The sequence below is a fragment of the Haemaphysalis longicornis genome, unplaced genomic scaffold (assembly GCF_048455015.1).
Source record: "Haemaphysalis longicornis isolate Haplotype H1 unplaced genomic scaffold, Haemaphysalis longicornis Haplotype H1 scaffold_12, whole genome shotgun sequence".
NCBI classification, from domain to species: domain Eukaryota; kingdom Metazoa; phylum Arthropoda; class Arachnida; order Ixodida; family Ixodidae; genus Haemaphysalis; species Haemaphysalis longicornis.
Window position 1 is genome coordinate 113139342 of NW_027526225.1, and position 244997 is coordinate 113384338.

At 46.9% G+C, this 244997-nt stretch overlaps 8 protein-coding genes across 21 annotated transcripts; 3 read left to right on the forward strand and 5 right to left on the reverse strand.

Moving 5' to 3' along the window:
• Positions 1-2262: 2262 nt before the first annotated feature.
• Positions 2263-16484, reverse strand: LOC144163294 (PMS1 protein homolog 1-like). The gene is made up of 13 exons (XM_077694202.1): positions 16015-16484; positions 14774-15062; positions 14086-14220; positions 12360-12508; positions 10501-10626; positions 9984-10133; positions 8871-9356; positions 8001-8190; positions 6608-6731; positions 6264-6407; positions 4761-4961; positions 4138-4268; positions 2263-2651 (listed from the first exon to the last, which is right to left on the reverse strand). The coding sequence occupies exons 1-13, from the start codon at positions 16153-16155 to the stop codon at positions 2329-2331; spliced, it is 2589 nt and encodes an 862-aa protein (XP_077550328.1). The 5' UTR covers positions 16156-16484; the 3' UTR covers positions 2263-2328.
• Positions 16485-16887: 403 nt separating this feature from the next.
• Positions 16888-27484, reverse strand: LOC144163296 (uncharacterized protein KIAA2013 homolog). 5 transcript variants are annotated; one of them, XM_077694203.1, is made up of 17 exons: positions 27283-27484; positions 26775-26846; positions 26623-26658; positions 25980-26083; positions 25700-25822; positions 25480-25608; positions 25335-25393; positions 24663-24755; positions 24487-24557; positions 24255-24389; positions 24058-24160; positions 23344-23412; positions 22958-23157; positions 20738-20850; positions 19704-19968; positions 18765-18889; positions 16888-18049 (listed from the first exon to the last, which is right to left on the reverse strand). In XM_077694203.1, exons 2-17 carry the CDS (start codon positions 26828-26830, stop codon positions 17862-17864), a joined length of 1869 nt encoding a protein of 622 aa, XP_077550329.1. In that variant the 5' UTR covers positions 26831-26846; positions 27283-27484; the 3' UTR covers positions 16888-17861. The 5 variants fall into 5 exon arrangements, with proteins under 5 accessions (XP_077550329.1, XP_077550330.1, XP_077550331.1 ...); XM_077694204.1 differs by lacking the exon at positions 27283-27484 and adding an exon at positions 26934-27207; XM_077694205.1 differs by lacking the exon at positions 26623-26658.
• A 196-nt stretch (positions 27485-27680) lies between these two features.
• On the forward strand, positions 27681-98217 carry Zir (dedicator of cytokinesis). The gene is given in 42 exon segments (XM_077694210.1): positions 27681-27803; positions 28013-28100; positions 29133-29311; positions 29453-29681; positions 30416-30649; positions 33840-33925; positions 35029-35095; positions 35278-35427; positions 36019-36081; positions 36461-36632; positions 39681-39808; positions 40621-40714; positions 41775-41981; positions 41984-42048; positions 44340-44410; positions 48611-48755; positions 50169-50357; positions 50850-51125; positions 52414-52602; positions 59426-59815; positions 60283-60432; positions 72109-72434; positions 73822-74015; positions 74094-74221; positions 75018-75197; positions 76600-76753; positions 76840-76939; positions 77105-77201; positions 81784-81918; positions 82146-82298; positions 82953-83111; positions 83176-83352; positions 85176-85292; positions 86250-86393; positions 86722-86853; positions 87987-88121; positions 90993-91082; positions 92633-92723; positions 92819-92964; positions 93055-93311; positions 93944-94084; positions 95033-98217. Coding segments are annotated over 42 exon segments (6318 nt in total). The 5' UTR covers positions 27681-27762; the 3' UTR covers positions 95082-98217.
• A 9861-nt stretch (positions 98218-108078) lies between these two features.
• Positions 108079-127170, reverse strand: LOC144163305 (uncharacterized). Its single transcript, XM_077694224.1, has 7 exons — positions 127048-127170; positions 120897-121032; positions 119326-119435; positions 117770-117990; positions 114323-117631; positions 112867-112982; positions 108079-108393 (listed from the first exon to the last, which is right to left on the reverse strand). The coding sequence occupies exons 2-5, from the start codon at positions 121012-121014 to the stop codon at positions 117502-117504; spliced, it is 579 nt and encodes a 192-aa protein (XP_077550350.1). The 5' UTR covers positions 121015-121032; positions 127048-127170; the 3' UTR covers positions 108079-108393; positions 112867-112982; positions 114323-117501.
• On the reverse strand, positions 124165-161328 carry LOC144163301 (protein zwilch homolog). Of its 5 annotated transcripts, none has more exons than XM_077694212.1 (16): positions 161098-161328; positions 160982-161027; positions 156798-156890; positions 156385-156605; positions 154186-154349; positions 152235-152320; positions 150813-150965; positions 149220-149291; positions 148266-148359; positions 148031-148186; positions 145009-145088; positions 143352-143517; positions 137103-137271; positions 135849-135947; positions 134561-134688; positions 124165-127202 (listed from the first exon to the last, which is right to left on the reverse strand). In XM_077694212.1, exons 1-16 carry the CDS (start codon positions 161139-161141, stop codon positions 127126-127128), a joined length of 1848 nt encoding a protein of 615 aa, XP_077550338.1. In that variant the 5' UTR covers positions 161142-161328; the 3' UTR covers positions 124165-127125. The 5 variants fall into 5 exon arrangements, with proteins under 5 accessions (XP_077550338.1, XP_077550337.1, XP_077550339.1 ...); XM_077694211.1 differs by having other exon boundaries at positions 156385-156608; positions 161098-161326; XM_077694213.1 differs by having other exon boundaries at positions 134567-134688; positions 156385-156608; positions 161098-161324.
• Positions 161329-162894: 1566 nt separating this feature from the next.
• LOC144163297 (DNA helicase MCM8-like) lies at positions 162895-178556 on the forward strand. Its single transcript, XM_077694208.1, has 8 exons — positions 162895-163565; positions 164595-164974; positions 166435-166776; positions 169342-169621; positions 172945-173204; positions 173670-173899; positions 175785-175983; positions 177425-178556. Exons 1-8 carry the CDS (start codon positions 163118-163120, stop codon positions 177728-177730), a joined length of 2445 nt encoding a protein of 814 aa, XP_077550334.1. The 5' UTR covers positions 162895-163117; the 3' UTR covers positions 177731-178556.
• A 342-nt stretch (positions 178557-178898) lies between these two features.
• On the reverse strand, positions 178899-184839 carry LOC144163298 (hydroxysteroid dehydrogenase-like protein 2). The gene is made up of 3 exons (XM_077694209.1): positions 184636-184839; positions 182990-183124; positions 178899-179558 (listed from the first exon to the last, which is right to left on the reverse strand). Exons 1-3 carry the CDS (start codon positions 184649-184651, stop codon positions 179317-179319), a joined length of 393 nt encoding a protein of 130 aa, XP_077550335.1. The 5' UTR covers positions 184652-184839; the 3' UTR covers positions 178899-179316.
• A 29610-nt stretch (positions 184840-214449) lies between these two features.
• Positions 214450-238097, forward strand: LOC144163303 (uncharacterized). 6 transcript variants are annotated; one of them, XM_077694221.1, is made up of 6 exons: positions 214450-214572; positions 217525-217627; positions 218517-218635; positions 223938-224149; positions 226361-226526; positions 233507-238097. In XM_077694221.1, the coding sequence occupies exons 5-6, from the start codon at positions 226390-226392 to the stop codon at positions 234297-234299; spliced, it is 930 nt and encodes a 309-aa protein (XP_077550347.1). In that variant the 5' UTR covers positions 214450-214572; positions 217525-217627; positions 218517-218635; positions 223938-224149; positions 226361-226389; the 3' UTR covers positions 234300-238097. The 6 variants fall into 6 exon arrangements, with proteins under 6 accessions (XP_077550347.1, XP_077550348.1, XP_077550345.1 ...); XM_077694222.1 differs by having other exon boundaries at positions 218542-218635; XM_077694219.1 differs by having other exon boundaries at positions 217525-218635.
• The last annotated feature ends 6900 nt before the right edge of the window (positions 238098-244997 follow it).

Consider the following 244997-nt stretch of genomic DNA (forward strand, 5'->3'; position numbering starts at 1 on the left):
TGCACATTTATGCCCTTCCCATGTAAGGTGCACTCAATTATATTTGTAGATTGCTATAAGGAACTGTATTAACTCGTCACCTAATCCCTGGAGTTTCAGCATTCTCTACAGCAGTTCTCTGTTTATGTTGTCATATGCCCCCTTTAATGTCCAAGGAATGTGGACTTGATGGAAACCATCAAACATCACCATAGTGGATTATGGAAGTGGCATTTATGATGGCAAGACGGCGGATGACTGCATGCTGGCACGATGGCAACACGATGGATGTCAGCATGCTGGTAAACGTCGACATGTCGGCATAAGGAACCGTATCAACTCGTCATCTAATCCCTGCAGTTTCAGCATTTGCCACTCAGCATTCTCAGCATTCTGGAGTTTCACTTTCAGCATTCTGTAGCTAAGGCTACAGAGCCGAACTACGCCGTTTCGCTGCGCACGTGGAAGTAGTACGACAAATAAAATTGGCTGGCTGTAACCAAAGCAATTCATAAATATATAGTTCTTATATTTTAGCCTCGAGTTCATAATGCCATTAAATTACTAGCCAGAATATATGAAATAGAGAGCATTATTTTTAGATCTTCGGATTTTTTTGGTTGCGACTGTCGCCACTGGTGTCGCAGTGGTTCTCTTCTAACAAAAGACGTTCTTGTCGACGGCCTTCGGCACCTCGCAGCAGCTCGCCACTTCATTCTCCGCATAGGATTTTGAGAAGCCTGAGAAGCAAAAGCTGTGAAAACATGAAGCAAGTGGTTTGCAAAGTGTATGCCCAAGTGAAACTGATGCAACCCGAAACTCTCCGTCGTTTCCGCAATCTGTTTGGTTAGCTCCCCCTTCCCCATAGCTTTCTCTCCATTGCCACAGAAAGTTCATCGCCTGCAGAGCATCTAGGCACTAACCCTCACAATCGTTTTGGCAGCATAGTGGAAGGGGCCATGCAGTCGAAAGATTGGTGTTTTATAGTGCCCCCAGCTCATCCGGCAGCAAATGATGCCGTATTCACTGAGAAATTAACCAATTCAGGTTAAAACGTTTATTCCCCTGCCAAATACTGTGCTTTTGTGATGTCTGCCATGAAGTCACGAGGGTGGGTATTGAAACGAACTTCCAGTGCGTCACTAGGCTCTGCAACCTTGCTTACTATCACTCATCCCACATCGCGCTGCCATACTGAGCCACGGACCGTTGTCCACCGTTGATTTGTTTTTGACCGTATTTGCACTTATATGCATTACATTTAAGCGCAAATAGCTTGTTGGGAAAGCTTGTAAGCCCTGCCTAATTTGCGTTTGCTTTTGCCAGCCTCAGCCAATCGCACAGCTGGGCATACGACATCATAGGTTCTGTTGTGGGAAATGAGCTAGTGGGTCGCATGGCCGTTCCATTTTTTCCTAATTATATAGCTTATTTGAGCTGAGTTTACGTTAAAAGTGGTGTCAGTATGATTCGAACGAGGCAATTTTTCGAAAACCAAACTCGTGTTTTGTCTGCATGGCCTTTTTAAAGCTGGTAAATTTCAACATCCCGCTTTCAAACGTTCTTAAGGCCCTATTGGGAAAAACGTTTCTTTCAAGGTATTTTAGTGATGCCCTTTATTTTGGTATAGAGAGCATATACTCCACAAAAATCTGTTGGATGTCCCTTTAAAACGTGTCAGTAGGAATAATTCGAAAGCACCCCTCCAGGTCTGACTGGCTTGCACGTCCTATATGCCCATTTCCCTCCATAGAATTTAAATGAAAGTAAATGATACTACAGTTAGAGCTTTTTGCTGCTGTTTTGACACAGAAGTACGAGAATTAAGGTTTTCGAAATTGTGCTAAAATTAGTGATGCGGCTAGTATTTCCTCCCTGTAGATTGCAGTACCCTCCAATTCATCAGTTAAAGGTAACTAAGTTTGTTGCTGTGTTTCTTAATGCCATCAACACTGTTTAGAATGCTCTAAAACATGCATTTCTTTTTGTGCCGTTGACTGGTGCGTGCGTACCTAGAAATTGTAAATTTCAATTTTCTTATCAGTTATTGCAAAATATTCGCGTCAGTTCAAACAAAACCTTTGTTTAGTTTGCAAGCCAAAAATGGTGTTTGCACAGCCCGAGTGCTAATGCAAAATAGTGCACTGGTGCTGATGCAGCCTGCTTATGCAGGACTAGAATGTCTTGGTAAAGGCCAGTCTAACAAGGTAGTCTTCACCCGAATACTATTTTTTTTTCCCTAACCGTCAAAGAGTGTCTGTTTTTACAATCAAGAACACACAATTCACGCCGGCTGCTTTATTTGAAGCACCCTTGAAACAATCGTTCTCAACAATGAAATCAACACTGTCACCCAATCATGCTCTCTTGCTGTGTGAGCTCGGCACTTGAGCCAATGGCAAAAAACTGTGTGCATATGGGCCTGTTGTGGACGCACAGCTCTTCAAGCAGGTCCCCTTGTTCGGTCAGCAGCTCGCGGACTTCTCCAAGCGTCATTTTTGGTGCCATGTTGCGAACCATTCGTGCGGCTTCCTCCCTGAAGAAAGCCAAGGTCCGCGGGAGCCGGCATTCGGCTACTGTTGCGGGATGCTGCGTTGCGATCGTCTTCAAAATTTGCACCAGTTCCGACAGAGCCTGGTCTCTGGGCACTTCCACAATTTCTGCCTTGGAACCTGTAACGGGATGTTGAATGCCCAGGTTAGTGGTTTGCTGACAAGGCATCCTAATAAGCTGATGGCAAAACTTTAAGCAGCAGCACAGTTGGGGGTGTACAGTGTCTACATAAAGACGTACTAATTTGTGTCATTTTGGCATGACGATGGAAGTTGTAAATGCATGTAATCATCATTTGGAGGAGATGGCATGGAGATTTCAAACTGGCACTATCAGCTTGCAGTGGGGCCAAAAATATATGCCTCGAGGGTTCTGCTGAAAAATCAAACTTAGGAGCAATAACGTGCACCTCTTGACAGGCATGTACAAAAACAAGGGCATCATAACAGCCTTTGTTAAAGTTTCTGTACACTTTGACACAATATCAAAGTGTACAGCACTTTGGCCGACAAAAGGGACAGTCTGTATAGAAGAAGAGGGTCAGTACCTCAGTGCTGTACACGCTTGTAGCAGGAGTGATTTTAAACCACTTGGCCACTATTAACCGATCCGAGTGAGAGAACGCCCGCCGATAGCCCAGAAAAAAAACCGTCTGTATACACGTGTAGGCCGGGGGGATCCTGTCCATGGATCTCGCCTGCTCTTTAAGTAGGCTGGTTGGTGCATGTTTAAAAATGTAAGAAACAGCACAAAGGACAGGACGTAGAGTAGAAGACAAGCTCTCGAATCGGCACTGCACTTTATCCGCAGGATGTATTAACCACAGGTCGTAGCGGCTCTGTACTTCTAGGCTGTCGTACGTAATATCACACCAAAGTTCACACAACAGAAACCGAAATTGAAGTGCATCGAGCCGTTCACAAATGGGAAGTGTTCCGGTCAGTACATCTAGGACTTTTGTCCTCGCAGTACGAGTAGCACCGGTCATGGCCAACAATGGCACGTGCTGAACAGATTTAAATTTAGCCTTTCGGTAGGGTGAAGGCAAATTTGGCCACCATGCCGGTGAGGCGTATGTAACAATCGAAAGAACCAAATCGTACACAGCTATTCGAACTTTGAATTTAGGATCTGACAATGCATATAAAGGAACTGTAGGAGTTTTTGAGTCGTAATTTCAACCTTTGTTTTGAGGTAATTCGCGTGTGGCATCCAGGTGATCCATGGATATATTATCACTCCACTCTGGCCAAACTGGCTTAAGACTGCAGCATTGTTTGCAAAGATGTAAAGCATTACACGAGACATGCCAGTTCCATAAATTTTCAGCGTGTGGATGACCAGGGAGAAGCACTTGTCAAAGACAAACATTACATGATGAGTGTTGCGAGATGCCACGATGGACGTACTGCCTTGTGCTTTCAAGTGAAATTCACACATTCGTTTTAGTCTGAGCCAAGCTCCGATTGAGATAACCAGGTGAGGGCCAAATAGAGCCCTGGTGAAATGTTCTGTTCTCTATATTGGGATCTCCCGAGGCAAGACTAGGGCACGCAGAATCAACGAACTACCTGCAACATTGAGGCTACAGGCTTTGCAACTAACCTGGCAAGATCTTGACTTGGAAGCCATTGCGTGTGAGAAGTGGATCCGTCACGTACGAAGTGCCAGACATGTCCCGGGACTCTTTGTTCATGCCCAGCAGTGTGTTCCACAGATGGTCTCCACCAAGCATTCTGAGATAGGGAAACGAACAATCGAATACGGCCACACACTTGCTAAAGTTGCAGAACGTAAAAATTAGGCCTGAAAAAGTCCTGCTGCAATGCAGGTGTGTGCATATTTTTGCAATGTGCTCGACAGCTACGTAGCTCCCTAATTTTGTCTACAGAACACCATGCACTTAAGTCATCCAAACTCTACCTGGCCACTTAAATTAGTGTTCTCAAAGGCTGATTAAGGCTATTAGCTGCAGCAGCCAATAATCCTTAATCTTTGGCACCCAGAGTAAGAACCAGTCTGTATTGCTTAATTAAATCAATATATACATTTGTCGTGCATCATTGCACAGCAAACTAAAATTTAAAAGCAAGCAGCAGATTTTCTTACCAACCTGACTTGGAGTGGTGGCGGTTTCACCAGTACGTCAAACGAATAGCCATAGAGTACCTTTACATGCACATCATGCGTACAACGTCAAGTAGCAAAGGTCGACGAAGCCTGCTCACGTGGATGTGACACTTATCGGGGGGTCGGCTGCCTCCGACGGAAGCGAGTACGTGGCCACCAGCCTCCTGAAGGTGACTGCCTCCCGGAGCCGCCCAGTGTTCAGGGTGCAGAGACCCGCCTTGTGCCACACCACCCACGCGTCGTTAGGACACCCATGCAGTGGGCCCACCAGAGAGGTCTCCAGGCCGGGCGGTGCCTGACTGCATGCACGGGACCAGATTCGTCAAGCAAAATCCAAGGTTTCCGCTTGGATGAACACCCTCTTTAAAGGGACCCTGCAACCCTTTTCTCAACTTTTTTCTAAATCTTAAATGCTTTCAGAACGTAGTCAACCAACACATTCGGTATTGGGTCACAAAGTACCTCAGCCAAAAATTACTGTTCTATGCCCATCAGACAACTTGAAAACCTGCTCAAAAAATTTTTCTCGCCTTCTCGAGTCTTGGCATTCTTCGAGTGCTCAAATTACGTCATTACGGCAGCGTAGTGGCTATTGGCCAGCGTTCCTTCAGTTGCAGCAATGAACGCATTCGATAGCCACTTTGAAATGAAAAGCACAAAAGCCAAGCAGAAGTGGAAGGTGGATAGTTCTGCCGTGACGAGTAAATCTCGCAGTGCCACTCCTTGCTGTTAATAACTATATCTTTTGACAATGCTTCCAGACAAGAAGGAAAGAGTTTACCAGATGTGTTGCAGAGTCCCTGTAAAATAGGCCCCAGTGAAAAACTTGAGTTGATAAGTTTGCATTAGTAGGATTATTTCTAGTGCAACAAACAGTTCATTGAGATAAACTTCGAGAGATGTCACAGTTTGCTGAAGTGGCAACTTGAAGCAACGACTTGCAAAAAATTAAGTGCAAAGCCATAAAGGTAAATTGTGAAGCTTGGGTGTTTATACAGAGCATGCTAGTTATTGCATTTAAAGTGTTGCAAGTGTTTAACTAATTACCAGCCAAAATAAAAATATCTATTTGGACTCGTTAATTCTCCGGGGCTTCTTAGTAGTTTCTTTTTATACTGCAACTTAAGTTGTATACGTAGTGCAATTTCGTTTTGTGTTAGAAGTGGAAATCCTTCTAGCTTTGCAAAGACTGTATGGATGGTTCTTTGAGGGGGGCAAAAAACTTTTTTCTCCATACCACCCACTTTTATGCTCAATAAATGTTTTCCAATCTAATCCATACTGCTTTAGCATACGTTGAGGAAAAAAAAGTGCTAAAGAAACTCAACGAGTGGCGACAACACTGCAAGAACTCAGCTTCATTTCGCACCTGCTAGCCAAAAAGGCTTCTTCCAACCGAAAAATTACATTGCATAGCTGCCCTGAATACAGTGCGCAACATTATGTTCTTTGCTGCAATGTATGCCTGCTCGATTTTCAACAGTGCTCAATATAGTGCAGGAACCACTGTGCTCAGTTGCTATTTTGCTGTTCCTAAATTTGCTAAGTAAGTTTAGCTCAAGTAAGTTGGAGTCAAGTATGCACAGGTAAGTTGAAGAAACCTGAGATGGCAGTAGTCTTCAAATCGCTCTTTCAGAGCTTTCATGGAGAACTGCAGTTCTGCTCTCTTCCACGTTGATGTAGGGGGCCTTGGTGAAGTGACTTCTTTTGGCTGAGGCTGGTGAGAGCTGGGTGCCGGCTTGCTCCTACAACAATGAGGAAGAACAGTAGCTGAGACCTTTATTTTGTTCGGTTTCAAAGTTATTGGGCAGCTTAGCTGCCAGCAACAACAAATGGTGAAGTGTCATGTTGAGCTAATTATGCACTAACAAGCTATCTTTAGCCTGAATGCACTTGCAGCGTGCAGTGATGAAATACTTTTCTGTGCATGCCAACTGCATCTCACCGCACTATTGCACCTTCAGCCTGTTTCTGATATTCTTGTCTTTTGTCAGGTGTTAGGGATGCCCAGCCTTCTTCGAGGAGTTCACTGAGCTCTTCTAAAGGCATTTCTGGGACCTGCGATAAGACTGGAAATAAAAGAAAAAAGACCCTGAGAGTCACAATGTTTGTTACATATGCCTCGGTGCCAAGCATGCCAATAAGCATAGAATCAATCTAGTGTTTGATGTACCAACACCACAACTGAACTACAAAGGGCACCGATATGGAGGCACACTTGAGATTAATTTAGACCGACCGGAGTTTCCCTCTCTATGCATGGATAAATTAAGTTAAGGAAAACCTGTCAAAAAGAGTGGACTTGAAAGTTGCGTGCCAGCAATAAAGCTTGACTTTGGGCTAGTTGGGTATGCATGACACCTTATCCCATACGTCCACGCCGTGTCACACTCCCTGAAGAAGATAGGAGACAATGCAGGAGTGCGGACAGTTTTTTCAGCGCCCAACAAACTAGCCACATTGTGTGCCATGGTGAATGACAAAAAGGTTCCCAGGGCTGCTTGTGGGAAGAAACATGAAAAACAGTATGTAAAATGCGTGGAATGCATAGTATACGAGATCCCACTTAAGTGCGGGCGAGTATACGTGGGCCAGAGTGGCAGGTGCGTCAACGACCGTCTTCGTGAGCATGCAAATAACATGCGCACAGGAACTGGTAGCAATCTGGCCTTACACTGCAAGAATTGCAAAGATTGCTACCCCAAGCTCAACGAAACCCGCATTTTAAAACGGTATCGCGATGCCCGATCCCGCGAAATCTTTGAGGCTTCAGTCAAGCCACTAAGGGGGAGGATTGCTTGAGTTCGCCATCCGTGGCGCTCTTTGAGCGCGAGATTGCTTATCTGGCCGGATAAAAAGAAAATTGGTGTGTGTTTTATCAACTTTTACTCCCGACGCCGCTTTTAAGCTGTTTATTTATCTCGTTTGTACTGCCGTATGTTTGCTTTCTTTTCTTCTATTTATTGCCAACTTTAATAAAATTTCACCAGTTGTTCGTCAGCGCTCGTGTCTGTGTAACCTCTCTACATCCGTGTTTTTGCGCTGTTTTTCAAGGTGTCTTGCATGCCAGCACTGGCCTGAATAGAAGCCTGAAACATTGACATTTTATGCACACAGTGATGCGTTTGTCACACACAACCAAAATGATTACAGCATTGCCGATAAACTTGTAATTCTTGTAGTTACTGCTTGTTTGACTTATGCACCTGTTAGGACTATTGACTCTCTTTTAACTCCCTTCAAAGTAAAAACTGCACCACTGACTTGTGACTCCCTTATGACTCCACTCAGCCCAAAAGTTGTTGCAACATTATGCGAAGGAAGCATGTATGACTCACTCTCTTCCTTTCTGCGAGCACAGTAGACTTCCTTGGCAGACTGTTTTTGGGAGCCCAGCATGTCTTTTATCCACCTCTGGACTCCTGATGGCTTTGACGGCGTCCGCATTTTCTTGCTGGGTGTTCTGTCCTTCATGGGGCTAAACATCGGCCGTTTCCTCGGCAGGCCACCCCCTATAGCCGTAGGCTCCTGAAATATATTTTCCCCCTCAACTTTTCCGTAGAACAGGCAAGAAGGTTAGAGCAACTATACGACTCTGATATCAGTTTTACAGTCACCCTTACAAGTAATGCCTTGCACGCTGGGCAAAGGGCACAAAAAAATCAATGGTTGAAATGCGATTTCATCGTTTGAAAAAGCCTTGATTAAACAAAATTTGCGACTTACGAGCCAAGTTAAAATTGCTGCTTACTTCATTACATTGAGGTTTAAACAATGCCAGTAGCGGAAACTTTTCTTGGCAAATCTTCCTTGCCCCATAATCAAATCAGCCTTTATGAGGTCAGCAAATACAGCTACTTCAAAGTCACTGCTTTATTATCTCTTCCTTGTTAGTCTAAACACAATTCCAGCCTCCTCGACATATGTGGCATTTTTTGTTTTAGTAGGTAGGTTCCCTCACACACTGGGCGTTGTTCGGAATTCGTGCCAGTGAAAAAACTGGGTCTCGATTTTGTCCCGAATAAAAGATCATAGCTCTATCCCTCACACCAAAACAAAATGTCACTGCTTCCCGAACAAAATCGTTTGATGCCGAAAATTGCGCAGAAGATTGCAGGGACCTGCCTTAATTTTTTATACTTGTGAGCTCAGTATAACGACAAGGAGGTCATGCTATGCGAGCGTGCGAAAGCAGAATGTCCGCTCACCGTTACTGTCCGTCCTTGCGAATTCTGAATAGCGCCGAGGGACCACATCGATGCCTGCCGCTGAGGCGCAGCCAGTGGTGCAGGCAGTTTTTTCGGAGTGGCAAAGGTTTTCTCGGCCTGCACGTCCGTGGCACTTTCCGGTGGAGCAGTCAAGTCGGCGGATTTAGGCGGAACAGGCTCCGTCATCTCGGCAACGGAGGCCACGTTCTCCTTGTTTCCGTCGGGAGTGGGTGGGAGGTCTTTGCCCACCGAACGCGCTACGTCTTCAAATGCTTTGTCTGATTCCACAAAGTCTTCCAACAACCAGTCCAAGCTGTCTGACGGTTCTTCGTTGCCCTGACACTGATTCTGAGCGGCTGCTGCGTTCTCTGAAGTGACCATCCTTGTCGTGACTGGTATGTCAATAACATCGGCAGTGTTCTCCTTTGCTGATGTAGTGTTGAATGCTTTCTTGACTAGATCTTCAAATATCTGGAGCACTGCATCCTGTGTGGCATTAAAAAGGGAGAAACAACCAAAATCAGTGGCCGAAATGTACAGAAAGACTGACAAAAAGCTTGGCATCACCAAATACTGAGGTAAGTAGGAGCACAGCTTGGCCTCCGTGTAGATCTGTACAAAAGTTAGCACCATGAAACAGCTTTGCATGCCACACAGCTGTTGCTGCATGCTTGGTAGCAATAATAAAAAATGTCAGTTCCACTATCATGTCTGCAGTGATAACATTATTAGCTAAATACTTAAATAATCATGCAAAATACAAGGAGTTACAACTGGTGTGCCAAATGCTACTTTAAACCAGATTTTTTGTTTAACAAATACGAAAGTCAGAACTACGAAAAAAAATTATGCCCTCTGGGTTCTAAATGGTATTAAACAGGTGTCACTAACACCCTAGAAATGCTGTGAAGAAAAATTTTGCTGCTTTCCTTTAAATAATAATAAAAAAAACAACGCAAAAGTATGACTAAGAACTGTGCACAACTGTCTATCAAGAATTCTTATATCTGGTGCATTGACAGTACAATCTGATTTAGTTTAGTCCATGCTAGTTAACATACATGTGTCTATTTCTTGGTTTAATGACACTCATCACTAGTTGTAGTGGGGCACCTTTTTTGCGAATGTGACTGCGGTCTTGTCTGGCTCCAGATTGACGTCAAGGTCACTTGGCGGTACATCGATTGAGGTCACAGAGATTGGGTGCTTGGCAGTGCTGCCATCTTGAATACCCAGGGCCACGGAGAACTCCTTCTGAAGGCACTGCACACAATTGAATCTGCTGTCAGCGCAACAGCCTTGACCTTTCAAAAGTAGCAGGCACTGAAGATTCAGTAGCCATCAACCTCAACAATGAATTTAACAAGGTTTTTCCTGTTTGCGTAGCAATTCAGAAAGTATTTGCTCAAGTGAGAACGAACGCCTAATTTTTCCATGCACAACAGAGCTAAAAAACATCAAAAATACCCAAGAACTAAGAACCCAAGGAATGCAATAGAACTTAACAAAGTTCTTAAGGTTATATCAGTTTGTAGCTGTGTGACATGTCGGCTGAGCCGTTGCACCCTCTTTCTCCTGCTTTTAATATTTCTGCAAAAGTTTCGGAGCAGAGTAGATGCATCAAACTTACCCGTGTCATCTCCTTCACGTAGACGGGCCTTCTGTTCACCAAGATGATGCTCTTATCATGTTCGGAACTGCTTGGCACTTTGTCCTTTTCATCCACGTTCACATTAGGCACAAAGAGCCTTACAGTCTTCAAAAAAAAGAAATGTGCCCATATAGAGATATTAGATACTTTGATGAATGGGTGGGGCAAAGGTCACTGCAAAAAGGTCACTGCCCACCAGAAAGGAAAAAAGGACCTGAAATCACTGGCACCTGGGCTTTTGTCAGAAAGGAGATAAGAAACCACTGTTAGGCTGACTTTCAATTTAGTTGCAGTGCATGAAATGTTAGGCCGACTTTTAAGTTAGTTGCAGTGCATAACAAAGTGCACTTGTGTCATTTCACCGACAGTTAAAGTTTCCCCCAATCACTGGAACGACTTCAGGCGAACAGTGGCCAAACATTTCAAGTCTCTGGGAAATCCCTATCACCAGCCTTGCGCCACAAAGGGGCTTACATGATCGGAGGCAACATCGCTGAACGGGCTCAGCAAAGACCACAGCATGGCTATTCAAGGTGGGCCTCGCGCGATCGCCTCTGTGTTCGTCATGTGCAGTGATAGGGGATGTACACCACTACGTAATGTGTTGCCCAGAGCATGACGTCGAGCGGACTGCAATGCTCTCAGCGATTCGAAAGCTGGCAGCCCCACACAGCACTCTGGACCACATCGTCTTTCCAAGGGGACATTGGATGCTGCGAAGAGACGTGTCACGCCTTCTCCTAAGCTTCCTTGAGGAGACGGAGCTGGCAAACTCGTGGTAAAAGGACACTACCTTTGGCTAATTAGGAGGAGTTTGGGTGGAGCAACTGCCGGCATATCCAGCCAGGCTAACGCTGCCTGATCCCACAACAACCACCACCACCACCTTATCCTCATAAAATCTATTCAGTTGTGTCACAGTAACATTTTAGATACAGATACTGTATTGTCAGGCAGATATCATTTGTCTTCCAATTTCTTAGGTGCTACCAAGTTTGGAAAAATAATGCAAAAAGTTGTTACGTGTGCACTATCGTGCACAAGTAACACTGTTTGCCAGCCTAGTTAGTTGGTGGTACATTTTTTGATGTTTGAAGGATTGTGTTTGAGGTGAACACCGAGAGGGACTTGAAAGAAGAAAACAGACATTTATCGCAGTCTCTACGACAAAAGTATATTTTCTTTCGAGTCCATCTCAGTGCGAATGCCAAGCGCAATCCTTCAGTCAATCTTTTGTGCACAGAGCTATTATTCTATCAGCGAAGGAATGTTATTTTATGCGCGATAGCACAACAAACACAGAGTACAGAAATCTGGTCCCATTGGCCTTTGCATGGATGACGCCATCGAAAAGGATACTGAAGCAGCCTACTAGGAACAAGACCATTCTGAACAATGTGTAGCACTACCAGCCACAGCCTGCTGCTTGTAAACAGCGACAAGCCGATCGATAAGCTTATGACAAGGTGTTTGACGAAAATGGTAACGACAGATAAGAGTTAGACAAGGAGTTCAACAATGGACACCATGGGAGAGTTCTACTACACAAGCAATGAAAAAACGGTAACTGCGACACACTTCTCAAGGCACAGAGACTTTATTGCCTTTGCCCAATGTATAACTGCCGAATGCATCGTATTTCTACTTGTGTAGTCACAGGCTTGAAACTGGACACCAGACAATTTTTTTGCAGTCGTACAGCGACGCAGTTCTGTGCGCACGCTAGCCATCGATTCGGGAACTCTTCGGCACACCATTTTAGTGCAGAAGGTGCCAAATAATAACCGCTGTTGGCTCACAACCGCAAATAATTTAGTTCACCTGTGTCTCTCACTTACAGTCCCAGTGCTGTCATCGTGCGTTTCGCTATACTGCATCATCTGCAACGTGCCGATGCCGTACACCTGGCCGATGGCTTCTCGCATGGTCTTCACAGGCACCTTTGTCCAGACAACACTCTTGTTGTGATGAAGGCTGAGGCCAACACCTGTTGAAAAGGAGGCACACTACTGAGATGGCACGAGCTAAGCTGCACTCAAACCTAGTTATAACGAAACTGAAGGGGAGCCGTAATTATTTCATTAAATTCATTATTTCCTTTCAAACCTCGTTACAAGAGACACTCAAGGGACCCAGAAAACGTGTCTCTTGTAACCAAGGTGTCTTGTATGCAATGTTGCTAACACGGTGAACATAGGAAAACCAACCAAACCGCCTTCATTCAAATGTCTCTTATAACTAAGTGTCTCTTGTAACAGTGTCGCTTGTAACGAGGTTTATATCAATTATAACAGTTTACGGCAATGTATGCTAAGTTGGGTCCGGATTCGGCCCACTCTCCCGCTACGCGACCACGCATGCAACGGAAATTGAATAGAAGACAAATATTTTGCTCGTCCAATACGCACACTGCCTATTTTATTGTCTGCTAGACATAGCTGGAAAAAAGTCCGTGATGCTCCTTGGTTTCAGACATCGTGAGCCAAACACTTCCTTTTCAGCGGTGGCCACCGCGCTGATGCCGTTTTAGCCGTCGCCACGTGTGCTGAAGGAACGACTTAGAAGGTCAACCGCATCGAGCGCCTGTGACGGCGTTTGCACGTCGAACGTATGTGCTGTGTGCATGAGAGACCATGGTGTCTTCGTCGTCGCTTGCGTCGGTATGTCCGGTGACATCTGCAACATTGTCGTTTGGCTCCTCCGTAGTGACCGCGTTAGCATCGGCGTTGAGGGAAACCACCTTGCGCCACTTCTCACTGCCTCCGAGTGACCCACCCACTTCACTCCGCTGGCAGTTCACCGCGCGTGGCGTGGCTGCACATGGTCGTGAGATCAACGCGGGAGTTTTAAAACAGTTGTGCCGAACGAGTGTCGAACTCAGTGGAATACTTAAGCACCATAATCGGAATTTTTTTGGGGTGGGGGCAGAAGGGTGGGGGGGTGGAGACTAATGTAGTTCGTTATTTCGTTGTACCTATGGACAAGTTAATTTTACTTCGTTACAATGAGGTTTCAAATGCATGGTTCTCTACGGAGATTTCGAGGGGAATTTCGTTTACTTCGTTGTGTCCAGTTACGTTATAACGAGGTTTGAGTGTATTTCACTATGCATACAACACGTGAAGCCTTGTGAAATCCTTGGCCTCGCGTTACTTAAATGCAGTCAACGTGTACTTTCAGATACCCAGACAAAGTTTAGTTTACCATAACACCACCGGGCAAGCTAAAGCAGCTAATTATAAAAGAAAGTTTAGTGCTGAGTTCTTATACCAAATATGCAAGCTATTGTTACCTCCTAGGACATTGTCCTGGTCCTTGCTATTTTCAATTTTCCTGGTGAATCTAATGCTTAAATAAACTACTGTGACAACAAATGAAGAACCACAATGCGAGTTGGTGGAACCAGTGTACTCCTATGCATATGAGGGATTTTTGTTTTCTACGGCCTGGAAATTTTTGCCACCATTTTAAAAATACAGGAAGTGCACCAGTGGTGAGCCGCTACACTAGCTCCATCGAAAATGACTAACTTGTGAACGAACGAAAGGTCCGACATTCACTCACCAGGACAGGCAATGGCCATGGTATTAAGAAAGTGTTGAATCTTCTTCAGCTGCGCAGACTTGGCTTTGACTACATCCAAGTACTTCCTCCTCACAGGAATATTCTTGAACACCTCTTCGACGGTCACTCGCGTTCCTGGGACAGTCGACGTGTGCAAGTGCGAAGCATGGAGTCATTAAAGAGGAAACGCAAACAAGAGAGTTCACGGCCTTCCAAGCTTGCTGTGCAGAATAGAAGGGGCAAATCAGGCCACTCTAGCTCTCTGGTTCACAGTAGCAATGCATGCAGAAATGGACTAGATGGAACGGCAAAATAACCACTTATCTACAAATTGGTATTTCTTGAACTATGTTCTCCTGCCTTTCTCTTCCCTCAAAGGTTGTCAGCTTAAGCTTCAAAAGGTTGCAAGAAAGACCACGTGTGGATATTGTCTCTTCATCTGTCATCAGAATCACTCCCAGTGAAGAGAGGATTCCCATCCGTTAAGAAGGAGACATTTGTCCGTTCAATTGTTAGTTCACTCTGCAACCTATAAGGTGGCAACAACAAAATGCAAGATGTGTATGGTGTACAGGAAGACAGATGGCCGTACTTATGTCCGTATGTATAAGTGCCACTACATTCGTATAAAATATAAAATAACGAAGAGCAGCAGTTACGACCTCCCAGCTACAGTAACCCATGTTACCTCCGTTCCAAGGCAGCACCTTCTTCGAGGTGACGTTGCCTTGCGAGTCGAAGCACAAGGCCAGTCCCTGGTCGTGGTTCTTCAAGCCACTGGCAATGGTGAGGCGGGAAGAGATGGCAGCTATGGCCGACAGCCCATGGCCACGAAACCCGTACGTGCTAAGGGAGAGGAGGTCCTCGGAACTCTTTATCTTAGACGTGTATCCGGGCAGCACCATGAAGGGCAGGTCTTCCTCTGTGACACCATTGCCATTGTCGACTACCTCGATCCGATCGAGCCCGTAGTCAAACTGAAAGCACAGAATGGAAAATTGGCCGAATCGGTACACTTCAAAGAGAATAAACACTGCAAAAATGATGAAACGCAAGAAAGGGAGTACAAATAACAGACACAGCATGTCTGTTTTCTTTTGTTGTTTTTGCGCTACCTGTTATTTAAGGAGAGAGTCGTACGCAGCACAGTGGTGAGGAAAATGGAACGTCATTCTCAAACTAGTAGAACAGGTTTGGACTTTTTAATGCCAGACAGCTAATGAAAAAACTTTGATGTCTGTGTGCACCTGGGCATCTCCATTCAGTGTAAGAACCGGACCAGGATGCCGAAGTTCAACCTTCAACAAGTTGACGTTCGATGGTTTACATGCACCTGTTTACTTGGCTACTTTTCAAGTGTTCTGTTCGTTAAATACACATTTTAGGAAGGATTACGCCAGCATTAAATACCCCAAATTTGTGCCAAAATATACAGTAGCCGAGCGATTTTTCGGAACTGGAGGGGGAGGAAAAATAGTCCGAGTAAAAAAGAAGTCTGAAAAATCTGCAAGTCGTTACTTTTATGGGACAACTCTTGGTTCCTCAGGAAAGTCCGGAATATCCAGCAAGTCCGAATTTTTAGAGTCCGGAAAAACAGCCGGGTACTGTACGTGCTTTCTGCGCGTTTTGGTAGTCTAATGAGCGAAGGTTATAAACGAGGACTGCGCAGGTTTCGGAAAGGCGTGGAAGTGGATCGGACAGAACAAATAATGGGCCAATATATTCACTTGCCCGTTTCGTTAGTTAGTATGTAAGACGTAGGTATAAAAATTTTAATTCAGCGAAGAGTCGAAGCGGTATAGTGCCATGGACGGACTAGAAAATAGTTCGAGGATTCGGTCTACAGATGCCGCGCATTTAGTGCGGCGCCGGGTCCAACGCATTCGCTTAACAGGTAATTATATTTTTGAATTGTAAAGCACTGCTCACCAGTTTAACGACGATGTTTGTAGCGCCGGCGTCGAGGGAGTTTTCTACAACTTCCTTCACTATGTTGCTCAACGAAGCTATTGTTTGGCTGCTGTGAAGCAGCCTTGAGGTGCGAGCGTCCAGCTTCTGGAGAGTCTTCATTGCCCAGTTTCCGAAAGGCTGCTGTGAAAAACCAACCTACAGTACAGTGATTTGTCTTCCGTCTTGTGTTAGCGCTAGGCACAAAATGACGTTTGCAATCGTCTGCTACGAGCCCACCGCCATACACACATTCGTCGGCCTTCCGAGCCAGCAGAAAGGCTGTAATATGCTCGTAATATAAAATAAATGTCAGCATCGACAGTTGTTGACGTTTCTGGACTTAAAATTATCGGAAATTTGATCAAGTAGCAATTTTGTACGGCTAGAGTGAACAAGCGCGGCCATCAGTTTTGGCGCTTTTTCCCGACTTTTGGCTTGGTTTGTCTAGCGTTGGATCGGCTAATGATTAAATAAAATAATTCAGCGGTACTTTGTGATTTCACGGTCTTTTGAAAATTGTACAGTGGTGTACGGGCTCAAGGTATTTGCAAAGTTATGACTGTGAGTTTATTAACGTAGCGAAAAACTGCGGAGTCTGACAGTTCGCAACGAGCCTCTCTGAAAGAAGGCTGACACGAATCTTCCGTTTGTTTGTGACCGCCTTTCCAACACGCTTGACTAAACTACTGTAACTAAACCGATACCCCCAGTACTGAGATGTACCGGAGGAGAAACATCCCACTAAAGTTCGCCCTTTAAACTGTCTAAACCGTACTGCCTTTCATGATTGCATGCAGGAATGCCCTCAAGTAGAGCATACTCTCTGGTTTCGATGCCAGTCGGAAAAAAACACACGTGTGATGTCAATTTATTGAGTCCTTTACAGACCTATGCCAGGCGTATTTACATACAGTTGATACCACATTTGCTTTTATTACATCATGATTCTAAACCTACTTGTAGCAGTGTCAAAAAACAAGTGAATGGACAGACATCCTCCCACATTTGTACATTGCAGTTGCTGTACACATCCGGCACGGTGTGACTGCAGAAATGCAGAAATAAACGTATCTTTAAATATATAATGCACAGCTTCATTGCATGCTCGCCATTACCCCATCTATTATAAATTATCGAGATTATTATAGACTGCACTTGACAGGCAGCTTCAGACTTGAATAACTAATCAGTTCATTAAAGAGAAAAGAAGAAGGTTAAATATTACATTGTTTTACAGGCACATCGATGGCAATCTTCCAAGAAACCTCCACAAATTCGCTCAGTCCACATATGTGGGCTTTTGGGCCTTACATACACCGATTTGAAAACAAAAGCGTTAGTAATTTCAATAAAAGTATTCAAGTTCACCGCACATCTGAAAAGAAAAAAACATTTCGAGACACAAAATCTAAGCAATTATCACAAGCAACGGCAAGGGTCGACAGCCTATTCCCAAGCTTTCGAGGCGACGAAACAATATCGTTGAGGTGCACTTAACAGGGAATGAAAAGAGAAGGGTACAAGAAAAAGGACCCTGCTGCATCAGCGCGCAACACTAAACAAAACAACAATGTATGTACACGATCTGCTCTAGTAGAAACGGACAACCCACATTGGCTTGTGCAAAACTGCGGCAGTGTCCGTAATCGTAAGCACCGCCCCGCCGGGACACAGTGGACAGAGTTCGCGGCACCACCACACCCGACACTGGTGTATGAGTTCGAGTTCCGCATTGCAGTTTTCTGCCACGAAGACATTGAGCCGGTCTCGAGGCATTAGGGCTAAGAAGCTGTGGTGCACTTGGGGCGCCGTGAGCGCTTCCGACATCACACTACATAGCGTCCGCGCGTCTTTTCTTGTGAGGAGCCGCAGTACTCGTTATAGATGAGCTTGGCCAGGAACAAGTGAAAGACGACAATGAGGAACGTGATGGACACCCAGAAGAGCGCCGGCAGACCACCAAGCTGATGACCGTGCCGATGCAACGCGATGACATGGTGTTCATGCGCTGGAGCTGAAAAAATAAAAAAAAAAAAATGGAAAGAAAAAACTTCAGTTTTGAAGGAATCAACAAGCAGAGTTAGGAATCTACTCCCCGTCTTTCTCATTACACTGATCAGAAAAGCAAGTCATGGTGATGGTAAAGGAGCCCAGCACACATCATTGTCTACGACTGAAGAAAAGAGGTGCTTTATAAATTTTGTGGAACATATTGATACTTTTTAGCTGGCCTGTTTTTTAAATGCAAGACTCATTCCTAGGCACCCCCCCCCTCCACAAAAAAAAAAAAAAGGCTTGACATCAGTATCTTGTTAAAGCCTTTTTATTCCTGGTCATAAATTCTGTTAATACCCTATTTGTATGGTAATAGAACTATCCACGCACAAGCAATATTGCTTGCATAATGTTAATAAGGTACTGGCTATGTCCAATAGCATAGTGTGCAAGGCCTACAATGCTGAGTGCTATAGCTGGCTGTTCTGCACAGCCCTGTAAATAGATAATTTATGTTTAGAATTGACAATAGGGTCCTGATCCTTGATAGAGTGCCTACACTGATAACATTATGTGGAATACATACGTGGGGTTTGTACGCTAACGTGGGTGAGTAAAACAAAGAATTCTTCGAAATTCCACGCGATATTAAAACTGGTGAGTGACTGCTGAATGCCGTGACCATTTAGAAACCAGCAGCTGCAATCACACTACTGACACACGAGGGACCATACCTTCAACCACTTCCTTGACATGTATGGTCTGGCTGAGCTCTTTCATGTGCTCCAGATCCGAGGTAATGTACAGCACGGCAGTGATTGGATCAGTCACTTTCACTGGGAACTGCTTTGCCTTGAAGCTGAAAAAGGAAAAAAAAAAGCAAGCACTGTTAAAGAAAGGATTCCAAAGTAGTTCTGTTTGTGTCAGAAATCGTCTCTTTGCTTCTAGCAAAGGCGAATCCAGACAAAGTGAACATGCCACTCATGTAGATCAATTGTTCATAGTTTGCACTAAAATTTGCACAACTGTTATAGAGGTAAAGCAGTCTTTTGAACTAAACTTGTATTTTGTCTCCTTAACCCCTTCAAGATCTACACCGCCGTGATCATTGGCCAGTTCGCATCCCGTGACATTTGTTTACACTGCGACGGTCCATGGGCACCGCCATTTTGTTGTTTATGCGTTTTCTGTCAGTCAACTGCGGTAGTCTCAGCTTGTCCTCCTCGATCTGCGGCTGCGCGCGACTGGCGTCGTTCCGAAGGCGAATCAAAGATAACGCGATTTGCAGCATTTCAGCGGCAGAAGTGTGTCGGAAAATGCCGTGTTGCTGCGTCTTCGGCGGTGCTGTTTACAAATGACCTCATCACAGTTAGTGGAGGCCGCAGGAACGGCAATCTAGCAACAGTGATAAACACCAAAACGGCCGCCGTTGCTCACTTGCGTGCCTCAGTGACGGTACTCTGCATCTTATTTAGTGACACTAGGCTATACTATTGCAAAAATGTGGTAATCGTACAACTGTTCTTGCATCTGTGTTTTCAAAGCTACAGCACCCACTTGCCCGCTAGGCTGTCTTAGCCTGCAACGGAAGCTGCTATGCTGTTGCCAACTCTCTCTCCCCCCGAACTGGCCACCCTCCGCGAATGGGAAGGCACTCGCAACAGCATGCCTACTCGAGCTTGACGGGGGGGTCGAGGCATCCGCCGTCGCAGGCGTAATAGTCGCGGTCGCTGCGGTCGAGCCAGACGCGCAGCAGGGCCTTGTTGTCGTCGCCCAGCACCACGCTGACGTTGAGGTGCGTGGCGTTGCCATAGCTGATGCGCCGGAAGAACAGCTCCCGGTGCAGGTCCTTGGGCTGCGTGTTCAGCTCCAGGTGGCTGTCCTTGAACAGGAACGCCCCCAGGCTCAGCACCACCGCCTGCAGCACCCCCTCCGCACCTGCGTCGCACCACGGGCGCAGCGGTGTCACACTGGGTCTACACTGTGTTCACGTTTTATCCTGAGGAACGTTAAAAGTGCAAGTTGTTTGGCCTATTTGTTACACCGGGACACCGGTGCTAAGTTGCAACTCATTTCATTAGCAAGCCTACTACCCTAGTCCACTACCCGTAACTTTTGCTGTATCGTGCAGAAGTCCAGACAAAAATGGGTGAAATGCCCAACTCGAAGAAAAGCACATTTTTTGTCTTGTAACAGGCGAATACAGTACGTTCCCACTGAAGTGAACAACACCTTTTCTTTTTTTGAAACATGCACAATGTCGAAAACGGCCTGATAAAGACCAGTGCGTGGTAAGACCAAAACATATTCCCAGTCCATTTGAGTTGGTCAACCTTACATACATTTATGCCTGTACCCTCAACCATCACCTACTGTGAAATTTTTGTACTTGCCTTCCCCTTATGCAATGATGAATGATGATAATGATGAGATGACCACAGTGTTGTTTCTGTATCTAAAGAAGTTATTCCAGCCTCAACCTATGATTGGCACAGTGAGAAAACATTCCCCCCCCCCCCCCCCCCCCCCCCCCCCCCAGTAATCTTTATAGGGAACCATCCCACACTTGCACAACTGCCTGCAACAAACAACAATGACGGTTCACTGTGGCTGAAAATGTTATCCCAACATCCCTTCTGGGAACACTGAAACTGAGAATGGAAAGCGTTCACTGTGCAACTTAGACACGCTGGCCAGCAGAACCCACCGATTTTGATGAGCTTTGAACAGCCTTGGTTCTCCAATGTTAGCATCCACAGGTTCACAGCATTCGTGACCGATGACAGGCTGCTCAGGTCTGCCCACAACGTCGAGGCTTGCCTGCGAGGTGACAAACCGGGAGATTTGAAAATATTATGAACAGACAAACATAAAATCTCATGGACTGTAATTTTACAAACTAAAATGCTGAAAGCATTCATCTCTGAAATGTTCCTTTTACTTTGCGCCGTGCTTCTATTAAACCTCCATGCAGGAGCTGGTAATTTATAGAGACCAAAGCAAAGCCAGGGGATGAGCCATGAAGCAGCAATTAACATCTTGGTGCAAAACGATGGCAGCTAATGTACAGCACAGGCTCATACCCCAGCCACACGGCAAATTTACTGTCATTCCCGTCGAATGTCATTCGTTCGCATTAATGCCATTTTCTTGACGCGCTGCTACACGGCTAAAATTAATGTCATTTGCAAATGATGGCAGTTGCGGTGGGTATTTTAGTTTAGTGGGTATATTTTTTAGAAAATATTTTAGCAAGCACTTCAATATTAGCGAAAACTGAGCGAAAAGAGCTTGAACACCTGTACTGCTTTTTTTTAATGCACTCTAAGCACAATTGCAGCCACTTATTGAACATGATTAAACACTGCCCTCACCCCAACATGGAGCATATAAACAAACATGGCTGCTGGCACCCACCACACCGGCCTGAGGTTGGCCTGGTAGCAAGCAAGACTAGCAGTTTTATTTTTTACAACTCTGTTTGGCTTCTTTCATATAAAAAATAAATGACTCAAAAATTTTACACATGTAAATGTATTACAATGCTACCGACGCTTTAGTAATCTTTTTTTGGGGGGGTGGGCATTGCCACTGAGTCTCTGGTGGCAATGCCCACCAGAGCAATACATTTGCTGCCGTCGAATTGGTTCTGCAAACTCATTAGATCCCTAATGTCATTTTGGTCGAACGTAATTACATTTTCTCGTGAGGCAGCGAACAAATGCCATTTTGAACGAATTACATTTGATGGAAATGACATTAAACTTGCCGTGTGGCAGGGGTTTTAGATGCTCTTTTCTCCTCCTTCGCTGGCAGGGGAGACACATTGTTAGCATAACTTCTCCAGCACTCGGCCAGTGCAAAGATTGAATGGTACCAGGAGAGGCAAAGCATTGTGCGAACTTTTGCCCTTCCAGATCAGCGCACATTCACGCTGTTGAAGGGTTACTTTGTAGGAAGAGGAAGGATAGCAGCTCAATGCTTTGCACAAGCTGCTGCTTCTTTGAGCACGGACAACCGTGGGCTATGTGTTAGTTCCTTGGTCATTCCTTGGCTTCAAGTATGCATGTGTGGGCAGTCTTGGAATGGTGGTAGCACACAAACGCAGGGCACAAAGAGCCACAAACATGCCAAGGGTCACATACAGCTGCAATATAACGGGCAGAAAATTGCTTCTATCCGCAGTCATATAAACTTCAAGTCTGACCCACTGAAATGAAAAAAGAAAAAAAAGAAAGCAATAGTATACCTAGGGTTTTAAGGCAATGCAATGGCATTTCCACTCTCTCACTGCATAGCTAGTGTGTGAACTATAGAGACGAAGTTGTTCAGGCAAGGAGCTAATAAAACGCACAGAAAGTTCAACATAGCTACAGTGTACTAGAAAAGAGAGGTGTGTCTTTCAGGGTCGACTAGGGGGGTCCCTATTGCGATGAAAATTTCTGCTGAAGGACTCCTGTTGTAAGCAGCGCCTCTGGCGGCCGCTGCTGACCAGTTAGCTTCAGAAGTTTTGTTTGTTCATTAAATTAACCCTAAATTATTGCCCTAAATAATCTTATTTCTTTGTTTCATGATATCAAGTTTTATAAGACCCATCAAATAACTGCTTAGTTTTATTTAAAATCTTGTAGGTGGCGCTGGCTACAACAGTTCTCAGGGGGGAATGCCCGCACTCCATACAACCTTTTCATCGCAAAAGGGACCCGCGCTCTCCATTGGTCCTCCCTCCACGCGACACACCTCACCTTCCAGTACACTGTAGCGCTGTTTTCGTTTTGGCACACTGAGTGTTGACCCAGTCACCGTCTTTTTTTGACACCGCCTCAGTGCAGCACTGTTGCAAAATGAGTGCGAAAAGCAGCCTGCACCCTAGCAGCAGAACAGTGCCAGAGAGCTACACTGGGGCTGCGTTCTCGCTCGTACGCACAGGGTGTGGTGTCCCCCGTAGCAGTGCTCCGGGTACGCCAGCAGTGCCTGCAGCTCGCGGTGCTCTGCGGGGCCCGTGTTCCACTCCGTGGCGGGCGCCCGCTGGTGGGACAGGATGTAGTAGATGGTGCCGTTGATGACGTCCCCGTTCAGGGCCCCGTACGCCTTCGACTGGCTGATGGCGAAGCCAGTGCTCCACAGCTGGGAACAACCAAAGGAGAGGGGGCCCCACACTTAACTGCAAAAAGCTGCAAAGACTAGTATGCGCTTAGTCAGTACGCACTTGTGCAAGGTTAACAACAGCGTAAAATGTCACCATTACAGCGCACACTCCCGGTGTAGTTAAACTAGGTTTCCCCGTTCAGTCATGCCCAAACCAAATCTCACCTGGCTCCACGCATCGACGTGCATGTTGCGCAGAATGTGGCTCTCAATGCTCACCACCCTCTGCATCTCCTGCAATGAATGACCAACGACACAATGTGAGCACAGCGCAGAAACTTATCCCACTTGATTGAAACAATGCAGCACCACGACAGATGCACTACACGCTTAATTGGGAGCCAAAATAACTGAAGAAAGAGCAGCCCTCACTCTTCGCTCTCCGCATAGCCAACGTGTGCACTTGACCATGATGAAGCTGTGGTGGAAAACATTCCTTATGCTCGAAACCAGACGTGCAACTTGCAACTTTAACGAGCCTGAAATCAGCAGTTGCAAGCAATGCTGCGACACGGTTGTTTTACTTTGGTCACCCTTGTTCTCGTGCCGCCGTTTGCCCTCACCATCAGTATCAACATCTTTGTTTTATTTGCTACCACATGCTGGTCCGCAGACAAGGTCTGCAATCCCCACCTGGCTTCAGTCTCTGCTGTTGCGTGACGGTAAGTCCCATCACTCCGCACACTTTTCTGACTGACTCACTTAGACTTTAGCTACCTGTTTTAAGTATCAACACTGTTATTCGTGCCCTCCATATGCTGCCTTTCAAGTGCACAAACCCAGAATTTCAAGGTTCTCTTAAAAACAAGATCACAAGCTTTTCGAGCTATGCAGTTTGCAGACGCAAGAAGTAAAATAAACAGCGAAAGAGAAACTGACTTCTTTAAGGAAGGACTGGAGCTGTGTGACTGTGGACGGGAACTGCTCCATTTTCACAGGTCCCGAGTACTCCACCAAGGTCTGTATCCTCAGGATTGTGGAACTGGAAAATGAGATTGACACACGAAAACAGTTCCAAGTTTGGTTAGAGGTTCTGCAATCTCCCCGAACTGCGCAGACAAGAACAGGAGTGTCACCTCTTTGGCTCAACTGTGACTGAACTTGGCAGTTTTGGTGTAACAAGTGCAAAGGCAATGACTGTGTCCTTGGTGCCACCCGGTGACACTTTCCCATGCCAGATGATGTTGTCCTGGCCGTAGCGATCCTTAATCCTGCAGTTGGTGCAACGGACTCGTTTAGAATTTATGCAGGTACACCATGCCAAAAATTCAGGGGAAAAAAAAAGAAAAGAAAACTAAGTGCACTTACCCAAATGGCTTTGCCTGCAAATTCACAGTTGTGGAACCCTTCTGCTCGATGCCAACTGTGAGTGGATCTGACTGCAAAATAAATAATTCATATAACGCAAACTCCTCCAACTGGCAAACTGCACTGATTAAGTTCACCGCAAATCACTTCGCGCGGAAGCGGATTTCGCCACTCACCAGAGGGTTGACGATCTTGATATTTTGCACCAGCAAGGACGGTATCGTTCGGTGGGCGAAGTACGTGTGGCTGACTGTTATGGTTTTTCTCCTCTGTAATGCAACACACAGTATGTTCAGCAATAAACACCGTCAGAAGAAAAAAAACCACACAGTCTTTATCAAAGCATTCCTTACAGCAGTTCATTGAACACTATGTCGTCAGGCCACACTGCTACCCTCGAGAGTCAGTTGTACCGCCAACGTAATGGGAAAAATCACGTTTCCCCTTAATCACACTTGGCAGTAATAAAATCACAGTAGTTAAATTACTTTCTGCTGTAATTAGTAATGTAATGAATTACTATTACTTTTGAAGTGATGTAATGTCATTACTTTCGGCGACCTGTATCTTCTAATGTAATTTAATTACATTTTAGAAAATTCCAGGAAAGTAATGAGTAACGTAATATAATTACTTTTTAGAAGTAATTTTGCCATCTCTGCTCTTAATATAAGTAGCCGTTTAGAGATTACGTTGGCAGAAATTTGAGTCTACACAAGCTGTAGAGATAGCAACTGGTTTTCACCATCAGCTAGGAGTTTTAGCGAGGACAGCTTCCAGTAATGGCATGGTGACAGCACCGTCGCTATTTAATAGGATCAAATACTGCGGAGCTAGGCCGTACTCACCTTGTTGAAACACTGGTATCTAAACACGGTCCCCTTCACAAAATGCACCACTATGCCTTCTGAAAATTACAACACAGAAACGGGTCACCCCACGGTGAACGCTACAAAAGAGAAACCAATTTGATCGATGCCGAGTGCTCCAAACCTTGCTGAGATGCCTGCGGGTACGTAATCTCGACCCCAGGGTGAAAGGGCAGGGCGAGAGACAGAGTTCGGTTGTTGAAGATGAACAGGGTGTTGTCATCGTCAACAGAAAACCCAACCTTGCCGTTACCTGGAAGTGGAGAGAGATCATCGTCACACGGTGATTTTCCCCACGGCCGAAATTCAAACGCAAGTGGCCACCACTTTGCTGCACAACTCACCTACAAATGAGAGAAGCCGCTTGTCGGTGGAGCTCTCGTAGCTACGGTACAAGCTGGCATCGAATTCTCCGACATCTCGCAAGAACGGGTCAATGTTCAGCGCGACGCAGCCAATGCTTGGATCTGGAAGTGTTGATGAAATCAGCATGTGACGGGTTTGGAGGCATTACAGCAACGCAGAAGTACAAGTGCAAAATAACACGGAAGAGGTTTGGTCATTTCTATGTTACATTATTTTTGCACTATATTTTCAAGATGAGTAACAGGCTCGGCTGCTTACCAATCATTATTGGGGTCTTGTGTCGCACCCATCGGAACAGGGATGGTCCAATGTACATGACCAATGCCAGGACCATCATAACGAGTAACAACATCTTTCTCGATCTGTGTAACGTGAATACACAAAAGTCACACGAGCAACAGCAAATATTGCGGTTCACGTGGAAGTCGCTCAAGACACGACAATGCATGCAGACAATTTGCAATGACTGCTAAGCTCTCGTAACTAAATCGCTTTTTTCGAAATATTTTTTAACTCAGTCTCATAGGCACCCCTGCAGGGCACAAAGAGCACATCAAACTCGTTTTTAACAAAATATCGCTTATAGCGAAGCAAGCTTGCTGTCCCCAGGTCTTTGTTATAACAAAGGTATAGTTTAGTTTCTTTTCTAGTTGCTAAATTATGGTGTACAAAGTTCTGTAACGGGGTATACATAGTACGGATACATTTCTGGCAGCATAAACTGCACAAGCACAAGGATAATTCAGATTAACGTAAACGCATAGGGGCAATTTAGATTGCCTGATCATGCAGATTAGCAACTCAACTGGAATATAGCACATCACTCAGCAAAGTAATAGAAAAAGGGAAGGTAAAATGCAGCATGCAGTGAAACGCATAGAACACGGCAAGCATATTGTACCTCTTAAGCGTGAGTTTCGGGTGGTAATGAGCATGCCTAAAAGAAATCAGCATGAACTTATTAGGAGGGAGGAAACCATTGGGTGCAACGAAGGAACGTGCAGCAAGCTTTCCACTGGTTCAACATGGATCCCTTTCTTTTTTTCTACTCACGACAAGTAGCCATCGCAGAGTCGTTTGACTCTCCGGAATTTCTCCCCAAGGTCCATGGCTGTGGTGCTTTATCTGCGAAACATAGGCGGCCGCGTTTGATGAGGCACGTCACCCACCAACGCAATTAGCATGAGCACAGTGTGCGGCTACGTCGCTCACATTTCAGACGTTGCTTTGCCTCATCAACGTGTTAGTTTGTTCACACAGCCACAATTTGCGTACTTTTGTACAACCTAAACGCCGGGAAGCAACACGCATAAAACATCGGCGACGTATGCTACGTGAATAGGGCAGGAACATCCTGATTGGATGCGAAAGACGCGCGGAGCGTTAGTTTTCGTGTCACGGACGGTTTGTGAGCCGACAGACTGCGAAGTGCAAAACAGGTGCCGGCGCATTACTACCGCTGGGCGTTCCCGAAATTGCAACGTGAACCCGTGATCTCTCATCGTACACACACACGCACGCCAACTTGTTAGCAAGTTTGAGGAGATCGTGGCAGCCGTACCCAAGTTTGTAATCATGTGGCACTGCGTGGTCGTTGATCGCGGGGTTTGGCGCAGTTGGCTAGCGCTTCATGAATGGTTGTTCTTCCACGCACATTACGCGGTATTCATGCGTAAACTTTAGCCAGTTTACCATGATCGCAGAACACCTGATTGCCTAGCCATAAGTAGTTGTTGACGTCGCGCAACACTGGATTGTGGTCTCGCAGCTAATGCTCACGTGGTAACAAAAACAATAAATTGTGTAAACTTTCACTTATAAGTAGCGCAAAATTTTAAGTTATATTATTTGCTTTTATTTTGTTAAATTTGTGTTACTACATTGCCTTTAATTGGTTATGTTTTTCGCTGGTTCGTTTGACACGTTTGGGTTGCACCGGTAGTACCACTGGTGTGGGATGGTGCACGATAGCCGGTCGTGGGATGTTGTGCCCTTGTTTTTTGTTGCCTTTTTGTAATAATTGAACACACCGTCAACTGTGATGGCGTCTGTCCAGCGCGCGTTTGTTCAGAAGTTGAACAAGTAAGGCGTGCCCGTTAGCTTCGTCTGCTCATTTTCATTTTTTTGTTCCTTCGCACGAACAATTTTATGTTCAGTTAAAAATTTGCATGAATTGTTCCGCGCTGTCGGCAAGCAACAGTCGACAGCGCGTTTGGGAACGGTGTACCGTTTCCTTTGCCGTCTGGCACTGCCGGTTCCCTGTCACGAAACATTTCGTATTTTCTTTTCAGACAAGCAAACGCGGACGTCAGGCGGCAAATCGCTAGTAGTGCAACAGACAGGGATTTCCCTCACGGACTTGGCGGAGCCCAAGGATGTGTCTGTATACGAATCTTATCAAATTCACTGCGCGTTGCGAAACAAAATAGTTGGTGTCATCCGATGTTTTGCGGTGCTTAGCGTCTCCAGCAAATAGAATTTTAAATGATAAGGTAAAAAAAAAAAAATCAACCGAAACGTGCCTTGTTGCTGGCTTTCAGAGTGCCTCAACAGGTGAAGGAAATAGTAGTACGAAAAGACCTGCAAAGTGGTCCTGCCAAGTGGCTTGCAAATATGTCGTGCATCCTCAACATTCTTACTTGTTTGGCAATATAGTTTCACACTGGGGAAAAAACGAAACGTTGGTAAATTCTAATGGAGGGATGTTAAACTTTGCTGTCTTGGTTGCATCAAAATGTATAGCAACTTGTAGCAACAATTTCTCTAAAGTAAAGGCAAGTGTAGCTACTCACAAAAAGCTGCTGAAAGTGATTAGTAGCACTGACACCGTACAAGGTGAACTGAAGCGTGCCTTTGTTGCCCGTTTTGCATTGCTGACCAAACAATGCGGTTTAGGAAACCAAAGAGAAAATGGTAGCTGGTCCCAGCTGGGAATTTAAACAAACCAGCTGGGGCCAGCTACCATTTTCTCATGGGAAGCCTTGAATGGCAACCTTATTTAATCATCTGATGCACACGAGGGTGAAAACAGAATCGCTAGGTTTGCTGGTCGAGCCGTAACAACTTTTTGGAATAGCCTATTAACTCTTACAACTTCAACCGTCACATTAGTGTGTGAAGTTCCTGATCATTGAAAAAAAAAAAAAGCAATTTTTAGGATGTTAATGCAAGGTTAATGCTGCATATTGCGCTGGCTCTCTGGTATAGCTATCTTTTGAGGTTAATTTATCTTTTTTTATTTTATTAATTGTTTTGTCTTATTTTTGTGGCATATTTATTTATTTGTGTCCTGCAAATGTGACTGCTGTGCTCTTCCTTTATGCTGTTCACCTTGGTCAGGATGCCCGGAAATGTTTTCTGGGAAGAATACAATGCAGGGGCTATATGAGTGACGTCAACACCACCTTGCAGGTCCCTCTCAGTGATGTTGTCGAACCACTCGACTTCGAGGAGTTCCTTCAGCAGCATCAGGACTTGGCCGACCGCAATGCCATCAGTGAGCTGCTCGACTTTCCCCCCGACGACGTGGAAGTTGGTATCCTGCCGAGGAAATGTCGAACCATCGAGCCCGTCGTACCAGAGGAAAATCCGTAAGATGGTCATCTAACGCTGCCCAGTTCTAATTTGGTGATCCGACAGCATATTCGTGTAGTTCTCTTCATTTCGTTTGCAAGCGTGAAGTAGTTGTACATGCTTTCTCGTGGAACATACTGCCCTTTGTCGCTGTGCAGGGAAGAGCTGGACTTCCACATGCGCCAGTGCCTGCACACCTACACGTCGGACTGGGTGGTGGTGAGCCGGTGCTACCAGGGGCACAGTTCGAGCGTCATCGTGCGGGACGCGGCACTTGAGCGCGCTGCCGTGGTGCGCACCACCCAGAAGCAGGAGTTTGAGGTGGACGTCGGGGACGAGGCGTCGCGCCACTCGCAGCCACCACTGGCACAGGGAGAAGATGTGCCTGTAAGTAGGCCGTCTCTCGCCTTCAATAAACCGCCAACTTTTTAAACGGTAAATGCGCTATTATGTGGTGGCTTCACCTTGAATGAGGGGAGGAGTAGTGTTCGTTGTTCCATTCCTTTAGCGACTCATTGAAGGGGTGGAAGCACTTACCATTTTGTGATGAGCAGGGTCTGGACACCCAATACTCAAGTGAACGGAGACGACTAGTTGGTGGGGGATGCTACTTGCAGAAAACAGTGCTAGAAAGAACGAGACAAACGGGAAAAAAGGCGCACATTGCACTGTCTGCCAACTGATTTTTATTTTGAAAAAAGCAGCGAATATGTGCTAGTCTTGGGAAAAAAGAGAGAAAGAAAAAGTTGTGACAATGAAAGTAGCCCACGTGTAAAGAATGGATCATGATTGTAGGTAATTCATCTCTCCCTTGGAATGAATCCCAATCCTGTCACAACTTTATTTTTCTCAGATATTTAAAAATAAGTTGGTAGGCAGCGTAGTGTACTTTTTCCAATCGTTTTTAAGTGCTATCTTTTTTTTTTTTTTTGCAAGTACCTAATCCCCATTATGCTTTGTGTGTGCTTTGACATGAGGAACTTACATATTCCCGCTCCTCACTGAAAGTCTTGATGAAAGCTGCGTTTTAAGTGGAACTCCGCATTTTTGCACAGCTTGGTATCAAACAATGGCTGTTCAAGCATTGTTATTATCTCTGCTGCCCCTTGTCCCTTCCTCAGCCGTCACCAGCGGACAGTGTGTCTTCGGTGGAGTTCCGGTGCGCGAGTGCGGCCGAGACTCCGCGTGGGAGTTGGGCAAGCAGCGTGTTCGACTTGCGCAACTCGGCGGCCGACCCCCTCGTGCCTTCCCTCCTTGAGCGCACCCCTCCCGACGAACTGGATCGTCGAAATGCTGCCCAGCGCCTTGAGAGGCGTCACGATGCCCTCTTCGACCTCTACCCGCACCAGGATGAGGTCAGTGTTGGCCAGTGTTCCGACCCCAGCTTGTTCTCTTTTGTTTCATCTCATTGAGAGAAATAATTCTATAATGTTGAGATTTGATGTATTTTTCATTTTATGCATGCTAGAGAACGATTCTGGGTGAAATTATGGGGCTAGGTTCAAAGCTGAAGAAAGAAGCATAACCTTTTGTCAAACAAAACTCTGCATGCACATTACCAGTGTTTGTAAACGCATTCAGAAGAAATTTTTTGAGCATATCTGGTTGTTCAAACTTTGAATGTTAAATACTTTAAATGACAATGCCCCTGCCCCTCAGTTAAACTTCTTGAACAATGTGACCCAATAGGGGGATCGATCGATGATTGATAATAGCAGATTCTTGGCTGACGACACGTAGCAGACGACGATGTACTCGAAGAAAACAGGATGTACAGTATGTACACTTTGTTTACACTAAGTATTTACAAAACTCATGGTTCATGATCAGAAAAAAGAGGTTGGGCAGAGGCACGCATTCAGCGGAAATCCCCTCTCTGCCCCCGAAAAGTTCGACCTCTGGAAGGGGCATCACGATTGGAGCATGAAGAGGGCCTATTAATTACACCCACTTGGCCACTGATTGGCCACACTAACAAACAATGGTAGGTGTGTGCTCAAATAATCACGCAGCCCAACTTTCACTCGGAAACTCAAAGGTGCTCAGCGAGACACAACCCGGTTATATCGAGCTCGCAAAAAACACCTATCAGTTCGATATGGGAGATAATTCGATGTAAGCAAGTTAATGAAGGAATTAAACCTTATAAAAGCACATACCATATTTTAGAACACTTTATTGATGAAACTGCCTTACTTTTGCACGAAATAGTCCTGTATCTTCTGCTTGAACCACCTCGCTGGCCGAGACAGTAGGCACTTCTCCACATTGTTTAAAGAGTTGGGCAGCTGGGGGTGCAACCTTTCACATTCACGAAGAAGCGCCGGACTAGTGCGAGCACACCAATCACCTCAGAGGTTGTGGCAAAAGGATCGTAGTTGCTTTCCTCGTCGCACCCGCTTTCACTTGCGCTTGGTACGATGTTGGCAGTGTAGTCTCACAAACTCTTCCCTTGGTCGCGACACCATCATCCACAAACTCGCCAACTGATCTGGCAACGGCGTATGGAATTTCCGACAGCTCGCTCCACACACCGGCTGCGCCGGCGATGGCTTCGTATGCTCAGGATTTTCGAAGTCATCACTGGCACGCACAAGCAGCAGATTTGAAGCAATTTCAGGCGATTTCTTCAGTGACATCTGCCCAGAACTTACTTTGAGAAGGCTAACTTAAGCTCCCTGCCGACCGTGCTGAGGGTGCTCTTGGGAATCTTGTGTGCCGCAGGGACGTCCAACTTCTCACCATGGTCGACTCTATTTATAATTGCCAGCTTCACGGCAAAATGCAAATTCGGCCACTTCGCACTAGCTAGAGCCATCAGATAGGCATTTCTAGAGCTAGCCACTGCAGCTACACTTTGGAAGGAAAACCCACAAAGCGCAAACGACACAAACACAATGAACAACAACAACAAAAAAAAACATGGCGGACGTGCCAGGATCATTTTTCGCATGGGGGTGTGACAGCTCACCTTAGACGGTGCGGGTAGAGCCACTAAATAAGCTAGTGGCTTTAGGCGTGGTGGCGTCACGATAGGGAGAGTGAGTGGAAGGAGGAGAAAGGGCAGCTCGCTGCCCATGAGCGGCTGGGCTAATCCACTTTAACTTTTCCTCAGGCCATGAGGGAAACCCAACTTGAGGGGGCACTCCTGCAGCATTTGCCGTTTGATATATTGGGTGTCGCTGGTACTTTTGTTTGATATAGGCATAATTGTTGCTATTTATTCTCACTTCAAATAAACTGCAACCCGAAATATATCGATATACCGGATAATTTGATGTAAACGGGTTCGATATAATCGGGTCTAACTGCACCAACGAAAGCAAACCAAAGTAACAGCAGACTCTAAGTGCTGATTATCTACCTTTTGGGTGGCTCCTCTTAAAGAACGAAAATTCCTTTCTTTGGTCAACACATCGCGTGCCCTCCCTAGTTCCTGGAGCCAGACCGCCAGACTGAGGAGCAACAATGCAACAGTCCCCCGCTCTCAGACATGTTCCAGCCAGCGTGTTGCCAACGAATTGGAACTTGCTGTGTAACTTTAAGCAGTACAAGTATTGGAGACAGACCATTGCTTGTCCCCATGACCCCTTGACTACGTGCGTATCTCCGCCCATCGCGGGCCCTCTCAATGGTGGTAGTCATCATCGTCAGTGAACAAAGACATACTCTTTCAGCTACTTAAAAAGGATCCAGAGAAAAGATGCGCCTCTATTGTGGTGACTGTCTGGAAAAGACAAGGGCGAGGAGAGTAGCCTTCCACGGAATTTCCTCAGGCCTCTCGTGCCTGAGTTGGCCAGGCCGGCACGGAGATAAACACAGTGAAGCTAAGCACGCTGAACAGAATGATATAGAGCTGCTGGGGGATTTTCATCTGTAAAGTGTTGTGCCCAAGCTGTACACCCTCCCTCATCACTCTAGGGCTGAAGATGTGTGAGTTTAAACTATTTCAAAGGGCAAACTTGCCAAACCGCCGTCTTTGAGCATAATTTTTGTAGCATCTGAAATGATGGGGTGAGATACTTAAAAAAAAGGCTGAGGTACTGTGAGCGAGCTACCTAAAATTGCTGTCAGAAAAGGTTAAGTTGATGATTGATTATGAGCTTTAAAGTGCCAACGCTGCACAGGCAATGAGGCGCACCGTAGTGGTGGCCTCCGGATTAATTGTGGCCACTTGGGGACCTTTAATGTGCGCCAAAATCTCGTACACATGGGCGTTTTTGCTTTTGCCTCCATCAGAAAAGCGGCCGTCGCGGCCGGGAATCGAACCCGCATCCTTGGGACCAGCTGCGCAACGCCTTAGCCACTGAGCCACCGTGGCAGGTAGAAAAGGTCAAGTTTTAATGTCAGAAAAGTGTCAGAGGTTGAATGGTTATTCAGAAGTTCACTAACTTTTCTAACTGTTTGCACGGAACACTTCTGGGTACTCTCAGGTTATTGCATCCTAAGACTTGTTATTTTTTCTTATTTTTTTTTTCCCTGTCATTTATAAGAACAGGGCATCAATCATTCATCATCAGTGTTTTTTTTTTTTACTCTTTGCAGGAAGAAATCATTGAGAGGCGAATGCCAGCCGAGCCCCCACGCGAACACCTGGCCCACCGAATCCTTGTCCGATGCTTGGCACTCAAGTATGCTCTCAAACTTCTTTCACCAGTGCTTTGTGTGCACTTCTGTTTTACAGGACCTAGTATTTTTAACCCCCGCTGTTTGGAACTGCTTGAACTCTTGTGGTGCCTTGGTTTAAAAAAAGGGGAAATATTCATGTCGACTCTCAAAGAGGGTGGAAAGCCTATGCAGTATGTGCTGGGCAGTTGCAATAGCTCACTGTGCGATCACTCAGTGGCATCCCTAGTTTTATTTGGCTCAAGTTTTCTTTTTATGTGGGCAGTAGTTTGAGATGCATTTAAACGTCATTTCGATCGAGTAAAAGATGCAACAAACATATTGAGTGCTTTTTGAAAATTTCTGCTGAAGTCTGTGTTTGTGCATGATCTTGCCCAGTTGAATCTGTACATGATGAAACCAGTTTTAATTTCAAAATGAAAGCTAGAAGGCATTTTGCACTGGCAGTGGGGCTCTTCGATTTACAGTCTCAGACTCACCGCAGATATGAGTCCACAGGTAGTCTGAGGATTCCCCTAAGCCATTGGGATACATGGGAAAATAGAACACTGGACTGCTCCTTGGGGAGTCCGCGATGAGTCTGAGACTGTAAATCGAAGAGCCCTGGTGCTTTGAAATAGTGCAATTTGTGACATCACACAACTTGACATGCCTGGTGTAACAACACTGCCTAACTATTTTGTACCAGTACATTACAAATGTAAAATAAAATAGTTTTTTATTCTACCACTCAGCAATCATAAACTCTGTTGTTATCACAAACATAAAGGTGATGTAAGTTGCTAGAATAATAGTATAACAATCAAGATTATGGAAATCTCAAGCCAAGCAACAAGTTGCTGGATGTACTGATGCAGTGGACTGGAATAAAATTTTGCTCTGTCACACAATCATTTTGGTTTTTGCAAGTCATGGCTCTGACCTGTAATTAAGCCAGCTTCGTATTATAAAAGTGATGGTCTGTTCGGGAGCCGTCAGCAACATTGAGATCTCGCCTAATTGTCTATGAAATTTGCAATCTCACCAAGGTGTGACATATTTTCTACAATTTCGTTGCTTTGCCAATCCCCCCACCTTTTCTTTTTCCGTTTTCCTTTTCACCCTGAAGGCTTGAACTGGAAGTTGAGCCAATCTTTGGAAGCATGGCTATATACGATGCCAAAGAGAAGAAAAAGGTGAGCAGCTGACCTTCATTGTTACTGATCACTATTCGTATTTTCTCTTGACATTTTTTTTTTTCAACGGATCTGGCTGTGTCGATTCCCCAGAGGAGCATAAATCGGCTATTGCAATGAGCAGATGCTCTTTTGAGCGACTTTACTGCGTCTTTCTCACTCAGTATCATCTCCGTGTGCAGGTTTCGGAGAACTTTTACTTCGACATGAACTCGGAGCCCTTGAAAAGGATGCTCTCAGACCACATCCCTTACCACGACATCTCGACGCTGTGTCGATCGTGCATCTTCAACATCACCTACCCATCAACTGACCTCTTTCTAGTCATCAAGGTGTGGTCCTTTTGGTGACAACCTGATACGGCCGGGTATTGGTGTGACTGTCAAGATAGCTAACACGGCCTAATCTGTTTTGGCTACCCACATTGCTTACATTTTAGCAGTTTTGCATGTAAGCTCTACTTCTCTTTTTTGGTGTCACACTAAAGTGCACTGCTGGAAAGCCAACTTTACACAGTGGGTTTCGCAAGGTGGTGGTGGTGATAAGCGAAAGCACACCAAGCACCTCTAAAAAAAAAGTGCTTTCCATGGTCAGAATTGAACATCGGTCCCTGGTATTATAAAGCTGATGTCTATCTGACTGCACCATTCCGACGCGGTTGAAGCAGTTTTGATTTTTGTACTTCAACTCAGGTTGCATGGCAGAAGGCTTCAAATTTTAGCCATCTTTTTCTTAAAAAGGGGGCTTTAGACAAATATGAAAGCAACCTTTAGCTTCCCCATTGTTAAGGTCTTTCAGACCATCGGTTAGGTTGCTTTTGAGTAATGCTCCCAATCAGAAAATCACCAAGATTCTGGCTACAGTCAGAACAGTATGTCACTTCTCTCTCTCTTATTATTATTTCTTTTTCTTTCCCATCTCAGCTGGAGAAAGTTCTTCAAGGGGACATCAGTGAGTGTGCAGAGCCCTACATGAAGGACGAAAAGGTAAGGCATTACTTTTCGTTTCAAGCATAAATCCAGATTGAGAGGGAAAAAAAAAAAACATTGTGTTGTTTACGTTAAAAGGGCATCAGGCTTTAGCTGAAAGCAGTGCTATCAGGAAGATCATGTAGAGAGCTGTACTGCTTGGAAGAACAGCGGAAACAGTGCAATGAATGTGACCTCAGAGGAGTTGGTAGCTGGAATTTCTATCTGTGCTTCTTAGCTTAAGATTAGCATGTTTCAGTGGTTCCTCCTGATAAGATAAGCCTGACAGTGTACGTGGCTCAAGCGCTACTCACTTGACCACGCCTCCAATCCTTGGTGGTGTTACTGGCGGCCACATGGGTGTGTGTGGTGGCGGTGTTTGTGCGTGCACGTGCAGAACCGTGAGAAGGTGCGTGCCAATGCCTTGGCCACGTGTCGGCGACTGGGCAAGTACCGCATGCCGTTTGCCTGGACGGCTGTCTACCTGCTCAATGTGCTCACGGGCGTCAGCAGCCTCGACAAGGACAGCGGGAGTGACCGCGACAGTATCGGCTCCAACAGCACCCTGGGTGAGAAGGGGGGAGGAGGGTGTTTTACGGGGACGTTTGTAAGATAACCACTTTGGCACTTTAGGGGCTCGCCTTGTCGTCGTAGCTCACTCGCTGGACCCAAGTAGAGCCACACGGGGTTCCGTCGTCGCGAAGTAACCCAGGGGCTTTGAAAGCCAAGCGGTTTATATAGTAATAAGTGTTCGAAACTCGTGAACCGCTGGCGCTTGTCATGCATCTCCCAGTTGTTTAGCGCAAAGAAAACTGTAGGCACATTTAAGGCAAAATATATACGTAATTAACCGGCAGCGCCCGTGTTCATGTCGTTAGGAACGCTTGTTGGGTTCGTTTTTACGATAGTAAGCGAAAAAAATTGGGAGTGCTACGCCGGCACATGCGGGAGGAAAAGTGAGCACAAAAAGAACAGAGCTCCCTCTGGCACAGTTTCAGGCAGGGGCTGCATGAGCACTGCGAAGCGGGAAATTTAAATTGCATTGGGTGGTAGTAGTGAGCGGATACCGGCGCTACAGCCCATTATGGCGAATCACTGCTCTGCACTTACGACAGCTTTCCCATTCAGTGGAATGGCTTCAATTTTTTTTTTTAATTGCATGCATTTTAACGCATCGAAGCTACACCGGGGTTATGAGGTGTGCCATAGGGGAGGGCTCCGGATTAATTATGACAACCTGGGGATCTTTAATGTTTGCCGAAATCTCGACACAGATTATCTCCTTTTGCCTGTGCTCTTGTTTGTTCTGTTCCAAGCACGTACTTGGCTGTTGTAGTAGGGCAACGTTTTTAAAGGCACTTGTTTTATTTCCCTCTCCCAGATTGTTTGATACGCTGGCAACGGAGTTGTTCATGTAGTAGATTTACTTATAACACCTTTCAGGGCTACTAAGGGTTTCATAAAAAGCTCAATAGCGACCTGGTATGTAGTGTCCCAAAGTGGAGTTATAAAGTTAGCGTCGGCCACCTTTTTTTATAGTCAGCTCTTTATGTATGCACTGGCTGTGCAAGTGGGATTTGACCGGTTTATGAGGTTGTTTTTTTTAAATAGGTATAATTTTCGGTCTCTATTTTTGGTTGGTGTGTGTGCCTGTGTGTTTCTATCATGTGTCTGAAAAGGCCAGCTACGAAGAGCTTCAATTTTAAAGCTTCTCAGATCAAGCCTTTACACAAAACAGGTTGAACATTTTTCGTCTGTGTGTTTTGCCAGCATGCCTAAGTGGGCAAGTGTTCCAAGACAGGGCAATTTAATTTTCTTTTTTAAAGCAGGTTGCATTTTTGTCGGAATTGGCTGCTAAAATTATGAACAAAAGTAGACTGGAAAAAGAAAAGTGCTTTTCTCTTTCTCTCTAATACCCCTGTCACACGGGCACTTTCAATCGTGATTGAAGTGAATCTCGCGATTGAGTTTTCGAGCGCGCTTGATGCACTGCCGCTGCGACACGGCACGTTTCAATCGCGATTGAGAAGTTGCACCGGTTGCACTTGTGTACGCCACATGGTTCTAACAGTGCACTTGCGGCCGGCATCTGGTAACTTCACACGGTCGTAGGTATACGTACTAACTATGTAAATGTTACCGAACGCTTATTTCGGTCAAGTTATTTGACACAATTTGCGGCGTTAGTTGAAGTTGTAACCTTGTATGCCATTACTGAGCGGGGACGAGAGTATCGCCACTTTCGTTCATTCGCGCTTGGAAGCCTCGATCATGCTTGAGAAACCAGGATTGAGTTCGAGCGGGATCGAGCTCGATCGCGATTGAAACTGCCGTGTAGCAAAGCCCGATCCGGATTGAGCTCGATCCGGATCGACTCAATTGTGATTGAAAGTGCCCGTGTGACAGAGGCATAACAGAGGATAATTAGCTGAAAGTCAGTTTTCTAACATGTGTTCTGTAGTGTCTTTCGTGCTGTTGGTGTCTTCTGAGGAAATTCTTTTCCTTTACGATCGAAGGGTGAAAAAGCTGGCATCATCAGTGTTTATGGGCAGTCAGGGCCCTTGTCACATTTTCGACATCATTTATGGAGATTACGTCACAGCATTGACGAAAGTAGCAGCTAGTTAAGCACGCAGCCCTCTGCTGGTTTTTACTGTTCTGTTACTTGTGAACTTCTGGGGCAAAAGTATTTTCTGAACAAGTGTGGCAGTCATATTTTTGTGCCGTGACCGAATGACCTGTTCGGTGCAGTAGTACTGCTACGTGCTTCAAGGCCTTGCATTCTTTTTCCTTTTTGTGCTGCTCTTCTATTTGTCAAGCAAACCTTGGGATTGTTGTCGGTGAGTTCAGCCACTTGCAGTCCAGTAAGCAGTGTGGTGATGTGTCTTGTCTGTTAACATTCTGTTCTGTTTTTGTCTCACATGTTTGATTTCCTGCATGGTTGGTGCAAACCAGTGAATGTCCGATGCCGTAATGCTGACCATGCCCTGAGCTGTAGTTAGTGGGTGTTACTGCGCATTGCATGGGATAGAAATTTTTTTTGTGTGTTTGCCGCATCATTTTTGTGCACAAAGTCTGATTTCGATGGGAGCACATCACAATTTGGTAGGAAAAGAATAAAAAAATAATGAGCAGTGCTTCTCTGTTGGAATTGAACAGCTTTAGAAAGAAAGTATACGTCCAGTTAAAAATGTCAGAGTTGGAGAAAAAAATTTTGTGGTGCGCTGTTTGAATTTAGTACAACGGTCAAGTAAAGACCGACTGCTCTGTGTAACGAAGGTGCTAGGCATAAGCAGCTTGAGTTGGATCAAAGAGGGGGAAAGGATTAAATCTAGTTAAACTGCAGAGATTGTAGGAACAAACCTGTACTTGAGTACGTCTTAATTTGTAAGTTTTCATTCTAATGGCTCCCTAAAAGTCAGTTTTCTTGTTTTGTGTGGTTGGGTAGTTGCCGTATGCTTGTCTGCTGTAGGTGTGTGGCTCCTGCACTGTGTTTCATGCCTGCTGTGTATGTAGCTGTGTGATATGCCTCTCCTGTTACATTTGCATACAGGCATGCAATGGGGTTCATTTGTTTGTTCGCTCAATCGCCACTCGGCACTTCGAAACACTCCCAGGGAGGCGTGGCTCACTCGAACGACGGGCCGGTTCCGAGAAACGGCGCAGCTGGTCTCCGGACGACTTCGCCAACAGCCTGGACACGTTCCGTCCCGTCACCCTGACCGTGTCGAGCTTCTTCAAGCAGGTAACCTCGCCCGTGGCCTTCTCAGGCCTCCTTTTGCACATTCACATGAAACAGCTGGGGTTTAGGCACGACGCGGGAACATCGAGCAAGTGGGGCAGTTTGTCTAGGCGTACTAAATGAGGATTTGGCGTATTACTGTCGTGGAGCAAGATGATGCAAGTTTGGATATTAGTATCTTTGACACTCTTCTCTTGCTCATCCCCTTGTTTTGCTCTTGTGGTGGAGTTAACAAAGATGGTATGTGGCGCAATCTTAATGTCCAGTGTTGCTTGCTGGCAAGTGCTATTCATCAGGACCTGTTTATTGGTTCCTCCATGTCGTACTATCCTGCCACAAGGTCTATGTTATTGCGCGTACTATACACCACTCCACTGCTTGTCTAAGAATTCTTTCCTTAAGCACGAGGTCGTGGGTTCGATTCCCGGCCGCGGCGGCCGCTTTTCTGATGGAGGCGAAAAGCAAAAACGCCCGTGTGTACGAGATTTCGGCGCACGATAAAGATCCCCAGGTGGTCAAAATTAATCCGGAGCCCTCCACTACGGCGCGCCTCATCGCCTGCGTTGCGTCGGCGCGTTAAACCCTACAAATCAATTATTTCCTTAACATCACCGCAGAGGTCAATTTGAGCATATTGATTATTGGCCTCGCTGTTAGCTCGCACTTTTTCCTCTCCTCTTTTGCATTGTAGAATCTCACTCCCTCTTCTAGGTCGTACTCTTGATATGTGGCACTTTCGGGTGGATGTACAGTATCGGATAGGTGCAGAGCCTGCACTTTCTGGCCACATGTCAAACAGCTGACATTCTCTGCAGGAAGGTGACAGGCTGAGGGATGAAGACCTCTACAAGTTCCTCGTAGACCTCAAGCGCTCTGGCTCCATGCTGAAGCGGCTGAAAGGCATCCCAGGTACAATGCCATCCTGACCTGAGTACCCGATTCTTGCGAAGCTGGTTTCGACACCCTTGGTGGCACTCCATATTAGAAAAACTTTGTCTCTATTCCAACTTCTCCGATGTCTTGAGTGTTGTGGGGTGAAGAAGATGCGAGAAATAAGTAAGAACATATATGCATGGTACACTTATTCACTACCACCCGACTTTTATTGCAAGCACCATGTCCCCTATGTACCTAAACCTACCATAATCACGCGCACGGAAAAAAGTATATATATAGAAAATAATAAAACAGATATGCACCTTTGGTAAATTTTAAGTGTACCCATTAGAACAAAAAAAGGTACTGTTCTTGTTCTTTTGAGGCTGGTACAGGAAAACCTCGATGTAATGGGCTTCGATATTGTCGCGAACCGTGTTTTGGGTTTGTTTAGGTTTTGTTTTTGCCGACCGGCTGCACTAGTCTGTGTTATTTGTGTTATCCGTGGGCCAAGTGAAGTGCATGTTCCGTTCTTTATGCCGCCCGTGTTGTCTCCTTTGCTAGTTCGAGTGTTTCGAACTAACGCCACCAGCCTAGAATAATCTGCTTTGATATACAGTGCTCTAGATGCAATTCGACTGTTCGAGAAACCCTCGCATCGAGAGATAAATGCTTGCAGAACAGACGCCGCGGCATTCGATTCACCGACGCTCGCCTACGCACATCACTTTGTTGACTGCTTCTCCGGCGCCTGTGTATTCTTTGAGTTGTTAGGGGAGCGCAAGTTCGCTCCAATAAACTTGTTGTTCCTTCAAGACAGCTGCGTTGTCTTTGGCTACGTCACAATATAAGGAAATCCTCAATACAACGAAACTGAAAGGCATAAGTAACCTAACGCGTGCTGGAAACCGTGCGTCTTCAATATCGTTATAATGGAGCAAGTGGTGGCGCAATTTTATCACAGCACAGTCTCAGAGCTTCGAGAACATTGACCCAGAAAAACGGTTTTGCCGTTTGGTTTGCGCACTTGCCCCAAGCTCGGCCGTCGGGGACAGCGTGAGTGCGAGGCCTCATGTCATGTCCCCTGGTGCAGGCTCCCTGCGGCTGGACATCTCGCCGTGCCCCGAGGAGGTGCGCTACTGCCTGAGCCCCGAGCTGGCGCGGCTGCAGCCGTACCCGGACGACAGGGGCCGCCCGACCAAGGAGATGCTCGAGTTTCCCCCGCGGGACGTGCTGCGGCCCGAGTACGCCTACCGCAACCTGCTCTTCCTCTACCCCCGGTCGCTCAACTTCGCCGGCCGGCCGGGAACATCGCCTGCCGCGTGCAGCTGCTCTGCGGCGAGGATGAGCTCACCTGCGCCCTCCCGGTGAGGAGCGTTGGCCTCGGAAGGGGGCGCCTGTGTTCACTATTAGAGCGAAGCTCGCTACGTCTCACCGGTGGCATATGACGCGCCGAAAACGCACTGCAGGAAAGCCAACTTTCTGTGACGATGCGGATGATTGCGGGTGGCGTGAAAGTAAAAAAACTGTTCCATGTGGTCGGAATCAAACCCGGATTTTCCGCATTATGAAGCCAACGTCTATCAGATTGCACCATTGCGATGCGGTCGAAGCAGGTTGGATTTGGAGAGGGGTGCATGGATGCGCAAAATTTAGACCGAAATGCACCCCTTCGTGTACTGATGGCGACGGTTTACCGTGACGCTTTCTTCGTGTGAAATCAAATGACAAAGGGTCAAAGTCAAAGCCGCTGTGATCCAAGGTCCAAAGTGTGTGTGAGTCAAAGTCAAAGCTCGGCAGTCAAAGTCGAAAGTGTCTGTGAGTGAAAGTCCGAACTCAAGATGACAACCAAGGAAGCCCTCACGAGAAAGGTTCACATTCAACCATCGTTTTTGTTAAATGAAGGAGTGCGTGATTTTTTTGTTTCAAGAGTACTGCCAGTCTTGTACAATGCCCTCAGCAGGAGTGTGTGTAAAATGCAGTGTTTACAAAAGGAAAATCTGCTGATGGTAACTTCGGTGCAAGAAAAGGGGGACAATAGAATAGAAATGTGTACAACAACTCAGTGCCGTGTTTCTAGTCTGTGTTCATCCTTTTCTTGCACCGGAGTTACCACCTGCATTATGTATGAACTTACCCACATTAAGCCCTTGCTACTTCAGAAAAACTGCGTAAACAGTCGAAAGTGCTAAGTAATGCTCGTAGCATACAAGGATTTTGCAATGAACACAGAACAGCAAGAAAAACTACAGTAATGGGAAAATTCAGGTATGTTTCACACGGGATGGCTAGTACACTGGAAATGATCAAAATGACTGGATTGACAAATAGTACAAGGGAATGGGTGCGTCATCTTCTGTGTGTATACAGGGTGGTGCGACAATAATTGGAACACAAATTTATTCCTGAGCAAACTGCCGCTCTGTTCGCACTCAAACTTCACACGAAGGTCGCATTTTGTGGTCTGTTTTGTTTGACACAGGGAACAACGACGGTGCTTACCTGTTTATTCTGAAAATAAATAAAAACGATTTTCGCCTATGTGAAAATGGCCGCTGATTTGGACGTGTGAGCCAGCGCAAGTGGATCTTGGAACGACGGCGCCACCTAGGGTATGCAGAGCGAAATGCACATTTGAGGTTCACGGTAGGAAGGAGCCAGATAGGTATGCAGAGCGAAACGCACGTTTGAGGTTAACAGTAGGAAGGAGCCAAATGGTGTAGCAGACGATCAGATAAAGTGAAAGCGGGTTTTCTGATCACCTGCTGCACCATTTGGCTCCTTCCTACCGTAAACCTCAAACGTGTGTTTCGCTCTGCATACCCCAGGTGGCGCCGTCATTCCAAGATCCACTTGCGCTGGCTCACACGTCCAAATCAGCGGCCATTTTCCCATAGGTGAAAATCGTTTTTATTTATTTTCAGAATAAACAGGTAAATACCGTCGTTGTTCCCGGTGTCAAACAAAGTAGACCACAAAATGCAACCTTCGTGTGAAGTTTGAGCACGAACAGAGCTGCGGTTCGCTCAGGAAGAAATTTTAAAGTGTTTCAGTTATCGTCGCACCACCCTGTACATCATTCGAGGAAAGACCACTGTGCAAGCATAAAGGCAGTGTTGTGTTTGTTCGCACTAATGAATGGTTGTTAAAGTCAAAGTACAGTTGCAGGCAAATAAAACGTGTACATGAAAGTATGAACTGGAATGTGAGCAATACAAGTTTGTGGTTGTCGATGTCAAATGCGGGGCAGCGAAAGGGTCGTTAGGAAGTGCTGCTGTTGGAAAATCTCATTGTTGTCTACACCTTGCAATAATTTGACTTACTTGTAAAGAAATGGCACACTTTGTGTGTGCTGGTTTTATATTTTCTTGCTTGCATTTTATTTGTTATTTGTTCTTGAATGGACATTTGTGTCCAAGTAGTTCCCACAAAAGCAGAGATGTAACGATGTGAAGGCAATAAAAGGAAATTGTTGCTAATATTATCTCAAAATGGGCTGAACATCTTGGCTGTGTACCACACCATGTCAGAGAGATAAATTTTGCAAAAAAAGGTCTTTGTTTGAGCCGTGCAGTTTGTGTGAATTAGCAACTGTGCTTCTATGCACTTCATGCTGAGGGTCAGGGCTTCATTTATGTTTTCTTGTCTCGTACTTCAGGTGCTGTTTGGCAAATCCAGCTGCCCTGAGTTTGTAACAGAAGTTTACACGTCGGTCACTTACCACAACAAGTAAGGAGGAATCTGCTTTTCTTGATTAAAATTTTTTTATATGTATTGTTATGGTCTGCTTGGGGAAATTTGACATCCACCTTACATGCAGGCGTATGGCTACAAAGAAAAGCTATACAGTCAAACCTCGATGTAACAAAGTCAGTAAAATTCGTAGTTTAATTTGTAACATTGAAATTTCACTACGTTGTAATTTGCGGTTAAAATGGTGTTAACCACGGGAAGTGGTGCCTGCAAACGAAAACATGGCGCGTGTACATGGCTGGCACACTGGTTACGTTGGAGCTGAATCATCTACACGGGCATCAGCTTGAACCACATGGGGCGTTTTCTGCACACGTGCCTCGCAAGCCACAGGTGCGCTGACACAGCCACAAAGACCACCCGAGCGATGTGCCCAGCTCCAGCGACCGCTTCTAATCGCTCGCTGAAACGCAACACGAGGGGCAAACGAAGTTGTTCATGCGAGAAAAAAAGCTGATAATGTAGGCAAAATTTGCACTTTAAATTGTCATACACGCCGATTAAACAAGCGGCCATCAAATATTCCCTGTTGTGGGAAGCCTAATCGTCTTTGGCGGGGTCAGCAGGCCTCCTTGAGCGCTTCAAAGCTCCCGCCATAGGGTGCGCGCCTCATCGTTGGCGAAAGTCGTCGGGCTCCTCCCATTGCCACCTGCGGTGCGAGTCACTTTCTGGCCGAGGCAGAAGCCGCCGCCGAGGCGCAATCACGGACCCGGGCATGAAGAAAACGCGTGCGCAAGGCTCACTCACAAATCCTTTGCCCCGCATTTGCTGGAATGATGAAACCAAACAAGCATGAGTGAAATCGAATGAAGGGCGACAGGGACCTAGAAAGAAGCAAACAGGACAATCGCTAAATCAACACCAACTAGCCCAACTTTCACCCTTAACTGTAGTGCAGGAGCTTGTAAGCAAGGAGCTCACTCACGGCCTCCGTGGCTCACTGCATCCAAGGCATTGGGTGGTTTGAGTTGCTGTTTGCGTTTTATCGAGGCTGTTTCGGCACTTGCGTCTCCCTAAATCTACTTCTACAACCAAAATTTCGTGCCTAGTTGTCCTTCAAACTTTGTTACGTTGAAATTTCGGCAAACAGGACTTGCCACACACAGGGGGAAAATACATGGTGTGCATACACTTGAAGGTAAAAAAAAATTACGTGGCTCGTTACATCGGGGTTTTGTTACATTGAAGTTCATTACATTGAGGTTTGACTGTACAGCTTTCTCCGAAACTTCGCAATTGAAAAACAATTCATCCTGTTATTGGGCGGATCTCAAATTTTCCTTCATACAAACTTACTCCACCTTGGGGATTTCCCCCTAAACTGGTCGATTAACAATTGCTATGGTCTTTGAATGTCAAATGCAAAGAAACGTGTATCGACTCCAGCTCACTGGTACTGCACTTAGCAGCAGTTGATTTGATATGAAAATGTTTTTATTAAGAGAGAGAGAGATGACTTTATTTGATGCCCGAGATGGGTTCTAAAGGGTAGACGACTTGGACGGTCTCCCTCCCTCATCCGTCAGCCAGGATTCCTTGGATCCTCGCGGCGGCTTCGGCCGTCCGGACTGCTGTCAGTTGTGCCTCCGGTGTGGAGCTGAGCAGAACAGTCTCCCATTGTTCTGCAGTCTTAATTTTGTAGCTTGTAAGTGTATCTACATCGGATTTGCTATTATAGCCATTCGTATTTTTTGGAGCTTATGACAGGACCATATCATGTGGTGTAGGTCGGCTCTGCTGTTGCATAAAGTGCAGAGGTTTGAATAAAGTTCTGGGTAGCAGCGGTTGAGGGAAACAGGGCTCGGAAAAGTGTTCGTCTGCAACCGTCGCCACGTGACTGCCTCTTTCCTGGAAAGAGTGTGGTGGGCCGGTGGATATTTGCATCTTGATAACCTGTAGTGATTTATTATATCCCTGTATGTGACTAGTCTGTCTTTGTGAGATCTCGTAACGTGTGCTTGTTCTTGGCTTTCCTGCGACGTCTTGTGTGGGGATGATGGTGGTTGTGGTGGCGTCGTAGGCAACACAGCTCGGTTGACCAGAGCTCGAGCGGTTGCGTGGGCCAGTTCATTCCCCTGTAGGCCGCAGTGGGCCGGAGTCCATATCAGCTTTTATTTTTTTCGTCTAACTGAAAACGCTTGCAAATCGAACCAAATACTGTTTCGTGCTGTAGCAATAAGCTGTAGCACACATTTTGCGATTAGGGTAATACCTGAAGAATGTATTTTTGGAGCAACCTAGGATTAAACTGTTCTTTGCAAGAGTCTTGAGCTACCAGCACACAAGATCTGGCATCATGGCACCCTGTCTTCTTAAAACTCAAGGTTTGTGCACAACTAGGCTCAAATTGGAGGAGCAAAATGAAAAAGCTTTATTGACATACTGTATTTTCTCGCGTATAACCCGCCCCTGCATATAATCTGCCCCCAAACTTTCATCCCTCAGGAGAAGGCAAAAAAAATCCTCGCTTATTGCCCACACATTTAATACAGGAAAGGCTGCGCCAAAGCTACGGCTCAAGCAACACATCACATACTATGTGGACAGAAAAAGCGTATATTTAGAAAGTAGAATGCACTGACTGCAATGCGAAAGTCACAATTCATTAATAAAATCACTTCTTAGGGTGTGCTTGTCCTTGTTTTTTCTTCCTTGTCCTTGTATGTTTTGCTCAATCGCTGCCATGGAAGGCTTAGTCAGTGTAACTGCGTAGGAGGTTCACTGCACAACACGCATTGCCGTGAAGCTGCACTAAAGGAAAAACCCTGCGTATTATCCGCACCCCTACTTTTCCACTGAAATTTTCGCATCTTTGGTGCAGGTTATATACATGAAAATATGGTACGAATGGAACAGATGACAGCCCCTAGCAAAGCAGAAGCTCTTGAAATGTTCTCAGTTTCAGTGACGCTGTCAGGGCTGTGAAGGACAGCGGGAAAACTTTTGGGCTGTTGATAGACATGCACTGCCAGTAGTCTCCTTTAATTAATTGAACACCAAGAATGACTATGTTTGGAGCCACTGCTAGAAATTGAAAAAAATAAGCATTCTGTAGCTATTTAAAAAACGGTCAAAGGCGTGATGGGTTTATGATAGCGCAGCTATGTTCTGTTCTTTCATTGGCTTGATACCCTTGACTGTTCATTTATCTGATCATTTGTGCGCATTTTGAGTCAAGAGGAGGGCCGAGGCAGTAGAGAAAGGACAGCTTTAAATGACACTACAAGCAATGTTGAAGGTCTCCAAGTGGAAAGGTAAAGACCCATTGCCATCCCACCATCTTTCAAGGGACCCTGCAACACTTACCACCGACTACGCAGAATGTATTTTGGGGTGAAGTCTATTGCACCAGCAATCTCCTCTCTCAAGAATTATGAAAATGCGTTCCTATTACAGAAACTACGCGCGATGAGAAATTGCGCATAATTGTTCCCTCTCAACTCGACCGCGGACAACGCGAAGAAAGCTGCATGCTCTCTCCCGAAGAGGGGGGCGGCTCGCAGCGTTTTTTTTTGGCGGCGTTTGATATATCACACTCCAGGGAGTTTTCTCCTTTTCTCCGCAACATGGAGAGGTCTATTTCCGGCCTGGTGCCACAAAAAAGCAGGCATGGCTGCCTGCTCGCAAGCACGCGTTCAGGCTGGTAGGATGTATTTGAAGCAGTAAATGTTTGTTGTTGAGTGGTCTCGTTGAAAGGGGAGTATTGAGTCCGTCACTCAAACTCCGTGCGCCCTCAAAACACAAAAGAAACGCCAAAACTCTGCGTACAAATTCAGGCATACAAGATGTTGGTACACAGCGCCGGCGATGGCGGATCGTCACAGGAAATGCGAGAAATAAGCCGTGAAGTTGACCAGCGACAGCCAATAGGACAGCCATGGCCAAAATGATGTCGTTTAGGTCATGCCACAGGTGCAAAATGAGGAGAATTGAAGAGAGCGCGGTTGGTTTTTCCGCATCTTTCACAGTGATTTGCGTGCTCACCGCTTCACATGCACGTGTAATATTTGGCTCGGGTATTCCTGGCAGTGCAATATAAACGTCGCGCAGGTTTACTTGCACTGCACAAAGAGTGTTGCAGGGGCCCTTTAAGTCTGTGTTTTTGTTGAAGTGTCCTCCCCGGCAAGCGATTGTGGCCATCACGTCGATTCCAACGCTCCTCTGTCCGCCTTGCAGGTCCCCCGACTTCCACGACGAGGTCAAGATCAAGCTGCCGGCCAAGCTGACGGACCGGCACCACCTGTTCTTCACCTTCTACCACATCAGCTGCCAGCGGAAGGTGGAGCAGACGACGCCCACCGAGACACCCATCGGCTACACGGTGAGCTGGCACGATTGTAGTCGCCAGGCGTGCAGCCGCATATCCGACTCACCTTATCGGGTTGTTTGTCTAAAGGGAAAAAAATAGTTAATCAGCATTGCCGGTTCAATATTTATTTTTGGTACTATTTGCAGTCATTGCGTCCTAAAAACCAATTTTTGAGAGTTTTGTTGGCACACAGTCAGTATTGTGACCTGCACCTTGCTTGGTTTCTGCAGTCTTGCCACACTCCGGCGTAACAGCGGCTATTTGGTAGGGTTGCCACCTGACCGGTTTTGGGCCGGCTTGACCGGTTTTTTGGACATTGTGCTGCGGTTTTTTCTTTTGGCCTTTTGTAAGCGTAAATAGAGCAACTATGGCAATAAATATGTGTCGACAAGCTGGGCAAAGACACGCGAGTAAAGATGGAGGGGGACCAAAAGGAGGAACAACACAACGAAATGCTGCCGGTGCAGTCAGCAAGTGCGGCTACTTTTCACTGCAGCACGTTCAGATCAATAGCCAAAATCTCAATCACCTTTAGTGCAAACGCTATGTAGTTTTCTCTAGGAAAACGCGACAAGAAATGGCATAAAATAATGAAATGTAACCCTACTATTTGGTCAAAGGAAAGGCTGTAGAGACTGGACGTGAGAATAGTTCGTTACACTCGCCACACTTTTTTTAAATGGCTGGTTGCAGTAAAGCAACAACAAAACAAGAAGCGCAAGAAAGAAGGAAGCCACAATTCAGTCCCAGCTGAATTAAGGTATTTTGAATAGATTAACACGGTTCACCTGCTGACTTGTACTGCCCTGTCCACAAAAGTTTACCCAGCCTGGATGGTTTAAAACAGATGTTGCTTTTGAAACCCCCAAAATTTGAAATATTTTTGTTTGTTAATTCCTTTTTTCGTCCTTGTCTTCGCGATGTTTTTTCTCATAATGCAACAGAACTGACAAGCCCTCAGTAAAAAAATCCTGTTGCACGGAAAAGCCAATGCTTTTCTGCATATTGAGTTCTCCACCAATGGTGAGCCCTGCACTTACTGTCGACGAAACCTTATCAGAGCTTTCACAGGACTTCAAGTTGCGCAGGCAGTGTGGGAAATTGACGGTGGGATGGAAACTAGTCTGATCGGGATGATGCAGTGTCACGCCCGGGTGGTGGGGATGCCACCCGAAGCCGTGATCCCTCCGAAGAATGACACTACAACGCCCAGTTCATAAAACATTAAAAGCCCTCTTTAATGCACACCGATAGCCTTTATAGTACAGAGTGGAGGTGCCACCTCCGAGTCACTACAATCGTCAGGCGCTGTCCTTTACAGATGAGTTGAACACTGGCTTTAAGAAGAAAGGATATGTGTTTCACTAGCTGTTTGTACATCAGTGCTGCTTGCTTCATTGCTGAGTTGACGGTGGACCTGCACAGTGGCTGCCGCTGTGCCACGACGGGCGCCTCCAGATGGGCGAGCACCTGCTGCCCGTGATGCTGGAGCGTCCCCCGGCCAGCTACTCGTTCCTCTCGCCCCACGTCCAGATACCCAACACCAAGTGGGTGGACGGCCACAAGGGGCTCTTCGACATCTGCCTGCAGGCCGCCTCCACTGTCCACCCGCAGGTGAGGGGCCTCTCTCTCTCTCCCCCGTGCTGCATCACAGGCGGAAGTGTTCAAATCTCTTCCCGCATAGTCGTGCCGTAAAGCTTGAAGGGGCGCAGTTGGCGGTTCTCGAAACATAGCTGTGCAATTGCAGAAGAAAGCTCTACATCTGTTTCTAAAGATTACCTAGTCGTTGAAGAAGGTTTTGGCTAGGGAATCTAGCCTGCGCTGGTGGTAGTCTAGAATGGCTGCCGTTGTTGGCTAACCAGGAGTCCAGCCAAGAACAGTTCGTCCAGGTTTGACCACGTGACCCAGAAGAAATCCTTCTTTTGCACAAGAGTGCTGGGAAGTTGTGCAGCAGGACAAAGGCATTTAGCAGGTAGTAAAAACCAGAACAAGCTCAGAGGACGAAAGGGAAGATCCTGCCTGCCTCTTCACTGCCTCGTCCGTGTCGACAAAGGTGTCCCCCAAGGCCTCACCTTGTGCCCTCCGCTCTTCCTCCCCTCGGCACAGGACCCGTTCCTGGACCGGTTCTTCCAGCTGTGCACGGCGGTGGAGTGTGGGCACGTGCCCCAGCGGCTGCTCAATGGGGAGACGGCTGAGACGGAGCTGCGTGCCAGCCTGCTGGAGCTGACGCGCTGCCAGCCGGGGCCCCTGGTGCGCTTCCTGCCCACCGTGCTGGACGCCCTCGTGCGCATGCTCGTGCAGCCGCCCCGGCTCGGGGGGCAGCCCTTCAACCTCGGCCAGGCCGCCTTCCACGCACTGGCTGCGGTTGCCGACTCGGTGGTGGTGAGCCTGCCTCTTTCTTTTACACCAGCCTACTTATCGGAGACAACTTGGGGGTGCGTGGGCTCCTTCTAACTCAGATGAGCAGGGGGAAGATTCCGCTCTTAATACCACCCTTGCTGCTTGGATGGGAATCAGCTGGAACTGGAATCAAGCAGGTCCCCACCCGATTATGTACAAACTTGCACAGATCAGAGCCATTCTTGCTGCTCATTTCGTTCCTGACTGATTCAAAAATTGGGATCGCCACGGAGGTGGGATCCTGTACTCAGCCTCTTTGATGTTTTCAGGTATTTGTATGTATGCGTAGACTTGCGAGTGTTTTGTGACACAGAGATTCAACTACCCCTCCTGCCCACACCGCTGTTACACCAAGGTTGAACTCCGCTTTGTCTAAGGATGTGAATTTTTTTCTTGGCCAGCCATGGTGTCTGCGTTTCAGGTGGAGGGGGAAAGCAAAAATGCCCGTGCGGCGATAGTTGATTAAACATCCTCAGGTGGTGGAAATTAATCTGGAGGGCGCCCTCCACTATTACATGGCTCATGGCACAGGTGTAGGTTCGATGCATTAAAACCCCAAAATTTGAATATTTAACAGCGGAGCTGTTTAGGCTGAGCAATATCCGTCTATCACACCAAAAAACCTTGAAGTGGGAGGGAAAGTGGTGAGGAAGCAAGAAGCCCACGAGCAGGTGTTGGGAGTGCGCGTCTCAAGCAAAAAAGTGTGTTTAGGGATTAGGGAGGTTGTGGGAATCGAACCTGGGACCTCTACACCTTGAAACCGGCAGCCTAACCACTGGGCCACCCCAAAGGCCTGAGGGGTACGGGGTTAGCAGTGGCGGGAACAGTAACATGTGCAGCCAGTTGGAAAGAAAGAAAAAAAAAAACGCTTCCCGTGGTTCCAATCGAACCTGGGTTCCTCGCGTTATGGAACCGCCATATATTCAATCGAACTATGATCACATTCCGGGGGCATAGCATTTTCTTTGGGTTCGTAGTGTGGCCATTGGCTTTGGACTTGGCCATAGGTTCTAGCTCATGCTAACGCGGCCCACTTTGGGAGAGCTGTGAAAGCCTGCGAATGAAATGATCCAGGCCTACCAGTCGTGGAGAGCTTTCAGCGGCAAGTTGGGAAATCCATGTGAGGAGCAACAGCCAGGTCTCTGACGACGGGAGAAAGGCCGCCAGCTCCGCTGTTTCTCCAGCCTTGCACCATTAGTGCAAGCTGCGCCAATTCTTTTTTTTAACACTGCTCTGTAACGTGTGCAATCATCGTTTCTGCCCTGCACAGAGGCTGCTCGAGGACCGGAACGACATTCACGGGCGGAACGCCCTGCTGGCCACGTACATCCAGTACCAGTGCACGTTGCCCCACCCCGAGTTGTACGTGCCCTCGCCCACAAACGACTGCGTCTCGCCCCCGTTTCCTGGCACCGCCGGCAGTCCCGCAGGCCACCCGGCCAGCGCCGTGCCTCTATCGGTGAGTGTTCGCCCCTGACTGGTTTATTTGTTACACTCACATCGAGGGGGGGCCTCGTTCACGAATTTCTGTAACTGGCCTCCGGCTGGCTAATACGCTCAGATTATTCGTTCACGGCTCGATTTGCAGCACGAACAGAAAAAAACGAAGGAATTTGCGGTGTCTTCATACCCCCCTCACTTTCACCCTTTTTCAAATTTTTACAGGCAGAATACGTACAATATGATCCTGATGGTGCAGATTTCTTCAGGTAGCCAAAAATACTCATATCCACAATTTATGTAATAAGAAACAAACTAAATGGCCACAGATGTGAAAACAGATGTGGATTTATTTCCTCTACAGACTCCGGTAGAAGTCTGTTACACAATGTGTGTCTTGTTTTTGACCTGTTCATCGGTGAAAGGCTTTCATCACTTATCATATAGTCAGACAACATATCCACTTTGGTATACAATCTGCAACGGATTTTATCTTGTGTGCTTAAATTATCCCGCCACATGAAGAAAGTGGCGAGAAGGCGCAATTTCCCTATTGTATTTTTGGTGCCGAGAAAGGTCGCATACCTATCCCTGTGAATTTTTTCTGCGCAAGACAAAAATAGACACGCCAGGCACGAAAGGGGTGTACGAGATCCTGTGCTCCTATGGGAAGGGACACACTGTTCAGACAGGACACTGTATGAATGACTGAGTGCTCGAGCGTGAATTGCCATTAACCCTTTGAGGGTCGAATTTTTTTTAAAAAAACTTTCCCTGGCGGTCGAATTAGTTTATTGCGGATTTGGAATGTACAAAGTCTCTGAAGTCAGGATTAAATGGTAAAAAATTATCAGGAACAGTATTTTGGGGTCAGCATCACTTAGAACTGAAAAATGTTCAACAGTATTTCAGAGTGTGGTATTTCTTAAAACACGGGTCTACGCACAGTACCTTATCGCAGTCTGCACGCATAAAGTGCATGTCCGAAAATGAGCCGTCTTCTTCCGAAGAAAGGCTGTCTTCCGATTCAGACTCGGTGAAAAGAGCAAACTCAGAGTCAGAAGAGTCATCACGGTGGGTGTCATCAGAGCGGGCAGTTCATTGGGCCATATCGCCGCTTTGCCATGCATCTGAAGAACTCGAAGGCAACCCAGTAAACGAGGAGAGCGAGAATAACTCATGCGCGCCGGTGATAAACAAGCTAATAGCAGTGCCAATATAGATAAAAATCAACTTCCGCCGCCCCCGCAACCGAGTCTCCGATTAGGTTGCTTCAGTTCCAAGCAAGGAGTGCAAAAATACCTAGTGAGCGTGGGTAATAAACAAGATAAGAGCAGCGCCAATATAGATCGAAATCAACTTCCGCCACCCCTGATAGCGAGCGCCGATCAAGTTTCGCGCGCCTCCGATGCGATCACGTGGCGAAACTGAAACCATGAAACGCGTTGACACGTACAGACGCTGTAACGCGTCGAAGCCAGAGAGTTCTGTTTTTCACCGCAAGAAGGTAGCACAATCAAATTTCAAACACTTCTTGTAAGTCCCAGGAGGTGGCAGCACCTCCCAGGGAGCATGCATCGTTAATATGGCGCAAAATTTCAAACGGATGCTCGAAATCATACCCGTACGGCAAAGACCTTGCGGGACGGAAAACCGCCGCTGTACACGTACGGCAAAAACCCTCAAAGGGTTAAGAAAAGGAGGGGCTGCTAACCAAGTTGGGAGATGTTGATTGATTGATTGATTGTAGGGTTTAACGCGCCATAGTGGAGGGCTCCGGATTAGATTTGGCCACCTGGGGATCTCTAACCTGTGCCAAAATCTCGTACACAGGGGCGTTTTTGCTTTTGGGTTGGCAAATGTGGCTTTGCAAATATTTATTTATTTATTTATTTATTTTGCACGTACTGCTAGCCTAACAAAGGCTTTGGCAGGAAAGGGTACAGTAAGGTCAAAAATCTACTGCGACATTTTCTCGCGAAGCAAATTCAAAAGCACAGTGCTGCCACTCCTGCGCCAAATGCGCCAATTTGCTCCAAATGAGGTATCCTGCGCCATCCTGATAAAAAAACCACGATTTTGCAAGCAAGTGCGCCAAAAGTGCGCCAAAATTTGTGTCGCTCAAATCGCGTGCAGCCTGTTACAAGCACTACTTCACAGTGGTCTCTAGACGTGTAACTAATTCGGCTTGATAACTTCAACTCCCTAGCACCCGTCATCGTGTTTGCTGAGGTGAGTAGGGTTGGCGCCGTCACTGTACCGCCGATACAGTGTTTTCGTCTAGCAACTGCAGCGCTGGCGTACCGCGGTTCAAAACTTTCCTTCTTGCTGTAGTTTCCAATGGTTCCTGCTATGAACAATAGGTAGTTTTAGGTGGCGCTGATTGCCGGCTTTCTCCGCCCCGAGAGCCAGCGGGAGCGCCGTTTCGCGGCATGCATGACGCGCTCGGCTGCAAGCTCCCGCTTCGATTGTTGGGCTCACGGAGTGGACCATCGCAAGTGAAGCGGGCTGTGAAAAATGGCCAGTCTCTCTAAAGCATGAACCTCATGGAGCGTTTTCTGCTTGCGAAAACGCGCCGCGCACGCCACGGGTGCGCTGCCGCTGCCACGTAACCACCCGCACGCTGCGAGCGGCGCGGCAACATGGCGGCGGCTTCGGCCGCGAAGTGGTGTGGGGAGCTCGAGCGACCACTTTTAAGCGCTCTCTAAAATACCGCTCAATGCACACACGAAGTTGCTTGTGTGGTAAATGAGCTTATAATGTGGGCGAAATCGTAACTATAAAACATCATCCGCTTCGCCAGTGAAAGCGTCCATGCAATACCTGCAGGGTGGTAAGCCTAAACCCCCTCGGACGGAGCCAACCGGCCGTGACCGGGCTGTCTCGAGCGCTTCAAAACCGCCGCCATGAGGCACGCGCCTCCCCATTGGCGCAAGTCGCCAGGCTCCTCCCACTGCCGCGCGCGACGCGCGTCATTTTCTGAGCGAGGCAGAAGCTGCCGCGTGCGTGGAATCGTCGACGCGGGCGTGAAACAATCGCACACGCAACACCGGCGCGCACGAATCGCATGCAAAAATGCGCCATGCGCATTTCTCGTGCGCATTTCCAGCTTGCCTTTTTGCCTTTTATTCGCACCAGAAAGGAGCAAAATACCTTGCAAATTATGTTTTGTGGCATTTTTGGCTATTGCGTGGATACTTAGGGGATTTAATTGCATCAAACTTCTGGCGACTTCTAGCGACTGTTTCGAAATAAGTGGGGGAAAGATCCCATTGCCCCAGGGATGCCAGGTTGGGGCTGTAAATAGCCAAATATAGCTACTTTTTTGTGGTTGGTGGAATTTTTTATTGGCTATTTGGCTATTCTTTGGCTATTGGGTGAGCTGACTGTGAAAGCTATTTTTAATGCATGTTCGAGCCTGCCAACTATGGAGCGTTTTCAGTGACTCCTTGAAAAAGTCTTCCCTAGTAAGGACAAGAAGGCCATTATTCTTCAGCTGTGCCGTCCATTTTTGATCGCACGTGTGAAAAGCATCTTGAAGCCCATTCCATGGGCTTTTACTCAATTACTGGATGATACTAGTCGATGTTTAGTTTTGAGAGTTGCTTTGGACATATCTAGCAGTTGATGTTTAGCTGCTCCAAGGTGCTCCAAAACTGGCATTTAGGTGCTCCAAATTGCTCCAAAATTAATAATTTGCTGATACAAAAATTGCTCCAAATCACCGTTCATCAGTGGCACCACTGAAAGCAAAAAAAACAAGCGTACATTATTACGTAGTAACAAAGTAATGATTTGACAATCTGGACAGAAAAGAGTCAAGGGACGTACAATCAACAAGTTCTTGGGGTAACATATTCCATTCTCTGATGGCTTGCGGAAATCAGAGAATGGCTTGCGAATACAGTCGAATCCCGCTACAACGAAATTGACGGGACGCGCGAAAAATTTTGTTGAAGTGAAAATTCGTTGAGGCGAAATCCGCTCCAACACACCACGGAAAGGCCCGAAAAATAGCCCCGTATGTTTCCGCATCATTGGCAGCAAAAAAACAATGTTTAGAAAAAGGAGTGACGCGCAATAACGTCATGTTTATTCGGATAACAAACATACCAATGGTTATCTGTGTTCACTGCACGCAAAGAACGCGTTACGGAGGGGGGTGAAGAAGTGCAGGCGCAAAACGTATTGCTGCTCAACAAGACCTGCCCACCGAGCTGATTACTTGCAGATAGCTGCTGGGCCGTCGGAAGGCCCCCTCTCGCTTGTGGCAGGAGCAGTGCCGTTATCTTATCCTCTGACAGGGCACCGCAGCTACTGACCTTGGCAGGCAAGACGCACGCGCTTGCATTAAACATGACCGTGCGCTCGCGACTAAGATAGGATGACTTGGCTTCAAGACCAAACACGCTAACATGATTTTTGCTCTTGGCTATGAAGAATGGTAGAAGGAAAACGGCAAGGACAGCTGCTCACGAGTCACAACGCATACATGACGGCACCGCGCCAGCAGCAGAGCACATTCGTGCGATTTCAATTGGATACAGATTGGCTGTAGCTCCGGCTTGGCGAACCGGGCTTGTGCCTCATGTAAAGACGGCCAGCCACATCGTTATCACCATCAAACAATGGCATCCGCCTATGAGTTTTGTTTTGTTTTGGGTGGCGGTGTGGGCGCACCGCGCATGTTTTCGGTGAAACTAAGCGTCCTGAATGTTTAAAAAGTTACAGATAGCTGGTGCTATGCTTATTTTATTGTAAAATAATTGTTCAAACCCAGCCCAATTCATCGAAAATTTCGTTGAAGCGAAAGCAAGCCAGACAAATGGTTCGTTGTGGCGAGGACTTTGTTGCATTGACTTCTATGGCTAGCTGACGGGGAAATGGAAATATTTCGTTGAAGCGAACTTCGTTGTAGCGGGATTAGACTGTACAGGTAAACCTGGATGTAACGCACCTCTATGTAACGAATTTCTGGATTTAACGAAGTTTTTCAATTCCCCATTGCCAGCCCCATTGAAGCCCATGAGTTTGAGACCTCTATTTAACAAAGGGGCTGCAGCAGTTAACCTTGATGTAACGACTTCGCCACTCCTTGTTTTTTGCACTTTCACTGGAAAATCGGCTGGGGGAATGCACCATTTTACCAATACTAGCACTACTTTAATTAAGGAAAAACGTCTAGAATCACCAAAAACGAATTTCGTCATGACGACGATGATGAAAGGAGCAGCAAGCGCCATCTTATGGCTAACGCAGCACCAACTTAGGTTGTGCAATGTGACACCAAGTAACAAGAGTAACGACACTTCAATTTTTTTTTTTTTGCCCGTACCCCAAACTACCCCGCGTTTCCACGTGTAAGTGCGGTATCTGTTCGAGAGTCAAGTTTTGAGTTGCTAGGCCTGAATGTCGGCGTGTAGTTGCGCACCTTCACTGCCATCAGTGATGTCTGCTCGGGTGGTGATATATTCTGCTGCCAGAAGACTACAAGTTTTCCCTTTTCACAAGCTCTCATTTTTAAATTACGTCGCCGCCCGGCACAGTATCCCAGCTGGCACGCTCTCGAACAATTTTGTGTGGGAAAAACAGCATCAAATTTGTGAGAAGGCATCATTTCAGCTGAAGGTTGGTTCTTGAAACGCTTTCGGAACCAAAAAGTGTCAAAAGGCAAACGTGATACTGAAATTACCTTTGTGAATACGGGGGCAAGTGATCTTGCTTCTTTGGAGCACCCTGTAGTGCCTAAGCTCGTGCGAAAGCAGCAGGCGCAAGTAACGAAGTTTTTCACTGTGGAATGAATCCTTGAAGCATGAGTTCACTTTCACTGATGTCTACCATTCCGGTTTCGTTTCTGCTTTATTCACAAAAGCCTTAATTAACTCAAAACCTGGATGTAACGAAATATTGCAAACTTTTGTCAATTTTGTTATGTCCAGGTTTAACTGCATACCAATAGCCTTCCATTATTGGACCTCCACGTGCAGTATTTTTTAACTTTGCATGTTCCAGTTCATAATTTTGTTTTCATTTCATTTGACCGTGACTGTACAGGTTGTGAAGCATGCTGTACATGCTCAACTCTTGTTATATACTATGTGGAAATATGGCTCCGAACTAAACTCGGTTGCAGGAGTGCCAGTCTGGTGCGTCCCTCTGTGTTTTGTCGGTTCTGGGCTAACACATTTCATGAGCAACTAACATAGCTGTTACGCAGTGTGATTGTTAGTGCACTAGGTGTATGCGCAGAAACGGTAGAAGCACTTGGAGTGCCTGAGATTATGTAGCAACTGATTCACACATGCACAGTGGGAATGGGCTAAGTGCTGCTGTCTTGTGGCTGAACTGACCAAGCACTGTCGTTGGAACTCTCGGTTCTACTGACGTGCTCCTGGATGTGAACTGAACAGGGAAATTAGTTTTTTTTTTCTCTTTATTGCATGGTCGGGAATAAATGCCAGTGAATGCTTTCTGGGTAACAGTGAACCGTCAGCAGTAAAGGTGTGTATGTTACTGAAATGTTCAATGCATTTTTGTCTTCATTTGCACAGTTTTGCTGCAGTGCTGAACAGGCCACTTGCAATACTGAAACCCCAAACAGTAGGGGAATTTTCTTACCTGAACTGGTGCAGATTAGTGCAGTGTCATACAGACCAGTGCGGAGGGCTACTGAGTATATCAGTCAGTAAAAAAAATGGACATAGGCTGCACTGTTTACACCAGTGCAGCCAGTTCAGGCAAAAAAAGTGCCTCTAGTGTGAGGCAAAAGGGATGGATCTCTTGGTGTGTGTAGCAGATGCCAGCCCTGACTCATCGGTCGGTCGTTCGGTCCCCCTGTGCAGAAGTCTCCGCACGGCCGCAGCAGCAGCAACCCGGACTTGGCCAGCTCGAGCGCATCGTCCTCCCCTCTGGCGCACATCGAGTCGGAGACGGACGTGAGCGTGGCCGTGGTGGGGCGTCCGCTGGACCGCACGGCCAGCATGCGGCCGGGCAACGGCCAGGCCTCGTCCCCGCTGCGCTCTCCTCCCCCGCGCAAGCTGGTGCACGAGGAGCTGGTGCTGCAGTGGGTGGTGTCCAGCGGGGCGGCCAGGGACCTGGCCCTGAGCAACACCTGGTTCCTGCTGGAGCTGGTGGTCAAGAGCATGACCCAGCACCTGGCTGCCACGGGCAGGCTGCAGGCACCCCGACGGCATCGCTTCAGCAGCCGCTTCGTGGACGACGTCACCACCCTGGTGGGTAGGGGGGAGGGGGGGGGGGACAACAGGAGTGGAGGAAACGCTACAGCTTGTTGCCGCTATGTGTACAAGGCTGCATTTCCTGCTCGTTGCATTTGTAATCGTTTTGAAGCAGTGGTAGTTCTTGAATTACGGCGATCTTGGTCAGAACTTCCTCTCTTGTTTGGGTGTCGGCTGTTGCCAACCATCTCTCCTTCTCCTCCTCTTCTGCCTCCTCATCATTGCATCCTTCTTCCTTCTCCCCTGCCCCTTTCCTCCCTATTCCTTTCCTCGTTTAGCTCCTGTTTAGATGCTGTAGAAAAACTACACAGCAAGCTGTCTGCTGTGGCCAACCATCTCCCTTTCTCCTCCGCACTTCACATATTTTTTTGGCGGCTTCTGCATAGCTGCTACTGCCACTCTGTCTCTATTTAGGTAGCAGGGTAACTATTACGGCAGGAGTCGCATGTCAATCCTGTGTGCAGGTGACCACGCTGACGTCTGACGTGATCAGCCGCTGTCACCAGGAGGTGCGGGACTTCCGCAACGTGCAGAACCTGAACAACAGCCTGGCCTTTTTTCTGCACGACCTGCTGTCCATCATGGACCGGGGATACGTCTTCAAGCTGATCAAGGTAGCCACGATGTGGGGGAGGGGCTCCGAACAGGGAGCAGCAAAGGGCCTTTAAGTTTCCACTCCAGTTAAGCGCAGTTTCCAAATAAGTGCCGTTTCCAGACGAGTGAGTCAGAGTAGGCTTTAGGTAGCTTCTTGGATACCCAACGAGCAATTACGCTGCATTATACTCCTAAGTAGGGGCTTTTCACAGTTTTTATGGGGAAAAAAAAGGTTGTGTTTGCACCAGATTCTTCATATTGCTGAGTATATTCAACTGATTCGTTATGGAGACACTGGGGTGGGATTCCACTAGCTGTGGTCTACAGAAAGGGCCCGGTTCTTAGAAGCATTCTCCTGCGGTACCTCTTAGGCTATGTTCAGACTACCGACGTAACAGCCATATTGTGCGCTATCGACGTAAAAAAACGGCGTTTTGTGCAGTTCAGTTGGCTGATACATCAAATGACGTCATTATTTAAAGATATTACAACAGTTGCGACAACAGTCTGAACTCGGCCTTAGGTGTGGACCTGATTGCAGTGGATTGTTCTAGTTAAGCCGAAACAGGGTACAATAATGAGTAGGACATTTAAGGCCGACCTCCATGCAGCGAAATGTCTCAGCGAACTTCGCGCGGCGGAAGCCGTGGTTTGACGCGCCGCTCAGTTTTCGTCGGCCCCAACCTCCATGCAACGCGATGCGGGATGATGCGGCGAACGCCGCCGACGAACGCCGCCGACGAACAAGCTGCTTGCATCAAGGTTGCCAGATGTACAATCGAAAACAACGTGCGTAAATATAACTTTGCCCATATTTTGTCTTCAACAAAACCTAACTGAAAAGTAATAAAACTTGATTTAAACACCTGAAATAATGCTTATTTAGTTGTTTGTTTATTGAACAAGCTTTTTTTGGAGACTGGCTTCCTAATTAGTGCACAAACATTTCCAAATGGCAACAATGGGTGAAACTGCCCGGGGGGGTTTCGTTTTGCTTTGCTCTTGTTCTGCTTCGCTACACTTTCAGTTTCGCGTGCTGAACTTCACCGTGAGTCGAAATGGCAAGTACCCGCCGCCGCCGTCTTCTTCTCTTAAAGAAGAAACTGTTACTGCTCAAGAAAAAGCAGCAAGAACGCAAGAAGCGATTCTGGGTGCATCCACTCTGGCGTAACAGGAAGTCGGAAGGCGAGTACTACACAGCGGTAAGACGATCACAAGTACTTTTCCCGCGTTTTATTTATCGTTTGTCCTGCCTTCATTTGTCTCAGGCTGGCAAACGGTTAACTGAACTGCGCACCGCTGTCAGCCGCTAGACTTCTGAACAAGGGGTGGCACCGTCGAATAAATGACACATCGAGTATCGTAATTCCTGCACTTAAAACATTTCCAGCCACAAAAAAAGAAACAAAAACTGCGGCATCTTGTAATTGTATATACAAATAAAATACAGAACAATTCGAGCTTCAGGCACGCGTTTGGACGTGCGAAGCTGTCACCGTTCCCCAACAAACAGAGCGCGAAAATTATAGTTATTGTAAGGTTTGTCGATCGTGCGGTTTGAGCGCGCGTTGTTTCACTGCAGACGCGTGTTCGGTATAATGAATTCCTAGCGGCCTTTTACTTTGCCTATGAGTAACTATTTATTTTGTTCTAACTTGTGAACTGCTGGGAACATGCTGAGTATTTTGTGCTGATTTCATGAAGAAATATGGCGTGATATTTTATTTACAGTTTCCGGCAATGAGGAAGGGACCCCGCCTTGTTCTTCAAATTCTATCGAATGACTCCGGACAAGTTCGACCAGTTGCACGACATTGTCAGGGTGGAGCTGACCAAGGAGTACCTTTGCCGGGAGCCTGTGTCATCAGGAGAGAGGCTCGCCATTACAATCAGGTAAGGTCGCATGAATATTTCTTCATCGCATATATGCTGAATTCTGTGACAAAGAATCAGCATTTTGAACATATATTTCCGTACAGGTACCTCTGCTCCGGCAGCCCTCTTAAGTATGTGGCCCTGGCATACCGGTTAAGCCCGGAGACATGTCGCAGGATTGTGCACCACACGTGCAGAGTCCTGTGGGCCAAACTGCAGCCACTGTACCTTTCTGTAAGTATGACCACTGCTTTAACTGGTATGCATAAGTGTTGTCATGGAAAAATATTTGTTTTAAACTTCAACAAAATATTTTTTCATGCTGGGCTTCTTGTCACGTTACCTAGCACATTTACACTTGCTTACTGAACATGCTCTATCCACGCAGTATGTAGGTGTACAATATGTGAGAGAGGGCAAAATTGTGTTTAGTAAGCTATGTACATAAAGCAAAAAGAGTGGGCTGTAGCCTGTGGTCTCGTGCTGTGCCATGTTGTACGCATGCGATGAAGGTCAAAATCTCATCCTAGTTCTTGTGACTATAGTCAATGTACATTAAGATATTGTTAGTAAGAGTCATCTTTGTACGCTTTGTCAAACCAATTGTTTGGGGATGATAGTGCATCGAATGGCAAAAGTGGGACGAACGAAGGCACAGCAGGTCTTCTGTAATGTCAGCGACAAATTGGCGACCACAGTCACTAATACTCACTTGGGGAGCACCGTGCCTGAGGTCAACACAGTGAAGCAGCAACAATTAAGCTTTCACTCATTCCAGCTGCTGCAGATGCAGTTTCTGCATAGCATGTGGGGTGCTCGATGTGCAGTTTGGTGCGTGACAATACCTTCTACTCGAGTTTGTTCCCTTATAGAGGAAGCTCGTTTTCTTTCTCTAAGCATTACTGCTGTTACCCTATGTTCCATGGCCCTTTGAGCTTGCCCAAGTTTCATTTCCAGGGTTTTAGTGAGGCGCCAGGTTTCCGCACTATATATCATCACGTACGCATTGGCCGTATACTATTTTTTTATTGATAGCAATGGCCTTGTATTCATTTTTGTGGTGTGCTAACGAAATGCTCGTAATGATGGATTACAATTAGTACCTATGGATGGATAACCCATGGCAAGTCACTGTGCTTTATAAAAATACATTTTTCTTCAGGTACCATCCAAGGAACAGTGGGAAAGCATTGCACTGGCATTTCAAAGGTGGTGGAATTTCCCCAACTGCTTAGGAGTAGTTGATGGGAAGCATGTGCACATAACAGCTCCACCCCACTCCGGCAGCAACTACTTCAACTACAAGGTATGTGAGGTACCATTTTGTATATTAAATATTTTCTAGGGGTGTGCGAATATCAATTTTTTAATTTCGAAGCGAATTCGAATAATAAAAACAAAGTTCAAATCGAATAGAATATTTTTCGAATATTTTTCGAATACGAATACTTGTTTTTTGTAAACTTAATGTTTTCACCATCTCTTAGAGGCACAAAAACTGCAACTTTATTGCAGAACAAATCACACAAAGTAAAATTAGGAATTACACAATACCATTGCACTCAACAGGTTAAGGTCTGCACTCACTTTTAAATGTTAACATGGAGAAAGGTTAACTGCTCGACATGTTCGGGGAGCAGTGACAACCTCCTGCTCGTCACCACTTTACCAGATACCGAAAACAGCCGCTCACTTGAGACACTAGTAGCTGGCATGCCCGAGCCCGTGCACATTGCCGCGCGCTGATACAGTAAAATCTTGATGATACTAATCTCGCGGGACTGCGAAAAATATTCCTATCATCCGAAATTCGTATGAACCAACACAGACCAAAAAATTTAGCGCTGAAAAAAGTTTTCGTTTATTTCTTTTCCTACTTTCGCGTGAAGAAATTCGTGATTTTTTCTGCTTTTTTTTAACCCCCGTGTTACAAAGCAGTCCTTTCTGGAGCACGTAAAGCTTCGCGCACGTCTCCTCACTCGCTGTGCCCAAGCTCGCTACACGCCGCAACAGCCAAGCGTGAACCGCATGGTGCGTTTTTGCACGCGATTTGCTCGCCTCGGCTCTGCGAGCGCTGTATTTTCACGCCCACATCGACGATTTCGCGCCCGCGGTAGCGCCTACCTCGGTCAGAAAATGACGCACGACGCGCGCGGCAGAATGGAGGAGCCTGACTACTTGCGATGAGATCGAGGCAGCCGGCTTGGCTCCGCCGGAGATGGTTAGGCTTAGCACCCCGGCAAATATTTTATGGGCGCTTTCACTAGCGGCGCGGATGATGTTTTATAGTACCGTTTTCGCATGCATTATCATCTCCTTTACTGCACAAGCAACTTCGTGTCTCCCTTGAGCCGCATTTTAAAGAGCGGTTAGAAGCGGTCGCTCGAGCGCCCGCGCCGCGCGCAGCGTGGGGGTGGTTTCGCGGCGGTGTCAGCGTGTTGGGCTTGCGCAGAGCGTTTTCGCGAGCAGAAAACAACAGCCCGGCCGTTTCTGGAGAAAGAGTGACAAACAGGGGAGCGAGAGCCGTCACTTGCTCGTTCGGCAGTTGGGTGCCTCGCCGGCTCGTTCGTATCTTCCGCCGGGCCGCGCAGGTCCGTTCGTAACAGCCGAAATTTTTCCCATTGCAAAAAACGATGCAATTTCGCCGGGACTTTTCGGAAATTCGTATCATCCCGAAATTCGCACCCCCAGAATCGTATCATCGAGAGTCCACTGTAAATAAACACCGATACACACACGCTCTGAATTTATTTATTTTTTTTTAGTTTTGGGTGGTTCGAATATTTCGAACAATAAAAGTGTCATTCGAATCGAATCGAATACCAAAAAATTCGAATCGAATATTCGAAGTTTGAATATTCGCACACCCCTAATATTTTCCAGTCTTGATTTTAGGCTTTAGTTTATTGCATAGAACACAGTGTCAGTCCATCTGCGCTCGAGGATCAGTGGTTTAGGCAAACAAAACATTACAAAGTTGAAGTTTTGGCAGATATATACAGTGTGCAGGACAGTAGCACTATGCCAACCAACGGGCATCGGGCCGACGTGCAAGGAAAAGAGATATATCTCCTTTACATTCACTAGCTGCTTCTGGCTATCCTGTCCTACATCCTTTGCCCATTCAACCATTTTCTATCCTGCCAGATCTGCCATTGGTAGCCACAACGCAGAAAGTAGTGCTTCTACACAGTGGCACATTTCATTTCGAAGGAACATTTAGAAAAAAGACAATAGACAAAGACAAAAAGACAAAGCGAGACCATGAAAGGTAAAACGAAGGGAAAAAAATTGCCCGTATTAAAAGACAACAATGCCAGAGCAAAGCGTGCAGACCATTTCAGTGTTTTTCCTGTTTTCTTATTGTTTGAAGGCATTGCCTAATGAATGACTCTTGGAGTGAAATCATGGCATTGAAGCAATGTCAGTGTAGTCTTCGTGTGTGGAAAAAAATTATTGTACGTTAGCATTTTATTTTATGCACTGCACACCCCCCTTCTCAATCCCTGCAGTTTCAGGAGGGCCTTCTGGCCCTGTTCATGTCTGCACCTTCACGGAAGCGCAGCTTAGTGTGAAAATAGCTCTTTATTGGGAGTTCCAGGAAGGGTACTGTATTTTTTGCAGTTGTTTATTGGGTAAGAATCCAACTGAGGTGTCATGCATTTATTCTTCCTTTCAACAGTGTGGCAGCAGTGACCTTCGAGTTGTTGCAACGGTCTTCTTTTTTCCTTCCTGCTTTCAGAAAACTTTTTCGATAGTGCTCATGGCCGTGGTGGACGCGAACTACCAATTCGTGATGGTCGATGTTGGGGCACCAGGCCGGCACAGCGACGGGGGCGTATTCAAGGCGTCCGAGTTCGGTCGCCAACTGGGGAATTCGACCCTGGATATTCTGAAGCTGTCCCGGCTCCCAAAAAGCACCAAGGTTGCCCCGTACGTCTTCGTTGGAGATGAAGCCTTCCAGCTCCGGCCGGACTTCATGCGTCCATTTCCAGGCAAGAACATGCGGCCATGCTACAGAGTCTTCAATTACCGCCTGAGCAGAGCAAGGTACGCAAACCCAAGTGGATAAAAAAAACTCATAGTTTATGTGACAGTGCCAACTATAGTTGAGCCAACTTTACAAGGTAGTTGGTACCTTCCCTATTAAGGCAATGGTGACTAGGTGTTGTTCTTTTGAAGATCACACTTGCCGTTTACTTGTGTAACTGTGTTGTTCTAATTCCAATGCATCAACTGTTGGTGCAGGCGGATTGTGGAAAACGCATTTGGCATCCTGACAGCCAGGTGGAGGATTCTGCTCCGTCGTGTCGACCTGCTGCCACGCAATGCAGAATTTGTTGTTCTCGCATGCTGTACACTTCACAGCTTTCTCTCTGCTGCACGGGAAGCCGCTTATAATCCTCCGGGGTACGTAGACCACGAGGACGAGCATGGCAACAGGGTGCTCGGCCACTGGCGGCAAGATGCACAAGACAGCGCGCTGTTCGAGTTGGAACGAACAAGTGCCAAGAACTTCAGCAGGGGTGCTTCCAATGCACGAAGCATTTTTGTTGAGTACTTCATGAGAGAAGGTGCTGTCCCCTGGCAGTGGGCACACACGGGTGTTCAGGCACCACGGTATCAGCCATGAACTGTGGCAGTCAGACACATGCCTTGTGGATGTCATTACTAATATTAGTTTCTTGAAATTTCTTTTCCATGTCTACCTTGTGGTGATGCGTGCACAAAGTGTTGTTTTGCTCTGAAACTTCTAATGGCGTCCTCTTTTCACTTATTACTTATTCACATTGCCCCAGAAAATACTATACAGGGATTTATTAAAGGAGCCATGAAGACAAAATACAAGTTGGGGTTATTAGAAAGACTGCTTAATCCCGATAACAATGATACCAATATCATCGCAATCTTCGAACAAATAACGGAGATATTAAAGAAAACGTGTGAAGCAGTCGCGACCCCCTAGCCAATTTCCCGCAACTTTTCCATGACGTTACGGAACCTTGTTTGTGCGATTGGCGGCCGCCTAACTGACCTGTTGCGACGACACACGACTGGACGTGTGTAATGGGGCCTCTAGTTCCATTTGACCGCATCACTTGAATGATAACGTGCAGTTAACGCACTGGAAATTACGTTTTATTGTTGGCCCGTATGATGTCATTCTTGCTCATAACATGTCACTGTGGCGCCAAATTTGAAAGTTTTCAAATACTTCTTGCTTTATTTGCGTTAAAAAAACATCTTTTGTGGCTGTAATGGAGCTGAGTGAGATACTGAATCCTAGTTCTTTCAAATTAAACGAAGTTGTATTTTCTCTTCATGGCTCCTTTAACAGTGCTCAGCCCCGCAACCTCCCTACAGCAGTTTTGAGTGGATTGCCAGGGCATGATGTTATGTGAATTTCTGAAATGCCTTTCTCCATGTACACTAACTTCTCTTTCTTAGCTTCGTAATGTAGCAAGACATAGTTGGCCACCAAAAATATTTTCATGTTTTCAATTTCATGTTTTCAAGTAGTCTATGGGAAATGCACATGTGACGGATAAGTTAAAAGTGATGCGTCATTGAAATCAAACTTTACGCTAATGAAAATTCATCTGATTGGTTGCTATGACTGAGATGATGTCATCGCATTAGTATTATGTTCAGCTAGTATTGCTGCTCAGCATTTCCTCCTTACTAGCCAGTACAAGTATTGCCACTGCCTGCATTGTTTGAGTAATTAAATTTTTCTGGTTCCCTTTGCAACTGGTTCCTGCAAAAAAAGGGTATTGTGATGTGTAAATAGTTGTTTGTGTCATTCCATATAGTACATATGTCAAATACATTAAAAAATTCAAACTTCTCGTGCATTGCAAGTCCTTGTCCTTGTTCATTAATTGATTGCACAGTCCACTTTATTGCACTTAAAATATTGCACTCGTGCACAACATGAAGTTTGCAAATGATCAAGATGAAATAATTTAAGCAATGAATACACTACAATGCTAAGTAAAAAAAAATGTAAAATACAAAAACAAAAACTGCAGTTACATACACGTGTGAAGTAAGTGAGTCATTCCTGGAATATTAGAATGAGAACAGTTAAAGTGAATGCAGCTAGAGTAAAATAAAAATAAAGTAAGTACAATAACAGTTGTAAAGTGATTTGGAGTAGAGTGAATATAATTAGTAAAATAACGATACCGTAAGTAGAAACACAGCAGAACCAGCTGTCTCTTGTAACGCTTCAGGTTCTACAGTAAAAACTAGCTGTCGTACAAAACATTGTTCAAGGTTCTTCTGTATTCTGGGTTCTGTACCTGCGTAATACTGTTAAGATGTCAATCTGAACATCGGCCCATGTGTGCTTACGGCAGTCCCTCAATCGCTCGGCTACCACTCGGCCAAAGTGGTAAGGCTCGTCTTCATTTTCATTGAGCAATTTGTCTACTCTCTCCAGCTCGCTGTCGATACGAGTGCGCTTCGATCGACGTGACGTTTTTTTAGGTTGCACAGATGCCTTGGTGCGCTGTACCTGTGATGTGCTCACTGGGCTGGCTTCCACGTCCTCCTCCTCGAGGACTATGTCTTCATCGGAGGGGCTTGCTCCAGCAGATTCCGTGCATGGAAAGGGTTCTGAGATGAATCAGAGGCACCATATTATCAGTAAATGCACCAAGTATGCCAGCTGCAGAGATACCAGTGTCTGAATTATTCGTACAGGTTGCAAGCATGAGCTTTACTACTTCAGTTGCTGTACACATCACAAATGCTTTAAATGCACTCATTGTGTGCACTAATGGACTGTGAATTTTTTTTTTTTTTTTATGGAAGCAAAAAACTAGCCAAAACTCTCCTACTGGGGAATTGTCACATACCTCCTAGTATTTATAGTTATCCTTTAGCTTTAGTTCCCATTCTGCTTTTGTTTTGTCACTTTGAATGGTGTTTTTAACCTGGATGGCTTATTTTTCTTCTCCTTTTGTGGGTCAAGTGAAGCCGCTGGAACAGATTGACCTTCGTTGCCTTTGTCATCGATATTCAGTTGTTTAAACCATTTCCCATTTTTGCAAACTGTCTCACATTATGAAATTTTTGAATGTAGGTTTATTTTGTTTGCACTTCATCGTCTCTCCTTTTCTATAATGTATATTTATTGTACACGCATATGTGCAGTACTCCTTACACCACTGAAACCAGAATTGAGAACCGGGTGCCACGCGCACGAATTGGAGGCGAAACTTGCCACAAACAACTGTATGCAGTAGTCACAGAACAATTCGAAACGTACATCTTACCCTCATCGTCGCAGTCACCACCGTCATACATTGCAGCAAAAATGGCTTGTGCATTTTCGCTGTTTGGCGCAAGTTGTTGCGCTTGCTGGAAGTTGCTTGTAGTGCTGACAGAGAAAAAGGCAGAGCAAAGTTACTCATTCAACAATCTGCATTGGAGAACACTTGCAGTGACATCATAATAATAACTCCTTATTGTGGGACTGGCACGTAGTAGTGCGTCCTTAGATTGACACTGTTGGAAAAAGTAATAGTTTGCGTACGAATCAATGTCAACTTGTCCCTTCAGGAACATCAGCAGATAGTAGTATGGCCACTTTACTGTCTTCTTCTCCTTCTCCTTATCGTCTGTACTCGCCGAACCACCGCTGGGTACACCATCCTTGTGTATCTTGTACTTCTTGGTGAAAGTGTCGCGCAGCCCCTTCCACTGTACGCTTGCCGTTGCACCTGCAGACAAGCAAATTTTAGCAAAAAATCGTACAAATGCAAGACAAAATGATTCCATATGTCTGTCTGCGAAACTCACAGGTGTTTGTTTTCATTGAGTCATATTTAAGAGATATGTGTCGTGCATATACTACTCGGATAAAAAGAAAATGTGATAATGGTGAAATCACATTCTGGAAAAATTTGAAATTAAGTGCATCTTTCCAATATTATTTTAGTAATTTCAGAAAATATCTTTACGCTTGCCCTTTTTCATTCTGAGTTACGCGAGTGTTATTAATTTTTATAACGCTTTGATACTGTGTCTTCCACTCCCTTTTTTTACCAGCTGGTTATCTTGCTGGCATTCAAGTTTGTCGCACTTTTGCAAATGATTGTGACCTGTTTTCCATTGCTTTATTTTTACTACATACTACATTCACAGTTTTGAGGCACATTAAAAATTCTTTCTCCGTCAAAAAGAAAGTGGAAAAGCTTTATTATACTTGAATATCGCTTCGCATAGCGTGTTCTGTAAGTAGGCTTTTTTGCGCGGCACGCGAGCTGTGCGTAGAGTCAGGCGCCCGAGAATAACATCCAAAAAAACTGCCGCAGATCAAAACTTCCTTTTTTTCACTTTACTCTGTACGTAACGTGAACCCTTGGTTACCACATAATGCAAGCTCAGAAAGGGCTCCTCACACATTCACGATGTGACATCGCTGAGCACATGTACAGTCACGATGAATTTGAAGGTGCCCACGGGAGCATCGATCGGCGGGCCTTTCAAGCTGCATAGCGGCCGATTTCCCAACTGTGAAGATGAATATAGCACTGCCTTTAAGCTTTCCAGAGCGTAAACATTTCGAATTGATCGCGCCGGCTCTGCACAGTGTTGACTGAGAAGAAAGAAATTGTCACTTGCCGTCAGGGTCGGGGCCGATCTCTTGTTCGACTTCGGCCCACACAAGCAGTTTTCGGCGGAAGTCTTTGTATGAGGCGTCATTGCAGTCCCATAGCATGGGACGACAATGCATAGCTGCAATTAACTTGTCGTTGTATTCGAGTTGCAACTGCCTCCTCTCCATGTTTACTGTTCAAGCGATACAAATACTCGGAAAAGGCGCGAAAGAAGCATCTGCTCTTTGGCTGCCGCGTGCGCAGGTGCTGTGCGCAGACAGGAAGTACAAGTCTGTGATTGGCTGCAGCTTCAAAATGCAGTTTGCCGCTTCCGGTCGCGTTCGCCGCCGCGTGTTCGGCATCTAGCTCGCGTAGATCGCCGGCGAACAGCCGTATTTTCGACGCCGGCAGCCGAGCGGCCGCCGCCGGGTGACGTTCGCCGCCTTTTCGTCGACATTTCGCTGCATGGAGGTCGGCCTTTAGGCATGCTACAAAAATACCCGCCTGGTTTCACTAAGCATCGCCACTGTGCACTCGCATGATGTGTGGCGGAAAAAAAAATCTGCAGCAATTCAGAGAATTTTCTGCTAATGTGTAGCATTCTTATGCCACTTGTCTAAAGTGTGAGTTCTTTATAGCCAAATTTTTTGGTTTTTCAAAATTCTGTTCAACCAGTTATCTCCATGTAGTACGCTGTTATAACAGTTGAAGGTGTTACTTACGCCAAATCTGCATTTTTGTGGAAATGCAGGGTGTTGCATGTGCCTGGGTGTGGGGGTGCTCAGCAAAGAATGCTACGATGCATTAATAGCTGGGGAGGGCCCAAGGAACTTTGGGAGCTAGGACACCTCTAGTGTGTAAAGCGTACAGCTAGGTACAACCCCTGTCACCTCTCACCGACACTGGGCTGCTGTCTTGGTGTTGCGAGGCCACAGGTACTGGAGCCAACATAGATGTTCCAAAGAAAGAACAAAATTGTAGGACATTTTGGCAAGGCATGCGACTAGGCGCCCCTATAAGCTGCAGTAGCATTTGTCTCCCAGTAACTTACTTATAGTGTCGTCTGTCTAAAAGGGCCTCAGCTGCAGCAAAACGCCTTTGCTAGTGTATTTTTATTGGTGGGTTAGTTACCCCAGTGTTTTCAGCAAATTACTCGCTCTCTCAACATCAGTTTCGTTAATGATCGTTCTCTCTCCCCCGTCCTGCGCGCAGGCCTTCTGCAAGCAGGTGTCGGCCAAGATCCAGTCGCTGCCGGACGCCAGCAGCCTGGCCTCGCTGAAGCTGGACTTCCTGCGGGTGGTGTGCAGCCACGAGCACTTTGTCACCCTGAACCTGCCCTTCGGCACCCCGCTCAGCCCGTCCCCGCCCACCTCCCCCTGCCCCAGTGTCGCCTCCTCCCAGGGCTCCTCCGTGGTGTCCAGCTCCACCACCCTCACCGACCGCGGCAGCGCCTTCGCCGAGCTCTCGCCCGAGTTCCGCCAGCAGCACTTCCTCGTCGCCCTGGTCCTGGCCGACCTGGCGACCACCCTGCAGAGCAGGTGCGGCTTCCTCCTTCTCCTTCTGGTGTTGCACTGGAGCCGCACTGCTCAGCTGTACAGAGCAGGGGTTTCCAAGTCATCGTAACAGCCCATTCGTGTCCGCGACAGGACAAAGGCCCCTGCCATTGACCTCCACGTCCATTCTCTGCCTTTGAATTTCCCTATTTCGTCCCTCCATCGAGTCACTCGCCTTCCCCTTCTTCTAGACCTGTCTCTCGGTGTCCGTTCTCTTGCCCTCGTGGTCCACCTGTTGTCGCTTGATCTCACTTGAGTGCGCTGCTTTTTTTTTATTTGAACTGTGATATATTCCACCCGAGTTTGTTCCCTAATCCTGGAAGCTCTTCTCTTGTCCCTAATTGTTACTCCCGTCGTCCTTCGTTCCACGCACAAAACGGCACTACTGCTTTTAATCAGTAACTGCAAAAGATGCAAGGGCTTGGGGATTTGACATGACTAGTATTTTTTTAATGGGGTTGTGTGGCTACTTGAAACTTGAATATCAGAGAGAATAACATGATATTCAATTTGGTTTCAAATCAAATGGCATTTGGAAACGTGAAAAGCCGAGTTTCCGGTAATAATTTGAAGCAGAGCTCTGGATCGCATGCTTTGCTCTTGATGCGCAGTCGATGTCCTGATAGCCAAATTAGGCTAAAATTGTGTCAAAAGTAAGGTGTACACACTGTGACTTGTGGCTTTCAAGCCTGCACTCTGCCAAAGAGTGGGGTCTTCCTGCTTTCAGAATTCCTTGCCCGTTATCTGTCTTCAAAGTTAATTCCTTAAAATGGATTGAAAAATTTGGGTTAAGTCACAGCTGACATTTTTATGTTTGAATGTCAAGTCTGCCTGACCCATTGTGCATGGATTTGCGTGTTCGATGGGTACTACTACAGTAAAATCTCAGTGATACACATTTCATGGTGTTGCTTGAAATATTCGTATCATCCAAAATTCATATCGTCAAAACACACACAAAATGAAGTACAAATGAATTTATTTTCGGGAGGAAAAATTCCTTCTATCCGTGTGCATTTTCTTTTTACTAAGATCTTCAACAATCGACTTCTGGAAGGCGTAAAATTGTGTGAAAGTGATTTCACGAAGGTTTTTGCCCGCCACTGCATGCCACAGCACGTCATTAAGCGCCGGGTGCATTTCAGGCAGGCATTTCAGGCAGGTGCAGGCAACGCATTCGTTACAGCTGGTACTCTTTTTTATTGCAAGCAATGCATTTTGTCCAGGGAATATTATGAATTTGTATCACACCGAAATTTGTACCACCTGTGCCCGTATCACCAAATTTGCTGAGCAGTGTTGGTCAGGAGATTAATTTAATTAGAGTTGGAGTAGATTGTTAGAGTAGACCGTCTTTCTTCCTCTGGCGCAGCAACCCGTCGCTGCAGGCCAAGGCGGCCAACATGGTCCGCAATCTGCTGGCCGTGCACGACTGGGACCCCCGCTTCACGGACCTGGAGGTCGTCAGGCCCCGGGTGGCTGCCCTCTACTTGCCCCTGGTGGCGGTTGTGGTGGACGCCCTCCCCTGCCTCTGGGACTGGCGGCCACCGGGGGAGGCCAGGGCCGGTGAGTGTTCACCCACATGTGCATTTGTGTGAGCAGAATAGGGCCAGATGGGAAAGCGTTTGTTTGCCTCTCGGGCAGTGCGGTCCGCGGAAGGCTCGGACTCCCGTCACCGCCCGGCGTCCATCCACCAGGCAGTTGCCATGGCAATCGCCGGATCCTCCGTGGCCTGGCGTGGCGACCCCGATCATAATGAATCCTACAGCCAGGTAAGCTGGCCCTGTCCTTTTTTTAAGCAGCGTGTGTGCACAACAACTTTGGGAGCAGTGAGTCCTGTCTGTGCTTCGTGTGTGAACCTGTAGAAGGGGCACGGAGTAGCTCAGTGCCCTCAGTAGCGAGAAAAAAGGCCTCTCCCTTCACTAATTCTTTCCAGATCATGAACTCATCTTATATTTCTTTCAGGATTGTAACGAGGCGTAGAAATTATGTAAGGGAGCACTTGTTACAGAATTGCCAAAATATGGAAGGGGGTAAAAAATACTACACATATAAACTGTGAACAGTCCATTTTTTGTTAGGAAATATTGGCATGTTAGTATGGCCAGTAACATGGTTGAATCTTAAAGCGGAAATGATGTGCTGTGCCCCCACTTACGTGCTCGTTGTCGTTTGCGCCGTTCCCGTCCACCCCTTTGGACACTTGCATCTGTTGGAACTTACAGGCGACTTTGATTAATACCAGCCAGCTTTTAAGTATAGTGGGTCACGACCATTCTGTCACCCTGCTGAGGGAATGAGTTGTGCGTGCAAGTCTAGTGTACGGCACCGGCTTACCCCACATCGAGAAAGGTTTAGTAACAAAGGTCAGTTGGGACCCCTGATGATGTCACAGGTCACAGTGCTGCAGCCCCCGCCCCCATCTTCGAGGCTGCTGCTTAATTGTGCCGATTCCAAGAAGCAGCATTCACTGGCCTGAGTGGTGCTCTACTGCTACGCCCAAGACCCCTGGTCCGGTGTAGCAGCTCTGAGAGGCGGTGGTGGTGGTGCCTCTGTCCTCTGGTGCAGGGGCCTCCGCAGCCCCTGGTGAAGGAGGAGTCCAGCCGGCACCTGCTGGTGTGCTTCCTGTGGGTGCTGAAGAACGCCGACCAGCGCACCCTGCGCCACTGGTGGGCCGAATGGCCCCTGCACCGCCTGCAGCGCCTGCTCGACACCCTCTACCTCTGCCTCTCCTGCTTCGAGTACAAGGTGGGGGGGCACAGGGCAGAGCAGGCAGCGTAGTAATCTACCTGTAAATCACAAGGAGTGGTTCCTACAAGGCGCTAGCCTAGGCTACTCTCCAAGGGGGCACAGTGTTCTCCCATCAAGGGCTGCTGCGTAGGGAGTGCCGTTTCCGCAGCTTGCTCTAGCATCCAGGTTAGGATTGTGTCTTGGCATTTCCACCTCCATGTTTTCAGCGGCCCATCCGATTCAGACTGAATGTAAGTCCTGGGCCTGATCGATGCAGTGGGTTTTGCTCGCATTTTCTTTCCCCTTTTTTTCTGTTCGCTTATTTCTTGCTCTCATCCAAGTTCTGCATCAAGGCTTGATTGTGAGTCAGCTTTAAACCGCCTCATCTTTGCATCAGTCGTCCACGTATTCGAAGCACGCAGTTTCTTTTAGGGAGATTTTTAATCTCTCAAGCTGTAATCGTAACCACTTTTGTAATGTTGCAGACGCAAAAAAGGCAGTACTGTAGTTCAGGTTGATTGATTGATTGATTGATTATGAGGTCTAACGCACCGACGCTACACAGGCGATAAGGCACGGCGTAGTGGAGGGCTGCAAAATAATTTTGAAAACCTGAGGATCTTTAACAAGCACCGAAATCTCGTACACACAGGCTTTTTCGCTTCCCACCTCCACGAGAAAAGCGGCTGCTATGGCCGGGAATCGTACCCCTGTCCTTGGGCTCAGCAGCACAATGCCTTAGCCACTGAGCCACTGCGGTCAGTCATAGTTCAGGTTGTACACATTAGCTGTCATGCCTAAACTTTGCACACCACATTGTGCTCTGAAGCCATGTTTGCTACACCAGTAGAAAGACTAGCTTTGTACTAGTCTTTCTACAAACACTAGCTTAGAGCATTTATTTTCACTATTCAGCTTGCTCATAGCACTCTGCTTCTTGACCTCTCAATGAGAAACTGTGGCTTTGACTGACTTTTATAACTTCTTTATTGGAAGCTAGTGTCTCTTCTGTGTACCGTCTAAATTACAGGACACACTGGGTGGACTAACGGTATTTTTGCAAATACTGATGACATAATGTACAGGGTGTTACGACGATAATTGGACCACTTTAAATTTTTTTCCTGAGCGAACCGCTGCTCAATTCACGCGCAAACTTCACGTGAAGGTCGCATTTTGTAGTCTATTTTGTTTGACACCAGGAACAATGATGCTACTTACTCGTTTATGCTGAAAATAAATAAAAGCCATTTTGGCCTATGGGAAAATGGCAGCCGGTTTGGACGTGCCAGAAAGTGCAAGCTCATTTATTTCTGTATAACAGTATTCCTGTGACATTCTGTCCTTTTTGTATCGAAACCGTTGCACGTCAGCAAATACTGTCCCCACTTATGGCCTCTGCTGCGCGGCACGCTTTCAGGGGAAGAAGACAATGCGCAAGTTTGCCCAGCAGACGCTGCGAAAGACGTCCGACATCAAGTCCAAGCTGGAGGACGCCATCCTGGGCCACTCCAGCGCACGCAGTGAGATGATGATGCGGCGCCGTGGAAACAATGCTGGCATCGTGGGGGCAGGTAAGGCACTCTGTGTGGGGCGGCTTGGCTTGGCTCTGTGTGCCGTCTTGGCTTGCCTTAACCGAGCAACTCTCGTTTACCCTCAGACCGTAGCGGCGCACCACAGGCACCAACACAGCAGGGGGATCGGCTGAGGTGGCGAAAGGATCAGACGCAGTGGCGGCACGGCTCGGATAACTACGACAGGTAGGGTAGCTTTGTCCTTAGGCCACGTGTGTCGCCAAGGACAAGCAGCTCGGAATTCATATGAGCGCATTGGAAAAATTGGGAACTGAACTTTTTGAAGTGTTATGCCTGAGCTGGGGGCCCTTGGGTTGGAGAACTCGTTTTGAGCCGGATTTTACTTTCCAGGCCCAAGATCGAGGTGGAGATGGATGCCCACATTGAGGGGAACCTGTCGACTGAGGTGACCATGACAATCCTTGATGTCCTGGAGCTGATAATACAGGTACGTTGAAAGCGGATTTGTCTGGCTAACCATGTATGCTCATGCAGTTGTTCGTTTAGTTTTCTTGAGGATTATTCGCATCTTTTGTATTGCTTCCGGGATCTGTCAAAAAAAAAAAAAAAGACGCAGGAAGGGGTCACAGAAGTATGCAGGCCTTATTTACGTCGTTAACCCCAAATAATACTTGTACAGTCGAATCCCGCTAAAACGAAATTGACGGGACGTGCAAAAAATTTCGTTGAAGCGAAAATTCGTTGAGGCGAAATCTGCCCCAACACAGCACGGAAGGGCAAGAAAAATAGCAAGGTATATTTCCGCATCATTGGCAGCATAATACAATGTTTAGAAAAAAGAGTGACGCGCAGTAACGTCGTGTTTAGTCAGATAACAAACATACCAACGGTTATCTGTTTTTTTACCAGCACGCAAAGAGCGCGATACTGAGGAGAAGGAGAGAGGTGAAGAAATGCAGGCGCAAAGCGTATTGCTGTACAACAAGGCGTTTCCACCGAGCTGATTACTTGCAGATGGCTGCTACGCGGTTGGAAGCCCCCCTCTCGCTTGTGGCAGGAACGGCCCCGTTATCTTAATTATCCTCTGACTAGGCACGCAGCGACTGACCTTGGCTGGCAAGCCGCGCACGCTTGCATTTATCGCAACCACCCGCGCGCGACTAAGATAGGATGACGCGGGTTCAAGACTAAACACGAAAACATTATTTTTGCTCTTGACTTTGAAGAATTGTAGCAGGAAAACTGCAGGGGCAGCTGCTTACAACGCGTACATGACGGCGCTGCGCCAGCAGCCATGCCAGCAGCCCAGCAGCAGAGCACATTCGCGCAATTTCAACTGGATATGGATTGGCTATAGCTCCGGCTTGGCGAACCTGGCTTGCACCTCGTATAAAGACGGCCCACCGCATCGTTATCACCATCACACAATGGCGTCCACCTGAGTTTTTTTTTTGTTTTGGGTGGCAGTGTGGGCGCACCGCACATGTTTTCGGTGAAACTAAGTGTCCTGAACGTATAAAAAGTTACAGATAGCTGGCGCTATGCTTATTTTATTGTAAAATAATTGTTCAAACCCAGCCCAAATCATCAAAAATTTCGTTGAAGCGATAGCAAGCCAGACAAATGGTTGGTTGTGGCGAGGACTTTGTTGCATTGACTTTTGTGGCTAGCTGACAGGGACTTGGAAATGTTTCGTTGAAGCAGACTTCGTTGTAGCGGGATTAGACTGTATACAGTCGAGTCCACTTATAACGATACCGTTTACAACAATATATGAGATATAACAATGAACAACATGGCATCGTCCACTTTTGTATGCGTTCTATGGTAAAACAAACTGCTTATTACAATGCTCTAGTGCCGTAATATCAGATATAGCGTTTGAATCCAGTTACAGTGTGCACCAAAAATGCGAGCTGCTGCCGGCTCTCTGCACTGCCCTCGACTTGCATCCCGTCCACCTTTTAAAAATGAGTCGACTGTGCCACTTACGAGGAAGCGAGAGGAGAAGGAGGGGAAGGAGGGGAGCAGTTTTCCTTCTGAACCCACCTCCCAGCGCCACCGCTTTGGCCTTGTTCCCGCGGCCACTCGCACCACCCATGCATTTGCTTGTTGTGACACGTGCGCGCCACTTAGAATTTGACTGGGTGCCTTTTCAACTGCCACCATTTTACTGCGGAAGGGAAGTCAGGGGCAATGTTTTGGAAATGTCCGGGTGCCTCACAGAAGAGGCGATCGTTGCGTGGATTAGCGCTGTGGACAGCGGTGACAGTGACGACTGTGGTGATGTGGCTGCACAGCCTACTCAGGTAGCATCGTTGCAGGAGGCCCAGTGCATAATACAATGACCTATGTATTGTACTAAGTCCCTCAGAGCCTTTGTTTCTGCCAAGGACCCTTTGCTCAGCTAGGTGAAGCACCTACAGATTGCTCTTGAAAAAAAAAAGTGGCTCCAATCCACGCTGTGAAGGTGGTTGGACTGTGAAAATGTAAACGACACCCACAACGATTACCCATGCGGCTCTACAATGAGGGAAACCAGACACTGCCAGCCGTTACCTGGGACGGGGGAGGAGTCCCGAACGCAGCAGCGTTGGCAGAAAGAAAGTGGAGAAAGAGTCTTTTGAAGGGTGAGGAGGAAGGCGACACACGCGGCTGTGGCGTCATCTCTCTCACTGCCTCTCCTTCACTCTTGTTTCATGTGTCACCTCCAATAAGTGCCCTCCCCCTCCCGAGATGCTGAATCCAAACTGCCGTCTGTCTCCCGCATAGAGTTTCTTAGTAAGTATACTAGAGAGGAAACTGAAGCTGGGAATCCATGTCGTCGTGGGAGGTTATTGTAAGACCCCCCTTTCTGGTTTGGGCTTGGCATGACAACTGGATTCTTCAGCAGTTTTTTGGATTTGCTTCCTTTACTATGCCTTAACATGTCTACGAGCCACAAGGTAGCCGAAATGCTCCCTGTTCTGTGAAAGCTGTGAGCCGTGCAACTGCGTGCTTGGTGAAAGAGCAGGCAGTGCTTGATCGTACCTAATGTTGGCCATGCCGGAGTAGAAGGAACCTCTGACTTAGCGGGTAATATGCCACTGCAAAAGTTGTAGCTGACGAAAAAAAAAAAAAAAAAACCAAATGTACTTCGACAAAGACCAGATACGACAGATACAGGCGCCTGCGGCTGTCCATATCTTGTCTTCGATCACGACTGATTAACACCACGTTTTCCTTTTTCTTCAAGTATGCACCAACTCGTTCAGCAGCAAGTTTTGTTAAACTGTAGTTGGCAGTCGGTGCACCGGTTCACCACGAAAGCGACATTTTCATAGGCACGCTCAAAACGTTTCTAAGCTTTTCAAACAACTTATTATTTGAAATAATGGGAAAATTAATAAAATGAGAGTCTCTAATGAGTTTCGCCAGAAATATTTTAATTGTTGTTAACTACCAGATTGGCCTGCAGAATAGTAGGCACAACCGTTCCGACAAAAATACACTTTACTTCCTTTTTTCTTAGCTTTAAAACAGCGTGTTTTATTTTCCACTTATATAATAACACCATTATTTGTGTTTTTGTGGCACTATGTTTGAATATATGGCAACTAAACCGTTTCAATCCAAGCCAATGATGAAACTAAGGCGAGCGCATGGTATAATGATGGGCCCATGATGACACAGACGGCCTTGATGTGAGCCGCATAGACTCTAGTGCCACATTTTTCTATAGTGTATACAGTAAGAAACTCTATGGTCTCCCCGTCTTTACAAGTGCGGCATAGCTTAGTCGGCAAGACGACAGGCACACGCTCCGCTTCTCTTTGTGCCCAGGTTCGATCCCTGGTGGTGCCAGTAGATCATTTGTGTAGCCTGGGTGTAGCCAGTAGTAGCCTGGGAGTTTTCTGCTGATGCTGTGGTCTAATGTACGGGATAGTAGAGGACCCCGGCTAGCTTCGCTAGAGAAAGTGCTACGCACTGTACACTAGCCCCTGCGGAATCCGAAGACTCACGCATGGGTTCAGGTACTCACATACGGTAGGCAGACTCCGGCAATCCAAAGTGAGGCCTTATTGCCTGGCAGATACAGGGCAGGTACCAGACAACACGGCTATCGCTTGTGGGGAGACACTGGCTCCGTTCGCTCGCTCAAGCTGTGGGACTCGGACCTCGATATATATCTGTCATCGCAGTCACGGGAGCGGGGGAGGCATCCCTTGCGACCGGTCAGGACGGAATCTCTTAGCAGAGTCCCGTGGAGCCAACTGGGTTCACCGTCATCGGGGCATTCGGAGCAGGCACTGCCGAGCCAACCAATTCCGACCAAAGCGCCCAGTCGACTCCCAGCGGAACGCTCGTTCGTCCCGCAGGTCTGCTCGAGGGGGAGAGGAGGTCTTCCCGTGGTTGGGGAGAAGGTGGCAAGAAGGAATGTGATAAACTGGTCCTTCTTCCCCCGCGCCCTCCCACGCACGTTTGCGGCGAGCTGGTTTGGCGAGTCGCATGGGGTCACGAACAGGTCACGACTCACGTGATGCGCCAGCTGCCCAAAATGGCGGCTCCCAGCTCGCGAAAATATGTGCAGGCAAAGTGTAGGGAAACAAGGGTCCCCACAGTGTGGACACGAAAATTTTTTTGGCTGGTTAGAGGTAATACTGCTTCTCAGTAAAAGATGTGCGCCACCTTCATGTGCAGCAAAGAAACTTCTATGGCTTCTTTTCTCCAAATTATTGGTAGTATGACCTCGCTTGCGTGCGAATAAAACGTTTTGAGCTCTGTTTTTCTTTTTTCCCCCCTGAAACCCGCTTATAACAATTGTCTGTTATAACGATGGGATTTCCTTGGCACTTGGATATTGTTATGAGTGGACTTGACTAGTATTCATTCTGAGCATTGCTGATTCAGTTCACAGAGTCCCTCTACGTCGTGGATAATGACTTTGAGGCATGGCGCGTGCCTGTCAGTGAAGACTTGAGATTGAACAGTAAAGGCAGTCGAAGCAGCGACGACGTCTTTTTGTCCCGCATGGGTTTTTTTCCGCTGCGAAGCGAACTTTTTTCCCCTCGCCATTGCCGCTTCCCCAGGTGGTGTCCCAGTCCGACTCGCAGCAGAGTGTGCTGGGGACAGTGCTGCGGGTCCTGCTTCACGCCCTGGACTGCAACCAGAGCACGCTGGTGCTGCAGAACCTCTTCGCCACCCAGCGCTCGCTCGTGTTCAAGGTACTGCTTGCATGGGCCAAATTCACGGGCATTCTCCTTCGTATGGGGCGAGTTGTATTTCAATCACTTCAACTCATCTTCCACTCTGGTGGCTGGGATCTTGGTGCTCAGTTTGTCTGCTCACGAACACTTGCAGTGAACTCCCCTGTTGAAGTTGGGAGACTCCCCTGTTGAAATTGGGATATGCCTTCTCAAGGGAGCTCCTCCTCCTTATCCCCGCCGTGCAGTTTCCCGAGCTTCTCTTTGAGGAAGAGACGGAGCAGTGCGCTGACCTGTGTCTGCTGCTCCTGAGGCACTGCAGCTCCTGCATCAGCAGCATCCGCTCCCAGGCGTCCGCATCCCTCTACCTGCTCATGCGGCAGAACTTCGAGATTGGAAACGTGCGTCCCCCCTTCTTTTCTCGCCAAGCTCCCCTGCTCATTGGATAGTGAGGACCACTTGGCTTTAGAGTAGTGCGAGTTGCTGAGAAGCTCGGGGGTTAACCCATTTGAGCCGAGCGCAGTTTCTATTAGACGGCGCCATGCCCGCTGCAGAAGGGCATGAGAGTGCGTTTGTTGCGCTGTGTGTTCAGCTTATAGAGTGGGTTTGTGTGTAAGGTTCAGGGTTCAGACCAGAGCATTACAATTTACAACTGACGTCGCACTCTGTGCGCGGCGCACTTGTACCTTTTCAGACAGGGACATGGTTGGCAAGAAGTTTTCAGCATGTCAAGTTATGTGAGACAACCTTAGAGATGGGGAGTTGCACCGCCTGTGTAATAAATTTCTAGAACTGGGGTGAATGTTGAATCAGAATTTATACGGCTGAAACTTTTCTGCGTTGCATCTAGTGACGTCTGGAGAAATTCACTCGACATCATCACAGTAGAGTAGAGTAGAGCAGTAGAGGAGTGCTGGCGATACATTTTCTGTACCGTCGTAGCATTCGTGCCGTAATCTGGAGTCTATACTGCATTGCTGCATATTCTGCATAGATGCAACCTTTACGGGCCATTGCCTCAGGAGTGACAAGAGCTTCTGCCTTGTGCGGGGCAGAACTTTGCCCGCGTGAAGATGCAGGTGACCATGTCGCTGAGCTCCCTGGTGGGCACGAGCCAGAGCTTCAACGAGGAGTTCCTGCGCAAGTCCCTCAAGACGATCCTCGTCTATGCCGAGGAGGACGCCGAGCTCCAGGAGACCACCTTCCCCGAGCAGGTGGGGTGGAAACCTCTCTCGGAGCGTGCGTGATGCGTGACGTGCCCCCTCTCCATCTGCCCAGGTGCGGGACCTGGTGTTCAACCTGCACATGATCCTGTCGGACACGGTCAAGATGAAGGAGTTCCAGGAGGACCCCGAGATGCTGCTGGACCTCATGTACCGCATCGCCAAGGGCTACCAGAACTCGCCCGACCTGCGGCTCACCTGGCTCGCCAACATGGCCCAGAAGCACACCGAGGCACGCCCACTCCCTCCTTCCTTCCTTCTTTTGTTTTTGTTTGGCCTCTGGTGGTGTTGGTGTGTGCAATTGTGGAGCCATATTCCCTGTAAAGTCGGCCTTATCAACTTATGATAGTATTGATCCCCTATGCAGAACCCCGGTTTTGCCTGGCATTTATTTCTTTTAGCGTGCACGAAATCCTGCTGAATCCACCTCTACTGCAGTTGCCTCCATATGGGCGACATTTTGTAGCCTCCATTTCCCGGCCGAATTGTACTGCCCTGTTTTAGAACTCGTTTTTGAGTTTTGTACGTTTAAGATTAAGAGTTTTGCTAATGCAGCCATGATAGTGTCAGGGGTGAGACAGCTGCGCATATTGCGCCTTTTTGATGCAATTCCATTTTCCTGCGCCAAGCTGCTCCAAAAGCATGAAAATTGCAAAAATTGCGCCAAACTGCTCCAGAAGAGCCTGAAAGGCACGGATTTTGATGCTCATGTCAGTTCCGGCGGGGACGAAAGCCTCCCGCATCCCGGTGACCGCTTTTATTGTCGGTCAATTGCAAACACAGAAATGGCAAAAATAGAAAGACTGAAATGAAGCAAACGATAGCTTTTAAAACACGATTGGCTTTCTGTCCGGGTTCGCTGAAACGGCCTTCCAGATTAGGCATCGCTGTGGCTACAAACATGGCCGCCGCCTGATCTGCCTGCTACTGCCTACTTCACGCGCTCACTGCGTATCGCCGATATTTTCCCTGGTTTATTTTACGCTATCAGCTGGGTTCCAGTCTATTCATTCCATCAATTGTGACTCTGAACAGTGACGTTAACGCGGGGATATGGTTTGAGATTGGTGCGAGATACGAGAAGTTGCGCGGCTCATAAAAAAGTTTTGAAATGTGGGGCCTACGACTTCGATGTGGTTTGTCCTTGAGTGCGAAACGTGGTGCGTGCATCTATAATCGGGTTCGTGAATTGAACTTTTTGGCTCGTTGTGGTGTTATAAAATGCTGAGGTGTTGCTGTGCTTTGAAGCGGGATCGCGAGCCTCAACTCGGGAGGGAACGGTCGGCACGAAAGTTGCGGGCTGCGCTGCGGCGCCGCGACCTGTCCAGGCAGCGCCCAATAGCTGCAGGACTGCATGGTTGCCATAGCACACGACTAATAACACTTGATGTATGCGAAGTGAAATTTAATGCCCAAATCTAGGTGGCTAAACAGTAAAGCTACTCAAATGATCACCGGGTGGACGTGCGCCCCACGGACTGCAACGGGTAGGCTGGTTGGGCTACGACCATTACCTCGAAGTTGCTCAACTGTTGCCGTGACTACACTCGTTCGTACAACGCAGCCTGGGATTACAAAAATAACAATTTTAGCATTGAAACGGTAAAAAAACACCACAATTGCGAAGCCCTTAAATTTGATAATGTTAACCGCAGTTTTGTTGTCAGTGTTGCGTACATTCGCAACACAATATCACTAGTTAGAAAAAAGATAGTGCAGTTAGAACTTTGTGATACTCTTAAAAAATTCTTTCGCGTAAGGATGTTTGAGTGTTCTGTGTATTCAAAACTAATTGGAATGTGTACTTGACCCTTCAAATTGCTGAAATTATGATTATTTTAAGCTCACAGGACGATGTATTAAATGTCCCTACCTGCTCCAAATCAAGATCCTTCTGCTCCATAATCGAAATTTTGTTGCTCCGAAAACTGCTCCGAAATCTCTTTGGGCTGTCTCACCCCTGTAGTGTGTATGTGGTTTCCTCTTTGCCTGCCAGCACTGCGCTTCTGATCCTTCGCTAACTGACCTTCCGCTTCCTCACCCTCCCCCATGTAGAGAGGCAACCATGCAGAAGCTGCCCACTGCCTCGTACACTCGGCTGCCCTGGTGGCCGAATACCTGCATATGCTGGAGTACAAGCCCTACCTGCCCATTGGATGCGTCTCCTTCGAGGTCTGTTGCACTGTGCTGCTGTGCTTTCATGTGCTGATTGCCAGCAGGGGGCGTTTCGGGAAACCAATGTGTTGTTGTGTAAATGTGCCAGGGAGATGTGGTTTAAGGGTCACAGAAGAAGACAAAGATGAACCATTCCCTCCGTGTAATGACGATGGTTAGAACACGAAGCTTTCTTGCATGCGAAAATGAAATGGCGAAGTGCCAAATTTGAAAGTGTAAGCCGGCTGAGAATCGAAGTCCAAGTGCCAACAATCAATGTGCAAACTGCCTGTGAGTGAAAGTCCAAAACCGAGACAACAGCAAACAAATCTCTCTCTCCTCTCTCTCTCTCTCTCTCTCTCTCTCTCTCACTCTCTCTCTCTCTCTCTCTCTCTCTCTCTCTCTCTCTCTCTCTCTCTCTCTCTCTCTCTCTCTCTCTCTCTCTCTCTCTCTCTCTCTCTCTCTCTCTTCTCTCTCTCTCTCTCTCTCTCTCCTCTCTCTCTCTCTCTCTCCCCCCCCCCCCCTCCCACTTAGCCATTGTCGTCGTTCAAAGCGAAACGCTCAGATTTGCTTTTAAAAAAATAAACTGCTTCAAACCATGTCGGAATAGCGCAATCGGATAAATGTCGGCTTCATAATGTCAGGGACCCAGGTTCTATCCTGACCTTGGGGAGACGTTTTCTTGTGTCATGATCATCATGTGGCCTCCCCCTTGTGTGAAGTTAGCTTTTCTGCAGTGCATTTTAGGTATCCATCAGTGATACCAAGAAAGCTTTGCTTTAAAAAACGTTTATTTCAGTGCCTGAACTCAGGCTAGGCCCTTTCGCATGTGTTCACATCATGCTGCTGGGATGGAGCTGCAGTTTACCGAAAACTCGGAAGATCACTTTAAGCACCTTTGGCCCTAGGCTCTGCTTGCACTAATATACCCGATGTCGTAACTGCATCGAACTGAGCTTTCCCCCGGCTTCGCAGAACGTCTCCCAGAACATCCTGGAAGAGAGCGCAGTGTCGGACGACGTGCTCTCGCCCGACGAGGAGGGCATCTGCACCGGGAAGTACTTCACTGAGAACGGCCTCGTTGGCTTGCTTGAGCAGGCTGCCAACTCTTTCTCGCTGGTGAGTCGTCCTTGAGTTTGTGCTCACGGCAGTGACACAAAAAGGAAAGGAGGAAAAGAAAAGATGGATGGGCTTTTTGGCGGGCGCTTTATGTAACTTAAAAATGGTGGGAGGACAGCATGATGAGTTAGTGACTTTTTGTGAGCACTGACATCCAAAGCAAAAATAAGCTCATACAGAATCTGGGGGAAAAACAATTTTTTGCTCGTAGAACACTGGTAACATGTAAGAAAGTGTGCTGGCAAAGTTTGACGTAATTCTGCGGTTGGTAAAGCTACTATTTTGCAACAGCATCTTCGTTCATGGTGCCTTGCATCCATATCTACAGGCTGGCATGTACGAGGCAACCAACGAGGTCTACAAGATCCTCATACCGATCTCAGAGGCACAGAGGGACTACAAGAAGCTGGCCAACATTCACAACAAGCTTCACGAGGCGTTCACCAAAGTCGACCAACTGGTGAGTCTGAAATGCTGGTCGACGGTGAAAGCGGGCTTTTGTCGCACTTAGTGGGGGCCTACATTTGTTGCGCTTGTGGATGTCCACTTGTTCAAACTCCTTTCATCATTCGTAAGGTACAGGCACATCGAGGTATTTTTAGCCTCTATCTCTGTGTAAGAATTCTGACTGAACAGATCGCTTAGATTGTGGTACTCGTTAAAATTTAAAGACAGGTGTGATGATTACAACATCATCTTTTGAGTAGGGGTGTTTGAATACCGAATAGTAACCTTCAAAATCGAATATCGAATCAAATTAGAAAAAAAAAGCTGAATATCAAATCAAATATTGAATACCAAAATTTTTTTTATAGGCCTCGATTTTTTGCAGGTTTTTGTGCAAAAACAGAAGCTGCTTCACAGGTTCGCGAGTCATGGCGTTCTTTTCAACCCAAAGAACGCGTTTTTCAACTCTCATTTGCAGCAGTCCAGTCGCCGAACCACTATGAGGCTTTATTTCGGGAATCCGGAGGGGGCATGATACGCATTTGAAAAACGACTTTCCTGTGAGTTGCTGAACTGCAATAATAGGCAATGAGTAGACAGCACCTCCGAAGCAAGCACTTTGCAGGCATGAAAAATTTGGCACAAAAACATGGCACAACCTGCTTATAACAATTATCGGTTACAGCGAAGTAATTTCCTTTCCACTTGGATATTTCTATAAGTAAACCGGACTGTTGTAGATATTTGATTAGCAAATTGAATTATTTGCAGAAGTGTTATTTGAATATTCCAGTATTCGCACTCCTCTACATTTTAGTGCCTAACAGCATGATTCGTATGTATACTTTAGCTGCATTGACATAATGATATTCTTTATCGTCATTCTACTTTGTATTGAATTGCATGCAGTGAATGTAGTTGCATAGATTCAAGGAGTGTTTCTGAGCTCACATGAAGGAAATTTGAACCTCAAGCAGTAGAATGTGGTTAGCACGGGGAGTAAGTTTTACCATCTTTTTGGGCCAAGTTCCTTGCTTCGAAACTTCAGCAACACTTTTACTTCAGGAGTGAGACCCTGTGGGTGGGCAGTTGCAGAAATAAATATCACTGAAGCCAACTCACAGGGCGGCGTCTTTCCCTGCCCAGGTTGGCAAGAGAGTATTTGGCACATACTTCCGTGTCGGGTTCTACGGACCGCGGTTCGGAGACCTGGACGGCGAGGAGTTCATCTACAAGGAGCCCACCTTGACCAAGCTGCCCGAAATCTCCCACCGTCTTGAGGTGGGAACCGCCGTGTTTTTAGGACAATCCCTTCCCAATTTGGTTTCTGTGCACGCACATATCATCCTGCCCCTCGTGACATGTGGCATTTTGCTTTGATTCTAAACTCCAGCTCTGCCTTTCAAACAGGGCCAGGGAAATGAAGAGTTGTTGCGCTCAACCAACCGCAAAATGGAAATTGATGCAGGTTGAAACTTTTTGGATGGCATTAGCAGCATTGACTGCGAGGACAACTTTTCATCATTGGATTTCAGCACCGATAGCGACAGTGTGCTGTACCCACCGAGAAACTGGTACCCCTGTTCAACACAAGCCCCAGAAAATGCCAAAAGATTGAAACTATAAATTGTACTATGAACAAAGAAGAGTGGAGGAGAAAACCAATGTTTTCTGCAATGCATGTGTGGCCAAACCGTGTTTCAAGGAACTGCTTTGTACAGTGGCACGAAACCCACTAGCGCTAACATTTTTTTTTTTTAAGTCAAGGAATTTCACAATTAGGCACTTGATATTTGCAGGGCTTTTGCACTGGCATATGTTCACGATGTATATCTTAAAATTTTTGTTTTATGTGTGAGGCAACACCAATGTTTTTGTTTATTTTTTTTTGTTTGTCCCAAAACTTTTCTGTGCAGCTTTCTTTTTTCTTTCAAATAAAAATTCCCGTTTGAAACACTTACCACTGCAAAGAAAATTTACTCTTCTACAATTTGATACAACACATTTATATGTTGCAAATTTTTTTCAACCGGGAAAATATTGTTTGGTAGAGTACAATAAAGTCTATTCCACTACACTGCTAGAGTACCCAAAATCACTGCTATTCCCCCGGATGGGAAAGTGTTAAACAGAGGTTGAATTGCATAGGTAATATCAGTGCACATAAGAGTATTGAGTCGAGTCAACAAGCCAAGCCAAGCATTTTCACTCAGGCATTTTCACTCAGTTCCGTTTTGGTCTCCTGCATCACTTTCCTCCCCTGCTTCAGTGGCTGGCTCGTAGGTAGTGTCTATGACAGAGAAAGTTATCCTGAGTGTAATTCTAGTTTTGTAGCTCTAATGTAAGCCCTTTTTTTTTTCTGCGTCTAACACGGCATCCGTGAGAATTACCTCCGGGAAATTCTCATGGCAGTTTCCATAAAAGCTGGCTGGCCTAAAATTTGCTCAATAATATTACGTCCCAATGTAACGTAATGTTACATAACCTCACCAAACCTAACGTAACCTAACCGAACGCATCATAACCTATTCAAATCTAGCCAACCTGCAACAGACCTAATCTAACCCAGCCCAACACAGAACACAACCTATGTTAAACGTAATTCAACCCATTCTAAAAGTCCTGTGCATCGATCTCTTGATATAGTAAAAACCAGAGTAAAAAAAAGTATTACCAAAATCATGATGACCAAAAAATTCTGAAAGTTAAAAAAAAAAATCGCAATGTAGGACTGGAACCTCAGCCTTCTCGTTTAAAAACCAAGTACAATACTACAGCTCTCCAGGGGCGGTGGCAAACACGGCTTTTTTTGGGGAATATTTATCCCATAGTTCTTACTACTTAGCCAATGAGAGGCGACTGCTGTGAGGAATGTCTGCCAGTAATTCTCACGGTTGCCATGATAATACAGTCGAACCCCGCTACAACGAACGCCGCTTCAACGAAATTTCCGCTTCAACGAAATATTTCCAATTCCCCGTCAGCTAGCCATAGAAGTCAATGCAACAAAGTCCTCGCCACAACGAACCATTTGTCAGGCTTGCTTTCGCTTCAACGAAATTTTCGATGATTTGGGCTGGGTTTGCACAATTATTTGACAATAAAACAAGCATAGCGCCAGCTATCTGTAACTTTTTATACATTCAGGACGCTTAGTTTACTTTAGAAAATGCGCGTTGCGACCACACCGCCACCCAAAACAAAACAAAAAATAACTCGTATAACTCATAGGCGCACGCCATTGCTTGATGGTGATAACGATGTGGCTGGCCGTCTTTACACGAGGCGCAGGCCCGCTTCGCCAAGGCGGAGCCCCAGAGCTACAGCCAATCCGTATCCAGTTGAAATTGCATGAATGTGCTCCGCTGCTGGCGCGGTGCCGTCATGTATGCGTTGTGAGCAGCTGTCCTGGCCATTTTCCTTCTACCATTCTTCATAGCCAAGAGCGAAAATCATGTTTGCGCGTTTGGTCTTGAAGCCTAGTCATCCTATCTTAGTCGCGAGCGGGCGGTCCTGTTAAATGCAAGCGCGCGCGTCTTGCCTGCCAAGGTCAGTAGCTGCCGTGCCCTGTCAGAGGATAAGATAACGGCACTGCTCCTGCCACAAGCGAGAGGGGGGCTTCCCACGGCCTAGCAGCTATCTGCAAGTAATCAGCTCGGTGGGCACGCCTTGTTGTACAGGGATACGTTTTGCGCCTGCATATCTTCACCCCCCTCCGTAAGGCGTTCTTTGGGTGGTGAAAAAACAGATAACCATTGGTATGTTTGTTATCCGAATAAACATGAGTTATTGCGCGTCACTCCTTTTTCTAAACATTGTATTATGCTGCCAATGTTGCGGAAACGCACGGGGCTATTTTTCTGGCCTTTCCGTGGTGTGTTGGGGCAGATTTCGCCTCAACGAATTTTCGCTTCAACGAAATTTTTCGCACGTCCCGTCAATTTCGTTGTAGCGGGATTCGACTGTAGACACTACCTTTTTTTTTTTTTCTCTGATATGCATTTGACAGCTGCGGAAAGTGTTCACATCGGTGTTGCTGAGAAGTGCATTCCTTCGCACTCGCATGGCTTTTCCTCCTTTCCAAACATACTGTGTGCGCGTGGCATTCTAGCGGGTCTTTGTGCGATACTCCCTGCTTGATCTTTTCCACAGAGCTTCTACGCGGAACGGTTTGGTGCGGACTATGTGGAGGTCATCAAGGACTCCAACATGGTGGACGTCTCGCGACTTCATCCAGAGAAGGCACGTGCGCCATTTCTTCCTTGGTCGGCGTGAAAAACGTGACGAAATGATCTGGGGCGGTATTCTCATGTTTGTGAATTTTGAGAACGTCCCTTTTGTGTCTGTTTTGCGTTCGTTTGATTGTGACGTACTTCCAGTTGTAGGAGGGCTTTGGGTTGACTTTTGGGCAACTGTTTTTGTAAACACATTTTGAGCGACTAAACCTATTTTAAACTATCCTTTATGTGTTTATTGTTCCGCCAGCGAACCTACAACAAAATGACGAAAAATCGTCTGCTCCGAGAAGCCACGGCTCGTAGCTCCGCCGTGCTTGCATGGCGCCACACCCGGGTATTCGCTTTGAGCCAATGAGGGCTTGCTCAAAACGGACACTTTTGAAACGGACGTAGAATGGACAAAACACGAGAATACCGCCCCTTGTCTTCGGTAGCCCTGTTATCGTTTCGTGGTTGCATGTACAGGTGAAACAAAAAGTAAACGGAGCACAGGTTGGAGATTTTTGAGGGGATTTCTCCGCCATATACCTAGCCAACTACCCCGAAGTGCCTTTTCAAGAAAGTCATTCTAAAATAAAATCCAGCCACACATACTTTATGCGGGAGCCGCATAAAATAGAAATTATTCTAAATTCACAAAGCCGTGCTCCGTTTACCTTTCGTTGCACCTGCACAGTGCGCGTCAGGCTTGTCTAGGGCAAGCGAGCGCGCGGCTTGGGAGCGTGCGGGCGACATCTGCTGATAGCGGCTGGGTTAGAGATAGCTTGCCATTGCGCGTGCGCCGATCTCGGACAGGGTCAGGCCGGTCTTCGTTTCGCATGTGCCGCTCGAATTTGCAGACGCCACCACCCTCGAGGGATGATTGTCTTTCACAGTGGCAGCCGGGAGCGTTGACAGGCCAGATAGACGCGTCGTTCGTCGCGGTGCAATAACCAATCAGGCGGTTACGCGATGCTAGAAAACGACCTCCGCTAATCTTCTGAATCTCATGTTTAGCAAACGAAAAGCACGCAACAAGAACACACTGCAGCTCTTTCTGTCAAAACGTTTGTGCGATTAAGTAACGGCTGCACTGATAATGCATGGTGTCAAATTTCGCGCTTACCCCGTGTCACCGCCTACGATTGGCACTGCAGAATAAAAGCGCCCCTCGTGGGGCGTGGCGTCTCTAAGTTTGAGAGGCCCATGCTATAATGCGACCGACCCGAGCCTGTCCGAGATCCACGCACGCTCAATGACAAGCTATCTCCAACCCAGCCACTATCAGCAGATGTCGCCAGCATGCTCAGAAGCCGCGCGCTCGCTTGCCCTAGACAAGCCTGACGCGCACTGTACAGCAATGCAAGCCATATTTGTGGGCTTGCGGTCAGGCGTATGCAAACAACTCACATTTCTCTTTGACTGTTTTTGGCTCATAAAAGACAGAGTTTAGCGTTAAAGATGTAGCTTTTTTCGTTGTCGTTTCTTTTTTTTTTTAATGAATGTTTAACGAAGAAATGTGTTTTCTGCACCTGTGCTGAACAATGCTTGATTATAAACTCTGCCTCGTTGCAGGCGTACATCCAGATAACCTACGTGGAGCCCTATTTCGACATGTACGAACTGCGGGAACGAGTCACCTACTTCGACAAGAACTACAACATAAGTAAGTCGTTTGCAGAGGTGCCAATCGAGTCTTCGCCCTGTATGCTTTCCGAGCGTGCGGCCTCATTCTGCCCGTGTCCTCCCCTCCTCCCTCAGGGCGCTTTGTGTACGCCACCCCGTTCACAACTGACGGCCGGGCCCACGGAGACCTCCACGAGCAGTTCAAGCGCAAGACCATAGTAACCACGGCCAACTCGTTCCCTTACGTCAAGACGCGCATCCAGGTCATCGAGCGGACGCAGGCACGTCCCCATCTCTGTCCTCCTCCTCCTGCTGTCCGGTGGGCATTTTTGACAGCCAGATGTGGGCGCCTCCTCTCTCCCACACGGCAGGTGGTGCTGCGCCCCATGGAGGTGGCCATCGAGGACGTACAGAAGAAGACCGTGGAGCTGGCGCGGGCCACCCAGCAGGACCCCGCGGACCCCAAGATCCTGCAGATGGTGCTGCAGGGCTGCATGGGCACCACCGTCAACCAGGGGCCCCTTGAGGTGGCCCTCGTCTTCCTGGCAGACCTGGCCGCCGACCCCCTCCGAGCACCCTCCCCGCTCCAGCACCGCCTGCGGCTGGCTTTCCGAGACTTCAGCCGCAAGTGAGCGAGCGCCGCTCTCTCTGCGACTCTCTCTTGCTGTCTCACTGTGGGCTATAGCCTCCATTGGGCACTCCTTTAATTAACCCGGCTTTGTTTTACTTTTTAAATGCAGAGCATTTCTTTAACTTACATGTAGCGTCCGCCGTGCGTCCGCAACAGCTCAGCGCGCAGCCGCGCCCTCTCCCCCACTCCTCCTCTCCCGCATCACGCTACCCTCCTCGCTCTCAACAACAGGTCCGCACCCCTCCCCCTACACTATATAAAAAAATAATACTTACCGGCGCCTGGTTTCGATCCCACGACCCTGCGGGCGGAACGCGAGGTACATGGGGCTCTTCCCACTGCGCCACAAAACCGACACAGAATGGGAGGCTACGAACGCGCCTTATATCCTTGACTCATTCAAACTACGTCAAGAAGCTGCTGATACAACGCATTCACTACCACCAACTCCCCAAACACTAAACGTTAACGCAATACACCCACCCCCTATGCGACGCATTTACTCGAGTCCCCCTCGCGGGGAGATGGGCCCTTTTGTCGAGTCGTTTTCCTTTCTGGTGAAAAAAAGAAAAGAAGTTGTAAGCACACTGCACACTGCAAACCACACCTCCTCCTCCTCCTCCTGGCAGGTGCTTCGAGGCTCTGCGCAAGAACCGGACCCTGATTGGCCCCGACCAGCGGGACTACCAGAAGGAACTGGAGCGCAACTACAACTGCTTCAGCGAGCGACTCCTGCCCATGATACGCAACAACGGGGCCTCCCCGTTCCGGTGAGTGAAGGGGCCCCTCTTGGACGAGCATGCTGCCGTCCCTGCAACACTGTTGCGTTACCGCGCAGAAAAACAAACCTTCTGCTTCATTCGTACAGTATCTGTGTGGGGCCTAAATGTTTAGCAGTTTTTATGTTCTAACTTTTTTTTATTATGCCTTACCTGCTCCTTCTGCAGGATGTTCTTTTTTTTCCCCCCCAGAAAGGTTGGTATTTGCTTGCAAAAACAAAAAAAGGTAGTGTCTATTATCCCGGCCAACCATGAGAATTACCATCAGAAATTTCTCATGGCAGTCGCCTCTCATTGGCTAAGCAGTTACCCGGAGATTCTATGGGATAAATATTCCTTACAAAGCCGTGTTTGCAGCTGCCCCTGCGGCGCTGTGGTATAGGTAGCGCTGTGGTATAGTACTTGGTTTTAAATGAGAAGGCTCAGGTGCAAATCCTACAACGCCATATATTTTTTTTTCTTTAGCTTTTAGAATTTTTCAGCCATTGTAATTTTGTTAATGCCCTTTTTTACTCTGGTTTTTACTATATCAAGAAATCAACACACAGGACTTCTAGAATGGGTTGAATTACATTTAATATAGGTTGTGTTCTGTGTCGTTGGGCTGGGTTCGATTATGTCTGTTGCAGTTGGGCTGGATTTGGGAAGGTTATGACGCGTTTGGTTAGGTTATGCCAGGTTGGGTTAGGTTAGGTTATGTTAGGTTACAATGGGACGTAATATTATTGAGCAAATTTTAGGCCAGCCAGCTTTTACGGAAACTGCCGTGAGAATTTCCCGGAGGTAATTCTCACGGCTGCCGTGAGATTAGACGCAGCCCGCCCAAAAAATTACTTTGTGAAAACTTCAAATCAGGACTCGTTCATGGCAGTTTTTCCAAGACATCTACCTGCTCATTTGTCCAAAATATGCAACACTTCAAGGAACTTTCCATTGCAGGTGTACAGCAAAGGGCACGCTGCTCCGCCAGCCTTTGCAGGAACCCTAGACTGCCATGGAATAGCCAGGGAGTAGCATATTGCGCAAGTATGCATGTGTTCGTCCGACAGGCCTTTTGCAAATGCTGCTGCCCCCTAGGGGCTGGTGCTAAGATATCAACTCGATCTCAAAGGTGTCTCGACGTGTAGGTGTAGCCATTATTGCATCTTGTTCCGACGCATCTCTGATTAAGGTGTCACTGTGCGTGAGATTGGCAAAACCGCTCGCCAAGCACGCATTTGGCAGTGCTTGTGTTTTTTTAGTTGTCAATGCTGAGGTCAGTGAAACAAGCGCCTTTATGAAATGTTGCTTATGCATTTGGCAGGGCTTTTATTTTTCAGTTTTCATTGATGAGGTCAGTGGAACAAGCTCATTTACAAAGTGTTGCTTAAAAGTTTTTTGCTGCGAGCTCCCACTCATCTGCCCGCAAGCTTCGCTTGTAAAGCAAGATTTTATGTCGCTTGTTTTAAATGTGAACTTGACGAGAATACTGGTTCAGTTTGTTTGCCACAAATTTGTTTCCTGTCAATTCCCGGGAAAAACAATGCCCTCAGGCGAGTGCAGTTTTAATATTGCTTCTTAGGGTTATAGTCTATACTATGATGTGTAGTAACATTGATCAGACATTTGCTGAGCTCATTTTCTTCACTCTCCAAGCAGCTGCCTTCAGAAAAGTACCGTATACACTTGTGTTAATGGCCGCAGTTTTTTTTCCCCCGAGATTTGGGGTGAAAATTGTGGGTGCGACCATTACACGGAGAAAAAGGCACAACTTTTTTTTTTTCCTCATAAATCTACGTTTAAATTGTGTAGCCGGGGGTCGTACGATGCTGAGCACTTTCATGCGAAGCATCTCCGTCAAAACTGCGAGGCCGTTGTTTGCTTCTCTGTTACATACTGTAGAAGCAAGTCCTGTATTTGCAGGAACAAGCTGCGCTTGCCTCGAAAAGCACACCTCTTTGCATTTGTTCATATGAGTCCACCTTCTTGGGAGTGCCATTGTTGCACGCATTTCTCGTCGACCTGAAGCTTCCGACAAACCGCTGATTTTCCGTTTTCTTTTGCACAGTCGGCCACTTTCAGTTTAAAGTCGGCAGTATAGCTCACGTATTTGCCCATGCGGAAGCGATAACTCTGGAAAACTTGTGGATGCAAGTAGGAGAACAATGAAAGTCGGGCAATACGCACCGATTACAAGAAGGACCATATGTGACTGGCGATAAAGACTGAGAAAAAAAAAAGTGCAAACAGGGTGGCTGTGGCTCTGGCTATTCTTGGCTATTCCTTGACCAGAGGCTGTGGCCGCCGTCACTTGTGCTGATCTCAAAGGCCTTGCTTTTGCTACCAGAAATTGTCAGCATAACTTCCTTGTTATGCCCCCTACCCCCCTTCCCCTAAAAAAAAATACTTAAAGAAAAAACAGCTTCCAAACTTTCGCATCATGGAACGGGTAACTCTGGTAACTTTCAAAAAAAAAAATTATGCGGCCAGTATATGGGTAATTTTTAAACATATATTTTTTTGAGGGCGGGGAAGGGGGGGGGTGACAAAGTTCTGAATGTGTCTTTTACACAGGTGCGGCCATTACACGAGTATGTACGGTAACATGCTGGATGCTGGATTAACAAATTGCAGCAACTTCTAAGTACACAGCTTGGCTATAAAGATTGCGTCACTCATTTCATTGGGCCTCAGCTACTTAGTGGTACATTTAGCTACTTATTAGTACTTCAGCCTGTACCAGGAAAACTCATAGAGTAATTACAGGTTTTATAACTGGAAAAAAAAAAGAAGAAACGAACATTTTGTTGAGCTACACGCACATAAAGCAACTTTTTTGCGCATGCAACTAAAGCACAGAAAAACCGAACCAGAACATGTCAGCACGTTCCTTGCAAGTCTAGTCCAGGCAGCATGACAGCAATGGAAAGAGCTTTTCTTGCTGTATTCTGCTGAGAATTAAGTAGGTTGGTCTGCTGCTGCGAAAAATTGCAAGTGTTGTCATCTGATTTATGCGTTAAATGCTTCCTTTGAGCATTGGTTGAGAAGGATAAGTTCACTAACTGGTGTCTGCATTCGTTTCATCTTTGTGACTTTGTTGACCCTAATGGGCACAGTATTTTTCCATCTCATCCTTTGGTGGTTTTAGCTTTTCCTTTACCAGGTTGCATCAGTTTTGAATGTAGTGTCTATTGCCTTATGTAAACAGAGATTTAACGAGGCAGAAAAACATGCTTTCACGTAGCCTGACTAGGGAAACATTTAATGCCATTGTGCTGGCCGCAAGAAGTTCTGTGTGAACAAATGTTGTGTGTATGCTAACAGCAACTCCTTACACTAAGTGGCTTTTTTAGCTTAAAGAGCGTTGCCTTTGCTATGTACAGTGTAGATTTAATGCAGTACTGTCTGTCACGTGGCTTTTTACTTACAAGACGTCCCAGAATTTATGGAAAGAGCTTTAGAAGAAAGCGCATTTATGCTATTTTTGTGTGCAAGATTTCACGATATTCCTATCTTTGTGCTGATGTGTGTGCCTACTCAGACGTGCCTTGTTGCTTATCTAGGTTTTTACTCCTTTAACTATCATATTGCTTCAATGCTCATGCCCAGCACTCATTTTCTGCAGTTGTTCGTGCCGTTGCTTTCATTTCGCCTGAAGTCTCAACTGAGCGGGTTACTTAGTGAGAAAATAAAAAGAGGCATAAAGTACTTATGGACAAGAAATCGAAATATGTAGAGTACTTGCATTACAAGCAGCCCCAAGAAAAAAAAAATTTTGTTCTGTCTTGTTCTTTCACGCAAACTTGCAGAAACTCATCTTGCATTGCTTGTTGATTTTAACGTTGGGAGTTTGTATGAAGGCAGCACTGACTGTTTTAATTAAACTTGTCTGTTAGTTCCAGGACCAGGCAGCGACATGTTGTTTCTAATGACTGATATGTCAGCTTAGAGCATTTTTCCCGGTGCAAATTTTGTCGCGGTACACCGAAACTTCACATTTAACTTTAGGCCTTTCAATGCTCGTAAAGCAACGTGTATTTTATTTGTGACGTCATTCATTTTTCAGTGTTCATAAACTTGATTTTTCATGTGCAAAGCAGGCCATGTAGCGAAATTACAGAATTAAAGATTTCTGTGCCTTTTAATGAAGCGAGCTTCCTTACTGAATGAGGATAGCCAAAACAGCATTGACTGAAGCAAGAAATGGCCAAAACTGTGGGGAACTTTTTCACCGGCATGCCGCACTGACATCATTCTGTGACCTGCGTGAAACTACCCGCCGCGGTGGCTCAGTGGCTAAGGCATTGCGCTGCCGAGCACGAGGTCGCGGGTTCGATTCCCGGCCGCGGCGGACGCTTTTCTGATAGAGGCGAGAAGCAAAAATGCCCGTGTGCACGAGATTGCGGCGCACGTTAAAGATCCCCAGGTGGTCAAAATTAATCCAGAGCCCTCCACTACGGCGCGCCTTATCGCCTGCGTTGCGTCGGCGCGTTAAACCCAATCAATCAATCAATCAATCAATCAATCAACCTGCCTGAAATTAGTACAGGTTGTGATGGCACTGGCGTGTAACAACGAACCATGCAAAAGTAGACAGTAACCCTGCTAAGGGCCACTCCACCCACTGAAGAGGGCTAGGGTGCAATATATCGCATGTTGGTTTCTTTCGATGCAGTTTCAAGTATTAAATGTTTAAAAGGGACAAGGGTCATAGGTCTAGAGGAGCCAAGTTGTTCAACAGTGCCCCGTCTGTACTGTGACCACACTCGATCAATCCCCGTGCCGTTTTTCTCTCTCTGATCCCCTTGCGCCTTTTTCAGTTCGGAAAAAGCACGGGCGTATTCTAGCTTATAGGGTTGGTCCTTGAAGGCCCCTCAACTTCACAAGCAGGGGTGCAACAGCTGCACCTATTGCACCATTTTGATACAGTTTTATATTTCTGAGCCAAGCTGCGCCAAAGCCATAAAATTTGTTCAAATTGCACCGCGCTGCGCCAGAACGCCCTACTGGGCACAAAATTTCTGTTTCGCTAAATTTGTGGAGAATAAAAGATGAATTGGCAACCTAGCTTTGTACGTCATCTAATTCATCCAGTCGTGCCAAGAGTCGTGCAAAGACCTCTTCATATGCAGTCTGTAATGCCTGTTCTATATCACTGTACCAATCCTGAAAGTAAGTCGCTAAAAAGCTTGTGAAAGGACTTCAGCGCAGACGAGTGCATGATGTGTTACTGATGAATCCGATAAAACATTTGCCGTTTGGAAATCGTCACTGTACAGTGTGGTGGAGCACTATACAACGCACTGCCTCTTTTGTAGTGGCAGAGCTGGTTGACTAATGACTTTGGCGCGAGTGCGGTGACCGGTGGGAAGTTAAGCATGGGAAAAGGGAAAATGAACGAGTGCACTAATACGGCTTATCGGCGGCAACCCAATCTCGATAAGCTTCTTGAGCTATCTGCTCAGAAGTGCGTGTGGCATAGGACCGTTGGCACCGCCGTAAAAGTACTGCATGCGTTTAATCGGCGACAATCCAAACATGGCGTTAGCTGCCGCCTCCTTGCGCATGGCCACACAGTGCACTGTGGAGGCACGGAGTGTGTGTCGCTTGTAGTAACGAGAGCAGCTCGTTGTATCCGTGCACATGATTGCGAGTGGAACTGGTGTGAAAACGCGCCGGTACAGTACATACAGCAAGTGCGCTGGCGGTAATGACTCAAGCTTAGTAGGTGGCGCGCTACACTAAGCAAGCAAGCAGGCGGAAGCCTTTTCCAGGCTCGTCGATAGCTTGGCGAACTCAAAAATGTTGAAGGCAACGCATTGATATCATGTCAGTGATGTCTGCACAAGTCTTGTATCCGGAGGTATCGAAGAATATTTTTGTCTTATTTGTTGTATCTATTGTAGCCAGGTGAAAGAGCTATTTGGTATGCAATTAAGTTTAGTCATGTATAAAAGCATTTTGGAGTACTAATAAAAAAATATCCTTTGTAGTTTTACACCTTTTTTTTTTCATTTTTTCCTTTGTTTGATCTTGTAAATATGCCGAGCATTCAGATGAACCTGATTGATTGTGGGGTTTAACGCGCCGACGCAACGCAGGCGATGAGGCGCGCCGTAGTGGAGGGCTCCGGATTAATTTTGACCACCTGGGGATCTTTATCGTGCGCCGAAATCTCGCACACACGGGCGTTTTTGCTTTTCGCCTCCATCAGAAAAGCGGCCGCCGCGGCCGGGAATCGAACCCGTGACCTCGTGCTCAGCAGCGCAACGCCTTAGCCACTGAGCCACCGCGGCGGGTCATTCAGATGAACCTGCTTTCAGGCACAAATACACTATGCCATGCAGCTTCCTGCAAAATTCATTGGTAACTTTTGCAAAGCATGTCTGCACTGACGTTAAGTTGTTTGCACATCTTTTGAATTAAACTGTTCAAAACTTGGGGTTTGGTGCTCCAAAATGAAGGTATCTTTTTCCCGTAGCCTGCTCCAAAACCAAAATTTTCCTGCTCCAAAAATTGCTCCAAAACCTATTTTGGCTGTTGCACCCCTGCACAAGCCTTGCGTTGCCTTTGCTCTGTGAAAGCCACGCAATGGATTTTATTTAGGACAGCCCTTTTTGTCAGCCTTGGGAAACAGCAGCTTCTTGTCTTGCAAACATATGGCCTAATGGATTCCTCTCAAAGCCTGGACAAAGGCTCCGGATAAGACGCCACATTCCTACCATGAGGCCTCCTTTGCAGAGTGGCAAAAAAAAAGGGCAATGCATTTGCCTTCGTCGAGATTCAAGGTCATTGGGATTCCAACCTTGTGCAGGATGGAGGCACACATTAAACCTCTTTGTATGATTACTTGTCATTGTCAGGCTGCACCAGACGAGGTAAAAAGCTTACTGACTTTTCTGTGAATTTGAAACTGTGGCACTCGACCTGCAGGTTGGTTTCCTCACTAAGCTTTTTTTCATACTCACTAACCTCTGGCTCTGCTGTCATTTCGAACCGTCAACAACTCATTGTGTAGCAGTTACAAGGGGCACCCGCATTATTCCTTTTATTATTCTCCGGGAGGCTGGACAACCATTCTTTAGACGACGTGCGATGGCTTGGGCGGTCATTTGGTGCTTTTGGTCTTGGCCGAGGAGAGGCAGCTGCTCTCGCAGTGTTCTTTGCTCGGGAAACCGTGGGCGAGGCACATGTTGTCCCAGAGGTGACATCGGCCCGCTTTCGAATCAAAGTAGTACGGCAGACGGCGCTCACGGCGACGGCAGTCGTGCAAGGGGGCACCACCTCGGCAGCTTGGGTCTTGCGGGGAATCTGTGCGGGGAGGCAAGAGACGTACGTTTTATACCTCAAAGTCTCTCTTAAAGGGGCACTGAAGGCAACCAGCAAGTTGGCTTCAAACGGAAGTCTGACCTTCCCATGGCCAGTTTAGCGTTGATTGAGCACCAAAAGATGCCTTAAGTGTTGAGAAATCGCTAATCAAACGTGACACAAACAGCGACTGCAGTCGCTGTTTGCATCACGGGAAACTGGAAGCAAGCGAGGCAGTGGCGAGTACAGCAGTATAGAAGCAACCGAACACAGCACTACCGCATACCGAGCAGTTCGGTCAGTTTTGGTCAAATCGGCCGTGCTTGCCCGAACTCCCACGTCCTTTGCAGCTACAGACCACTAAGCAAAATGTTCTTTCATGAACCCATTGATCAGTGTTGATGCTTTGTTGCAGAAAAACCGTTTGTGTGTAGCTCGCACACCTCCTCAAAAAGCGGTACTGCCTCTCCAAGTATGGACGAGTAGCGCCATATGTGGCAGCCAGGAAAAATGTTGCGCATGCCAGCACTTCCAGTGTAAGTTGCGCGGTATAGCTAGTGCCAGAGGCAGCTGCCTTCATGTTGTCACTATTTTCTATCTTATTAAAAAAAAAAAGCCTGTTCTTTGTGAGCTAACCTATTGATCTAAAGCAACTTGTATTTTGATTTCAGTGTCCCTTTAAGTTCAAAGGAAACATCCAGCAACAAAACAGTTGTGTCATCTTGAACTAGTACGTCCGCTGAATTTAGATTCTTAGGCAGCCAAGTTTGTAATTGAGCTCTAATAAGCGAGGTTTGGGCAGGGAGGGTTGAATCCTGCTTGCTACGTCCAGTGTTAACGTACTCAAAAAATGAAGGTTTGTGAGAGGAATTCTAACTTGTTCACACCTTGGTGCTGCTTCAATTTTGTTAGCAGTGGTGGTTGTATTTTCATGGCAAAAGGGCACCAATGGCCAAAGATTGCCCAAAACAAATTTTGTAAATAGGGAAACGGCTTGACTTCACCCATTCACTCCTATAAGTTAAACCTGGTGCTGAAGTCCTATCGTCAGTAGAGAAGGAGAGTACTTTGCAAGCCCTTAATCACTAGTGTACGAGTTAAAAGTTCCAGGCTTTTAGGGGGCAAAAGTACATTGACTTCTTGAAAGAAATTGAGGGGGGGGGGAGTACCCTGAAAAAGCGCATGACCTCGAATACTTCTGCAGAGCAAAATTAAGGTCTACGGGGGAACTCCAACTGGGTTCATTTCAGTGTGCTTTTGGGACATTCGTTCCATTTATTCAGGGCCACCTGATTATAAGATTCCCTTTTTGTGTGTAGGTAACCCGAAAAAGCAACTTTTTTTCGGGGTGGGGTTAGCGCGCACTAGAACCTGCGGCAACCGGCTTTGCGAACTCAGCGTCTGTAGCGTGATCTGTCCTGTGTTCCTCACTTCAGCCAGCTTTGCTGTTTGCCGAGTCTGCCCCAATTTTTTTTCCCTGGGCATCAAGCTGTTTGCTAAACTCTGCAAATTCAATGAAAAAGAAAAATCAAACCCAGTTCCTCTTAGTGTGAAATCTGCTGAAGCAGCAGAGCTGTGGTTCTTTTCTGTTGGCCCAAACATCAGAGGGTGCTCGCCCAAAAATGGCAGCGCCGTCTCTGTAAAAATTCTACGGTTCGCGCAAAGAAATCGGCAGCTAAATGTCAGTGGCGGGAGGCTTCCTCCTCTTTTAAGAGGGAGAGGAACCTGCCCTTGCGAGACCACCGTGCCCTCTACCGGTGGGTCTGGGAACTACCGGCAAGGCAGTTCCCAGATCCACCGATAGTCTGTGAACCTTGGAGTCTCCGTGATGCCTGACTTTAAGCAGACCGATGAAAAGACTTAACCTCAAGCATCTCTGCTGTAAAAGGTGGTTGCAGCAGAGTTATGTACCATGGCATTTGGCTGCGCAGCTTTCCTTGGACGCAAACGCGAACTTTGGCCAGGTGCACTTGTTCACCGGAAGCAGGGAGCATTGGCCAGGACTTGTGCTGTCGTTGAGCGACCGTGCCGAGACATGGGCCCGGGCCGGCGCCACGGCATACAGCAGCGTGCGGTCTCTCTTGCTGCATGGTGTGAACTTTGGGGTCTGGACGCAGAAACGTCGACGTCGCGTCCCCGTTGTTCCTGAAAACATTGCACGCTCAGCCTGAGCAGCTCCCGCCTCATGAAAGAGGCCTCCTGGATTAAAAGAATCGAGTTTTGGGCTAGTGAGGCCACGGAAAACTTACCATCGGTGATAAGTGGGCAGCTTATATTTCTATGCCATTCCGAGTCACAGGTGATGAGACCTCCTGCTTTGGCCAGGGCAATCCCTTCTTAGGAAAGCTGCAGTATTTACTTTCTTAATCTTACCACAATAAACACACTGCAAACCTTTTTGAATGCGTAGCACTAAATGACTCACTGAGTGTTTGTGGCAGCAAAATGGCCCCAAAAACTCACACTGGCTGTGTCACTCAACGCATATCCGTAGATATGCATTAACCAATGGTTTCCCAGGGTTTTCCTGACATTGAACCTAAAGTTCTGCTTCGAGGTCTGACAACATAACAGCAACATTCCAAGCTTCCAAGCAACGAGTAAGTGTTGCTTGGAATGTTGTTTAGGCTTAATGTTAGGGCTACGTAAGCCAAACAAGGGTGACAGCACATATTGGCCAATGCTTGGCCAATGAGATTGGCAACTGAATTAAGTAACAGGTGTTCTGTGGTGGCAGGGGAGGCAGAAATGCTATTTTTTTCCACACCATTTTCAGTGAACCAGGCATCTATATGCCATCTGTGCAGGTCTGTGTGACCTGCAAAAGGAGCTCGGGCATCGCAGTGGAAGGTGAAAGAATTCAGATGCATGAACTGAGCCTAGGTAAATTGTAAGGAGACAGGACGCTCCTCTCGAAGAGGCAGCAGACTGAACGATTTCCATCCCTGATTGTGGCTCTATAACCAAGCAACTATTTATTTATTTACTCACACAATACTGTCGATCCCCCTTAGGGATTATTACAGGAGTGAGCATATATACACTCAAACTTACATGATGATGATCATGTACAAATGATGATTATGATGGTTTTGTACAAGTGAGACATTGACCACTGGTGGACAGTGGATATAGGCAGTCTACAGTAGTGGAAACGATGCAGTTAAGCCCACGGGTGCGCTTGTACATGATCATCATCATAAGTCACTTGGTTGTTGAGTCACGAGTGCACGGATAAGCGCTCATAATATTAGAAATTAGCTTGGTCTCTGTTAAAACGCATTCTCACACATCGGACAGAAGCAAGAATCGCCCGCCGCGGTGGATCAGTGGCTATGGCGTTGTGCTGCTGAGCCCAAAGACGCGAGTTCGTTTCTCGGCTGTGGCGGCCACTTTTCTGAAGAAGACAAAAAACAAAGACGCCTGTGTGTCGAGATTTCGGCTCATGTTAAAGATCCCCAGGTGGTCAAAATTAATCCGGAGCCCTCCCCTACGGTGTGCCTCAAAGCTGAGGTGTAGCTTAATTCCGTGAGTGGAACCAAAACTCAATCAAATCAATCAAAACGTGAATTGGCTGACCTTTCTCGCAGGCTTCTTGGCATTGCTTGAGAGTGGCAAAGCCGTTGCCTCCACGTGTCAGGCACAATTGATCCTGGTGCCAGACTATGCACTGGCCTTTGCGTCGTTGTTCCTTGTGGTGATTGGGCACAAAGAACCACGGGGAAAGGCACAAGTCTTCGGGACCACGTGGCACCTGGCGTGGCGGGAAGTGGCACGTCGGTTCGGCTGGTGTAGCCACGGCTGTCTCTCCTGCATCCAGGTTATGACCCAGTTACACCACGGGTGATGGTGCAGTTCATTGCAAATCAGTCTACACCACAGAGCACCAGACTGCAAGCTGTGGCAGATCAGAGAAGGTAGACTTTTTGAATCAACCTTGCTCTAATCGCCACGCCCAAAAGTATCACACCGCCTGTATGAAATCTCTGGATTCACTCCTCCATGCAAGGTCATGGCGACAACATGGTGCCTATCACAGCTTACACTGACACTCATTTTTTTTAAATTGCCATGGACTTATTGCATCGTGCCAACTACGCACATAAGTGCACATTATTCCGGAAGAAGAGGAGTTTTATCTAGGAAAGCAATGCACATTCGGCTATGGCAAAGAAGTTCTCTATATGCATATACACATCACCATGCCTCATCATCATGACATCCTCACCAACCAGAGCTGAGCCCACTCTGCACTGACATAAACGTGTGGAATGATGAGTGGCACTCGGCTCATGATGTACTGGGGGAACACCAATTCGAATAATGCTTTTTAGTAGGGATGGTTTTGGGTCACTTAGGGAAAACAGGTAGAAGGGAAGCATGAAAACGTTAGCAGTAGCCTGTCGGGAAGTTGTCACGGACAAAGCTTCATAATGATTTCAAAGTCTTTGATGCAGCCCTTGGGATATACCCGGTCCTTATCGGAGACACCCACGCAGGCCGGTGTGCCGTGCGAGAACCTGTAAGACCTGCACAGTGCTACTCTAAATGTCGAATAGTTGGTGCCAGTGTCTGCCCACCTGCACAGCTCTTCTCAGAGGGGAGTTAAGAAGATGGGTGGGGAGCTGTGTTGCTTCTCGCTTGCATGGGGAAAGAATGATGGGAGGGCCACCACTCCTCATGAGAGACAGTGATTGAAGGGGCCATGAGGACAAAATGCAAGTTTGGTTCAGTCGAAAGATTGCCTCGTTAGAGAAGCAATGACTCCACCTCGAATGCAAACTTCACTCAAATAAGGTGTATAATGAGGACAGATAGAATGGTCATGTGACCCACTAGCAACTTTTCCGCACTATAACCTATGCCGTATTACGGGCAGCTGTGCGATTGGCTGAGGCCAGCAAAAGCAAACGCAAGTTAGGCAGGGCTTGTACACTTGCAGAATGAGCTATTTTCACTTAAATGTAATGCATATTCATTTTATAGCAGTAAGAATGGTGTGGTAAAACAATGGAAGTTAGGAACGGGCATGTAAACATAGAAGCACCAGTGTGTACTGCGCGGACTATGCTTGTTTGCACAGCAGTCCACCGTTTCGGGGTTGTCTCACACGACACTGGCCAACTTGCATAAGCGACATGGTATTAGTTGGCCAACTTGCATAAGTGACATTCGGTCATTGCGCTTGAGTCTGTTCAGCAAGTGGTCAGGCTTGTACAGGGGTTAAGAAATGAAGGTTGGGACAAAGCGGCGAAGTGGCGTAAAGGTGGGAAGAACGCTGGTCCAGCGTATGAAGCTGACTGCGTGCACCTCAGTGTTGGATAATCGGGGTTTTTAACGCATTGTTTGCCGGGACGGTGGTGATCTGTCGTAAGTAGCGGGTCATTGTAAAACCGGGGTTCCATTGTATCTGCAAACTTGTGAAGGTCAACATGTTTTCTGTGCAAGCATTACTTTAGCCGCAAATTCTGAGGAGGTTTGCAGGAACAGAACATGAAATCTAACATGCAAGGCATTTCAGAAATTATTTGAAATCGACAATAGTGGTGTGTGTGTGTGTGCATATGTATGGGTGTCTTTATTCGCGGGAAGCATCAAAACACTCATGCAAATGAAAACCCGTATATATCGTGTTTGTACGGCGATCTGATGCGGAACAAAACGGCGTATAGCGCTAGTATCAATCCCAAACCTCGTCGTGCACATTTTTCCTTGCCTGTTGTTGACACTGTCTTCGTCTTGGTCCCGCCTGGTTTCTGTCCGTGTTGCTTCTGGGTGCCTTGTCTTTTACCAGCTGTGCCAGCCAGAAGAGAAGAGAGGGGTAGGGTAAGGGGGGAGGGAGTCAGATTGATTGATTGTAGGGTTTAACGCGCCGACGCAATGCAGGCGATGAGGCGTGCCGTAGTGGAGGGCTCCGGATTAATTTTGACCACCTGTGGATCTTTAATGTGCGCCGAAATCTCATACACACAGGCGTTTTTGCTTTTCACCTCCATCAGAAAAGCGGCCGCCGTGGCCGGGAATCGAACCCGCGACCTCGTGCTCAGGGGAGGGAGTCAGCATTGAGCCCATCATTCATTTAATGCAGATGCACTTTGCTAAAGGTCAAGTTGGGTTGCAATCATGTGTTCCGATTATCACATTAGTGGCTGCATTTGTGCTCCATGTGCTGTATAATTAGAACAGTGCCCCCCCCCCCCCCCTCCTCCCGTTTTTTGTGCTTACTGTGTCGTCCCGGTTCCCATTACTTTCCCAAAATTTGCCTGTTTTTTCTAGTGGGCGAGTGGTGGTTTTGACCTTATTTAGGTGCCCGTGTTTGTAGGATCGCCACATCGTCGCAATTGCACCCACCTCCAGTGAATGAGGTTAATAATATATTTACATTTTTCGGTCTGATGTTTGTAGATCTAGTATATAAATAACTGAGCTTTTAGCTTTGCTAACCTTTTAGTGCCTTTAACTTCGCTGTCTGTGCCTTAGTATTTGTCTGGTCGAGAACCGTGTGCAGCCATATATGTGAAAACTACGAACTAAAAAAAATACAAAGCAATACCCGTAAAACGTGTAAACATGCGATGCAAATGTGCAGGTTTGTTTAACACGCATTGTAAATTGTATTGCACTGGTGGTATTTAAAAATGGGACAAAACTAATGCAACGCATTATTGCCGCGTTGTAATTTCGTTGATCACCCTCAATTTTATTCCTTTATTCGGCTGGCTCAAACTTTGTGCACGGCTAATGTGAGACAAACGTGGAACAAACTCGTGAAAGCAAAAAAAAAAAAAAAAAAAAAGAAGTTAATGTCGAATATATTGCTAAGTTTTTTTTTTATGCAACCACTATGGCCCAACAGCTTAGCACTAGTATCATTATACGCCTCATCATGCATTTTCTCTTGCCTGTGGCCGACGATGTTTTCATTTTGGTCTCACCCGGTTGTTTCCCATGATGCTCCCGAGTGCCTTGTTCCCTATCAGCCTGGCTGGACGCACTGTTCGGTTGCTCTTTTCCTGAAGGACAACAGCAATAAGAAAAGTTTTGATTGCTGTCGCAACTCGAAAGGCCAAGCGTAGCTGAGAATTACAGGTTTGACAGAAAAATTCAGATGCACCGGTAATGCACCCAACACCTCATGCCAGTGACATCAGTGGCGGGTTGTTTGAGTCACTTGTCACATAACTTTCCATCGCCACATGGCACCCACCTATCAATGAAAACGTTTTGTCACCACAACGCCTCCTTTATAAGTGCACAGGAATTATCAACATTTTGTCGGTGTTTCTATACGAAGACGACTGCACGCGGCTTGCGTGCCCTTGACCTAGCAAGATGCTAGTAACAGTTCATACTTTGATTTCCAGAAGACCGCCATAGAAATGTGCCACTTGTGTCCAAGAAAAAAATTAAAGCCGTTCCACTCAATGTGAAAGCTGCCGGAAGTGCAGAGCAGTGATTCGCCATAATGGGCTGCAGCGCCATTATCCGCTCACTGCTGCCACCCAATGCATTTCAAATTTCCCGCCTTCGCAGTGCTCGCGCGCCCCCTGCCCGAAACTGCGGCGGCGGGAGTTCTGTTCTTTTTGTGCTTGCTTTAATTTCGTATGCTGGGGCCTTTCTGCAGCATTTTGAACACGCCATTTTTTTTCTTGCGAGGCTGGAAGCCTTTCTGCGGCATTTCGAACATGCCGTTTTTTTCTTGCGCAGCCACGCTACGACAACAAGGCGAGCCCATAAAGTGCTCTGCACTTAAAACATAAAGCTACACAACACTGCAATCTAAGTGAAGTTACAATGACAGTTAGTTCATTTGAAAAAGTGGGCACCATGATCGAAAGGTCTGACACCAAACAAAACAGCACTTGGGGCGGCACGAAAAGGCCACATACATCGCACAGCAAACAAGTATTCACATCGTCATTGTGTCAGTTCTGACAGTTCGCAGCTTAAAGGGACCCTGCAGCACTTACTGTCAACTACTCGGAATGTTTTTTGGGGTAAAGTCCGTTGCCCCTGCAATCTCCTCCCGCAAGAATTATGAAAATCCGTTCACTATCACCGAAACTACGCGCGACAAGAAATTCTCGCATAAATGTTCCCTCTCAACTTGACCACGGTAAATGCAACAAAAGCTGCGCCCTCTCTCCTGGAGGGGAGGGCGGCTCACGACATTCTTTTCGGTGGCCTTCGATATATCACAGGCTGGGGAGTTTTCTCCTTTTCTCTGCAACGTGAAGGGGTCTATTTCCGGTGTGGTGCCACAAAAAAGCAGGCATGGCTGCCTGCTCGCAAGCAGGCGCTCAGGCTGGTAGGGCGTTTTTGAAGCAATAAATGTTTGTTGTCGAGTGGTGTCGTTGAAAAGAAAGTATTGAGTTCGTCACTCAAACTCCGCGTGCACTCAAAACACAAAAGAAACTCCAAAACTGTGCGTACAGGTTCAGGCATAGAAGAGGTTGGCGCACAGCGCCGATAACGGCGGATCGTCACAGAAAATGCAAGCAATAAGCCGCGAAGTTGACCAGCGACAGTCAATAGGACAGCCATGGCCACAATGACGCCGTTTAAGCCATGCCAGGTGTGCATAATGAGGAAAATTGAAAAGAGCGCGGTTGGTCTTTCCGCGTCTTTCACCACGATTTGCGCGCTCACCGCTTCACGCGCACGTGTTATATTTGGCTCAGGTATTCCTCGCAGTGTAATCTAAACGTGTTGCGCAGGTTTACTTGCACTGCTCAAAGAGTGTTGCAGGGTCCCTTTAAAGTCTCCAATACACGCTATCTCTTTTGTTGGAGACAAGGCTACAGATGGGGTGCTCATACAATTAGCACTGCTGTAGTGAAATGTGTAGACCTCCAGCAGCTCATGTGTGCGCTGATCTCTGTAGTGCTTGATCACATGACGTTTTATTTCGGACAACACTTGCAAGATGACACGTGTGTGGCAAGCCAGCTACCAGATCCTGCTCTGCCACAAGATGTGTGTTCCATTAGCGTAATGTTCAAGCATTGCCCAGTTTGGCCTAGATACTGCCAGCCACAAGAGAAAGGAATGGAATAAACCAAGTCAGCTTAGCACTTGGCGATGGGTCACACGTGGTATTTGTCGCATTTTCTACGAGAAGGCGCACCGCCATTCACTCGCGCGCTCACCTTGCTGAGTTTACTGGGAGCTAAGAACACTAAGCACACGCCTGCTCGTACCAGAGCCTTTCAAAATGGGCCATGAAGACGCAATACAACTTCAATTTCAAAGAACTGGCCTTTGGTAACTCACCCAGCTTCATTCTAGCTACAAAAAATGTGTTTTAACCGAGAAAACACAGGAAATATTGAAAAACTTTCAAGTTTTGTGCTGCAGTGACATAATATTGGTAGGAGCGATGCACCATATTTTTGCGATTCTAAGCACCCTCCCCTACTTTCGCAAAAAAATTTGAAAAAGTCTGTGTGCGAATCTATGAGCTCCCCCTTTTCTGTGAGGATGCGCACGCTGCCCAGACCACCTAGCACACTTGCTTGCTCTGTACCTATTTTTCTTTTCAATATTTGCCACATAAAATGTTTTTCTTTGCCCCTGTCTTGTCTAGACACCAAAGTAAAAAAAAAGTAGAAGGGGAGGGGGTAAGTTTCGATTTTTCGAATCTAAGCACCGCCCACTCACTTCGGGCATTGCGATCATGAAAAAGGGGGGTGCTTAGAGTCGAGTAAATACGGTATAATGGGCCAGAGCTGAAAACATTGTTTTGAGCGTGTTAACTGCACATTTTCGTTCAAGCGATACAGTCAAACAAACTAGAGGCCCCACTGTGATGGCCCAGTCAAGTTTCTTGCTGGTGACGAAGGCTTGGTGGCTGCCACTCACACAAACCAGGTTCTGTGATGTCATAAAGCAATCGCTCGAAAGTGAATGGGGAGTCGCCACTGCTTCACGTGTATCTGGGTAATTTGTTTGAAGTTTGCAATAAAATTGGTATCGTTTTTGGGACAACGTAGTCTTTATAAAGGGGTCCAAATACCCTCCACTGATATATGGGTGTACGTTTAACCAAATAAAGCAATGTATTAGTAATCACCTCCTTCAAGAATTTTTGTTGAAGTGTTGAGTATTAGCTAAGAAATCGTTGCACCCGTATCCTCTAAGCTGCGGGTGACAATACGTGCAAACTTTTTTGACAATGTCCTGAACATTTGTCTCGCCATTTGTTGGGGTTTAAACTGACATAGGAAATGCCAACCAAGGCAACGTGGAGTGGTTATGAAATTTGCATGGAGTCGCATGTGATTACATTCGCGTAGAAAAGTAGGGCATGCCTGAGCAAGTGGTTACTTCATCACGTTTATCGCCTAGCCATAACTACGCTCTCCTTTCACATCACGCTTTGTGATCGTTGAACTTTTTTCTCCCTTATGAGTGGTATGTTGTGTTAGGGAAATTCTTGCGGTGAATAACGCCCGGAAGTATCCTGAAAACAGTGTTTTAGATTAACTGATTTCCAAGTTCAAAACCAGAGAGATTATCGCGCGGTTTCCTGGTTTGAGTTGATTATTTGAAACATCACTCGTAGCTAACACGTAGCTTCAATGTGTTTAGCTCCAAATTTATATTAGGGGCGAAGCCCCCCAGGAGCTGGGGCTGTTAGTGTCTCCTGTCGCTGTTGTAATCGTCGTCTCATGTAGTCACGGTGCTAAAACACTGGGACACTCATTTGCACCTCGCGCTACAACGCTTCATAACGCATATTAAAAAACACCGGGACACTTGTTTTCCAATGCCTTTCGCTACAACGCTTCGTGCTTCAAAAAAACTAGACTTTTACAGCACAGCTGTATACCTCTACCCCCAACGGTTTCATCTTCGTTGGCGAAAATACCAAGGCACCAAGAATAATACGCTTATACACTGCATGCTGCACCCCTCCCCAGGTTTCACGTTAGTGGAGGTGGCCCGGGAATTTTTTTCGCTTTCGTAAAGACGCTCATACACGTGTCCCTGCATCTGTTAACTCATTAACTCGCAGGCATACGGACAGAGTTGAAATTGTGTCAGCAGTGCATGGCTGCCAGCCCGTAAGTTTCCAGATGTTTTTTTTTTTTTTCTGCAGGGGCTTTACGGAACATTTAAAACACAGACAACCTTGTACTCTCACATGCGTGGGTGCCTCAGTATGTGACCCTTATGGGACACTCTTGCTCCTTTAGGCATTTTAATGCCTGTAGAATGTATACCAAATAAGCCAAGAGGGAGCCACAGTATTGCTTCCAATTAATAACTGTCTGCACACTATATGTAGTTACGTAAAGCATGTTGTTGGGCTAGTTTGTTCATGTTGGTTCATCATACTTAAAACTGCACATACGGACGTATGTGGATGTATACGGACATATCCTTGTCCCGTCCATATGCACAGTTTTAAGTATAAGTATGTAGTTACACCTGTGAACCACATCGGCAATGGTTTGCAGTCGAAGAATTCCCGTTGACCTTACTGGCACTGGTGACAGCTGTGCTGTGAAACGACGGAAGTGCGAGGATCACGGCCACGACCAGCAGCGTAACCACGAACACTGCAACCACAATCGCAACTCTTCGGCTCGTCCAGCTGCTGGAATGGGAGGGGCTTCGAATCAACTTCAAGAAATCGTTGTTGAAAAATCTGCCACAGTTCACCGAGATGCGCTCCGCATATGAAAATGTCAGAAATTTTAGACCTTGTAAACTTAGAATTTACAATATGTAGACCATGTCCCCAGCTTTCCCCACTGACTTGAATGTTTATTCTTTGCTCTTGTTGTTTTCACGAGCAAAGGGTACCGTATTTTCGCGCGTATGACCCGCCCCTGCATATAATCCGCACCCCCACTTTCAGCCCGCCAGAAAAAAAAAATCCTCGCATATTGCCCGCACATTTGATGCAAGAAAGGCTGCACCAAAGCTGCTGCTCAAGCAACACACCACATACTATGTAGACAGAAAAAGCGTACATTTATCAAGTAGAATACACTGAGTGCAAGGCGAAAGTCACAATTCCCTCAGTGTCACTGTTCTCGCTAGAGCTATCCCGTCAGCCGCAGTCCTCACTGTTGTACACAAGGTCATCTTTCATGGCACAACATGCATTGCCGTGGAGCTGCACTAAAGAAAAAGCCCCGCTTATTATCCGCACCCCTATTTTGCCGCTGAAATTTCGCATTTTTGGTGTGGGTTATACGCGCGTAAATATGGTGTTTCAAAAGTTCCATTTCCCTTTTAGTCTTTATCACACAATTTAGTGATGTCTCCCATGGTGATGCACTATCACATCTGCAAGGTGTCACGAGTGCTGTTGGGTATGAGAAATGAGAGTTTATAGGTGTCACCACCTTTTCTTCCTTCATAATTATCTTGCCTAAATAAATTCAGAGTTTGTTGAAACTGCCATTTCTGTCACGTCAACTCAACACCCTTTTGGCGAAGGGAAACTGTATGCCATCTTCATTGTCTCTTTAATAAAGTCAATAATGGTTTATGACACCTTAAACTAATTTTATAATGCATAGACAATCAGAGTCAGTGTGTACTTGTGGTAAACTTTCTATGTCAGCTTGATGTTCAGAAAATTGCACGGGTGACGAGATTCAGAAATGCAGGTCGGCTGCACAGCTAAAAACTTTCTTTCTCTGGTGGAAGAACTAATGTGGTTTACCCTAAACTTGTCTAACAAATGAAACCTTCGTTCATCTGAGTGAGAATTACAACGGGCCTGGTTCCAAGTGCTCGAGTGGTACCATGACCGGTGTAAATTCTTCATTTCAAGACTCTCAAAACATCCTTCAAGCAGTCATATGCCTTCATGATTTGCGTAAATGCACGCCTCTCTTTTTCACGAGCTTTGGCCCTAATTGTAAGCACAAGCAGGTAAAGAATGCTGCGTATACATGTTACTTTCTTGCGTACGGTACATACCTTGCCGATTCATCTTTCATATACTGGCCACGGTAATGGTTCTGAAAATCTGTATGGAGGCAGCGAAAAAAGCATTTTCAGTCGATTATGTTTTCATCCAACGTTGCAGAGGACTAGATAATCGGGCTTAGATAGACAATGTTTCGACAGTGTTCTTCGATTGGGAACAGCTCTAAATGCAGTCTGCTCTGGAAGCTGTGCTGACATTTCTGTTGTGTTTTAACCATGGTGATTACTTCCTATAACGGCAACACATTTTACTGCAAAATAGGGTATTTGGTAGGCACGGACGCTTCCCATTGCGGAAGTTCTCAGCTGAGGGAAAATGTCACATGCAAGGTGTGGCTAGGTCAGTGGCAAAAGGAAATATTAGCTGAATTTTGGAACATTCACAACGGTGACACTTGTGCAGTCGTCGTTCTTTAATCCCAGCGCTTGTACATATACCCCGAACAGTTTTCTTTAACAGGGGCAGCCTGCAACATTCCGAAATCTGTTAACCCCCTGCCTACTTCTGCGAGATGGAGGCTGTAAAGTAAGATGCTTCACTGCGTTCGCTTTTGAATGGTAGTGTTAACCAAACCGATTTTCCATTCGTATAGCTATTATTGAGGCCGGCATGCTAGTGTGAAGCAAAGAGCAGCTCTTTTTTCAGTGTTCTTGCCCCATTTAAACGCAGTGCCTAGGTCTGTCCAGACTCTTGTTCAAAAACTGGCTAAACACGTTATATTCAAGGCTCGACCTACGTGTCTACTTTCAAAGTTGTGCAAGGGTCTCAAAAAATATACTTGCCGCTGTAGTCCATCATAGTGTCAAGGTCTTGATGTGCTTCTTTTGTATCTCCCACGAGGCTGTCGGTAATAATGCAGCGCCCCTGATAATGATGTCTATCATAATCATAATCATCATCCTACACTGCAAGATGGTGATGATGCATGCACTGATGAACTCTGCAGGGGCAAAAACTTGTGCAACAGTAGCCAGTGGTCTGATTGCCCTAGCACCTGATGTCTTTTTGACGCTGTACCTTAAGATGGCTTACTGAAGCGACCTTGCAATTTGACACCTGTGAGGTTGAAGGCTGTAGAAAAGGTCTAATCACATAACTGTGACGTATCAATCACAATCAGTTTATTGGCCACTAATTTTTTTATAAATAAATTCAGCTGGCACCGGTATTCTCAGTGCTCCTGTAGTTGCACCTCAATTTTCTTTTTCTTGCTGTGCCGTTTAAGCAATTTGTTTAAAATATGTTAACGAGGTGCAGGTACGTTCTTTTCATCTAATTGATGAATGCCCAGTAACTTTTTCAGCCAGAAATGCTACATGAAGATGATGATTGATAGTGGTTGCCCCTGTAGCAGGGTGATGACGTGTCATCTTATACAAAAAAAAAAACTAATATATCTATGTTTTATACTTTTCGTTTAATACCAGTGCTGCTCTTAGGGCAGGCACAAAAACTTATTATGCACAGAATACTTATTTTTTTGTTACAGGTGATAGCTGTCCTAGGCAATATTCCCCCCTCTGCTTTTCGTCCACCAGCATTCTAATCTTCTTTTCATCCCTCGACAGCCTTGAAGTTAACTTCCTCTGTGCTACCCTTGAATCCTAGGGCTCTGGAAGCCCAATATTCCCTTCATGTAGATTTGGACGAGTACCCTCGCATTCTAACACTATGTGCCAGATAGTTTCTGTTTCTTTTCCGCAGACCACGCATACCCCCTTATTTCGTGTATACTTCCCCACAAAGGTCTTAGTTTGCAAGCAACCTGCTCTAACCTCAAAAAGCAAGGCACTGCCCCTGGAATGATCGTAGAAATTTTCGTTTCTGATGGCCGATTTCTCAGCCCTGTACATCTCTAACGATGTTTTAGCTTCCATTTTTTTCTCTCCATTTATTATTAATTCCTATCTGCCTTGTCTCTTTTTTTGGTTACCTTTGCTGTCTTGGATTGTCCACTGTCTTTATCATATTTCACCGCTAGCCTTCTATTCTTCCTTAGCCACTGCGTGTTTATGCTTTTCAAATATAGGTACCTAAACACCTTAGCTGCCCACCTACGTTGATCCATTGCTCCCAACCTCCTCTCAAAACGTATTTTACTCTGCACTTCTCGAACTTCAAACGACGCCCAGCCCATATCTCCCTGCACTGCCTTGTTAGTTGTTTTTCCATCACAGCATCCATCCCCCACCTCCTCTGAGACGTACTAAGCTCTGTGTCATTTACCCTTTCATCTGTGTCGTATGTGGCGGGCTGGGTGCTACATGCCTGCAGGAAGGGACTGGCCAAGTCTTCGGTATCGATGTGACAGCCAGCTTGTAAAAGGAATAAATGCAACAAAAATATGGAAAACAGCACACTAGGTACTAATGAAAACCCTTCCAGGTAGCCAACACAGCTGTATATGTATGCCTGAGTATACAGCGTTGGCTTATAATCAAAGTTCTGTGCCACTGTCAGCACCATCTTTGTCAGCACCCTCTTTCTGTCTAAGAAAAACAGTCGGGATGGCACATAGAAGAGAAGCGGGATTCCTCAACATTTGTGGTAAATGATGATTATGATGATGCATTGGAAAGTCATGCGCACGTACATGTACTGCATGGAGACAGGTGTACATTGTATTGTAAGAGAAAAGATAGTTACGTCACGTCCTCGTGATAGCACAGTAGCACCAACACAGCGTCGGGTGGATGGCATCACCTTTCACCGCTGGTGAAGTGCACTGCCATTGCACTAAGCTGATACATGTCATGTCAGAGGATGCGGGTTCAATTCCCGGCCGAGGCGAAAATAAAAAATGCCCGTGGGTACGAGATTTTGGCACACATTTAAGATCTCCAGGCGGTGAAAATTTTTTCGGAGCCGTCCACTACGGTGCGCCTCATCGCCTGCGTTGCGTCGGCGCATTACATCCTATACAATCAAATATGTAATGTCACTCACATAATTATTTTATTGCACGGGTTTCTCTGCGTTCTAAAGATAAACACAGATAATTAAATGTTAGAAAAATATATAGATAAGCAAAAATAGATGAATAGATAAATGCCAAATAATAAGATGATCACGGCACCCTCTTTGTCAAATCCTTGCATGCAAAAAAAAAGGTTCCATCAAAGTAAAGCGCATCCAAATGCCTCTTCCTCCATCAATGCCAGCAGTGTTGTCAATCACCACGCAGTTCGTCCGTCGATTCGCAGCTGTCTGGCGCCCGGGTATCGGGCGACCTTTCTGGCACAAACAGCACCACGGTCATGTTGTCCTCTTGCCACCGTCGCAGGGGCAGGTAGTAGGCCCTGGATGGCAAAACACAAACAGGGAAGCATTTCGTCACATCAGCGGCAACTAAGTGTTTCGAATCAAGCCAAGCGCTCCAGCCGTGACCATTCCGCCCACTTCGTTCGCTGGTGAGAAGCAGATTGACGGCCGCTCACCAAAGGTCGAGGAGAAGCACAACGATCCAGAAGATTGCGCACATCCCGCAACAGAGCGCCGTGATCATGCCGACCACGAGGGGCGCCTTTGCCATGAACTCGGTGCTCTTGGCGACGGCTATCACGATGACGACCGAGTCACAGATGTACTGCGTCAGCATGGACATCAGCTGGAAGACGTCGCGCCGGGTGTCTTGCGATACCAGCCACTCTGCCATGGACTGTGAGAGAGAAAAAGATTGGTGGCCTGGGTTAGACAAATTTAATAAATCGGAGCTGATTTGATCGAGAGCTACACTTCGTAGATTTAACAATTTTACGTTTTTGCTCAGGGACTGTGGTTCAATAGCTTGAACCTAACCTTCGAATTTCAGGGGGGACACTGCTCTTAAAACAGCTTCCTTTAATTTTTAAGTAAACTTGAGGCTTTTTTCCCACCGATTTCAAATATGCCATTATTTTTTTAATCAGTCAATTAGTCACCAAGATAATTAGAGGAAATTAGCCATTTTTGGAGGAACAATAGACAAAGCAGTGCTAGTCATAAAACAGTAACCTTTATATTTTCTAATACCATGAACTTTGGTGAATGCAATAATCGAAGCAGTTTTTTATGCACCGCTTGGAACTAATTTTACAGCTCATTAATCTTTGGTGTTTGAAATGGGCACTCAAAATGGTTCCTTGCCACTGGTGCCACCAAAGTTCAATGAGCTGTAAAATTAGTTCCAAGCAGTGCATCAAAAAACCAATTCTCTTATTGCACTCACCAGGCTTCATAGTATTGGAAAATGTAAAGATTAGAGTTTTATGAAACACTGCTTTGTCTATTGTTCCTGCAAAAATGGCTAATTATCTCTAATTATCTTGGTAACTAACTGACACGCTCAAAAAATAATGCCATATTTGAAATCGGTGGGGAAAAAAGCAGCAAGACTGACAAGTTTCATAGAGTTTTCTGAACAATTAAAGGAAGCCGTTTTAAGAGCAGTGACCCCCCTTAAATGCAACCAGAGTGTGAATTCAGTGCAAAATCCGCATGTTGGTTATTGTCCCAAGAACAACCATACAGCCACTGGTCTGTGAATTGATCGACATTGCCCAGTGATTTTTCCTTGAATTCCTTCTTTTTAAACGTACATAAACAATAATATGGTGCGAAATGGGATGTGTCTGTTGTTTTATACAAAATTGTGTTTTTAAAAAGGACAATTTGGTAGGGCTGTTGTGCTTATTCTAGGCAGCAGTATTGTAGTAATATTTCAGCCTGCACCGTCTTCCATGAGCTACTCGGCTTCAAGAAGTTGATGCCGAAATATCACTGCCAAACACACCTGGTTTCACCAAAATAAGCGCACACATAACAATAAAATTGCATATGACCCAAATGTAGCGCCTGGCTAGTCAACAATCGCAGTTCATTGGCGCGTCTTTGTAACTCGGTCTCTTCCAATGCCCTATGACAGGGTGCTCAAGAGGGTTTTCAATACAACGCCGGTTACGAGGCGTTTATGTTTAAACAACGAATTTACAATGCCCTTCGGGCGGGCTAGTACCTTGGTCTTGAACTTGAACTCATACTTGAAGTTACAGAGAGCGCAGTGGGTGAGGCCATTTTGAAGAATGCGCTTCTCCAGGCAGGAACGGTGTGCGCTAGAGACGGTCCCTGTAGAGGCGGAAGTATTCACATGTGACACAAATAATCCAATGTGCACCTGCTCTATGAGGCTTGCCATGTACTTGAATGCTAGGGATTACTTTAATTCATTAAGTTTCCACCAGCATGTGGCCAAATATTACCCAGGGGGAGTAATGAGAAGGGCTTCTATCCTATCCCACATTAAATGTGCCACAAATAATCCAATGTGCACCTGCTCTATGAGGCTTGCCATGTACTTGAATGCTAGGGATTACTTTAATTCATTAAGTTTCCACCAGCATGTGGCCAAATACTACCCAGGGGGAGTAATGAGAAGGGCTTCTATCCTATCCCACATTAAATGTGCCACATTACCACAGTGAGCGCTTCAACACGGCTGTGATATTTTGCACCGTTAACAAGCATAGATGATCTAGAAAACCACACTGTTGGCAAAGGGGACTATGGATAATAGCCTTTTGTAAATATTCGTAGTGTCAAAAAACTATCGATAACTCTACGATAAACGGCAGTCCATATAGTAGTTACTGGTGATACTACTGCTGCGTTGTTGGCTCATCTGCTGTTTCATGCACGTTGCAGTGCTCGCCATTCATTGCATCTCTCTAGAGAGAGCATGCAACTGCCACAATAACTCGGCTCTTCCTTGCATCTTTGAGGATAAGTTAAATGCTATCACTGGTATTAATGGTACATCATGCCCACAATCCTTGTTTTGGGTGTGAAGATGTGAAGGTTGATTTATTTTCTTCGTTTTGTTTTCTTTTAAAGGGGCAAAATGTACGCTATATTTATTTCGGCCGTCAAGTTAGTGATTACTTGACTACTTGGAATTGTCTAAATGCAGTCGTGCAGGCCTTTTGGCAATCTGTCAAAAAACTGATAGAGTTCACTATTTAGCAATGGCATTTAAGTACTACACTGTTGAAGTATTCTGTCAACCATATTTGTATTGGTTCTCCAACTGTTCAGCGACTGTTCAGCCGTATGTCGAGATTTCGGCGCACGTCAAAGAGCCCCAGGTGGTCATAATTCATCCGGAGCTCTCCACTACGGCACACTTGAGTAGCTTCGACACACTCAACCCCCCAATCAATGTTCGGCAATTCCCAGAACTTTCCCCCAGTACAGATATTGCTTTTTGTTGTTAAAGAATTGCAGTTTGAGCCAGTTGGTTGCTCCTCAGCTGCTAAATGATAAAAGTATGCCAATTACTGAGTGTACTAATATATAGTTATGTGTAATATAACTATACATTAGTCACCAAGAATTTAATTGCGGTGTGTGATGAATAGTTTACAAATAGTTCAGTTCTGAGTCGTCCGTCAATAGTGTAATCGACCGCTTAGCATCACTGCCAGGAACCGAACCCATGGCCTCGCCAGGTGGAGCAGCTGAATGCCATGGCTACTCTGGCACAATGAGTGGGCCCGTGGGAGAAGGGGCTCTTTCTTCGGGGTACCATACCTTCGCACTGGCAGGGTGTCACCAGCTTCTCCTCCTGTTCCCCTGTAGCGCAGAAGCGGCACAGCAGGTCGTCACCTTGGTTGTTCTGGGGAGCTGGAATCATGCCGTCCTCCGCCATCTTCTGCTTCTTCTTTCTCTTGATAACGATGATGATGATGACAATGGCGGCGGCAGGAGTAAAAAAGACGTAGTTACATTGCACTTTGCGGACATTTTGGCTGCCCCAACCACGAAGCATCCTGCGAAACTGCGAAAAATGCATACATTTCTTCATATGAAGCCTACTTCGTGTAACACTTTGCTTGGGTTCAGAGCATGGGCACAGATTTCTTGTGGTTGACCCTTCTAGTGCTTGTGATTGATTCATACATTGGTTGCCCGGTGCATGCTTTAGCAATGTCTGTAGCAATGTGTGCTGCAGCAGCATACCTTGCAGCTGTTAAAGTGTCATCCAATGCCCCAAATTGGTAAACAGGTGAATAGCACGTGAAGGGAAGCCACCAGTCTACCTGGTGTTTGTTGGGGCTGTTGGAATTGACTCTCGCCATGTCTCAAAATCGAAAATGCTTTGACGTCAGGTGCACTGCCAATTTCGGCAAGGGCTAAGCACAGTCAACTATGCAAGTACACTGACAATGCCAAATCGCAGGAGGTGCGCAATACCAGCGCAAGCCACATTGTACACCTGTAAACATTGTCTGTGGCTTGAAAGCTTATGCCTGCAAGCGCCAGCCACAGACCTAAGTGCCCCCACAAATTTTAAGGTGAAAGCGTCAAGTTCCCCATTCAGTGAAAAGGCGTTGTTCAAGTTGTCCGGTCAAAAAAATTGCTGCTGCTGTGAGGAGTAAATAAATAAAACACAGATCCAACGAGATTTGAACACCGATTTACGGTAGCGGCCTGGTGCTCTACCAACCGTCCTATCTCTGTGCGTTCCCAACGTAGAACAAAAGTTTGTCGTCGTTGTTTCTTTTATCGTGGAGCATACACACTTGGGGGATTGGCAAAGTATCGGGAGCTTTGAGGGGCAATGTTCCCGCTTCACAAAATTTACCAAAATTATGAATTGTAAATGTTAAAGTTGTAGAATAGTGCATGCAACGTGCCAACTGAAAGTGATGGCACGTAAGTAGAACAGATGCACACCAGCCATGCAGAATCTTGATTCTGAAAAGCTGTGGCGTGTACTAATCTGCTTGCTGATGTGAATTGTGCTGTAAGACAAAGAAATGAAAGCAAAAGAAGGCACATCCTCAGTGTAGCAGGAAAGAAGCCTGTAGAAGTAATTCTCGGAAAGGAAGAGATGCGAATATGATGTAGCAGTAAAGGTGTTAATAAGGCTCCTGACTAAAACCTGACCGCAACCACTGCCTAATCAGCTTCAATGCACCCAACTATTCTGGCAACACTGTCATTTCTTTATAAAGTTTTTTTTTTTTGTGTGTGTGTGTGTTCTTGCCAAATGCGTGTGACCTTTTCTTTATGCTTCTCTTATACATGCCAGACCTGTCCTAAATAAATCAGTTGCAAGTAGCGCTTGTCCTGTCAGGTCAACGTCCTCGTGGTCTGTGTGCCAAAAACAAGTACCAATGCAGCTCTCGAAGAGTAGCTTAAAAGTGAAAGTGGCTATGGTTCAGCTGTTCCACTCGTAGAAACAGAAATTCTGAGGTGATTGGGTATAAAACAGCACATCCTGTCTAAGGCCAAAGACAAGTATGTAACAGTGCAGCACTGTTTACGGTGTTGTGACTATATCTGCTGGGGAAGTGGTTAGTAATGTAATTAAATCTAACACGTCTGTTTTTGGGGTATTTATATGTCTATTTGCCACAAATTGCACGCCTCTTAGTTTTATCAAATCTGCATATGACTGAAGAATTTTAATGTCATTCGGTTATCTCCTCATATACGATGCAATCGTCTGCGAATAGATGCAGTGAAGAAACTATGTTAGATCCAATGTCATTGATCTCTAACAATAATAATAACGAACCAAGCATGTATCCCTGGGAGACACCCGACTTTACTGAGCATTTTTTGGAAATAATGTGGTCTAGTTTGACTGACTGTGATCGGTTACAGAAGAACTCTTGAATCCATTGAGTTGTTTTCAGATCAAGCTGGAGGTTGCGGATTTTAGTGAGTAGTCATTTATGTCTTACATGATCGAAAGCCTTCGAAAGATCAATGAAAATTGCATTCGTAGGAACAGAGCTATGCATGGATGTACGGAAGTCTGTCAATAATTCAAATAGTTTGGTATTGCCTGAATGTTTTTCCTGAAAACGCTGGTTCTGGGTAAGAAAGTTGTTTCTGTCCAAATGAGAAATAATATGCAAGTATAGAATGATTTCGAATAACTTCCAAGGAATACAGGTTGGGGAGATAGGGCGGTAATTGTTAGGACATGACTTTTGGCCGGATTTGGGCGTATTTCCAGTCTTCTGGTACGTAGCCAGTGTTGAGCGATTGCTGAAAAATTAGCAACAGTAAGTACGCCGCTATATGGCAAGTTGATTTTAGGAATTTAGCACTAATGCCGTTGAGCTATGGGCTAGTCTTTCAGAGAAGTCGTTCTGTAGCTCGTGCAACACCACTTTCAGTTAGTGGAATCTCGTTAAACCATACCCGCATAGGCCATAGTTTCTTTTTATACGTAGTTAAGCTGAATCCCCGACTCTGTTTCCCTTTAACCTAATGAATTCGGATAAACAGTAGTGCTGGTTAGTATGATACTTTCTTAGCTGCGTCCCCATCAGGTACAGTTTAACGAGGCTGCGCTGTATTGTAATTGAAGAAAAGGAGTGGTGAATGCGAGGTTGTGACAGTGTCAGCGGGTCTAGTGAAAGTTCTTCCGTGAACACAGACACAAAATATTTATTAAAGCATTCAGCACTTTCCTCTAGTGACAGAGTTTCGCCTTGATCATTCAGTAGTGCTGACTCCGAAGGAGCGGCAAAATCAGATATTAGCGCAACCGACCCGAAACGAGACGGCCGTAAAATTATTTGATCAACTGCAAACTTATCTTCAACACCTGCTGCCAGTTGGTGGCACGCCCTGGTATTCGTAAACAAGCTCCTTCCCTGCCAATAAAGAGCTTGACACCGCCACACCAAGATGGAATCAAATACGCCTTTCCTCATTGGCTGCCACAGAATTGAAAGCAAGTGAGGACAGGCTTTCAGGAACAAGGCGACGATCAGGTAATCCCGCGCTCAGCTCGCCCTGGCCACTTCTCGACGTGTTCGGAAACGTTTCTAAAAAAAAAATGGAACGAAAATGGCAGAGGAAAATGCCAGCTTTATTTATTTATTTCTCTCTAAACAAGGCATCGTTGGCTGTTGAACAAAAGCTGAAAGGGCTATGGAACGCATGATCTTTGAGTTGAAACAAAGTTATTGAGCCATTGATCCCTTCAACCCTCGATTGAGGGTCAGGAATTTTAGCTGACATCGGAATACCTTTCTGGCAGCATTAAACTACAAAAAATATCAAACAAAAGTAGCACACAATCACTGGCAAAGAACATAAAGCAACAAAAAACAACCAGTGGATTCCAAGAAACACCACTATTTCAACAATTCTAACATTGCACTCCAATTGGTTGGTTAACCCCCACACCTTCCTGTAAGGCCTTTTGGCATGAAAAGGTTTGAAATAAAATAAACAAATAAATAAAAACAAATAAACAAACTATCAATAACAGTTTCAAACCTCTTGCATTTTCAAATGAAAGGTTTGAAATAAAATAATCAAATAAACAAACTATCAATAAAAGTTCCCAACTTTTTGCATTTTCAAACGCCAACATTTTGGTAACCAAGTCTGTTTTGTTTATGATTCAGGTGTTCAATCTTTGAATTCTTTCTAGCGTAATGTTCAGACCTTGTTGCTGGAGATCCCACTCTACAGTAGTGAAAGGGAAACCGTCACGTGCACAATAAATCACCTTTGCAAAGAAAAAAAACGAGTTTTTTGAAGCACCACTAAAATTTCTCCCATAAAGGAACTACAGGCATGCAATGTGCAGGCCTACAAATTCTGAAAACACCAAAAAACACACATGAGCCTGTTTTTTACAACGTGGGGGAACAAGTTCAACGTGGAGGCAGAGTTCACCATACAAGACAAGCGTGCAGGCCATGTAATGGCTTGCAAGACAGTCCCGACTGCGACAGCTTGTGGCCACAGCAGCCTTTTTTAAGCACAGACACAAGGCAGGTGCTTGACAGATGTACATTGGCTACAGAGCATTAAGTTACAACTTCTTGCCGCAACCTATTGTGACAATTTAGTTTGCCTTGAAGTTAGGGGACCAGCGGCAAGCACAAGTTCTTGATGATTGTGTTTAAAGGGACCCTGAAACACTCTTTAAGCAGCGCAAGTAAACCTGCGCGACGTTTAGATTACACTGCAAGGAATACCTGAGCCAAATATTACACGTTACACGTGCACATGAAGCGGTGAGCGCGCAAATCGCTGTGGAAGACGCAGAAAGACCAATTGTGCTCTCTTCAATTTTCCTCGTTATGCACCACTGGCATGGCCTAAACAACGTCATTTGGGCCATGGCTGTCCTATTGGCTGTCGTTGGTCAACTTCACAGCTTATTTCTTGCATTTCCTGTGACGATCCGTCGTTGGCGCTGTGTACCAAGCTCTTCTATGCCTGAACCTGTACGCACAGTTTTGGCGTTTTTGTATTTTGAGTGCACGCGGAGTTTGAGTGACGAGCTCAATACTTACCTTTTCAACCAGACCACTCGACAACAAACATTTATTGCTTCAAAAACGCCCTATCAGCCCGAGCGCGCTCTTGCGAGCAGGCAGCCATGCCTATTTTTTTTGTGGCGCCAGACTGGAAATAGACCTCTCCCTGTTGCGCAGAAAAGGTGAAAACTCTGCTGGCGTGTGATATATCAAAGGCCGCCGAAAAAAACGCGGCGAGCCGTTCCCTCTTCGGGAGAGAGCATGCAGCTTTCTTCGCGTCGTCCGCGGTCGAGTTGAGAGGGAACAATTATGCACGATTTCTCATCGCTCGTAGTTTCGGTGATAGTGAATGGATTTTCATAATTCTTGCGGGAAGGAGATTGCTAGGACAATAGACTTTATCCCACAAAACATTCAGAGTAGTCGACGGTAAGTGCTGCAGGGTCCCTTTGATGACGCAAGGGCTACTGGGCCAAAGAGCGCCAGACTAAGTATGCCGTGTCTCATGCGAGTTTGATGCGCCGTGTTGGGATACACTGAGTAGGTGCTTGAAGGTATGAAGACTTCAAAAATGTTTTTTTCCCAAAATGCATTCTTTTTTGCGATTTTTGACCATTCTAAGACCCACGTCCGCCCTTAAAGGGTGGTTACCAAAAAATGGTGTAGGGCCAATAATTAGTAAGAGAAAAGTAAAGATACAACAGTTTGGAGAAGCTAAAAAGAGTTGGGCTTCAAAACAGGGTGCCTTGTGTAGAAAGTTTTTGATAAAGCAAATACATACAGTAAGTCCCCAGGGCACCACGGAGTGCCAAGTGCAAGTTAACGAAAATCTCTCTTAGCAGGTTCTGCCTACAAGTTGGTCAAAACGGAGAAAATGTTCTGGAAAGTCTTTGCTAGACACGTGCATAAAGAAAAATCTTAAATTGGCAATCTTAGATATAGTTCGGGAAGTAGACAATGTCGACAAATGTGTCAAGTAAAAGTAGTCCACATTTCAGATGCGATGCTTCATCAGACTGCTCTTGAGCTGCAAAAATTGGCTCACTCGCACTAATGTGCAACTGTTTACCAGTGGTGCCCAAAGAGTGTGGATGCCAGTTCTACTTGTGCCAAAAAGACTGCACTGTCGGAGGATGCTGCACTGGGAAAACTTGGACAGGAAGAAAGAAAGAGAGAGAGAGAAAAAAGAACGGCAGTGTTTTTCGGGAATTCGTTGAACCTTGTCTTACACAAGTTTGGACACACCGGTATCGCAGCTCTTTCCATTACTCGTCTACCCTGTCGAAACTCCACCAGTGCCATTCCACTGAAGGAAGTCTCTGGCAGGCCAATGCTGAAACACATTGCCAGCCACAGAGTGACCCTTGAAATAGGTGGCTGTAGTTTTACCGCAGTTTCTCACTGTAAAGGCCAAGCTATGCAGTCCATGCAAGACCTACACAATCAAACGTCCTGCTGCTTGTCCCATTTAAGTAGGCTGACACTTCGGATGGGCGTGATCCACGGCGACAGTTCTCTCACAGTCGCAGCTCGTCTTGGTTGAGGGAAACGGTGGTGCAGTAGTAGTGACCATCACGCACTGGACGACCGTTGTCTGCAGAGAAAAGGCGTGCGCAGTGGGGTGCGCCTCGTCAGAAAAACACAGTTCACTAAAAATGCGCAAGCAAAGACGTGCTTACTCTCACGCTCGGACACTGCATCCCGCAGTCATCTACAACTTCTGTTTACCGTATTTACTCAGGTAATGAATGCACTTTTTTTCGCCTAAAACAGAAACAAAGTTGGGCGTGCGTTTATTATGCGGGGTAATTTTCAGGAAAATTTTTCGAAGTGACGAAAGAGGGCCACAACGAAAAAAATAAAAAATGCATTAGCTAACCTAACTTTTGCAGTAAATATACGCGTACACAATTGGTAAACAAACAGCATTTTTACTGAACTACACTCGTCTTCATTTTTCAAGGCTTCACTTCGTCAATTCCTAAATGTTTATACCGGCAGGACAGTCTGCATACTCAAGTGCGTACTCCAGAACCTTTAAGTTAAAACTGGCAATGTAAGTGCCATTTCGGCCCATCGCCGACTGAAAGGTGCCAGACGAGTAGAAAAGCAAGTAAGTAAGAACACTACCACAAAAAAAAGTAGGGCTAGACGCTCAGCGGACTGAGCCGACTGCGCGTTGGTGTGACTGGCTGTCTCATGACGCCGCGCCGGAGTGTTTGTTCGCTTTTACTTCGAGAAATGGCTCTAGGTTACATGCGCGATCATCATCAGCAGGAGCGAGTGAAGAGGGAAAGCTACAGTACGGCCACTTGTAGAACTGTGGGGTTTGAAAGCTTGGGATGCGTTTATTACACAGGGAAAATAAGAAACCTAATTTTGATGACTGAAGTTGGGGGTGCATCCATTATGCGAGTGCATTCATTACGCGAGTAAATACGGTATTCGCCTTTTTTTTTGCCGGCAAAAAAAGCATCTGATGGGCCTAATGGCGAGAACTTTTTTTCTGGGTACACCATGGTTCCTCCTGGTTGCGCATTTTTAGGGATGGGCGAATATAGATTTTGAGGTTCGAAGCGAATTCGAAGCGAATAGTGATTTGGTCGAATAATTTCGAATCGAATAGTTCGAATAGTGCACATTGCAAATCACAAAGACAAATGAGCAACTTGTGACCTGACTAATGTACACAATTTTTTCTAATAATTAGAACTCACGTAGGCACAGCATTGTGTAAAACTATTACCAGTTGAACATTTATTGCAAAATCTTACACACAGCTTTCCTTTGCTGTATTCACAAGTTTTCATGAAGAAATGACTGTTGCACCACATGCTCTAGGTGCAGCAGTTTCCGCCGGCTGCTCATTCACAAGTTTAAGCGCCGCCTAGAAACTCGCAGAGTTAAGCGCCGCCAAGAAGCTCCGCTAAAAAAAGAAGTATTGTAGCCACTAGTATCCTCGGCCGTAGCCAAGCAAAGCGCAAGTGGCTGGCCGCCATTTTGAATAGGCTCGCTTAGTGCGGCGTACTGCCGCACTGTGCGAGCCTATTCAAAATGGCGGCATGCCTATTCAAAATGGCGGCCTGTACAAGTCTGCTGGCTTAGTGCCGCTATGTTCGGAGCGGTGTCATTTCAGTGCCGCCTTTTTTTTTTAACCTAAAGTGTGCTGGCGGCCGAGAGCTTCGTCGAACCTCTAGGCAAGGCAGCAACTCTGCAGTGCCGGCACTGATAATAGAAATGTCCGCTGTGCGAGCCTATTCGAAATGGCGGCATGCCTATTCAAAATGGCGGCCTGTACAAGTCTGCTGGCTTGGTGCCGCTATGTTCGGAGCGGTGTCATTTCAGTGCCGCCTTTTTTTTTTTTTACCTAAAGTGTGCTGGCGGCCGAGAGCTTCGTCGAACCTCTAGGCAAGGCAGCAACTCGGCAGTGCCGGCACTGATAATAGAAATGTCCGCGTCGGTGGGTCTTGAGCCAAGCCTGGGGTAACTCTCGGAAAGCTTGGCCGAAAAGCTTGGCTTTTAGCTGCCTATTCGGGAGCATCGAATAATTCGAAAATATCGAATACCTGCATTCGGATCGAAGCGAATAACGAATAGAGAGCTATTCGATCGAATATTCGACAATACCGAATATTCGCCCATCCCTACGCATTTTGTTTACAAGCACGTACGCTCCCACGAAAGGCTTTATTAAAGGGACAGACAACTGCTTTTTGTGGAGTCCATGCCTTCTACCTGGGAAACCACAGGGAATTTTTAAATAAATTGGCAGAAGTAATTTTAATTTGGCACTAAACTTTCTGAAATGTGAAAGGTGGTGCCATGTAGTGTCTATAAACATGACGCTACGATACATATGCAAGCAGCTACATCGGTTTCAATGCGCGATTCAAAAACCACATAAAGGATTAGGAAGGACTGCATTTTATTATTGTTTTAAATGGGGACAAGTTTTTAAATGCCTCTTTTCATCTCGTGCTCTGTTAAAAGTATGCTGCTGCACGGCCCGCTGTCATGATTGCCAACATTGTTTTGGCAGCAGGCGCAAAGCTGGTAGATCTAAACATTCAGCTTTCAAATGTTCTAGGGCCCTATCAAGAAAAGCGTTTCAGTTGAAGGTATTATAAGTGATGCCCTTTCATTTGGAATAGAGAGTGCATACTAAAACCGGTTGTCTGATGTCCCTGTAAAAGAGCAGAAATGATGGGGTCGCAAACACCAGCTGTGCAGTGTTTTTTTCCTTTTGCACACATTTTCTAGCTCTGTAGTCCTTGAAAAGTGTTTCGTAGCTTTAAAATACGATTTCCACATTCCAATTTGGACTTTGATGCACCCCAGCCATAACGGGGTGACATGATGTACGTGCGCCATACCGGAATAATCTAAACTAGATGTGATTTTGTAACTTGCAACTGTTATTGCATACGCAAATGTTTTTGCCCTACACCAAACTCGCACTCTAATGGGAATTTTCGATAAGGGGCTCTAACCCACTACTTCTGTGCAATTAATTTGTACGAATTAGGTACAACATGGCAAAATCCTACACAAGCCGAGCAGCACAGTGTCATGGTGTGCTTGTTTGTGCTGCAAAACGTACTCGTATCTAAGCGCACAGTGCTGTCACACAGTGCGAAGCAAGTGCAATTTCAGGCAAAAGAAAAACATCCATTTAAATTCAGATTACTGAAAGTGTTACGCAGTGATGCGATAAAAACTTACTTCAGGATTACATTTAGGTCTCACACATTAGTGACGCAATAGCCATTCAGTACTGCGACATTTAACTTTGTCCTGTCACAGGGGCATAACCATCGCTGAAGATTCAGAAGCTCAAGCATGACGAAAGCACCTTGGCAGTTGTGCTGCTTAGTTGCTACAAGAACGAGGGAGGAGAATTTGATACTATCTATTGCCAGCCCCTGCTTACGTTTATCTTATACTGATGAGCTAGACAACGGTCAGCAGGCATTACTGGAGATGATAAAGAGGCTTGTACAGGCATGTAGCTTGCTTCTTGCACTAATGAAAGTCGGGCATTGGTCATGCAGCGAATGGGTGATTGGCTCTCTGGCTCCCCATCCACGTCACTTTCCGCGATGTTCTGATGCCATGAAACCCAGGAGAACGACCCCACGAGTAGGCCTGACCTCACGCGGCGATTGAGGACAGGGGCGTAGGGAGGGGGAGGGAAGGGGGGCTTCATGTTCATTTTATGTGCTATTTCTTCTCATGTAGACAAAACAGAAAGTTGCAAGCAGTGATATCAATTCTGCAACAATTCTCAAAACATGCAAACGAATGTATTTATGAAATATTTTATTTTCCTTGTTCTTGACAGTTAATCAGTTATAGTTATGTATTTATTATACATACTTTTAATCCCTTGATAATAATATGGAAGAGGTCGAGGTGCAATGTCAGCCCCCTGCTAGGCCTGGGATCCCCTTGAAGCTACTGATTCTGTGGGCCTCGCCATTGAATGCTGTCCGGCGACTGTGCTTATGCTGAGGCCAGCTCGCTCTGTCGCCATTTACCGCGACTTTGTGAGAGAAGCCATCAGAAAAGGCGTAGCTGCCACTCAATTGCTGCTGCAGGATCCAGATACATCGACCGTCCAGTTTCGCTTACACCTGCACACCGTCAATCACAAGTTCGAGGAAATGGAGGCCCTCGACAAATGCATCCAGGGGACCATCGATGTGGACCAAGACTTGTCCGCCAGCTGCGAGTACGGCGGAAAGGCCATCAAGACCTGCACACAGGTCTACTTCGCCAGACTCTCCATGGCTCCTTCCCTAGTTGCTGCTCAGAGTACCAGAGCGCTAAGCCAAGACTTTGCAATTATTAGGCGTGGCAAGACCGCGGTGTCCCCCGGTGACAGCAAGATAACTGCTGAGGTGGCGACCGCGCATGCTCCGTTTGGGCGGGGTGTCTGCGACCACTACGCCCTCACAGCTGGCCAGGATTCTCAACTCCTGGACCAAGTAGCGCAGCCAGCAACAGCTGCCCTCGAGGGACAACTCAGTGCACCCAACAACGTGCCTAGCGAGGACTGTGTCATCCTTGCGGACAGTCAGGACACTGGTCCCTTCAAGGACCCCGTGACCACCATGTGCAATGATCTACCCAGCCACCAATGGTGTTCTCTGACAGTCGGGACATCTGCTCATGGAGATTCCTTGCTGAGAGAGCCCATGGGTGGGCGTCATAAGCAGGTGCCATTCCCCCTTGCATGACAATGGCCGTGCTGCCCCGGCCACTGGCTTCTCTGCTGGCGTTGGCAGTTACTAGGAGTCTCCGCAGACTTGTGAAAGGCAACCAGGCAGCTTCAATGGCCGTGCTTGGCAGCCCCTTGAAGAGATTCTGGAAGCTTTCCCATCTGCTGCTGCTATCATCATTCTGGAGGCACGGTGGTGCAGCTCACCATCCCCATTTGTGCGGTCCCCAAAAACAAGGGGTTACCTGTGACCAGAGGCAAAACAAGACTGAGCTCTTCAATGCATGACGGCAGCCCCAACGGGACAAATTCCCACATGATCCCGGTGACCACAGTGGACTGGGAGGAAACCAGGGAGGAGATCGAGGCACCGGACATCGCTCTCATAGTCTACGTTTGCTGAGCGAGTTCACAGTGGGCTACTTTGTGGTGACCTTGCCGTTTCGGCTGCCAGTCAAGGTCCACAACCTCGAATTCAAGAATTGCATTCTCTCACGGAATGAATTCTACCGCAAGATGCCCTCGGGAGTCGCCTTCATGTCTGGGAACATCGCCATCTCATACTCGCTCTGGAATAGCGACGCGTTCGAGACCTGATGAACTGGTGGAAGCAACTGTGTTATCATGGTCTCCATAGAACCTTTTTGTTGCTCTAAATGTTCACGAGGTGAAAACTGGAGATCTGCTACTTTGCCTGAAATGTGGCCCAGCAGACAGATATCTACCCGTGAGAGAGATGCGGTTTGCGGACCCCGAATCCAACTACGTGGTGCCGTCACCGGATGCGCGAAACGCCATCATCTTGCAGGTCTAGTATGTTCTGTCGCTTGAGATAATCCTGCATGGCGTTCTGAAGAAGTCGTCTGGTGCATCGTGTCTTGAAGGCTGTCCTACTTTCTACTCCCGACATCCTCTACTCTGTGGGAGAACTTGCAGTGTGTAAGGGGATGTTCACGCTGGTGCCAGCTTCACAAGTACCTTTTCGCACCTTGGGCTGCTGCACTTTCATCACTGTGCCCCGCCTGAACTGTAGTAGAACCACTGCCTCTGACAGCCCTGTAGTAGCGAAGATGTTTCGATCCTTTCGGTCGCTGTTGTCGTTCAAGAAACACCACTACTCGTTCGAGTGCAAAGGAGAACAACAGGATTTCTTTATGTAGAAGCACAGAACCAACTGCCCCCCGCTCCCCGCCGCCGTGGTCCCTTCTTTCGAGGGAGAGGGGGCTACGTTCCTTGCTGAAACAAGAACCATATGTAGCGCGCGCGGAACCCACCGACAGTCCCAGTTGACAGCCCCGCGGCGGCGCCCGCCTTGCTTCGTCTATTCTCCCGCTTCCACAGGGTTTTTTTTTTCTTCTTCGCATTCTCTGACTGAATCCGTCGCAACACACTCCCCACCGAATGGGCTCAAGCACATTCCATCTCTAGCGGGTAAATGAGCGGTGTCGGGCACGTTAACATTACGCCGCATGGCACTCTTACTGTGCACGAGCACACTTTACCATCCCGTCCCTCAAAAACCTTTTTGATCCTTCCAAGCTTCGATAGCAAGCGTGGTACCGGTTCCTTAATGAGCACCAGCTGGCCCGCTCTGGGAGGTGGAGACTCTTTCCTGTCGGTAGCATAGGCGGATTTTAGCTCTCGCATGTACTCGGCTCCCCATGCCACCCAGAATTGGTTGAACAGGTGCTTTCGGTGCCTCCAGAGCACGCGGAGTGTCTCGGGCGTCGAAGCAGGCTGCTGCGCGACTTGCGTCGGCAGTGTTGTTAGCCGCCTCCCAGTGAGAAAGCTGGCCGGTATAAGGGGGGTGCCTTCTCCCACGTCACTGTATACATACATGAGCGGACGGGAATTTATCACCGCCTCCACTTCGGTCAAAATGGTGGCCACTTCGTGCCAGCCCAAAACTTTCCTCCCGATCCCTTTCTTCAGTGCCCCTTTCACTGAACGCACCAGCCTTTCGCAAAAGCCTCCCCACCATGGTGCCCGCTGAACCATATGTAGCGCGCGCGGACCCCACCGACGGTCCCAGTTGACAGCCCCGCGGCGGCGCCCGCCTTGCTTCGTCCGTTCTCCCGTTTCTGCGGGTTTTTTTTTTCTTCTTCGCATTCTCAGACTGAATCCGTCGCAACAAGCCTATTTTGTCCATCCCACATTAGCGCATTTATTGGGATCGGCTACTGCCTACCAGTTGTTTCTCAGTGCTGGACCTGTGCACATTGGTGGCAGGGAAAATATGCTGATGACAATAAAGAGATAGCTTGCTCAGACATGCACTGGCACGGTCACAGCTCGCTCCTCAAGCGAGTGGCAGCTGGGCCCTGATCATGCAGCAGATGGGTGGTCAGCTCTCTGGCTCTTTCTGCTACGCTCTTCGTGACAGGCATTATCATGAAGACCTACGAAAAATGTCCGAGGAACAGGGGTTTGGGGGGTGTTCAGAAGGGGTGGAAAACTGGAACAAAAGAAAAGGCGGCACTTGACTGACTTGACGGTTAACACAATGTCTGGACTACGCGCTTAATCAAAACGTGACGCAGCGTTTCGGGCGTATTAAGACCTATTATCCCAAGCACTTCAGATCTGCCGCTGCACGGAGGTCTTTAGCAGCAAAGCTTCCACGAGATGCTTTCCTGCACAACAAGCTCTGCCCGGGGCCAGTCAAGGTGACCTAGAATAGAAAAAAGCCTCTCCCCCTGTCTCTTCTGCTACCCAGCAGCCTAGCTCCATACCCTTACCCACGTTCTTCTCAGTGAGCAGGTGATCGAAAGGGCAAGTGGTGCTGATGTGGGCGATGGTATGGGCAGCATTGCTTCCTTGGTGGCTCTCGATGGAGACAGTCCACTCCATCGGGGGGATGCTGCAAGAAAGCAGCAAAGAGCTGAGTGCTCCGCAAGCAGCCACTGCAGTTTGTCTAGCACCTGTAGCCTTCCACAGAACTGTAAAGAACTTGGCAAAAAGTGTTCTTCTGTTATAGCACCCAAAGGGTTTCGAGCAGGCTTCAGCCTGTTGGGGCAGCTCAGGGAGCAGAAATAATGCCGTTCCGGAGCAGTCTCATAATTCTGGAGCAAATTTTTAGGGCCAAGCCCCCCTGTCAATAGCAATTTTAAGGGGGCCCTGAAAGGCATTTCGAGCTCACTCAATGAACTAGGCGCAATCGTTAGGTTGTTAGGTCAACGTCATCTGTGCCAAGTATAACATTTTTACGGGCAGCGGAAAGCTCACACTTTCATTGCAAAGGTTGTTGCCGCTTTACCACCCTTTCCTGCATGTTTTTGGGCTCCGCCATCTCCGTGCGTGTACGTCATTGATTCTGCCATGCACGTCACAACACAGAAATCCTGCAATTGGAGGGCTTTTTGTCTCACTTCCAGTGAAGAGAAGCGTTGTCTGCTGAGTTTCAAAGGTGATTACACTCGTGAAAAGTCCAGCTGTCTAAAAACACACTCAGAAACAAGTGTTTTAGTTCCCTTTTCCGACAAATATTCATGGTCAGCTTGTTCAGCTCGAGGTAAGGGGCTGTCCCGACATGTATGCGTGCTCAAGCCAGCACATTTAAATCTCTAGTGGCCAGAAAGCAGTGCTGCTTCATTCATAATTTGCGGGGAGTTACGGTCCCAGAAAACTGCGACAGCCACAAGAACAGCATTTTGTCTTATTCACTGGTTTCCAGGCAGAGAAAGATCGTCTGCAACCAGTGCTATAAAGCACTAGTGGTAGAATGCTGAGAAAGCTGCTGCAAAAGGTCCAACCTTTGAGCTAGATGAAGAAATCATTTCACCTCTAGCGTTCCTAGTGGCCCTGGCTCTCACACAGTGGCAATCTTTAAGCATCACCCTTTCCACAAAATAGTATCAGGTACTAGGTGCCGAAATTGCGGTGCTGAAAATTGCCAAAAGGGGTTCCAAAAATTGTGAAAATAGTGATAAAGCAAGAAGCCAGTCCCGTGATAGCCTCACATCAAGCACAAACAACATGGCTATGATTTCAGGGGGTGCCAAATTTGATGGGTGTTCTTACTCGTCTAGGGCTTCTCGAACCTTGGAAACCGCGAGTGGAAACCGGAACTTGTGAATGTATTTGCCCCGTTCACAGCTGGTGAAGTATTTCAAGGCTTCTCTGCAAAGGAAAAGTGAAACAAGGACCTTTAAAACTGCTCCCGGTCAGATACGGCACAGGCTGCATGCACAGCAAGCAAACTGAAAATGTATTCACGATGGCAGTATAGACCGTTCACAGCAAGCAGTTAGGCCAGCCTTAACCAGATGGCGCTAGCACCCTTGTCCACTCGAAGTGCATTGTTAGCAAAATAGGCTAGGCACGAAGAAAAGTCATAGTTTAACTTTGTTGACGCAGTTGGAGCTTATTTTGGCCGCTGCAAATGGACCAGAACGTTCACGAAAGTAATCCAATATATGGAACCACATAAAGTACCCAGTGCACCGTCTCCAGGCATGATTTAATAATCTGCTTCCAATCGGTCAGGTTCTCTCCATAGGCCTGATGTGTCACGCTCATAATTACAATAGGTACATCGGACGAAGTAAGAAAAAGCAGCAAAAAAAAAAAAAAAAAAACTTGCATTTATCAATTACAACTGCCCTCAGAACATATGCTCAGTTTGTGCCCTCAAAGAGCATCACATGAGGCGCTCTGGAGGACAACAGTATCTGAAATCTTGAGCAATCCATTTCATCCAGCAAGTCTTGTTATTAAAGCAGTTGCTCCTAACATTACATTTTAGCGTAGTGCAATGCTGCACCTTAACTGGAGGGCTTCCACAAAAGTGAAGTCACTAACTTTAACTCTCAGTAATTAAATCCTACGCAGGGTTCCAATCAGAGGCATGCCAGGTTATCTCAGTTAGCCAATAAGTCAGGAATAAACATAAAACTTCCGGCAGAAAGTCTGACAAAAAATTACTGCACTAATTGAAAAGGAAAATAAAAACTGAGGTTGACCAAAAATTGTCATGTCGTATATGCTGCCAAACCAATTCTAATGGACGACACAAACCTGCAAAAATATGCTCGCATCAACAGCCTTGTGGGTCAGCTCGGGAAAAAGATTTCGTGAGCTAAATAAAAAGGCTTGGTCACTCGACTGCAGCCAGTATCACGTTGTTGCCCCAAGCCAAGCGGTGCAGGAGGTGCTTATGCATGGCACAAGTGGTCATTGCACCGAACAAATTCGGCATGACAATCAAGTCGATTAGTTACAGGCGAGGGCTGGTCTGCTGCCCCCCGACGACGTAGGGGCTGCGACAACGCTTACCTGGCGTACCCACTGAGGTAGTCTGTGGGTAGGTGCAGGTAGGTCTTGCATAGCACCACTATGTCCAGAACTGCCTGCAACTTCATCAGCTCGCCAAGGGCTTCCCCCAAGTCCATGCACGGGTCCAGCAACAGCGGCATCAGCTGCTCCTGGCTAGCGAGCTCCAGGCCTGCACACAAATTGCCCCCCCACTGAATAACGTACATACAGACACCTCCTTGCAACACGGTCTTAGCACAATTTCTTTATGGTGTGCTAAATCCCTAATGCCACTAAACCTTGACAAATGCAAAGCCATGTCATTTTCGTGAAAACACACTTTTTTTTTAACACATTCACACAATTAATTCAGTTCCAGTAACCCCTGCCACGATGTACAAATATCTTGGTGTTCATCTGACGTCATCTTTGTCATGGGCACCGCATATCGAATCCATCTGCTCGACACCTCACAAACACTTGGCTTCCTTCGTTGCAATCTCTAATCCACACCCGCCGATATTAAAAGAACTAGCATAGCTAACGTTTCTTCAACCAAGGCTAGAAAATGCATCACCAATTTGGAACCCCTCACAATCATATCTTTCCCACGATTTGGAAGAGATACAAGGCCGTGCCACCTGTTTCGTAACATCGCAGTGCTCTCACGCAGTCAGTGTTAGGTCGCTCAAACAGTGCATCAACTTCCCCACCCTTGCTACCCACCCACCCACCGACCCACCACAATCAAGCCAGCTCCTGCCCATCTGAGCCACAGTCATCCAATTACTAGAATCAAGTGCCGCAGATTACCAATGAATTGAATATTCAATTCTTTCCTCATGCAATAGCCATTTGGAATGCACTACCCAATGACACAGCCTCATGCACTAACTGCTAAATATTTAACAAGAAACTAAACATTGAAATTACTAACCTATCAACCTTCACGTGAAACTCCTTCCAAATTGGTTGCGATAATTCTGCAGTCATTTTTTTTCTTCTGTCCTGTTCATGTTTACGGTAGTTTTTGCTACCCCTAACTAATGCATTTTTGTGTGCGTGTTTTTTTTTCATCTTTGTTGGTCTCACTGTATATATAGTTATACCTTATGTGATGCCCCTCGGGCCTTAAAGGCCAACTGCACTCAAAATTTCGATCGCGCGAAATCACTGTTCCTGCATAGTATGACTAAAAAGACCGTGATGTACGAAGTATGATGCCTAAAATGTGCGTAATTACGCCGCAAGCGACCAGCAAAAATCGACGATTTTGAAAACGAAACTGGGCAAAACGCGGCCATTACGGGCAGGCGGAAGTGATGTATCAGCCGTCGGCGCGAGCGGCCAGACGGCCTGGCCTGACGGCGCGAGCTGTGCGGACCGGCCGACGCGGCCGGCTCGGCCAGCCAGGAGGAGAGTGAGCGCGCGCGTGCAGGGGTGTGGGAGGCACGCAGAAAAGCGAGTACTTGTTCTGCAAGCACGACACTATTCGTGTGCTCCGACAGCAGCACACCGCGTAGGCATGATGTCGCAACGACACTCGAAAAGGAGAGAACCGTACGGTTAACGAAGCCTCTTCGGAACCATGATAGCCAGTTGTACCGGCGCGAAATAAGAGTTTCCTGGATTCTCCCGCTGCAAGGCAGGCCGATCGGCCTGGACGGCTGGCATGTCACTTCCGCTATATGGCTGTTTGCGCGACACGCCGGCAGGTGCTTTCTCGTCTGCAAGGGTGTTATTTTGAGTGCCTGAAGCTGAATAATCACACATTGCACAGAGCTACCGGTCGCGTCGCAGTAGTTCTCATGGTACCTACTACACATTTCGAAGGCATTTAGCCAGGGTGAAATTTGAGTTCAGTTGGCCTAGGAGCCGTGTAGACAAAATACAAGTTTCCTTTACTCAAAGGATTTCATGTTTCATAGTGCCCCCAGCGCGCTTGTCCGGAAGCAAACGATGCTTTATTCACTCAGAAATTAATCAATTTAAGGTAAAATTTTGATTCTTCCGCCAAATCGTGCGTTTTTGTGTCTGCAATAAGATCACACAAACAGGTCTTCAAGCTGCTACGGGCCTTGTTTACTGTTAGTCAACCTAGATGGCGCCACCACAGTGTGGCTGGCCGTTTTCTGTCTTTGCTTTGTTTTTTACCGTATTTTTACCCTGCTTATTTCACGAAACAGAATAATCGTTTCGTGAAACATGGTGTTGTCGAACAAATATGGTCACGCAAGACACCGTCGCTTACGCCAATCGGCCAGTGTCGTCTGAGACAACCCCAAAGCGCCACACTGCTGTGCAGCTAAAACAAGCATCACACGTGCATACCAACAGCAGTACGCATCCATACTTGTATGCTCACATGTACTTTCGTAACTTCCACTGTTTACCCCGCCATTCTTACTGCTATATACAGAATGTGCCCTGAATTTAAGCGCAGATAGCTTGTTCGGCAAGCTTAAAAGCCCTGCCTAAGTTGCGTTTGCTTTTGCCGGTTTCAGCCAATCGCATAGCTGGCGCATACGACATCATAGGTTCTGTTGTGGGAAATGAGCTAGTGACCCGCCGCGGTGGCTCAGTGGCTAAGGCGTTGCGCTGCTGAGCACGAGGTCGCGGGTTCGATTCCCGGCCGCGGCGGCCGCTTTTCTGATGGAGGCGAAAAGCAAAAACGCCCGTGTGTACGAGATTTCGGCGCACGTTAAAGATCCCCAGGTGGTCAAAATTAATCCGGAGCCCTCCACTACGGCGCGCCTCATCGCCTGTGTTGCGTCGGCGCGTTAAACCCTACAATCAATCAATCAATCAATCAAATGAGCTAGTGGGTCGCGTGGCCATTCCATTTTTTCCTAATTATGTAGCTTATTTGAGCAAAGTTGGTGTCAAATGATTCGTTAAAATCGTTCAATGCATTAAAGGTTTGCCAGTATATTGTAACGAGGCAAGCTTTCGAATGAACCAAACTTGTGTTTTCTCTGCATGGCCCCTTTAAGGGGGGACGCGGGTCTTAGAATGGTCAAAAATGGCCAAAATATCGATTTTGAGAAAATCCAATTTTTGGAATTATTGTACCTTCAAGCACCTGCCTTCAAAATATCAACGCGAAATTCCATCGGGAAATACTCTAAAATCATGTTTTGAAACGCCTCGAGGGCCACGAAATGCCCAGAATTGGGCAAAAGTTGCTTCAAATTCCCGCGCGCCCCGCGGGCGAAGCAGCCGACCGATCGCCGCCATCTTGGTCTTGTTTTGAAGCTTGTTTCTTTGTGCGCATTTTGCGATATCTCAAAATGGCGTCGCTTGAGTAGAACGACCGGCCTTGCCAGTTTTCCGAAGGCACCTTCTCGGCCGCTGATTGGCTAGAGCGGGCGCGCGCGGTTTGAGTTCGCCATACGACCCCTCCCATTGGTCGGCGCGACTGCTGTCATGGCGGTCGCCATCATGGCGTCTGCTACGCGCGTCTGACGGAGTCCGCTCTTCTGGCGCAGCGCTCGCTTAGAGCAGTTTTTTTTTACAGTTTCTTCTAATTCTTCCATCGCGTACTTTCGTGAATGATGCCAGGAGACGTACGTTTGAAGAAGACGACCCTTCATGCGCACGGGAAGCGAAAGCGTCGTCCGCCTATCCCAAGGTCGCGTGGTGCGACTTCGGGCCGCTCGACTCCGCCGGATGAGAATCGTTCGCCGCCTCGTATTGCCTCGCCTGCCCCATCGCCTGACCAACCACCTCCGGAATCCATACCTGGTCCAAGCACGTCCTGCCGGCTTGACACGAGGTATTACACGGCGGAGGAGATCGCCGCGCGTACGGAACACGCGGACGAGGTCAAGCGCGGAACGGAGACTAAGTCAGCAACGCAGCGGAAATTCGACCTCCTTGAAGTGGATTTGGCGCACTCAGAGGAAGAATCCGGCACATATTTTGTCTTATTGGATTTTGCAATGCTGAAGGACCTTTTCGCGCACGTCAGGTGCGGCAAGTGCGGGCTGGCGGCGCCGGATTTGAGGAAGCCTGACCGGCAGTACGGCCTCGCCGTGAAGCTCGAGGTGACGTGCTCGATTTGTGAACACCGTGTGGAACGTTTTTCCTCGCCAAGGACCGAAGGATCTGGCAATATCACTCTTTTTGAAGTGAATATGAGGACTTTGAAAAGTATTCAAAGCATGGGGAAGGGGGTGACTGCTCTTTCAGATTTTTGTGCTGGTATGAACTTGTCCCACAGAGGCCTGCACCACAAGACATTCCAAGCGCACTTGAGGAAAGTGGTTCAGGTTTGCGAGGACACTGCAGCAGCCTCTGAAGCTGATAGTGTGCGTGCCATCAAGGACTTGTACACCTTGGTCAGCCGCCAAACAACATAGATGATATGTTTGATGGCACGTGGATGACAAAGGGACGGTTGTCACACATTGGAGTGGGCTGCATCATTGGAGTGTACACCGGCTTGGTGATTGATCATGTAGTCCTCTCTAACTTTTGCTTAGGTTGCACCATCAGACCCAAAGCTTCAGATGAGGGCTACGAAGATTGGCTGGCAGACCATGAGTGTCAGCGAAACATTGACTGTGGTGCAGGACGCATGGAGGTAGAGGCAGCCCTGATAATGTTCAAGCGCTCGCTCTCCAAGAATGGGCTGCAGTACACAACCGTGATGTCCGATGGAGATAGCCGCACCATGCACGGCTTGAAGGAAAAAGGCGTCTATGGGTTTATCCCCTGAGGCCAAGAAAGTTTGCCTTCCAGCTACATTTATTTTCCCCAAAAGACTCTTTTGAGGGCCAACAACATGATGCATTTGCGGAAAACGCACTGCGCAGTGTCCCACCCCTGTATCCTCTCAAACTTCCAGCATAAAAACCGCGAATGAAATAGCCTCACCAAAGAACAAAAAAGGGGGGCACCTAAAGCAAGTTTCACCCTCACACTTTTGCCGTACACAATATTCTGGGTACCACAGTGCACTGTAATAGATGATGGCACTTCACGAAGGACTGTTGCAGTTTTCACGACGCCAGCAAGACACCACCAGATTTCACAACGCTAACAAAATGCCAACAGATTCGAAGTCGATAAATTTTGCTAAATTCCTGTTGGGGTCCGTTACTTGGCCTTTTGTATCTCCAGTTCTAGTTGACATTTTTGGAATCCAAAGACAGATTTGAAAATGGGAAGAACATGTCTTTGTTACTGGGAAATTTTGAAGCTACACTACTGATGGTTCATCTCATAACACATGGCCAAACTTCAAATGCAGTTTTCTCAGTTTCATATTTTTGGTCACTTCCCTCAGCCTTACGCAGCTTTTTGGAAACTTATTTTTGCTTCATAAGGTCAATCTTGGTACCATTTTTTTCAGTACAGCCTGAGGCAGCCGATGACATTCTTAGTTTTTCTGTTTAGGCTACGCATAAATGATGACTTGCAGTTATTTTGATGAGCCAAAATATCCAATACTGCCATTTTTTGTACTTGACATATTTTTTTTAGGATGCCGTGACTTTAGAGAAAAACGAAGAATGTCATCGGGTATGGGAACTCTCTGGCTATCCATTCATGTAATTAAAAGCGACAAAATGCAATGCGAAAGTTCATTAAAGCTGCGTAAGAAATTACCTAATTGCGGTTTAGACTTTGTATGATAACTTTTGAACTAACAGCACCAGCTCAAATATAATTGCATATTTGAAATCTACAGAGAAAAGCACATCAGTGTGCAAATTTTCATAAGTTTCTACCCATAAATAAAAAAGTTAGTTTTAAGACCCTCGTCCCCCCTTAATAAGGGCAAATAAGGAGCACTCAATCACTCCCTACATTCTCTTTGCCATGTGGTTATCCCCATGCTAGTGCAGCAAGCAGGTCGAGCAGGGGTCGAAGGTCACCACCTACCTGTCGCCAAGTGCAGCAGCACGCGCGAGAAGTTGTCATCGTCATAGCCTCAACCTCACCAGGAGAAGCGCACTTACAGGGGCATTTGAGGCATGATATACTAACCGAATGTGCCCACGAACGAAAGCTCGATGCACACATACAAGCGCTATACTTTTGCACGCGATTTCCAAGGGGACGGTTAGACTGTTCGATATACACAATAATTCAATATATCCAGGTTCGACTTAGTATGCTACAAGTTCTGCTGTAATCTGGTACAGAGAGTGCAACGCTCCGTACAAACTAAATGAAGCCATTCAGAAAATTTCGACAAGCAGCTTCTTGATAAGCAAGAAATTGCAAACCTCCACCACCACCCCCACCAGGGAAGACACTGACCGAGGTAGAGGCTGAGGTAGTCCCGTTGCAGCTTCTGGATGCCGATCTCGGCCATCATGCGGATGGGGACCAATCCCTCCAGGGCGGACTCCGGCCGCTTCTGCTGCTGGCTTCCACAACAGGTCCGCAACACGCCGGCCAGCATGGTGCCATTGTCGGCTAACAGCTGCACAAGTAGCGCACAAGCGCTGCTTTGCACCTCAAGTGGTTTGCACCAGCGGGGGAAGCAACTACCTCAGAGGAGGCTCAAGGAACTGCGCATTCATGCGTGAACTTGAATCCGGCTTTTAAATGCCATGTGGCCTATACTAGCTTTACTATGAACACTAGTACTAACAAATTCACGTAGCTAATTCCCGATTCGTACAACTACAAGGCGATTTAAGCGGACTTAAAAAGAGCATAACCACACAAAGCAAGCTCTTGCTGCTCTGCAAACAAACCATGCTTTTGCGATTTTCTCTGCTTTAAGCTAGCACAGCTTTCTTTGATGGGGCGGAGCAGAAGCATGACTGCAAGCGCAGAAATCCCAGCCTTCAGCGGACGGCTCGTCTGCAAAGTAGATCACGCGCACTATCGGCGGGGCACAAAATCCCTTGGGAGTGGTGTTTCCTTGTTTCGTTTTTATTATGCACGGAAAGGGTGCATGCAACACTGCCGGCATTTCGTGGTGGCACAGCTGAGCAGCAATAACCGTTCTGAAAAACGCCATCGCCATTTAGGCTCCATCAAATGACATTATGAAGAAGGAAGTGTATGACAGCTGCACCTTACCAGTACTCATCTACGGGGCAGAAACTTGGAGGCTCACTAAGAGGGCGCAACCTAAATTGAGGGCGACTCAGTGAGCAATGGAACGGAAGATGATAGGCGTAACATTGAGGGACAAGAAGAGAGCAGAGCGGGTCAGGGAACAAACGCGTGTTAAGGACATATTAGTAGAAATTAAGAAGAAGAAATGGAAGTGGGCAGGGCATGTAATGCAAAGGCCAGATAACCGTTGGTCATTAAGGGTAGCAGAGTGGATCCCTAGAGAAGGCAAGCGTAGCAGGGGGCGGCAGAAAGTTAGACGGGCAGATGAGACCAAGAAGTTTGCGGGGATAAATTGGTCTCAGTTAGCGCAGGACCGGGGTAATTGGAGATTAATGGGAGAGGCCTTTGCCCTGCAGAGGGCGTAGATAGACTGGTGATGACGATAATGGTGATATGACATTATAACAAAATGTCTTTTTTGTTTGCTAGTACAAGTAGTGGGAGGCCCGCTGAACACTAAACAGTGGTGTCACCTCTCTCGAATGGAGCCAACCATTGTTACTACGATGCGTACGTGTTGGCGCATGTGTTAGCTTTGTTGTTCACAGGGTATACTGGTTTCTTCTATTACATTTCAGTTGCTAATTCAGTTTTGTGTTGTGTCTCGTCTCTCCTCCTATGTTGAGTCCCTTTTTCCCTGGTTTCCCTTCTGTGAATATGTACCAACTGGCCCAGCAAGCTGCACTTTTAAGGCACCTTTATCGTGCAACTAAGTATGAGCCTATGCTCACACACAGACACACAAATAAAAAAACCAGCTGTAAAACCAACATCCAGATCTGCTCCTATCGATGAGTACTTTCCAGGTGCTTTCTGCAGGTATTGCTTTGCCGAGGATACTTACCCGTGGTCTGGTTTCCCCAGCTTGCACTGCACGGAATATTAGGGCTAAGCCATCCTTCAGCTCTTGAAAGGTAGAACAGCCTGTTCGGGGGAGGGGGGTGGGGGGTGGAAGAAAGTCACAAAACGGCACCCAGTCACAAAACGGCACCCCCTACAAACAATGTACACTTTGTAAAAAATAAAACCAAGCGGGTCATTCCACAAAGTGGACCTGTAGTCTGCCCCAGCGTACTTTCTATGACGCGAGGAGCAGAAGTGGACCATGATGCATCGCACCCCATCCGCCTACTCGTTTCGGGACAGTCGGTTGACACAGTTTACAATTTACACAGTTGTGTAAATTGTTTTTGTGCACTCGCATACCCTAGCGGAGCACTCACACCTGACAGCATGCCAGTTGCACTTGTGAATGCCATACCTCAGATTTTGATTTCTGTCCTGGACAAACCAATGTGCCATAAATTTCAATAACCTTCTACAAGGCAAAATTATACTCGGGCATGAACTTGTGATGAAAGGATAATTTAATGCTGGGTGGGCTTGTCCATAGGTGAGCGGCCACAAACATTTTTTGTCTGCCGCGAAATTTTTCCAAGTCACACTACAGTTAGACCTCGTTGTAATGAAATTGAAGGGGCACCGCGATTTCCCCGTTATAACCAATATTTCGTTATAGCTGTAGCGGGCAATAATGCAAATAACTGGCACTGTACTTGCCCAAAACAAATAGCGGGTGAAATTTGCATCGCACTGCATAGCGGTACACAACACATTCACCGCATTCCAGAGAGAAAAAGGAACATTCGCGCACGTACTTTATTGCAGTTCAAAATACGTGACTCATATGTCAGACAGGCTTAGCTGCAAAGAAGTTTGTAATTGGACGCTGATGCGTCTTTCTGATTCGAACAACGAACTGCTCAGCTTTGTGCCCGATGTGGCGGCTTTTATCATACTGCCTTCACGTCTAGTATCTTTCCCTTTTTTTTTTCTTTTTCTTTTCTTTCTCAGCAAAAAAAAAAAAAAAGAAAAGAGAAAGAAAGAAATACGCACACAACTTCAACAACGCAGCTTCCACAGCGTGCATCGGCGAGTGACAACAGTTTCAGGCGACAGAGAGAGAGAGAGAGAGAGAGAGAGAAACTTTATTAAGATTCCTGCAGTAACCCCTACCCCAACCTCTTCGGATGGACCCGAGCATATTATTTATATTGTCATTATTTTGCTATAGCCCGTCTCACTACTATAATGACATTTAACTGTATATTCAAAACAAAGGCGAAACCATTCCTCGCATTACAAGATGAAGCCAGCCTGTCACTGTACCGGATTCCCGTATAAATGGGGCGACAATATAATTGTTTTCGTTTGTTTGTGACAATGGTGAATGCTGTTGTCACAGATGCTCGCAAGGGCGGTCAGCAAGTGCACAGAACTGTGTCCTTGGATAGCTATTGCTGGTGTTTGAGCACTCCACTTAATCGCAGCTGTTTTTTGAAGTGTTTTTGACATACTATTGGCTCACAGATGGTATAACTTTTTTTTTTGTGCGCACAGAAAGGCAAAAAATAAGTGAGAGAGCCAAAACACTGCATGAACTTCTATCAGCCACACAGATGCTGCAGAAGGCTGGCAGCAGGTGGCACTGCAGTTGCCGAGCTTAGGGCCTATACGTCACAATCTCTCACTTTACCCGGCTTAAGTGAGCCACGGTGCTGTGTCCTATACCCCTGTCAAAGGTGCCTATTTAAGTGCACTTAAGCTGAGTGCACTCGGGCTCCCCTAATGACACTTTGGCTGCACGCTGCCAAACCACGAAATAAAGTGCCCTTGGCCTTGATGTCAGTGACGATAGCCGGCATAAATATTGCGAAAAATTGCTTGAAATTCCCCCTCTTGATCTTGGTAAAAACAATGTAAACATTTCATTCTGTTTGCAATGTTGTAAATCGCAATCGGCGCCTCGAACAAGTCCACAAAAAACGGAGTCGGGACAACGACTGAACAGCGGCGCTGATATCTTCACTGTTATTCACTGCACAGCGAATATCAGTAGTATTATCGTTTGAAAGAAATTATCTGAAAGCGTGGAATATAACAGAGAAGGCTGAAGCGGGAACGCAATCACAGGGCAACAAGAAACCACCCACGAGAACGCCGCAGAGAACGGCCGCCATGGCGCAAAACCCCACCAGGCGGCTCTGGCATGTCGTTGAGAGAGAGGTTATTTGCTTGTTTTTCGTTGCTGCTTTTCTTTTTTGTAAAAGTTAATCAACAATACATCTATAATTAACTTTTAACATTACTTATTATCATCTAAACCCTCGTGGTTTTACGTTATGTTTCCCGATTTTCGGACTTCTGTTCACGAGATTACTCACTCGGCGAGCTGGCCCCGGTAAAGTGTGTTTGGGGAACACACTCAGCTTAAAGTGCGTTCTTTGTAAAGTGTCATTCGCGTTTGCCGTTTAGCAGCTCCAGAATGACATTTTAGCCGAGTACACTCGGTGGAAGTGCACTTAAATAGGCACGTTTGACAGGGCTATTACAATATTCTCACATTTAATTTCAACCTTAAACACCACCACATACAACTTTCATGTGGCCTGAACAACAGAAATCCTGCACAAAGTAGAAATGACAGGAACGAAACAAGCTAAGCAAAAACTGCTCTTTAGGCCGACAAAAGAAAAGAAAAAAGCCCACAGTACACAGATTTTGGTCCACTTTCCTCGAGATGTTGCAACTGCCTTATAGAAAACTACAGATAAGCGAAATCGTATGGTTGGCGCCTCTCTCCGTGCAGCCCTGCTAAATTCCCCTTTGAAAAAGTTAGTTGCAGTTCAAATGTGAAAGCGAGTGGCTTGCTGCAAAAGGCTGTGCCCAACAAAGCACAAACCAGTTCAACAAGCAGAAATCAATGCTGCTACCTGACAAAGATCTTTTAACAAGCACGCAGCAGCGCATGCGAAGCCAAAACGAGGAGGCCAACGCCTGCACATGCCCATCCCCTATCGTCTCACCTGAGAGGGTTGTCCACACGTCGTCGGTGAAGTCCACGCTCTGTCGTTTGCCCATGACCACCGTCTCAATGAAGAGGTTGAAGTCTGAGGAGTCACATCCAATGTCGGAAAACTGGTGCCCGGACTTCTTGCCACGGAAACTGCCCATACAGTGCCCTGCATCCCGTGTGGGCAACCGGCAAGGACTTCGTGAGAGCAGCAACGTCAAGAGGTCGGCAACAAAGGCGCCACTGACCCTGCAACATGCTCTTCACTCTCTCCAGGTAAGGCTGCTCAGTCGGCTCGGGAGACCAGGTCATTGTACCAGTGGTCAGGCACTCCACCAGTCGCTGCAGTCAGGCAATCACATGGCAATCACAAGGGTGAGGGTTAGCACCTTGGCAGAAACTGGTCGCAAGGGGGGATTTGAGACATTGAAGACAAACCCAAGTACAGTGAAGTCCTTACTAAAATGGACTTAGGGGGAATCGTAGGATAATATTCATTCCACAAAACAATCTCTGGTGCCAGATGCAAGATAATAGACGCACCTCGCATTGGAGTTGTTCATGAGACGACAGCACTGGAAAAAGGGGGAAGACTCCACACTTTGAAAGCATGCCTTTAACTGCACCACTTGCTGGCTGCCACTCAGACAGAACAGGGCGCGGTTGAGGTTGCACTGGTCTGCTGTAGCGCCCCCTGGACCGAGCCACAACACTAGCACCGTACCAGAAGCTTCGTCTACTTTGTCCACCATAAAGAATGCATGCAAAACTTACACATCCAAGGGTTCAAAAGTGTCACTTTGTAATCATGAGGCATTGCTAATGTTCTAGAAGGAAATTAAATAATGAGCATTATTCTGAAAGTCCTACTGCTGGAACATTTTTGCACCAACACTATAGGCCATTGGTGAAGGGCTTCGAAGACGTTTGTTAATCTAAAAAGTTTGTTGACACAGTGCTCATAAAAACGTGGTTTCGCTGAAGTTTAAAACACAGTTATCCCTATACTTCATTTCTACAAACCACTGTTTCCTTGCTCACTCGCATTTGCTTTGGCCAAGATATTCGCGAACTCGCAAATTCACCAGCAGCCTCTCCTACCTGGGACATTGGAAGTTAAAGCCTGCAAGCATTCTTGCCAGGGGAAGTCAGTGTTGTATTCTTAAAGAGCAGACAACGATGAGGAGAAAGCCCAGTCGTACCTTGAGGAACTGCAACTCTTTGTAGAGAGACCACGTGGCACTGCGCTCGTTACCAGGCACGATCTGGATGCTCTGCACACCGAGAGCCACAATTCCCCTGGTGAATCGCTCCACAAGCACTGTGGCTTTCCTCAGAAAGCCCACCAAAATGCAAGTTCAAAGTGCACACAGCCATACAGCCTGCCACTGCATCATGCATATTTGTAAGGGGCAGTAAATTCCAGCAACCTCGTTGCTGCCACGCAGTACAGTACCAGGAGTGGTAACAGCACAAGTGTTCGCTATGTTCAGTAGTAGCAGCTATTCCAAAGAAACAAAACATCAAGGCAGGCTTCATGAACAAACACAGGGACAATGCTTTGTTCATCCTCTTGCTTTCGTCCGTGTTTGTCCGCTTGCGCGGCGATTCTACGACAGTGCTATATTTAACAAACCTCTGCTGTCCCCATTAAACGCCCGAGGTATAAGAGCTGCGTTGAGTACAAAAGTGAAACACAAATAAATAAATAAAAACAGGAAGAGGTTTGTTACGAAACTGCAAGACAAAGGACAAAAGAAGGAGCACGATCCCCTATCAGATGGGCACAGCACCTGAGAGCATGGTCTATACACATTGTGCATCCACTCTCACCTTCTCTTGCGCAGTTTTTCAATTTCACATGGTACTACCAGCTAGCACAAGTTTGTGTTCTGCTAAAAGGTTCGTGCTGACAGGAAAAGGCATAGTGGTCTGTTTTGACCGCTGGGAGCGACTGGCACTTCAGCAGTGCATGTAGCGTTGGTGTATTTGCACTGCAATACGTAAATTTGTGCGTTGTAATTCCGCTCAGTCCACTGTTGCCGAAACTGCTTGCAAATGGATGTGGCAGCTTTGCAAACGGCTACTCCACAGGCTTTTTTGATTAGCACATTCTTTGTGACCTTCTCGCTGAACTCATTTCCCTTCGATTCGCTGCAGTAACGAGACTTCTTGGCAAACAATCATGACAGTCGCCAATTTTCAGAGTAACACTGCCACAGTTTCAGCAGCTGCTCTAAAATATCACCTTAAAAGTTCGGAAACCATCCTGTCATTACAACACAAATAAGCTTAGGGGTATATATTTATAATTTTAAAAATTAAAATTCTTCCTGTTAATTTATTCATAATTTTAACAAACTGTAACAAACGTTCCCCCACTACGCATAGAAAAAGCAGCCTCTCACCCAGTGCTGCTTCATGGCAGCATCTATGTGGCCTTGGTTCACAAGCACCACAGATCAAGGATACCACCCCTTGCAGGCACTACTATGAAAGTTAGCAGAGACACATAACCGATAAACAAGGCCCGAGGTGTGCATGTGTGGCAAAAATAAAGGAAGGAGTGGACGCAGACCTGCCTACGAGCATGCTACGCAGTGAAAGTATCCGAAACTCATTGTCAACAATTCCTTGCCTGTTTTGAAATGTCAGCAGACAGGTACTTCCACACTGGCCCCACAGCACCAACAGAGTGGGTACTTTTGATACCCAGTCCAGACCATGTCAGGGGTAACACTAGCTCTGCTAGGCACTAAACCACCAGCACAGTTAAAGGAACTGCCCACACGTACCAGGTGGCAGAGAGCATCGGCACTGGGCGGTTCTTGCAGTGTGGTCACCTTGTTCCAGGAGCACTCGACCACCATGATGTCCTCGGAGCTGCTCCGTTGCAAAGGGTCACAGTGCCGTAGGATGTCGTACTTGGCGTTCACCTCCATCGTGGTCTGCAGACAAACACTCGTCAGGATAGCGGCTAGCATTGCTGGTCGCCAACTGAACACTGCCTGCTGCACCATCTGGTGAAGGGCTGACACACTCGTCAGCCTTTAGCTCCCACACTGCTACAATTTGCCACGAAAATAGGCAGCAGGGAGTCTACGTAGTGTGCCGCCCTGTGTGCAGTATGATCTTTTCTTGAAAACTAGTAACAGCTGAAGATGCAGCCTTTAAAACATGACGACGTTCTCAGAGAAAACCACAAACAGGCCCTAGCATGTCTGTTGCACCGCTGCTCCTGAACAGCTCGAGTGCAAACGTTGAAAAACTTTGGGGCAGAGCACCCAGGGCTTGTTGGTCAGTAGGAGCGAAAATGAGCGTTAAGACAAAGTGTCTTTGGCTTCAGTCCACTTCAATCGTCAAACCAACAAGAGACCTTTGGCAAAAGGGAGCACCAGTGTGGTTTGGATAATAAGCTCCTTGAGGCCTTCAGACAGTCGGCCTTATCTCTTGCCAACCTCTTGTTGCAGCGCCACAGCTATATGGCAGCCACGTGCGGGGGATTTTCAGAGCATGACCCACGCCACATGCTTATATCTATTTCTGAACCTCTGAAAAGAATGTAAGGTTTGTGCTATACTGTTAAGTATACTTGTGAATGCATGATTGTTGATGAATACTAAGTTTTTTGCTTGTTTCATTTGTTGGCAGCCATGTGTTTAACATAATGACCATATTTGAAACATAATTCTTTTAATGTGTCACGTACATTTTGCTCATTAAGAGTGATGTGCTTCCACCTATCATCAGTGTGCCTTTTCAGAGCATATCAGTGCTGATGAACAGGGTGCTTCTGAAGAGTTGTTTCTTTTGCTTGTCAGCTGCCTAAGTGGTATACCATCGTCGCTTTAATTTTCCATCCTGGGCTAACAGTATCAGCAAATAAAGAGACATGCCAGGCAACGTCAAACTCATTGTACGATTGATTGATTGTGGGGTTTAACATGCCAACGCTTCACAGGCGATGAGGCGCGCTGTAGTGGAGGGCTCTGGATTAATTTTGACGCGCGCCGAAATCTCGAACACACGGGCGTTTTTGCTTTTCGCCTCCATCAGAAAAGCGGCCGCCGCGGCCGGGAATTGAACCCGCGTCCTTTGGCTCAGCAGCAGAACGCCTTAGCCAGTGAGCCATTGCGGCGGGTAAACTTATTGTACATCATGGTAGCGGTACGCTTTGATGACCTTCAAGCGTGATGTACCAAAGAGAGCGCACTCACGTGTGCGCGTGACTGGGACAGTCCCCAGAATTGGTTCCTCTGGATGCAGCCAAAGGCGGGCAAGTCATCCTTGCTCTCCATGGGACCTGCATTCATATCAATGTTAGCAATGGATTAGGCGAAATGCAAATACAAAAACGATACGATACCAACAGTTACAAAAAAAAAAAAAAAGAAGGTAAAAACGCTGAATACACGGCATGCAACATTCCATTCCCACATCGACCTGTATGCACCCAGCACCACTTACTTAGAACACTCCTATCCTTTTGTGCAACTGCTAGAAGAAAACCGCTATTCGGCACCAGTAGTCTAGGGGTACAATCGCAAGTTTTGGAGCGGGCAGTTTGGGTTCGAACCCCAGCAATGCCAATTATTTTTACAATTAAGAACCATATTTTTTTTGCTCTAAATGTTTTCTGAGGTGAGTCAAACACATTATTTTCATAAATAGGGGTGGCTTGGTGCCTTTTTGATCGGTTTGGAGGTTGAGCACAGTGTATCAACCCGTTTAACATGCCGGACTTGTACGTATCTCGGAACGAAATATCACATCCGCATTAATTTCTCCTACCACTGCCTGCATAGCGTGGCGAAAGCACGACAGCATAACTAGCCAGTGATGAAAATAAGCCCTGTGACAGTAATGCTGGGGCTGTGCTCGCTGGGCAAGTCTGAGGTAAGGTTGGTTGTGGCTGTCACATGCCTGCATTGCCCCCTCCCTTTGCTGCACATCCACCTACCTTTCTGCAGGCAACTTACAAGCCAGAAAATCTGGGTGGTCTCACGAAAGGGGCTTTACCAAATGTACGAGTTTTTGCCACTGCAAAATCACTGAGGTTGGAAAATAGTGTTTTTTGCACTGAAAGGAATACCGACAAAATTTTCGTGTTACGTTTTTTTCTGTCACTTCTATGAGCGCCTACCGGTCCAGTAATCATAAAATGGTGGAACACAGAGTTAATAGTTATTTATAGCCTCGTTTATTCATGTCACATTCGGTTTTGACAAAACAAACACTGGCGTGGCCACCATAATCGGACGGCACTCGTGACGTCACTGTTTCGTCACACCACAGCCGGTCTGGACGCGCCTGCCAGGTTGAGCAAGCACAACCAGACCAGCCGTAATCGCACGCACCTGGGCAGCATGATGTCAGCCCCAAAACTGTGACATGATATACACAGCAGCCAGTGCCGTGGCTTGGTCACAGGAGTCCTGACAATGGCAGTTTGGGGCCAGGCACATGGCGAGGAACTCAACGTGTCATGCTGATAAGTGATATCAAAAGAGTATCTGTTCTGAGCTTTCTCTTGCATGCAAAGATTATAATTGATTTGAAATATGGTGTACTGATTGGTTACAGTTGAAACTTCCTGGGACATGCCTCCATAAACAAAGGAAGATTTTCGCCGTTATCTCAGCTTTGAAATGTGCAAGTACAGCTTGAAAGAGCTTTCTCTCGCTGCATTGTACTTTCAAAATATCTGCCTATGTGCAGCGAGAGCCAAGGTTTGCTCTAAAGCATTAAGATGATATGTACTTGTTCATGCCCCAATGGCCCTGGCGAGTCCTGGGACGTATAATAGTTTGCCTAATCAGAGTGCCCTGTTCTTGTGTTCCGCAACACAGCACACTGCTCAAATATGAAAAAAAGGGGTACCACTCTTTTGAACAATGCATGCTGGTGAAAAATAGCCAGATTCTTGGCAAGCCCTTACAAAGCTTGTCCCGTCTTTTAATTAAGTGTTCTTCAAACAGGGCAACAGCCAATCAATGTTGCGTGAGAAGCGTTCCTTGCATTTCCCGATCCCTTTTCGTAGACCACTTAATACGTATGCAACAAGTGCACTACTAGGAGTGTGTCAAACAGTACAAGCCATTACTCAATGCCTCCCCAAGAGGCCGGAAGGGCCGGCACGTTCCAAGCAGCGCACAGCGAGAAACTCACCCCTGCAGGAGACCGCCACCCTGGAGCAGGTGCCGTCCCCACGGTGGTAGCCCAGGTAGGCCGTGCCCTGGGGGTCGGTGCCATCGCAGGCCACCCACATGGGCTGCATCTCCGTCTCCGAGCCGCAGCTGCTTAGCCTGTTGGCCACCGCATTCAGAAGGCTCCTGCATGACCACACAGAACATGAGCGGGCCTTACTGCAGCACCCTCGTGAATCTCGTCTCCCCACTGGGTGCGCTAACTTGATGAACGGCGTCATGGCACAACTGCCACTTCCTAAGTGTGCGCAACCGCTGCTCCTTTACTACAGTAGTGGTGCAGTGGCAAGAAACCTTTGCTGGGACATGCTTGCAGTGAGTCGAGAGCCCCGATCAAGGCTTCAAAACACTTGCTGGTCGATTGTGGGGTTTAACGCACCGTAGCTACACCTGGGTTATGAGGCACGCCATAGTGGAGGGCGCCGATTTAATTTTGACCACCTGGGCATTTTTAACGTGCACTGAAATCTAGACACACAGGTGTTTTCGCTTTGGGCCTTTATAAAAAAAGACAGCCACCGCAGCCGGGATCAAACCCGTGACCTTCGGCTCAGCAGCACAACGCCTTAGCCACATTAAAACACTTGCTCCTGGTATGAAAACACACACGCACCCACAGCTCCATATGTAAGCTTCACATGAATATGGAGCTTACAGCGGGAACAGAAGTGAACAAAATCATGCTCCCCTCCTTCAAATGACGACGATGGCTGAATGCGAAGCTTTCTCGTGGTGGATTCTTTGGTTGGCCAATCCCACACAGCGAGTATGTGCTACTCTGGAAGTATACACCACTTTTATAGAATACCCACAGCGACTGGTGGGGTGCGCTTCGTAGGCCTAACTTTTGGGGTGTACGGCGCGAATCGGTACCTGCTGCGTGGCGTTCACTTCGACCATGTCAAAATGGAGAAATCGGATAGCTGCCAGCTTTATAACATGAGGGACCCAGGTTCGATTCCAGCCACAGGAAGCGTTTTTCTCTTTCAGAGAGAGAGAGAGAGAGAGAGAGAGAGAGAGAGAGAGAGAGAGAGAGAGAGAGAGAGAGAGAGAGAAAAACTTTAATCACAGTTGAAGTGAGCATATTTGTGGTCGGGGTCTTCAGTCCGAAACTCCGTTGGTACGACCGGCTGTCTTCGCCCTTTCCGCTAGCAAAAGCTGCGTTTCAGGAGAAGAGCTGGCCAGCGTACTCTCCCACTGCTCGCATGAAGGGTTGGGGATGGGGGGAAGATCTGGGTTCAGTTGACATTCCCAGACAATATGGTACAGCGTGCCTGGTGCTTGGCAGTGACTACATAGGGGGTCGTAAAGAGTAGGGTGGATGGCGTGTAGTCGTGTTGGGTGGGGGTAGGTATTAGTCTGTAGTTGTCTCAGGATGACTTCCTGTTCTTTCGTGGCCTGATCGGTGACTGGGGGGATAGAGTTGTCTCGCTAGTCGATAATGTTGGGTGATGGCGTATGTGAGGAGCGGTTGCCAGGTTCGCTCCGACTGTTCTTGCGGTGCCCGGTGTGCGAGTTCTTAGGCCAGGACGTGTGCCGTCTGGTTGCGCGAAGAGCAGAGTGGGCCGGGGTCCAAATGATTGTGACCTGCTTCTGCGGTGGCCGTTGAAGCAGAACCCGAAGCGCTTGTCTTGAAAACCTACCTGCTTGGTATGCTCGGCAGGCGGCTTGGCTGTCCGTAATAATTACGCTGGCCTTTGTCTGGGAGAGGGCAAGGGCGACAGCCGTCTCTTCAGCCTGCTGGGTGTTCGACGACCGAATCGTCAGACTGGAAAGGAGGTCGGTTGTGGAGGTAACGACCGCCGATCTTACCCCGTACCTCGCGTATTCCGCCGCGTCTGTATATACGACGTAGTCTTGTCCTCCGTACTGTTTTTCTAGCGCAGTTGCTCTTGCTAGGCGTCTTCCCTCATGATGTTGAGGGGCCATGTTCCGGGGTATTGGACGGACAAGAATTCTGGTCAGTTCACCCACAATCATTCACCATAGTCAGAGAAAGTTGGCTTTCCTGCAGGCCGTATTGGCGTACAACGGCATCAGTGACCACACTAAAGCTTCGCTTTAAAATTATTGACTTGCATGCACATTAACGGCAGGGTTAATTTGAAGAAACAGAACTCAATATGCGTCATGTAGAAAAACGAATTTAAAAAAAAATTACCTTGCTTCAGCAGCAGGCAGTGGCCTCAACTTGGTTTTGCAAGACGACTCGGAATTTTTGCTGGAATCTTCAAAATATGAAGATTCGAAATGGGAAAAGCTGCTTGGTTCCGGTGTCCACTCTAAAGGACATCCTGTGAGTTCCAGTTCGCACTCGCGGTCGGATGCGTCAACAGTTGACAATGAAGAGCAGATAGACTTGGATGGAGACATCTTAGATCGCTGCTAAAAGAAAAAAAAGGCAAGTTTCATTAGTTTTTTTTTTTTTACCTCTTTCTTGTTGAATGCTTGAACATAACACATGTATACTGTTAAAACAACTCAAAAAGAATTTTCTGAACCTATGGAGAAGACATTTGAAATGCTACTCGTTTTCGTTGTGCCGTGCTACATTACACAAAGTTTCACTGGTACCTGGTATCGCTGGACCAGAATGACAGGTTCATCCGAAATCTTTAGCCTCTGCAGCAGTGGGTTTGACATAACCGTTCGCTGTATCTCGTATTTCTGAAAAGTGCAAGTACAGTTGGAGTGGCATCATGTGCAGTAGCCGTAATGGACCTTTTTCTAGAAGCGATCTGCGCACGTGCAGGTTGCCAGTCTGCAATTTTTAGCAGTCACCTTGGGCAATATAAACAAAAGGGCACACCCTTATCTGGCTGCTCGGAGAGCGGCTATACTCTCTAGCTCTGCACATTCCTGTTTACTCTTTTTCGCCAGCTGTGGCAGTTTCGTATGTGCACACAAAAAATGCTTGCAAAAGAAAGGGGCCAGATGTCTAAAGCTACAGCAAAGTTGGTGTTAGTTAACTTCGAGATGTTCTTTTCCCCGGGGCTTCTCCTCCAAGCCGCAGTAGCGCTGAGGATCTGACCCCGGGTATCCTCAACCGACAAACTCAGCCTTCGATACAAAACTGTACATTTATTTACAGCCCGGCGGGCGAATAAAAAACAGTACTCGCGCGGAGCCCGAAGACAACGGACCGAGCTCTCCTGCGCCCGGGCCGCGTCTCTCTTGTCTTCATCTTCCCTTCCTCCTGACGCTGACGGCCGGGGAAGAAGGAAAAGCCAGTTGTCTCCATCGGTGGCCATCGCATGTGGTGGTGGTTAAGAGATCCGGTGCGCGCAGGCGTTCGAAATGCGCGGCGTCTCAAGGCGCCGCGCGACACGTGCATTTCATTTGTGCGCTGCTCGCCCCAGGGCCCCCGCCAGTTCGTGCGTCGAAGCGCCCGACACCTCCACCACCACTGTGAAACATAACTTCAGGAATGTTTCACACACGAAACACACACCACACACACTTTTGGCACGTGCACCATCGTTCCTTCAGTTGACGACACAACAATAGCACGGCCAGTGCCCCTTGACCCTGGCTGCAGATCACCATGACAAAACAGGCACAATCCTGATCTAGCTCATTCAGAGCGAGCGGCCTTTAGAAGGTGGTATGCACCGGCCGTCGTCGTCCGAAAAGACCCTTGCCATGCGGCGCACCTCGTCGCCCAACAATATTAGGGGCCTCTCTCCTCCTCGCTTCCTCGCTCGGGAAGGGACCACTGCCGGCTCGTCAGCATACGCCGCAGCCAAGCTGCACTCAGGCGAAGCTGAGTGACGCAACAGTATCGGGAACCCCTCTCCTCCTCGCTTTCTCGCTCGAGATGGGACCGCTGCTGGCTCGTCGGCCTGCGTTGCAGCCACGCTGCACTGCGGTGAAGCTGGCTGACGCTTCCTCCCCTTTCTAGGCGAACCCTCTGGTTCGGCCGCTTCTGCGCTCGGAGCGCCGTGCTCCACTACGCACTGCTGGTCAGCGTAATCAGGAGAAGGCAGCTTAGCGGTCACATTACCCCTGACACTGACTGTCGGTTCAGCTACGCCTGCAGTCCTACCTGTAACTGCCTGGGGCTGCATTACATAAGCAGCCGTACACTGAGTTACACTTTCCTCCTCCAATTCGTAGGAGCTCCCCATGGCGATCACATTTTCGCAACATGACATTTGGGGATCTCCAGAAACAAAAGATGCAGTGTGCGCGACATCAACTGCATCCGATTCCTCCCGTGATTCCCGGGCTGCTGCATCCTGCAAAGCTCTTGGCCGCTCGGCCATGCTCCCGGAATGTTCTGCGCTTCCGCACGATGCGACGACAGGCTCACGCGCAACTGAAGCCAGCCTCAGCCCCTTGAGTACTGCCGCTTTAAGAACTGCGTAGCTCTTCCGCTGCTCCCCTGAGAGTCCAGCTAGGCACCGTCTAGCCCTCACGCTCAAGTAGGGAAGAATTACCCCTGCTCGCCATTTTGGCGGCACACAGTAGGAGTCTAGCCTGGCCTCGGCACCAGCGAACCAATCTAGCACAAGCGCTTCCTGGGAGGGCATATCTACGAGCACCCCCTCCAGCATGCTCATGCAATCTAATCTACCATCCATCTCGCTGCACCCTTGTGCTCGCTGCCCAATCGGTGAGGCGGTGGCGTTGTTAGCGCTTCTCAAACGTTCACTCCTTAGACGTTCCGCAGCTAACTCCGCCTCAGCGATCTTCAATTTCGCCTGCAGTAGGGCCATCTCGTCAGCGAAAGACATGGCTGACCTAATTCTGACGCTCGCTGCCTCGTCAGCCCTTACACTCAGCTCCATCTCACCATATCTAACCGGCCCCCATTATCTCAGGGCTGCTCATGAAGCACCCCCTACATGTCATGGTGAGCCACGCACCCAGGATCAAGTGAGGCACTGACCTGCATAGCTTGGTGCCTGTAGAGATGCCGCATCGCTGCAGACGGGGTATCCATTTATGCACCACTCCTTCCGCCGAGGTGTCCACCAACAAATCCCGCTGACTTGTCGCCTGCCGACAGCTCGCTGCTCCGGCCGCTCCTCGTTCAGTGGGCTGCTGATGCCTCCACTGACCGCTGGTCAAGCTGCTTCTCCACCGCTTAGCAGGCCGCAGAGATTCCCTCGGTCGCCGTTGAGAAGTCCGTTGAGCGCCGATCGAGCCGCTTCTCCGCCAGGCTGGCGAGCTCGCTGCTCCCGCCGATCTCGTTCAGCAGACCGCGATTTCTCCGCGAGCTCCGTCCGTCGAGGGGCCCGCCTCGCCCGCCGGCCGGCTGAGTCGTCGCTGTTGAAGATCTTGCCGACTGCGCCAGTTAACTTCGAGATGTTCTTTTCCCCGGGGCTTCTCCTCCAAGCCGCAGTAGCGCTGAGGATCTGACCCCGGGTATCCTCAACCGACAAACTCAGCCTTCGATACAAAACTGTACATTTATTTACAGCCCGGCGGGCGAATAAAAAACAGTACTCGCGCGGAGCCCGAAGACAACGGACCGAGCTCTCCTGCGCCCGGGCCGCGTCTCTCTTGTCTTCATCTTCCCTTCCTCCTGACGCTGACGGCCGGGGAAGAAGGAAAAGCCAGTTGTCTCCATCGGTGGCCATCGCATGTGGTGGTGGTTAAGAGATCCGGTGCACGCAGGCGTTCGAAATGCGCGGCGTCTCAAGGCGCCGCGCGACACGTGCATTTCATTTGTGCGCTGCTCGCCCCAGGGCCCCCGCCAGTTCGTGCGTCGAAGCGCCCGACAGTGTTCTTCACTAACTTCAACTTCGATTTTGTTAGGTGTGCCTTAGTGTCACTAGATAACGTTAAGGTATCACTTTTTTCTCCTACTGTTCCGTGCCACCACCATGATCGTTGGTCAGTTGGCATCACGCGGCATTTGTTTACACTGCTAAGGTTCATGGGCGCCGCCCTTTTGTGGTTTAAGCGTTTTAGTCTGTCAACTCTGGCAGTCTTAGCTTGTCCTCCCGGCTCTGCGGCTGTGCGCGACTGACGTCGTTCGATCCTAACACGAATTTAAGATAACACTTTCAGCAGCATAAGTATGTCAAGATGCCGTTTAGCGCATCTTTGGCAGTGCTATCGACGAAACGACCCAGTCGCAGTTAGCGGCGAGGCAGTAGATGCGGCAATCTCGCAACACTGATAAACACCAAAATGGCCACCGTTGGTGACTTGCGTGCCTGAGTGGCGGTACTGTTATACCTTACCTAGTGACACTAGTGTGCCCATCTTATCGGTAGATCACACACTGATGCTACCGAGCGCAGGCCATCACCTGCACGTCAGGGCTTACGTCATCACTAGGCGCAGCCAATGCCCGACGCACGCGCGTTTCCCCACCCGAACATATGCGCCGCGCAGTCTGCCCACACCTGCTCGTCGGCTCCTTGACTCCTCGCCACTTCCCCTCACACTTGATTGATTGCGAGGTTTAACGCGCCGCCGCTACACAGGCAGTGAGGCTCGCCGTAGTGGAAGGCTTCGGATTAATTTTGACCACGTGGGGATGTTTAACGTGCGCCGAAATCTCAAGCACACGGGCGTTTTCGCTTTTGGAATTCGTGTGAGGCACGGGTGACAGGTGGGTGCTGGAGGGACTGAGGTATTATTTTGAGCACAAGTTTTTCGACCGCGAGATATTTAAGGGGGAGGGGGGGCGGGTGCAGCTGACTGCCATTTTTCGTTCGCCGTGGCAGCCTCTCGGAGGAGCGCTACTAGAAAAAGGTCCATTTGCCACAAATCGCAATGTAGTTCTATGCGAGTGAGGTTACCTGCAGGAACTGGACTGCATTTCCATCCCACGAGCCATTCAGCACACTAAAATGAAGACCGATAAAATAAAAATTCACATGCTCCCAACCAAAAAGGGGCAGAAGACTCAACCTACCTTTCCAGCGCCTCTGCGTCGCAGTGGTCTCTACTTCCAGCCATCCCAAGTTAAAAAAAGTTCTAACAAACGATCCTAAAGACTTCTACAAAACAATCACACTAGGCGTGCAACAGGAAGGGTAGGAGGGGACTTTGGCAGGAATCACGAAGAAACAACGAGACACGACAGTTCGGAAGACCGCGCCGATCTGTAGCCCCGCTCATAGAGTTTCTCATTAACTCACCTAGAGTGGAATCTGGCGCTAGCGTCAACGTGATTCGGCGGAGGCGCTCTACGCCTCCATGAGTGCCGCCATAGTGTGTAGTTCGGCCGGAAGTTCGGCGTGGCTTGGCCGGCAACGACTTTGTGGCTACGCAAATTGAGTTTTTGTTTAAAAAATTGCTGCCAAAAGTGCCGCTGTTAACAAATTTTATTTTGTATAAGACACCGTGTTAGAGGGCTTATGTTTCCAAACAAATTTGGGTGTTACAAAGAAAAAAAAAGCAGAAGTGCTGCCTTTGTCTCACGCCACCAGATACAGCGGGCCGTCCCGGATTTATTTTTAAATTATTACATACTCCAAACTGGGTGAGCTTTTCTTTGATTTTTTTCTAATATTTTGCTGAAAAAAATGTTTAGATTGTCTGAAACTGTGCTCTTGCTTCCTCTCAATACAGTATTATTATCGTATGTTACGCGTTTCAGCAGGCGGTCGTGGGCAGAACAGATGCAACGTAGAGATACAGGAATGATGGAATCGCGTCGTATTTATTTGCTTTGTCCAAGCAGATTTAAATAAACTTAGAGGCGATGCCTATTACCGCAAGTAAGTCTTCAAGCACGCGCGATGAAATTGCATGAATGCGTTAAATGGCAAATAAATCCTGGCTTGTCGAGTAGCTATGTGTTGTCTCATTGCGCTTGGCCAAGGCAGTGAATCCTTCAAGGGGTAAGTAAACGCAGCGGCGGCGACGAGCGATGCGAAAATCGTAACTGAATGTGTGCAGAAAACGGATAGTGTGGGCTAACATAGCTTATTTAGTGGCTGTAGTGTGCGCGGCGGCGGCAAGCGGTATGAACAGGCCGCTGGGACGTTCGCTCGCTTTTTGCTGGCCAGATGCAGCCCACAAGCGAGCGGCAGCGGCGATACAGTGAACTGTGGCGACGAGCGACGACGACAGAGGACATTGGCGGCAGTGTATTAATTTTTTTTCGCTTGTCGCTGTCACCCAGTACTCTCTGCTGTTGTACCTTTTGAGTTACGTTTTCGGCGTCGCTTGTCGCCGTCACTGCATGTGGTCACCCCTTCATCTTAAGAAACTCGCCGCTAACGCGAGCACATGCGTTAAGTGCTAATCACGCTGTTATATAGACATATCTGTGATAGCCATTGAATGCCAGAAATTGGCATCCCGAAAACGGAAACGCACACCGAAAACAGAACTAACAAGCACTTCAGAGCCGAGAAGCCTAATCCATAGTCCTTTGTACTAGCCACTGGCTGCCAATCCGATTCGCACACTACCCACAATTCCCATGTCGGCGTGCGATCGCAGCGACACTTTCCGCTCTAGGTAATATTGAGAAACTCTATGGCCCCGCTGGCCCCGCCCTCTGCCATGTGACGATGCGTGACGTTGACCGTCAAAACCACTGTCAAAACATAATTATTTTTTTTCTTTTTGGGTAACAAAAAATTTGTTGTGTGAGCACCGATTATAAATAAAACAACCAATTTTTATAGTTATAAAAATATAGGAGCTTGTTTCTTTGAAACATTTTGTATAGCAATGGCAGCTGTCGCCTGCAGCGCTATTCTGATTTGTAACGGCCAGCATATGCAACAGATCACGGGCCTACACTCATATTGCTGCCCATGAAGTTGCTGCCTCACTACTGTTAATTTAGGCTACAGGTAGCGCGGGCATTTTACAGTTTACTTTCCTCAGCTCGTGCAGAATTGTTTGTCAACTACCCGTGGTGGGCGCGTTACATGTTTCATGTGCTCCGGTATGCTTAATAAGCGTTGGTTCTTGATATGAGTGACAGGGCTTGGCCAACCCGCGGTCGCTGGCGTTTCCGACGGCGTGCCGGCGGCTCGCGGTTCTCTCCGCACGGCAGGCGCGTTCGGGACCATCGGACTGCCGATGACGACGACCCGAGCGATAGCTCAGCCTCTCCCCAAGCCTGCAACCCCGCCCGCCGTCGCCCTTCTGCTAATTCTCCCTACCCTGGCTGGCAGTTCTACTTCCCGAACGAAGAGTACCCTCCCGATGCGGCCGTCTTGGAACGCCTCGTCCGTCTGGAGGCGTACTTCTCTGAGAAGATGTCCAAGCTCGTGGGACCTGCGGGCCTTATCGACCGTTCTCGGACTTCGTACGAGGTCCACCTCGAAGAATTGGAGGCAGACGAGCTCCTCCGGGAAAATTGGCCTGACCTGAAGGACTCGCTGAAATGCCGACCGGGCTACGCACTTAACGTGCTAGGTGTGTATAAGTTTTTAGTACTGGTAAATTGCTAGTTACCCTCCCAACAAGTGACCACCCGCCGTGGTTACTCACTTAGCCCTGGTTCCGCTTATCGACCACGTATGCTACAGCTGTTGTCATTGCTGCGCAAGTTAAAGGGATCCGATATACTGTGGGCAAAGCATTTCGTGGGCGAATCTGATTCTGACAGAAAGCTGAATGCTTGTGATCGTGCTATGGAATATTTCGTTTCAGCCTGAGGGTGAAGTATTTCCAGATGAATGCACAGAAGAAAGGGCAGGGTCCTCGGAGGCGTTGCCAAATCACCCCCCTACCCGGCTGGGTAAAATCAAGACAGACTGATCAGTTGCAGTTGCGAAACGACACCAGCGAGGATTGCTGTACTGGATGGGAGCAGTCTGTCTTGATTTTCACCCAACCGGCCAAACCGCTTCCGCTCACTCACTAGCCAGCGTCACTATCAGTAATTAACAGTGACGCTGGCCAGTCAGTGAGCGGAAGCGGTTTAGCCGGCTGGGTAAAAATCAAGACAGACTGCTCCCATCCATTACAGCAATCCTCGCTGGTGTCGTTTTGCAACTACAACTGATCAGCCTGTCTTGATTTTACCTAACCGGAAAAACCGCTTCCGCTCACTGACTAGCCAGCGTCGGACATGGGTCGCCGGGTAGGGGGGTGGTTTGGCAACGCCTCCGAGGACCTTGCCGAAGAAAGTTAGTACTCTTTGCCTGTGTAAAGTATTGTTCAGAAGTTTTGCACTCAAGTGCAAGATTAAAAAAAAGCACAGTTCAATCGCATGCTAGCAGAGTAGTTTCCTAAGCGTTTGGTCTCGACAACCTTTGTCTTTAAGTCAATTTCATGTTACAACCCAGTCAGCTATGCTCATTTGATTATCCTCGTAATCATTTCGGTTTTGCGTACCACAGAAAATTCGCACATGGCCACTTTTTATCCCAATCTCTTGACACCTGCTTTCACCAAAACGCGGTATGCATTCCGACCGTATTTCAAACTCTGTTTGCCCAGGCCTCGCCTTGCATCAAGCTCTCACAAAACACGATCGAGAGCTATCCGACGAGTGCGCAGACACCGTTCTGCCCGAGTTGACGGTGCGCGTCGCCGGCTTTGGACCGGTCCTGCCATTGCGGGACGTCCGCAGCACGACTTGCGGCTGCATGGTGGCCGTTCGGGGCACGGTCGTCCGTGCGAGCGAGATCAAGCCGCTGTACCGCACCATGGGCTTCTGCTGCCTCGGATGTGAGACTCGCCAGGCCGTCGCGCAACCAGGCGGCTACTTCACAACGCCCAACAGCTGCCCTGAGAGAGGCTGCCGATCCAAGTTCTTCCAGGAAGAGGTGGCGTCGCCCTTCACGCAGCTCGTCGACTGGCAAACGCTCAGACTTCAGGTACAGGCACATCGATCCTTCATGAACCGCTTCTCTGGAGAGGCACTTCTTGCTTCTTCGTATGTACTTTATATAAATCCCAGAAACCGACAATTATGGCATTGTGGTGCTGAGCACAAAGACGCGGGTTCGATTCCTTGCCACGACGACCGCTTTGCTGATGGAGGCGAAAAGCGAAAATGTCAGTGTGTTCGAGCATGTTAAAAATCCCCAGGTGGTCAAAATTAATCCGGAGCCCTCCACTACGGCGCGCCTCATCGCCTATGCAGAGTCGGCGTGTTAAACCCTACAATCAATCAAGAAACGGACAACTAAGACAGAGCAAACGATGAACACAACATTGTTTATTGCCTTCTGTGTCCCTGTGACTTTTTGTTTTGTGCTGTTCTATGCTATAATTACCTTGGAAGCAGTAAGTAGCAATTGGCGCTGCTGAGCACGAGGTCGCGGGTTCGATTCCCGGCCGCGGCGGCCGCTTTTCTGATGGAGGCGAAAAGCAAAAACGCCCGTGTGTACGAGATTTCGGCGCACGATAAAGATCCCCAGGTGGTCAAAATTAATCCGGAGCCCTCCACTACGGCGCGCCTCATCGCCTGCGTTGCGTCGGCGCGTTAAACCCCACAATCAATCAAATCAATCAGTAAGTAGCAATTGGTGTGCACAAATTTTTGTCACTTTGCACAGAAACGCTCGGATTTAAAGAAAAACTGAGTGTATATATCCGACATCTGCACAGTTGCAGTTTCATTACAACTGTTGTGAAAATTTTTAGTGTAACGGTGGGCAAGCTTACACCAAGAAAAGGTTTGACGGCACCAAACAACGTAATGTGAAGGCCTATTGAAATTGACCTTGGAAAAAGCTCAGCCTGCGTTCAGCATCCTGGCTTTAAAGGGGGACGGATGGCAACATTATGTCCGGTTTGCTGGAGTTTCCAGCAAGCTCAGTTCCAAATTTCCAGCTCAATTCCCAGCATGCTGAAGCTAATTGTTTTTTTTTTTTTTTTTCTTGTTGTTGCTGTTGTTGTCAGCAACATATATGATGTGACGGTGCTGCTTGTTGCTTTTTTTACTTCTACTGCAGCATTTCGAAAGCACACTCATTCTTGTATACACGTCACCCCCGTAACTGGAGTAGTCAATCCGTTTCTACCTATCTATGTCACACTTCTCCAACATATTCTACCGATGACAGTTTTCTCAGCCATGAAAGCAATTGTCCCTGTAGCTTCGTGTGCTTATACTCTGCTTTTTTATACACGCTGCATGGCTGCAAAAAGACTGAACGAGTACAGAAACATTAACTGGCCTAACTTTAATCGCAGCTCCATTTCACCGGTAAGATTAGTATAGTTGTCAAGTTTAGATTAATTAATGCCGCAGTTTGTGGCATGTTACTGTGCATTCTACGTCGTAGCCCATTTGTGAGCTTTGGGGCCTCGTTTCTTCGTTTTGGTTCAGGAATTGGAGGAGTGCACAGAAGGGGGTCGGATACCGCGCATTATCGACTGCGAGCTCACAGACGACCTAGTTGGGACGGCCGTGCCTGGCGACGTCATCACGGTGACAGGTGTCGTGGAGCTGTCACGCTCTGACACCCCCTCGAATGCGACTGGTCCCGTGGACTGCCGTCTGATGGCCAACCATGTCTTGGGTGAACAGCGTGAGGCTGCCGCGACTACTACCCCACTTGGACCTGACCTTGGTCGGCTTGACTACTACGCCATCGAAGCAATCCACGATGAGCCAGAGTTGTTTCGCCTTCTGGTGAACTCTCTTTGTCCTGCTATTTATGGCCATGAGGTGAGAAACCTTGCATTATTACCCTTTTTCTCTCACCGGGCTAAAGAAGTTGCAAGCCATAGATGTTCTGAGCTTCCCGACTTGCTTTTTTTTGGGGGGTGGGGGTCAATGCCTAGCCAATCAGGTGCGAGGTGGTGGATGGATGTTCGAAAGAAAGCACTGATAGGAACATCTAAATTTGCAGGCTTGAAGACCCTGTGCATGCACGTTGTAAGTTGCGATCTAATTTGCTGTTTATGTGTTGAGTTGACTTTTGTACATCCTTTCACATCTTTGTCTTTGTCATTCATGTCCTAACATGCACCTAAAAATGAGCACCGGGTGTCTTTGTAATACATATATGCTCCTTAAAGGGGCACTGACACAAAAATTTAGCATCTTGTTTTTTTTTCGTTGCGATAAGTAGCTAGTGACCTACTTATAACCTATAGAAACCTCATTTGCTTCAGCATGCGACGGTTGTTTAATTAGAGGGATTTTAAATGCGGCCAGTCGCAGTTTCGGTTTCAGCGAGTGCCGCGAAACGATGGATTTTGTGGATTTTGTGTGAACAAAGCTGACCACGTGACCGTCGGAGGGATATCACAGAGCAGAGCCGCCGTAGCACTGTCGAATCCGCATCGACGGCAGTTTCTGCGAATGCCCCCACGTACTGATCTCGTGAGGCGCTTAATTAAAAAGCGACCGTGGATGTGACGCAGGCGCTGCGAGTGCAAATGCTACCGCGGCTAAAGAACGACGCGCGACGCTCGAGGCGGTGGGTGGCAAGACGCGCGCTGGGAGCAGCCGGCCGGTCTGCCTACAGGTCCGCCTACAGATGTGTTCGGCTCAGCACTGCGGCGGATATTCGAGTGCCGCTCTCATAAGCGGTGCAGATGACAATTTTTAATGCAACCCGCCATCGCATCATTAACTCCTTTCTCATTTAAGCCACTATGGTCGGGACTTGGGGACAATTTCGTGCAGCGGTAACAAGCTATCACTCGAGCTACCTGCGCCGGCCTGGGCCACTTCGCGGCCGTGGCCGCCGCCTGCACAGCGACCGTGCGGCTAGCTCAGTGGGCTTTTCGTGCCTCCGGCGCGTTTTCGCATCCAATGGTAATAAACAGTAATAGAAACAGAGTGCCTGGAATCGCTGTAGAACTTTGGTCGCGGCCAGCTGCCCGATTAGCTGACGAAATCACGGCGCCTCCGCCGCCAACGATCGGGTCGTTCGTTCTCGAGAGCAGAAGCTCCGCCCTCCGGCCCTCCGATTGGAGCGGCGAGCCGGGCGAGCCCGCGTAAAACGCCGGTAGTGCGGAAGCGGCAAACACAAACTCGTGACGTGTTTGGATGTTGTTTATTTACAATTGCGCGTGGTCCTCTGCTGGCTGCTCGGTTGCGTTTCGCACACTTCAAAATTGATTTTAAATATGTTCTAGGCTGTATTCGCCGCTGATATTTTGCAGATGATGTATATGTGTTCCCACCAATCTATCTCCGACGTTATCTCGCCTTCAAAATTTTGTGTCAGTGCCCCTTTAAAGCAAAACAAATATTTTTTGTGCAAAGCCTCGGCATCACCCTCAATGCCGCCAAACATTTAAATTTGAAATGAAACTTTCACATCCCTCAACAGCATGTGGTTTGTACCAGAATGTTCCCTGATAACATTTTGGATATTTCATACATACAGCGAGAATTCCTATTTACCATCGACTTGAAACTGAAGTACTGAACCAAACTTTGCAGTATTTTTCTTGCATGGTTAGCCATTCTTGCTGTTGAGTTGTGTAGCTCAAGCAAATGTCACAACACCGTTTGAGGGTTAACTCCTGTTTTCAAGGGATTGGCCACAGCGGTGGCTTAGTGGCAAAGGCGTTGGCTGCTGAGCCCAAGGACGCAGGTTCGATTCTCGGCTGCCGCGGTGGATTTTCTGATGGGGACAAAAAGCGAAAACGGCTGTGTGTCAAGATTTTGGCGCGTGTTAAAGATCCCTAGGTGGTCAAAATTAATCCGGTGCCTTCCATTACGGCGTGCTTCATAGCTCATTGTGTAGCTTCAATGAATCAATCAATCAATCTTTTAAAAAAATTAATAAACTGTAAAGTATCTCTGGGGATGTATTTGTCTGGACACAAATACTACATATTTACTCCCCTTCAACCCGCATCTCATGTTAGTGAGGCGCAGATGACTTATTAAAATGACTGTCATTCGAATCCTCATTGTCTGGCACTGACCTGAAAAGCAGGTTAGTGATAAGTAAGTCATGGTGACGGTGCATTAGAACGCACGTGCAGTTCTTGCCAAAAGTTTCTATGCCACACCAGAAGTTTCTGGGTCACACATAATTCAAAGCAAAAGCTTAGCCTTCAGTAAAAATGGAGTGCTTTCACTGCCTTTCTGGCTGACACTTACCAGTATGAGTTGAGAAGAATCTTGTATGCTAAATTTTTTGTGTCCTTATATGGCCTAGAAAATTTTGGCAAAAACTGTGCGTCTTTTTTTTTTTATTTATTTCTTTTCTTTTAGTTAGCACGTGTCGTATTCTGTGATGCGAAATGCCTCCTTGCATGGTTGCAGGTGGTGAAGGCTGGCCTGCTGCTGGCCCTTTTTGGGGGCGTGAGGCGTTACTCAGACGATCCTGACCACGTGCCGGTACGTGGCGACCCCCACGTGCTGGTGGTCGGCGACCCCGGCTTGGGCAAGAGCCAGTTGTTACATGCATGTGCCCGGGTGGCACCGCGGGGGGTCTTTGTCTGCGGCAACACTGCATCCACTGCAGGCCTCACGGTGGCCATCAGCCGTGGATCGGTCGGCGAGGCCTCCCTTGAGGCCGGTGCCCTTGTTCTTGCTGACAGGGGTGAGTGTGCGTGCACCGTTGGTGAGACTAAGGGGGATTCACCTGGTCACATTCCTATGTGAGTTTATAATTCATGACCCGCAGGCTTAAATGGGCCATGAAGACAAAACACAAGTTTGGTTCATTCAGAAGACGGCCTCGTTAGAATCATGCTGACACCACTTTTAATGTAAGCTTTGCTCAAATAAGCTGTATAATTAGGAAAAAAGGGAATGGCCATGCGACCCACTAGCCCATTTCCCACAACAGAACCTATGATGTCATACCAGCCAGCTCTGCAATTGGCGGAGGCCGGCAAAAGCAAACACAAATTAGGCTGAGCTTATGAGCTTGCTGAACGAGCTGTTTGCACTTAAATTTAGGCACACTCTTTTTATATCAGTAAGAATGGTGGGACAGACAGTGGAAGTTACGAAAGCACACGTAAACATAGAAATACCGATGTGTACTGCTGCTGGTACTGCGCGCACTATGCTTGGTTTAGCTGCATAGCACTGTTGTGCTTTGGGGTAGTCTCAGACGACAGTGGCCGCTTGACGCGAGCGACGGTGTCTTACGTGACCATATTTGTCGAGTGAGCACCATGTTTCACGAAACGATTATTTTCTCCATGAACAAAAACAAGCCAGGTTTAAATACGGTCACAAACAAACCAAAGGCAGAAAACGGCTTGTCGCGATGTGGTGGCGCCATCTAGGTTGACTAACAGTAAACAAGTCTCCGCTCCACAGCAGGCTCAGCGGGAAGACTTGTTTGTATGATGTCATTGCAAACGTCGTTCAAACACACGTTTTGGCACGAGAATCAAAATTCTACCTTAAATTGATTAATTTCGCAGTGAATAAAGCATCATTTGCTTCCGGACAAGCGAGTGGGGCACTATAGAACACGAAATCTTTCTAATAAAACAAACTTGTATTTTGTCCCATGAAGACAAAATTCGGGTTTGGTTCATTAAGAAGCCTGCTCCATCTCAGTAACAACGGTATCATTTTTATCTCCAACTTCATACAAATGATATCTATTTTGTGGAAAACAGTTGGAGCAGTTTTAACTCCCCGGCCACTTTATGGTGATTTTTTTGCGACGTCGTAGAACCTTTTGTTTGTGCGATTGCCGGCCACTGGCCTAATCCGCAGCCAAGAAACACCACTGGGTGATTGTAGTTGGGCCTCCAGCTTCGCTTGATCATATCACTCGAATGCTACTGTGCAGTTAACTTGCTGTTAGTAGTAGTCCCTCTATGACATCGTTGCTGAGATTGTGTAGTGGAAAATTTGAAGGTTTTGGATATTTATTATTTACGTCGGTCAAAAACCTCTTTGGTGGCTGGAATTTAGCTGTCAGTTACCAAAGAATAGTTCTCTCAATTAAATGTAGCTGTGTTTTGTCTGGCCACTTTAATGGTACGCAACCCATGTTGAAATTTTTAAGAGCGAAGCTCCTTAGGGGCTCGGGCTGTCGGCGTCTAATCTCGTCATCGCAACTGTCGTCTAATGTAGTCACAATACTAAAACACTGCGACACTCGTCTACACCTCACGCTGGAACGCTTCGTAATGCGTAATAAAAAAAAAATACTGGGACACTCGTTTACGCCTTGCGCTAAAACGCTTCGTGCCTCAAAGACTCGAGACTTTTACAGCAAAGCTGTATACCTCCACCCCTCAATGGTTTCATTTCCGTTGGCAAAAACGCCGAGGTGCCAAGAATACACTTATACACTGCATGCTTCGCCCCTCCCCAGGTTTTACGTTAGTGGAGATGGCCCGGGATTTTTTTTATATTTGTGGATGTAAGTTTGAAAGTAAAGTATGTCAGTCAATACTGAGTATCGCACCTGCCCAATCATGTAATCTTCGACCTAGCTTCCTTAAAATACTAGTCGATGTGACTGTAGACTGGGCATTGCTCGCCTAGCATCTACTGGTTCACTGAGCACTCCTTTTATTCCCTTTACCAACTGCTAAAACAACTCCGTCGTTCGGCCTTAGTAGGCTAAGGGCAGAATCGCAGGTTTTGTCATGAAAAACCTCAGCTCAAGCCCTAGCAATGCTAAATCTATTTTTCGAGACCCATCATTTTCTTCTGCTGTAAAAGGAAATGTTCTCTTTGCTCAATTCCACGCATTATTTTCGTAAATAAGGGTGCCTTGGTATTTTTAGGTCAGTTTAGGGGCAGTGCACAGCGTACCGACACATTTAATTCACTTTCTGCAAGTGTGGGGCTTGCATGTGTTTGAACCAGCACGAAACTCTTATAGGACATGAAGTAGGGCGTGGTTCCCTGGTCCAAGCAATGACCGATGCCCGAGATGCCAGAAGTTGCTGGACGTCCAGGTGGTCGCTAGTGATCAGGTTCTCCCACAGCTCAGGGAGGGCAAGAGGGTGTGTGCACACTTTAGTAAAATGTGGGCTAGTGCGCCAGGCTTAGAGCAGGAAGTGCATTGGAGAGGAAATTGAGTGGGAAACATGTGGCGTAAGGGGGGACACTGCTCTTAAAGCAGCATCCTTTAATTTTCAAGTAAACTCTGTGAAACTTTCCAGTCGTGCTGCTTTTTCTACACTGATTTCGAATATGCCATTGTTTTGGGAGTCAGTCAATTAGTTCCTGGGGTAAGTAGAGATAATTACTGATTTTTGGAGAAACAGTAGACAAGACAGTGTTAGCCATAAAACTGTAACCTTTATATTTTCCGACACTATCAACCCTGGTGAGTGCAATAAGACAATTGGTTTTTTGATGCGCTGCTTGGAACTAATTTTACAGCTCATGAAGCTTTGGTGGCACCAGTGGCGAGGAACCATTTTGAGTGCCCATTTCAAACACCAAAGTTTATTGAGCTGTAAAATTAGGTCCAAGGGATGCATCACAAAACAGATTCTTATATTACACTCACCAGGGTTTATAGTGTTGGAAAATATAGAGGTTACAGTTTTATGCTAACACTGTCTTGTCTATTGTTCCTCCAAAAATTATCTCTAATTATCTCGGGAGCTAATTTACTGACTCCATAAACAGTGGCATAATTGAAATCAGTGGAAAAAAAGCTGCAAGACTGACAAGTTTCACAGAGTTCACTAAACAATAAAAAGAAATTGTCTTAAGAGTCATGTCTCCCCTGGTGTAAGCAAATTGGGTAAACAAATTTATTTGCTTGGATGCAGTGGAGAGTTGTTTCTTCCTACTTGTCTTTTATGTGGTAGTATCTCAGAAGGGGATATCGAGTTATGGCTTACATATGTGTGAACAGATTTTCGCCAGGAACCTGGTGTGCCCAATACTACTCTGTGGTCGCTCCCCCTCTCCTGCTTACTGAGCCAGGCTGCTGCTGCATCGACGAGCTGGACAAGATGTCCGCGGCCCAGGGGGCGCTGCTGGAGGCCATGGAGCAGCAGTGCGTGAGCATCGCCAAGGCCGAGTTGACGGTGTCTTTGCCGGCCAGAGCTGGAGTTCTGGCGGCCGCCAACCCCGTCGGGGGACACTACCGCCGCGGCCGCACCGTGGCCGAGAACCTGCGCATGGGCAGCGCACTGCTCTCGCGCTTCGACCTCGTCTTCATCCTGCTCGACCAGCCCAACGTGGTGAGCGAGCTTCACGAGGAGAGTTTCATCGCAGAATGTGGCTTAGTGTACACCAGGCCCATTCATCATGCAGCTTTGTCACCGTCACGGACGTGAACCAGAAGATGACCCTCTCGTCGGGATCCCATGATTCGTAACAGGTCGTTCAAGTTAGTGGAAGTAGAACATGGAGTGGGAATGTAATCCTGCAGTGCTTTTCTCCAAAGGCAGTGGGAGACGAGCTGACACATGCGAGAAAAATGGCGCACGCATTGCCCCCTTCTGAGAATCAAGATCGTGATCCTTCCCTTCCAGAGTCCCAATGTGCCCCATTTCTGAGGTGTACTAAGTTGGGGGACTTGGTTAAACTAAACACACTAGAAAACAGCGCAAAGACAGGGATGGTGAAAAAGACAAACACGAGTCCCCTTTTTGTTTGGTTGCGCACCTCTAGGATCAGCGTGTGCGCTGCTCTCACTTTCCCAGGACCTTGACCGACGTCTGTCCGAGCACGTCATGGCGCTGCACTCGAGGGGAACGACAAGCTCGGTGCTGTCACTGGCGCGCAAGCCGCCGGATGGGAGGAGGGACCTCGAGCTGTCAAGTGCCTCGCAGACACCCGAGCCATCGAAGTCGCTCGCAGAGCGGCTACGCGGGCCCGTGGCAGACCCAGTGCCAGCAGCAATGCTGAGAAAATACATCACCTACGCACGCCAGTAGGTCTCCCCTTGGTCTCTGGCTTTGTGCTCACCTGACCTGCAGTCTGCCGGGCCTTGATAGTTAGGTGCCTTGATAGTTACCGGGCTCCCGCCACGGTGGCTCAGTGGCTAAGGCATTGTGCTGCTGAGCACGAGGACGCAGGTTCAATTCCCGGCCACGGCGGCTGCTTTTTTGATGGAGGTGAAAAGCAAAAACGTCCGTGTGTATAAGATTTAGGCGCACATTAAAAAATCCCTAGCTGGTCAAAATTAATCCACAGCCCTCTACTACGGCGTGCCTCATCGCCCCCGTTGTGTCAGTGCGTTAAACCCTACAATCAATCACATAGTTAACTGGCGCTGCTTTTCTGATGGAGGGAAAAAGTGGAAACACCCACATGTTGAGGCTTTATGCTGTTAAAGATGCCCAGGTAGTCAAAATTAATCTGGAGCCTCCCACTACAGCGCACCTCACAGCCCAGGCATAGCTTTGGCACATTAAACCTCCAAATTAAATTAATGATCGTGAACAGGCTGTTGCAGGGCGACTTTCTGGCAACATTTCTCTGATGAACCGGCCAGGTTGAGGGAAGGATACAGAAGTGAATTTCATCGAGTCTCATTTGTGGCTGCGTTGTGCAGTTTAACCCCTTCAATCCTTTATTTCACCATTTAGCAAAGGTCAGGAGCATTATTTTTGCTATAATGGGTAGCTGAAGAGAAAACAGCACGTGGCCCTTGTCACTTGCACCAACTACCGCAATGACGTTGTACTAGTGATCTGCAGTGTGTCTTCATGCTGTCTCAGCTTCGAAAATTTTTAAATTTTTAGCCACTTCGTGGTTAACAGAAACTTTTAGTTTGTTCATGCAGAGGTCGGGCTGGTTACATCTCCTAGTCAGCCATTTTAGTCAATGTCAACAAGCTGGCACAGAGTGCGAGAAAACGGCACTTCTGAAACCACTATTTTGTGTAAAAACACTCTTTAGATAAACAGAAAAAACTCAAAAGCGTGGCCTACGAATCCTAGATTTAATCTGGTGAGGTAATCGGACATCTTTGCAATTCACCTTAGTGTCCCTTTAATCTCTTTCACCGGCACTTTCGATTTTAACTCGGAAGGCCACACACGCACACCCCATGCCACTGTTATGTATACTCGTACTGCCTCCTTAACTCCCTGCTACTCCCAAGACAACTTGCATAAAAAAAATAGTTGTGGGCATGTTGCGCCATCTATTGAAAGGTCACATAAACACATACAGCTTGTCGAGTAAATTTTAGACAACAGATGGAGCGCATGTTTCTTCATCTGCGTTACTTCGGCTTATCTCAGCAGCACACCCATGGCGGCCTCAGTGAGTCAGATGCAACCAAATCTGCAAAGGGAGCCTCGCTGTCTGCGTGTTAGCTGCGAGCTGCTGCTTTGTGTGGTGTGTTGTTTTGGAGAATATCATACTAAAAAGTTCTTCAAACATCTGGACTTCCTAACTTGCAGCTAATTATTTTGCCAATCCATTAAGTTGTCATTTGTTCGTATTCAATACAACTTTTCTTATTGCATGAGGTTAACCTGTCCTGCAAAGCCTTGTAGCAACTTACTAGGACAAAATTTCCACCGAATGAGCATGCCAGGACCAGACGTGCAAAAACTCGGCAGTGAAAGCTTAATAAGAGAAGCTGCGTTGGTATTCATTCCCTGCCCTTGGCCGAAACCGCATTCCTACGGAAGCAACACACGATATGCTACAATTCCGAACAGGCTGCATGGCAGCTTTTGATTGACAATTGAACGCTCGCCCACAGTGAGGCACTCGGTAGACAATTGGATCAGCAGCCTTTGGAAGGCCTTTGAAACGACTGTGTCGCACAGGTAGACAGGTGTGTGTGTTGCTCCGTCCAGGTACGTCCAGCCGACCGTGAGCAGCGAGTGTGCGGCGCACCTGCAGAAGTTCTACCTGCACCTCCGCGGCATCCGGCAGGCGGACTGCGTGCCGATCACCACCCGCCAGCTGGAGTCGCTGATCCGCCTGACCCAGGCCAGGGCACGCCTCGAGCTGCGCGAGGAGTGCACGGCGCAAGACGCCCTCGATGTCATCGAGGTGGCCCCCATTCTTCGCTCCCTCTTTTCTCTTGTACCAAGCATAGAGTTTCTTGCTAAACACGTGCTAGAGAGAAATCTGGCGCTGGTGTCGAGATGAGCTAACCATCACATACTGGGTAGGAACATTTCACTTGTCCTTGGCTTGGCTCATGTACAGGCTGAATAGTTGCCTGTGGCTGCAAAAAAAGGCAACGATGTATTATAGAAGATTATTTGAATTTGTTTATTTATAAAAAGGGAACTACAAAAGATTTATTTGTTGGAAATCATTTAGAAGCCTTATGCAAGATGAGCTGGAAAGAAAAATGCTACCAAGTCTTCTTGGTTTTGGCTTCGAGAATGAAAAGAATCGACGTGGCTAGCCAAGCCAAGTAGGCGAGAAACGTCGCTAGCTGCTATAGTGACGCCCACGATGGCACGCAAGTGCAGCGACAGGTTTCACTCTAGCATCTCTTAGTATGAAACTCCATGGTTCTGAAAGATTTCGTTTGTTCCAAGAGTGGTGCACGCGATTGCCATCAGTGTTGAATGTGGTTTCTGTGAGAAAAATTATCTTTGTAGGGAATCAAACGTAAAGCACTTTCATTAGGTTGTACCGTTCGATTTCTGTGGTCTCTTGTCATGTTGGGACTGCCTCTAAGCAGGACGAGTAGCTGGCGACCACATGTGCTGGGAAAGCTTTAGGAAGCCGTTAATGTTTCGAGGGAACCACAGATTATAGGAAGAATGACTAGATAGATATCAGGCGTACATTGGTATAACGATTTAGAGCAATGTAGTTCTTATAGCCTTATATCCTCATATTATCTTTTCTTATATCCTCTCATATACTATTCCTTTTTATTTATTATTGCCCTAGCCCGATGCATGAAACCTGAAAGCACATCCTTCACTTATTCAAAATATGTGCCTATTTCAGTTTAATTTTTGGCAATTTCACATCAAATTTCCAAAATTAATGCCAGAGGTGGAAGTAGCGGGCACTGCTTGCGCATGTGCCGCAAGATTCTCGCAGCGCCAGTGGTGGTGTTTTCTGGAGTGCGGCCACACGCTCCCGTGTTGCATCTAACAGTGGCCGCGCCTGCACGTTCTCAGCGGTTATGCAACTACCGTGCATAGCCAGAATTTAAATGCTGTGCTTTGCCAGCTTTCTTGCCTTTTGTGGCGACGTGATAGCCTAGGATCGAGTTATGTGGCAGCCGAGCTAAAATACAAGGGGGGACACCCAGATGACACCTTCTACAGGTATCCTGGGGCCGAATTCTCTAAAACGACGGGGTAGCGCCATGCAAATGCATGTGTTGTGGGGTTGTGGCCGTCGCTTTGGGGTTCCCTGCAGGTAGAGTGAGCCGCAGAAAAGCGCTGTGGCAAAGGCGCGAAGCGACACCCACAGCCCCCCCCCCCCCGTCGTTTCACTGCACTCATGTTCCCCTTTCCAGCTAATGAAGCACAGCATTGCCGACACTCAAAGCAACGAGCTGGGAGCTTTGGACTTTGGGCGGCGTTCTCACGGATCGGGCATGAGCAAGCCGGCCCAAGCTCGGGCACTGGTTAGCGCTCTCACGAAGGAGTCGCAGCGGACCGGCAACCGGATCTTCACTACAAACGAGCTCCGAACGACGGCGGAGCAGCGTTGCGGAATTGTCCCTGCCTCCGTGCGCGTCATCATCGACGCTCTGAATGACCAGGGTTTTCTCCTCAAAAAGGGCGCCGGTCGGTATCAGCTACAGACCACTGATTTCTAGGTTGTGAATCACTAAGTGAGGGGTTAAAAATGGTACGTACGTAACATTTTATTTCTTTAAAAACAAGTACAAAACATCCAGCTCCTGTGTTGACCATGGTCAACATTCTTTCAAGTTTTCTAACTGTTCTGTAGCCGTTCTGTTTGAGATTCACATGCAAGTGCTGTGTGCAGTTTTAATAACTTGGTCATACAACGTTTATAAAGACACTTTAGTGGAGTGTTTGACTGCCCCGCAGGCTGTTTCGGAAACATCAAACTGCGGTCGTATGCACCGCACAAGGCAGTGCACGTAAACATCATTTTCAGGTTTTTAAGTGCTTTTCACTGGAATCTGCAGCTGTTTGAACGTTAGCACTGAGGCTAACACTGAATGTTAACATTCATGTTCCGCAGAGACCGATTTCTAAGGTACCTGAAATTAAATGGACTAGCAAGTCTTGTTCCCGTTGTTGTTGGTGTAGGCTTGTGATGTTCTTCTGTTGAGCAACTCTCCAAGAGAAGTCAAGGAGATGTTTGACACAGATTATATGACAAAAGGAAATAAAATATCTATAATAATAACAATAGCTCTTTGTGTAATCTCATAAACAATGTCAGGCAGCAAAAAAAAAAGCGAGAGAACATGTTTTTTCTGTTTCAATGAGGTTCCCACTGGTGATGAATACTCTGCTTGCTTCGAAGTCTTCAGGGCATGACTTTTCAAGCTCATGGTGGACAGAGTTGGATAATTATGATTTGGCGCTTAGCTGTCGTGTGTAGGTTGTCCAATCCTCATAGCACGTTCACAGTACAGTGTCATTGTGGTCCTTTGAACTAAAAAGAAATCACATTCTGATGTTAACTGTCAATACAAGTGTGTCATAACGCCACAGAATAAGAATTTTGAGTTATGTCTGCAAGCAGTGAATCATCGGCATCAACGATTTGAATTGGAAATGCATATGTACTTCAACACATGGTACATATCAATGTTGATCACTAACTCGCCATACTTGCATTCACCAAATACTTTGCACTCTCTGGCTGGTTCGTATTCAGGTGTAGAGCTGTTAGCGTTTATGCCAAAGAAATTAGTACATTTCTCAGTTCTTGTTGATGCCCTCTGTATATTTCTTTTTACTAATTCTTGCATTTTCACGGCCTTCACCTGGTTTTTCAGTCTGGCGTTTTTTTTTTTTCCTAACCATTTTAATCTGTCGTTACCTATCTAAGCACTTTGTTTCCAGTTGAGCCGTTTTCCTCATTGTGAGGCCTTTCATTGCGATACACGACTCTTCTGAGAATGCAGGTCACAGATACTCCCCCGTATTCTGAGTCTGCCCTCTACTCCATGTGTTCTTCCGACTCGACTCGGAGGAGAACACCGCACTGCTTTTAGATTTGAAAATTGCTTTGAAGGATCTCCTTGACTGGAAACTTGAGCAGAGGAGAGAGTCAGAATACGGGGAAGTACTGCGTCCTCTGTCAGGACATCCACTCCCCCACTGTGGAAAGCACGGACGGTAGCCCCACCCGCACAATTGGATCACAGCACGCGCACCGTCTTCGGCCAATCCCCCACCAAGTTCCTCCCGCCCCTTGGCATCAGAGCTTGGAGCGCATCTCGCCCATGAGCTTGTCCAGCTTCATGGCCATGGGCAGGTCGCCCTTGAGGGACAGCTTGCCGCCCATGAAGGCGCTCGTCGGGTTCAGCTTTCCCGTGAACATCTTGATGAAGGTGTCCCGCTCCATGACGAAGGTGACGTCCGCCTTGCCCTGCGGGGGCTCCCCCTTGCCCACGGAGCCCTTGCCGTTCTTCAGGTCCACATACCACTTGGTCGGCTCGCCTGGGAAGGAAAGATGAGCATGTGTGAACTTTTGTTCCTGGGTTAGCCTACTGCAGCAGCCTAGGCTTTCCTTTTCCCTGCAGTGTTTTATAGGGACGCCAGACACCTCGTTTTTAAATGTGTAAGCATTATATCTACACTCAACGAGGGAATCCATCTGTCCATCTGTAGCACTTTTCCCACGTAAGAAAGTACTACTATTAGTAATTTCTCTAGGGCATCCACATTTTCATCGAAGACCACTTATGCACCCCTGAAAGATCATCTTCTGAGCAATGCAGTGACCTTAGCATTGAAGCTGACCTCAAAGGGGCCATGCAGACACAATACAAGTTTGTTTTATTCGAAAAATTGTGGAGTTCTATAGTGCCCCCAGCGCTTGTCCGGCAGCAAGTGATGCTTTATTCAGAGAAAAACTAATCAATTTAAGCTAAAATTTTTATTATCCTGCCAAATCGTGTGTTTCGTAATGTCTGCCATGACGTCACAAGGAAGGGTCTTCAAGCGAAATTCAAGTCCACTGTTCGGTCTGCAGCAGACTGCGGAGCCTTGTTTACTGTCAGTCCTCCTAGATGGCGTCACCATACTGCCCCACACCGCTGTTCACCTTTGCTTTGTTCTTGACCGTATTTGCACCTGGCTTGTTTTTGTTACGGTGGGTAGTAATCGTTCCGTAAAACATGGGGTATGGTTGACAAACAGGGTCACGTAAGACAATGTCGCTTGCAGCAATCAGCCAGTGTCGTGTGAGACAACCACAAAGCGCTGCACTGCTGGGCAGCTATAACAAGCATAGTGTGCGCAGTACCAACACCAGGGGCTGAATTCTCCTGGGTGCCAGAATTCCGGCGGGGTTGATTCCAGCGGGGTAGATTCCCCACGGGGTCTACGTGACGTCACTGAATTATAGCTAACACTTATTCATGTGACGCAGGCTAGGTGGTCGCCTCGCTCTGCGCCAATCGCATGAGACCCCACAGGAAATCAACCCCGTTGGATGTCTTCTGGCGCCCTTCCAAATGCCTTCCAGCACCCTGAAGAATTCTGCCCCAGTACATACTAGTACTTATAGGCTTACGTGTACTTTCGTAACCTCCATTGTTTACCCCACCATTCTTAATGCTATGAAATGAATATGCATTACACTTAAGCGAAAATAGCTCATTCTGCAAGCCTATACCATATTTTCACGCATATAACCCGCATCAAAAACAGCATCAGAAACAAGAAAATTTCAGTGGCAAAGTAGGGGTGCAGATAATGCGCAGGGTTTTTTCTTTAGTGTAACTTCACGGCAATGCGCGTTTTGCCGTGAAGCTTCTACGCAGTAACATTGACTAAGCCTTCCATGGATTGCGCTAAGCATACAAGGGCAAGAAAAAAAAAAACAAGGACAAGCGCACTCTAACAACTGAATTTTATTAGTGAATTGTGGCTTTCACCTTGCAGTCAGTGTGTTCTACTTGCTAAATAACGCTTTTCCTGTCTACATAGTATGTGATGTGTTGCTTGAGCAGTTGCTTTGGTGCAGCCTTTCCTGTATCAAATGTGCAGGCAATACGCGAGGATTTGTTTTGTCTTTTCCGGCGGGCTGAAAGTGGGGGTGCGGATAATATGCAGGGGCGGGTTATACGCGCAAATATACGGTAAGCCCTGCGTAACTTGTGTTTGCTTTTGCCAGCCTCAGCCAATCGCACAGCAGGGCTTATGACATCATAGGTTCTGTTGCGGGAAATGAGCTAGTGGGCTACATGACCATTCCCTTTTTTTCCTTATTATACAGCTTGCTTATCTGAGCGATGTTTATGATAAAAGTGGTGTCAGTATGATTCTAACGAGACTATCTTTCAAATGAACCAAACTTGTTTTCTGATTGCGTGTCCCCTTTAAGGGGGGACACTCCTCTTAAAACTATTTCTTTTAATTTTTAAGTAAACTCAGTGAAAATTGTCAGTCTTGCTGCTTTCCCCCCACTGATTTCAAATATGGCATTATTTTTTAGTTGGTCAATTTAGTTGGTTTAGTAGTTCCTTCGATAATTAAAGGTAATTAATCAATTTTGGAGAAACAATAGACAAAACTGTGTTGGTCAGAAAACTGTAATCTTTACATTTTCCAACACTATGAACCCTGGTGAGTGCAAAGACAATCAGTTTTTTTGAAGTATCGCTTGGAACTAATTTTACAGCTCATTAAACTTCAGTGTTTGAAGTTGGCACTCAAAATGGCTCCTTGCCAGTGTTGCCACCAAGGTTTAATGAGCTGTAAAATTAGTTCCAAGTGACGCATCAAAAAACTGATTGTCTTATTGCACTCACCAGTGTTCATAGTATTGGAAAATGTAAAGATTACAGTTTTCTTACCAACACAGTTTTGTCTATTGTTCCTCTAAAAATGGTTAATTACCTCTAATTATCTCAGGACCTAATTGACCAACTAAAAAAATAATGCCATATTTGAAATCAGTGGGGGGAAAGCAGCAAGGCTGACAAGTTTCACAGAGTTTACTTAAAAATTAAAGTTTTTTTAAGAGCACCTTAAACAAGTTCAGTGTTAACGCGACATTTAATAAAGCCCTAGGATATTCACACCTTGATCTTGAGCTGCTTACGCCCCCTAAGGAAATGTTTTCCCAGCAATGCACTTGTGCACAGCAGTGAAGCTGATTTTGAAATGATCTGGCGTATAAAAGAGCAGTGTGTGCTTATGCATTATCAAACAATTTGCACTTGGGAGTTTATGGAAGTGTATTGACTTCTCTGAGCATTGGAATGTCAGGTGCACACACAGCCGTGCTAGATGATTAGGCCAGACTTGAGAAAACTGAAGGAATGTGTAAGAGGATCGCTGGTGTCCCCAGTGAAAATGGCAGCACCCAGTTTTGCAGCCACTTTGTCGGCTTGAATTGCAGGTTGGAGAAGCCGCCTAGTAATCCTTTACTGGCATGGCTTAGTTTAGGCATTAAGAGCATCCTAGTTACTAATCCTACACAATGTCTGGCATGCCGTATTTACTCAAATGTGGGTTCGCCCTCTAAGTGTGGAATTACAAGGAACTCGCCGGAATTCACTGAAATGATTGCCTCACTTCACTTGTTATTAATTATTATAGCTTTATTTACTATTGTAAGCACAACCAATCATGATTGTAAGTTGATTTTTTTTTATTTGGGCGGCCTATATTAAATTAAGTGAGGTACTTCAGACACCAGACGAGTTTTGATGTCGGTGTGTTAGGCCAAAAAAGATGTGGACACTGCTAAGTGTGGGTACTCAGAAAATGCGAGTTTACAACAAAGCATTATCTATTCTCTTGGACACCTCGGCCAGTGAGTTACTTAGAACCTACTCTAACCAAACCACCACACTCAAGGTGCTGGTCAGGCTTTGATGCACAAACGCCATGCAGAAGTTTGTTAGGGAGATACGCACCTTTCACTTCAAAGACAAAGACGCCGCCAATTTGCTTGACGAGGTCATCATTCAGGTACACTTTGATCATGCTGAAAACCCCTTCCACAGTCTCTGCAGACACCACGGAGGCCGCCATGATTCCTTTCTTGATGCCTGCGTTTGGGAGACAGAAAAGGTAGATGGGTGGGGGTTCATTGGTAAGAACACAGGGTATGGTTACCTATATAACGAGCCATTGTTCCTCGTCAGAGAGGTCCTGATCCTTTCTTTGGAGAAGGACGCTGATGAGTTGTACATCTTTAGAAAGCACAACCCGAAAGGCGTTCCTGTAGACTACTCAGAAATTTAATTACAGCTTGGTCACATTAGCTACTTCCAGGCTTTGAAAACTGCTACTGTATGATACGCACTATAAAAACCATCAGCCAGAAATTTTTGCAAAATGCATGCAATTCTCCGCACGTGTCGCGAGCACAGAAAAAGCATTGCTGGCATCCGTTGAGCTTGCTTTTATTTTTTATATTATAATTCCACCATTCTGGACGGACAATCACATTTCACACCCCGAGCATCTTGTATTTGCTCGTTTAATGCCATTAGGGAGAAAGGTACTTTGCCTGAACAGTTCAATGCACGTTTAACATGCAAGTACCTATTTATGCTCAGATTTACATACCAGTTAACAGTAACTGTGCCTGTCCAGTTGCTTACAAAAGAAAAATACCTGGCGCCACATTCGACAGTTTGTAAAACATAATTTGGCGTTTGAGAGCTGTACCGTTTTCCCATGTTTAGTTGCAAGGCATCAAAGTATGGGATTGTTAGTGTACAAATCAAGCGCTTCGGTGTACATTGCATTAAACAGTGTCAATCACAAGCCATAGCAAACCTCGATAACAATCACAAATGCAGGCAGTACCGTTTACTGAGTGTTATTCATCTTTTGCACTTGATTTGCAAAATTTGATCCCTTACTAAAATATTTTAAAATTTTCCCGAATTGCTACAGATAAACAAATGAGCCCATCACCTGTGCCAACACGAACATTTGAGAACTTGGATGTGTTATGGGATACAGCAACTGCTTAGATAGGTGTCATCAACGAATTTCGCTCATAAGTCGTATGAACATGTATTTCTGTCCACGCAAAGTCAAACAAAGCGGGTTGTGTGTCCCAATCTCGATGCAAGCTCCGGTTTTCAAGAACACGTACCCGTTTACCCAATCGTGAACACGCATAGCAAAATTCTCCCCACAGTCCACTTCAGCCACGAAACACTTTGCGAGGCTTGTAAAGCTTCACTCCATCGTTAGGGCGCGTACATTACGGTGCGTCGTGCAGGCGCTTCTCCTCCTCAATAACCAGGTTATTAAAGGAAAAACAAGCTTACAGGGAGAGAGCTAACGGCGCTACCCGCGGGGTGGCTTTCTTGGAACGAAAGCAAGCAAAAACGATGGGAAAAGGTGGGCCCCGCAAACAGGTTTGCGAGCGCGAAGCAAGAAAGCGACAAGTGCTTCCGGCGGCGCTTTTGAAACAGCGCAGGCAATTGCGCGTTTGTTGTGTAACTACGGGGCGTATTGAAGGCCACATGATCGGTTATGTAAGTGGGACAGCCTGAGCCTTACGAAGCGCAAAAACTACCCCTGCGATGACGCGACATACCTTCCGTCTCGGCCATGTTCGCGACTTGTCTTGTTGAGCGACGCCGATGTGGTCAAAGAAGGCGCATTCCGTGTTTTTTTCTGAGCGTAAGCTACAGCAACCCCTTTGTGTGCGCTACGCCGCGCTGATAGTGCGGGTCAAGGACTGAGCGCGATCATATGATCTGTAGCTTGGACCTGCTACAGGACCCGTCGCCAACAAACTTCGGGCGGTGCGATACGGCGTCCGTAGTTTGCGACGCATCCGCAACGTGTCGCGTCATCCGCGCGCGTAGCAGACGACGCGGGCTTTTTCGTCTGCGCGCGTCGTTTCCTGCGAACACTAAACATTTTGTAACGTCTTATAATTTAACGTTCTGTCGTTACCAGTAACTATGGGACTCGTAACTGATCTTATTTTTTTATCTGTCGTCATCAATAGCGGGGAAGCGAGAAAACCGTCGCAAAATTTATGTATCTGTGAAAGACCAAATGGCGTCTGTCTTTTCTGTTGATCCTCCCCGCGTATCATTCCAGCAGGCCATGGAGTAAACTGAAAACGCTTCAGAGATAAAAAGTCAAATTCTGAGTGATGATAAATATGGCTAGCCCTCTGTACGTATACGAGATTCGTCAAGGTACCCCGGCCTGTGCGCAAGTTAGACTAGAGTGTAATAAACGTCCTTGAATAACTGAATTTGAGCAGCACTTTTACTGCTTAGAAAATGTAATCATGAGTAAAAAGAACTGCATAATCATTGTCCGAAACTTACAATATTTATTCATTGTTAACAATCGTCTCTAACGAAAAACGAACAATGTTGCCCAAAATATTAATCGGCGTAATTATTATATCAGTAATTATATATTCGTGGTATCACCGTCGGCACACATTTTAGTCCCTCATCGTAGCACGTACTAGGCGCTTTCTCGAAGCAAGAGATCGCCTCTTCCAAAGCTATGCACGCAGAAGGAAAGAAGTGCCGATTCGAACGGGGAAAATGACTCGTAATTAAAGCCGATATGAGGATAAAGGTGCACATCTACGTTGCTTTAACACCAGTGGAGGAGTTCCTTATAGAAAAGGCTACGACATAATCCTAGAACAAAATAAAAAGGAGACGGTGAGGGACGGGGGACGTAGTTTTTGGTCGTCCAATGGCGACAGTATGTACCATTGTGGCCGTGCGTCGGTACGCAGAATACATTTTTAGCGCACGGGTTTTTTTCTCTCTTTTTTGTTTTATGAAGCGCCGTTTGTTATTCTTGGTGCGGGACGATTGTTTCGATTGTCCGTTTAGCGAGGGGTAACCGACTTCAGAGGCGCCGCGAAGGTCGTGTTTGCGTACGCGGTCTGGCATTCAAGGTCTGGGGCAGGGGTGAACGCGTCATGCATGCACTCGGAAAGACCGTTTGCCGAGAATGACAACTTGCCAGCCTGCCTCTGGCGATTTTACCACAATGTAGACGGCGAAGCACCTAACCACTTCCTTGCAATTGTGTGTTTGTCTACGGACATCGTAGCGCGCTGGCTGAGCCGATACTGTTTATCAGCGCCTGCTGGAAGAAGCAGGAAGCGTCGCACCGTGCACTTTTACGGGGCTGGATTTAATCATTCGCTTTGTGACTGTGCCATATTGGCCGAGCAACGAGGAGCGAGTTTGTTTTCCCTACTTCTCACGCCGTCTCTCCCTGTTTTCCCTATATTTCCCCAAATCACGCAAGCATTCAGCGACTGCAGGCGCCGTAATTGCTGTGAGGCGCCTCTCGGTGTGGTGTAACGAATCCACGGATATCCCCCGACTGCACCAACTGTAACTGACTTCACTTGCTCAATTTACGGGGGCTGTGACTCCCATAGGCATGCACACAAGTATGGGCCTCTATAACCACCACCCCTCCCCTCCCGCTGCCAGCCCTGACAGGCGCAAAATTTGTGATGGCTTTTTTTTATTTCAGAAAGAATCGTTTTCACAAGAATAGCTTTACTTGTGTCACTTACAGCCCCTGGGTTTACGTTTTTTGCTGACGGCACTGCGGCGGTACTGTCGCTGATCCATTATTGTATACCAAAAGTACTCCTACCGTTGAGGTCTGAACATACATTTCTATGCTTTGTACATGATGGAAACTTCACCTTTCACACACGTACTGTAACGCCCCTTATTTTCACCTCGCCATATTTCCACGAATGTAGAAATTTGAAGAAAAAAATCGAGAACTTTTGCAGTATGCGGAAATTTTACATGTTAATATTGGAATCACGTTCGCTTCACTCGCTGACTGTATACGCTCCCTTTCCACAGGTGACTACCGAGTTGAGCGTCTACCATGTGGAAGGCACCACGTGCATCTATATGCCTTGTTGAAGCGACCCTCGGCATGGCGCTCGGCCCTTGTATACAGGACTACAACGCTTGGGAAGTTGACCCGGTTTGAACGGGAAATCGCCGCTATAGGGGCGGCTGGAAAATTCAGTTTATTTTTGCCCAACGCAGAAATCATTTTCGAAAATACCTTTTTTTTTTGGGGGGGGGGGGGGGTACGCTCTGGTGGGAACTGCCCCCCCCCCCTCATACCGTATCCTGCGCACGCCTATGAAGGCCTTAGAAACCGCGACAAGGCACAACTAACAAAAAAAACACCCCAGAAAACAGAAGGTCACGAGTGCAGCTGGCCTCCCTTTGGGCAAGCACCGCAGCTTTTAAAGCGGGCAATGACGTCAAAATACAGTTTCGTTTAATTTGAAATAACTCACTCAGCTCCAAACCAGCCGCGAAAGGCGTTTTTTAGCAGAGGAAACAAGAAATATGGGAAAACTTCCGAAGTTCGTGCTACAGTGACGTAATATGAGCAGGAGTGACGTAACACGGGCCAATACTAAAAACAGTTATCAGTGTTAAAGGGACACTGAAGTGAATTTGTCAAGCTCCCGTTTTTGCTTGCACTGCGTAGACTGGCTCAAATTAGCACACTTTTCATCGTTTATCCGGTTGACAAATCGGTAATTATTTTACAAAGCGCGAAAGAAGAAAAACTACCATGCGCGGTTTGCGGCGGCCGCACCAACTAAGGCTGTGACGTTGAGAGGAGGGGCGCCGTGATTGGACGATGCCCAAGGTTAGCAATCACACAAGTTTCGGTTTCGGTTTCGGTTCTGTAAAACATAACCAATGGCTTTGTTGGATGGGCATTCTCAATATCAGTAATCATCGTACCGCGCTTCTGCCATGTTGTCGGCTGTAAAATGCACAAGATAAGCCTCCCAGGACGGCTTGTAGTCGTAGCATTCACTAGCCGAGACCTACGCAGTGCATGAACGCCCTCCGCGTACCCGCAGACGCCCAAATGTCATGCGCTTTTCCCCCATATTTGGAGCTTGCCTCCCTCATGCCTGTATCGTAAAAAGCGTGTTCGCACCAGGCCAAGGGTCTGTTCATTCTGGCCTGTGCCCACTGCCTGCAAGCAGTCGGTGCTTATGGCAACAGCACGCCAACGAGAACTCGCTAGCGCGCCAGTGCGAGCCTGCGCGCGTTTTGTGAACTAGTTCGTGTAGCCATGAACGTTGCGGCCCCAGAAAAGGTGAACTCAATATAGAAAACATCGGCGGAAAACAAAAAAGTTAACTTACAAAAAAAAAAAAAGCACGTACCCGCGGGGATTCGAACTCGTGACTCGCAAAACATTTGCGGTGAATTCCTGGCGCCCCAGACCGCTAGGCCACGGAGCGGGACGCGAATGCCTTGCTAATATAGGGTATATATTGTACAACCAGTTTACACTTTTATTTAGTTTTGGCATTTCAAGCCGCTTAGGTGACTATTTGTTGTACTGCGATCGTGCAGTAAGCGTCGCCCGAGTTTCCACAGTAGCTCACGTCTAGCAATTGCATTTCGTAACGGAAAAGCATTCGCAGATGCGTAGTCGTGCTGCTGACCGCTGTGCTTGTTCGCCCAGCGCAAAAAAGTGCTTCCCGCGCCCTAGTTTTACGCTGTACGGTAAAAATATCAGTTGATTTTATTTGCTTAGTACCTATATTGACTTCGCTGACTCTTCTCCCGCCTTCAAGAGGCCTTATATTTTCCTACTGGCGTACCAGTCAGCGAAGCGTCGCATGTGCAGCGCTTGTGTGAAGCGACCTTGACTTGGAGCTAGATACAGTGTACAAACAAACCAAGTAAAGAAAGGCACATTCTTCCATTCAAAAACGTGTCCTGGCTTCGTTTCAACTAAGCGAACGAATTGCGACCAAGCAATTTTTTTTAACCTCCTTGATTGCGACGACCCGCCGGCGGCCGGCGGACGAAACGCTGGGCCGACTGGCTCTGTCGGCCGGGGAGCCGTGCAGTAGCGCAGCCGTGGCGCAGCCAATTGCCAGCTCATCCCCTCCTGACGTCACACGAAAACGCCACAGAAAATAAGCGAGCGTAAAGAGAGGAGGACAGCGTTTTCGAATTAGTTTTTCTACTAAATAAAATCGCGTAAACGCGCCTAGAGTGGTCGAAACATGGCCTGGGGACTCCGGACTACAATTTGCGCTAGTAATCCCGCAATGTTTACATATCACTTCAGTGTCCCTTTAACTGCACCATAGCGTTCAAGTGATACGATCGAATAGACCCGGAGCCCCCCCCCCCCCCCCCCCCCCCCCCCCCCCCCGTACAATCGCCAGCCATGTTTCTTGTAGGCCGCTATAGGCTGGCAACCGCCAATCACACAAACAAGATTCTGTGACGTCATAGACGAATCGCCGTAAAGTGACCGGGGTGTCGCCACCGCTTCGTATGTTTTCGCTAATATCTGTATTATTTGCACGAAGTGTTTCCGGCAAAATTCTGATCATTGTTGCGGAGACTTTAAAACAGTCTTTTTAACGAACCAAACTTGTATTTCGTTTTCAAGGCCCCTTTAACTTGTAAAAAAAAATATACATTTGAGGCGGAATGGCGCAGTCGTACGTGTTGAGAACGTGTTGGAAAACATCTGTGGCGATTCGCCGGCTTTCTTCGTCGAAAACTTAGTCACACCGCGCGTGGATCTAAGAGGAAAAAAATCCCCCGGGTGAGAGTTAGAGAGAGGAGAGATATTTCGGAATGACTGCCACGGGGCCATTCGGCGCCAATCCGTTAAAGAAAAAGAAAAGCGTTTGCGGAACGAGCAACCGGTAGGCCTTCGAACGCGCGCGCATGCCACGGTTCGTGCGCGCCTTTGCTTCTCTTACTCCCGTCCCCGTATTTCTCGCACAAGAAATAACCTTGCTCCTCTTTTTTTTTTCTTTTTTCTCCTCTGCTGCGTTTTCGTACGCGTCCCCCCCCTTCCATGCGCACTCTCTCACCGCCCCCTCGTTATTACTACCTTTGCACCCATTGAGGTCAACGCCGTTACAAAACGTACGCGCCAGACTGCCTCGACTCCGGCAAGTCGAAAAAAGCGAGGGAGGCTGAAAAGAACGGAGGGGGCTTCAATGTCACACGCTTATTGTGCGAGCGCCCCGAAGTAAGAAGGCCTGCTCTAAAAGAGCGGTTACATAGTCGTACGTTTAGGTTCTGCTGCCGCTTTGGTCCCGAGTGGTTATTGCCGATCATTTCTCGATTTGGCCGGTTACATGTAATAGGTTATCCTACAGAGCCAGTAAATAAGCTGTCTGTCTGTCTGTCTGTCTGTGATCACTCGATTCTACGGCCCGGCCAAAAGCGTGGTGAAAGATAATGCTTGAACACGACGCGTATATCCGTTCGTTGTGGGGTCATTGTCTATCGAGCAGTGCCGTACGAAACCGTGCCAGTGACGTGGGAAAGTAAGGTGAGAAGCAGTTCACGGGAGAGGATCGTCGTAAAGAGATCCCTGTAGACTAATATCGACGTATACCATTGAGTGCACACACACTAAACTTTTTCCACGCTTTTTGGCCCTTTTCTCGTATTTTAACGCCATTCTTCGTAGCTCTACACCCCTTTTGTGTGGAAAAAGGGTGTTGACTAACTTCGACACTCTTGGTTTTTGGTGCGGTGTTGGACGGGTGTGGAAAAGGTGTTCAGCTGTTAAGACCACGCATGCATGCACAATTGCACTGCGAAGTACAAGACATCCCCTCATACTCTCCTCCCCACCTCGTACGAAATTAATGTTCAAAAGCAAAAAAAAATGTTCTTCAGCAGTGATCGCTCGTTTCCATATACGGTGCGCCCCACGACCCAAGTTTAGATTTGGCACGTGAAACGCCAATTTGAACTTTTAAAATTAGAAAACTATATATACACACGGAACTATTTACACCCTTATTGCCTGAAAACGGTGTAGCATAAGCGGAATAAGGGTGTTGGGAAGTCATTACGCCCTTTTTCTTTGGTTCCAACACCCTAATTTGTAGCTTTACACTCTTTTTGTGTGGCGAAATAGGTGGTGACCGACTACAACACCCTTGGTTGTGTGTAGGGTGTCGAAAAGGGGTGAAATAGGTGTTCAGTTGCACAAACAAAAAATAAAACAACGGAACTTGGGGTCGACCTAGCTTCTCCCGGTGTTGCTAAGTTTTGCTAGGCTTTGCTAGGTTTTGCGATGTTCTTGCTAAGCTAGGCTAAGTGCTGAGGGGTGAGGCCAAGCTTAGCCGGATTTTACAAGGCCGTTTCAGTGTGTCCCCCACACTGACAGAGAATCCAAGGGGGGAAACAAACTAGGTCGACCCCCAGCTCTGCTGTTTCTTCATCCTTGCAACACTGGTGCAAGCTGCGCCATTTTTTGCATTTTAGTATCCACAAAAGACTAGTACCTTTAAAATGGTACACTAAGAGGTGCGCATACGCATGCACCCATTCTGCTCACACTCGAACAGGCTCTAAAACCGGCTTCACTGTTATGATACCCTATCGGCAGTGGTGCACCCTTTACAGGCGGCGCAGTTCTTTTTCTTTGTATTTTTTTGCTAACGCCACCGAGCCTAGCTCAAGCTTAAACAGCACCGCTGGTAATAAAATATGCGAATTCATATTGTTTTAAAACATCGTCAGGTACAAAACATCCCCCCGCTTGCAGAAAATTTTTAGTCCACCCATGTAAACGGGTATAAAGCACCCCCAAAGTCGAGTTCTCCTACACCCTTTTTCTTAGTTGGCGGTCTTTCGCACTCTTTTTCCTTAGTTATCAACACCCTAATTTGTAGCTTTACACGCTTGTGGGGAAAAGGGTGTTGAAAATAAAAAAAACACCCATCTTGGTGTTGAATTGGTGTGGAATAGGTGTTTGGTATTTAATAAAACTCTATAACTTATTGAATTTAATAAATACGTCACAATTCAAAATATTTTGCAAATCCGCATGCTGCCTTGTATATGCTCACATTAAATTGCATAATTCCCAAATTAGTGCTAAAATATCTGATTTTCGCGACAAGCCCACCGCCTCTAATAGGGGGCTTTCCTCTGCAGGTTGACTATAAAAGCAAGAAAAGAAGATGTATTTCACAGTAATTATGTACTCGCTCTCCTCATGCATCCCGGTGTTGTCAAAGTGCGACGTGTGCGTGTTGAATGTGTCTATATGTCGTGCTTGCATGCTCAGCCGATCCACTTTATCAGGCGCAGCTGCGCTGCCCACAAGGTTATTTTAGAGCGTTAAGCAATTTTACACCCTTATTTTGGGGTGTTTACAAGCACACTCTTTTTTTGTCCTTACACTCTTTTTTGTCCAAAATAAATTTTAAAGGTATGCGCCACGGGATAAGATTTGCCCGCCCTTTTCTGCAAAAAAGGGTGTTAAAAAAAGTTGCGTGCCGTGCTGCTTTTGCTTCGTGCATCCCATGGTTTCGCAAACGGGGTGTAAAACGGAGGCACCCAAAAACTGTGACGGGGAAGTATGTTACAGCCTCTGAAGTAATCCTTCCGCGCAGTCGAAAAAAAGGTTGCTGGGTTAATGACTCTTTTGGAAAAGACGCGGAATGTGCGTATACAGTGGAATCTCGTTGGTACGATTCGGCATATTACGTTTTTCGGCCTAATACATTTTTCTTTTCGTTCCCGGCCATCGCCCCTTAGAAATAATGCATTCTTTTTGTGAATTTATTCTGGCCACATTTTTGCCGAAAATTGGATAATGCGATCGCGAAAGCGGATCTAGACCGACATTTCCAGTAATCTTACGTTTATTCTTCGGTATATACTCGCTCAAACCGCATCCCAACAAGCCACGACCTGTACGTTGTAGAGACACCGATGGAACGGAGGCGCCAGTTCTGCGGCAAAAACATTACTGCAATGCGTTGCCGTTCCGTGCAAGGCTGACAATAAGTCCGGCGATGCACCCCGCCATGTAGCAAATCGTATAATAATCAAGGAAGAAGGCGCGCAATGCTTGCGGCAGGCGCGACATTCTTTCCCGACTTCTCCCATGGACCGTGCTTCCCTTGCAGTATTTATTATTTTTGCCTTGTTAGGCTTGTGACAACGTCAGAGAAATGCTAGGCTAAAGTGAAAATTGTACGCCAATTCGAAGAGAACCCGAAGAGGAAGTGCGTGGAATTGGCAAGCGAGCTCGCTTTTCAACGCTCAACACTCTTGTCGGTCAGCAAGAGCAACTTCTAAAGAAGCTGCAACTTTTTGGACCTGGTGTAAAACAAACGCTAGGTGCGAAGCCTGGGTAAAAGGAAAACATCCTGCTTACACGGTTCGAGGAAGTTAGTGCGACAGGAGTGAACTTGGACGGGTCAGTCCTACGCGAAACAGTTGATAACGTCGCGCTCTGACTTTCAAGCATCCGGAGGCTGCCTTCACCGATTGACGGCACGGCACGGATTGTCGTACAAGGCAGTGTCTGCCAAAGCAACAAATACCGGCAACTTCTTTTTGAACGTTTTAGAAGAATTTACTGCTGGACATTTAAAAGAAGAAAGTGTAGCACAAGTTGAGCAGTTACTTCAATGATGCTCCATATGAGTTGCTGACGGAGCATGCATATTTTCCTTCTTTTTTAAAAATTTATTTGGATAATACGATTTTCGGATAATACGTTTTATTTTACGGTTCCCGTGGAAAACGTATCAACGAGATTTCACTGTACGTAGGAGACGCGCGCGTGCGCTTTTTATGCAAGCGTTGTAAAGAAGCTCTTCCCTCTTCTGGTCTTCCTTATCGCAACTGTTTTGTTGCTGCTGTGCCTGCTGTTGTTGATTTCAACGCAGTGCATTTTAATTGGGAGGGCGCAGTAAATTGCGAACGTAACACAAGTATATTTTATTTCGGTGGATAGCGCGAGTGGCTCGATTCACGTGCACATCTTGAATTAAATTCAGGCTTCTAACGAGAAACAGTATTCAGCTGCTTGTGTTGCAATGCCTACCACTAGGGAAGTGTAATCCTTAGTTTTACGATAAAAGGAGGGTTATGTGTGTTGTCGTTGAGCTCAGGGATACCCTTCTACATGGAGAGGAAGAGTGACGCGTCTGTTTCCCATGAACTATAGGAAATAACATCGCGCAAACGGACGGGACGAAAAGAAGGGGGCGCAGTACAAGCTAGCGCTTGTGATGTATACCCCCTTTTTTGTCCCCTTCGTTTGCGCGCTGTGTTATTTCCTATGATGATGTACCAGCCCGCTCAACTTTTAGTGTTCTACGAACTGTATGCTCGGCTGAAATTGTGCACAGCGAAATGCGAAAGTCCCTCAGCTGTAAACGGCTGTGTGGGTCACTGACAGCCCGAGCAGGCGGACGCAGCTGTATGCATCTCATGCCCTCACGGGCGCCCTGCTCGACGTCCCGAAGATAAAAAAAAGAAGTTAAAGTTTAAGTTTCATTTATACGGCCATCCTGTCTCCAAAGTTTTTACCGGCCTCACACATATGAAGCGGGCTTTGGTTTCCCGTGGAAAAATCCAATTAACCGAACTGCACTGACACTTTCCTTTCATACTTTTTAGGGTGATTTTTTAAAACATTTTTGGGTGTAGGACAACCGATGTCGCGAGCTGCTGCGTGATTCGCTTAAGAGGGTGGATATCTTTGGGTAGAAAAAAGGGTTAATGCTTGAAAAAAATACTAATAAGATTAGTTTATCCGAAGAGTCGTGTGACTCAGAAGTTGTCTAATCAGCATCGTACATCAAGATTATTCGGCAGTGCTTGTAGCCCTCTCAGCACTTCCCACGAAATCGCCCGCGCAACATGAAAAGAGGTCGATGCGGAAACAAGAATTGGTTAAGTTTTGAATCGATAAGTTTAAAGTAAAGAATCGATAAACATTGCCGGAGCTCGTTTGACTCCGAAGTTGTCTAATCAGCATCGAACATCGCAAGATCAAGATCATTCGGCAGTGCTTGTAGCCCTCTCAGCACTTCCCACGAAATCGCCCGCGCAACGTGAAAAGAGGTCGATGCGGAAACCAGAATTGGTTAAGTTTTGAATTGATAAGTTTGAAGTTAAGAATCGATAACATCGCTGGAGCTGTCCGCTATATATACATATATAGCTAGTGGAAAAACACGGCATGGACTCCGCGAACATGCCGTCTCCCCTCCCCCCCCCCCCTTCCCGTCTTTGTGATAAGGCAGGGGCACATGGTTCACAAACATGCAGACTGGTTAGATTACGCGCACGCCGCGTGCGTACGTACGTCACGACGCACAATCATCAATGTCCCAGTTCTCACTATCCGGCAAAGTGATGAGTAGATAGCATACTATCATAGTCCCTCTTCTCATAACCGATGATGTGTGACGAATGCTCCCATCAGATGTCACCGTATAGTGTCCTGACGAGTGCCTTCAAAAATGGAAATAACGCTCATGTTCTTATCGCTGCTAAACGGATTCGTTAATTCGGTTCGCTCGCGTGCATTCAAACCACTGTTAACCTGGTGTCCTGGCTGAGTTCGGAGAAATGCTGTGTTCACACCTTCAGCTGTGGGAGCGTTTTGATTGGACTACTTTCAAGCATTTATAATCCTCTTCTACTTCGTCAGGCGTGAACACCTCATCTCACTCCGAGCATATTGCGCATCCTCAACTTCCATGGGAGCGAACCTCCACCTTCAACTTACCGCGAAGGCTACCCCAAAGCTAGCCTCGTACAATACCCTCAAGATTATTTCCAATCCGTCCACACACAAAGCATCGCATCAGGGTATATCTTTTTTCCCGACCAGCTTCTTCTGAAAACCCGCATTAAAAAGGCGCTCGATATCTGCACTACAAAAGGCAGTAGAACTGTCCGGACCACTTCCATTTGGTCTTGAATAAATTTGTTCACCCTCTGTCTGTGTCCCGTGTGAGCGGGAGGGGGTAAGTAACGTTTTGCATAAGCCGATTACACGCCATCTACCCACCCGAGCCAGTTACCTTCAAATAATTGCCCCCACTTCCCGATACCCCATCGCATGGGCCTGCCAAAATACCTCCCATTCCCAATCCATCCTTGAGTTATAAAACATTGCGCTCACAGCTGATCGGATTTGAACGACGAGCTTATGCTGGTCACCGGCGCTCGGGCAACGGCACAAACTTTTGCTATATTGCAATAAAAGTTGCTGCGAAGAGACGGCAACAAGCCAAATATTAGTTTGTGCAGGCTGTGCGTCCACTCCCGATCTTTCAAAAGCATTTTAGCGCCGTTTTCCTTGTGTGTGGCCACAGCGACTGCTACGGCCATCGATGCATTTTGATCGTGACTAGCAAATCCAGGGGCGCACTCAAGCGACAGCCTATCGCTGCCGTTAAAACGGTAACCTTCGCTCAGTACCCCAAGGGTCGATTTCGTATCGCCGGTGTCCAGGAAGTGTTGCTTTTTTCTCTTTTCCCCGAAAGGTCTTCATCAAGGCTAGCAAGTTGCCGTCGGATTCGCCTCATGTCGTCATGCGTGATGGCCGTGCGATATTGGCTGACTAGTAGCGCGAGTTCGGTCATTACATCCTCCAAATCACGACCTCGATTTTCTTGGAGCACTAAGCAATTATAGTATTGAGAGATTAGTGTAGTCCGGGGGTGACTATCCATCCCGACAAGGGCCTTAACATCGTGGACGAACAATGAGTTCTCAAAGAAGCATTCCATTGTTTGAGGAAAACATTTGCCGCTCACACAGGGGGTCACCGCATTGGTATGACGCGAGTACGCGTGCGCTTTAAGGGCAGCTTCGGGAGTGAATGGTCGCACAGTGCGCTCGATTGGTGGTTTACCAACTTTGTTCCCTGTGGGCGTGTTAAAACCTTTTCAAAAACAGAATTCAGTCAAGCAGTCGAATTACTTTCAAATCCTTGCGTCCATAGTTTCCCAATAATACACCAAGCACACCTTTCGCTCCTTACAACTAGGTATTGCAGTAGTAGAAATGATCCCATCCCTTCACTTCCCCCTCCCCATGCGCGGCTTCCGGTCCTCCCCTTTACTCCTATAAAGGCTTCAATCAACCAATCAATCATTCAATCAATCAATCCTTTCAGAGCGCTAAATGCTGACGCATCGTACCCTTGTCTTCCTTAATTCGGACTAACAGAAGTTACGCGGTCTGCTATGCGGTTTCGTTCGAGATAACTAAGAGGTGTGTAAAAAGCAACTTCACTTTTTCATGTTAAACTTGTTCGCTTGTAACGAAAATGATGCCGCCGGACAACTTTCCTTCAAACACAGTTAACCATCGGTATGAAAAAATCTCAACTGTAGTACAGGGAGGCCAAATCATCCCTGCTCTTGAAGTTCCGCTGCTAACGAAGTCAGTTTGCTGCCTTAAAGTCTTTCTTATAACGACGGTTTACTGCATGTCAAAACTTCCTTATTTTGCCGCTGTTATGCGTGGAAGCATGTCGCTTTTGCTTTGGGTATGGCGTTGACGGACCGTAGCCGGCGTGACACGTCACTACGTGCGTAAATGCAGTGTTGCGTATAATTTTTTTAATCGCGCAGGAAGAGGTACTTTTTCTTGTACTAGGAAACATTCATTGTGCAAGAGAAAGACAGCATGTGAAATTTGTGCGTTCCGGCGCCAATTTGGCAATACAAAGTTTGGATCATCAGAAGGGGGAAAAGAAGCGCACAAAAGGGTTGAAAAAGAGGGTTGGTGCCAATGTGACCAGCTTAGCGCAGGAGCATAGTTCCGTACTTCAACGAATACATTTGTAGATATAACTATTTTGCTAATGTAGGCATGGGAAATACATATAGCTCTACAGCTGACTGTATACATCCTTTGTGACTTGGTGTATCGTAAGAAATATAATAAAAACCTAGTGTCGTGACTACACCTTGCAATTAATTTTCGTACACTTACAAGATCTTTGCCACCGTTAAGAGCGCGTTGTCCTATACAATTCGCGCGATACTACACGTGCTTTTTGCCTTCGAATGCATTCAACGCGAATATTTCTAATTATTGCAAGATTAGATCGACCCAGACGGCGGGATCCGACGAAAAAGCAAAACACGACTATGCTGCATGGCAACGCTTCATTCTGCACCTACCCCCCCCCCCCCCCCCCCCGCCTTTTTTTTTTTTTTTTTTCGTGGCGTCGGTTTGCGCTGTTAATTCCAAAGCGTGCTTAATTGTCGCTTACATCGATAAGTCCGAACGTCCCTACACAAAATAGTTTCATCCGTTATAACAATCGATTATGCCGAACTATTTTTCCGATCGCCTTCGAATTACGTACATACATCCGGGTTCGACCGCGCAGCCTTTTTGTGTGCAGTTAACCCAAAAAAGCACGTGTCGTACGCTTATGCAATCTTTGTCATCGCGTACGGGGCCTCGTTTGTACAAACTACACAAAATATAACGTGCTTTTCGTCAGCGTATTAAATAGCGCCTCTTCGCGTACCTCGGGCGCCGCGTTGTATCGCGCATGCCGGAAAAGTCCGGCGACTGGGCAGCAGCAGCTGCTGTAACGACGTCGCTTACCTTCGCTTGGCGCAGCCGCTGATGCGATTCCTAGCGTTCTCCCGTCGCGCGTCACGCCGATCTGAGCTGGCTGCGCCGCCGTCGAACGCTCGCGGCCGATCCGACGGACGTCCTTGGAGGACGCCGCAGCGGCGTATCGAGTGTTGCCTCCCCTCCCCCTAACTTTCGTTTCTAATCTTCCCGCGTTGTCTACTGGCGACGCCACCCAGATGTCAAGGCCTGGGCGCCGCGCATTAGCGCCGTCATTGTGAACGCACCGTCCTTCGTCATTTTGATGACAAGCCGGAAGCTTGCAACATAAGAGCCGGGCTAGTCGGCTAAGAAACAAAAGGGAAAAGCGCGCGGAGAGGTTAGCGCCCTGAGGGCCCCCGGACTCTTCGGTGCTTTCAACGGGATTCGCCCCTCTCTTTCTCTTCCTCTTTTTTCCCCCTCCCTTTGGTTTTCTCATCTTTGCATGATCAGTCCAGATTTACGGTGGGAGCACGCGCACGTGTAGAGGAAAGAAATCGCCAACAGTGATTGTATGTTTTCTCGTTGCGGATTGCATAGAGGCCTGCAGGGTGTGAATTGCGCAGCTTACGCTCTTCTTTTTTAGTAGCTGCGTGGATACCCGTTGGCCAGCAGCTATTGAAGCTTTATTCTCTATGCAAAGCTGCGGAGTGCATAAAGCCATTCAACCAACGCTGTATAGGGAAAACGAATTATGAGCGAGCAAAACAACGGAGACAGTGGTGTCGATTCGATGTCTTGCAGTTCAAACTAAATTCGCCAGGAAGACAATGCATTTGTTCATTATACGGCTCGGCTATGCACGTATCTAGAACATATAACTTATTTCGCAGCAAAGTTGATCGTCACGGCTAGCGAGGGCTCCAACTGTTGCCGGATCGCGCGTACGTTTTTGAGCGTACCAAACCCGGACGCATTCGCACAAGTCGAAATCTCTAAACTTTTAACGCCAAAGCATTAAATGCCGCATCACGCGCAAATCCAGCGTCAGCATGACAGAGCCACGAACCCAAAAAATGGCCGAAGGTGCGTAGAGAATACAAACTCTGGGATTCGAACCCGGGGAGTACGGAATGCGGCGTAGAAAGGGAGCCACACAGCCGGTCGCCCGTTCGCTGGGCTGATCACGGGCAACTACTCTGAGCGCAAGGCGCGAGCTGCACCCGTGCCGCCTCTTTATTATAAACATTACGGATTGAGAGTCACCCACAAATACCCTGCACCACGGCTGATCCTGGGCTATAGCCAACTCTAAGGGGTCCGGAGAGGAGGGGGGATGGATTCACGAAGGCTCGGGCCTCCCACCCGCCCACCTCGTCTGGTCTTGACACGATTGGACAAGTTATGGCTCCAAAACCAGAAAGGAAAAAAAAAATCATGTGCATTTTATCTAAAAAGGAAGATAGTTGAAACGTGGAGCTTTCTCTTGCGAAATTGAGTTATTGGGCGTTCGCAATTGATTTGTTTGAATTCGACTTATTGAGAAGTTCGAATAGCTTAGAGTACGAGTACAGGCGTGCGCTTTGCAGGCCAACTGCTTCGACCATGTGGGAATGGCTCAGTCGGGTAGACGTCGGCTGCATAACGCGAGGGACCCAGGCTCGGTTCGTCCACGGGAAGCGTTTTTTTTTTTTTTTTCTTCCAAGTAATTATCTGCGACTCCAAAAACGCCGTAAACAATTATAACAGAGGACGAATATCAGCTGAGGCGGTCAGAATCCTTGCGAAAAGCCCAATGGACTATCAGGTTTTATTAATCTGGGCCCCGGCCCATCAGACTTCTCAGGGGCAATGAAGGAGCAAACGAGCTCGCCCGAGGACCCACTTTCAGGGCAGGCTCAGGCACCCCTGGCTTCCACAGAACACACATCGTCTGAAAAAGACAGGATGTTCACCTACCGAGAAATAACGCAATGTTATAGGTTAACAAGAAAAGAATACCCAGACGCGGACCGCAAACTCACCGTGAAGGAAGAGACAATCTGGCGAAAATCGCAGGTTGGAACCTGCCCAAATCCGCTACTGCTTAGCAAACTCTATCCGGGTCAATTTGAACCCAAATGCAAACATTGCGAAAGCCTTGCAAGTAGGGTCCACATGATATGGACGTGCCACTGCCCACAGATGTCAGACGGCACACACACCATAGACACATGGGAGGCTCTGATGCCCAGCTCAGACCTAGAAGCCCAACGGAAAATCATCAATCAAGATCAGGCAGCCGCCAAATCCCAAGGGATACTGGCCGACTCCTAGCAAGGGTTTAAAAAAAAAACCTTTGATTGATACTAAATAAAAGTTTTTGCATCATCGTCTTTAGGTGGTTCGCGTTTCATCATCATATGTGGAAACCCATTGTGCAAAGCTGGCTTTCCTGCAGTGCGTTTTGGTATCACGATCTACGGCGTAAGTGGGCATAGAAAGTTTCGCTTTAAAAGTAGCCGGAGTGGTTCAAAGCACGACGCGCAATGACACACGTCGTTCCTGCCAAGGCTAATAGGTCCTAATTCCTAGGACGCGTTCGATTCCTGGCCGCGGCGGCCGCTTTTCTGTTGGAGGCGAAGAGCAAAAACGCCCGTGTGTACGAGATTTCGGCGCACGTTAAAGATCCCCAGGTGGTCAAAAGTAATCCGGAGCCCTCCACTATACGGCGCGCCTCATCGCCTGCGTTGCGTCGGCGCGTTAAACCCCACAATCAATCAATCAATCAATCAATCGATCAATCAATCAATCAATCAGTTCCTAATTCCTCATTCGCCTTGCTTGTTTCTTTGTTCTTGTAGCTTGTTACTGTTTTTGCTGTTCCTGTGATGGCGAGTAAATGGATTGCTCCCCATAATTGTATTCACGACGGTGATTGCGTCACGCGTCGTTCACAAGTGCACTTCGAGTGCTGCGCAGATGGTATGATTTCTCTTTCCGCACCAAATAAATATTTACCTTACTCATCACATTATAAATGATGTTCAAAAGTGCATAAACTATTACTTGAAATTAGTGGTGTTTGAATAAAGATCCACTTTGGAAGGCCAGGGCCAACTTCTGTAAAAATACCATTCAGATGTCGAAAGAAAAACGCTCTCGGCGGTTTCTACAACCACAAACGGCACAAGAGAGATGGAAACGGAACCATTCGAGAAGGATCATAACAATGGTAATGGGAGCGGGACACAGTCACTCTACTGGATACGTTTCTGCCGTCTCTACTGCGATGGACTCTGGGGCGTCTACCCCAGCTACAGTGTAGTACACTGCACCTAAGCGGCAGCGGTGTTGCCCACAGAAGTATATGCTTCACAAGACGATGCAAATCAACACAAAAACGCCGCACGGCGAGCTGCTGTAGCTTACACCACTGCAACCTTTACGACGCGAGAATTATTCGCCAGATCTATGTCCCCCTGATGTCAAAGACAATGATTGCAACAGGAGATGACACGACAGACCTACCATTCGACACAGGGGATCGCATAGCTTGAAATAAAATCTAATGCTTCCCCAAAATTAGAGTTGTCTCTGAATTCTCCCCACCAGAGAAGCTGTTAACAAAGCCCTGTCGTCGCTATCGTGAGTTTTGCCCGGGACGAAACGGAGGAAAAACAGGAGCGGGAATGGTTGTCGACTTGTCGATGATCCATGGTTCCATGGCTTGCCCATAAAAATGTTTTACATTTTCTGTGAGGACTAATTTCACGGTAGATAAAACCTTACTATAAGCTACTAACATTTAAAGTGCCGTGCAGACAAAATGCAAGTTTGTTTTATTCGAAGATTGCGTGTCTTATAGTGCCCCCTGCGCTCGTCCGGCTGCAAATGATGGCGTATTCACTGAGAAATTAATCAGTTTAGGTTAAAATTGGGATTCTCCCATCAGATCGTGTGTTTTCGGGACGTCTTCAATGAAGTCATAAGGGCACGTATTCAAAGAAACTTCCGCTTCGTCATTCAGCTCTGCAGCCTTGCCTGCCGTCAGTCCTCCCAGATGGCGCTAACATACTCAGCCGCGGATCGTTGTCCGCCGTTGCTTTGTTTTTGACCGTATTTGCACCTGGCTTGTTTTTGTTACGGTAGAAAGTAATCTCTTTTCGTGAAACATGGACTACACTCGACAACCAGGGTCACGCATGGAGGAAAGAATGGGGTCACGTAAGGCAACGTTGCTTACGCCAATCGGCTATATATATATATATATATATATATATATATATATATATATATATATATATATATATATATATATATATATATATATATATATATATATATATATATATATATATATATATAGCAGAACAGAGAGATACGGGACGAGGGACTCGGTAAAGATACATATCAAGGTTGCAGTCGTCATTGCCAGTGCTATTCGGCTTTTTTCGAAATATATAATAGGGCCGAATGACGTGTGCTTGTCACGTTTCTTTGATTCATTGATAAATAAGCGAAAATATAAGTCGAGAAAAAATCCGCCGTTTATGCGGTTATGCGGAGATGTGGGTTCGAGTCCCGCTCCCGGAAAACGGCGGATTTTTTCTCGACTTATATTTTCGCTTATTTATCAATGAATCAAAGAAACGTGACAAGCACACGTCATTCGGCCCTATTATATATTTCGAAAAAAGCCGAATAGCACTGGCAATGACGACTGCAACCTTGATATGTATCTTTACCGAGTCCCTCGTCCCGTATCTCTCTGTTCTGCTACATGCATTACGAGGCACTGGCTCCAGCAGTTCGGATATGCCAATTGCTAACCCCGACCTCCGACCACGTTCTACGTGGCGGCCGCTGGGAAAGAAGACGTTCTACGTCTCCCGCGGTAGTCGAGGGGCGGCGCTAGTTGACCGGCCTCAGAGCTCTTGTAAATATAAACCCCCGCTTTAAGAAGTCGAGAAAGAAGCCGCTGTGGGGATAGCGTAATTGGTTAACGCACCGCATCGGTTATGCGGAGATGTGGGTTCGAGTCCCGCTCCCGGAAAACGGCGGATTTTTTCTCGACTTATTTTCGCTTATTTATCAATGAATCAAAGAAACGTGACAAGCACACGTCATTCGGCCCTATTATATATTTCGAAAAAAGCCGAATAGCACTGGCAATGACGACTGCAACCTTGATATGTATCTTTACCGAGTCCCTCGTCCCGTATCTCTCTGTTCTGCTACATGCATTACGAGGCACTGGCTCCAGCAGTTCGGATATGCCAATTGCTAACCCCGACCTCCGACCACGTTCTACGTGGCGGCCGCTGGGAAAGAAGACGTTCTACGTCTCCCGCGGTAGTCGAGGGGCGGCGCTAGTTGACCGGCCTCAGAGCTCTTGTAAATATAAACCCCCGCTTTAAAAAGTCGAGAAAGAAGCCGCTGTGGGGATAGCGTAATTGGTTAACGCACCGCATCGGTTATGCGGAGATGTGGGTTCGAGTCCCGCTCCCGGAAAACGGCGGATTTTTTCTCGACTTATATTTTCGCTTATTTATCAATGAATCAAAGAAACGTGACAAGCACACGTCATTCGGCCCTATTATATATTTCGAAAAAAGCCGAATAGCACTGGCAATGACGACTGCAACCTTGATATGTGTATATATATATATATATATATATATATATATATATATATATATATATATATATATATATATATATATATATATATATATATATATATATATAGAGTGTCGTGTAAGGCAACTCCAAAGAGGCTGTCTGCTGTGCAGCTAAAACAAGCGTATAGTGCGCCGAGCACCAACAGCAGTGCGGATCGGTAATTCTGTTTACGTGTATTTTCGTAACTTTCATTGTTTACCGCACCATTCTTTCTGCTGTAAAATGAATATGCATTACTATTAATTAATGCGCCAATGGCTCGTCTGCCTCATTTGCATTTGCTTTTGCCGGTCTCAGCCAATCGCATACAGCTGGGCATATATGCCATCATAGGTTCTGCTGCGGGAAATGAGCTAGTGGGTCGCATGGCCATTTCGTTTTTTTTTTTTTTTCTTCTCCTAACTATATAGCTTATTCGAGCGAAGTGTGCGTTAAAGTGGTGTCTATGATTCTAACGAGACAATCTTTCAAACGAACCAAATGTGTGTTTTATCTGCAGGGCCCCTTTAAAAGGATACGCAACCGCCACGCAGAGGGTCCATGGGCTTGTGACAGGAGCGTATAAATTCGCAACTCACAGGTGCTTGGGTAGTATCCGAATTTTTATTTTGTGTTCCTCATTCCAACCATCGGCGTATATATTTTGCAGAACGCGATTGAAAGCTCTGCAGGTAAATACGCTTTAGCGTTAACGACATGTGTGTGGCTCGAAAGTCCTTCTGCTTATTCAGTCCGCCCAAAAGTATTACTGCAGTTGATGCGGGACGGAGCACACACACGGACAAGCCAAAAATCAGTGCATAAAGCATTCGAATATAGGACTTCGCACACAGTTACTATAGGCCCTTTTAGTGTGCCAGCCTTTCACCCTATACCTCTGCCCGTTTCGCGGAAAATTCGGGAAGCCTCATACACGAATAATTTTTGGCGAACCGTCTTTCGTGAAGCCTCCCGTATTTTCCAATTTACTGCTCTCGCCTGTGCTCAGGTTGACGCTCGGCAGAGGAAAGGGGCGACGCGGGCATTCGACGGCGTCACGCTAGGCCTGACGTCACGCTTTGAGGTCTAACGTCATCGATTGGTACCCTTAGCTCGACGTGTAATAGGCATTATGCTTATTACACATGTCCATAAGCATAATAAGCTTAAGGACATGTCGCAAGGCTCAGCTTGAAGGTTACCTAGCGTTAAGCCTAAACACGGAACGTTAGGCCTAACGTCACTCTTTGAGTGAAGTCTGAAGTCGTACTCATTGGAAAAAGTAGAGAGAGAGAGAGAGTGATTCATCCTATACTTCAAGCTGTGGATACTTGTTGATGTCGTTAGACCTCAAAGTCAAAGCTTTGGGCGGTGCATATACGACAGTTGCTGCTGCTATTAAAGCAGAGTGATCCGTATCCACAGAGTAATAGGTACCCGCAGTGGGGGATTGGCCAACTCTGAGAAATCTGGGCTCATACTCATGGTTTTTTTTTCTTTTTGACTAACCTCGACAAATTTACCATAAAAGTCTCTCTCTCTCTCTCTCTCTCTCTCTCTCTCTCTCTCTCTCTCTCTCTCTCTCTCTCTCTCTCTCTCTCTCTCTCTCTCTCTCTCTCTCTCGGCGTACTCTGAAGCCGGCAAGAGCGTTACATACCCAATGCCAATTCTTTTCCGTGTCCTCCTTCCCCCAAATGTGGGTCACAGCACCCGCACCAACAACGCTATGGCAGGCTTACAGGCCATCGGATGTAAATGAACAGGGGCAATGAGCGTTCAAAATGTGCAATTCCAAAAAAAAATCAATAATTGAATACATAAAAACACCGAAAATAAATGGGGATGCCAACATGGGAAGAGCACAAGAGCACAACACTGGAGTGTACACTCTTAATAAAAAAGGTCGTAAAAAAGTAGTAACGGCCGTATTTACTAACTCCTTACGAACCTTACTACCCCGCGGTTTTGTACGTAGGCTCTGCCACTAACAACTGCATGGTTAGTAAATGAACTGAGTGTAGGAAGTAGTATGACTACATTAAGGTCGTGCTTATGACTAGGTTGTGCATGGCCAGTTAGTAAACGCATGTAGCTCAGAAAAGTGCTATCGCTGGGGCTTTACTAGGGGGGGTAGTGGTGATTACTGCCTGCTTCTGTTAGTAATTCTGGCAAGTGCTACATTTACTACCTCCAGTTACTAAGTACCTAGTGTATACTGGGACAAGTAACTTGTTAGTATTCCATTAGTGAATGCCCCGACCTTTTTTTTAAGAGTGTAAAAAAGGTCCCCAACCCCAACACCGACTCATATATAGTGGCAGGATCCGTAATGCACAATTCACGCACAGAGTCAGTTTCCGCAGCATAATCGGTCTCCACAGAAGCACACCACGGAGAACGGTACCACCGCGCACACCCGAGAATAAAAAAGGGGCGCCAGAAGTCGTCACAGGTGAGAAAAAAAACTAACGTGAAAGCTGGGGAGGGGCGAAGCACGCAGTGTATACAAGTGTATTAATGCGTAGAATACGCCAGCACCGTGTAACGCTTTGCATTTCCACAATATTGCAAATTTCGCCAAAGTTTCAAATGTAATCGTTAGAATAACGTTAATGAAGATAATTGGTCGAGTGAAATTTTGAAAAAAAAAAACTAAAAAATAACAAAAATGTAACAAAAATTACGGAAACTCAAAGCGTATATACCGCGTAGCATTTCTACAATAATGCAGATTTCGCGAAAGTTCCACCTGTAATCGTTATAATAGCGTAAATGGAAATAATTGGTCGGGCGATATGTTGAAAAACTAAAAAATAAGAAAAACATTTTAAAAATACGGAAAATGGCAAAACGTATAACGCATGGCATTTCCACAATATTGAAGATTTCGCGAAAGTTCCACCTGTAATCGTTATAATAGCGTAAATGGAGATAATTGGTCGGGCGATATGTTGAAAAACTAAAAAATAAGAAAAATATTTAAAAAATAAGGAAAATGGCAAAACGTATAACGCATGGCATTTCCACAATATTGAAGATTTCGCGAAAGTTTCACCTGTAATTGCTATATTAGCGTAAATGGAGATAATTGGTCGGGTAGGATTCAGAAAAAAAAAACAAAAAAATTGGCTGGAAAAAACTCACTCAAGACAGGCGGCATAGGAATGCTAGGCATTAGTAGATAATTCTCTGAATTTGTGTTCCGCTTGTAACGAATACTAAGAGCCCGCTTCAGGAAAAGCCCTGATCACGACGATATTTCTTTTTGTTTCCTCGAGGTGCGGAAATATGTCAAGGCATCGATAACAACCCGTGATATATGTCGCCCCCAAGAACCACATATGCGCTGACGCAAGGCGACCACTTGTTCTTGACCTTGACAGCGTCCGAAACAATTGTGCCTCGTGGTGACGAAACGAAGTAACCGAACAGCTTGAAGGTCGTCGACGATAAGCTAAGGTACAAAAAGGTAAGGGGACGGCAAATGCAGACGAGAGCGCAGCTCCCGCATTTCCATCAGCACCGCACAGAACGAATAAAAACGGCATCATAGATGCTGGCATCCAATACATACCGCCTTCTATAGCTGTCGTGCAGTACAGTTGAACACGGATATATCGAACACGGTTATATCGAATTATTGTCTATATCGAACAGCGCAAACATCCCCTTGAAAATCCCATGCAAAAGTATAGGGCTGTTGTGCGCGTGTATCGAACTCCTGTTCACGGGCAAATTCGATATATCGAATTCCGCGCCGAAGGTGCCCCTGAAAGTTTGCTTCCTCTGTTGGGGTGGAGTTGATGATAATGTTGACTCATCGCAGGAGCTGCCTGGCTTGGTGAGACAGAGGCGGCGTCCGCGGCATTATGTCGCTTCGATGGCCTTCAACAGCTGTTTTCACGCTGGCACGAGGGGCAGCTCCATGATAGCTAGAACGCGGATAGTGGTTGGGGCGAAAGGGCATAAAGGAGCAAAAGAAATTGACCGGTGGCACTCTTTTTCTGTGATTGAGCTGTTTGCTGGCTCGTGCAGGGGGACCGATGCGGCATTGTATGTTTGTTTTGCCCAATGCATTCATTTCGGAGCAACGAAGGCGGGAATTCGTCGGGTGCAGGCTGCTGAAAAGATGTTGGTTGAAAAGGCGTTCGGAATTCCTCGCAGTAGTTTTGAGGGCGATGCACGCATCACCGTTGACATAAAGGCGAATGCAGCACAACCCGCTCCGGCTATTCCGGAGCGTGTCGGGTGCACAGCGACTTCGTTGCACGCCTCCAGATGGGGGAGGTGTTCGGTTCGGATACTGAAGATAACGGCACTCAGTGCCTGACAACGTTCCCAACCGCCTACTGCAGCCGAGGTTCCGACAGCGTTATTCTCCTCTGTTGTGGCACAGTGTACAGCGTTGATTTTCTCATTTGTGCGTGTTTGTAATCTTGAAGACAATTTGGCGAACTTTACGACGCAGAAGAAAAAGACAGGCGAAGCTCAAAGACATTTCAATGATAAATAAAGTGCGGTGGTCATCATGCTGCGGTTCGGATTTTCCGTGCTTTGAGGGTCAAAACGGTAAACTACCATTTTCCACGACTTCAGAAAACTCAGTGATGTGCGGAGTTGTCAGATAATCTTCAGATAGGCGTATTTTATATATCGAATTATCGATATATCGAATTCTTTCACGATCCCCTTGGAGTTCGATATATCCGTGTTCGACTGTATGTGAGCGTATACTTCGCTAGCCTCGGGGGCTAGACGCGCCATATTAGGCCTAGCCTTTAGAAGTTTTGGGGTTTACACTGCAATGACCATGGAGGAAGCAGTGACCGTTTTAGGGCGCAGCCCTTTGGCGGCCGTCTCTGTACTGAGCCGCGTTGTCGGCGTAACCGAGCGAACCATGGCAAGACCGACGATTGAAAGAAAAAGCGAACGATGAAAGAAAGCAAAGGAGTAGAGTGTCGGGAAATTGGGAGGGGAGGGCTGTTCGCCGTGTCGGCGCGAGCCAGTGCTCTCCGAAAGTGTGCGGTAGGGGAGGAGAGGGGCAGTATACTGTGCTCGCATCGCAAGAGGCGCTCGACGGCACGACGCGACACAGTTCGCGCCGCCGACGCAGAGGCTCATCATCGCTGCCGTCGAGAGAACCCACGAGTGAGTGCTGCCCCAGCGCACTGCTGCTGCGCCCAATTGACGCATTATAGGCAGTATCGTCATATTGAAGTAAAATTGCGAGTGGAGCTAGTTGGTGAACATACATTTTTGAAAATTAAGCGCGAACTATAAAAACATGGTCAAGAAAGAAGGACAAAAAAGACGGTATCGTCCTTCTTTCTTGTCCGTGTTTTTAAAGTTCGCGCTTAATTTTCAACAGAGTATCGTAATCGCTAGCCACTTTTTTGACTGCTGGACCATCAAGCCGCAATTATTAATCGACGGGTTTCGCGGAGTGGTTGCTCGGCCGGTGAAAGCAGTACGTGTAAAACAGCAGATATACGTCGGCCGCTGTAACTAGCGACGGACGTGTCGATAGTTTTTCTGGCGGCAAGGTGAAGGCCCACTGGGGAGGCAAAGGGTGTGGTGATATCCAGAGCCGACTGTGCAGCCGCTATAGAGTTGACAGGTCGATTATCAGTCCCGGATCGTCCGCGGACTGCCCGAGACGCGATCCGGCGCTCGATTTTCCCATGTATTCCTATGGGACTTCCGGTCCGAAGGCAGTCCACGGACTGCCCGCGGACCGTCCAGGACTGGTAAATCGAAAAGGCCCAGAGTTGACAGGTCGATCAGGGTGAGTGCCTCAATCAGAGGGCGATGCCATCGACGCCCACCGAAAGTTTAATACCAGGTACATAAAATAGGCGACACTCAAGTGCGATGAAAACCATATTAAATATTCTCGGAACCAATACCGAACCTTGGGGCACACTGCGAACAGATACGAATCCCAACGCTTAAAGGCGTATGACAAATACCCTTCCTGGAAAGAGGGACTAATCTTGTATTTTAACTGCCCCGCCACTTGCGGTTCGAGAGCTCTCTCGCCTCCCGTACGCCGGCGGCTTTCACGCGCGTGTGTACGTGTTGTTTATGTGTTTCCACCGAAAAGAAAACGCCCATGCATCGCGCATTCAATGAAAAACAACGATTAATCCTACTAGGGGCTTCTCTGCAAGGTACGCACTCACACACGCGCGTGAAAGCCGCCGGCGTACGTGAGGGCACGAGAAATCTCGAACTGAAAGTGGCGGTAGCAGACGACGTTCCCATGAGCCTTTGCGTTTCGTATGCCAGTTCATAGCCTCCTTTATAAGTATCACGACCGGCTTTATAAATAGCGACCTGGGGCCCTATTCTCGACTGCACAAATTGCCGGCAATTCAGGCAATTTTCCGGAAGTCTTTTCTGATTGGCTTTCAATTTTGGTCACGTGCTTCCGGTTGACAAAGCGGTTGTGTGTGCTGTCGTCATTTTGACGTTTCATGTCGTCTACGGACACCAGTTCTAAAGTTTGCCTTATTTCTCGTTACTAAAGGCGCATAATTCTTGGCCGGCAATGAAAAACCAGACTAAATGCAGCGGACATGACAACGTAAGCCTGCCTTTGCTATTCAACAACAATACTGCTTGTAATACACACACCCTCTGTGATTGGCTGAGAAGGCGTGACGTAATTTAAACAGTTGGCGGGAACGATTACGTCATGCATTGGCAACTTCAGCCTGCGTAAAAGTGACGTAACGCTACGTAACAGCTTGAAAATGGCGGCTGTTTTTGTCGCAAAATACAAGCAAAATAGGGCAAAAAATTGCCCCGGCTTACGGTGCCGCGAAAGGTGCGGCAATTTGCAGCAGGCGCAGTTTCGCATGCGCACTGTTTAAGACATGTTTCCTACCGAAACAAGTTATAGTTTCAACTGCTTCCAAGTCAGCGATCATGGAACATACAAATAACATGCAGCATTTTGCTTTTATGTTTGGCAATGAAATAAAAATTATTTGTTTGGCGTAACCGCAACATAAGAGGGCAGTACAAGCCTCTCCATGACAAAGAGAACCCAATGCATGGCATTTGTCCATACTTGTCCTAGTAAGCTGTTGGTTCACATGATCGAACTCAAGAGAAAAATAACAATGAAAAGTGACTATTTGGTTCATTACAGCGCTGATTGAAGTCGAGCTTGACGAATGAGTGAATCGGCGACATCGGTGCGCTCCGTGGTTATCAGGCGTTGCGCTTCGCTGCTCTTATGTGTCATAGAAGCGATGGTCGCTGCCGTCTTTTTCTGTGATCACGCCATAAACTTGTAACATAGCAGCAGACGATGGCGTGGCGGCGGTGGCGGCAGGGAAGGTGATAACGCAACAAAGCTTGCATTGAAGCAGAGAGCCCAGCTATGTTAATAAAAGTGATTGAAAGAAATAAATGGATGCGGTAAAAAAATTGTGTGATGTTCTTTAGCTCGACATCCGCCTTTCGCTCGCTTTTGGATCAACGTTACTCGATCGCCTTGTGGTGTTGGCGCCAAATTTGACCTCCAGAAATGTGTTTTTCTTGTCAGCCTCAGCTACCGTCTGAATTTTTATAGTACATGCCAAGTGTTTTTATATCTTTCTTGCACAATATTTGATGCCTTGGTAGCGATCTTCATGAGTGACTCGTCAAATTGCACTGCATGTCGTCATAGCTATAGGTGCAGCACGTCACTGATTGCTTACGTCGTGCTTACGCAAAAAAACATGGGCGAAATGCCGGCAATTTGTGCAGTCGAGAATAGGGCCCCTGCGCACGCGCCCTTCTCCTACGGGGCTACGCGGTCCGAAAAATGCCGCGATGTTGACGACGCGCCTCGCGAGGCGGCGCTGGGTTTAATCCCCAACCTCGCGTCGACTGCTACAGCTGCTACAACAGCGGATCGCGCGACATCGTGTAAACCCCGTTCCTTTCCAAACATCAGATGTTTTCTTTTGCTCTACCTTATATGCCGTGAAGTAGGACAGTTCAAACCCGGTACCGAAATAACGAAGGAATGTAGAAACGTCAGCGCTCACAACGGCGGCTCGTTGTAGGCCCGAAACAATGGCTATAGCTTTGCTGGCAGCCTAGAAAACATTCTCAAAGAACATTACTTGCTGTGGCATGATAATTCCATCTAATGATATATATTTAGCACATTTTTAGCATGTCTGCGAGGTGCACGCCGACGTGTGTTTGTTTTGTTTGAGGCGCAGTCAGATCACACGGATTGACGCGAAGATGCGCACAAACTTTTAAAGATGAACAGGAAGTTTTATTTGCGCTAGGCCATCTCAGCTTTATCGCGTTTTGTGGCAGTGACGGGGGCACCAAAGAATAATTCATGCAGTTTTGTTTTTATTTGGGGTTTTTACGTGCTGTACCTGCGCCTGGGATGCGAGGCATCGAGGACTACGTATTAGTTCAAGGAGCCTTCAACGTGTACCGGGATGTGCACGGACGTTTACCTCTAAATGTAATCCATTAGTTCAAGCTTAAATCACGACCAAAACAGACTTAGAAAACACATATTACGAGTTGGCAAATGTTTTAATGTATTAATCAGGGGTGGGCCGGATTTTGAGGCTAGGGCCGACACGGCCGCATGAAGCCGACACGGCGGATATGGGCCAGTGTTTGACAAGGATGGCCTCATAGGTTTCTGCACAGTGATATTATTCAGCTTTGTTTTATGCCGCGCACAATTGTCCTTGAGTGGTTCCACAAATCGGTGACACGGAACTGGTAGAATACGTGGCGCACCTGGCGCAACTCTCTGCCCCCTTTTTCAACGAAACGACAACTGAAGTCGACTGAGCGAAGTTTGTGCTCTCGGAAGCTTCTATTTTTGTATATTCTTAGCTAAATCTCGCGGATATATTAAAAACTGTAAGAAGAAAACTGGGGCACGAGAATTAAGATAAGACTGCGTCGACCAACCTGCGTACAACTTGAAGTAGTGTAAGAAAAAAAAACGAAAAAAAATTTTAGTGACAGAAAAATTGCCAGTCGGCAATAATTAAGAAATTTCTGAGTGTGTAATTTCTCTGAGGGGTTTAAATTCATTATTCCGTAGCCCCCGCCTCCGGTACGGCGCGCCTCACAGGCCACGTTAAACCGAAATGATAATTTTGTAGGGCCACATCACTTTCTGAACTTTTGTGCGCAACTGGAGTCACGATATTTGAATCAATCATGGGGAAAAAAGAGAGGGGGCGATAATTTTTCCCGTAGTCGTGACTCAGTATGGTCGAGCTTGCATGCCGTCTGGCCTCAATTCAAATTTAATATTTAATAAGATCAGACTTTTTAATGCGAAGCACTGTACGAGCTGAAATAACCCTCTCTCTCCCGTTCAATAACAAATTTTGTTTTCAATACCGCGTGACGGTTTATAACATTCTCGAGGAAGGCGGCAACGTTCCTTGCGAAGTTAGGAAAACCAACCAGTGAACACGGATTAGAAATTAAATCCGTTTTTACTAGCGCACTAACAGACCTGACTGAAAAGCAAGAAATTCTGCCCTCCACTCTGCAATCTCGCATTCCACTGAGCCCTGTCGCGGGTCTGTTCCGTGTTGAACAGGATTCCAGAAGTGTGAGTTAATTTGACTACCCAGCGCAAATGCCCACGTATACTAATAGATTTTTTTTCTCACTTGCGGCCGTAGAACGAATTTGAGTAAACTTTTGCATTTAGACGTATATTTCAAGCTTGGGCTCTATCTTATTGTTTTCCTCGAAACTGCCCTCGACGTGAAAACCGTATTTTGAAGTTGGTTTGTAGGTGAACAAGTGAAGAGCATGTTTTGCATAAACATTGTTGTCAAAATTTCACCCCCCCCCCCCCCCCCCCCTCCGAACAAAAATCCTGGGTGCGCCAATGCGTGCAACGATATGCGCCCGCTCGACCTGCAGAACGGTACGCAGCAGTACACAACTGCGCACGTTGCAGTGTGTAACTATTCCACCCAACCTCTTCCAGCCATAGCTAGAAGTTGAAGTGATGCCAAGGAACAAACATGTGCGCGAAAAAGCCCAAACACAAGCAAACCCAACAAGCCGCAACGCTGACCACCCGTGCGCGGCTGCGAAGACCGTCGCGAGGAAAGGAGACGAGAGGATTAAAAGCAGCGCCGCAGCTTGCAGTGGCGCTCGCGGGAACTATAAAGAACACGACAAGCAAAAAAAAAAATCGCGGACACGGCGCCGGCGGCCGATGCGCAGGTCGCTACTTATGATAAGTGTAAAGGAGGCTATGGCCAGTTATAAAACTTTTAGCGATTGCAGCGCTACTAGTTGACTCGTGTCCGTTCCGTGCAGCATGCTGGAGCATCGAAACTCCAAAACAGGACCACTATGCTTTTCGTAATGTTCATCGCCAGCGCATCTGCCGCGACTGGACTGGGATCACAGCCAAGAAAGAGCGATATCGAAATACATATCAAGCTGTCGTTCCTGCTTGTGACAGAGTCATTGGAAAAGTAAGCACGACTAAATTCCTCGCCACTCATTACTGTCTCGCGTCACAATTCGTCTCGTGCTGTGTTTATTCATAGACCTTTGGCTTGAAAGTTGAAACTGGAACCGCAAGTGAACTGTGTCGGTCAACTTCTGTCGACTGTTTTGTCAGTCATTGTGCACAGAGCCAGCATATAAATCGTAGAACTAAATACCAATGCCGCTTGTCGCACTTTCGATCAGTACTGTCACTAGGTTGAAACCGCAGTAGTTACTGGAGAGGCCGAAAGTAACCGGCAGCGTCGGGCCACTCGCGCAGACCAGCGTCGCATTTCTCGCCTTAAATGCGTATTTTATTATTTTTTTCGCCGGAATGCTGTTCGCATATAGTTAACGGCGCTTTCCCACGTTATAGTATGGCAGTAGCTGACGGTTGGATGCGGGGTTTGGCTGGCTGCTAGAAATTATAATGTTGGACGCGATTGATCCAGCCGCAATGCATGCATCGTAACTGGCGATGCAAGGCCCTTTTGCGCCCCGGCATACCATCATCGGTGCCGATAGTTGCTGTTACATATGTTCGCTACTCGAGCCTTTAATTACGCTCCATTTTCGCGCTGCCGCATACACGCTAACGTGAGCACTGAATGTTGGACTTCTTTGGCGTGCTTCCAACTCAGTGTAACCTAATTTCTTTATTGTTAACTCGTTTATTCTTCGTTTCTTCCACAAATTATCCTGTGTAAGTGCTCTAAAAAATTGGCCGACAAGACTTTTTCAAAGATCTTTTATTGCCACAATATATAGTGTATACAGTTAAACCCAGTTATAGCGAACTGTAATATGCACCGCGATTAGTTCGATATATGAATAGTTCGATGTAGCCGAACCCGTCTATAACGAATTTTTTTTTGTTATGAGTTCGCAATACGCGGGATTCTCCCTGCAATTTTCACGTAGAAAAACAAACGCATAAATTATGCCATTACCTTACACAAAACAATCCATTTATTGCGTGCAATAACGCTACTTTCCGCCTTAACTGCCTATTTCACAAAAGAGCGGTGATTTTTGTTTTAACTTTCGTTTTGGCGGAGACGTCATTTGCACCAGTTCAAGTCCGTGTCCTTCAATATCGAAGTAATATTGGAAGAGCACATCGACTGGCGAAAGCGCTTCATTAACTTTCATGAAAGCATCGAAGAGGCTGAGGATGTCCCTTGTGACATTTTCAGTCTCTTCGGTACTTTCAGCAGCACCGGCTGCCATGACATCAGCGACGCTGCCTGTGCCTGAGGGGCTCACAGACACAGGGGCAAAGTCGTCGTTGACACACAAGGAAATCCTCAAAGAACACTCCTTTAGGCACAGCATCTGGAACGTTAGCGAGCTCTTCACGCAGATCGCTGATGGTGCCGTCTTGATCCGGACTCGCTGACTGGATGTGCTCCGTCGTGAATTCCGTACATCAGAAACAGTTACGGAAGGTGTCAGGCGTGACGACGCTCCATACGAGGCTCAACTATTCAATCGTGGCCAATCAGAATCTCAATCGCCGCTCCGAGACCATGCATTTCGGTGGCAATTGTAGGCGCGCCGAGTTCGATATATCCGATGTAAACTTCGTTATAAGGAATATGTTTCGCATGCACTTTCGTAACAGATTTTCTTTTGTTCGATATATAGCATAATTCGCTCTATCCGGGTTCGTTATAATCGGGTTTGACTGTACCCACATATAGATATGTTGAGACTTCCTTTTGTTAGAAAGCTGAAAATTGTTTTTTTAGAACAGATTAGAAATTTTAGAAACAATTTAGAAAGTTAGAACAAATATTTGTTTATTTGCCTGAGATCCAGGACCATAGCGAGAAATTTTTTCAAAAGGGGTTATGGGGTATGTGAAGGGAGGAGTTTTTCCGACCGAGTCCTGCTTATGCGCTGCTTTGAAAAACTTTCAGAGGGGGTTTGAACCCCCACACTGCGGCTCCGGCTACGTCTCTTCTCAGATCGTACCTTCCGTCATGTACTAGAGGTGTGTGGGGAACGACAATGTGTTACGATGCAACACAATTTTGCCAATTATTATCCAGACAAAATGATGAATTTTTGCAGGGAGCTGCGTAAAATGCCTAGTCTTTTTTTCAACCGTTAGTCTGAGAAAAAAACAGGTCCAGCATGCACTGGTCTGTGCTTGTTACTGGTACACGTAGTCGCCGCTTTCAGTTATACATGCAGCCATTACTCGCATTTAAACGAATCTGAATTTCATGATGCTTTCCAGCACACATTTCTCTATCAGCTGCTTCAAAATCTGTTAGTGTAACTCTTCCATGCACCCTTCAAATGATTCATTTAGCTTCTATGCGGTCATTGCTTTGTTGGAATTGAACGGGCAAATTAGCCCGAGCAAGTGTGTTTAATATCCCTGCTGCGGCATCGATTTTTGTGATAGAAGTGAAAAATGAAAACCCCTGTGTGTCGAAATTTCAGTGAATGTTAAAGTTTCCTAGGGGGCCTAAAGTATTCCGTAGACCGATCCACTACAACGTACCTCTTTAGTCGTAGCTTTGGCATGTAAAACTGGAAAAAAAAAATTTTTTTTTGATGGTGCAAAATATCTGAAAATCTTACCAGAAAATTGACTCTTGCACTGCTATTGCTTATGCGACATGCATCAGCAAAGTACGTATCGAGGTACAAAAATGTCTTGCAAGGTGAACTGAACAGTACAATATTTAAATATAAAAAGTGGCTGTGCAGAAATTTAACAAAGAGCTCAGTCTGAGAATCATCATGGATGCTTGGTTTAAGCTTGTGAAAAAAATGTATGAAATTGTTCATGCTGCAATATATGACAGCAGTCTGTTTACATTTACCTGGTTTTGACCGGTAATGTCCCGCAATTTTTTATTGCTATTTTTTTAGAGAACAATATATTAACAGATGTGTTTTTATTTTCCCTGTTCTTACAGGTAGTGCTACCTTGCAGCCAGCAGCTGTGTGTCTTCTCTCGCCGCCAGGGACATGTGATGGCAAACTGCAAGAAAACTTTTTCATGCAAAAAACTTTCTTACGGTGTGATGCATATGACCATGTGTTGAAAGTGAACTGTGCTTTAGTAGTAGATAGTGGCTAAGGCAACAGGAGGCTATTAATAGTTCTTTTCATATCAGGAGGGTAATCCAATCAACTAATTTAAAATTTTAAAAATTAAAAGATAAACAAAGGTTGTGCTGTGTTTAAGTATCTGCGTGTACAAGATTTTGGCTGCACATAACCCCTGAACCCGGGGATTATAAACTAATTTATAGCCCTCTTCTATCATGTGCAGAGTGCTGTGAATAAATTTTGAAAAAATTGTGGCACCATTTGCAGCTTGCACTTAAAACTCCAATTTTTAAAAGTTGCGGAATTGCTTCCCTTTAAAGAGGAAGGGAGACAATAATAAATAAGTGTGCTCAGCTGCTAATTCAAATCAGCCCTCTTCTACACTGGGCCTTGTAGCTTAGGGGTAGCTTCTATGTGTTGAACTCAATGCTGCGAACCCAGGTGGTGTCGAGAGCTGTGAATAAACGGCTGCCATGCCCAACTCGGAAAGCTAAAGAAAATTTTGTAATCTTAAGGTGAATGTGCTGAAGTCAGGAGGAGTGCCAGTTAATTATTCTTGGTTACCAAGTTCTCAGGGTGCAGCCCTTTGGCGCCCGTTTTTGGGCTGAGCGGCGTCACTGTCGTCGCAACTGAGTGAACGATGGCAAGACCGAAGAGTGAAAGAAGAAAAGGAGGGGACCGTCATGAAATTGGGAGGGCAGGGCGGTTTGCCGTGGTGGCGCGAGACGCTTCTCAGAAAGTGTGCGGGGGGAGGTGGGCAGTATGCTGTGCCCACACGAGACGCTCGACAGCGCAATGCTTGGGGAAAATGTGAGGGGGGCGTGCATGTGACGGTGATGTGCGTTCGCTTCCCAAGACGCAGTTCGCGGTCCCTTCCTCAGAAGCACTTGGCGCCGCCGACGCAGAGGCTCAACATAGTTTCCTTCGAGAGAACCCACGAGTGAGTGCTGCCTCAGCGCGCTGCAGCCATCAGAAGTGAGTACTGAACTGCGAGTGAGGCAACCGGTTGTTCGCTTCGTCAGCCGCTGGAGCTAAACGAGCTGCCAGAGCAGAGGCTCAGCACTGCCAACTCCAGAACTCCAAGTTAGTGCTGAACAATGAGAGAGGCAGCCGGTGCATAGGCTTCGTCAGCCACTGCAAATACAAGTTTTCTGTAACCATACAAATATGTCCGTGTGAAATTCTTTGCCTGAACATATTTTGCACAGTCAAAACAGCTAAACAGCTGCGCCCAAATATCGCATTAGGGAGTATCGCATTCGCCAGCCAATTTTTTTCTTTCCTTTTTATTGACATGTGCGATGCCCCTTGTAATTGCATAGTAAGGCTTGTTCTTACTCGCTTGCCATTTTTTCACTCTGTGGCTTTGATTGACAAGCTTCACACTCCGACAGAACGGCAGCTGCAATCTTACGAGGTGAGGCACATAGCACACTAGTGCTGAAAAAAATGGTGGGCACATCTACAATCATACCGTATTTTTGCGCGTATAACCTGCCCCTGCATATAATCCGCACCCCAACTTTTAGCCCACTGAAAAAAAAAAAAGTCCTCACGTATTGCCCGCACGTTTTATACAGGAAAGGCTGCATCAAAGCTACTGCTCAAGCAACACACCACATACTATGTGGACAGATAAAGCGTATATTTAGCAAGTAGAATACACTGACTGCAAGGCGAAAGTCACAATTCACTAATAAAATTTAGTTGTTAGAGTGCGCTCATCCTTGTTTTTTTTTTTTTGTCCTTGTATGTTTTGTGCAATTGCTGGCATGGAAGGCTTATTCAGTATTACTGCGTAGGAGCTTCATGGCACAACCCGCATTGCCGTGAAGCTGCGCTAAAACAAAAAACCCCATGTATTATCCGCACCCCTACTTTTCCACTGAAATTTTCGCATTTTTGGGGCGGGTTATACGCGTGAAAGTATGGTACATTTGGGCTTTGCTTGGCAGATGGAGGTTGGGTTCATTTCCATGCAAAGAAGTCAGTCTTGCTTAGAAAACCACCTCTTTGCTTGCTGCTTGAAGCTGCTCTGGGGAACCTCGTATGCACGTTTAAGGTGAAGTAAATAAAAAAGAATTGCAAGTGTTCTGTGGCATTTTAGCACCTCAGTCGTGCACCTTTGTTCACAAGAAAGATTTGTTCCCATCGTCCTTGCCACCTGTAGTGTGCACTCGTTCAGCTATTGCCACTGGCGCCTTTTGCCTGCTACACTGACAGTGGCCTGCCGCAGAACACGTTCAATGGGCGTTAAGTGAGCATGTGCCCTTTTTGTCAGCTGATTCTGTAAACTCTGCGGCCTGTTGTGGTGAGAACACACTGCTTGGGAAACTTCTTGAGCTTTGCTGTGATTGCAGTAGCTCAGCGGGATCAAAGGCCTTCTTGCTGAAAGGAGAAGTGGAGGTTGTTCTAGCAAGTCTTGGAAGCAGCGGAACCATTGGAATGGCTTGATCTGGTATGCGGAACACTATGGCCCAAAACCAGTGAAATGCCTGTGCAGTTGCTGCCTACTGAAGGGTATTAGGTGTAGCAGGTGTAACTGAAGGGTAACAAATGTCTCCATGTGTGTTTTTAACCTAACCAGACATTCTTTGCAGCTGCTGGATGAGATAAGCAGAAGATCCGTTGATTGCATCGTTGGTCTGAACATTTCCTTGCTGGCTGGCTAATTACAGTGTGCACCATTTAAAACTTAACCGCTTACGTGTAGGCCTGGATATAATATGTTTTTTTTTGTGATTACCAGTTTACCTTCCGTGGGGCTAAATGGGTAAGCACACCACTTGAAACTTGGTCAGACCCGCCGCGGTGGCTCAGTGGCTAAGGCGTTGTGCTGCTGAGCACGAGGACGCATGTTTGATTCCCGGCCATGACAGCTGCTTTTCTGATAGAGGCAAAAAGCAAGAACGTTCGTGTGTACGAGATTTCGGCGCACGTTAAAGATCCCAAGATGGTAAAAATTAGTCCGGAGCCCTCCACTACGGCGCACCTCATCGCCTGCGTTGCATCGGCGCGTTAAAACCTGCAATCAATCAATGAAACTTGGTCAGGTGAAGGACAATAAGGGATCATAGTGCATTTACTTGGTGAGCCAGATGAATGACTGGAACAGGGGGCACACATAGCACTCCTAAGAGTCGCCAATTCCTAAACTTGGTAAACTAGGAAGAACCTATGTAAATACAAGGCACTCTTTCAACACAGATTCATTAAAAGTAGAGTAGTTTTTGTGTGTGTATCAGAGCGTTTTTTGTTAGTGTAACTTCTAGAGAAGACGGTGTGCCACTTGTGAAGCCTGAAGTTTGGTACTGAATACGGATGGACCCATAACCGATTATTTATTCAAAAATGTTTTTGAATAGTTATGCGGCAAGAGGTTAAAAAAATTCAGTGCCATTTCACCTTGTGTAGGTGGACGATCAGCGGGTCTGTTTGCGGGTTATTGGCGGTCCACAAACTTCCACTCAAACTGTGGCGTCGCGTCAGCGAAGGGTTCAGAAAGATTGTGAGGAGGCTTCACTGCACAACAGGCGATGTGGGAGAACCAGGTTACAACGACCAAGCCTACACTGATCTCTTTAAAGGGGCCATATAGACAAAATTCAGGTTTCTTTCGCTACAAGCACCTCATTGGCTTTACGAGTGACTCCGACTGTGAGACATGCCATGTACCAGAGACTATTTCGCATGTTGTCTGTCACTGTCCACGCTATGCGCATCCTCGAGAACAATTAGCGAGAACATTGGCCCGTTTGGACTGTCGTGTGGCGTCGGAGGAAGTGCTGCTGGGACCTTGGCCAGACGCGAAGTGTTCCCGCAAGGCATTTAAAGCTGTGCTGACATTTCTGCGCAGCAGCGGCCTCTCAGAGATATTGTAGTTGAGGCAGTATTGGTATAGGCATCTTCTATACATAGCCATTTATTTATTTCTCCGCCATCTTCATCTCTCTCGTCCTCTATCCACACTCTTTCCTCCCCTTTCCCTTCCCACTCACAGAATAGCTGGCCAGATTTACTACCATCAGGCCGACCTTTCTGTGTTTTTTCATTTCAATAAAATTCCTCTCTCTCTCTTTTTAATTCAAAAGATTGCCTCATTAGAATAACACTGGCTCTGCTTTTAACGCAAACTTCTCTAAAATAAGCGATATGATTAGGAAAATAGAGGTTGGCCATGCGACCCACTGACTCATTTCCCGCACTAGACTATGACGTAATATGCACAGCTGTGCAATTGACTGAGGCTGGCAATAGCAAATGCATATTGAACAGGCATTATAAACTTGCATAATGAGCTATTTGCGCTTAATTTTAAGGGACATTCTTTTTATACCATTAGAAATGGTGGGATGAACAAGTGAAGTTACGAATGAACACGTAAACATCGAAGCAGTTAGTGCAGAACTTTGCCGGTTGACACTGCCTTACGCAGCCGTTGGACGTGTTGGACTTGTCTGACAACACTGACAAACTGACGCAAGCGGTACGGTCACATGCATGACCACGTTTGTCGAGTCGTATAGCTTACGTTTTAGGAAACGATTAGTATGAGACCTAAAAAAATGCGACAGGTATAGAGGTCCACCCCGAAGGAAAGTGCGAACACTGGTACTTCAGGAGTATTGCAGTGCCATCTATGAAAGTCGGCGATAAACAAGATAACCAAACGGCCATCTGTGAGATGGTAGCAGCCCTGGTCAGCAGACTATCCTTGGTTTTAAGGCCCTGCTCTGGATACATCATTGTCGAAGTCACAAAGCACACAATTGAGCTGGAGAATTGAAATTTTGGCTTAAAATGTTTAATTTCTTAGTGAAGAAAGCATTGTTTGCTGCCAAACAAGCGCTGAGGGCACCATAAAACACCAAATCTTTTGAATATAACAAACTTCTATTTTGTCTGCATGGCCCATTTAAAGTTAACTTCACTTTAAAGGCGAATGCATTGCCGGGAAGATGTATTTCCAGGGCACTATATGCCATTTTACCTTGAAATATAAAAGGCCAGGTCAAAGGGCGAGGGCATGCCGAAGTGACGGGGAGGAGAACACATTCACTCATTATACAGATGCGAAAAATTGGGGGAGCTGGCCCATAACAGCACCTCAGTAAAAAAAGATGACATACGTGCTTGGTTTAGGATCTGAAAAATGTCAGGTTAAGGGAGACACTGGTCTTGAGGTCATTTTTGTTATTATTCAACCTATGTGCCTGAGATTTACGCATGAAGTGTATTTTAACATCCTGAGCACAAATATGCAGTCAGTTTTCGTCTATGTGGCATAAGTTCAGAGTTGTGCAACATGTTATATCATTCCGTTTCGGGCAAATTTTTCATTATCTACCGGTGAGATAATGCTTTTTATCCCTTAGTGCTCTAGAAGTACCAGGGAGTTCAACTATACCACAGAAGCAATTTTAGCATTTTTTATACAAGCACTGTAAACTTATTTTAAATGTCAGGTCATCAATTACCAATATTTTCGTAAAACAAACTGCACAAAAAATTGTGCTTGCAAACATTGATTGTATATTTTCGTAGTTTGATTGCACTGTTCAGTTCATAAGCTTTCAAATGCAGCAAAAATGATACGAATCTATTCAGTACATCCCAAGATATTATTGTACCTGACATCTGACCTCGTGGGGAAAAAAATTGGTTCTGAGAAAACACGGCATGAAGTTTGGAAACGTAGGCAAAAATAGTCATTTAGAGGACGTCAAAGGGCGACAGTGTTGTAAATACTTATAATGCAGCCATAATATTTTGCAGGTACATTCTTTAGGACGTGTAGACTGCAAATAAAATTAATGCAAAAAATTGATTTTTTTTTAATAAATTTTTGGTCCTCAAGACTAGTGTCCCCCCTTAACTCAAATATTGGCATTGGTGAGTTCGAGCTGTCTGGGTTCTACTGTATAGTGGTGTCCATGGCTAAATGGAACATAAGTATACAAGACGGAACATAACATAAGACAGAACATAACACAAGACATAAACGGAACATAAGAATGCAGAATGCCTTGTAAAGGTTCCCAAACATGAATGTGCTGGTGCATAGAGTTTGTGCAGTTGTTTAGCTGAAAAGCACATTTTCAACGCACAGCCTTCTGCTTTCTGCGTGAGTACGCATTACTTGCTGATGTTCTGCACAACACGGATTATGGGCTGCTGCCTTTTCATTAATAGTCAGCGGGCTGCACTGTTTGCTTAGATCACCAAATGTAACATGTTTATGGTCTATTTCAAGTTTTTGTCTTAATTTTTCTTGTAGATGATGCTGCTAAAGAAAACCCGGAATGAGCGATATTCTGCTTGCATTGTCAAGGAAGCAACCAAGGGAAGAGTGGAGGATCCAGACCGGCACCCTACAACAGATCGCAGGGCAGACTGCTTGGAGAGTCAACTGCTCTTTCTTGCAGATTTCCGCCGAAATTTTAATTCATGCTTAGAACGCTACCCCGTGCAAAACATAACTGTTGGAAAGTTAGTTTTGACTTGACTTTTTTTTGTAAGGGTGGACCTGCAGATGTGTTTAAATCTACTGTGGGATTTTTTGTCGTCATTTACAGTAAAATATCGATAAATGGGAATCGCTTAAACGGCATTGCCACTTAAACAGAACAGTAGACTGTAAGTTGGTTGGTTTTGTATTCAGGTAATGTAAAAAAAAACTCTCGGTAATTGGAACTGAAATTTCCGCGTCATCGTGTAAATGGAACTAGAAATGGAACTTCTTGTAAAACCCATTTGCATAAGAATCAGCTTTTTACGGTTCCGGCTGTTTCATTTTTTTTTCTTCCTCCATGTTTTTTTAGCCTCATCTAGTTAGTGGTCAGCCGTGTTAGCGCAACAAATGCAACATCGCAGTTCTTGTTCCAGTCGTTCGGTCTCGATTCAAGACGCTGAGGTTACAGGGCTCAGCTCCTGCTGCCTCATTCGTGCCACCGTGGTGCTATTCGCGCTTCATTACCGCGTTGCTGTCTTCTAAACTCTGTGGCTCGTAAGCACTCACGAAGCTGAGGCCTTTAGACTCCGTGAAGATGCAGTTGCAAGGACTCAACAAAAAAAAATTGATGCATTTTGTAGTGCAGAGTGACTCATTGTTGCCAAATCAGCTTTGTGAATGCTATCCCTAAACCTCTTGTAGTTTTCTTTCTGTCTGAAAAACTATCAGCTAAATTCACTTTCTAGTGTTTACAGTTCCATGACATGGTATTAAGAGTGTGTACGCACATAAATTTGCACTTTCACACATCTATTTCAGTAAACGGAACTCCTGTTAAATGGAACTAATTTTTTTGGTCCCTTTAAGTTTATCGAGAGTCTACTGTATTATGCATACAGGAAGTAGATTTTGTACTGTTGTACGGGTGGCAAGTTCTGAAAGGCAAAAAAAGTAAGACGTACTTGGTCCTGTGAACTGGCAGACAAATTTGACATAACCTGCTTTTCATGTACTACTGCACTAGTTTTTGTTGGCTATATATCAGGTTAAATATCTACATTTTAAGTTATTTGAGGGATTGTGTAGTAGCATATGGCGTGTGATTATAGCTTCTGAATTACAGGTATTTAATTTGGATTTCAAAAAATTGCGATTTTGTCAGCGATTTGCTGTTGTCCTTATTTGGGTATGCCAATTTAGAGCAAGTTGTTCACTTAAGTCCATTGCTTAGAGCTAGTTTGCCATTTTTCATATCTGGTAAAGCATATTTTAAAATTATTTGCAACGGTTGGTTAGGCAACTTTGCTGTGTAAAACTGTATTGTTGACGTTAGTATATAAAAAATATTGTAGGAATGATGCAGTGATACTTGTAAAAATGCAATGCAGTGTGCATTGTTTTAGTGTTCATTCGGTGCTCAAAATGTGTTTTGGTCCTATTTCTTTTGGAAAAACTTGTTTTGTTGTGGCCTATAGTGCGTATGTACAGTTGCCTGTTTATGTTGTTCAGTGACGTTGTTGGACAGTTGTACATTTGCAGAAAAAAGAAAGTAGACATGATTGGAACCTTGGGTGGTTCTTTCAGTTCATCCAAATAGATGGCAAATCTGGAAAGCATTATACCTTCAATTGTATGCTTTTCATGTGGAAATATAACATGCTTTCTTTGTGTTTACATTGCTTAGCATATTTTTTGAGAAAGGTTTGTTGCAAGAGGTTCTATGTCTATACTGTACACAGTGACATACGTACAAGTTGTAGTGTAACATGTTCATGACCACTTTAATATTTTGTGCCTGTAGGTTGTTTGCATCGTAATAATTTCTTTCCCAGAAGTGCCAGATGTCGCTGAATATAACTGCAAGAGTAAGCATAATTTGTGTAATCGTTCATATGAAAGGAGGCCCAGTATCACGTCAGAGACATATTACAATGACTAAGTCCAGTTCAGCTTATTTTAGGGCTGAAGGATATTTTACTTCAGCTTTAGCTATAGAAAGAAAAAGCATAAAAATGTCTGCATGAAAAAGTCCTATAAAGTAATCCTCTGAGGTCTGTCACTAACAGAGAAAAAAACATATATCTTAGTGAGGGCTAAGGTGCATGTCATTAATGAGCACCGTTCCTATTTTTGTGAAGGGAATTCGAATGAACTCTGGCTTGTACAACCAGCGATGTCTGTTGGGTGCATCACGCGTGCATTGTGTCTGCTGTATTCATGGAGTCTGCCTATGTGCCTCTCTATTCCAGGGTTGGGGGTGCGCATTCTTCCTGAAGTGATGATCTCTGCCTGTGACGAGAGCTCTGACAGCTTTCACTCCCAGGCACCATTCAACTGGAGTCGCGTGGACAAGCAGCAGGCCAGGCTGCCGGGATACTTCTACTGTGGGCGTTGCGATTACGTCACCATTAACAAGTGAGCGAGTAGCGGCGTTGTTTAGCCGCTGCACACAGCAGAATGTGTGATTTGTTGTAGGAAGCTGGTCTATTAGCAGGTGTAACACACCAAGTTGTTACGCAGTTCATAATCTATATTATTTGTGCTCAAACATTACACATTGTACACTTGCGTTTGCGCTATGCCTCCTAAGGGCACTTGCTCTGTATGCGAATGTTGTGTAGATTTTCTTTTGAAGGCAACACATAGTCATTGTTTCACTTATTGTAATGATGATGAAAAAAAAAAAAACGGAACAATGCGAACGAAACAGGGCCTGACTGATGACTGATTGTAGGGTGTAACGCACCATCACCACGCAGGCGATGAGGCGCGCCGTAGTGGAGGGCTCTGGATTAATTTTGACCACCTGGGGATCTTTACTGTGGGCCGAAATCTCGTACACACGGGCGTTTTTGCTTTTCGCCTCCATCAGAAAAGCGGCTGGGAATCAAACCCGCGGCCTCGTGTTCAGCGAATGAAACAGGACCGAGGAATAGAAAATTGTAGAACACAAATAAGTGCTGGCTACCAACTGTTTATTTTTCTAGCATACAAGCAAATTTACACCAGAAACAGAACAAGTTGCTCAAATAATAAAATACCAGTTTTTGGTTACCAGAACCCATCTAAGAGTTGGATCTCTTTATCAAACAGTGACAAGGATGGTGTGCTTATGCATTTGTCATTCACTTTTTAATGTAATAGGCTTCTGTTATCTCTCTCAGTTTTATCTGAAGCTCGCTTTAAGGAACCTCGTTTCTTCCAGTAGTGGCTGACAGCCGCATCTTTGGCAATGGTCACTCATGTGATTGTCTGAATTGCTGCGTACTGCAAGACTGTGTTCTCTTGCCTGCTCATTAAAGCATCTGCCGGTCTGTCCGATATAGACATGGGCGCAGTTCAGTGTTACTTCGTCAACCACGTTACTTAAGCAACTGGTGAAACGGGTTGCACGTTTCTTCTTGCATTCTTCCCTGGCTTCTTTCTTTTTCGGCATAGGGCATATTTTTGATAACTTGCACGGGGCAGAAAACAGAACCGTCACCTTGTAACGTGCCGCAACCTTCTTAACATTGTGGGAGATGCCGTGTAAGTATGGATTAACATGGCTTTTGCAGCGTTCCTGCTGGGTTTTCGCTCATTTGTCCTTTTGCAGAAGAGTTCCACAAACGTTTGCGATGAATATGGTATTACAAAAGGAATTACAAATGCGCTTCGAAATGCTCTTTGACAATGTCTTATGTACGAGCATACTGACTGGGGTGTTGTCCCTACAGTTGCAAGAAAAAAAAACGTGATGTTGCTCCAATTTGTGTTTAGAGATTTAAAATTAAGTAGCTCAATTCCCAGGAGAAAATGGTAGCTGGTCCCAGCTTGTTTATGGTTAAATTCCCAGCTGGGCCCAGCTGGTCCCAGCTGGGATAGCTGGTCCCAGCTGAGACCAGCTGGGAATTTAACCGTAAACCAGCTGGGACCAGCTACCATTTTCTCCTGGGTTAAACTTGGAAAGGTTACAGTTTTATCCCATTTCGCAGTGACAGCCTCGTGTGGCACCTTCGTGTTATTTGTAATAAAACTTCAACTTATCATTATTCGTTATACTGGCCGGGATAAAACTTCCAAAGTTTATGGAGTCATTTGAGAGCTCTAACAGCATATTGTCGGGATAGTGTTGATACCACGGAGCAAGATATAAAGAGGAGCGCCGACTGTGGCCCAGAAAAAATCTTTTGCTCGGGCAGATAATGTCCACGCGCCGCCGGCCGCCCAGCTTTCCCTTTGCTCTCTTCCTCCTCCGTTCGCCCTCTCGTCGCTGTGCCTCTGTACATGGCTCTTCCCTTCTTCGCTCTCCCCAGAGGCATCTTTTCTTGCGCAGCGACGTCTGTCTTATGCCTGTCCTACTGTGCAGGAGGCATGCGTGCACGCGCGGAATTTAAACACCCGTGCGCGGCCGCAATAGACGGCGCAGATAAGCGCACGCCGCCGCAAACATGGCGATCGCTTATTCCCGGAACGTTTAGTCTGACATTATGAATATCCACTAAAAATATTGTACTAACCCAGCACATGTAAGACGCAACTGAACGACGACGACTTCAGAAGCACCAAAGAATGAGCAAGAGTAATATGGAACGCCACAACATAGTCTAGCGTGATTCTGCTTACGACGAATCGATGCAGCGCAAAGGTTACCCTCTGTTGTTATCCCGCTCTCCGGCCGCGTGCTTAATTATTTATGCTGCTTCTGCGCACGAACAACGCTTACAAGGGTCGCCCGGAGTCTCCATCGGCAAACTGCAATGAGACACATTTCTGTGCCAATGACTGAATTGGACGGCTGCCCTGTTGTATCAACTGTACAAAAACACTGTCAGCTTGATAAGGAACCCAATAATATCAAACGCATACTTCATTTTAACTCATGCCGCAACTTACCGCCCGATGTTCACTGTCGCTCTACGGTCGTGTTATCTCGTCGATAACACAGCGGTCTCCAAATAAAATGCTGCGATTTGTATGGCTGCAATTTTTTGGCCTACCAGGGTTCCCGGCGTTTTTATTTTTCGTTAAGCGACTGACCAGCAAAACAACCGGCTCGTTAAACCTTTTCTTTCGGCGAGTTATCGCGAAATGAAGGCTTGTGAAAAGACCGCACTGTCAGGGACTTGATCTTGAGCAGATTGCTACGTCGCGGGCAGTCGCGGGTGATGTTATCGCATTTCTGTTCTTTTCCGATGAGCGTGTAAGTGCCGGCCCGTGTTCTAGGCGCACTCTGTTTTGGACGCAAGTTGCAGAACTGCGAGAAAGCTGAGGGAACTTTTATAATCGCCAGTGATCAAAACCAGTTACTCCTTTCGCCTTTTGTAAAACCTGTTAAAACAGAGCCAAATTGGTATTCCCAAATTTACAAAACGGAGCCACATTTTCGGCAAGCACCGCGCAAAAGGTAGTGTTTGTATAGCAGCCATATGTTTGTATGTGGTCTCTATATTTTGTTTTCCCGCCATGGAAACCAATCCTTAACGTATCTTTGCCGTACGGCCACTCAATTCCTTCGGGTCCGGGTTACCCGGAAGGTGCTGTCGAACACGTTAATCAACTGTGCGAAGGAGGCGCGCAATGAACGCGAAGCGGCGCCGAAGCAGGGCCAAAGCAATCCGTGCCCAAAACTACCGTCGCCGAAGCAGACGACAGAGCCGACGGAATGCGTTCCGCCAACTCGCCCGCCGGCGCACGGGGAACGCCGGCCGCTTAGCCGCCGCCGGCTAAGGTCCCTTTTGCTGCGCCATCTACATTGTGCTCCGCGAGTTATGGACATTAAGAGCCCGCCGGAGAGAGCGAAGTCGGCGCTCCTGTTTATCTTGCTCCGTGGTTGATACTAATTACAGCTGTTTTCTATAGTCGTACTCCTCCTGTAGACGCCCATATATTGACAGCGGGCAGGAATTCTGAATTATTTACAACTCTACGGTGAACTAACTTACTGTGATTAGTAAACTTAGTCTAATGATAGTTGTCTTACCTGCCAACGGCACTGTGATTTTTCCCTGAGGAACCTACATTAAATTGAGAACTACAGAGCATTTGTGGTAGAGTTGGCTTTGCCGCAAAGTGCATTCTGCTGGCGGAATACATCTCAAAGAAATCCCATGGAGTAAGCCATATACAGCTTCCCGGTAAAACTTGAATTGAACGTGCTTTTAGCGACGACAGTGGTCTTCAACAGTTCTATCACACCTCTGTGTGTGGGTTCTGTTGTGTATCGTCTATGTTGTGCTCACATGCCCAACATGTTGTCGCTTCTTATCATCTACTGAAATGCGTGTCCCCCACCTCACGAGCTTCGGGAGCGAGCTCTGACCAGCTCTGATGGTGTTGAGGGCTGTTGAGGCTTGAAGTGCTCAGAGGGACTTGGACTGAGAACTCCTCCGTGTGGCTATTGGCCTCGAGGGCATACCGTGGCGCCAGCTGTGAGTGACGCCACCAGCAGCTCTGGAGAAGAGATTCGACGACAACCCTCACGTCTTGTACATGGACGCATCCCTACTACAGGGAAGCGACCGAGCAGCAGTGGCCGTAACGTCTCGAAACAAGCTAATTACCACGGCATCCACGAGGACACGAGACCCAACCACAGCGGAAGAAGTGGCCATGGCACTAGCGCTGCTTCAACCCGGCGTCGAGGTCGTGGTCACTGACAGCAAGAAGGCCTACAGCAGCTACCGGAAGGGCACGATCTCCTCCTTGGCAGCAAACATTATGAACAAGAGAGAGCCACCAGAAAGGGTAGTCGAGGTCGTATGAACACCCGCTCACTCCTTATTAATCGGCAACACAATTGCCGACTACTACGCCCGAGAGATGGCACGCCGGGCACAAGAGGAGGCGAGTGGAGGAGAAGACGACCCGACCCCCGTCACTAGCTTCAAAGAGATAACAGAAATGTACAGGGAGGACAGGCGCGCACTGCCGGCACCCCATCGTACACTAACACGGAAAGAGCAGACAGTATTAAGAATTCAAGCGGGGTCGCTGGCCCACCCAACATTGCTACACACCATGTTCCCACAACAATATGAAGACAAATGCCCCTTCTGTCGCCGAGAAAAAGGCACCTTGCGACACGTGATTGCAGAGTGTACGTCACTCAAAGCCCCCATCCCACAAATCCCATCCCCAACCAACACCCCCCATCTCCTTCCCCCAAAGAGCGATGGGAGATTCTACGGTCCAGCCCCGCCGCAACAATCCACGCGGCCCTAGTGGCCCGGGGCCTGGAGGTGCTGGCAGTTTATGGCCCCTGTGAATAAGGGACCACCCCATTGGAGGCCGCCTGAACGGTGACTTCAATGGCTCAAATAAAGTTGTTATCTATCTATCTATCGTGTAGGACACCGGGTCGTGTTGTCGTCTGCTACAACACATTTCCTGTGCTTATGCGACTGCTTGGTTTTTGTTGTGGCCACCGTGTGCCCCCTCCCCACGGTTCTGATGCAAATTACAGAAAAAAGTTGTCTACAGACCAAATAATCATGGCAACCAATTAGCAACTCGCTTGTTCCCAGCGACACCACCGCGTTTAGGTTGTTGCTACCATCGTGACCCACAGCTCATGCATACGCAGCCAGGTAACGCCAAGGACGATGCAGCTGATGCCGAGAAAAGTACGCTGTAAAGTCATTATGAAATACTTGTGACATGACATTTATAAGACTGTGTGTGCAAGGAAACACCTTGTAACAGCGACAAAAACGCGTCGCTCACTTTTGATCTCGCCGTGCGTACTGCTTGCATTGCCTGGTAAATGAATGACTCGTGAGCACAGTGATCAGATTGCTTCGCCACACATGCTTAAAAGGGCTGCTATGATCTGCAGTTTGGGTTAAGCAGTGCCTATTTTCCCTACTATGTTTTTTATAGTTATGCCCGGATTTGATGCCCAGCCTGTACTCTGCACGGCTGATAGGTTTACTTTTTGCTACAACTTGTCCGCAATGTATGAATGGTATGAACGCAAGTTTTCAATGCCTTGAAGCAGGTTTGGACATGGCTATGTTTAGTTTTCATTGGGACCTTAGCGTGGTAATTTATAAGTGAAACATGGGCTTTTTTCTGTTTACAGTGAGCCTGCATTTCTCTAGCATCAATTTCGAAACTCGCACCTGCTCACAGAAGGCGAGGCTGTGTACGAGGCGAAACAGGTCGTTAATCATTTGAGGTGATGGGGAGTGTTAGAATAGGAGAACCGAGCGTTGGGGACCCCTAAGAAGTTAGGGGAACACAAATGCAACATGCATGAGCGTGACGAGAGGGTCTTCTCCAACAGCTCGCAGCCGGCTTTGGATGCATGTAAGCGAATGTTGGAAATTGTAGGCTTATCGTTGTGGCAGATATTTTATCGCTGCTGTCGTTACAGTTGCGAATGACAGTCCCCATTACAACTTTTCGCCGCACTGTCACCCCTTTCTTGTATGTGGAACTTTGTATCTGAATTTAAATCCATTTAACCGATCGATGATCAAGATACCTGCCACGGCCTTGGCCGATTCTTGCGCGCAGGTATAGCCATCCTTCGGCCACTTGCCACACCGCATGTGAATGGGTTGGCGGTGCTGAAACCAACATTCGCGTCCAGTTGGCATAGATCGTGGCAGATATTTGAGCCTCGCTTTGAAAACCACAGCTGATGACACTACCTAGAGCAATTTTTCACCACACTAACATCTACTTTCACCAATGTGGAACTTCTTCTCCACAACTAGTGTGATTTTAAAAAGTAGTGACAAGTTGTTGCTTCCATGACCTGCGTCGGTTCGAGCTGCCCCGTCGGCCGTGTGGGCAGGCAGAGCAGTTGTGTGTGTGGAGCATTTCTACGAGCAGTTAATGCTTCATGATTTCTTGATTTATACATTTCTTGCAAACAAGGGAAATCTTGAAACTTAGCTCAGCAATCGTCGTAGTCTACCACATTGTTGATTGGGGAAACGAACTGCAGCTTACGCTTCGGTTGCATACGTCATACACCACCACGCTCAAGTTGTTTGCAGAGAATGTACCACAGTTGATATGGTTATAAAGTACCTGTGAGGTCAAACTGCGCTTGACGCACTGAGAATTAACTTCACACGACGGGAATTAACAGGAAAATACTTTCAGAACACGCGTCGAAAGGGAAGTGTCGCGCGCTGCAAGCCAACTACACAGCAAGATAGGAATGGTGATCCTAGGAGTGACATCAAAGTGATCGCAGCGCCGGCTTCTCCAGTGGTGGGCCTCGCGGCCCATAAACATGTTTACACACACTCTCTTTCCCTCCCTGCCTCCCTGGACCCTTCCTTCCTTCCTTCCATCCTCGACTATCTGTCCCCTCTCCCTCTCTCCCTCACTCCCCCTCTCTCTCCTTCCCTCCCTTCCAACCTCTCTCTGTCTCCCTCCCTCTCTCTCTGTCGTCTTAGGTCTAATCTCGTCAGGCACGAGCGGACCCACACGGGCGAGAAGCCGTTCACCTGCGAGCAGTGCCAGAAGAGCTTCGGCCGGCGCGAGCACCTGGAGGCTCACCTGGAGACGCACTCCAACCTGAAGCCGTATGAGTGCCCCGAGTGTGGCCAGCACTTCAGCAAGACCTCCAACCTGGCACGGCACCGGCTGCAGCACCTGGGCGGCTCGGAGCACCTCATGTGCCCGGACTGCGGCAGGACCTTCAACCGCTCGGACAGCCTGCAGCGGCACCGCAAGGTGCACACGGGCGAGCGGCCGTACGCCTGCCACGTCTGCGGCATGCGCTTCGCCCACGTCAGCACCGTCAGGAGGCACGAGCAGAAGGTGCACTGCTTCCCGCACTCGCCGCACGAGTCCACCCTGGGACTGTCCGGGCAGCAGGACGACGCCGGCTTCCCGCTCTCGCCCCACGACCCCACCTCGGGGGCGACCTTTCCACTCTCACCCCACGACACTTCCCCCATTGCGGGCTTTTCGTTGTCGCCCCACAGTGCCACCCCGTCCTTCTCGTCACTGGGAGAGACTTTCCCCGCATCTCCTCATGAACTGAACAGTCCTTCCAAAGGGGTGGGCCCTCACCCCCCCGGTGCGTCCCCAGTGTTGCCCCAGCAGGGGGGAGAGACGTTCCTGCCAGCTTGTCGGGAATCTGCCGGGGCGGGTGACACACCCCTGCGGGAGGGGAGAGGGACTGGTCAGCAAGCTGCCCCGTCTGCACCTGTGAAAGATGAACAGGAACAATGTGGACTATAACCAACTCCGGTCTTGTGAGAAAGGGAAACGTGGTGGTGCGGACTTGACATGGTAAGATGATCATTAAACCAGGGCAAATGAAGTCGTTGTCCTGGTTTAGACGCTTAGTGGGAACGAAATTGAGGAAATGAGTTTATTTAAACTGGAAAAAGCATGTGATAAGAGGTATAGTATGAAATAAGCGTGATAATGCAACATATTTAGGGTTGTTCGTTTTTCACAAAACCTGATTTTACCTTATTTTTATACCCCAAACGTGTTTCAGGAGAATCAAGTTAAACCTGATTTCTGCCCGAATAGACCTTTTTAAAGTAGCGATTTGCAGAATTGTGGCCTGATGGTCTGCCGTTCTCAACCGGTTCTTGCTGGAAGCAAGGCCCGCAAACACAGCTTTCGAATTTGTCGAGTATTGGCATGACTACCACTCGCTATCCCATGCTGGAAAATGCTGCACTGACATTGTTGTGCCTAGCTAATGGAAGCTGTGATGTTGAGAGAAATTTCTCCCGGCTGAGATGCATTCAACGATCGAACAGGTCTCGAATGGAGACCGTCATGTTGCGCATGCAGAGGATAAGGTACGTAAACAAGGACGTGCAAAATATCGATGACCAGCTTTTTGTGAATAAGATGGTTCATTTCTTAGAAGTTATCAATGCTTCTTACTGTCATCATTACTGATCCCTTTCCAAATGAACACCAAATTTCGGAGAGTATTTGCTAGAAAACCCTGATATCCCCCTAATTACCAGCTTGAAAGACATGGCAACTTTAATGCGTTAGAGTTAAGAAGCTCGTGATACCTAGTGATAAAATAAACTGAGTGTATTATTTAGTGCATCGTTAGAATTTACCCAAAGAAATCCATATTTCGGAATGGTTTTACAAAAAAACACTATTTCTCTCTGTTAATCAGTTTGCAAAATAGCACCCGATTTTTACACCCGATTAATACAAAAACCCAAAAACAAACAACCCTAAACATATTACAGGCTGACTGAAGACAAATGGCATGGAAACGTTTTACCTGACAGTGTTTTGGGATGATGTCTCTAAACTTTTTAATGTTTTGCTGCACATTTTTTTTTATTTCATGGTCATTTTTTCCTCTGAAATTGCACAACTCCCGAGTAAAGCGCAGCACTATTTTGAAGCTATGCTAAGTCAGAGCACTGTTCCAAGTGAGTTCAAGTGCTTCACAGGAGAGTGTGTGTACAGACAAACAGACAATAGTGTTGTATTACACTAAGATATAAACTTTCACATTTGGAACGCAGTGTTTAGTACTCGATTCTTAGAGCATCACTTCCCCACACCACAAGTGGTTGGGCTGTGGTAACCTGATTAGGCCTTTTTCTGACCAAAATTAAATCTGTGTTTCATTTTAGCTATTCTGTTGTACAACATCAGGTGCCGGTGTCCTGATACCCAAGATTCTGCTGTCTGGGCTGTCAGAAAAAAAAATTCAACATCCCTTCCTAAAGAAAGTTGACAGAAGCATGAAACCTTTTTAACATCAAAAGTGCATCAAAACCTTTGCTAAAAGTGCATCCAACCATCTATGAAATTGCGTCCAATCGATCAGCATACCTTCCAAGACCCAAATCACAAATAAAGAGCAAACCTGTGCGACGATTTTTCATGCACTACCGTATTTTCGCGTGCATAACCCGCACCAAAAATGCGAAAATTTCTGTGGCAAAGTAGGGGTCAGATAATACGCAGGGTTTTTGTTTTAGTGCAGCAATGCACGTTGGGCCATGAAACTCCTACGCAGTAACACTGAGCAAGCCTTCCGTGGCAGTGATTGCACAAAACATACAAGGACAAGGAAGAAAAAACAAGGACGAGCGCACTCTAGCAACTGAATTTTATTAGTGAATTGTGATTTTCGTCTTGCAGTCAGTGTATTCTACTTGCTAAATATAGGCTTTTTCTGCCTGCATAATATGTGATGTGTTGCTTGAGCAGTAGCTTTGGTGCAGCCTTTCCTGTATCAAATGTGCGGGCAATACGCAAGGATTTTTTTTTCTTTTCTGGTGGGCTGAAAGTGGGGTTGCGGATTATATGCAGGGGCGGGTTATGCGCGCAAAAATACGGTAAGTAAAGGCATCTAAATGATATAAAAGTATGCTGATACGTGTTTTATGAGATAAAGGTATACTGTTGTAGTCCTTCTTTATGATCGATGCGTGTATTGTCTGATCTGGAACCGTTCCTTTTTCGTAATTTTCAAGTAACCGCTTTGACACAATGGAAGCCCGGTTTCACGCATGTGCCGTGTGTCCAGAGACAGAGACAAAAGTCCAAGAAACGGTTACCCAGTTACGTGTAATTTTGTTATACAGTATGCCTACTGTAGTCACACAAACAATTAAGCGTAATAGACAGAAATGTCATGCCTTAAAGGTTGATTTTCTAACAATATGCGGGATCAGAAACTACAAGGCAACGCCCTGCACATTGGGTTGGGAACGCACGAACTTTCACATGTTCTTTCGCAAGACATATTTGCCAGCCTGGAGCTGAATGAGAAGCCCTGTGACCTTTTAACGCGTTATATTTTTAAGGGGTAACCAAATATTAAGGCGACAATTGTGAGCGACGCTACAAATGTAACTCATCGGGTTGTATATTAAACTGATTAAAGTAACGTTGCTGTCGCCGCCGCTCACATCTGCCTCGTCAGAAACCACGCCAGAAGCGAACGAAACCGATAATTGAAGCCTAGTGGCAGCGTAATTACTTTGTCGCTCAGCAATATATCTACGTAGCTTACGAAAATAATGAAACGAAAGATTTATTTATAGCTAGTGTTTATTGACGCCATCTATGCAGCCGTCACAGCGACACGTCCATCCATCGCCGAAGCCGCGAAGAGAAAGGGGGCGCGGAAGTGCACATCACAAAGTAGTCCACCGAACACCATTGCGTCAGCACACACAAATGACCCGTGCCTACATAGCGTGTAATACAATCTCCCGCGCTATTTTGAATACGCTGCACTTTAGTTTGAACAGGCCCGGTTTTGTGACACGATGCTGCGACCATTTTTGTAACTACTTTTTCCTGCGCTGTTGCCTGTTCACCCCGAAAACAGCGCCCGTCCTCATCAGCGTGCTCGTGACCTCTCCCTTGCGCTGTTTTAATCATCTCTCAGTGTTTCTAACACGAAAGTGTTTTATTCTCCCATACACCAAGATTTCAGTGACATCATATCCATCACGGAAATGACGCCAGTATAACGAAGCAAGCGGCCTGTAAAGGGTGCACCTCCCTGCACACAGGGTCTTCTTACGGGGGAAGCAACCTTTGGAACCAAAGAGTACGTTACACTTAGGGTTGTACGTTTTCAGGTTTTATATTTTTTTAGCACGAAAGTGTTTTATGCCGGGATACACCAAGATTTTACTGACGCCATATCCGTCACTAAAATTACGCCAGTACACCTTTGCCGAAGTGACCCGCCCGCAGGACGTCGCTCGCCAAGCACACCCACAAGACAGCCGCCTACCCGTAAATCATGCCCAGCTGCAGGTTTCGCTGCACATTTCACTTTTGTGTTTTACCGATTCCTATGACAGAGGAATCAACTACAGTGTTTCTTGGTATTTCTTGCGAGCTCCTCACGTGGCACAAGCCCACACACAAGACCGGACGACGCCGCTGTACACGAGCCTTTATGCCCTGTGTTGCGCAAAGACGTCCCCCGGCTTGTCAAGCCAAGGCCATGCCAAGGCTACCGGAGGGAGCGCGTAGCTATGCGCAGCTGCGCCTGGGGTTGCAAGGCAACGCGAAGTGACGAGTTTTTTTTTTTTTTTTTTTTTTTTGGTGAACGGACAATTAATGCTCGGTTTAAACAGCGCTGCTGTTAAAAGCTGCGGGCCATGCTTTAGTTCCTGCACCATTGCCGACCTTTTCCTTTTTTCATCACAAACATATTTACTTACATTCGTAAATATGAAAATTAATGGCAACGGACACGTGAGGTGTTTTTCCCCCCCGAAATGAGCCAGATCCAGAAACCGAAACTAAGTCGGATAAAACTGCAGTGACAATAAAAAATCAGCGACTGTCCCCTCAAAAGGGAGTGGCAAGAAAATAGTTGAGACAACGCCCTGAAAACGTGTACGCAGATCGTAGTTCGTATCGAAAATGAGCCACATCCTGCTGTTTTCATGGATCACAATGAGCAAAATCTATTTGCCCAATGGGAGTTTGCGTTTGGCTTTACTGTTCAGGTTGATTCGTCGGTGCTTTCATAACTCTTTTTTGCGTTTCGGAGTTGGCTTATCATGAATTCAGGACGGCAATTAGGAGATGGGCGAGAGATCTGTCCCCAGACGTTCACGGCGAAGCGAACGGAAGAAGTGAACGAAATGAAACTGAAAGATGTGAAACAATGATTTCATTTCGTCTTACCTGTCCCTACAAAATAACTCTGGTTATTTCGTAGGCCACAGTGACTAACTGTTGCCGAATAAACTTCGCGAATGTTGTGCCTAAACCTACTGTACTTTTCTTGTTTTCTGAAAAACTATCAGCTACATTCACCTTCCAGTGTTTAGAGTTCCATGAAATGTCCTTAAGTGTGTACGCACATATATTTGCACTTTTGCACATCTCTCAGTAAACGGAACTCCTGTTAAATTAAACTCATTTTTTTGGTCCCTTGGAAGTTCCGTTTATCGATAGTCAACTGTAGGATTTTTTTACTCCCATATTTACCATTTTAGTACTTAACTAAATAGCCGCCGCTTGCAAGCCCTGACAAATCTCCCCCCCCCTCCTTTTTGAGAGCACGGACCACGTAATTAAGGTGAAAAAGAAGATATGAGCAGCCTTCTTGTGAAGTGTTTTGTAAACTCATGACAAAGCAATGAAGAGCTTGCTTACTTCGCGAGTGTCTTCAGGCGTGCCCAAGAAAACTATCCTAGGGAAGAATTCAAAAAGAATTGCTCATGGTGACAAGAGGACTCACCTGCTCTCCATGTATAGTTCTACTTAGAGCCACTAAATAGTGGCTCTAGTTCTACTATTCTTGAAGCCTCGTTGAATATTTTAATGCCTTTTCCAGGAAAACTCAATCTCCCTATGCTTGAAAGTCAATTTAAATAAAGTTTTCATAAAAATGCCTCATCAACTTAAGTGCTTCCATTCAATATGAGCCAAATCCAAACTTCTCGCCCCAATATTGATAAAATTCACGGCATAATTTTTAATTAATTGTGGCCATAGACTTTGCCTAGCTGTCATGTAAAATATATCGTATAATAGCTTTGACGGTGTTGCATTTAGGTCCGGTAAAAAACTTCCGCTTGTTTCTCAAAATCGCGTTAGGTGGATTTGGCTCATTTCGAGAAAAAAAAAACCGCCTCACATGACTATACACGACAAAAGCACACATGTTCAGGTATACGGGCTGCTCAGTGCACCTTTTTTAGCACGAAAGTGTTTTATTCCCGGATACATCAAGATTTCGCTGACGTCATATCCGTCACGGAAGTGACGCCATGACAACGAAGCAAGCGGCCTGCAAAGAATGCACCCCAGCACACAGAGTCTTCTTGCGGTGAAGCAACCTTTAGTACTGACGAGTACGTTATACTTAGGGTTGTTGGTTTTCGGCTTTTATATTTTAACAGGAGAGTGTTTTATGCCGCGATGACCCGCCGCGGTGGCTCAGTGGCTAAGGCGTTGCGTTGCTGAGCACGAGGTCGCGGTTTCGATTCCCAGTCGCGGCGGCCGCTTTTCTGGTGGAGGCGAAAAGCAAAAACGCCCGTGTGTACGAGATTTCGGCGCACGTTGAGATCCCCAGGTGGTCAAAATCAATCCGGAGCCCTCCACTACGGCGCGCCTCATCGCCTGCGTTGCGTCGGCGCGAAGGGGTACTGACACAAAATTTTGAAGGCGAGATGCGTTGCATCGGCGCGTTAAAGGGGTACTGACACAAAATTTTGAAGGCGAGATAACTTCGGAGACAGATTGGTGGGAACACATATACATCATCTGAAAAATATCAGCGGCGAATACAGCCTAGAACATATTTAAAATCAATTTTAAAGTGTGCGAAACGCAACCGAGCAGCCAGCAGAGGACCACGCGCAATCGACATCCCGTGGATATTGGGTAAATAAACAACATCCAAACACGTCACGAGTTTGTGTTTGCCGCTTCCGCACTGCCGGCGTTTTTCGCCGGCTCGCCCCGCTCGCCGCTCCAATCCGAGGGCCGGAGGGCGGAGCTTCTGCTCTCGAGAACGAACGACCCGATCGTTGGCGGCGGAGGCGCCGTGATTTCGTCAGCTCGTCGGCTGCAGCTGGCCGCGACCAAAGTTCTACAGCGATTCCAGACACTCTGTTTCTATTACTTTTTATTTACATTGAATGCGAAAACGCGCCGGAGACACGAAAAGCCCACTGAGCGATCCGCACGGTCCCGGTACAGGTGGCGGCCACGGCCGCGAAGTGGCCCATGCCGGCGCAGGTAGCTCAAGTGATAGCTTGTTACTGCTGCTCGAAATTGTCCCGAAGTCCCAACCATGACAGCTTATATGAGGAAGGAGTTAATGATGCGATGGCGGGTTGCGTTAAAAAGTGTCATCTGCACCGCTTACGAGAGCGGCAATCGAATATCCGCCGTAGTGCTAAGTCGAACACATCTGTAGGCGGACCTGTAGGCAGACCGGCCGGCTGCTCCCAGCGCGCGTCTTGCCACCCACTGTCTCGAGCGTCGCGCGTCGTTCTTTAGCCGCGGTAGCATTTGCACTCGCAGCGCCTGCGTCACGCCCACGGTCGCATTTTAATTAAGCGGATCGCGAGATCAGTACATGGGGGTATTCGCAGAAACTGCCGGCGATGCGGATTCGACACTGCTCTGTGATATCCCTCCGACGGTCACGTGGTCAGCTTTGTTCACACAAAATCCATCGTTTCGCGGCAACCGCTGAAACCGAAACTGCGACTGGCCGCATTGAAAATGCCTCTAATTAAACAACCGTTGCACGCTGAAGCAAATGAGTTTTTTGCAGGTTATAAGTAGGTCACTAGCTACTTATGGCAAAAAAAAAAAAAAAAAAACGGGTCGGCGGCTGTCTTGTGGGTGTGCTTGGCGACCGACGTCCTGCTGGTGGGTCGATTTGGCAAAGGTGTACTAGCGCCATTTCCGCGACGGATATGACATCAGCGAAATCTTGTGCATACGGGAACAAAACACTTTCATGTTAAAACCCGAAAACGAACAACCCTAAGAATGAAGTACTCTTTAGTACTACAGGTTGCTTCCCCGCAAGAAGACCTTGTGTGCAGGGGTGCACCCTTTACAGGCCGCTTGCTTTGTTGTACTGGCGCCACTTCCGTGACGGATATGACGTCACTCAAATGTTTGTGTATCCGGGAATAAAACACTTTCGTGTTAAAAGATAAAAAGCCTGCACACACACAATGTCTTAGTCATTATTCTGTTTAAATGAACTCAAATACCCAGTGGTTTTGTTCACTCTAGTATCTACCAAAAATACGAGCGCACGCAGTGCTTTGAGGAACCATGGGCCCCTTCGATTATCAGTTCCAAATCGTCCGCGGACTGCCCAAGACGCAATCCGGCGCTCAATTTTCCTATGTAATTCGTATGGGACTTCCGGTCCGAAGGCAGTCCTCGGGCTGCCCGCGGACGGTCCAGGACTGGTAAATCGAGGAAGCCCCATGTTTGTCAAGAAACCAATGCTCTTCTTATTTTCATTTTTAAATCGTAATTTATCAAAGCTGTGGATACACAGCGTAGATTAAAAAAAAAGAATCGCGAAAGGAGCGACGGAACGCAGCATTCAAATATTTTAGGGGTTAATTCCTGACGTACCCCTGGCGATGTCCCTGCCACCCTGTGCACACAACAAAGCGTCCTGCTCTCCTTGGTTTATATGAAACCGTTGAGCAGCAGCGGCGCGCGAAGGCCGTTCCGTAGTCTCTACGAAGCAGCGGCACACAGGCCCTGGGCTTTAGCAAACAAAAGGTGAGCCTAGTGAATGGATTGTGGCATTCAACTGAGTAACGTGGGCACGTTAAATGGTAAGCATGTTTGCGCGTATAGCGGATGTATATGGAGCTTGTACAAGTCCAAAGAAGAAGAAAAAAAGTCTGGTGTCTTTGAAGCACGAAACGTTCTAGCGCGAGGCGTTGGAAAACGAGTGTCCCGGTGTTTTAGTAGCGTGACTACATGAAACGACGACGACGACAGTAGACGCCGACAGCCCGAGTTCCTAATGGGCTTCGTGCTTAAATGCAGAAGAAACCGATCCCTCTCACTGGCTACGCCTCACCATCCAAGGAAGAAGTCAAGAAGAAATAGAAAAACTCCGCCTACACACCAAATGGACTTTCCAAAATCTCTGTGACCAAATTTTGCTTTCTGTGAGGCCACTCATCAACAGTATACAGTACCGCTGCTTCCCGCATGTGGCTGGCTGCTCACGTGCTCTGCTGCGAGAGACGACTGTTTTTCGCTCCCTCGATCGGATGCGCCTTTTCTCCCTAACCAGTGCAGCTAGATGCGGGAGTATAGTTAAATCAGCTACAAACCCAGCCAATCTTTCTCCCTTCACTCCTAACCAATCACCTATCCGGATTTCTGGCGCATGGGGTTGCCTAGGAGGAGTTTTCTGCATACGCGAAACCGGCGATTTTTGTAGCGTGAGCTACACTGGCCAAGGTTGAGCAGTTTCGCGTGGACCCCGAAGGGCCGTGCTGCGCAAGCGCGAGGAGCATTGGATTGGATTGGATTTGGATTAGATTGGATTAAATTGCATTATATTTGAAATCCAATTCAATTTGAGTACGGTTGTGTAGAGAATTGGGTCTGCACATTCGCCGGTCTGCGCATTCCATAGGAGTGACGTCATAGCCACGGCAGACGCACTGGCGCCTGCGCGTGCCCATGGCTGTGCGCCTCGGTAGCGCAGTAGCCAAGTCTGACGCTGCACCGGAGACTCTTGATAGCCGTTTCGCGTGGCTCCTGGAGAGCCGTGCTGTGCATGCGCGAGGAGCAGTGACTGGACTGGACCGGACTGGACTGGATTGAATTGGATTGCTGAACCTTAGCTCACGCTACGTATATCCTGGCATAGCCGAGCTAAGCCACTGCTATTTTTTAAATGCAGAGCATTTCTTTAACTCACGATGTCACCCGTTCTAGTTGTCCATAAAAAAATAATACTTACCGGCGCCTGGTTTCGATCCCACGACCCTGCGGGCGGAACGCAAGGTACATGGTGCTCTACCCACTGCGCCACAAAGCCAACACAGAATGTAGGGCTACGAACGCGCCTTATATCCTTGGCTCATTCAAACTACGTCAAGAAGCTGCTGATACAACGCATTCACTACCTGTGGGCGGAACGCGAGGTACATGGTGCTCTTCCCACTGCGCCACAATAATCATACCCACCTGCTAATAAATGATGTCACGTGACCACGTAATTACGTCTCCTCATTTAATTACACTACAACAACCAACAGCAACAAGTGCAACAACATTAACGTACCGCAAACTACTTCGTCGTGCGCCCCCGGAAATGCTCTGCATTTGATCGTGCCCCTCGCGAGGGGGATGTTTAGTTTCCTGCCGCAGCAAGAACCAGGCGGCCTCCTGCGCAGTTTGTGGCGCATACCCACTTGGTGGGATTGGCCAGGATCGTTTCACTTACTACATGCCGATTACGGCAGGGTTTGACTGAGCTTTTTTTCCTCTAGTGATATTGTGATGAGGTGTCTGCAGCGATCCCGAAGCGGCCAATCTACTGAATAGTATGGGCGGGACAGACGACGAGAAGGAGGAAGAAGAGCGAGGCTCGCGAAGGAGGAACGGAAAAAACGTTAATGCATTCGCAAAGTTCTTTGAGTCCCCGCTGGCCAGACCACAGGCTGTTTTCCTCCAGCATGCAAGGTCCTTTTTTGGTATATATTGGTCTCGTCTCCGGCGCCCACAGGTCATTTTTGCCAATTCGTTGCTTACTCCATTAAACACCACCCTCCTGTCAGTTCCCGCCTTGCAGATACCATCCACAGTAGTAAGGATTTCGTTTGATAATATTTTCCCTAAAAACGCTAAGCTTCTCCCGCCTAACATACTCAATAACATTCTCCTGGCTCACCAGTCCGAATACCCATCCCACGTGGTCATTGCAACTGACGCTTCGAAAAAAGACGAAAAGGTTGGGGTGGGCATTTTCTCTCCGACGTTGAACTGGTCTTTTTCATTGAGATTACCAGATTTTATCCCAATTTTTCATGCAGAATTTCTTGCTCTACTCCTTGCAATCCTGAAACTTGATCCGGCGAATTCTTCCGTGATGCTACTCACCGACTCCTTGTCCGTGTGCATGGCTCTCTCCTCAGAAACTTTACATCCTATTGTCAAAACTTTTTATTCCTGCGTCCCCACTCATGTGCGGGAGATTCGGCTCGTTTGACTGCCCGGCCACTGTGGGTTAACCCTCAATGAAACCGCTGACCTATTAGCTAAAACAGCTTTGGCTTTACCGATCGTCGAGGTTCTTCCCCCGTTTTCTTGCGTGTTGTTGGCACGCTATCGCCAATACCTGTTCAATCAAGATGCCTCCGACCATGGTCTGAACACTTCTCCTGAACTTGAACACTTCAGGTACCGCCGGGAGAGAAGTTTATGCCAAAATCGCTTGTGCGA

What these genes read in the sequence shown, in the direction of transcription:
- LOC144163294 (XM_077694202.1), bottom strand. Translation starts at nt 16,155, where the DNA reads ATGAAGACTCTCCAGAAGCTGGACGCTCGCACCTCAAGGCTGCTTCAC. An exon ending in CAGTCACATTCGCAAAAAAG is followed by an intron (nt 9,357 to 9,983) that starts GTGCCCCACTAC and finishes AATGCCACACAG; the next exon opens with GATGCAGTGCTCCAGATATT. An exon ending in TGCTCGCAGAAAGGAAGAGA is followed by an intron (nt 6,732 to 8,000) that starts GTGAGTCATACA and finishes TTTTATTTCCAG; the next exon opens with TCTTATCGCAGGTCCCAGAA.
- LOC144163296 (XM_077694203.1), bottom strand. Translation starts at nt 26,830, where the DNA reads ATGGACCTTGGGGAGAAATTCCGGAGAGTCAAACGACTCTGCGATGGC. An exon ending in CCGAAACTCACGCTTAAGAG is followed by an intron (nt 26,084 to 26,622) that starts GTACAATATGCT and finishes CACGTTACACAG; the next exon opens with ATCGAGAAAGATGTTGTTAC. An exon ending in GTCACAGTTGAGCCAAAGAG is followed by an intron (nt 24,161 to 24,254) that starts GTGACACTCCTG and finishes CTCATTTTCCAG; the next exon opens with TTCCACAATCCTGAGGATAC.
- LOC144163305 (XM_077694224.1), bottom strand. Translation starts at nt 121,014, where the DNA reads ATGGCGGAGGACGGCATGATTCCAGCTCCCCAGAACAACCAAGGTGAC. An exon ending in GACACCCTGCCAGTGCGAAG is followed by an intron (nt 119,436 to 120,896) that starts GTATGGTACCCC and finishes CCGCCTCTACAG; the next exon opens with GGACCGTCTCTAGCGCACAC. An exon ending in GTGCTTCTCCTCGACCTTTG is followed by an intron (nt 117,632 to 117,769) that starts GTGAGCGGCCGT and finishes TTTGCCATCCAG; the next exon opens with GGCCTACTACCTGCCCCTGC.
- LOC144163301 (XM_077694211.1), bottom strand. Translation starts at nt 161,141, where the DNA reads ATGGCTGGAAGTAGAGACCACTGCGACGCAGAGGCGCTGGAAAG. An exon ending in AGTGAAGAGCATGTTGCAGG is followed by an intron (nt 148,187 to 148,265) that starts GTCAGTGGCGCC and finishes CACGGGATGCAG; the next exon opens with GGCACTGTATGGGCAGTTTC. An exon ending in CTACCTCAGCCTCTACCTCG is followed by an intron (nt 137,272 to 143,351) that starts GTCAGTGTCTTC and finishes ATTTGTGTGCAG; the next exon opens with GCCTGGAGCTCGCTAGCCAG.
- LOC144163297 (XM_077694208.1), top strand. Translation starts at nt 163,118, where the DNA reads ATGAGTGACAGGGCTTGGCCAACCCGCGGTCGCTGGCGTTTCCGACGG. An exon ending in CTACGCACTTAACGTGCTAG is followed by an intron (nt 163,566 to 164,594) that starts GTGTGTATAAGT and finishes CTGTTTGCCCAG; the next exon opens with GCCTCGCCTTGCATCAAGCT. An exon ending in TACATCACCTACGCACGCCA is followed by an intron (nt 173,900 to 175,784) that starts GTAGGTCTCCCC and finishes TGCTCCGTCCAG; the next exon opens with GTACGTCCAGCCGACCGTGA.
- LOC144163298 (XM_077694209.1), bottom strand. An exon ending in CTTTGTCTTTGAAGTGAAAG is followed by an intron (nt 179,559 to 182,989) that starts GTGCGTATCTCC and finishes TTTCCTTCCCAG; the next exon opens with GCGAGCCGACCAAGTGGTAT.
- LOC144163303 (XM_077694218.1), top strand. Translation starts at nt 226,285, where the DNA reads ATGTCTGTTGGGTGCATCACGCGTGCATTGTGTCTGCTGTATTCATGG. An exon ending in GATTACGTCACCATTAACAA is followed by an intron (nt 226,527 to 233,506) that starts GTGAGCGAGTAG and finishes CTGTCGTCTTAG; the next exon opens with GTCTAATCTCGTCAGGCACG.